Source organism: Neofelis nebulosa, chromosome 3 (genome assembly GCF_028018385.1).
Source record: "Neofelis nebulosa isolate mNeoNeb1 chromosome 3, mNeoNeb1.pri, whole genome shotgun sequence".
Lineage (NCBI taxonomy): Eukaryota > Metazoa > Chordata > Mammalia > Carnivora > Felidae > Neofelis > Neofelis nebulosa.
The window spans coordinates 29,166,362-29,423,367 of NC_080784.1; the positions used below are offsets into that span (position 1 = coordinate 29,166,362).

The 257,006-nt window shown below is 39.1% G+C and overlaps 5 protein-coding genes, 1 long non-coding RNA gene and 1 pseudogene across 19 annotated transcripts; 3 read left to right on the forward strand and 4 right to left on the reverse strand.

Annotated features, from left to right (window-relative positions):
- Positions 1 to 5,844: 5,844 nt before the first annotated feature.
- On the reverse strand, positions 5,845 to 86,117 carry GTF2E2 (general transcription factor IIE subunit 2). 5 transcript variants are annotated; one of them, XM_058720185.1, is made up of 9 exons: positions 85,908 to 86,115; positions 77,239 to 77,408; positions 54,631 to 54,722; positions 40,792 to 40,899; positions 39,015 to 39,197; positions 31,078 to 31,171; positions 7,812 to 7,927; positions 6,428 to 6,559; positions 5,845 to 6,007 (listed from the first exon to the last, which is right to left on the reverse strand). In XM_058720185.1, exons 2-8 carry the CDS (start codon positions 77,402 to 77,404, stop codon positions 6,443 to 6,445), a joined length of 876 nt encoding a protein of 291 aa, XP_058576168.1. In that variant the 5' UTR covers positions 77,405 to 77,408; positions 85,908 to 86,115; the 3' UTR covers positions 5,845 to 6,007; positions 6,428 to 6,442. The 5 variants fall into 5 exon arrangements, with proteins under 5 accessions (XP_058576168.1, XP_058576166.1, XP_058576170.1 ...); XM_058720183.1 differs by lacking the exon at positions 5,845 to 6,007 and having other exon boundaries at positions 6,050 to 6,559; positions 85,908 to 86,114; XM_058720187.1 differs by lacking the exons at positions 5,845 to 6,007; positions 85,908 to 86,115 and adding an exon at positions 85,409 to 85,536 and having other exon boundaries at positions 6,050 to 6,559.
- On the reverse strand, positions 14,828 to 16,793 carry LOC131506519 (tetraspanin-17-like; annotated as a pseudogene).
- On the forward strand, positions 23,698 to 25,478 carry LOC131506521 (uncharacterized). Its single transcript, XR_009258999.1, has 2 exons — positions 23,698 to 24,270; positions 24,738 to 25,478. It is a non-coding gene; the product is annotated as an uncharacterized LOC131506521 (long non-coding RNA).
- On the forward strand, positions 46,375 to 68,046 carry SMIM18 (small integral membrane protein 18). 2 transcript variants are annotated; one of them, XM_058720190.1, is made up of 4 exons: positions 46,375 to 46,716; positions 58,995 to 59,241; positions 66,457 to 66,519; positions 67,406 to 68,046. In XM_058720190.1, exon 4 carries the CDS (start codon positions 67,444 to 67,446, stop codon positions 67,738 to 67,740), a length of 297 nt encoding a protein of 98 aa, XP_058576173.1. In that variant the 5' UTR covers positions 46,375 to 46,716; positions 58,995 to 59,241; positions 66,457 to 66,519; positions 67,406 to 67,443; the 3' UTR covers positions 67,741 to 68,046. The 2 variants fall into 2 exon arrangements, with proteins under 2 accessions (XP_058576173.1, XP_058576172.1); XM_058720189.1 differs by lacking the exon at positions 66,457 to 66,519 and having other exon boundaries at positions 46,377 to 46,716.
- A 14,964-nt stretch (positions 86,118 to 101,081) lies between the features above and the next one.
- Positions 101,082 to 145,778, reverse strand: GSR (glutathione-disulfide reductase). Of its 2 annotated transcripts, XM_058720191.1 has the most exons (13): positions 145,363 to 145,775; positions 131,574 to 131,600; positions 128,309 to 128,397; positions 127,075 to 127,144; positions 124,605 to 124,752; positions 121,660 to 121,714; positions 117,582 to 117,681; positions 113,951 to 114,037; positions 112,511 to 112,669; positions 108,900 to 109,011; positions 106,299 to 106,430; positions 104,028 to 104,161; positions 101,082 to 102,191 (listed from the first exon to the last, which is right to left on the reverse strand). In XM_058720191.1, the coding sequence occupies exons 1-13, from the start codon at positions 145,660 to 145,662 to the stop codon at positions 102,042 to 102,044; spliced, it is 1,563 nt and encodes a 520-aa protein (XP_058576174.1). In that variant the 5' UTR covers positions 145,663 to 145,775; the 3' UTR covers positions 101,082 to 102,041. The 2 variants fall into 2 exon arrangements, with proteins under 2 accessions (XP_058576174.1, XP_058576175.1); XM_058720192.1 differs by lacking the exons at positions 101,082 to 102,191; positions 104,028 to 104,161 and adding an exon at positions 104,834 to 106,047 and having other exon boundaries at positions 106,279 to 106,430; positions 145,363 to 145,778.
- Positions 145,779 to 156,845: 11,067 nt separating this feature from the next.
- UBXN8 (UBX domain protein 8) lies at positions 156,846 to 184,846 on the forward strand. 8 transcript variants are annotated; one of them, XM_058720195.1, is made up of 8 exons: positions 156,889 to 157,260; positions 164,729 to 164,851; positions 168,164 to 168,234; positions 173,204 to 173,326; positions 176,190 to 176,330; positions 178,127 to 178,168; positions 181,788 to 181,862; positions 184,222 to 184,846. In XM_058720195.1, exons 1-8 carry the CDS (start codon positions 157,173 to 157,175, stop codon positions 184,387 to 184,389), a joined length of 831 nt encoding a protein of 276 aa, XP_058576178.1. In that variant the 5' UTR covers positions 156,889 to 157,172; the 3' UTR covers positions 184,390 to 184,846. The 8 variants fall into 8 exon arrangements, 7 of the variants coding, with proteins under 7 accessions (XP_058576182.1, XP_058576178.1, XP_058576180.1 ...); XM_058720193.1 differs by lacking the exon at positions 156,889 to 157,260 and adding an exon at positions 157,351 to 157,580; XR_009259000.1 differs by lacking the exons at positions 156,889 to 157,260; positions 184,222 to 184,846 and adding exons at positions 157,352 to 157,580; positions 181,475 to 181,623.
- A 21,963-nt stretch (positions 184,847 to 206,809) lies between these two features.
- PPP2CB (protein phosphatase 2 catalytic subunit beta) lies at positions 206,810 to 241,757 on the reverse strand. The gene is made up of 7 exons (XM_058720201.1): positions 241,274 to 241,757; positions 218,129 to 218,338; positions 216,345 to 216,518; positions 214,217 to 214,306; positions 213,945 to 214,106; positions 211,932 to 212,050; positions 206,810 to 207,520 (listed from the first exon to the last, which is right to left on the reverse strand). Exons 1-7 carry the CDS (start codon positions 241,373 to 241,375, stop codon positions 207,448 to 207,450), a joined length of 930 nt encoding a protein of 309 aa, XP_058576184.1. The 5' UTR covers positions 241,376 to 241,757; the 3' UTR covers positions 206,810 to 207,447.
- Positions 241,758 to 257,006: the final 15,249 nt, after the last annotated feature.

Here is a 257,006-nt window from a genome sequence, read left to right on the forward strand (position 1 = left end):
AATTTTGTGTCTTTAAAAAAGACACAAAAATAAAATTTGACACAAGGAATAATGGATCTATAAAACTACAAAAATGAGTCTAAAAAATTTAACAAAATAGCAACTATAAGTCTGCCCATCAATAATTCCTTTAAGCCTAAGTGAATTCTGCAACTGATACACACAGAACACCTATTAAAAAACAAGATCCAATGAAGTGCTGTATACGAGACATTGACTTTAGCCTTCAGGCGCACACAGAATGGAGCTCCTCAGTCGCTCAGTCAGCTAAGCATCCAGGTCTTATCTCAGGGATGTGAGTTCAAGCCCCACACTGGGCTCCAGGCTGAGCATGAAGCCTACTTAAAAAAAGAAGAAGAAAAAAAAAAAAAGAGATACACATATACTAAAAATGAAGGGATGGTGAAAGATATTTCAAGGAAATGATGTGGAAAAAAAAAAAGAAAAAGCAAGAGTAGCTGCACACATTATCAGACAAAATAGGCTTATAAAATTGGTAAAGGAGTGTCTGGGTGGCTCAGTTGGTTAAGTGTCCAACTCTTGATTTTGGCTCAGGTCATGATCTCATGGTTTGTGAGTTCAAGCCCCGGGTCAGGCTCTGCACTGACAGTGTGGAGTCTGATTGAGATTCTCTCTCTCTCAAAATAAATAAATAAAATTTTCTTAAATGATAAAAAGATACAAAGATCATCATATATTGATAAGAGGGTCAATTCTTCAAGAAGATCTGACAGTTATAAATACTTATGCACCAATATCAGAATATCTAAATATATAGAGCAAAAACTAACAGAGCTAAAAGGAAAAATAAACAGTGAAACATTAGTAGCTGGGGGCTTTAATACCCCACTCAACATGGATGGATCATCCAAAGAACCAGCAGGAAACAGCAGATCTGAACAATACTTACAGACCAAATTGGCCTAACAAACATATACAGAACATTCTCAGGCACGCATGAACATTTTCTAGGATAACCCATATGGTAGGCCAAAAATTAAGTCTCAGGACATTTCATTTAACAAGGTTAAAATCATGCCAAGTGTGTTCTCTGACCACAATGGTATGAAACCAGAAATTAATAAAAGAAGGAAAACTGGAAAATTCACAAATATATAGAAATTAAACACTCTCCTGAACCACCAATGGATCAAAGAAGAAATTAAACAGGAAATTAAAAAGTATCTTGAGACAAAAATGCAAACACAATCTACCAAAACTTGAGATGCAGCAAAAGCAGTTCTTAAACGAAGTTCACAGCAATAAACACCTTTAGAAAAAACGTAAGACTGCAAATAACTCCAAGCATTAAGGAACTAGAAGAAGAACTCAGCCAAAAGTGAACAGGAGGAAAGATATAATAAAGATTAGAGCAAAAAGAAATATGATACAGAACAGATAAACAATAGAAAAGAGGAGTCAACGAGATGGTTCTTTGAAAAGATAAAATTGACATTTTGCTAGACTAACCAAGAAAAAGAGAGGATCCAAATCAACACAATTATAAATGAGAAAGGAAACATTACAACAAATACCACAGAAATACAGAGGAAAGGAGGCTCTTATGAACTGTATACGAACAAACTAGACAACCTAGAAGAAATGGAAAATAAGTTTTTGTTTAAGTAAGCTCTATGCTCAACATGGGGCTTGACTCAAAATCAAGAGTCACATGTTCCACTGAGCCAGCCAGGTACCCCAAAATGGAAAACTTTAAAAAAATTTTTTTTTATTAAAATGTTTTTATTATTTATTTTTGGGAGAGAGAGCACAAGTGAGAGAGGGGCAGAAAGAGAGGCAGACACAAAATCAGAAGCAGGCTCCAGGCTCAGAGCTGTCAGTACAGAGCCCAATGCAGGGCTTGAACTCGTGAACTGTGAGATCATGACCTGAGCCAAAGTCGGACGCTCAATAGACTGAGCCACCCAGGTGCCCCAGGAATACAACCTACCAAGAGAATACAACCTACCAAGTCTAAATCTGGAATAAGCAGAAAATCTAAACAGACCAATTACTAGTAGGAAACTGAATAAGCAATCAAAAATCCCCCAACAAAGAAAACCCAGGACCCAGGATGGCTTCAAGTTGAATTTCACCATTTAAAGAATTAATGCCAATGCTTCTCAAACTTCCAAAAACTCAAAGAGAACATCCCAAAATCATTTTACAAGGCTAGCATTTCAATGGTACCAAAGCCAAAAAGAACACTACTAGAAATAACTGCAGGCCAATATCCCTGATGAACACAGATGCAAAAAAATCTCAATAAAATGCTGACAAACCAAATTTGACAACACATTAAATAGACCTTTCATAACGATCAAGTGGGATTTATCCTTAGGAGGCCACAACACTTTAACGTATGCAAATCAATGTGATACACCATATCAACAGAATGATATAAAAAATATTGATACAGAAAAAGCATTTAACAAAATTCAACATCCATTTATGATAAAAACTCAACAAATCAGATACAGAAGGAACATACCAACATGATAAAGGCCATATACAACAAGCCTACAGCTAACATCATATTTAATAGTGAAAGGTTAAAAGCTTTTCCTTGAAGACCAGGAACAAGACAAGGGTGCCCAATCTCACCACTCCTACTCAACATAGTACTGGCAGTGCTAGCCAGAGCAATCAGGCAAGAAAAATAAAAGGCATCAGAACTGGAAAGGAAATAAAACTGTCTCTATTTGCAGATGACATGATTTTAAATAGAGAAAATCCTAAAGACTCCACCAAAAAATTGCTGGATCTAATCAACAAATTCAGTAAAGTTGCAGGATACAAAATTAACATGCGAAAATCAGCAGCTTTCCTATGCACTAACAGATTCAATGCAATCCTTATCAAGATTCCAATGGCATTTTCTACTGAGGCAGAAAAAACACTCCTAAAATTTATATGGAGCCACAAAAGACCCCAAATAGCTAGAGCAATCCTGAGAAAAAACAACAAAGTCAGAGGCATCACACTTCCTGATTTCAAGCTACACTATAATGCTATAGTAATTAAAACAGTATCAAACAGTATCAACTAGTATTTGACAAGGGAGCCAAGAACAGTCAATAAAGAAAAGAGTCTCTTCAGAAAATGGTGCTGGAAAAATTGGACATTCATACATATAAGAATGAAACTAGACCTCAATATTATACCACTCCCAGAAATTAACTCAAAATGGATTAAAGACTTAAATATAAGAGTGGAAACCATAAAACTCCTAGAAGAAAAGATAAGAAAAAAAGCTCCTTGACATGGGTAGATGATGATCTTTTATACTACACACAAGCAACAAAATTAGAAATAAACAAATGGGACTATATATATGTATAACCAAAAAGCTTTTACACAGCAAAGAGACAATCTACAAATTGAAAAAAAACCCCTACAAATTGGGAAAAAAATATTTGTAAAGCATGTATCTGATAAGAGGTTAATATTCAAAAATACAAAAAAAACTCATACAAGAAAAAAAAATCCGGGGCGCCTGGGTGGCGCAGTCGGTTAAGCGTCCGACTTCAGCCAGGTCACGATCTCACGGTCTGTGAGTTCGAGCCCCGCGTCAGGCTCTGGGCTGATGGCTCAGAGCCTGGAGCCTGTTTCCGATTCTGTGTCTCCCTCTCTCTCTGTCCCTCCCCCGTTCATGCTCTGTCTCTCTCTGTCCCAAAAAATAAAATAAACGTTGAAAAAAAGAAAAAAAATCCAACTAAAAAGTGGGCAAAAGACCACATAGACATTCTTTTCAAGAAAATATAAAAATGACCAACAGGCACATGAACAGGTGTTCAACATCACTAATAATTAGGGGAATGGAAACTAAAACCACAGTGAGGCATTTTAATGCTATTAAAATGGCTACCATCAAAAAGACAAGAAATAACAAATGCTGACATGTAGAGAACAGGGAACCGTTGTGCACTACTGGTGAGACTATAAACTGATACAACCACTAGAGAAAATATTGAGGTTCCTCAAAAAAAGTAAAAAATAGAATTACCATGTAATCTAGCAATCCCACTTCTGGGAATACATCCAAAGTAAAACAAAACAAACAAAAAAAAACAACTATATGGAAGAGTTGTCTGCATCTCCATGGAAACAACCTAAGTTTCTATCAACAGAGAAGTGAATAAAAATTGTGGATGGAATGAAATAATATTAACGGAATACTATTCAGCCGTAATAAGGATGAAATCTGCCATTTGAAACATCGATGAACCTTGACAGCATTATGCTAAGTGAAGTATGACAGATAAACAAAGGCAAATTCTATGTGATCTCACTTATATGTGAAACCAAACGAATAAAATCTCAAAGGCAAAGAGATCAGACTTGCATCACAGGCAGGAGTCAGGCAGAGGAAATTGGATGGAGGTGGTCAAAAGGTACAAACTTCCAGTTTCAAGATAAGTAAGTATTGGGATGTAATATACTATAGTTAACACTGCTGTATGGTATATATGAAAGGTATATATGATATATATTAAGAGAGTAAATCTAAGAGTTCTCACCACAAGGAAAAATAATTTGTTTCTATTTTTTTGTATCTGTATGAGATGGTGGATATTATCTCTTGTGGTTATTTCATAATACATGTAAGTCAAATCATTATACTGTACACCTTAAACTCATGCTTTATGTCAGTTACATCTCAATAAGACTGGAAAATAAAACAGGCTGATGTATATAGACCACAAAAAAAGTAGGTATACTTGGAGATAAGCTTGCACCAGAATTTTCACAAGAAAACTAGTTTTGTGTCATAAGACATTTAATGTTTGAAAAGTTTCTCCTTACTGGCAAAACCACCCCCCCACCCCACCCCTCCCAAAAAAAAGAACTGAAACAAAGGCATGTTGAGTTTCCCATGTTCTAAATTACCGTGGGGAGGGGCACCTGGGTGGTTCAGTTGGGTAAGTGTCCAACTCTTGATTTCAGCTCAGGTCATGATCTCAGTGTCAGGCTCTGCGTTGACAGTGCAAAACCTGCTTGGGGTTCTCTCTCTCTCTCTCTCTCTCTCTCTCTCTTTCTCCTGCGTGCTCTTTCTCTCTCAAAAATAAAAAAATAAGCTTTTAAATAAACAAGTAAATTACCATGGGGAGCCTTAGTTTTACATCTTCTGGGGCCACGTTCTGGGGCTGGCACGTAAGAAAGACGTAAGCAGTAAGAGGACTATGTAAATGGATGAGAAATAAATAGAAAGGATAAAAACTAAAACAGAAAAAAAACCCTCATCATCTGCACAGAGTACTTGCCACTCTGGGTTTGCCATCACACCTTTTTTGAGAGCACTGAACCTGATTTTTATAATCTACTGCAATTTCAATTTATGATATGCGGACTGTATGGATCAACCCTAAGGACTCCCACACCATGTAACAAGGAGAGGGAAGGAAACAGTCCGCCACTGAAGGCTGGAACAACCACGCAGACTTCCTATAAATTACCATAACTGTTACGAACCCACGGATTAGATAACGGCTCTCATGAGCTCGGCCAGTGACAGGGAGAGGAGATAGAGGGAGCCTCCCCCCGAAAAACATCACGGTCATATCCGATGAGGAGGATTGGGACAGGGTAAAGGTGATGTTCACGTTGGCCAGAAGACTCGATCCACCCTCGATGGAGATGGCATGAGCCCATGACTTGCAAAATCCAAGAAGCTAAATACTGACTTATGCCAGCTCCGCAATGACAGTGCGGGGCCTGCTTGCGATTCTCTGTCCTTCTCCCTCTGCCCCTCCCCCACTCTTACACACGCATGCGTGTTCTCTCTCAAAATAAACTTTAAAAAAAGCAATACTGACTTATGCTCATAAAAGAAAACATTAAAAATCACATGCAGTGTATCTTTATTGTCACATTTGCTAACAAAGGGGACACGGTGTGTTCCAATTGTGAAATCCGTGTGTTCAGCACCACAGCACAGATGACAGCGTCCGACAAGGTCCCAAACAGGCATCCTGTGGGAGTGAAAGGCCGGAGCTGCCGTCTGCCACTGCCAAGAACAGAAAGAATACAAACTGAATCCACGAACATCTTCGAGTTCCTTCTACAGTGATTTTATTATAAATATGTCCTTTCGGAACAAACAAAATTGCATTCAAGACTATCTGCAAACTTTTTCTAAAGGAAGAAAGGAAGAAAAATGGAACCAGGAACCACTTAGAAAGAGAGATAAGTAGCAAAGACACTTGCATGCCATGCTAAGCGCCTTTCCCCGGAAGTAACAGAAGGTTAACAGGGAATATCACATTAGCCCATTCAATTAAAATACACTTGGAGTTTGGTAATTTGCTCTTGTTCTGTAAACTGAACTGCTCCTCTCCTCAGTCCTAAGAAATAGAATGGGAAGACAGTCTTCAGAGCCCAGCATCAACAAGAAAGACCTTGACATGGTACTGAACTCTTTGCTCACAAATAAAACTGTTGGCTATTTGCTAGGAGCAATGTCCGAGTAGTCCTTCAGCACTCCAGCCAGATGTTCATTGTGGGTCTTAAACCGTCGCTTTTTCTGTGAAGCAGGTTTTTTCCTTCTCTGAATAGGGGCCTACAAGAAAAGTAAAAACAGATACAGATATTCAGAGCGGCAGAATGGTGAGGATTTACTAACGACACTCAAACCAGCAGCAAAGAAACCTTTTTCCTGCTCAGTGGCCCAGCCTCCCATACCAATCCCCAGCACAACGGAGCACGTGTTATGGTGCCGTGCACACCCCCATTGAGACTACCTTACCACAACTATTCTCCACACTAAGTGGATTAAAAAAGAGACAGTAAAGCTTTGTTTTTCATCTCTATCATTAGGTTTAAAAGTATATCCAATAAAAAAAGGATCTGAAATACAGCAAAATTGGGGAGTGGATGGGCACACAAAGAATTGTTAAATATTATTCTCCATTCTTTTCTGTACATTTGAAATTTAAAATCACACGATTAAAAAAACCCCACAAAGCAACGATAGGAAAAAATACCTCATAAAGTGCTGCAACCACACTAATTCACGGAGATCACTGGGCAGTAAATCCTGCCTTTTAAGGAGTCTTAAAAACTCACTGCATAAAACATACACACACACACAATCACAAAGAAGGCGAGCTACAAAGACTGACAGTACACCTGGGAAAGGGGAGGAGCAGAGCAGCTACAGTCTAGGGTGTTGGTGAATTATTCCCCCGACTGGGTTTGTCCTTGGACTACAGACAACTGGTTAGCTGGTACAAGGCAATTAGATCACAAGTCATCTTTCAATTACAAATCCCTCCTCTGATCAAGCTTTGAGACTAAGAGATAGTATCTGGTTCCTAAGGAATCTCAAAGTCAACAAGGACAATTCAGTGATCAGGGCTAAGGCAGAGCCAGGTGCCAAGACCACAGGGCTCATGGAGCAAGGGGAGGGGAGCACAATTAAGGTCTTAAAGGCCAAGATGATGAAGCAAGCTCCTTTTAGAAACTGGGAGGGCAACACGTGGGCACTAGAAAACATTCAGTATGACCTGACTTACGAGCAGTCACTGCTAGCACAAGGGCTGGAGGCATAATGAGGAAAGCTCTCACATGCCTGGGTAGCAGCACCAGGGGGCAGATGTGGGGGCACCAGAGGGCAGAGAGCACCTGTGGCCCTCAATACACCAGACATAATCGGGCTTGCATCTAAGATCACTGATTAAGACACCGAGAAAATACTGGAAGGGAGAACTGATTACCAGTTCTTCGCAGAGAACAGAAAGCAGGCTCACAGTTCAAAGAACAGAGGATTATGTTTTCGGGTTTTTGTTTTTTTTTCCCAGGAAACTACTTACCACTTTCTTTGGTCCAGATTCCTGCATGGAAGAAATACCCTGTCGCTTCAGATATTCTTCAATTTTCTCCTCATCCATTGAATCCACAGTGACACTCCTCCAAAGTTTCTGAAACTCTGCCAACAAGATAGTATTTATTTTACAGCAGATATTTACAAGCTATAGCATCTGTGATAGAAAGCCAGGCCTAGATAGGATCTCCTCTGGTCTAAATTAGCACATCTAAGATTTCATTATAAAAACAAAGGAAGTGAGGGGGCCTGGGTGGCTCAGTCCAGTTAAGGACTTAATCTCAGGGTCCTGAGTTTGAGCCCCCAAGTCGGGCTCCACGCTGGGTGTGGAGCCTACTTAAAACAACAACAAAGGAAGTAAGACAAAAACACTCAAGTGCTGAACAGTGAGTAGCAGACTGGGAACACAGACTGGCCAGAATAGTAGTGTTCTATTCTTAGTCTAGTAAATGAAGGGCCATGTCATTGAGAATTCCCTGCTTTCCTGAGGAAGAGCAGTTGACACTTAGTCCAAAAATCAGTTCTCTCCAGTGAAATAATTCAAAATTCCTGATCATTCTCTGAGCTCCGTATACTCCATTTCCTTTCCCTCTCAGTAAAAACAAACAAGAAGGGAGATAGGGAACCAAAGTTTTATATGGGAATAAGGAGTTATGAAAGTTTATTAACAGAAGAAATTTTTGAAAGTAAATACCTAGAGATGTGTGACTAAGAGGTCATAAAGACTTAACAGAGTTTGGGGCAGTTATTTTATAGAATGGCCCTCAATTGGGGGTTGTCTGATTTTTCTTCACGATTAAATTGAGGTAGTGCATTTTTGGCAAGAATATCACAGAGATGATGCTGTGCCCTTCTCAGTGCAAAGCGTCCATGATGTCAGTGTCTATTACTGAGGCTGAAACTGATCGCTGGTTAAGCTGGTATTGTCAGAGTTCTCCACCATGAAGCTATTATTTTTCCTTTTGTAATTAATAAGGAACTTATGGGGAAATCTACTGAGACTAAGCAAATACTCTGTTTCTCATCATAGTTTTTGCTAACTTTAGCATCCACGGACAGCTCCTGCCTACAATTATTACTTGTGGGTTTGCCTAATGGCAAATTATTTCCATCATTCCTTCCAGATGTGTAAATTAGGATTCTACTATAAGGAAGGACTATTTTTTCTCCATTTGTCCAGTTGTTTATTTGATGTAGTATGGACTCATGGATACTTATTTGATGGATTACAATTGATTACTATCATTATTTTGTTGTTCAAACATGCTGGCTTTGGTCATTGAGATCCCCTTCAAATTGTTCCTGTATCTTTTTTACTTCCCTTTTTATTCTTTGGTATTTTTGTTTGTTTTGTTGAGCACTTATTTTCAGGTACCAAAAGATGTTCCAAGCTCATCTTCTATTTCCCCAAACTTGAAATCAACCAATTCATCAAGGAGTCCTGACTGCCTTTATTGGAGAATGCTGTTTAGAAACCAAAATCTGGGGGTGGGCCTAGGTGGCTCAGTTGGTTAGGCATCTGACTCTTGATTTTGGTTCAGGTCATGCTCTCACGGTCCATGGGATCAAACCCCATATCACGCTCTGTACTCAAAGTGCAGAGCCTGCTTGGGATTCTCTGTCTCTTCCTCTCTCTCTGCCACTCCCCCACTCACGTGCACATATGCACTCTCTCTCAAAATAAACATTTTTTTTTTAATCCTTAATAAAAAAAAAAAAAAAAAAGAAACCAAAATCTGAGCATTGTTTTCTTTTTTGGTCAGGATTTTCTTCTCTTTTTTCCGTCAGTAATAGCAAATTAGGGGATTCTGAATTTAAAGGCAGATGATGGGTTTCAGCAGAGGACCTCCAAGTATCATCAAAGTCAGGCATGCTCTAACTATAAAGGTAAATAAAACAGGAACAGATTTAGAAATCTTGTAACAAGGAAAAAAAACAGGCTAGAATTTATAAACTCAGATTGGAGCTTCTGAACTGAAAAAATCCCTGTCCCACTCGAACTAAGAATGAAAACTGTGTAACAGAGAGTACGCCAGGGAAGGAAAGGAAATAAGCAAACTCGTTAAAGAGGTTTTACCAAATAATACATTCACATTTGGGCTATACCCAGACCTTCCCTGTGAAATGCAAACTCAGCAGAATTGTACAGCACACAGCCTGGGAGCCAGACAGCCTGAATGTGAATCCAGTCATTCCATTTACTACATAACACGGGGCAAGTCACTTAACCTCTCTGCCTCAGTTTCCTGATCTGCAAACAGGGATAATAATAGTTGTCTCACAGAGTTGTGCATATTAAATGAGCTAATGTATTGCCTGCAAAGAAAAAAGCACTATGTATACCTGTTACAGTTATCATCATCCAACATCTATCATCTCTTATTTCTAGGTGCTAACACCACTAAATGAAAGTGGTATAAAATACCTAAGAAAAGGACGGGCTAACAGATATATGATCTCATTTACATAAAATAGAAAAAACTAAAATTCTAAAAATTTATTTAAAGAAAGTACACACATATGAAATGAATCATAAAGGTCTGGAAAAACACACACCAATGTATATCCCCAGGCAGGAACAAATAGTTTGCTTGGTGGATTTCCACTTTTGTGCTATACTATTCTTGAAAAAAAATTTTAATATGCTGAGGTACTTACATATTACTAGTAAATTTTCTTAAATACGTCACAACCTAAGAATAAGGAGGATTATGCTTACTATAATTAAAACACATTGCTTTTTCTTACATCCAAATTAGACCTCAGGCTCTAAGAGTACTTGAGTTAAGGTGTGCCGTTGCCATTAAAAAAAGGAGCAGAGGGGCACCTGAGTAACTCAGTTGGTTGAGTGTCCGACTTCGGCTCAGGTCATGATCTCGTGGTCTGTGAGTTCGAGCCCCACGTCAGGCTCTGTGCTGACAGCCTAGAGCCTGGATCCTGCTTCAGATTCTGTGTCTCCTCCTCTCTCTCTCTCTCTCTCTCTCTCTCTCTCTGCCCCTCCCCTGCTCACACTCTGTCTCCCTCTCTCTCTCAAAAATAAATACACATTAAAAAAAATAAAAATTAAAAAAAATTTTAAAAGGAACAGATTCTCATATAGCAATGTACTACATCTTCCTGCATTTTCCTTGTATATTAAGATGCTTCCTTTTTCCTCACAAGTATTATTATCCATTTTGCACCTCTAAATACAAGGACATTTCTTAATTCACCTCACCCTCTAAAGTACTAATCCTAAATTTTTGACATTATTAAATTATTTCTCGTGTGTGACAGAAAAATGCTTCCCCTCAAAATGTCTACATCTCAAACCCCAGAACCTGTGAATGTATTACCTTATATAGCAAAAGGGACTTTGAAGATAGGATTAAAAATCTGGACATGGGGAGATTACCCGGTATTATCTTGGTGGGCCCAATGTAATCAAAGGATCCGTATCAGGGAAAGAGAGAAGTAGGAGAGTCAGTGGAGATGTGACAGTAGAAGGAGACACCAGAAGGACTAAGGGCCATGAACCAAGAAATCCAGGCTCCTCTACAAGTTGGAAAAGGGGATAAAACAAATTCTCCCTGAGAATCTCCAGAAGGAAGGCAGCCTTTGCTGACCCAGTTGAGACACCAAACTTCCAGAACAGAAAGTAAATGAATAACTTTGTGTTGTTTTAAGCCACCAAATTCATGGTAATTTGTCACAGCAGCAATAGAAAACTAATATACATGGCTTTAGATTCTTCTTCTTTAAAAAGTATGATTTAAAGGGCACATGGGTGGCTCAGTCAGTCAGAGTCCAACTCTTGATCTCGGCTCAGGTCATGATTTCAGGGTTCGTAAGATGGAGCCCCGAATCGGATGCTGCACTGACAGCGCACAGCCTGCTTGGGATCCTCTTTCTTTCTCTCTGCCTTCCTCCTGCTCTCACACGTGTGCATGCGTGCATGCTATCTCTCTCAAAATAAGCATTTTTTAAAGTATAATTTAAGCAGATGAGGTTATACAAACAATATTTCCTTCTCAGCACTCCAACAAATACTTGTTGAGAACTGTCACTAACATGGTGTTACATGCTGGACATCTGTAAAGAATACACACGGTTTGTGTGGCAGTGCGACCGGGCAGAAAAGGCAGACTGTGGTTGGGAAGGATGAAAAAAACTTGGCAGTATTTCATGTTCTTACTGATCCTACACAAATGCAACCCTGAACAATGGCACTTTTTACTCAGGGTAAAGTGACACCAGCGCAAACAGCAAAGAAAAGAAGCCTTGAGGTAACTCTGAAAACTGCTTTGCGATGAGAGAAACACCACCCTCAAAGGGAAACATACTTTTGAGTAACTACTTTTTAATCTTCCTTTTATTAAGGTATAATTTATATAGAACAAAATTTACACATTTTGGTGTACAGTTCCTGAAGTTTTAGCAAACATACAAGTCATGTGAACACCATAACAGAAACAATATAGAACAATTAATTCCATGAGTGCAAAAAACATCCCTGTGCTCCAAAGTCAACCCGTCTACCCACCCTAAGCCCCTGGCAACCACGATTATCTGTTCCTATAGTTTTATTTCCCAAGAATATCATAAACGTGTCATATAACTACAATAAGACAATATGTAGCCTTTTGAATTCTGACTTCCTTCCCTAAGCATGACACTGAGATTTATCCACACTACTGGGCATCTCAATACCTTTGTTCCTTTTTGTTGCTGAGCTGTATTCCACTGCAAGCATGTACCACACTTGGAGGCAATTAAGGGACAGTTGAAGGCCATGTGAGCTATTTCCAGGTTTGGGCACTTAAGAATAGAGTTGATATTTATAAATGCATATGGATTTTGAGTGAATGTGGGTAAAAATCTAAGAGTAGGATGGCTGAGTCCCACCATAATATATATTACAATGTAGTAATAAACATTTAACTTTCCAAAGAATATCTTTGGAACCACACTACACATTATGCAAAAATTAATTCAAATCATCCAAGACCTAAATGTAAGAATTAAAACTGTAACCCTTAGAAATAAAAACAGGAGCATACATCTTTGTGATTAGGCAGTGTTTTCTTAGGACGCCAAAAGCACAAGCAACAAAAGACAAACAGATAAACTATACTTCATCCAAATTAAAAACTTTTATACCTCAAAGGACACTATCAAGGAAGTGAAAAGACAACCCACAGAATGGACGAAAATATTCAGAAAGCATGTAGCTTATTAGAGACTTGTATCCAGAATAAAGAGCTCTATAAAGAAAAAAATTTTTAAAAACCACCTAACCTTTAAAATGGACAAAGAATTTGAATAAACATTTCTCAAAAAGAAATAAATGACCACTAAGCACATGAAAAGATGCTCAACACCATTAGTCACTAGGGAAATGTAAACCAAAACCACAGTAAGATACCACTCATTTCACACCAGAAAGATAACTAAAATCCAAGTGTTGGCATGGATGTGGAGAAGCTGGAACCCCCAAACATTGGTGGTGTGAATATAAAGTGATGTGGCCAACTCTGCAAAAGCAGCCTGGCAATTCTTCAAAAAGTTAAAGAATTACCACATCCCACTCCTAGGTATAGATTTAAGAGAAATGAAAACAAGTCCACACAAAAACTTGGACACAAATGTTCATAGTAGCATTATTCATAAAAGCCAAAAAGTAGAAACAATTCAACGGTCCATCAGCAGAGGAAAGGATAAATGAATGTGGTATATCCATACAATTTTTTTTTTTTTTTTTTTTTTTTTTAGTTTATTTACTTTTAAAGAGACAGAGCGCAAGTAGGGGAGGGACAGAGAGAGAATCCCAAGCAGCCTCTGCACTGCCAGCTGTGAAGACAGACATGGGACTCAAACCCATGAAACACAAGATCATGACTTGAGCCAAAACCAAGAGTTGGATGCTCGACCGGCTGAGCTATCCAGGTGCCCCAAAGTAATATTCTTTTCTAGCATAAGCATTTAATGCTTTATATTTCCCTTTAACCACTGCGGTAGCTGCAGCCTAGAATTTTGATATTCTTTCATTTATTTCAACATTTTTTTCCACCTTCCTTGTGATTTCCTCCTTGAACCATGAATTATTTCAACGTGTTATTTAATGTCCAAATAGTTTGGAGAATTTCCAAATATATCCCTAATTTCCAGTAAAATTCCATAATGGTCCAAGCACATCCTTTGTATGCTTTCAGTTCTTTTAAGTTCATTAAGGTTTTGTGGCTCAGAATACCATCTGTTTTGGTGACTATCTCAAGTGCACTGGAAAGTGTGTGTATTCTACTGTTTATTGGATAGTCTGTTCATAAATGTCAATTAGGTCAAGTTGGTTGATAGTGTTAAGACTTTCATATCCATACTAATTTGCCATTGTTTAATTACTGAGAAGTGTTGTGGACTTCAATCTTAACTGTGAATTTGTCTTTCTCCTTTCAGTTTTATCTATTTGTAGCTTTGGAAGCTCTGTTGTTAGGTATATATTTAGGACTTATTCTTGGAGAATTAAATCCTTAATCGTTACATAATATTCCTCTTTATCCTTGGTAATTTGCTCTCAAGTCTACTTTGATTCTAGCTTTCCTTTGATTAGTATTTGCATGGCCTATCATTTTATATCTTTTACTTTTTTCAAGGGAGAGAGAATTTTATGTGTACAAGTTTTTTGAGTTTTTTTAGTTTATTTTTGAGAGAGTGTGCACATGTGCAATTGGGGGAGAGGCAGAGAGAGAATCCCAAGCAGGCTCCACGCAGCATGGAGCCCAATGGAAGGCTCAATCTCACAACTGCAAGATTATGACCTGCACCAAAATCAAGAGATACTTAACAAGTGAGCCACTCAGGTGCTCCACAAGTTTATTTTTCTTAACATGCAGTGTTATATTAGTTTCAGGTGTACAATACAGTGATTCAACAATTCCATACATCACCTGATAGTCATCATGACAAGTGCACCCCTTAAGCCCCATCACCTATTTAAGCCATCCCACCACCCTACCTCCCCTCTGGCAAACATCAGTTTGTTGTCAATAACTGTGTTTCTTAATTTGTCTCCCCACCCCCACCCCCACCGCCCTTTGCTCATTTGTCTTGTTTCTTAAATTCCACAAGTGAAATCATACGGTACTCGTCTTCCTTTTACTTATTTAGCTTAGCATTATACTCTCCAGCTCCATCCATGTTGTTAAAAAGATTTCATTCTTTTTTATGGTTGAATAATATTGCATATTGCGTGTGTGACACACACAAGTATATTACATCTTTGGGCGGGGTGGGGGAGGGGGACAGTTCAAGGTTTTGTTTATTTGAGTAGTCTGTAGCCATTGTAGCCATCATCATGTTTGATCCTGAAAGCAGGGAGAGAAAATTTTTGGACACATTTTGGAGCCTGAGACACTAAGGCCAAAGTGGGCTCCTGGCAGGGTCATGGTCACAGCCAGTAGAGAAGACAGCTCTGAAGCTGTGTGAGGCTGTATCCCAGGCAACAGCAAGCCATAGCCTGCCCTAGAGAGTCATATGCACAGAAATGTGTACCGGCCTGGGTGGGGCCACGGCAGACCCCTCCCACCCCACCTGGCCTGCACCCTCTTAAGCTATGCCTTTCCCAGTCTCCTTGAGAGCCCACCACCCAACAGCAGTCAAGATGGTGGCTCCCTGTGCACATTCACACAAACACACCTACCCTCCATGCGTACAGCTCCAGGACAGGCAGCCCAGGCAGAGGCACACAGCTTCCCTCATGAGCACACAATACACCCACACTCAAGCTCCATATGAAGCTCAGGTCCAAGCAGAAGCACCTGCAGCCTTGCCCATCACAGGCACAGTGGCAGGGGGTGATCCCTGGGTAGGCAAGTAGGGTGGCCATACCCAGTGTCACAGCCTCACCAGTTGGCCTTTGACTCCTTGATGTCATTCACAAGGTTCTGGGCCAGGAAGATACCAGAGATCTGGAGGAGGGCAATGCCCACAAAGACCCTAGCAACAATGATCAGGTTGTCCTGCAGCCACTTCTCAAACTGGCCCATGCAGCCTTTGGTGTGGATGGAGTCCTGCTGCTCCAGCCCTAGTTTGAGCCAGCAATCGTAGTCACACTGGTTGTTGAGGACATCTACTGGGTCCCTGATAAAGCAGAAGGGTACCCCACAGTGCTCCTGGCACAGGTTCAAGTTGGGGCAGTTGAAATAGATACTGAGGTTCCAACCATTAGGCCCTCAGGCTTCACAGCAAAACCAATATTCCTGAACAAAGTCAATGAGGTTCTGGAGGTCAATGTCATCCTGACAATCCTTGACATTATTGTTGATGGAAGAAATTGAACTGGTCTTAAATCCAGTCACTGAGTATGAAGGCTCGGATCCTTTCTGCAGCTCCAGGAAGAAGACAAGGCTGAGAAACAAGGAGAAAACCTTGAGGGGTTAAGTGTTCTCCCAGAGAGCCCCAAAGCAGCCAGCAAAGTCCAGTGCCAACATGACACCTCCAACCACTACAAACAGCCACATGGGGTGGAGGACTCCCAGGTCTGTCAACATGGAGATTGTGGAAAGAACTCCCTTCTCACCCCAGGCCCATAAGCCAATGGCCAGGAACAGAGATCCCAGCGCCCAAAAGACAATGTTGAAGCCAAATAGGACATATTTTCTGCAGTAATCAACTTTGGGTTCCTGGAAGTGCTGGTGCTTGCCCAGCATGGTCAGCTGGCCCAGAAACTGGAGCTGTGGCCAGGCTAGCCATCCACAGGCCACCCTGGGCTAGAGCAGCCCGGGTTACACCACATCTTCTTTATCCATTCATCAATCAACAGACACTTGGGATGCTTCCATATCTTGGCTGTTGTAAATAATGCTACTATAAACATAGGGGTGCAGGTTTCCCTTTGAGTTAGTGTTCTTGTACTCTTTGGGTAAACACCCACTAGTGCAACTGAATGGTAGGACAGTTCTAACTTTTATTTTTTTTAATTTACATCCAAATTAGCATATAGTGCAACAATGATTTCAGGAGTAGATTCCTTAGTGCCCCTTACCCATTTAGCTCATTCCCCCTCCCACAACCCCTTCAGTAACCCTCAGTTTGTTCTCCATATTTATGCATCTCTTCTGTTTTGTCCCCCTCCCTGTTTTTATATTATTTTTGTTTCCCTTCCCTTCTGTTCATCTGTTTTGTCTCTTAAAGTCCTCATATGAGTGAAGTCATATGATTTCTGTCTTTCTCTAAGCAGAATACTCTCCAGTTCCATCCACATAGTTGCAAATGGCAAGATTTCATTCTGTTTGATTGCCAAGTAATACTCCATTGTATATATACACCACTTCTTCTTTATCCATTCATCCATCGATGGACATTTGGGCTCTTTCCATACTTTGGCTATTGTTGATAGTGCTGCTATAAACATGGGGGTGCTGGTGTCCCTTCGAAAGAGCACACCTGTATCCCTTGGATAAATACCTAGTAGTGCAATTGCTGGGTCGTAGGGTAGTTCTATTTTTAGCTTTTTGAGGAATCTCCATACTGTTTTCCAGAGTGGCTACACCAGCTTGCATTCCCACCAGCAGTGAAAAGATACCCTCTTTCTCTGCATCCTCACCAACATCTGTCCTTGCCTGAGTTGTTAATTTTAGCCATTCTGACAGGTGTGAGGTGGTATCTCATTGTGGTTTTGATTTGTATTTCCCTGATGATGAGTGCTGTGGAGCATTTTTTCATGTGTCTGTTTGCCATCTGGATGTCTTCTTTGGAGAAGTATCTATTTGTGTCTTTTGCCCACTTCTTCACTGGGTTGTTATTTGGGTGTTGAGTTTGATAAGTTCTTTATAGATTTTGGATAGTAACCCTTTATCTGATATGTCGTTTGCAAATCTTCTCCCATTCTGTTGGTTGCCTTTTAGTTTTGATGATTGTTTCCTTCATTGTGCAGAAGTTTTTTATTTTGATGAGGTCCCAGTAGTTCATTTTTGCTTTTGCTTCCCTCACCTCAGGAGACGTGTTGAGTAAGAAGTTGCTGCGGCCAAGATCAAAGAGGTTTTTGCCTGTTTTCTCCTCGAGGATTTTGATGGCTTCCTGTCTCACATCTTTCATCCGTTTTGAGTTTATTTTTGTGTATAGTGTAAGAAAGTGGCCCAGGTTCATTCTTCTGCATGTCGCTGTCCAGTTTTCCCAGCACCACTTACTGAAGAGACTGTCTTTATTCCATTGGATACTCTTTCCCGCTTTGTCAAAGATGAGTTGGCCATACGTTTGTGGGTCCATTTCTGGGTTCTCTATTCTGTTCCATTGATCTGAGTGTCTGTTCTTGTGCCAGTACCACTGTCTTGATGATTACAGCTTTGTAGTATAGCTTGAAGTCTGGGATTGTGATGCCTCCTGCTTTGGTTTTCTTTTTCAAGATTGCTTTGGCTATTTGGGGTCTTTTCTGATTTCTATTTTTAACTTTCTGAGGAACATCCATACTGTTTTCCACAGTGGCTGCACCAGTACATCTTTTTACTTTTAACCCATGTCTTTATATTTAAAGTGAGTTTCTTATAGACAGCATATACCAGGGTCTTGCTTTTGTATCTAATCTCAAAATCTGTCTTAATTATCATCTGTAGACAATTTACATCTGCCTTAATTATGTTTGAACAGTTTAACAGTGAAAAGTATGTTAGATGATTTTGGACGTTTAAACAGATGGAAATCTGTCTTAATTCGTATATTTACATGATTTACATTTAACATAATTATTAATATGGTTGGAATAAAATCTATCACCTTACTGTTTCTATTTGTTCCATGTACTCCTTGTTTTTTCCTTCTGTTTCTGTGTTCATGTAGATTAACTGAATGTATTTTTTCTGATTACATTTTATATCTGCTATTAGCACCTTATCCATGCATTTTTTTATTGAGTACTTAACTGACACTTAAAACTGTATTAAGCTTAGGTATAAAACACAATGATTTGTTATATGCAAAATGACTGCCACAGTAATTAAACACCCATCACCACACAATTTTTTCCCTTGTGATGACAACTTTTAAGATCTACTCTCTTAACTTTCAAATGTACAATACAGTATTTTTAACTGCGGTTACTTATTTTTTGAAAACAATGGTTTTAGTGGTTGTCCTAAGATTTATAATACATGTCTAATTAATCCCAGTGTAGCTACAAGTAAATTATACCAGTTCACATGTAATGTAAAGATGTTATAATAGTCTTCCCTCTGACCTTTGAGCTGTCATAACCTTTACTTTTTTATTTGCTGTAAACATAAAATAGATTTCTATTACTTTTGCTTTATAGTCAGCTATCTTTCAAAGCAATTACTAAAATATTTTTAATTTTTTTTAAATGTTTATTTTTGAGTGAAAGAGAGCACAAGCAGGGGATGGGCAGAGAGAGAGGGAGACACAGAATCCAAAGTAGGCTCTAGGCTCTGAGCTGTCCACACAGAGCCTAACGCAGGGCTTGAACTCATGAACTGTGAGATTGTGACCTGAGCTGCAGTTGAATGCTTAACTGAGCCACCCAGGCACCCCAAGAATGAATTTTTATTAGACATTTTTAAATGTAATTTAAAAGTAATTTCCTTACCAGAAATCATTATTATATGTTAATGCAGGTCTAATGACAATGACTTATCTCAGTTTCTGTGATACTGACAGAATATTACTCTGAGAGACCAGTTCTCCTTCATTTTTTTTTTTAATTTTTTTTTTTTAACACTTTATTTTTGAGACAGGGAGAGACAGAGCATGAACAGGGGAGGGTCAGAGAGAAGGAGACACAGAATCTGAAACAGGCTCCAGGCTCTGAGCTGGCAGCACAGAGCCCGAAGCGGGGCTCGAACTCACGGACCGTGAGATCATGACCTGAGCCAAAGTCGGCCGCTTAACCGACTGAGCCCCCCAGGCGCCCCTCTCCTTCATTTTTATTTATTTTTTTTTTTAATTTTTTTTTTCAACGTTTTTTATTTATTTTTGGGACAGAGAGAGACATAGCATGAACGGGGGAGGGGCAGAGAGAGAGGGAGACACAGAATCGGAAACAGGCTCCAGGCTCTGAGCCATCAGCCCAGAGCCCGACGCGGGGCTCGAACTCACGGACCGCGAGATCGTGACCTGGCTGAAGTCGGACGCTTAACCGACTGCGCCACCCAGGCGCCCCTCTCTCCTTCATTTTTAAAAGACCGTTTTTGGGCGCCTGGGGGGCTCAGTCGGTTAAGCATCAGACTTTGGGTCAGGTCATGATCTCACAGCTTGTGAGTTCCAGCCCTGCGTCAGGCTCTGTGCTGACAGCTCAGAGCCTGGAGCTAGCTTCAGACTCTGTGTCTCCTTCTCTCTCTGTTCCCCCACCACCCCCCACACCCCCGTTCGCACTCTTGACACTCTCTCAAAAATAAAACATTTTTAAACAAACAAACAAATAAATACATGGACAGACTTTCTGCTGGGTACAGAATTCTAGGTTGAAATTTTTTTCCCTTTTGATTCTTTAGAGATGTGATTGCATTGTCTTCAGGTTTCCATAGATTCAAATGACAATTCTTTCCTCTGTAAAGAGCTTCCTCCTCTAACTCCCATCAGTATTTTGTCATCATCTTCAACTTTCAGCAGTTTGAATATAAATGTCTGGCTGTTTTTCTGTCATTTGTTTTGGGGGATTATCTTCCTTAAATTCTCTGAGCTTCTTCAATCTTTGGTGTCTATCATTAGTTTTTCAAAATCCTTGGCCATTATTTCTTTTGTCCTATTTTCCTTCCGAGATTTAAATTACATATTCAGACCACTTGATATTATCTCATAGCTAATGGGTGTTCTATTTTTTCAGTTTTCTGTTTGTATTTTAGTTTAGATAATTCATATGGGTCTATGTTCAAGTTTACAGATTCTTCCTTTGGTTATGCCAAATTTACTGATGAGTTCTTTTGTCTGTTACTGTGTTTTTCACTTCTAAACTTTTCATTTGATTTTCTTATCATGCCTCTTTGAAATATCCTACTTCATCTTTTTTTATTTTTTTTTAACGTTTATTCATTTTTGAGAGATGGAGAGAGAGAGAGCATGAGTGGGAAGGGGCAGGGGAAGGGGGAGACACAGAATCCAAAGCAGGCTCCAGGCTCTCAGCTGTCAGCACAGAGCCTGACATGGGGCTCAAACCCATGGACTGCGAGATCATGACCTGAGCCAAAGTCGGACACATAACCGACCCAGGCGCTCCAATATCCTACCTGACTGTACACATTGCCTGCCTTTTCAACACCAGAGGCCTTAACATATAAATCATAGTTATCTTAAATTCCATGTCTAACAATTTCCAGTACTTGTGTCCTAAGAAGTTTAATTCCCTGCCTCAATACTGTATTCCTCTCCTTCTTTTTATTTTATATGTGTGTGTGTGTGTGTGTGTGTGCGCGTGCTCGCGCGTGTGTGTGTGTGTAATGAAAACAGGGTATCTTCTGTAGGAAATCTGAGACTGAGACAACTAGTTTTTGTGTCTGGATAGGACCATGACCTTGCTTCTGCTAGGCCTTTAATGAGTCAAGGTAGAGTCATTCTACTGTCAGAACATGAGCTTGGTTTGGAATCTGTTGCTGCTATAGATACCCATAACGCACCACAGGCTTCAAACTGCTCTAGTCACACCTTGTGTTTAGGGTAGAGGCTTGTTTGCCAAAGTTTTTCTCAACGTCTACTCAATCTGCAGTTCTAGGTCTTCTGTTTAGGCTGTATCTCATTATGGTCTGTCTGCCTCCAAGCTCTTGCAACTCTCACAGAATTCCACTGTTATCCATTACTCTACAACTCTTAGCCTGGTACGGGGTGGTAGCTCTCTGAAATTCTGATTAAGCCTTGGTCGTAGCCAAGTACTATGTTCTAGGTAGCTGGACTGTGGCCTTCTCGATGTTCCTGCCCATCCCTCTCTGCTAAAGTTCTGGGCCCAGGACATATTCCTGCCCCTTCCTTAGGGGTGGAAGGTTTTCTTTCTGCTCTATTCAAACCACAGTTTAAGGCTTTGGTCACACAGTAGAGAGGCAGGAAGAAGTAAGACAGGACTTCATGTCTTTCCTGAAGCATCTACGCCCCGCCCCCCACCCCCCGGCTCGATCATTTGTTAGCATCCAGTGAAGTCTGTGGAAAAGAGCCTGCAAGTAGCTGTGAATTCCCATGCGTTCACGGCCCCCAAGGATTCTACATCTTCCCACCAGTCCAATTTAAGCCAGCAGCAATTCATTAAAATGTTTAACTGAATTCTTCTGATTGGTGTTCATTCTGTATCTGTCTCAGGTAAACAAGTGTTTGCATCCCTTCTTTTCTTGGAGGTACCCATCTTTCCTTAGATTTCAGGTTAAGTGGTTGCCCTGGAACCTCAGCTCTCTGATGGATTCGGGTATAAATCTGCAGTTGTCTAGGGCTTATTATTATTGCTATAGGGGTGGAACAGTGCTTTGACCAGCTTTCCCCATTTTAAGTAGAAACCAGAAGTCCCCAACTATCCACTTTTTCTGCAATGAACAATGTGATTAATGCAACTAGCTGTGCTCGCTACAGGATTATGTGAGAGAAAACAGCTTCAGGTCAGACTTCCAAGTCAGCAATAAAAACATCACTCTAATTCCAAGAAAGCACACAATACTGTTTTAAAATCTATACCAAACCAGAATTTTATATGTCTAATTTACCACAACTGCTGAAGGAAGTATGCCACCCACAAAGTAGTTCAGGCATTTTAACCCATAACTTGTTAAATTCTAGCTACCAATGTGTAAAAATTGTATTCATTTATTTAGAGTAAGTATTACAGAATATAAATGGATAACAATTAAACTGTATACTTTTCTCTTGTAGAAGAAAAAAAGATAAAGAGAATAAAAGTGTAGATGAGAAAAACCTCTTTTACTCAACGGTAAATTTCAGTCAATTCACTTTTTACCAAGCATCTATGTTACCAGCATCGTAAAGGTTCAGTTCTTTGAAAGACAAACTACTGTGATGTTCTACCTTGATTTGTACAGAGCTCATATACTTCAGGCCTCTTCAGACACAATTACACAGGTAATAATACCTATTAAAAGGAACAGCAATGGTCTAGAAAGCTAATATATATATTAATGTACCACCAAAAAGAATATACAATATAAATTTTAATGGCACAATGGAATTGAAAGTACATTAAAACAAAATTTAACTACTTTCTTTTGCTAGAAAAGTGATGCTTGAGCTATTTTCAGAGGAAAATCCCTGAATAAAAAAACTCTTCAATGTCTTTGTTATTTTTCAATAAAACATTTCTACATTAATCCCTGCCTTTCCTTAGCTTAGTCCTGTTGCAGTATTTAAGTATTACATGTACTATATAAATGTATCACAGCTGCACAAATACTTAAGATGAACACTGGAAAGCAGGGCCAAATTTTAGAGGCAGGATTCCACAGGATCTGAAATTTAATTACATTTTAATGTATGGGGGGGGGGGGGACAGAAAATGTATAGTTGACAGAGGTACAAAGAGAAATAATCTTGTTTTTCTTAATTTTATAAAGTCATTGCAAGAAAAATACATTCAAGATAATCTTTATTTTCTATGAGCCTGGCAAAGACAACTAAAAACATCTGGTACTGGTGAGGGTAAAGAAATGGATACTTTTCCATATACTGCTGTGAAGGGGTAATTTGGTCCCAAAATATTGGTGCAAACTTTACAAAAGGCATTAGGCAAAGTATTGAAAATTTTTTAGGGGTGCCTGGGTGGCTCAGTCAATTGAGTGTCTGACTTTGGCTCAGGTCATGATCTCACAGTTGGTGGGTTAGAGTTCTGCATCAGGCTCTGTGCTGTCAGCCTGGAGCCCAGCGCCTGCTTTGGATTCTGCATGTCTCTCTCTCTCTCTCTCTTAAAAATAAACATTAAAAAAAATTTTTTTAAGGAAAAGAAAATTTTTTAAATATCGCTTACCTTCTGATCTCACAATTCTATTTCAAGAAAACTACAATATGGAAATAATGGGGCAAGTGCACATATATTTATGTGTAAGTATTAAGCATTATTTATAATAGCATATAGGAAAACAAAAATTAAATTTCCATCTGTGGAGCATCGGAAAAACTGTTTTAAAGCACATCCATAAAATGGAATACTATATAGCCATTAAAAAATAATGAACTAAATAAAACAGCACCAGAGCTCTAGGAAGAGAGTTTCTGAGAGAAGTCCTATATTGGAAGGATAAAGTTTAAATTGTTTAAGCTTCCAGATAGAAAAGAAAATAGCAGCAATGAAAGAAAAATCAGCGTTGTCACTGGACTTGTCACCAGGAACACCAATTAACGTTATGTTTCCGCAAAAGATCAGCACAAATGTGGCTTCAGACTGCTAAACTGGCTCTGGCTCTCTGCTATGTAACAAAACACAAAACTACAGATCCACTTAGTCAATCAGCCAGAGAGCTAAGGAAATGTGAATAAATAATCAGGTAAGATTTAAACACCTAATATTTTGGTACTATTTGGTATTTCTAATTCTACTAATAATAGTTAATATTACTGTTACTACTATTCTTACTATGCGCCAGGCTCTGTTCCAAGCTCTAAGAACTTTCATATTAACTCATTTAATTATCATAAGGACAAGACAGATACCGTTACTCCTATTTTATAGATAAGGAATCTCAGAAGTATCTTGTCTAAGCAAACAAGGAGCAAAGCTAAGATATAAACCACCAGTTAACTATTCAAACCATCCTCTTAACCACTGCATTTATACTGCCTCTAAATGAATACGATCCTGATATAAGGAAATGCTTTTGTGAAATAAGACATATACCTAAGTTCAGCTACGCTGCGTTCACTTACCTATTTGATTTTTTTAAATTACTACAAATAAACTCTCTCCTTACTTGTTTGCTACATCTCATTTTAGGACATTTGCTTCTATTTACAGATAAAATGAAGGGTAATCTTAAGCATGACTGAAAGCGTCATCATTCAAGATTTCATCTCTAGCTATGACTGCCACCTACTGGGCTAAAACAAAAATCTTCATCAATACAATCAGGACAAACCATTTTGAGTAAAATATGAAAAAAGAGCAAGGAAGATAAATATTATGATATGCATCAATTTTCAGGGGGCCTTCTGTTTATACCATTAGCAAAGACTCAGTTGTTTTTTTTTTAATTAGTGATTTATGCCATACTGACAATTTCAACTAAAAGAACACTGTCTCACCTCTGAAGTTCCTGTGGATGACATTCCCCCAGGGTCTCTACACCACTGTATGAACATCACAATGACAGTATGCAAGAGCTACTATATGAGTTCCTATGTCAATCTTCCCTCTGTCTTAGGTGAGCTCACAAACAGAAACCTTATTCACTTGGACATCTGTTGTATCAGTGAATGTGCTGAATCAAACAATTCATGAAAAGAAGCTTGAAGACAACGTATCTTAATTAACTGTTGTCTATTTTATAAACATAAATCGTACCTTCAACAGAATTCTCAACCCAAGTAGTTTTGCCTCCTGGGGGAACATTTGGTAATACCTGGGTACATTTTTAGTCGTCGCGCTGTAAGGAAAGGTATGGCAGTGACATCTAAAGCAGCCAGGGATTCTACAAAACTTCTACAATACAGAATAACAATCCTAACACCAAAAAAAAAAAGATCACCCAGCTCCAAATATCAATACTGCCATTGTTGAAAAACCTTTCTTCCTCCAGCCATCCTTCTTTGAAAGTATAAAGACTAATGAAAAACATCAGTTTATGATAACAAACTGAGCCTACAACCAAATTCTATATACATATATAAAGTACTTTTGTTAGTGGTTTAATATACACATGATTTCCTAGCAACATACAAGATATATTATACAGAGAATACAGTATGATTAACCTTTGCAAGTCACAGAAAAACTTCACTTTGTATTTTGCAGACCTTTGCCAAGAGTTCTTTACCGCTTAAGGAAAACACTGATCATGGTATATAGGTTGCTATTGCATCATGACACTTGTACTGGTCCATCTGTAGCCATCGCATCCCATAGTGACTCTACACATAAAGGTCAACAACTATATTATTTATATTCTTTTTATATTCTAATATGTGCTTGAACAGATTCAATATTAAAAATATTGAAATAATTTTTTTGTAAAATATAAATCAATTCCTTTTATTTCTCCTTTCTGTTACAGTTAGGGTATTATAGTTTTTTGTTTTGTTTTGTTTTTTAAAGAAGTTCTATGCCCAATGTGGGGCTCACAACCCTGAGGTTAAGAGTCACATGCTCTACCGACTGAGCCAGCCAGGCATCCCAGTATTATACTGACTTCTAAGAAATTATGTCTAAAAGTAGGTTGTATCATCTTGAAATTTCATTTTATAAGAGCAAAGAAGATGTTACAAAGTATTTGTTACTCAAGGCCCATTGAATCTGATGAATAAAGGATTAAAAACCACTAGTCTGGGAAAAAAATCAAAGTCTTTACTACAACCTTTGCCTTCACTATTCTCTGCTTGAACCCCACTTCCCCCACAACAGCACACACATGGGCACCATTCTGGTACTTTGCAAGGCTGGCTCCACCTCATTCCATGGCTTCTCCATCCATGGCGGTCTTCTCTGAGCTCTATCCCCCATGGCTTTACTGGCTTGCACATACTACATTTGTCTCTTTCCTAGAATTTGATACAATCTGTAATCATTTTTATTTTTTGTATTGTCTACTTTATCCTTTAGAATATAAACCCCACAAAGGCAGAGAATGGTCTACCTTGTTCACTACTGTATCCCTATATTTAACAAAATGGGGCATATAATAGGACATCAGTAAATATTTGTTGAATAAATGAATTCATGAATACACTATAATAGACCATTACCAAATCTCAAAAAGTGTCAATCAGAAAATAAAAACAAAAGAACGAAGTTGATAAAATGATACCAATAAGTTTAAGCAAATTACTTAGAGATATAAAGAGAATCACTTTATATACACAAAAGAGCCCCCCCCAAATTATATAATTTCCAAACAAATAATGGGGCGAATATATCACGTATTAAAGATAATAAATATAAAATGACATTTCAAAAGGTTAAAAACGACTGTATGTCAACTACAAAGGAAATATATAAACAAAAGACAGGGTACAAAAAAATGGGCAAAAATATATCAGTCAAAAAAAAGGGCAAGGGATTAAAAGAATAATGAGATAAAGTCAGACTTTAAAGTAAAAAAAAATATGAACTACAACCAAGAGGGGATGCTTTATAATGTTTATGGATACAGTCCTTAAACTAGGATTGTCAAGAATGTTTACAAGCTAAAAACTCTGCAGGAAAACATACAGGAAGTACTGGCAAAATTAACAACCAAAAGGCAATGGCAGATTTTAATGTTTGCTCAGTCACTGCTCATATGAAGTAATCAATCAAAATTTAGTATGTAAAAGGTGATCCGATTGTATTTTCCCTTAAAACAAAAACACAACAACAAAAGTAAAATAGATAAACCAACAGCATAATACAGAAATAAGGGAGAATGCCCAAATACAAAAAGTTAGCAATAAAAAGGGAAAATTACACAAAAAAATTAAACACGTTCTAGGGCCACACTCTGCAAAAGCATATGCTATTAAATTTGAAAATTAAAAGTGATTTTAGGAAAGAACACATTGCCAAAAATTCACAAGGTAGGAAACTTTATGAAGGACATAACCAAAGAAGATATGAAGAATGCTATCAAAGCAGCCACAGCCAGACACATGCATGCATGAGTTTTCGTGTTCAAATCTTCAAGGAATTGAATATTCTCACAAGGAAAGAATGGGAAAGGGAAGGAAAAGGACAGGAATGATGGAAGGAAGGAAAAACAGTACTTCTGTTTGGATGTATCCAGCATCACACACAAAACAAATCCTGAGAAAGTAAACAAAAAAGAGAACACTGAATACTGAAGCAAAAATCCTTAATATACAGGAAAAGAATCCAGAAATAGAGAACATAAAAAAAGGGTTATTCTAGGAGTGTAAGGACAGTTCACTATTAGGAAATCTAGTAATATATTTCAACATATATTAAGTCAGAAACAACAAAGATCTTAATAGATGCATAATCTGTCAATTTACCTTCCCAATATCTCCAGATATATACAGCTATTTCATAACATAAAAAACACATACACATATCCAGCATGTAAGGTGTGTAAGAATATTTGCTGCAGCATTATTAAATACTTAAAAATCCATTTATCAGGTACACTTATATAATGGAACACTAAAAAACCATATGGCATTATAGAATATCTCCAACAGAGAAAAAGCAAATTAGAAAATTAGAAAAATAAACATCAAACAATTTACACAACTTACTTCTAAATGTGTATGATTTTACGAACAAGCATATAATGGTTACTTTTATAATCTGGGTAAAAAAAGTGAAAATCCTCATCTTGTCCTTATAAACCAAGTAATAAGGAGATGGGAAGAGTTTAAGCCAACAAAGGCCATATAAAACAGCCAATGAAAATAGGGATAATATTAAAGAATAGAACTTTAGAAAAAGATAACGCAAACAGGAAAAGGCTGAGCAAAGTTAAAACAGTGATATCCACAGAAAAATTGCAACAGGGGACAGAAAATAATGGCTTGGTATAATGTTTAGTGTGAGGATTACAGCGGAAATTAAGTATACTCCTAAAATTTCTCCAATGAAATTTTACCAAGAAAACCTAGAGGTCCATGCTATTCTTAGCGAGCTACTGCAACCTCAACATTTGCCTCAAATTACACATCTACATAACAACAGAACAGATATGCTACACCATGCTGCCATCTGCAGAGCAGAATACTAAAAATTCCCAGAGAACGTTCAATTATTTTGATTGATAAAGGTATCAAGAAAAATGGTAGGGGGAACTAAACTAGTGCTATACTATATTAGAAAGTGAAGAAGAGAGACAGCAGGTGGAATCAGCAACATGATAAGAAAACTTCAAGCTGAAAAATCAAGAAATAAAAATATAAGCATATTATAAGGGGAAAACCACTCAAAGAATTAAAATAAATCCAGTTAGGGGCGCCTGGGTGGCTCAGTTGGTAAGCGTCCGACTTCAGCTCAGGTCACAATCTCACGGTTTGTGAGTTCGAGCCCCTCACTGGGCTCTGTGCTGATAGCTCAGAGCCTGAAGCCTGTTTCAGATTCTGTATCTCCCTCTCTCTCTCTCTGCTCCTCCCCAACTCACACTCTGTCTCTCTCTCAAAATAAACAAACACTAAAAACAAAAAAATTTTAAGTAAATCCAGTTAAGTATGGCCACAAATGAAAGGGCCTCCACTTAGTGAAAGGAAAAATGTATCTGCTTTTCATTGTAAGATCTTCCTATTGGAACACGTGATACTTGTGATTTTTTTTAATACTGCAAATTGCTTTCAAATGGATTAGCTATGCCAAAGAATAAAGGAAACAGCTATTTTTTTTAAACTTGTAAATATCTTAAGGATCAAGTCCACCGCTATGTTTTTTCAAAGTGTCAAATCAGTATGACAATTATAAAAGTTTTCAAAAAGCAACTCAAACAATATGAAAACTGCTAAGCCAAACTTTCTTAAATGAGTATCACTACAGTGTATAGAAGGTCACTACTACCTTATTGACACACAGAAAGCTTACTTTATTTATTAGAAAGTGCAATACAGAATAACTGGAATGCTTTGAAATTTTTTATTTACAGTAAAAAACATTTATTGAGAACCAACTATATATAAGGTACTCTCAATCACGATTTTCCAACAAAACACAACATTCTACTTCCTAAAACAAATCATGGTCATCTGCGTAACTTCAGGTTGACTAAACTCCTATCTACAAGCACCACAAGCCTAATATCTGCAGCCAGATAACAAATAAAAGAAAAACTTAAGAGCTACTGCAAAAATTACAAAATCATAAGACATGTATGGGCTACTAAAGGGACAAGAATTATATGTGCATTTTTATACAAAATTATTCCTTCAATAGAAACTCTTTTATTTAATACAATAAACGAAAGTCACTAGGACTACCAGGCACGCATAACAATAGTTTCACTATTTGGAATTTAATATTACTTTTTTATTTTATGTAATTCTATAAAGTTAAGATATTCTGGTGTAAGTTTGTATTACTTTTCAAATTTTATAATTAAAATGGTGTTTAATTCTTTTCTTGCCTTTTTAGTTCAAAATTAATACAAATTTACAGTACAGTCTCACACTTGTTTAAATGAGAATTTTTATTTATTTATTTATTTATTTATTTATTTATTTATTTATTTATTTTTGAGAGAGAAACAGAGCACAAGCAGGGGAGGGTCAAAGAGAGACAGGAGACACAGAATCCGAAGCAGGCTCCGGGTTCTGAGCTGTCAGCACAGAGCCCAACGTGGGGCTCCAAATCACAAACTGCGAGATTATGACCTGAGCTGAAGTCAGTCGCTTAACCGACTGAGACACCCAGAGTCCCTAAGTGAGAATTTCTACTTGTATAGGTATAGACTTCCCATGACTAAACCCTTGTTTAACTATTTTACCTGACAAGTATTAATGAAGTATTTTTAATTAAAATCCAAACACAGGCACCCACACATTTAGTATAAGATTCACCATAAGCTTATTAGCACCTGACTCTACAAGAGTCAGAGAAAAAAGTCATCTTCCCTATCCAATCTGATAATCAGCTCATAAATTACTTAATATTAGTCACCAACAGAATTTTGTTCTTTTTCCCATCCTGCATCAAGCTTTCCTATCAAGATATGTAGTATTTGTAAAATAATAGAAATAAAGAAATAAACTGGTACAGCTGACATATAAGCATAAAATATCTAACCTACTATATGATTACAAGTACAAATAACCTAAAATCTTTCAAATTCCATATTTCAAATTGCATTCTCAGAAACAATATGTTAGAAGATTAGTTGTGTTCTAAAAGATAAGGCTAAAAAAGCACTACTACAAAATTTGTTAACATAGAATTATAATGTTACTTTTGAGAAAGAGACAGAGCAAGGAGCGGGGGAAGGGCAGAGAGAGGAGACACAGAATCACAGACTCCAGGCTCTGAGCGCTCACCACAGAGACGGACATGGGGCTCGAACTCATGAACAATGAGATCATGACCTGAGCAGAAGTAGGACGCTTAGCTGACTGAGCCACCCAGGCACACCTATAATAGGATTATAAATATAAATTTGTCACCCTGTATTTGTAGTATTTGAAAACTAAACAGAAAGGCTCACCTTCATCCACAGAAAACTGACAGCTCTTATCATTGAAGAAAAGAATTTTCTTTTTATCAGGACGATTTACAAATAGTATCTGGTCCCCCAAAGCCTTAAAAGACAAAAAAACAAATTTTTTTTCAGTTAACTTCCAAATTACCTCCCCCCAACAAAATATTTTTTTAATAAAAAAAAAAAAAAAAAGTAGTAGTCCTTTTAAGTCTATTTGACAGAGAGAGAGAGAGAGAGAGAGAGAGAGAGAGAGAGAGAACACACGAGCACGTGTGCACCAGGGAGGGGCAAAGAGAGAGGAGAGAGAACCCTAAGCAGGCTCAGCGCTGTCAGCATGCACCCCAATGCAATGCTTGAAACCATGACCGTGAGATCATGACCTGAGCCAAAACCAAGAGATGGACACTTAACTGAGCCACCCAGGTGCCCCAGGACTCCTATTTCTTTTAACCTTCAGTATACCATTAGGGTCAACTACGCCCAATTTTAATTCTCAAATTTCTTTCAATGAGCAATTCTCACTACTTTTATGTATTGATATTTCAAGAGTTTTATTCTTAGAGATTTCCAAAGTACAAAAAGAAACCTTATTTTTGAAAAAATCCAACCTATGTTGCAATTTAATGTAGGTCCACTGGAGCCTTTTATTAATCTAAGAAAAACTGTGTGATCTTAGTGTTCTTACTTTCCCTCTACTTTAAAATATTTTGCCACTTATTTACCATTAGCAATTATTTCCAATTATGCTTTAAAAAGCTAAAATAGTGGGGCACCTGACTGGCTCAGTCAGTTTAAGTGTCTGACTCTTGATTTCAGCTCATCATCTCATGGTTCATGGTTTTGAGCCCCACATTGGGCTCTTTGCTGACAGCATGGAGCCTACTTGGGTTTCTCTCTCCCCGCCCCCCCTCTGCCCTCCCCAGCTTTCTCTCCCCCCTCTCAATAAATAAATAAATAAATAAACATTCTAAATAAATAGTTATAAGTTTTTTTTTAAAAAGGAAAGAAAGGTTATATCACCTACAAGTGTGATATAATAGGGAAACAGTGAAATTCTATCACTTAGAAGTGTGATTCAATTTGTGTTACTGCACTGCCAAACTATTGCATTATCTTTCAGAAGATATAAAAGACTACAGAGTGGTCTTTGTTGTCTTTTAGCTTTCATTAAATATTTGACAGTTCAGAATTTTTTATTTTCTGCTCCTTAGAGCAATGACAAGAAAACTGACGGAAGATACTTCACCATTATTAATGAATGAGAACAAGAATACAGAAAGCCTGATAGTAGCACTCACTCTAGACTCTGATGATGGTGAAATTCATTATAGAAATAAAATCTAAACCTGTGAGTCTTTGGACGACAATACCACAGATGAACCACCTCAAGCTTAAGAATCAATGATTGAATGACATATTGCTAAGGACTTAAATATATAAGGTATTTTCCTTCAGTTAGTTTTTCAACAAGAAGGAATTCACTGTACAATACTATGTGATATGAACCTTTGCCATTTCACTTTCCTAAAAAGACGTTCAATAGTATTCTTTCATCTTTCTGATGTGTTTGCCAAAATACACTTGATACAGAAGTTTGCTATGTTAAAATCTTATAAAAATTTCCAATAAAGTTGTTTTTCACCATCCCTTCATTCTTATTTATATAAATTATTCATGACATAAAATACTTTGAAAAATAGTTCAGATAAAAAGTTCAAAGTAATGGTCATAAAAATGCTCACCAAACTCAGGAGAAAAACAGGTGAACACGGTGAGAACTTCAACAAAGAGAAAATTTAAAAAGAGAGCTGAAAAATCAGAGCTGAAGAATACAATAACTGAAATGAAAAATACAGTACAGGGAATCAACTGCAGATCAAATGACACAGAAAAAATGGATCAGTGATTTGTAAGACAGGGTAGTGGAAATCACCCAATCAGAACAGCAAAAAGAAAAAAAGACAGTTTTTAAAAATGAGGATAGTTTAAGGGACCTCTGGGACAACATCAAGCATACTAATATTCAAATTATAGGGATCCCAGAAGGAGAAGAGAAAAAGGAAAGAAACCTACTTAAAAAAATAATGGCTGGAAACTCCTCTGACCTGGCAAAGGAAACAGACATCCAAGTCCAGGAAATACAGAAAGTCCCCAATAAGATGAACAAAAGAGACCTATACCAAAAAAGATCTATGCCAAGATACACTAGAATACAATTATCAACAATTTAAAAAGTTGATTTTTTTTTAGGTTTATTTATTTTGAGAGGGAGAATACAATTATCAACAATTTAAAAAGTTGATTTTTTTTTTTAGGTTTATTTATTTTGAGAGAGAGAGCATAACCAGGGGAGGGGCAGAGAGAGAGAATCCCAAGCAGGCTCTGCACTGTCAAGCATAAAACCCAAAGCAACTCGATCTCACAAACCATGAGATCATGACCTGAGCTGAAATCAAGAGTCAGATGCTTAACCAACTAAGCCACCCAGGCACCCCAAGAGGAAGAGTGATTCTTAAAATCAAAAACAACTATTTACAACCTACAGAACCCCTCTAAGACTAGAAGTTGATTTTTCAGACAAAAATTCAAAGGCCAGAAGAGAATGGTACGACATATTCAAAGCAATGACAGTAAAAAACCTAAAACCGAGAACTTACTCTACCCAGCAAGATTATCACTCAGACGTGAAGGAAAGAGAAGAGTTTCCCGTACAAGCAAAAGTTAAAGGAGTTCAACAACCAACCAACCTTATAAGAAATGTTAAAGGGACTTCTATAAATGAAAAGACCATAACTAGAAGAAAATTATGAAAGAAGGCATTTTAGTGGTAAAGGTAAACATATAGTGAAGGTAGTAGATCAACCACCTATGTAGTGTGATGGTTAAAAGACAAAAGTAATAAAATCATCTACACCACAATAATTGGTCGAAGAACACAAAAAAATAAGATATAAAATATGACATGAAAAACAAAACGTGGGGGGTGGGGCAGTAAAAATGTAGGGCTTTTAGAACATATCTGAATTTACACGACCATCAACATCGATAGACCACTATATACATAGGATGCTATGTATGAACCTCATGATAAACACAAGCCAAATACCTATAAGAGATACACTAAAAAATAAAGAGAAAGGAAAACAAAACACTAAGGAAAAGTATGATCGCAAGGGAAGAAAGCCAAAAAAGAAGAAAAAACAGAACAAAAACAAAAAAGAAAACAAATTAAATGGCAATGAGTACATACCTACCAATTACTACTTCAAATATAAATGGACTGAATGCTCCAATCAAAAGACATAGGGTGGCTGAAAGGATAAAACAAAACAAGATGAAAACAAGACCCATGTATATGCTGTCTACAAGAGACTCACTTAAGATCTAAAGACACACAGAGACTCAAAGTGAGATGAAAAAGACATTCTCTGCAAATGGAAACCAAAAGGAAGCTGACTTGGCAATACTTATATCAGACAAAACAGACTACAAAAGTCTGTAACAGAGTCAAAGACAGCATTACATCATGACAAAGGGATCAATCCAAAAACAGGATATCTTTGTACCCAACATAGGGCCACCAAAATACATAAAACAAATATTAACAAAGTAATAAGTTGACAGTGATAAAGTAACAGTAGAGTTTATACCCCAGTTATATCAATGAATAGATCATCCAGACAGAAAATCAGTAAGGAAATACTGGCCTTAATACATCAGGACAGCAGAATTAACAGATACATACCAAACATATCATCCAAACACAGCAAAATACACATTATTTTCTTTTTAAAAAAAATTTTTTTAACATTTATTTATTATTGAGAGACAGAGAGAGACAGAGTATGAGCATGGGAGGGACAGAGAGAGGGGGAGGAGACACAGAATCTGAAGCAGGCTCCAGGCTCACAGAGCCCGACGTGGGGCTCGAACTCACAAACCGCGAGATCATGACCTGGGCCAAAGTCGGACACTTAACCGACTGAGCCACCCAGGCACCCCCAAAATACACATTCTTTTCAAGTGCACATGGAACATTCTCCAGAATAGATAGCACGTTAGACAGAAAACAAATCTCAATAAATTTAAGAATACCTAAAGCATATCATCTTTTTTTTTAATGTTTACTTTTGAGAAAGAGAGACAGAGACAGAGTGCGAGCAGGGGAGGGGCAGAGAGAGAGGAAGACACAGAATCCGAAGCAGGCTCCAGGCTCTGTGCTGTCAGTACAGAGCCCAACACGGGGCTCAAACTCACCAACCACGAGATTATGACCTGAGCTGAAGCTGGACACTTAACCTACTGAACCACCCAGGTGCCCCTCAAGTATCTTTTCTGACCACAATAGTATGGAAACAGAAATCAGTTATAAGAAGAAAAATGCAAAAACACATTAAACATGTGGAGGCTAAACAATATACTACTATACAACTAATGGGTCAACAAAGAAATGAAAGGAGAAATTAAAAATACCTTGAGACAAAAGAAAATGGAAATATAGCACACCAAAACTTATGAGATAAAGCAAAAGCAGTTCTAAGATGGAAATTCAAAGCTATAAATGCCTACACCAAAAAATAAGAAAAATCTCGGGGCCCCTGGGTGGCTCAGTCGGCTGAGCACCCGACTTCAGCTCAGGCCATGATCTCGCGGTTTGTGAATTCGAGCACTGCATTGGGCTCTGTGCTGACAGCTCGGAGCCTGGAGCCTGGAGCCTGCTTTGGATTCTGTGTCTCCCTCTCCTGCTCACACACACTCTCTCTGTCTCAGAATAAATAAACATTGAAAAAAAAATCAGTAATCCAAAAAAAAAAAAAAAAAAACTCCCAACAAAAAAAGTCCAAGACCAGGCAACTTAATTGATGAATTCTACCAAACATTCAAAAAAGAATTAATATAGATCCTTCTTAAACTCTTCCAAAATAGGGGAAGGGAATACTTCCAAACACGTTTTATGAGGCCAGCATTAGCCTGATATCAAAACCAGACACAGATGCCACAAGAAAAAAACTGATAGGCCAACATCTCTGATGAATACAGATACAAAAATCCTAACACAGTATTAACACATGGAATTCAACAATACACTAAAAGGATTATATACCATGATCAAATGGGATTTATTCCAGGGACGCAAGGTTCAAATGCACAAATCAAACAATGTGATATACCACATTAACATGAAACTTGGAAAAATCATATGACCTCTCAATAAATGCAGAAAAAGCATTTGACAAAATTCAACATCCACTCACGATAAAAAAAAAAAAACAACACCATCAACAAACTGGGTATACAGGGAATACACCTTACCATAATAAAGTCCACTTATGACAATTCCACAGTTAATATCACACTCACTGGTGAAAAACCAAAAACTTTTCCTCTAAAATCAGAAACAAGACAAGAATGCCTGTTCCTGTCACTTTTATTCAACACATTACTGGAGGTGCTAGCCAGAGCAATTAAATAAGAAAAAGAAATTAAGGGCATCCAAATTGGAAAGAACAAAAAGTGTCAGTAATTTCAGATAATACGACATATATAGAAAACCCTAAAGACTCCACCAAACTTTTAGAATAAACAAATACAGTACAGTTGCAGGATACAAAACCTATATACAGAAATAAGTTACATTTCTCTACACTAATAACGAACTATCTGAAATTAAGAAAATAACCCCATTTGCAAGTGCATCAAAAAGAATAAAATATCTAGAAATAAAGTTAACCAAGGACGTAAGAAACCTCTACACTGCAAAGTGTGAGACATTCATGAGAGAAACTGAAGACAACACAAATAAATGGAAAGATACACCATGCTCATGGATTGGAAGAGGACCCTTGTTAAAATGGCCATACTATCCAAAGCAAACTATGGATTCAATGCAATCCCTATCAAAATTCCAATGGCATTTTCCATACAAAAAGAATAAACTAATCCTAAAACTTACATGGAACCACAAAAGATCCTGAATAGCCAAAGTAATCTTGAGAAAGAACAATGCTAGAGGTATCACACTTCTTGATTTCACACTATATTACAAAGCCACAGTAATCAAAATAGTACTGACAAAAAAAAGTGTTACACAGATCAATGAAACAGAATAGAGAGCCCATATATGCATATATGGTCAACAGATTTATGACAAATGAGCCAAGAATAACAATGCACAAAGGGCAGTCTCTTTAATAAATGGTGCTGGAAAAACTGGGCAGCTACATGCAAAAGAATGAAATCGGACCACTATCTTACACCATTAACAAAAATTAACTTAAAATGAATTAACAACCTGAATATAAGACCTGAAACCATAAAAGACCAAGAAGAAAACACAGGTGGATAAGTTTCCTGATATCAGCTTTGGAGATGATTTGTCAGACTTGACATCAATCAAATCTGATCTGTCAGACTTGACATCAAAAGCAAAGACAACAAAAGCAAAAAAGTGGCACTGCATCAAACTAAAAAGCTTCTGCACAGCAAATGAAACCAATAAAACAGAAAGGTAACTTACTGAATGGGAGAAAATATTTGCAAATCATGTATCTGATTAGGGGTTAGGATCACAAAAATATGCAGGGGCACCTGGGTGGCTCAGTCGGTTGAGCGACTGACTTCTGTTCAGGTCATGATCTCATGGTCTGTGAGTTCGAGCCCCGTGTCGGGCTCTGTGCTGACAGCTGAGAGCCTAGAGCCTAGAGCCTGGAGCCTGCTTCGGATTCTGTGTCTCCCTCTCTCTCTGCCCCTCCCCACTCATGCTGTGTCTCAGAAATAAATAAACATTAAAAAAAAAAAAAAATTACAAATATGTAAAGAACTCATGGAACCTGACACCAAAAAAACAGTCTAATTTAAAAATTGGAAGAGGATCAAAATACATGTTTCCAAAGAAGATCTACAAATGACCACCAACACAATCAACATCATCATCAGGGAAACGCTAAACCACAATGAGGTATCATCTCACACCTGTTAATAACAGCCATTATTAAAAAGACAAGGTATCACTGTTGGAGAAGATGTGGAAAAAAGGGAACTCTCATGCACTGTTGGTGTGAATGTAAATTGGTGCAATTGAAAATAGAACAACCCTATACTTCAGTAATCCAGTTCTGGTACTTATCCAATGAAACCAAAAACGCTAACTGAAAAGGATATATGCACTCCCTTGCACACAGCACCATTATTCACAATAGCCAAGATACAGAAACAACCTAAGTATCCATTGATGGATACGTGGATAAAGAAAATCTGATACACACACACACACACACACACGAAATATTATCTAGCCATAAAAGAGTGAAATCTTGCCATATGCAATAAAATAGATGGACCTTGAGGCCATTATGCTAAGTGAAATAAGTCAGAAAAAGACAAATGTATGATCTCACCTTTATGTGGAATCTAAAAAAAAAAAAGGCTCATCAATAGAAAACAGATTAGTGGTTGTCAGACACAGCAGATTGGAGATGGGAAAAATGCATGAAGGAGTCAAAAAGTATACACTATCAGTTATAAAATAAATAAGTAAATAAGTCATGGGGATGTAATATATAGCACACTAAGTACAGTTAATAAAACCGTATTGTTTATTTAAAAGCTACTAAGAGAGTAAATCTTACAAGTTCTCATCACCAGGGCACCTGGGTGGCTCAGTCCATTAAACATCTGACTCTTCACCCTGGCTCAGGTCATGATCTCATGGTTCGTGAGTTCAAGCCCTGCATCGGACTCTACACTGACAGTGCAGACCCTGCTTGGGATTCTCTCTCCCTCTTCCTCTCTCTCTGCCCCTCCCCGGCTCATGCACACACGTGCACTCTCTCACCCTCTCTCAAAAATAAACATTTAAAAATAAAAATTTTAAAACACTTGCTGTTTTTTAAAACAAGATATTATTAATTCAAATTATACTAAGACACAAAAAGAAATGTTACCTTGATAGCTTTCTGGGAATTGGGCAGTCCTTCCTCTATGTCTTCTAAAAGAATTCCTCCTAAGCCTCGCTGGTCATGCTTATCTAACAGCCTAAGTAGGGCTTTCTTATCTTTCAAGTTGTATTTGGGCTTGAAGGCATACTTCCCATCTATCACTTCAATTTTCGGATTATTGACTAATGCCTGTAACAATGACAGAATTTGGATATATTAACAAAAGGAAACCTCATATATACATTCTTAAATTCTATTAATTATTTTAAAAACATCAAACCCAATATAGTTGTATGTTAAAAGTATCTTGTGAATATCAACTAGCATATCTAAAATACTGGACATCCAGGATCCAAAAACAACAGGTAGAGACCAGCATGTTGCTCACTTTTTATAAAAGAAACGTATTATCTACATCAATTATTTAAATGAGAAAAACCATTTTATCACAACAGATATGAAGAAACTATACCCAGATTCTCTTGGAAGATAAAAAAAAAAAAAAAAAAAAAAAAAGAATAAACACCAGTTAACATTAATAGACAAAGTGAACTGGGTATTGCCCATCCCACCCTCAAAGTACAGTGTATCGCATACTGGCACTATGTAAGAAACATAACCCTGGGAGGACTTTATCAATAGTCTGCCCCACCTGGTATCAAATGGTACTTACAGGTGTGGAAGGAACTGAAAAGTACCAGACTTGTGCATATAAGAAATCTACCGATAATGGCAGCTTGAGAATGAAACTGAGTAGGAATGCAGGAATTACTGAATATGAATTATATTCCTAGTCAGTTCTGCTATACAGCTACTATCAGAAGGAAAGCTCCTCAAGGAAGAGCTATCCTATTTATTTTCTTCTGCAGCTGCCAGCCTGACCCTGGAAAGGAGAAAGAGAAGAAACAAAGAAGAAAGGAGGGGGAACAGAAAAGTAGTAATAATTTTAAACTAATGTTGGTAGTCCGTGAAATTTCAAGATTGGGTAAAGCAACAGAATTTAAATGTGGATTACAACTATTTGTGCATCACTGATACAATGAGCTATAATGTTACTGATTAACTGTTCATTTTATAAAAATCAAGTACAGTATCTTGCTTAGTAAAATAAATTATTAAGTTATATTTTAGGAACTTTACATTTGATTTTTAGAATACAGCACTGGTCACACAAAGTATTCTTCCTAATTGTCATTTCATAATTAAGTAGAAATGAGGGAAATGTGTGAATTTTTAAAAAGCTATTAATTTCTAAATTAGCATGGTCACTGATTATTGTGGGGTTTCTTTTCTTCCAATGATGTGTGTACATACACAATGTTAAGGATTAGTTTTTGAAGTAATCTGTTAGAGGCAATAATATCACCATCACGTCATAATAGGAGTAACAGCATAACAAATATCTCATTATCCCTATACTACCTCATGGTATAAATGTCTAAAACATACATAAAAACAATACAATTTGACAAAATACATTCTAAATTTAGCAATTAAAAAAAAGCAATTATTCTGGAAAAACTTAAATGAAGTGGTACAATGACAGACTTCTTTATAATTTTTATGCTAAAGGCTTCGACATTTTGAAATAGATACATAAGATCTTAAGAAAACCAATAAATCAAACCACCTTAAAATGTGTATGTTTAAAAGACAAAAACAAAGACCCTATGCCAATTCTTTTAAGTAAAAATTATCAGATTTCAGTATATCAAAAATCTTAGTTACAGCAAATATTTCATGGTAACCAACTTTCTTAATGCTATTTTAAGCCTAGTCTTACCTCAGTCATTAGCCATTGTTTCTGCTTGAGTCCTATATCTAAATGTTGTGTTTCATCCAAAATTTCTTCTAAAGTGAGAGGATGTGTATCTCCTCGCTGATGCCGTGTCTATTGAGGGAAAAAATTGTTATTAGGAGACAGTTTTAAAATGCTACATGTATTAAGTAATAGATACAAGTAAGGGAATCTTTCAGGAATGTAGAACATGTATCATTTGAGGCAACACGATTATAGTGATGAACAGAATGGACTATAAAAATCAAACAGAACTGAGTTCAAATTTGCAGCTCTATAAAATCAAATGATAAACTGAGAAAAAATATTTTCAGCTCATTATCACAGAGCTAATCTTCCTAATATTTTAACAGCTCCAAAAACGTACTAGGAAAATGACCCAAAGTCAGGAGCATATAAATCACAGAAAAGGAAATGTAAAAAACCTTAAATATATGAAAAGATACTCAACTTACACCAAAATATTTCATAACCATTACACTGGCAAAAATCCATATTTTTTATGTTTGTTGTTTTTTTTTAATGTTTATTTATTTTTGAAAGAGAGACCGAGTGTGAGCAGGGGAGGGGCAGAAAGAGAGGGAGACAGAGAGTCTGAAGCAGGGTCCAGGCTCTGAGCTGTCAGCACAGAGCCTGATGTGAGGCTCGAACTCACAAACCACAACATCATGACCTGAGCCGAAGTCAGATGCTTAACCGAGTCACCCAGGTGCCTCATCAAAAATCCATATTTGATGACTCTATTAATGAGGGTGTAAAGAAACAGGCCTTCCCACACACTGCTGGTAAAAATAAACACTGATACAACTCCTAGGGAACACAATTTGGCAATATAAATGCATTTAAACGCTTTGACACAGCAATCCATTTCTAGGAATTTACCTTACAGCACAACTTAAAATAAGTGACACAGTCACTCCAGCTCTGGTTGCAAAAGGAAAATATTATAAACAATATGTGGCCAGCAATTGATTAAATCACCCAGACTGATTAAACTATAGAACATCTATGCTACTATACAGATGTTTAAAAAGAAAATGCAGATGCTCTCTATGTGCTAATTTGGAAAGCCGTCCAGAATAAATTATTGAATAAAAACATGCAGGGTCACCTGGGTGGCTCAGTCAATTAAGCGTCCAACTTCGGCTCAGGCCATTATCTCACAGTTCATGAGTTTGAGCCCCATGTCAGTTTGTGCTGACAGCTCACAGCCTGGAACCTGCTTCAGATTCTGTCTCTCCCTCTCTGCCCCTCCTCTGCTCGTGCGTGCTCAAAAAAATATATCAACATTAAAAAATAAAAAAAACTTTTTTAAAGTCCTCCAAACAAAACCCTCCTGTGAGTTTAAAATCAGTTCATTACAGGGGCGCCTGAGAGTCTCAGTTAAGCATCTGACTCTTGATTGTGGCTCAGGTCATGATCTTCGCAGTTGTGACATCCCGCCCCATTATCAAGCACTGTGCTAAGTGTAGAGCCTGCTTAAGATTCTCTCTCTCTCCCCCCTCAGCCCCTCTCCCCTGATCACTCACTCTCTCTCCCCCCACCCAAAAGATCAATTCATTGCAAAAATTAAAAACCCTGTTGATGTTTGCATGAACTGACTGGCATAAGGACAGATGGAAATTTACTAACCAAACTCATAACTGGTGTGATGGATTAAAAAAATTAAAACCATAATTTTGTAATTATGTACTGTTGTCAGTACATTTTGCATCCCCTCTCCCAAATACTGCAACCTCTCCAAAGACTTCCATGCCCAAACCCTGAAACCTGTGACTATGTTACCTTATGTGGCCCAAGGGACTTCACTGGTGTGACTAAATTAAGGATCCTGAAATGGAGAGATTATTGTGAATTATTCAGGTGGGCCCAATATAATCACAAGTGTTTCTAAGGGGAAAAGGGAGACCTCAGAGTCAGTGATGGGATAGTGGAAGAGGTCGGAGTGATACAAGAAAGGACAGGTATCATCAAATGCAGACAAAATGCAGACAGGCTCTAGAAGCCAAAAAAGAAAACAGGGGCACTTGGATGGCTCAGTGGGTTGAGCATCCGACTTCGGCTCACGTCATGATCTCACAGTTCACGAGTCTGAGCCCAGAGCCTGCTTCATATTCTGTGTGTCTCCCTCTCTCTCTGTCCCTGCCCTGCTCACACCCTCTCAAAAAATAAATACATGTTAAAAAAAAAATTTTTTTTTAAAGAAAAAACAGGAAGTTCCCTCAGAAAGCCCCCTGAAAGAACCAGCCCTGCCTACACCCAGACTTCAGCCCAGTGAGATGGATTTTGCACTTCTGACTTCTAAAACTGTAAAATAATAAATTTGTGCTTTTTTAAGCCACTAAGTTTGTGGTCATTTGTTACAGCAGCAATAGAAAACTAATACCTGTACTTTCTTCCCTTTAAATCTATAAATCTTGAAGTATTTATAGCTATACATCAATTAAAACCAAGTATCCAGGGGCGCCTGGATGGCTCAGTTGGTTGAGCATCCTGCTTTTAATTTCAGCTCAGGTCATGATGTCACAGTTTGCAGGACTGAGTCCAGCCATCAGGCTCTGTGCTGACAGCACAAAGGCTGCTTGGGAATCTCTCTCTCCCTCTTTCTCTGCCCCTCCCTGCTCACACAAGAAGATGCTTGCACACGTGTATATAAATAAACTTTAGGGGGGAAAAGTAAAAAATAAACAAAATAGTTATTCTGTATCCTCCATTAACACTGATTAAATCTAACATATTTGCCTTAGTTTTCTTCACGTTAAAAACTTTCCCCCCATTAAGTTAAATATAAAATTATCAAAGGCCAAGTTAATCTTAAAATCTAAGCAGAAAAGAACGAATACATCTCAAGAAAAATAAAAAAGCACTAGCCCTATCTTTATTATTATATTTAAATTTAAATATGGGATTTTTACAATCAGAACAAGCTCAAAAACGAAAGTAATATTCGTTGTATGAAAGCCTAACCATTTTCACTGAACTATGTAAACAGAGAAGCCAAACACAGCTGTCAAATTATCAAGTGAAAACCTGTTATAACAAAATGAGGGGGGAAAAAAAAGAGCAAGAGAGATAAACCTGAGAAACTCAAAATTACTTCCTTATTTCTTGCTCTTCGATCAGAAGTTAAGAAAAATGAAAAAAAAAAAAAAATGAAGGATGCATAGAGAGACTACATAACACTCTAAAGCTAGTTTTCAGTGAAGAACAATTACACACCTTTGTTAAATTCCTTCCTGATCACTAGATGATTTTTGGTGTATTGCATTTTGTATTTTATTTCGCTATTTTTTTTTCTTGCAACTTCATAGAAATTGGCTTTTTTTATAGTGGCCTTATTTTTATCAACCTTAATTCTAATAGCTTGCACATTCTCTTGGCTTTCCTATGTACTTAATCATGTCATCTACAGTTCTACTTCTTCCTTTACAGTTTTTACATCTGTTACTTCTTTTTTCCTGCTTCACTGCACTAGGGGGGACTTCCAGTATAATACCCAATAGATGTTGTGACAATCAGTACCTTTTATCTTTTTCTGACCTCAGGAGAAAACCATTCACTGTTTTACCCTAAGTATTTGGGTTTTCACAGATACCATCTCATCACAGGGTGCTTGACCAGTATTCCACAGAATCCTAGGGTTCCATAAGATGTCACTAGGGGAGCATGAGAAACTGTGATTCTAAAAAATAAACATCAATTCTGCAACCGCACATACCATGCAACCTGAGGGCTCACAGCAACAGGCAAACTACTGAGCAGCCATGCCAACGTTTTCATCAGGTCTTTTAACACCACGTGGCAAGTAGGGCTATGTTCACTTGGACAAGCCCGTTACCAGTTTCCAATGAAATAGAGAGAAGCCACTGATAATTGGTAAGCTCTATGTTGCACAAACGGGAGCACAGTAGGCTGACAATGTCAGCAATTCCCTTCCAAATTACCTCCCCTAACCTCCCACCATACAGCGCCAACTCACTCACGGGAGTTCACAAGCTCTGCTGGCAAAAAGGAAATCTGAGGGAAATATTCATTCTGAACAAGGAATTTGTACATACCAGGACTCACCTGCCCCAGGCTGCTTTGCTGTTGTAAATGTTGTAAAACACAGATCACATAGTAAAAAGAAGTAAAATACATTGTGAAGTGTTTGTTTTTTGAAATATTCTCATTTAATAAATCCCTGTGGTTTGATAATTTGTTAGCATTTGTTTTATAAACATGTCTGACAGTCCAGTGCAATGATTTTTTAAGATGAGATTAAGTGACAGAGAGGATTCAAAGCCCAGGCCCACAAACAATTCTAATAAGGTTAGTAATCAAAAACTATAATCCCCTGTTGAATCACTTTATTGTACACCTGAAACAAATATAACATTGTATGTTAACTACACTAGGATTAAAATAAAAACTTAAAAATAATTAGGGTCACCCAGCTGACTCAGTCAGCATGCAACTGGATCTCGGGGTTGTTAGGACCCCATATTAGGTACAGAGTGCTGAAAAATAAAATCTAAAAAAAAAAAAAAAAAAAAAAAAAAAAGAGGCCTACCATTCTAATGAAAAGCTACTCGCCAATTTTAGATGGGCTGGTAACCCAAGGTGTCTTATTCCATTGTACACTGTCTGTAGCAAACAATATGTAATGGCTCCAGCAAAACTGAAAAGATTCTTAACTATAAGTCGCAGACACTGGACACAGTTGATGTACTTAATATTTTAAATAGCTACTGGAATCTCAAAACGAAACAGAGTTAAGCTTTTGTTAAAAAAAAAAAAAAAAAAAAAAGTCACATTCAGTGAAAAAGCTCAGGAAACAAGTTATTGGTAATAGAACTTACTGCCCAGAACAGAGGGGACTTAGAGGAGGGAAATCACAGTTGGTAGGAACCTAATAATGACAACATGTCAAATGATAGTAAAATGCACAGCATGAGAAATTGAAAAGTACCAAAAAGTATAAGGTAAGTCAACAAACTGAGGACACATCACATAATGCTGCACAAATTTAACAAACTAACAACAGCTTGTCTATCCAACTTGACAAATCAACAGGTTTCACTAATAAATGTAGTAATTTACTCACTATTCACTATTCATCATTATTCACTAATAAATGTAGTTTGTGCAGAATCTTTAAATGACAAATTTCAAGAAAAACTCCTCTGCCACAAAGAACTGCCACGACAAAGCAAAGAGCAGGATATACTTGATGCAGTGCCTTCACATCTGGAAACAAAGGTCTCTCTTAGAGTAACTGCTCTGTTATCTTCACTGATGTGCCCCATCAATGGTTGGCTCAATACAAGGTTTTAACTCTCGTGAAAAAACAAATATTCTGATGTCGTCACAAGACACTATTTCTTCAGAGAGGTACTGGAATCAAAAACCCTTGAAATGAAAAATGTCCCAAATGATGCTTTAAAAATGATCTGCTTTATTAAGCAGAGACTAGTGCACTTCAACATATAAATCTATGTACAGAAATTCGGTGGCTTAGCAGAGGAGTCCTTGAAAGAATATTTAAGCTGAAAGGTGACTTTCAGCTGAAAGGTCGTACTTTACTGAATGCTTTGAAAATGAAGAATGACTGCAGAAGCCAGTTTTCATAGCAGACATTTTTTTAAACCTATGAACTAGCTGAACAAGTTTCTGCAAGCCTCAAAAACAATGCTTTAAGTGATAAGACTTCAAAGGAAAACAGAATCTCTGGAAGTCGTGTGACAAAAGAAAATTCTGTAATGCTGTTTGGTCTGGAGAGTGAGGAAGGATATTAGCAAGTCTCAAGCATTACTGAAAACCACCCAGAAGAAGAAAACAAAATTAAACAATGTTTTTCCTGCCTTTCAACACAAGTCTACACCTTGAAGAAGGACCCTTTCTCTGACTCTTCTGTTCATCTGAGAACAAGTAAGTTGCCTACTTAGATAAGGTTTAAAAAAAAAAAAAAAATCGTAGATGGGGCCCCTGGCTGGCTCAGTCTGTGGAGCATGCAAATCTTGATCTCAGGGTTGTGACTTCAAGCCCCTCATTGGGTGCAAAGATTACTTAAAACTAAAATCTTTAGGGGAACATGGGTGGTTCAGTTGGTTGAGTGTCTGACTCTTCATTTCAGCTCAGGTCATGATCCCAGGGTCATGGGACTGAGCCCTACGTCAGGACTGGAGCCTGCTTAAGATTCTCTCTCCCCCACTCTGTGCCTCACCCTCTCTCCCTGCTTGCTCACTCTCCTTAAAAATAAAATAAAATAAAATCTTTAAAAAATATCACAGAAAAAACTGAATTTTACCTATACTACTGACTCACATTAAAGGTGATACCCTATCTGGGAAGGAGGAACCACATAAAGGAAAAGAGTAGGCTAAAAAAATAGGACAAAATACAAAGACAGAAAACTGACATTCTCTACTCAACAGAAAACTGACAATTATTATTGGCTTATCATATCCACAATTTACTGATTAGATAATAAACATGAACTATAGATATAACAATTTTTACAAGATTCTCTGAGACCTAAAAATGATAAAATATTTCAAGGGTTCTTTCAGGGTACAATGACTGACAAAATGCTCTTCTACTGGTTTAAGGCAGTTTGCTTCTACTACTAATTTGTTATAAGTTTTCATCATGAATCAGTGTTAAATTTTGTCAGAGGCTTTGTTTTGTATGAGATGACCTGTTAATATGACTTCAACTGTTTTTTAAATATTAACTACCATATTCCTAAAATAAACTTCATCATAACATATTATCCTTCTTATATATATGAGTAGATTCCATTTGTATCTTCTTAAGGATTTTTACATCTGTATTTATGAGATAATGGTGTATAATTTAAATACTTTATTTAAAACTGTAAATAAATTTGCGTTCTTGACCCAACCCTGCTATCAACCAGAACTGTCCCTATAATAAGCTAGCCATTTAATTTCCCTGGACTTCAGAGTTTCTAAATTCAAATATAATTGTTAGAATTAATTCAGACAGGAGCTGAGCCAGTGTTTCTCAAACTTCAGCCTGTATCAATCACCTGAAGGGCTTATTAAACCACAGACTGTTGAACTGCCTTCCCAGAGTTTCAGACTAAACAGATTTAGGAAGTGGCCCCCAATTTTTCACTCCTGGCAAATTCCCAAGTTAAAAAAAAAAAAAAAAAAACTACCTAGGTGATGATGATGATGCATTGGTTGGAGAATGACACTTTGAGAACCACTGGGCTTGTAAACCAAAATAATCAAATTTTTCAACATGATGGGTTTCTTTTCATGTTTATTTACTTTGAAAGAGAGAGAGCAAGAACTGGGAAGGGGCAAAGAGACAGGGAGAAAGAATCCCAAGGAGGCTCCACACTGCCAGCACAGAGCCCAACACGGAGCTCGATCTCACAGAACCATGAGATCATGACCTGAGCCAAGACCTGAGCCAAAACCAAGAGTCAAACACTTAACCAAATGAGCCACTCAGGCACCCCTCAACATGATGTTTTAAATAACCAAGATATATCCACATAAAACCACAATAAAGGGTAATGGTGAGAACTGAGAGAAAATCATTCTAATAAAAACAAAGTGCACTATAGGGATATGTTGTCTCAGGACTAGTGTCACATTAGGAGAAAGTGGCATCCTTCATAAGGGAATTTTCAAGATAATTTGCTTTTTTTATTTTTATTTTTATTTTTTTAATTTTTTTTTCAACGTTTTTTATTTATTTTTGGGACAGAGAGAGACAGAGCATGAACGGGGGAGGGGCAGAGAGAGAGGGAGACACAGAATCGGAAACAGGCTCCAGGCTCCGAGCCATCAGCCCAGAGCCTGACGCGGGGCTCGAACTCACGGACCGTGAGATCGTGACCTGGCTGAAGTCGGATGCTTAACCGACTGCGCCACCCAGGCGCCCCAATAATTTGCTTTTTTTAGACAACACTTTTAAGCAATGATATTTGTTTTACATTAACTTTTTCTATTAAAACCCTTCTGGGGCACCAGGGTGACTCAGTTGGGCATCTAACTCTTCATTTCAGCTCAGGTCATGATCCCAGCGTCGTGGGATCAAGCCATGTCGAGCTCTGCACTGAGCATGGAGCCCTATTGAGATTCTTCCTTTCTCTTTCTTTCTCTTTCTCTCTCTCCCCTGCCCGCCCCCCCAACCCTGGCTCAATCTCTCTAAAGCAATTAATTAAGTCCTTCTAAAATGGACCATGAAATTCTTCTATCTTTTCAAACAAGTCCACTAAACATTTAAACATCTCAGGAGCTAGTGAGATGTGTTGGGCAGTTTGTCCGTGTGCCAAATGTTCTCAGTATTATGATTTTGAAGTTCTTGTATCTGCCTTCAATTTTTTTTTCCTGTTTAGTACCCCTAAACCCAATTAGCAAATCCCACTGTGCCTATCTTAAACAGTTCTCTTACGGTGCCCCTTGAACTTTCTCCATATAATTTCTATGTAATTTTCACTAAGCAATTAAAAAGTTCCTCTTTAAATAAATGAATAAGTTGTAAGGAGTTTTCTGTTATTAACTTTTTTGCTTCCTAAGCTCTTGGTTTTATCAGATCTTCAAAAATGGGACAGCTGAAAACCTTCAAAGAATCAATCTACAGATCACCTCCCATATGTATTCTTTTCCCTTTTCATAAATAGGCCCTCTCCTGTTTACAGTAACAAAAAAAGTAACACTCTCACTTCCACCTAGAATTTATGATACATTGCCTGGAGATGTAATAAACTCTGGGGACCCCCAAAAAAGGACAAGTCAAAAAATATTGTTTGGAAGAACAACTTATAAACAATGTAGTGTCATAAACTATCCACTACAGGGCTTCTTATCTTTTCTAGTCTTATATATTTTTCTAAGAGTTAAAAATAGGATATTTTAGCTCCTGCTAGGATATTCTGATGTGATATTGTCTGTGAGCAATTCAGAGCAGTTTCCTTTAAACAACTTTATCTCTTCCAACCCCACATACCCCACACTTCCATGCTGCACTGTCCAAAAATGCATTGCTCTTTTGGGAGAGGCTAATAACAGCAAAGTAAATAAAGGGAATATTGGTAAGAAATATCTAACAAGAAAACTAAATTTTTTGAGTACTTAAATATAAGTAATTCTCTTCAGCAATTCTCAAACCTCATTCCATGAATATCTATTAGCTTAAAGAAAAAGCACATTTAAAAAGCTTTAAATATCAATTAAGCAATATCAATTAAGAGGCTGACTTTATAACAAGTACTTTCCAGGAACACCAAATTATTCAACTTATGCTCCATAAAACCCACAAAAACTATATACAAACTATTTTAGATTAAGTGTGCATTATTCGACATAGTAGTTAAAACCTATTTTGTAAATCATATCATGAAACTTTTATTCTAAGTAAATTCTCATATCTTTTGAACACTTTAATATTCTACCTCTAGTAAAAAAAAAAATCAGTCATAGCTCACTGTAAGAATGAATCATTTTTAGCAATAGGTATTCTTCTACTTTATCATTAATTACCCCAAAATAAAATTTATGGCATTATTTCTGAATCATTCCCTTTTATTTATATCTAAAAGCTGAATGCCAGAGATCAGAAGATGTAAGTCCACACATTTAGAAAAGCAGTAACACACTTTTCATATCCCTTCTTCATATTATTAATTTATAATGATACAAATAGGTAAACAGCCTATTTGTTTTTAAAATTATAAAAAGGATAAATTAATTCTATTGGGCTCATCATATAATTTTAACCTCAACTACCTTAATAGTATCTTTCAGTATGCAATTCTATAACTTCTCAGTGGTTTTTTTTTTTTTTTTTTAATTTTTTTTTTTTTCAACGTTTTTTATTTATTTTTGGGACAGAGAGAGACACAGCATGAATGGGGGAGGGGCAGAGAGAGAGGGAGACACAGAATCGGAAACAGGCTCCAGGCTCTGAGCCATCAGCCCAGAGCCCGACGCGGGGCTCGAACTCACGGACCGCGAGATCGTGACCTGGCTGAAGTCGGACGCTTAACCGACTGCGCCACCCAGGCGCCCCTCTCAGTGGTTTTTATATTACTTAAAATATGCTTAACCTATTTATTTTAACTTAAAAGGAAAAGATATTTTATGATTAAAAACAAGTTTGATATAGCTGGTTGGTCTGACAATGGACGCGAGCTTTGTTAACTGGAAGATACTTTCTATAAATATAACAAGCTAAACGTTCAACCTACAGGTTTTGACTAAAATATATTTATATACATAATAAGATAAAAGCATCTTATGAAAAAACTCCATTGGCAAAGATGCATTGAAATTAATAATGTTTTTGGGAGGGGTGTTTGGGTGGCTCAGTCGAATGAAGGTCCAACTCTCGGTTTCAGCTTGGGTCATGATCTTGTGGTTTCGGGAGTTCAAGCCCTGCATTGGGCTCCGTACTTATGGTGCAGAGCCTGCTTGGGATTCTCTGTCTCCCTCTCCACCCCTCCTCAACTTATGCTGTCTCTCCAGCTCTCAAAATAAATAAATAAACTTAAAAAAATAATATTTTTATTTTCTCAATGACTTATGATTATATCAGATTAAAGAAAATGCCTATAAGGGGAAGAAGGAGGAACTGATATAATTAGACATTTGTTAAGTCTTGGTAAAGTCTTTATGATATACTTCATAAAAAATTAGGACCAGGTAATAAATCCTTTGACAAATTAGGTGATTCTCATTCTTTTGCTTTCAACAAAACTGAAGGAGAACCTAATAAAACATTCAACTAATGGATGCTTGATGATAAATCTTTAAGTAATTTCTGATATAACTTGGAAGGTTTTACTATCACAAAACTTCCAGCAGAATGAGCTTATTTAAATGAACACTTATTTTTTAATAAATAAACAACCTACAAAATCTAAAAAGAACAGAAATTGGTGCCAAATCTGATTTCATTCTATCAATACATATTACATATCTCCAGATACAAAAACTTCTGGAAGAAGAGAGGAGACAATTCCATTCACTTCATTAAAAAATGAACCCCGAGGGCCGCCTGGGTGGCTCAGTCAGTTGGGTGTCCGACTTTGGCTCAAGTCAATGATCTCACAGTTGATGTCTCTCTCTCAAAAATAAATAAAAACGTTAAAAATAAATAAATAATGCCAAGTGCGCCTGGGTGACTCAGCTGGTTAAGCGTTCAACTTCAGCTCAAGTCATGAGTTCAAGCCCCACGTCAGGCTCTGGGCTGACAGTTCAGAGCCGGGAGCCTGCTTCAGATTCTGTGTGTTATCTCTCTCTCTCTGCCCCTACCCTACTCATGCCTGTCTCTCTCTCTCTCTTGAAAGTAAATGAACATTAAGAAAATTTTCTTGAGAAAATGAACCCCTGCTGAATAACTATTACACACAAAGCAAATTTTATCAAAATTTTAATATATGTAAGTTATTCTAATCAACTGTGTGCTAATAATTTTGACAGTAGTTAGAACCTTATGGTCACAAGTTTTTTGTTGTTGTTGTTTTGTTTTTTTAATGTTTATTTTTGAGAGAGAGAGAGTGTGCGCACAAGCCGGGAAGGGGCAGAGAAAGAAGGAGACAGAGGGTCCGGAGTGGGCCCTGCGCTGACAGCAGAGAGCCTGATGTAGGGCTCAAGCTCATGAACCATGAGATCATGATCTGAGCTGAAGTTGGATGCTTAACTGACCGAGCCACCCAGGCACCTCAAGAAAAACATTTCCAATTCCAATTTATATATAGTATTGTAGCAAATAAGTTTGACAGGTGATGATTAAAATATTTTCAAGAATAAAAATAGAGAACATTAGGATAAAATGCACTGGAAGTAACAGAACAGACATACAAGTTCAAAAGGAAAATAATTAAAATTTCCAAACATATGTTTGTGTTTATATTTTTAATAAATAATGGGACTTAGAACCCCTTAGAGGTATTTTGTTGAAATGTGACAATATGTCAGAAATTCCACCCTTTGGCTGAAAAACTGTTATTGTCAATTTCAATATGTGCAAAGGGACACACAATCTCTGGAAATTGTTTCAGGAAATAATTGAGCACAAATTTGAAGGTAACAGTCCTAAAGAAAGTGAGAAGTAAGGGTCATACAAATTAAGTGAAGACTGTTATCAACAGAGTAACAAAAATATGACATTTGAATGTCAATCTCCCTCAATAAACTAACAGCCATGAGGGCATATTTTTCTAGGTAGTCCCACCATTAATGCTATAAATAGCATACAGGTTTTAATAACTTGTTTACCACATAGGGGAATAAGTGGATGGAATGAATGGTGAATATGTATCAAAGTGTGTTATTTGATAATGGGAAATTACAAACTAACTGATTTCTACTACAAGTCAAATATAAACTACAAATTTCGGTCAGAGTCAGACATTGACATTAAGTCTCTTAAATTACACAAGAAAAGGCCTAACAAAAAAAAAATTTTGATTTCTATTTTAAGCAATACATAGCTGAAATTTGAAATAACAAAAACAGCATTTTGACTTTTTTGAAGAGATACAAATAGTAACTAAAAAGGAATGAGTTTGGCAGAAGGGGGCAAATTTGAAATCATTTAGCCATAAATGAAATTTCATTTTAATAAGTGAAGTTAGGATTCAAAGTCTTTGGTAAAGCCAAAATGTTGTATCATCAGAAGTTCAAAACTTACCTCAAAAAAACAAAACAAAACAAAACAAAACAGTATATCCTCCATCAAATCTTAAATTCTAAGTCTTTTGTGAGACAATGTTTTTCTAAGACCTTCAGTAATTTTCTAGTTTCCTCCTCCAAAGATGCAGAAATGCCATCATCACCATATGCCTGAACTATGTAGTTTTTACTTTTCACATCGGTGGAAATAAGAGTATGCAAATCATTCACATCTTTCCACTGGTTTTGCCAGCAAGTATTGAGTAATTGGAAGGTGACTGTATCTACTGCCTGGGCTAATTTATAAGTGAAATGGTGGGCCTAAATTGTATAGTTGAATTAACGTAAATTAAGTATGGGGCGCCTGGGTGGCCCGGTTGGTTAAGAATCCGACTTCAGCTCAGGTCATGACCTCATAGTTTCGTGAGTTGTAGCCCAGCGTCAGGCTCTGTGCTGACAGCTCAGAGCCTGAAGCCTGCTTCTGACTCTGTGTCTCCCTCTCTCTCTCTGCCCCTCCCCTGCTCATGCTGTCTCTCAAAAATAAACGTTTAAAAAAATTTTTTTTAAATATACTTAGGTAACTTGTAGCAGTACTAATCTAATGTAAAAGGCTTAAAATATTTTTTAATTGGATTTTATTTTTTTATTTTTTTTTTTATTTTTTTTTAATTCACATCCAAATTAGTCATCATAGAGTGCAACAAGATTTCAGGAGTAGATTCCTTAGTGCCTCTTACCCATTTAGCCCATCCCCCCTCCCACAACCCCTCCAGTAACCCTCCATTTGTTCTCCATATTTAGGAGTCTCTTATGTTTTGTCCCCCTCCCTGTTTTTATATTATTTTTGTTTCCCTTCCCTTCTGTTCATCTGTTTTGTCTCTTAAAGTCCTCATTTGAGTGAAGTCATGATTTTTGTCTTTCTAATTTCACTTAGCATAATACCCTCCAGTTCCATCCACGTGGTTGCAAATGGCAAGATTTAATTCTTTTTGATTGAAAAGGCTTAAAATATTAAATATTTTTTAGTTTTACTGAGGTGTAGTAGGGATACAAAAGACCGCACATATTGAAACATGCAATTTGATAAATTTTGACATGTATATACAAATTTACTTCTGAAAATCCCAATCCTCTTCCCCTGCCAAAAAGTTAAATAGGATTTGTGTCATTTGAGAAAAGTACTTACCTTCATGTAATTCACAATCTTAGCAAGAACGCCAAACTTATACCCAGAGCTTCCTGACAGAGCTTTCAAGTTAAATGATCCATTGCTATGATCTGGAAATTAAGTTCAAAAAACAATTATAACATGTTCCTATTAGATTTGATTATGACATTTAAGCAGCTAAGATTTTTAACTCTAGTAAAACATTTCTTGTTTCGAGTTTTTCCACCCAGTGTATTCTACCCTGTAAAATTTTGGTGAACAATTCAAATCCTTGACCGTATAATAAATTTATCAATTTTCGCACTAAGAATAGGAACAAAGTATAAATAATTCAAAAGCATTAAAATACATTTCTTCTGTAAGTACCTCTGCCTCACTCTTTCCTTAATTCTGATTAGATTTTCTCCCAAGATTAGAGGCATGGTGTTTTTGTTTGTTTTTATTTTTGTTTCTTTTTTTGAAAGAGAGAGAGAGAGAGAGAGAGAGAGAGAGAGAGAGAGAGAGAGAACCACCCAGGCACTCTAGAGGCATGCCTTTTTTTTTTTTTTTTAAGTTTATTTAGTTTTAAATTTTTTTAATATTTATTTTTGAGAGAGAGCACACGCACACATGCATGTGCACAAGCAGGGGAGGGGAAAAGAGAGGGAGACACAGAATCCGAAGCAGGCTCCAGGCCCAGAGCTATCAGCATAGGGCCCAATGTGGGGCTCAAGCTCACAAACTGTGAGATCATGACCTGAGCCAAAGTCAGACGTTTAGCCAACTAAGCCACCCAGGCAACCCTATTTATTTATTTTGACAGAGAGAGAAGGTACAAGTGGGAGAGGGTCAGAGAGAGAGGGAGAGAGAATCCCAAGCAGGCTCCGCACTGTCAGTGCAGAGCCTGACATGGGGCTTGAACCCACCAACTGTGAGATGATGACCTGAGCTAAAGCTGGACACTTCGGCACCCCGAGAGGCATAGCTTTTTAAACAAGAGGATAATACAAATCTCAATCTGACACACAGAGCTTTTCTAATAAACTTAAAACCATGAGAAATGAGTAAATTACTTCTGAGGTATAAAAAGTTCCATTTATCACCTATTACATCAATTTCTATCAATGTAAAGCAAATGGGAATAAAAGAAATGATACAATAACTAAACTTGAGAGATAAACTAAGGAAAAATAAATTATAGGCACTGCCACTGCAAAAACATGGATGCTTAAAAAGGGATGGCAGCATGAGGGGCGCCTGGGTGGCTCAGTTGGTGAAGCACCAGATTTCAGCTATCTGCCCCTTCCCTCCTCATGCTCTCTCTCTCTCAAAAATAAACATTAAAAAAAGAGGGGCGGGGGGGACAGCAGGAAACAAGGAGCAAATCCTATAGAAGATAATTTGTTTCAGAACTTGTTATCATTTTGTTACATTTTATAGGCAGAAAACCTAATCCTACCATGAATCACAAATGCATTCCATTAGTCATAAGGAGGAATAGTTCAAAAAGTAAACTCATCACAAATACTAGAAAAACATTTCAGGGACACCAGTCGGTTGAGCATCCAACTCTTGCTCAGGTCATGATGCCAGGGTTGTGGGTTCAAGCCCCACAACAGGCTGCACACTGAGCATGGAGCCTACTTGAGACTCATTCCCTCTCTCTCTCTCCCCCTCCCTCTGCTCCTCTCCCAGGCTGGCACTCACTCTCTCTCAAAAAGAAAGAAAGAAAGACAGAAAGACAGAAAGACAGAAAGAAAGAAAGAAAGAAAGACAGACGGAAAGAAAGACAGACAAAAAAAAGCAAAAAAAAAAACAAAAACAACAACAACAACAACACCAGAAAAACATTTCAGAAGTACACATTCTATTAGCAAACCATAAACTCAGATATAAAGTTCTCATGTGGCTGATCCACAAAGGAAGAGGTTAAATAAAAAGCAGAGGTGGGGGGTGTAATCTCTGGCACCAGTTTTGTAACAATTTAAACAAATGAATGCATTAGAACAGTGCAAGTCAAATGTAACGAGTGTCAAAGATCCAAAAAGAATAGCTTTTTTTTTTTCCAGAGAATAGTTTTTAGATGGCAACATAATACTTCTTTGAGATTAGTTCACAAGACTGCTTTATTAAACATGTTTTTGAGACTAAAACAAGACTTGATATACAGTTTTCCTTTAAAAATCACTGTTATAATTTTAACAACTTAACTGGCACATTAAAGTCTACTATGTTTCCAAAAATAATATTATGAATGCCTTACAGGCATGCTTTCACATTATTTCAATTATGAAATACTACCTACGTGGTTCATTTTCCCAAGGTGTTCGGGACATTTTAACAACAACAGCAATAACATTTACTGAACACTTACTATTTGCCAAATGCATGCTAAATATTTATTTTCTCATTTAATCCCTCCCAAATAACCTGTCTCCCTTTAAACATAAGAAAACAGAGAAGTAGAAGAATACAGATTCAAATGCAGTTGTAAACACTGTGATACTGCCTTGTATAAGAATCATTAATGGGGCACCTGGGTGGCTCAGTTGGCTAAGCATCTGACTCAGGTTTTGGCTCAGGTCATGATCTCACAGTTTCATGAGTTTGAGCCCCGTGTTGGGCTTTGCATGGATAGTGCAGAGTGCAGAGCCTGCTTGGGATTCTCTATCCTTCTCCCTCCCTCAATGCCCCTCCCCTGCTCACATGGTCTCTGTCTCTCTCAAAATAAATAAGCAAGCTTAAATTTAGAAAAAGGATCATTAACTAGCCCTTAACACAGACTATTTCATCCGAGATGGGCTATTATTCAGTCAGAGTATAAAAATTCATAAGTGCAGATTTAACGTTTTACCTTTAGTAAAATATTAAGTTTATCCTAGTGATGAATCATTACATTCTACTCCTGAAATCATTATTACAGTATATATTAACTTGGACTTAAATTTAAAAAAGAAAAAGAAAAGTTTATCCTATACTCCTCTATAAACAACTAAGTGGGAAAACTATGAAAAGCAGATGACACTATGTTAAGGATATGCATTACACAAATGTTCAGTCATGAACTACATGCAGTTTTGTTTATCATGGAGTCTTAAACATTTAGCTAAGTGCCAGGCAGAGTAAACACTCAGTAAATATTAGCTGAATGAATGAATGAAGGTTGTAAGAGTATTTCTATGTACTCCTTTATAGTCCAAGAAAATAATTCACTAATTTATCTATTATTTTATTTATTTTTAAATGTTTGTTTTTGAGATGGTGGAAGGAGGGGCAGAGAGAGAGGGAGACAGGATCTGAAGCAGGCTCTGTGCTGACAGCAATGAGCCCAATGCAGGGCTAGAACTCATGAACCGTGAGATTATGACCTGAGCCAAAGTCGGACGCTTAACCAACTGAGCCACCCAGGTGCTATCTCTTATTTTTTAAAAATAATGTGACCTATAAAATAAAGCCTGCATAGCAAGCATTTGTCTGCTATTGCTATAATAGCCTCTCCATAATGTATAACCTTGATACTGTTATGTTTGGACCCCACACAACTCTAAATAATAGGTCATAAATACAAATATTCTAGCTTCAAAGCACTGAAGTTGTGGATTGTTTTGCCAGTTTTTAAAAAAGTTTGAGTATAGTTGACACACAATGTCAGTTTCAGGTGTACAACACAGTGATTCAACTTCTCTACAGGTCATACTATGCTCACAAGTATAGCTGCCATCTGTCAGCACATAACACTATTATAGTATCACTCACTATATGCTGTACCTTTTATTCCTTTCTTACCATTTAAATTTCACAGACTGATTTTTAATGTTTTATGTCTTTATTCTGAAAGAGAGAGAGAGAGAGAGAGAACGCACGTGAGCAGGGGAGGGCAGAAAGGAGAGGGAATCCCAAGCAGGCTCTATGTTGTCAGTGCAGAGCCCAATGCAGGGCTCGAACTCGTGAACCGCGAGATCATTACCTGACCTGGACCAAAATCAAGAGTCAGATGCTTAACTGACTTAGCCACCCAGGCGCCCCGTTTCACAGACTGCTTTTTAATGTAGGTGGTGTACCTACCAAAACTAACCCTATCCCAACGAGCAGAGCTGAATACCTTATTTCTTTTCCCTTAGAATTTCTCCTAAATCAAACCACCACATGGAAATAATCATTTCCAGAGGGCAAGATATATAGAGAACACAAGTACTGAAAGAAAATATCATTTATGAGATTTTATGCCCACTTCCGGGAGGAAATATTAAGCTGGTAAACCTGGACTGTTTGTTTCCTAGGTTACTACCTCTCTCAATAGTACCTTCTAGCCCTAGCCGTGAAATACTCACTGAAGGATCCGAAATTTTATGGTTAAACACTAAGGAATCACCAGTTCATTACTAACTCAAATTCCTTTGCAGAAATTTACCTTAAGGACAAAAAATGAGGCAAGAAAAAGAGGGGACAGTTGATATCCCAGACAGCTCTATTCAAGTTTATGAATGATTTACACTTAAGGGTGGCAGGACTTAATGCAAATGAACGAGGAGGAAACTGTCAGCTGCATTGTGGTTCAACCAATAGCAGCACAGCTCCATCTTGGATGTGCACTGGACTGCATTACAAACAGACGATACCATCGCTTCAACAGCAGCCTTCAGACAAGAGGTAGGTTTATGCGATCTTTTGCATTTAGTAATACATGTCCTTATGATGTAATTTTAAAAATATTTTACCATAAAAACCAAGCAGAAAGCTTTGCTCCGACTAAAGACCAAAAAAGGCACTGTATTCATTTCGCTGCTTGGTAGGATTTTATTATGAAAATGTGAAGACTGCCTTGTGCTATTTGATAAGCACCCTCACCATCTGTGCCTTATGGAAAATTCATGAGATTTTCTATGAACCTGATCTATATCCAGACCTTAGAGTAAACCATAAGCATTTAATGTTAAGTGGTTACTTGCTAATTTATTTTCTCTGAGCTATTTCATTTCAGCAATTTGGTCTGCCTTAACAAAGGATTTTTCTTAAAGAAAAATCTAGACTAAAAGCAAATCCTGGACTAAAGCTTTCTGATTATATGTACAAATTATATTGCTGGTAAAAAGCAGTCACTTACAAGAAAGTTTGTTATATTTGTTATATTTTAATAAATATGAGAAAATAGTTCAAAACTGTTTATTTGACTTTGAGTGCAGATGCCGAAAATGCTGAGAAATTGTCATGATTGTGATTTTTACATAAAAATAAAAGGACCATAAAGGTTATCATCATATAGGCTGCATTATACTGTAACCAAAAAGATCAATTTGTGGAGCTTCAGACTTTCCTAACATTTTAATTAAAATGATTCCTTCCAGTTAAATTTTAAAATCTGTATTACTGTAATACACAAGTCATTCTATTATTAAACAACCTTCTTAAATAGCCTTTCATTTTTTATATGGCACAAAAATATCTATTTATAACCATATTTCAATATAATGTTAACATTATTCTTAAACTGATCCTCAAACACATAGCAAGTCTTTTTAATAAACTACATTTTAAAATAAAAAGATGTTTTAAGAAGAACTGGTTAAGGGAGGAATATATGGTACCTTTCAAGGTAGGTATTAAGATTATTTTCATGGCTGAGAGTAACTATTCGTGTCTACTAAAAAATCAGTATCAACTACTAGCCAAATTTCTAATTTTATAATAGTCAAGCATGAAAATATTGTTACTTAGTAAGGCTGGAGTTCCAGGATATTACCTACACATACTGATCTAGAGATTCAACTTCTGCCCTTTGCTGATAAATTTATTTCAATTTTAAGACTATTTTCCTAATTTTTATTCATTCCATTTCTTACTCAGCATTCAGAAGCATGAGCAAAGCATCCCTTACAAGGCCCAAAGGTTGCTGTAAGAAGATATTATATCTCCCTAGGTTCAGCACAATGGGGTTAATTACCTAGAAAATATTCCTGCTTGCTGTACAAAGTATGGGACCCAAAAAAAAGTCTCAAATAAAAAACCTTGTCAAATAAAACAGTTTACAATTTACATGGAATTTCAGTTACAAATACTCTCCCCTATTATTAGCACTATAATCAGCCTACATCTTCCTGGTGATCTAACTATAGTTAGCACAGATGTAGGTTCACTGCTCTTTCACCAAACTGACCAGACGTGTGGCCTGCCTCAGACCGGTCCAGAGCTGGGTGCACTGCTCTGTATCTAAAGGCCAATATGATTAATTGATCATATCTCAAAGTGATATGCTTAAACGCACTAGAGAATTCAACTCAAGGGTTTTAACATAATTAAAGCAAAAGCATAATTTTATTCTTATCTGACAATTCAAGGTTCCAGAACACTTCCAAGTCTTAGCCCCATAAATATTTCACTAGGGCCTTCTGAAATGGGAGGGAAAGAAAGGTGAAGAGAATAGATCAAAAATTAAAACAAAAACAACAAAACACTACTTAATACTCCCCATTCCTGTAATGAAATTTTAAAGGGGAGGAAGATTCAAAAAAGTACACAATTTTTTTTTTACCATTTACTCTTCTTTTTCATAAAGCATGTTTATAGCAGGTACTTGATATAAACTTACATTTTAATTTCAAAAGTACAGTCTCAGAGTACAAGAAAATCCTAATAATACTTTTCTGCATGTCTAATTATGTCTCCTCCCTCAAAGTAAGTTTCAGATTTTACCCTAAATTTAGCACAAAAAATTGCTAGAGCTCTACTGTACATAAAAATAAACCACATTAAATTTAAGGTAGAAAATGGCCCCATATTTCACAGTGTACTTTTCAGATATGCCCAAAAGCTAACTAAAGAGTGAATGTTTTGAGTTGCTCATCAGTTATCAATACACTCACAGGAGAGGCAAACTGTCATCATTTACAACATAAACTGTCATCATTTACAACATGTGTATACTCTTCCTTAAACTGCTTAGACACTTCTAATCAAAATACTGTTTACTGATTCTAGTTTTAATTTTTTAGAAGTAATCCAGAAAACTCAATAAATATATTAAACAGATAACACAACAGACGTTTAAAACCAAAGGAAAGGAATACTTTTAAAATATATTAGTTTGGGTTTGGATAAGTACTATATTCAAATGGTTCAAAAACTAAAATATAACAAGATATACCTTGAGAAATCTCACACACATCCCTGTTTCTCAGCTCTACCCTCCAACAAACCCACCAAGTAATCACTGTTATTTCTGGTCTAGATCTTTCCAAATGTTTGCAGAGATTCAAGCAAATAAAAATATATACTATTTCCCCCTTTCTTACGCATACTGTCCTGCATCTTGCTCTTTTCACTTAACAATGATTTCACCTAAAAATCTTTCCTTATCACTACAGTTACCTCATTCACACATAATATTGAATTGTATGGATATATTAATTTTAACCAGAATAGTTCATTGATTGGTAAAAGCTAACTTCAAATAATTGAATTTAGTTTGTGTCTGCCTGCCTGCCCCTGCCTTCTCCCTTCTCTTCCCTCCCTCCGTTTTTTTTTGGGGGGGGAGGGGTCAAGAGGGCTTGCAAAATTTTAAACAGTTCACTTGTACCTCAAAAACAAAATAGAATATAAAGTTCCTTAAACCAACTTTCAAATAATTCTTATTTATTTTTTTTTTCACATTTATTTATTTTTTGAGAGACATAGAGAGAGCACAAGTTGGGGAGGGGCAGAGAGAGAAGGAGACACAGAATCTGAAGCAGGCTCCAGGCTCTGAGCTGTCAGCACAGAGCCTGACACGGGGCTTGAATTCACAAACCATGAGATCATGACCTGAGCCGAAGTTGGATGCTTAACCGACTGAGCCACCCAGGCACCCCAGAATTCTAACTTTTTTTTTTTAAGTTTATTTGAGAGAGAGCGAGCACAAGCAGGGTAGGGGCAGAGAGAGGAGAAAGAGAGGAGAGAGAGAATCCCAAGCAGACTCCCCGCTGTCAGCACAGAGCCCAACATGGGGCTCGAACTCATGATCTACGAGATCAAGACCTGAGCTGATGGCAGCCGCTTAACCGATTGAGCCACCCAAGCACCCCTCCAATAATTCTAAAATTTCTATGTCATTTTGAAATAGAAACATACATTAGTCTTTACAACTTCTCCTCAGTTTTAAAATCAATACAAATGAGAAACCCCTATTCATAAAAAGTTAAAATACAAAGTAATAACTTCAGTACAATTTCAACCAGGTAGGAGTTATAGATTTATATTGCCAATTTCTAGAAGGAACAAATTAAAAGTTTGATATGTTAGCAAGACAGGATTATTAGCGAAGTTTTTAATTTTTTTAAAAATTAGTATAATGTAAAAATAAAAAAATTACTATAACACTTCTGAAATCAATAATTAAATAGTATTTAAGTTAATTAATAAGGTACATTAGACTAATCTAAGGGACATAATGTGGGAAAAAATTCCCAGATTTTAAAAAGGTATCAATCTGGGGTACCTGGCTGGCTCAGTTGGTAGAGCATGCAGCTCTTGATCTTGTGATTGTTTGAGTCCCACAATGGATTTAGAGATTACTTAAAAATGTAAATCTTAAGAAATAAAAATAAAAAAGGAATCAACCTGAAAGGCCTTGACAGAAAATCTAAGGAATATTCTCATCAATGCTGGAGAGGTCCTAGGTTTACCCAGGTAAATTAGACAGACCCTCCTGTGTTTCTTCCTGCTTTTTATCTATCCATATAATAAATGGCCCTGTTCTCTATTTCCTCAAGGTCCTATTCTTCTTCTCCTTCTCTTATATTTGCTCTGCTTTTCAAAAAGGACCCGAAACTCATTCACAGTGAAGTAAATATAACAATGTGCACTATCCCTCCCAAAAGGATCTGCATTTCAGTAGTACTAAAAATTTTAAAGGACTTGCAAAGCTGAACATCTTCTAGGCATTTGTGTGTCTGCACACACGTCACTACTCTGTTAGGAAGGCTGGGTCAAAAAGGACTATTATTAAAAAAAAAAAAAAAAAAAGGACTATTATTTGTCTCCAGTTGAGTCCGTTTCCATGGGTTACTTTACTTGGGTGCATGGTGATTAGAATCAGAGGCAGCACCAATGCAGAGGATGGAGGACTGCCCTATCAGGACATCCACATTAGACTCCCAGGGCACCACTTACCATGTATTCTACATGAATGGCACTCACAACACAATATGGTGCCCCCTGGAGGTCTGCAATGTAGCAGCCCCACTTTCTATAAGAATGTGCTAAGAACTGGAGCATCTGAGTAGCTTAGTCAATTAAGCATCCAACTCTTGGTTTCGGTTCAGGTCATGATCTCACGGTTCATGACATTGAGCCTTGAGTCAGGCTCCATGCTGACAGCACAGACAGAATCTTGGGATTCTCTCCCTCCTTCTCTCTCTGCCCTGACCCTGCTCACATTCTCTGTCTCAAAATAAATAAACATTAAAAAAAAAAAAAAAAAAAAAGACAAAAAAAAAAAAAGGAATATGCTAAGAAGAGAAAATTTTAAGGGATAAAAGAGGGTAACTCTAAAAGGCTGGGTCTCCAAAGTTTGAAAATACTGTAATGTACTGGGAAGTTCATCTCATACCTGTGTTCCAGACAATGTATTTTTGTATGTCCCAGAACTAATAAAAGCAACTGATTCAGTTACTGTCCATTAGTCTGCTGTCCCTTGTTTCAAGATGAAGGATCACCACAAACCATGAAACTGAAGGATTCTTATATCCAAAAAAAAAAAAAAAAAATGAATTTAAGCCTTGACTTCTGGCCTCAGGGTTTTTTTGTTTTGTTTTGTTTTGTTTTTTGAAAGAGAGAGCATAGAGAGAGAACAAGAGCGTATGCATGAGCAAGTGGGATAGAGACAGAGGGAGAGGAATGGAGAGAATCTTTAAAAAAACTTTTTCTATGTTTTTATTTTATTTTTGAGAGGGAGAGACAGAGTGCGAGTGGGAGAGGGGCAGAGAAAGAAGGAGACACAGAATCTGAAGCAGGCTCCAGGCTCTGAGCTGTCAGCACAGCCTGATGTAGGACTCGAACTCACAGACCATGAGATCATGACCTAAGTTGAAGTCGGCGCTTAACTGACTGAGCCACCCAGGTGCCCCAGGAATGCAGAGAATCTTAAACAGGGTCCACACCCAGCACAGAGCCAGAGTCAGGGCTTCATCCAAGGACTGGTGAGATCATGACCTGAGATGAAATCAAGAGTCGGCCACTTAACCAACTGAACCACCAAGGTACCCCTCAGATCATCAATTTCACCTTCAAAATACACAAAGGAAGAACCAAGTCCATCCAGAGGGATGCAGTTACTTGCCAAGCAAATATGATTTAAAGGAAAAAACCTTTCGTGTGCCTGGCTGGCTCAGTCAGTAGAGCATGTGACTCATGTCCTCAGGTTGTAAGTTCAAGCCCCATGTTGGGCACAGAGTTTACTTAAAAGTGATAAATTATAAAAAGAAAACAAAAACCTTGCAAAGTATTACTTTATTAAAGTTTTAAGATTACATGTATAAAGAAAAATTTAAGGAATTATACTGTTATGGATTTGGGCTTTAAGTCACTTTTTCATCTTTGTTGGTGTGACAATGCTATGGTGGCTATGTTTACAAACAGAACCCTCACCTTTTAAGAGATATATAACTGAAGATGTCTAGGAGAAGTGATGATGTCTGGGATTTGCTTCAAAATAATCTAGGGGCATGGGGAGCCTAGGTGGCACAGTCAGAAGAGCATGCAACTCTTGATCTCAGGGTTGTGAGTTCAAGCCCCACACTGGGTATAGAGATTACTTAAACAAACTTGAAAAATATAATCTATGAGGTAGAAACAAATGGGTAAAGAGAAATTGGTAACTGAAGCTGTATTATGAGAATACAGGGATTCAATATACTCTTACTCTTCAACTATCTTAAAGTTTTGTCTAATTGAAATATACTCTCACACACAAGTATCTTCAGCATTCAGAATACTATCTGGGACACAGTAGGTAAATATTTGTTTATAACAATGAATGAAAGTCTATTTACAACTATGTAGGAAAGAAAAATCACACAAAATAAGTCATTTCTTTAATAAAATAAAGCTTTCGGGGCGCCTGGGTGGCGCAGTCGGTTGGGCGTCCGACTTCAGCCAGGTCACGATCTCGCAGTCCGTGAGTTCGAGCCCCGCGTCAGGCTCTGGGCTGATGGCTCAGAGCCTGGAGCCTGTTTCCGATTCTGTGTCTCCCTCTCTCTCTGCCCCTCCCCCGTTCATGCTCTGTCTCTCTCTGTCCCAAAAATAAATAAATGTTGAAAAAAAAAAAAAATTTAAAAAAAAAAATAAAATAAAGCTTTCAAATTGACAGCAGTCATTGAATTAATAAAGTGGAACTATTTTTTCCCCTTATTTCCAAAATTTTCTCAGTATATAAGCATTTTATAATTTTTTAAAATTAAGTTTCAAGAAGAGGTGCCTAGTGACACAGTCGGCTAAACATCTGGTTCTTGGTTTCGGTTCAGGTCATGATCTCACAGTTTGTACATCAGAGCCCCTTGCTGGGCTCCATACTGACAGTGCAGAGCCTACTTGTCGTGCAGTCGCGCTCGTGCTCTCTCTTGCTCTCTTTCTCCCTCCCCCCGCCCCTCCCCCATGCACATGCACGCTCACTCTCTCAAAATAAAAATAAAAGTAAAATATTCATATCCATAGATCATTCAGGTATATGAAAAGTTAATACTATCATATACTTAACAAAAAAAAAAATCCTAAGATTAAGGTCTCTTCATAGGCAACATGAACCTAAAATTTTATCACCCTTATTCTGAAAACCGTCATTATTTAGCTTTCCTTTCTCTAGTATTTTCATTCAGGCACTATATCTTGATTCAGGTCACCTGTCTTCAAAGTTTAAAGGAGAGGAAATAGGAGACAGAAATACACTGAGCCCACAAGGTGAGAAGGATCCTCAAAGTTAATGAGAAAAGCTTTTCTGGGGGCAGTATGAAGAATACCACCTTAAAACACAAGGATTTTTTTGTATTTAACAGATCATTGACCACTGCTTTAGTTAAATTTTAAAACAATTCTGCTTCTTTTTCCCCCTTCTATTAGCAGTTAGTTTCTGTATATAAACCTTAAGCATATGTATTTGTCTAGCAAATGACACACATGAAAAAAATACATGATATGGGGGCACCTGGGTGGCTCAGTTAAGTATCCAACTCTTTTTTTTTTTTTTTTTTTTAATTTTTTTTTTTCAACGTTTTTTATTTATTTTTGGGACAGAGAGAGACAGAGCATGAACGGGGGAGGGGCGCAGAGAGAGGGAGACACAGAATCGGAAACAGGCTCCAGGCTCTGAGCCGTCAGCCCAGAGCCTGACACGGGGCTCGAACTCACGGACCGCGAGATCGTGACCTGGCTGAAGCCGGACGCTCAACCGACTGCGCCACCCAGGCGCCCCAAGTATCCAACTCTTGATTTTGCCTCAGCTCATGATTTCACAGTTCCTGAGTTCAAGCCCCGCATCAGGCTCTGCACTGACAGCATGGAGCCTGCTTCAGATTCTGTGTCTCCCTCTCTCTTTGCCCCTCCCCACCCCTTTCAAAAATAAATAAATAAGCATTTAAAAAATATACATACATATATAGTATGGTTTACAGAGTACACTGCCATAGGATAAAGAAAAAATTCAAAAATACCATTTGGGCATTAATTCTGGCAGAAAATAAAAGAACTCACGTTACCTACATAGATTTACTAACAAGTCTTAGTACTGAGATCAACTGACAGATCCACAGAATTTGATTACATGTATTCATTTTCTACCTTTTTACAGATTCAAAAGAACCAATACAAGAAGTATAATCCCTAAGAATGGCCTCTCTGAGCTCCAGCCTCTGGAATGAAACCACTACATCTGTTTATCAGTACCTCGGTTTTCAAGTTCAAAAAATTTACCCTTTTCATGATAACTGGAACACTGCCTGCTTTGTCATTCTGCTTTTATTCATATTTACAGTGGTATCTTTAGTGGTGTTGGCTTTTCTTTATGAAGTGCTTGACTGTTGCTGCTGTGTAAAAAACAAGACTGTGAAAGACTTGAAAAGTGAACCAAACCCTCTTAGAAGTATGATGGACAACATCAGAAAACGTGAAATTGAAGTCGTCTAGCACTCTACCTAAGATGAACAAAATCTCTGAAAATAGCCTTCAACTACTGAAGAAAAAAGGAAAATTTTCTGAGGCCAACTGTTATTATAAAACTGACTCTTGAGGGGCACCTGATGGCTCAGTCAGCTAAGGGTCTGACTTCAGCTCAGGTCATGATCTCGCGGTTCGTGAGTTTGAGCCCTGCGTTGGGCTCTGTGCTGACAGCACAGCTTTGGATTCTGTGTCTCCCCTTCTCTCTGTCCCTCCCCCACTCACACTCTTTCTCTCTCTCACAAAAATAAATAAACATTAAAAAAAATTGTTTAACTGACTCCGATTCTGAATAATTAAAAGATTTCTAATAGAAGGGAAAAACAAGTTAAATATGCACTTTTTGTTTGTGTATCCCTTTCATTAAATATACACAAAATCTTCACGAATGTGAATAAGTTACCAATGTACTTAAAATGACACTTCAAAAACTGGATAAAAGATTCCTAGATTTCAATATTAAGCAGCAAAATGTAAGCTAGAAAACACGAGAAAGATCAAATAACTTTGACCTACACAAACCATGTAGCCCAAAACAATAACTACCCTCTGTGAGTTTTGGTAATAAAAATGCTATTTAAAATGCTTACCTAAATCCAAAGTAAAATGATTCCACTTATACATAAAGTCTCTACTTATTAAAAAGCAGTATTTGCTAGTTTACAGAAGACAATTAATACACTTTTAAAAGACCAGTTTTATGTAAAGATTAGAGAGGAAAAAAGTCTCAAAATAGAAAGGTCACAAGTATACATGCATAAAATTTTCATAAAACTGACTTACTGTTTAATAATAAATACATGGTATAAGAAGGATCAGGCTGTTTTCAAACTAAAACTTTCTAGTACACCCCTAAATTGTATTTCTTGAGCTTTTTCTTTTGTTGCTCATATTCATTATTCTCAAGGGCTAAAGATACCTGATGTAGGAAAAGATTGCCAAAAAAAAAAAAAAAAAAAGACAAAAGGTAGGACCATGTAACACCTATTAAAAAATACTTCAGTTTCTGGGTGTCTGGGTGCCTCACTCGGTTAAGTGTCCGACTTCAGATGAGGTCATGATCTCACAGTTCGTGAGTTCGAGCCCCAACGTCGGGCTCTGTGCTGACAGCTCAGAGCCTGGAGCCTGCTTCAGATTCTGTGTCTCCCTCTCTCTCTGCCTCTCCCTCGCTCACACTCTGTCTCTCAATAAATTTAAAAAAAAAAAAAAAGGAAATACTTCAGTTTTATTTCTTGGAATTACAAGGGCCGTAAAGATATTATATTTTATAACCCTAATCCTTTGCTACCACCCATGAGCAAACCTAAGCATGCTCTTAACCACTACAACTGCCCTTAACCAGAAATATCGCTCCTAGAAATCTACTCTGAGAAATTAGTTCAAAAGAAACAAGCTCAAGATACAAAGATATTTGTAATAGCATTACTCAAAGTAACACCACCACCAACAAAATGGAAATAACAGCCTTTACATATGACACATCAACCTAGATTAAAAAGCTACTGAAAATTAAGGCAAAATAGAAAATATCTGATATATGAAGTGAAAAAATATATATCTATCTTCTCAATTTAGAGAGCCCTCTTGGTTTGAAATCCCTTTTATACAAAATTTTTTTTCTAACATTAGAAATACACACAAATAATGTAACCAACTTTCAAAGGACTTGTGAAACCTGGTATACTCAATACTTAGGTAAGTAGGAGCTATTCTGAGCACTGTTAAAATCACATTTTCAGGGGCGCCTGGGTGGCGCAGTCGGTTAAGCGTCCGACTTCAGCCAGGTCACGATCTCGCGGTCCGTGAGTTCGAGCCCCGCGTCAGGCTCTGGGCTGATGGCTCGGAGCCTGGAGCCTGTTTCCGATTCTGTGTCTCCCTCTGTCTCTGCCCCTCCCCCGTTCATGCTCTGTCTCTCTCTGTCCCAAAAATAAAAATAAAAAATGTTGAAAAAAAAAAAAAAAAAAAAAAAATCACATTTTCATAAATAGTAAACTCTGGAGTCCTTAACATGAATGGAAAGCATAAAGATCCTTTAATTACTAAATTTCTTGATAACAGACACTTAACTTTTCCCTACCTTATGCTGTAATTTATTTAGCCATTCAACAAACATGTATTTGACAAACATGTATTGAGTGTTTCTCTGTGTGAAAGATTAGGTTACAATGGCAAACAATCATGCAATTGCAATGACACACAATAGCTTTGTCAGAAATAGTGAGTGCTATGGGAATCAAAGGCTAAGCACCAAATTCAAATAGGAAAGTAGAGATAATAGGACTTTTAACCTGCAACCTAAAAGAGGAATAGGATTTACTCAGAAGAGGGAAGGAGCTAAGAAAGAATATTCCACAAAGAGGATACAATATGGGTAAAGGTCATGAGGCAAGAGAGTAAAGCATGTTAAAAGAGCTACATACAGGCCAATATCACTAAGAGAGAGTACAAGGAAAACAATGATTATGGGTATGAAAGGTAACGGGAGACTAGATCAGGTAAGGCATGGAGATGGCAGGAAAAGATAACCTTCACCTGAAAAGCAATGATGATCAGCCTTAAACAGAGACTGATGTTATCAGACGATTAGAAAAATCACTGACTTCTGTACAGAGAGTGGACAATAAAGAAGTTAAGCCAGGAAACCTTGTAAGCACCTAATCAAGCAATCCACTCATAGTGACCCCAACTAGGGTGGTATGACAGTCTTCACCGTGTACACTCAGTACTTCCAGCTCTCCTCTGAGCACTTGGAACACCCTATGGCTGGTACAGCCCTGTGACTAGCTCTAGACAATGAGCTGTGAGAGAAAGTGATGTCTCACCTCCAGGCCAGAGGATTTTAACTGCCAAGCAAGATCTTCCAGAGTTCTTTCTCCCTCTGGCACTGAAATCAGTAACACTGGAAATATCAGCTACTCTACCAGCCTGGGTTCTTGAGTGACTGTAAGGAGGTAAGACCCCTGCCAACACATGTTAAACACGTGGTATGAAAGAGAAACAAATCTTTGTTGTTTTTAAGCCACTGACATTTTGGCTAAAAAAAAAAAAAAAAAACAGAAAAAAAAAAGAAAACAGCAACAAAAACCCAAAAGCCCAAAATTATGTCACTGTGACCAAGTTCCAAACCTTGTGCTTAATACATAATCTAACTGCAGTTTCAAACTCCCTCAGAAATGTAGTCTTAAATCATCAGTCAGGAATTTTTCCATTAACAACAATAAGTATGCCAACATGGACCCTCTCCACCAAAGGAATATGAGGTTATCTGCATAAGACTCCTAGCTTTTCTTCCCTAGAAAGCAGCCTGGCCTAAAACAATCCTTTTCTTTTGCTAATAACTTTCTTGCCTCCACCTTCCTTCTATAAGAACTGTCCATTTGGCACAACTCCTCGGAATGCCTTGCTCAACAGGATGCTACCTGAATCATAAATCGTGTAATAAAGCCAATTAGATCTTCAAATTTACATGAATTTTTGTTATTTAGCAGGAGCAAAGTCATTCTTAAGCAGATCAAAGAGACTAGGTCTATGAGTGGGTCTGTGCTAATGTTTATTTTTAAGTTTATTTGACAGAGAGCACATGAATGCAATCAGGGGAGGGGCAGAGAGGGGGAGAGGGAGAGAAGGGGGGAGGGGGGGAGAAGGGGAGAGGGGGAGAGGGGGGGAGAGGGGGAGAGGGGGGGAGAGGGGGAGAGGGGGAGAGGGGGAGAGGGGGAGAGGGGGGGAGGGGGGGAGAGGGGGAGAGAGAGGGAGAGGGGGAGAGGGGGGGAGAGGGGGAGAGGGGGAGAGGGGGAGAGGGGGAGAGAGAGGGAGAGAGGGAGAGAGAGAGAATTCCAAGTAGGTTCAGCGCTCAATCCCATGAACCGTGAAATCATGACCTGCGCCAAAATCAAGAGTGTCGACTGAGGTACCCAGGCGCCCATGCTAATGTTTAATAAAACAGTGTACTGTGAATTAATTCAATGTACATTTCATTGGAATGAGACATAAACTTCATGTATGTTCTAATAACAGCCCTGCTCGATAAAAAGATGACCTCTGCTTTAACATCAGTTAGTAAAACAGCTTGAAAAACATCTAACAAAATGACATCCATAAAGATTACTTACTACATTTTATAAGTAGGTAAATAATTAGTTGTGAATTAAGCTGGACTGACCTTGTTTAAAAGGTAACAGTCTAAGACTAAAGTAAACCCAAAATAAGCCAGGAAAAAAATGGTGAAATAGAAATAAAATAAAAAACAGAAAAACACAAGAGAAAAATCAATTAAATCAAAAGTTGATTTTTTTGAAAAGATCAACAAAATAAAACATAAATTCCTAAAATCAGAAATGAAAGAGAGAAAGGCTGCCTGGGTAGCTCGGTTGGTTGAGCAGCTAACTCTTGATTCCAGCTGGGGTCATGATCCTAGGGTCCTGGGATCAAGCCCTGCTTTGGGCTCCTCGCTCAGTGTGGAGCTGCTGGGGACTGACTCTCACTCTCTCCCTCTCTCCCCCCCGCTCCCCACCCCCCCCCCCCCACCGTCCTCCCTACCCCACTCTCACACTCTAAGAAAAAAAAAAAAAAAAAAAACAATGAAAGAGGGGAGGGATATCACTAATGACCTTACAAAAGTCAAAGGCTTGCAAGGAAATACTTTCGAAAAACTTTAGACCATGTAGATAATGAAATGGACAAACTCCTAAAAAGATGCAAGGCACCAAAATTAACTCAAGAAGGTAACAGATAATCTGAATAGATCTATAAGAAGAATTTCTACGAGAGCTTCTCACAAAGGAAAGCTCAGGCCCAAATGCCTTTGCTAGTGAATTCTATCCAACATTTAAAGGGAAAATTATATCAAACCTTCACAAACTCTTCCAGAAACAGTGGAAAAGAGAACACTTCACCAATCTTTTATGAGGCCACAAATACCCTCACAGGCATCCAAGAAAACTACAGACTATACCCTCATGAATATAAACATAAAACTCCAGTACAAAATATTAGCTATCTGAATTCCACAACAAAAAAGATTATATACATCATGACCAATAGGATTTATATATATACACACACATATATATATATATATATGTGTGTATATATATATATACACACACACACACACACACACATATATATATAGTCAAGTTAACTAACATACAGTGTATACAGGATACTCTTGGCTTCGGGAGTAGATTCCCATGATTCACTGCTTACATACAATACCCAGTGCTCATCCCAACAAGTGCCCTCCTCAATGCCCTCCACCCATTTTCCCCTCCCCCGTCCCCCATCAGCCTTCAAATTGTTCTCTGTATTTAAGAGAGACTTATGGTTTGCCTCCTTCTGTTTATAACTATTTTCCCCCTTCCCTTCCCCCATGGTTTTAAGTTTCTCAAATTCCACGAGTGAAAACATGATTATCTGTCTTCTCTGACTGACTTACTTCACTTAGCATAATACCCTCCAGTTCTGTCCACATTGTTGCAAATGGCAAGATTTTATTCTTTTTCTTTGCCAAGTAGAATTCTGTTGTATATATACGCCACATCTTCTTTATCCATTCATCAGTTGACAGACATTTGTGCTCTTTCCATAATTTGGCTATTGTTGGCAGCACTGCTATAATATTGGGGTACATGAGTCCCTATGAATCAGCACTCCTGTATCCTCTGGACAATTCCTAGTAGTACTATTGCTGGGTTGTAGGGTAACTCTATTTTTAATTTTTTGAGGAACCCCCACACTGCTTTCCAGAGTGGCTGTACCAGTTTGCATTCCTACCAACAGTAGGATTTTTTCTAAGAATGCCAGGTTGGTTTAACATCTGAAAATCAATTAATGTAATATTAATAAAGAAAAGCATGATCTTCTTAGCAGATGTAGAAAAAGCACTTGATAACATCCAAAACTCATTTAAGATTAAAAACTCTCAACAAACTGGGGCACCGGGGTGGCTCAGTCAGTTGAGCGTCCAACTCTTGGTTTCAGCTCAGGTCATGATCTCACGGTTCATGAGATTGAGCCCTGCATCAGGCTCTGGGCTGACAGTGTGCAGTCTGTCTGGGATTCTCTCTCTGCCCTTCCCCCATTCATGCTATCTCTGTCTCTCAAATAAATAAACTTAAAAAATAATAATAATAAAATTAAAAAAAAACTCTCAACAAGCTAGAAGTAGAGGGACTTCAACCTGATAATGGGCATCTACAAAATCCAGGCAGCTAAGATTATACATAATGATGGAAGATTGAATGCTTTTCCCCTAAGATCAGGAACAAGGCAAAGCTGTTCACTCTCACTACCTGTATTCGACATCCTATTAGCCAGCTCAGAGGGGGTGAGAGGAAAGGAGGGAGTGGGTGAGAGGAAAGGAGGGAGTGGGTGAGAGGAAAGGAGGGAGTGGGTGAGAGGAAAGGAGGGAGGGGGAGAGAGGAAAGGAGGGAGGGGGAGAGAGGAAAGGAGGGAGGGGGAGAGAGGAAAGGAGGGAGGGGGAGAGAGGAAAGGAGGGAGGGGGAGAGAGGAAAGGAGGGAGGGGGAGAGAGGAAAGGAGGGAGGGGCGGAGAGGAAAGGAGGGAGGGGCAGAGAGAGGAAAGGAGGAAAGAAGGAAGAAAAGGCATTCACATTGGAAAGGACAAATAAACCTGTCCTTATTTACAGATGACATAATCTTTCAAGTAAAAAAACCTATGGAATTCACACAAAAAAACTATAAATAATGAACAAGTTCAGCAAGGTTGCAGAAGATCAAAGTGCAAAAATCTACTGTACTTCTATTTACTAGGAATGAACAATCTAAAAAATCAAATTAACAATTTCACTCACAGTAATATCAAAAAGAATAAAATACTTAGGAATAAATTTAACAAAATACATATAAGACTTATACATTAAAAGCTACAGGGGCGCCTGGGTGGCTCAGTCGGTTAAGTATCTGACTTTGGCTTAGGTCATGATCTCACGGTTTGTGAGTTTGAGGCCCACATTAGGATCTGTGCTGACAGTCCAGAGGCTGGAGCCTGCTTAGGATTCTGTATCTCCCCCTCTCTCTTTCTCTCTCTCTCTGCCCCTCCCCCACTTGCACTCTGTCTCTCTCTCAAAAATAAACATGAAAAAAAAATGAAAAAAAAAAAAAAAAACCCTACAAAACATAGCCAGAAGACATAAAAAACCTATTATTGATGAAAAGATATCCATGTTCATTGACTGGAAGACTTAATATTGTTAAGATACCATTTCTCCCCAAATTGACTTACAGATTCAATACAATCCCTATAAAAATCACAGCTGGCTCTTTTACAGATAGGAATGGACAAGGTGTTCTTAAATTTTATTTGAATGCAAAGAATCCAGGAAAAAACAAAACAATCTTGGAAAAAGAAGAACAAAAGTGAAGACTTCCACTTTCCCTATTCTGATGCTACAGCAATCAAGAGAGTATGGAAATAAGGATAGACATAGAATCAATGGAACCAAACTGAGATTCTAGAAATAAATTCATTCATAGTCAACTGATAACCAACAAGCAGGCCAATGCAAATCAGTGGGAAAAGACAGTCTTTTCAAGAAATGGCATGGGGACAACTGAATAACCACACACAAAAAGATGAAGTTAGACCCTTATGTTAAACCATACACAAAAAAAATCAACTCAAACGTATCACAGACCTAAATATAAGAGCTAAAACTATAAAACTCTTACAAGAAAACATAAGAGTAAATTTTCACGACCTTGGGTTAGACAAAGATTTCCTACATATGACACCAAGAATGCAAGTGATACTGGATCAAGAAACTGTATTCAGAATCTGTAAGGAACTCTTACAAATCAATAGGAAGAAAACAATGAAAAATGGGCAAAAAAATATGAATAGACATTTGTCCCAAGATGACCCATGAACAGGCCAAAAAGCAAATGAAATGATGCTCAACATCATTAGTCATTAGGGAACTGTATATTAAAACCACAATGATACCATTTTACAACCACTAGAATGGCTATAATAAAAAAGACAAGAAATAAGTCTTAACAAGAATAAAAAAAATAGAACCCTCATGCATTGATGGCTAAGAATGGAAAATGGTACAGCCATTTTAGTAACTTCTTAAAAAGTTAAAGCATAGGGGCGCCTGGGTGGCGCAGTCGGTTAAGCGTCCGACTTCAGCCAGGTCACGATCTCGCGGTCCGTGAGTTCGAGCCCCGCGTCAGGCATCTGGGCTGATGGCTCGGAGACTGGAGCCTGTTTCGGATTCTGTGTCTCCCTCTCTCTCTGCCCCTCCCCCGTTCATGCTCTGTCTCTCTGTCCCAAAAATAAATTAAAAACGTTGAAAAAAAAAAAAAAAAAAAGTTAAAGCATAAAATTGCCACATGACTCAGAAGTTCTGCTCTTAGGTCCTCTATCCAAGAAAAAAAACGAAACCAAAAACAAGTCCACACAAAAGCTTGTACATCAACGTTCACAGCAGAACTATTCATAATAGCCAATAAATGGAAATAATCCAATGTCCATTAACTCATGAATGGATAAACAAACTGTAGTATACCCATACAGTGGATTACTCTTCAGCAATAAAACGGAATGAAGTACTGATACATGCTACAGATAGATGAATCCTGGACAAAATATCAGCAAATTGAATGCCACAACCAATAAAAAAGATTATACACCAACCAAGAAGGATTTATTCCAAGAATGCAAGGCTGATTTTATCTGAAAAATAAATATAATATGCCATGTTAATAGCATAAACAAAAAGAACATGATCATCTCAATAAATGCTAAGTAGAAGAAGCCACACACTACAGGCCACTTACTGTACAATTCCATTTATGTGAAACATCCAGAAAAAGCAAATATATAGAGAAAGAAAGCTATTGGTTATCTGGGGCTAGGGTGGGAACAAGAAGAGAATGGGCACAAAGCATCTTTTCGGGGCGATGGAAATGTTCTAAAATTGAATTATATCAATAGTTGCACAATTCTCTAAATTTACTAAAAATATTTGAATTGTACATTTAAAATGAGTGAACTATATGGTATATAAACTTCAACAAAGTTATTCTCTGAAAAGATAATAACCTAAATTCTAACTACAACACAAGATGATTAACATCTTAAAAGCAATATACTCTCTTATCACTGTATAATGTTGAACTAAAAAATGAACTTGCTGGGGTGCCTGAGTGGCTCAGTCAATTAAGTGTCCCACTCTTGATTTCGACCCAGGTCATGATCTCATGGTTCATGCTTGGGATTCTCTCTCTCTCTCTCTCTCTCTCTCTCTCTCTCTCTCTCCCTCCCTCCCTCCCTCTCTCTCTCCCTCCCTCCCTCTCCCTCTCTCTCTGCCTCATTGTCCCCAGCAAGCAAGTGCATGCACACACTCCCTCAAAAAAAAAACTTTATAAAAAATGAACTTGCCATGATTAAATAAATGGTTTCCTGAAAAATAAAAACAGTCCTAAACAGTCAATTTTTTACTGACCAGAATTTTGTTTAGAGCCTGATGATCCTCCATGTTCTAGCTTTGCTTTCTTCTTCTTTGATGATGATGATGATGACTCAGAAGATACCGAACGTTTTTCTACTACAGGAGTGGAAAGAGCTCGTTTTTTGAACAGCTCTCGTTCTCTCAACAGGCTTGGATCCATATTTCTGCAAAGATATAAGTAAATATCTTCAATACAGATTCTAATCACTCAAACCTATAGGCCAAATCCATAGGTCCCAAGAAGAATTACTTCCAAACAAAACTACCTTTTATTATAAGTTCTCCAGCACTTGTTTTAATTCACTTAGTGATTCACTTAACAATCTTCAGTTAGTGCCAGGAACTGTGCTAGGCACTAATAAAGAGAAATAGAATTAGTCTCTAAAGCTCTAGGAACTGCACTGTCCCATATGATACCCACTGGTCACATGTGCCTATGGAACACATGAAATGGGGCTAGAGTTGAAACGTACACACTAGATCTAAAAGATTTAGCACAAAAGAACTTTTAAAACTACTGATGAGATTTTTTTTTAAGTTCATTTTTTTGAGAGAGAGAGAGTGAGCACGCAGGGGAAGGGCATAGAGATAGGGAGAGAGAGAATCTGCGCTGACAGCACAGAGCCTGACACAGGGCTCCATCTCATGAACTGTGAGATCAGGACCTGAGCTGATATCAAGAGTTGGACACTAAAAAAAAAAAAAAAAAAAAAAAAAAAAAAAAGGAGTTGGACACTTAGCCTACTAAGCCGAGACACCTCATGAGGAGATATTTTATCACATGTTGATGTGATAATATTTTGGATATCCTAGGTTAAAAAAAAATATTAAAACTAATTTCCCCCAACCATATGATCATCTCAATAAATGCAGAAAAAGCATTTGACAAAATACAAAATCTGTTCAGGATAAAAACTCTCAACGAAGTGGGTTTAGAGGGAACATATCTCAACATAACATAATAAAGATCAAAATGAAAAACTCAAAGCTCACATCATACTCCATGGTAAAAAAAGTGAGAGCTTTTTCTCCAAGATCAGGAATAAGACAAGGATGTCCACTCTCACCAGTTTTATTCAATATACCAGTGGAAGTTCTAGATACAGCAAACAGACAAGAAAAATAAAAAGCATCCAAACTTGTAATGAAAATGTGAAACTGTCATTATTTCCAGAAGACATGATACTATATACAGAAAACCCTAAAGACTCCACCAAAAAATTAGTAAATGAATTCAGTATAGTTGCAGGATACAAAATTAATGTACAGAAATCTGTTCTGTTCCTATACACTAATAACAAAGTAGGAGAAAGAGAAATTAAGAAAACAATCCCACTTACAATTGCACCAAAAAGAATTAAATACTCAGGAATAAATTTAACCAAGGAGATCAAAGACCTACAAATACTCTGAAAACTAAAGGACACTGATGAAAGAAACTAAAGGTGAAACAAATAGATATTCCATGCTCATGGATTAGAAGAACATCATTAAAATGTCCTTACTACCCAAAGCAATTTTCAGATTCAATGCAATCCCAATCAAAATACCAATAGCATTTTTCACAAAACTAGAATAAGATAATCCTAAAATTTGTATGAAACCACAAAAAACCCTGAATAGCCAAAAGAATCTTGAAAAAGAAGCACAAAAAACTGGAGGTATCATGATCCCAGGTATCAGGATATACTACAAAGCTACAGTAATCAAACAGTATGGTGCTGACCCAAAAAGAGATACATAGATCAACAGAACAGAAGAGAGAGGCCAAAAATAAACCGACCCTTACTGGTCAATGAATTCATGACAAAGGAAGCAAGAACATACAATGGGAAAAAGAATCTTCAACAAATGGTGCTGGGAAAACTAGACACCTACAGGCAAAAAAGAAACTGAACCACTTCTTACACCATACACAAAAATAAACTAAAATGGATTAAAGACCAAATGTGAGACCTGAAACCTTAAAACTCCTAAAAGAAAAATACAGACAGTAATCTGTTGGACACTGGCCTTAGCAACACTTTTCTAGATGTGTCGCCTCAGGCAAGGGAAACAAAAGCCAAAATAAACTATTGGGACTTCATCAAAACAAAAAGCTTGTGCACAGCAAAGGAAACCATCAACAAAACAAAAAGATAACCTACTGAATGGGAGAAGATAATTGCAAATGATATATCTGATAAGGGGTTAATATCCAAAATAAAGAAGTTATCTCTCTCTCTCTCTCTCTCTCTCTCACACACACACACACACACACCAAAAAAACCCCCACTAACAATTAAAAATGCGTAGAGGACCTGAATAGACATTTTTCAAAGATGACATACAAATGGCCAACAGACACATGAAGAGATACTTAATATTACTAATCATCAAGGAAATGCAAATCAAAACCACAATAAGATATCTCCTCACACCAGTCAGAATGGCTGTTATAAAAAAGAAATAACATGTGCAGACAAGGATGTGGAGAAAAAGCAACCCTCATGCACCACCAATGGGAATGCAAACTGGTACAGCCACTGTGGAAAACAGTATAGAGGTTCCAAAAAATTAAAAATAGATATACTATATGATCCAATAATTTCCCTGGTATTTACCCAAAGAAAACAAAAGCACTATCAAAGAGATAAATGCAGCCCTGTTTATGGCAGCATTCTTTATAATCGCCAAGATATGGAAGCAACCCAACTGTATTAACAGATAAATGGACAAAGAAAATAAATGTGGCATGTGTAATGTGTAGACACATACATATATATGTATACATACGTGTGTATACACATATATATGTATACACACACATATATGTATACACACATATGTATACATACACATATATGTGTGTACACACACATACTCACACAATGGACTATCAGCCACAAAAAGAATGAGATCTTGCCCTCTGAGACAAGGGTGGACCTAGAGGGTATTATACTAAGCAAAATAAGCAGAGAGGTAAATACTATATGATTTCATTTATACTTGTCATCTAAAAAACAAATGAACAGACTCTTAAATACAGAGAACAAGCTGGTGGTTGCCAGAGGAGAGGTTGGTGGGGGGATGGGCAAAATAGGTAAAGGGTATTAAAAAGTATAAACTTAAAAATAAATAAAAATAAAAAGTATAAACTTCCAGTTATTTTTTTTTTCAAACTTCCAGTTATGAAATAAATATGTCGTGGAGATGAAAAGTACAGCATTAGGGAATATACTCAATAATAATGCAATAATGTTGCATGGTGACAAACGGTGGCTGTACCTATCACAGAGAGCATTTAGTAATGTATGTAACTGTTGAATCAACATGTTGTACACCTAGGGGTGCCCAGGTGGTTCAGTCAATCGTCCGACTCTTGATTTCGCCTCAGGTCATGATCTCACAGTTTTCACGGGTTTGAGCCCCCCACATCAGGCTCTGTGCTGGCAACACGGAGCCTGCTTGGGACAGGGAATCTCTGTCTTCCCCTTTCCCACTTGTGTTCTCTCTCAAATAATAAAACAAAATAAAAACTTAAAAAAAAATGCTGTATACCTAAAACTAATATAACATTGTATGTCAATTATACTTCAATAAAGACAAATTAAAACTGATTTTTTTTAATTAAAACATTTTACAGGCCACCTGGGTGGCTCAGTTGGTTAAGTGTCCAACTCTTGGTTTCGGCTCAAGTTGTGATGTTGGTGAGTTCAAGCTTGCATCCAGCTTTGCACTGACCATGTGGAGTCTGCTTGGGATTCTCTCCCTCTCTCTCTGCCCCTCCCCTGCACACATAGGCACGCTCTCTCCCTCTCTAACTAAATAAACATGTTTTAAAAACAAATTTTTAAACTACATGTGCGGCTCATGTTTGCAGCTCTCATTGTATTTCTATTGGACAACACTGCTCTAGAAACATCAGACTACTCGGCAGAAGTTAGGAAGCAGATATAGGTTCATTGGGGGAAAAAATCATCAGAATTACTTATAAGTGAAAAGATGTCTTTCAAAACTGGTGAATTCTTGGGGCGCCTGGGTGGCTCAATGGGTTGAACATCGGACTCTTGATTTCGGCTTAGGTCATGATCCCAGAGTTGTGGGATCAACCTGAGTCAGGCCCCGTGCTGACCGTGGAACCTGCTTAAAATTCTTTCTCTCTCTCTCTTTTTCTCTCCCCCCCCCTCCCCGCCCCCTCTGCCCCACTCCTCTGCTCCCTCTCACTCTCTCAAAAAACAAAACAAAACAAACAAACCAAAAATTTGTTTTTTTAATTAAAAAAAGGGGCACTGGGTGGCTCAGTCGATTAAGCATCTGACTTGATTTCAGCTAAAATCATGATCTCACAGTTCATGAGTTCAATCCCCACATCAGGCTCTGTGGTGATAGCACAGAGCCTGCTTGGGATTCTCTGTCTCCCTCTCTCTTTTCCACACCCCACACTAGCTCTCATATAAACATTAAAAAAATAATACTAATAAAAAATAAATTTAAAAAATTAAATTAAAAAAGACCTGGTGAACTCTATGTCATTGTGTGATAAGAAGGCTTGATTACAATGTTAGAAATATCTACAGAAAATTCCTGATTTAGAGGGAGGTGGCACTAGATCTCTTCTTTTGTTTTTTTCCCCAGTTCTAAAACTTCAGAGTCCTAAGCAACTTTAGTACAGCCAGGGAAGCCACAGATCATTCAACAAGTTTTTGTTTTTTGTTGGTTTTTTTTAATGTTTATTTTTGAGAGACAGCATGAGCAGGGGAGAGAGAGGGAGACACAGACCTGGAAGCAGGCTCCAGCTGTCAGCACAGAGCCCGACACAGGACTCAAACCCACAAACCTTGAGATCATGACTGAGCTGAAACCAAGAGTGGGCTGCTTAACTAACTGAACCACCCAGGTGCCCCACAAGTATTTTAAAATGTTCCTCTCTTCAGGCACCTGGGTGGCTCAGTCAGCTAAGCAGCCCACTCTTGGGTTTCAGCTCAGGTCATGATCTCACCATTCATGGGTTTGAGCCTCAAGTCGGGCTCTGTGGAGCCTGTTTGGGAGTCCCTCTCTCCCTGCCCTTCCCCTACTCTTGGTCTGTCTCTCAAAATAAATAAACTTTAAAAAAAAATTTTTAGGGGCACCTGGGTGGCTCAGTCGGTTAAGTGGCCAACTCTGGCTCAGATCATGATCTCATGGCTCCTAAGTTCGAGCCCAGCATGGGGCTCTCTGCTATCACTGCAAAGCCCTCTTCAGATCCTCTGTCACCCACTCTCTCTGCCCCTCCCCGGCTCGTGCTCGCCCTCTCTCAAAAATAAATATTAAAAAAATAATAATAATAAGAATTAAAAAATAAAAATCTCAATCTGTCAAAAAAAATTTTTCTAAATAAATAAAAAATAAAATGTTCTTCTCTTATTTTACAATCCAGTAACTGCACTACTCGGTACTTACCCAAAGAATAGGAAAACTCTATTTTGAAAAGATATATCATCCCTATACTTATTGCAGCATTATTTACAATAGTCAAATTATGGAACCAGCCCAAGTGTCCATTAGAAGATGAATGGATAAAGAAGATGAGGTACACATAATATATATATATATATATATATATATATATATATATATACACACACACGTATGTACACAATGGAATATTATTCAGCCATAATGAAATACACAATGGAATATTATTCAGCCATAAAAAATAATGAAATCTTGCCATTTGCAACAACACAGATGGATCTAGAGAGTATAATGCTAAGTAAAACAAGCCAGCCAAAGAAAGACAAATACCATATGATTTCACCCATGTGTGGAATTTAAGAGACAAAAAAAAGGGGGGGGAAAAAGACAACTCAAAAAAGAGTCTTAACTATAGAGAACAAATTGATGGTTACCAGAGGGGAGGTGGGCAGGGGATGGGGAAAATAGAGAAGGGAATTAACAGTATACTTTTTTTTTTTTTTAAGTTTATTTATTTTGAGAGACCGTGCAAGCAAGAGCAGGGGAGGGGCAGAGAGGGAGAGAATCCCCAGCAGGCTCTGCGTGTTGTCAGCACGGAGCTCCATGAGAGGCTCAAAACCCCCAAACTGTGAGATCATGACCTGAGCCAAAATCAAGAGCCGTATGCTCAACCACCTGAGCCACCCAGGTGCCCCAAAGGTACACTTATGTTGATGAGCATGGAGTAATATATGGAACTGGTGAATCATTATATTGTACACCTGAAACTAATGTAACATTGTACGTTAACTACACCGGAATTGAAATTTTAAAAAGTTCCTCTCTTCAGACCCATAAGCACAGGATAAACTGATGGTTGCCAAAGGAGGGATTGATGGGGGATATGAAAATGGGCAAAATGGGTGAAAGGGAGTAGGCTATCGAGGCCTCCAGTTAAGGAAAGAATAAATCACCAGGATGAAAAGTTTAGCACAGGGAATAGAGTCAATGGTACTATAACAGCACTGTATGGTGACAGATGGTAGCTACACTTCTGGTGAGCACAGCATAAGGCACAGAGTTGTACAAATCACTATTCTGTATATTCGAAGCTAATGTAACATTGTGTGTCAATTATACCTCTATAAAGAAAAAAAGTTCCTCTCTTGTTTGAACTCTCCTAGAACACCATGGAGTCTAGGAAGCACACAAACTGACACAAAATGATTTCTGCATTCTTCACAAGTAGGGAAGGAAGGTCTGGGAGGAAAAAGATTGTATCTTAATTTTGAAAGCCTTCATGCACAGAGCAGCTCAATAAATATTTGTTATATGAATAACGAACACAAAAACACCTTTAAATTGCTCTAGCCTCGTTACAGGTTTCACAGGCCTTTATTAAATGTCTTGTGTTTGTGACCTCAATCTTTGTGTACTTGTCTTGTGTTTGCATAACTCCCAAGCTTTGAAGGGTTCTGGAAGATAAACCCTTGCCTTCACGCAGCTTAAGCTGAAGAACATGAAAGGATTGAGCACCTCACTTAAAAAGCAATGGATAAAATGTGACTCAGAGTGGTAAAAGTTAAAAATGTAATAAGCACTGATAAGAAATAATCAGAGTAAACTTTATTTGAGTGAGAGTCACAGGCACTGGAATCCAAGGACCTGACTTCTCTCAGTACTACTCTCTAAACTGCAACATGACCCTAGGCCATCCACTAGACCTAAATCCAATTTTATCATAGGCAAAATGAAGACACTTACCAATACTGTCTACATCTAGCCCAACTTTAAAATGAGACATGAAAAGCATTTTTTTTTTTAAATAAAGCAATACAAGTATGTGTTATTTCAGTGTTACTATTCTGGGTTGGATCTGAAAAAAAATGATTATACCAGGGTGAGGAAGGTGGGAGACAGCCCTGAGGAGGGGAGGGAAAGTGTGAGAGAAAAAAGGAGAAATCGCAAGTGATAAAGTGGGGGCAACAAGCCTAAAACAGAAAATATGTGTAGATGTTTATTTCACCTTGTAAAGACAGGTAATTAAGCCAGGCTTTTAATCATGATTTCAACACACTTAAATGAAAGCCTTACAGTTCACAAAAACCCTAAATCTTTACAGCATTTGAGCCTCACAACTCTTTGAGACGAAACCTGTTAGTTTTACTCCTTATTTTAATGTGAAATCTGAAGTGAAGAGGTACAATTAAGGTCACACAGCTGTAAGTGCCTAGGCCAGGACGTGAATACCCTGCCTACTAAATCAAATGCGTCCTACTCCAGACCTGAAATGCTGGTAAAGGCTTCTAAAACAAAGGCGACCTGTGTGACACGGGTACCATTCAATGGCACCTAGAGCAAAAGACTTAATGTCCCCTTTCTCACCATCGCATGCTCCACCTAACTTTTCCTCCTTTTTTTCAGACTACTCAAACAATTTGTCCTGTTTTACATACGCTGACTCGGGTAGTAGACAGGATACATCACCATGCCCATTTTCCGTAAAACAACAACAAAAATCATCAGCACAACTCGGGGATCAAGTGTTCCTCCATGGATGGTCACTGAGAAGCCAAAACTTAAATCAGAACCTTCTGGCTCGAAATCACACGTTCTTTCCACGGTATCGTTCGATTTTTCTTCAACCTTTCTACTTTTCCTTCTTTCCCTGCGTAAGCCCCAGAGCGGCCCCTGGCACCTAAGAATACTGCTAAGAACAGTCAGCAAGGTATGAAATGAGACTGCCTACCTCTTAAATGACAGGAATGTAGGGTGGGACGAAAAGGTATCGTAGCGTTTTGATTTGGAACAGGTCTTTAGACTTTGCAGACAACAACTGTAATAAGTGAAGTTTAGGAATCATTAAAAACCAAGTCTCCAACAGGCAGCTTAAAAAAAAAAAATCGTGAAGGTGCATCTAAATCACAGCCTTTAGCTGGACACCGTGGTTCCCCAAACTCCACACACGTTTCGCTCGGCTACTGTTAAAGTCGGAGGCTAAGAAGAGACACAATCAGCTCTTCGACTGCCAATATCCTCTCTTTCCAACCCAAAAGTTTGCTCAATGGACCTCCGGCCTAAAAGACAATGCCCCCAAGAAGTTGTTACTGTGTTTGGTGTTTCGCGCAGAGAACCGCGGCCCCCAGCCTCCGGAGAGATGGAAGACTAGCTCGCCGCTCGGGAGGAGGCGGTCCTGGGGAACAACAGGCCGGGGCTCCGCTCCCTCACCCGGCGGCTGCAGCCCCTACCTGAGCGAGGAGGGCCACCCCACGCGACCGGCCGCCGCCTCCCAGCGCCTCCACCTCGACCAGCCGCCCACGCCCGCGTGGCCACCGCTTCCTGCTTCTCGTCAGCGCCCCCGCCTGCCCGTACGCACTCCCAGCGCAGCCCCGCCAGGCCGGGGTCTCGGCACTGGCGGCAGCGGCAGCGGCAGCGGCAGCGGCAGCGGAGGCTGCAGCTAAGGCGGCGCGACTCGGCCCCGGACTCCGCCCGCCACTTCCTGATCAGGCTACTAGGAGCTCAGTCCCGGCAGGCACCGCGGCGCCCCCGCCGCCGAGAACGCGCATGCGTCATCACGTGCGCCGACCGGGATACCGCGGAGGGCAATCAGCCGTCTGGGGCGTCCTGGATTTCTAAAACAACTAGGTGTTAGGGGGACGGGGCGGAGAATGAGACAAGCGGCTTGAGAGTAGCCATTGCTAAAAAAAGAAAATTTTTCTTTGCAGAAGTTTAAAGCTACCAGATCCTCCTCCAGTGTGCTCTGGAATCTGTTTAACCCAAGTGGCAATGAGATCTTTCAAGTTATTGAGTATCTACCAGGTGTTTTGTACTTTTCATCGAACGCTAGTCACCAGCACCTAAGTCACCAGTTCCAGCTGTCTTACAAGTGAGGAAACTACAGGCCCAGTGAAGCTAAATGACTTGCTCAACACAGCATAGTTAGCTAGCAAAGGCAAATACGGACGTGGAGCCTGGCTTCTAAAATCCACACCTATGAAAACCCCTAGAAAAGGATTTTGCATTTGGAAGCAACTTAAAGAGGTAGGAATAAAGCCACGAAAAAGATAATTGACGTTACCCACAGCCATCACTGTATTAGAGTGTGTCAAATTTCTGTGGCCTTTCACTCTTAATATGTATTAGAGTGTGTCGAAGTTCCTGTGGCTGTCATTCCACTCTTAAAACCTAAAGCGGCATCAAAGCCAGTGCTCAACTATTCTGTATCTAGTGTTTAATTACTTAGTACTGGTTAGTCAAATACTTAACCTGTGCCTCAGTTTTCTCACCTGAGAAATGGGAATAATAATTGTACTACCATAATGGGGTACTTGCATTGGACTGTTGTGAAGATTAAATGAGATAATACATAAATTTGTATTCAAAATTTGGAAATAAAGCCAAAAGGTGATTTGTGTATGGCTTTTTGAAATTAGTTTCATCCTAGAGGATTTTCTAATAAACCCACTTGATGTTCATCTGACGCCCTCAGGAAATGTAACTTTGCTGGAATAGTACAACCCAGTAAAGTCAGAGATTGGTTAAAAAAAAAAAACAAAAAACTAAACTAATGAGTAATAGGGAGAAGGAGCAGGCACCAAGTGAAAAATAGAGACATGGCTATTTGTAATATACTTGAAGCCTCCACCATTGATGTTTAAACTTTTTTTTTTAATGTTTGTTTATTTTTGAGAGAGAGGGACAGAACACAAGTGGGGGAGGGGCAGAGAGAGAGGGAGACACAGAATCGGAAGCAGGCTCCAGGCTCTGAGCTATCAGCACAGAGCCCAACAGGGGGCTCGAACCCACAAACCCATGACCTCAGCCAAAGTGGGACGCTCAACCAACTGAGCCACCCAGGTGCCCCACCACCACTGGTGTTTAAATAAATCTTTATAATAATTCAGACCACCTACATATTGGCAGCCTCAGTACTTCCAGGTTAGTGTCAGATTTTATGAAGAATGATCCAAGCCACTAATATAATAGCAATTCATGTCTTACCTCATGAATGAATATAATACCCTGCATACTCTTTGGTGGGAAGTATGGTGACTTATTTTTGTTTTGTTTTGTTTTTAATTTTTCAAATGTTTACTTTTGAGGGAGTGCAAGTGGGGTAGGGGCAGAGAAGAGGTAGAGAGAGAATCACAAGCAGACTCTGTGCTGTCAGCGCAAAGCCCAACATGGGGCCTGAACTCACGAGCCCTGAGGTCATGACCTGAGCCAAAGTAAGACACTCAAACAATGGAGCCATCCAGGCACCCCATCAGAGAAATGTAATTTGCATATTTTATGAAACACTCTTCTGTCCTAACCTACTACCCCAACTCAGTATAATCACAGGATTCTAATATAGTGAATTAATGTTTTTACTATTTTATTTAATTGTGACATATAACAAAATTTGCCATTTCAACCATTTTATTTGCTTTTAATTATTATTTTCTTTTAGAGAGTGTGCAATTGGGGGAGGGGGCAGAGGGAGAGAAAGAGAGAATCTTAAACTGAGTGTGGAGCCCAATGCAGGGCTCAATCCCATGACCCTGGGATCATGACCTGAGCTGAAATCAAGAGTTGAGCACTCAACTGACTGAACCACCCAGGCGCTCCTCAACCATTTTAAAGTATACAATTTGGTGGCATTAACTACATTCATAATCTAGTACAACCATCATTACGGTTTCAAAAATTTTTCATCACCCCAAACAGAAACTTTGTACTCATGAAGCAATAACCTGCCATTCCTTCCTCCCTCCAGCTCCCAGTAATTCCTAATCTACATTCCATCTCTATGAATTTGCCCTAATTCTACATATTTTATACAAGTAGAATAATACAATATTTGTCTCTTACTGTCTGCCTTATTTCACTTAATATAATGTTTTCAAGGAACATCCATGTTGTAGCATGTATCAGAACTTTATTCTTTTTTATGTAGCAGTTTAATTTTACAACTTAATTTTTCACATTATGTAATTGCTTGGGAGAGGAAAACTGAAGACAAATAAGTTTCCTTCATTCTACCATCAAATAATAATTGCCTTTCAACTCCCCTCACCTGTTACTCTATCTCAACACATGAAATAGATACCTAAATTCTCAAAATAGCCAAATTAGCAAATTTAGCTTAGAAAAGCAAATTAGTTAACATCCACACAATCAAAAGCTAAAGTAAGTATTTTGCTTATCACCTGTCCTGGATTTCCCTAGCATTAACTGTTTCTGCTCCATTAGAGCCTTTTCCCCCAGCCTTCTTAGCCTACCCAACCCTGTAAATATCTTCCCAGGTCCCTGCTTCCTTCTCAAACATTCATCCCATAAAGGAGGAATAGTCTTTTTTCCCCTACCTCATTGTAAGTTTTCCAGCAGGGGCCCTGTAATTAGACTAATAAAAGATAAATTAACAAAAGAAAAACAAACAAGTTTATTAATGAGCATCACACATACACATGGGAATACCTGGAGATGAGTAACTCAAAGGGGTGGATAGAACTTGAGTTTATTTAGCATTCTAACAAAAGAACAATAACAAAAGAACTGACTGGCTCAGTCAGTAGAGCATGTATCTCTTGATCTCAGGGTTGTAGCTTCAGGCCCCATATTGGGTATAGAGATTACTTAAAAATGAAATCCTTGGGGCACCTGGGTGGCTCAATTGGTTAAGTGCTCCAACTTCAGCTCAGGTTGCAGTCTCACGGTTCGTGAGTTCAAGCCCCACATCGGGCTCTGCTGGCAGCATAGAGCCCATTTCGGATTCTCTGTCCCTCCCCCACCCCACCCCACCCCCCCACCGTCTCTCTCAAAAATAAAGAGATATTTCAGAAATAAAGTCCTTAAAAAAATAAAGTTGTCTCCAGTGACTAAATTTGTCCTTCTTGGTAGAGAGAGTAGGGAGGATACTTTTTTTTTTTTTTTTGAGAACACCTTTATAATTTATTTTCTACTTTTAGGCTAATAGAAGGGAGGGTATAAAGCTTTCTAATATCTGCTTCTCAATTATCTTAAGTTCAAAATAATCTTTATGCCTAAGGGGCATATTTTGTGGAGCATATTCTGCTACCCTACATTCCTCATGCTCACAAAATTTCTCCAAAAAGAAAACATATGCTATTGCCTCCATCTAGTAACTTTTACTCTGCAGGGATTAAAATACTGGCCTTGGAGCCAGACAGAACTGGCCTGAATCTCTGCTCCATCATTTACTAGTCCTATGACCTTGAGCCAACACTTGATCTCTCTAATCCTCATTTGTGATGGAAGGATTGTCTTAGTCAGTTTGGGTGGCTATAACAAATTACCACAGACTGGGTGACTGGCTTAAACAACAAACATTTATTTCTCCAAGTTCTGGAGGAAAGTGCAAGCTCAAGGTATCAGCAGGTGTGGTATCTGGTGAGAACCTGCTTCCTGGTTTGCTGATGGCTGCCTTTTTGCTGTGTCCTCACAAGGTTGGGGGTGGAGGGTGGGTGTGTGAGAGAGAGAAAGAAAGGAAGGACACAAACAAGCTCTCTCCTGTCTCTTGTTATAAAGCACTAATCCTATCATGAGCGCTCCACCCTCTCAACCTAATTATCTCCCGAAGGCCCCACCTCCTAATACCAGCCCATTGGGGGTTAGGTTTCAACATACAAATTGAGGAGGAGTTCATAAGGAGAATTAAAATGAGATAATAAATATAAAGCCCTCGCCACAGTATGTGAACTATAGCAAGTAATCAGTAAATTATAGCTATTATTATTACTTATTAGAACCCAATTCTCCAATTAAACTCTTTTCAAAGGTCACCGATCTGGCTTTCCCAATTGCCAAACCCAATGGCATCTGTGGTAGATTGTGTAATTGTTCATAATTCTTCACTTCCTCTTCCTGAACACAAGAGTGGCATGTGACTTGCTTTGGCTAATGGAATGTGAACAGTGTAAGGGTTAAATTGTATTGTAGGGCTAACCTGTAGCCTTAAGAAATAACAGCTTTGTGTTAACACTGTAGATTAAGAGATAATAGCCTTGTCCTATCAATCAAGGGAACAAAAGTTCAAGGAAAATCAACTGGATTAGTGTTTGGTTTGGGGCAAGGGCATGTCTCAACTGTTTCCACCCCCATCTGGGAACTATTTCTTTGTTCTGTTCCCAGGTGATGATAAGACAATGTGGTCAGCTATAAAAACTCTGTACCCTGGCTGTTCGAGACTGCACTCTGGTCAAGAGTGTCTGTCCCCATCGGTTGGCCTTGCCTCTTATTGCAATAAACTTTGTTGTGACTGTCACTGGTGCCCGTAGCATTCTGTTTCAGAAGTCGTGTGGAAGCAACAAACAGAATGATATATGAGACATCCAAGGAGATTTAATTAAGAGCTAGCTTTAAAAAAACACTGTCTTGGGGCGCCTGGGTGGCGCAGTCGGTTAAGCGTCCGACTTCAGCCAGGTCACGATCTCGCGGTCCGTGAGTTCGAGCCCCGCGTCAGGCTCTGGGCTGACGGCTCGGAGCCTGGAGCCTGTTTCCGAGTCTGTGTCTCCCTCTCTCTCTGCCCCTCCCCTGTTCATGCTCTGTCTCTCTCTGTCCCAAAAATAAATAAATTAAAAAAAAAAAAAAAACAAAAAAAAAAAAACACTGTCTTGCTTTCCCTTTGCCACAAGACACTACCATATTCCAGATTGGGGCACTTTGTCAACCTGATCCTGGAATGAAGATGATACGAAGCATAAGTGTGGCCCATCCGTAATAAACACGTAGCATGAGTGAGGAATAAACTTGATGGTTGAAAGCCACTGAATTCCTCCCCAACCTGATACAGTGTGAGTTCACTCACACTTTTTAGCTTTTGCTCCTATAAAGCTATGAAGCTGAGTACCACCCTGTGTCGTATTGACTTCAAGACTCTTCGTAAGTGGTCAACTGGTATTCTGACACCACATCTATAGTTAGTCTCTACTTTCAACACCATCCTTTTCTGACATAGTTAGCTATCCCAATAACCCCTTGCCTGGCAGTGTCTTCACTGTCTTCCTGATAAGGGCGTATACAGATAGTATATCCATCAGATCTATCTAATGCCACCCTTTACCTTATGCCTTTGACAAGGTGGACTCCCGGACTCATTCTCTTCTTTGAATTCACTCCTTCGTTAGGAGCAATTTGTTGGATCTAACCCTTTTCAGTACTTTAACCTGATCTCTGAGTCCTGACTAACCCCTTTCACCTCTGCCTTTGGAAGGAGCTTCTTACCTACCAGGATGCTCAACTCTACCCAAAAGTCCCATCCTATCCACAGAAATCTATGGCCCCCTTTTCATCCAGTCCCTTCCTCTTCATCTGAGATTCAGGCTAGTCTCCTTTAAACACACCCACAAAGCTGGGTGTTGAACCACCACTCTCTCTAGGTAACTTTCTTAAAAATAATACTTTGCCCGGGGCGCCTGGGTGGCGCAGTCGGTTAAGCGGCCGACTTCAGCCAGGTCACGATCTCGCGTCTGTGAGTTCGAGCCCCGCGTCGGGCTCTGTGCTGACAGCTCGGAGCCTGGAGCCTGTTTCCAATTCTGTGTCTCCCTCTCTCTCTGCCCCTCCCCCGTTCATGCTCTGTGTCTCTCTGTCCCAAAAATAAATTAAAAAAAAACATTGAAAAAAAAAAATAATACTTTGCCCAGACATATATCTCTATTGTAAAGTCCTATCACCTCTGAAGGACCTACATCCCAACCTCAACTGCTTTCCAATATCATCTCCAGTCCCTTTGATGTAGTGCTCCAATCATCATGCCCATCACCTCATGCCATATTCTCCCCACTCAACAAATGCCATGATCTAGGTTCTACCCTAGTGCTATTTGGACACACAGATGAACAATACAAAGTTCCTACCCTAGTGGAGCTATTTTAGTGGGGAAGATGGACATACATACACACTCACAAATATATCTATATACCTGTATCTATATGTAGACATATAAAATGTGTATTTGTATATATAAATATATAAATTATGTATTTGTATAAATATACATTTGTTAGTTTATATATTCATATAAATTAAAAATAGGACATAGTGTTGGATAACAATATGAAGAATATGAAAGGACCAGAGGATAGGGATTGATAGAATCAGAGAAAGCACCTCTGATAAAGTGAGAATTGAGCACAGAACTGAAGAGGAAAGGTGAACCATGGGAGGAGAGGAGGTGGAGAGAGTTTTTTTAGGTAGAGCAAACTGATGCTTTTTTTGAGGAACTGAGAGAAAGCCAGTGTGGAACAGAGCAAATCTTATAAAGCCTTGCAAGCCATTATAAGGACTTTCACTTAAGGAGTGAAGTCAAGGATGACTGCAAATCTTGGCTTTGAGTAATTGAATGAATGGTGATCCATTCAATGAGATGGGCTGCGCTGGAAAAGAAGCAAGTTTGGAGGAGGAAATTGTTTTGTTTGGCCACATTAAGCTGACAATACCTATCAGACATCTAGGTAGAGTTGTGGGGTAAGAAGTTGGCTGTAGGAGTCAGCCTAGAGATAGTATTTAAAGCCATGGAACTAGATCAGGTCATCTACCAAGAAAATGCAGAGAGATAAGAAAAGGCCAAGCAATGAGCTTTAGGACACTCCAAGTAAGACCACCAAGGGAGCTGAGAAGAAGGTGTCAGTGAAGGAGATAGAGAACCAAGACGGAGTGGGTATACCAGAAGGCAAGTGAAGAAATTTCGAGAAAAGAAAGGGTTGACCAAATGTCAAATACTGGTGAGAGGTCATACATGATGAACCTTGAGAATTACCAGTTAGCAGTATTAACCATTTTATACCATCATTTCATACCATGTAGTCATTAATGACCTTCACTAGGGCAGTTTCCATAATATGGATGAATGCCTGAGAACTGAGGGAGGAGACAGAATGTCCAGACAATTCTTTTAAGGTTTTTCTAGAAATAGATGCAAAATAATAAAGCAAGAGAGGATACAAGGTCAAGGAAGGATTTGGGTTCAATGGGAGTTAAGGTACCCGAATTGTGTATGTTAATGGTTCTTATCCAATAAAGAAAGAGAAACTTATGATGCAGAGACAAAAGGAAAGTTCTCAAGTCCAAAGCCTCCTTGGACCCCTCAGTGTGGGTTGCTCATGCCCGTGGTTTGCTCCATAGCTCCTAGTGCTTTCCCTATCACAGCTCTGACTACACTGTTCACTTGTCAGTTTTCCCTCCCCATAATAGGCAAACTTGGTGAATGGACAGGGCTACATTTAGGAAGAAAAGCCCATGTTTGTCTGAGGACAACAAAGAGGATGTGTACACGTTTAATGTACTTCTAATGTGTACACATTAGATGAGCCTCATTGGCAGCAGACGGCCATTCACAGAGCCAGAGACCAAAGGCCAAAGGTGCAGAACTTTTAGGCTTCAAAGCACTTTGTGCCTCCTCCCCTTCCTCCCTACTCCTCAACTGGAGCTTCTGGTTTTGAGCGGAAGGGGTCTGCTTCTTTTGTGACCCAAAGCTTCTATCTGCTTTGAGGCCTGGCTTATAGAAGGAGCATAACAAATATTTGTAGAATTTTAAACCTGTCTGTCCCATTGTTCCCTTAACTCTACTTCCCCTTTCTCTTCTCTATCATAATAGAGATCTATCTATTGATCGATCTATCATACCTATGATGTCTGAAAAAAAATCTGATGCTCTCATCTAAATCCTTCCCCTGTTGAACATAAAATTTCATAGAACACTCACTTTAGTCAAGATCACTATGCAGCACGAAATACCACACATCCCCCTTTTGCTGAATTAGTTGTTGCTACTTCTTTACCAATTACTAGTAATTGGTGTGTTTGTATGTGTGGAGCTACCTCCCTAAAAACATGTATTGTAGTATCAAATCAGAAGATTGCCCCCTTCTTTCTGACGATACCAAACTAGAATCAACCTCTGCTTTCTGATACTTTCCCCAGAGTCACCCAATGGAAGTCCATATCCTATAATGGGTTCTCCATTAGAACTCTTGCTGAGAGGCATCTGGGTGGCTCAGTTGGTTAAACAACCGACTTCAGCTCAGGTCATGATCTCATGGTTCATGAGTTTGAGCCCCACATCAGACTCTGCTGACAGCTCGGAGCCTGGAGCTTGCTTCAGATTCTGTGTCTCCCTCTCTCTCTCTGTCTCTATCTTGCTCACGCTCTCTCAAAAAATAAACATTAAAAAAATCTTTTGCTAAGGTGCTTGGGTGGCTTAGTCAGTTAAGTGTCTGACTCTTGGTTTCAGCTCACATCATGACCTCACAGTTTCGTGGGTTCAAGCCCCATGTCCAGCTCTGCGCTGTCAGTGCAGAGCCTGTTTGCGATTTTGTCTCTGCCTGTCCCCCAGTCATGCTCTCTCAAATAAAAAACAAAAACAAAAAACCTCTTGGTGAGGCATGCTATGACCCCATGTCACCCCTTCCTGCAATAAGTAACAAACCCAACTTGTCCAACAACAGGGGTTCCTTTGGTCCTTTGCTAAAAAACATTGACTCTCCTGTGTATTCCTGTAGCTTTCCGAAGTCTTTAGGCTCAGTGGCCTCCTATGTAGCATTCCTTTCTCTTTCAAGCTCTCTCCCTGTGGCTTTACTCCTGCTCCATCTCTTTCCTCTGAGGTGTTGGCCCCTTATCTCCCTCAGTGTGGGCAATATTGACACTCTGGCCTCCTCTCTCTCAACATGCCTTCTCGCCTTAAGGGTTATGTGTGTGTGTGTGTGTGTGTGTGTGTGTGTGTGTGTGTGTGTGTACACATACAAATATGTATATGCATACTGGGAGCTTTAACTATGACCTCCAAGTGTGTAATTCACAAATTTGTCTCCCTAGTCCTGACTTTTCTCCTAAACTTCATCTTTTCCATATCCAGATACATACTGGGACCACAAGTCCAAAACTTAGCATCTGCCCTCTTAAACAACTTTCTCCACCTGTTGGGATTTTATGAATGATCCATTAATGGTGTCCTATTTCTCCCAGTCCCTTATGCTGTAAACTTCAGGGCTAGTTTTGACTCTTCCCTATTCCTCAAGCCCTAAATTCAACCAGTTCACAAATCCTGTTGATTCTTCTGTTGCAAATTTTCTTGTATACATCCCTTCCCATTCCCAATGCCACCGCCCCAATCCAAACCTTTTGTTACCTCACACAGTCTCAGCCTCATTTCTGATCTCCCACCCTATTCTCCACTTTTTTCCTGTTTTCACTTTTTTTAAATGTTTATTTTTGAGGGGGGGGCAAGGCAGAGAGAGGGAAACAGAGGATATGAAGTGGGCACCGCACTGATGGCAGAGAGCCTGATGTGGGGCTCAAACCGTGAACCATGAGATCATGACCTGAGCCGAAGTCCGACGCTTAACCAACTGAGCCACCCAGGTGCCCTTCCCTATTTCTACTTTAATCTTCCAATCCCACTTTGGTGGCATTTCCTTTCACCATTTTTAAATTATTATCACTTTTTGCAAGTAGGCTTCGTGCCTAGTGCAGAGCCCATCACGGGGCTTGAACTCACAACCCTGAAATCAAGACCCGAGCTGAGATCAAGAGTTGGATGCTTAACCGACTGAACCACCCAGGTACCCCATCACCATCTTTAATGATTCCTTATGGCTAATCTTTTCATCCATTTATCAAGGTCCTCTCCAAACAGCATGTTCTAATTCTCTACTGTCATCTTCCACCACTCTCATTCATTCAAAACTATGGGGCATTTTAGTAAACAGTGAAAATACACAGTGGAGCGTGCACCCTGTCTTTGAAAGGAGCAAAGGAAGAGATACATGGGCAAATAATGGCAATGCAACAAGTTCTAGAATAGATAAGATTTCTTGCAATTCAAGATTGTTTTAGGAAATAAAACTACTAGTCACAGTTCTTAAACATTGGAAATTCACATAGGCTAATTTAAGTAGAACGAAATGTATCCTATATAGGGTGGCTCACAGAAGGGCTGATGATCCAGGCTGAGGCTAAGCAGCTACAGCCATGGTGGCCAGAATGATTCAGAAATGGTCCAGTGAGTCCACCATTGCTGCCATGGGGTTCTAGCCACCATAGCTAGAAACTGACATGGGAAGGACTGGTACTCTGGCAGGCTGCCCCTTGATATTGTTGCCACAGCCACCATCACCTGCTACTGGAATGGATTCTCCTATCCCTATTTCTTTGCATCACTGATTTGAGTAGTCAGGGGTAGGTGCATCTGATTGGTCAAGCCTATACCATGTGCCGTCTCCCCAGCTGCAAGGGAGCCTGGGAAAACATGCATCTGGCATTTTCAGGTTTATATGGGGGAAATGGGCTTTGTCTCCAAGGCTCATTAAAGTTGGGATTCCCCAAACTTAAGGAATCTAGATGCTGAACAGCCAAAAAGGACAAATGTCTGCTACTACAACTTACAGATGAAGAATTTAAAAGGGTAATTGTTTCTGTAAAACTTTACAAAGTCTAGAGGCACCTGGGTGGCTCTGTCAGTTAAGCATTGGACTTCAGCTCAGGTCATGATCTCATGGTTTGTAAGTTTGAGCCCCAGGTTGGGCTTTGTACTATCAGCACAGAGTCAGCTTGGGATTCCCTCTCTCTGTCTCTCTCCCTGTCTGCATGCACACACTCTCTCTCAAAATAAATATTACAAAACAAACAAAAACTTTTAAAGTCTAGGAACAAGCCAGCCCCAGCACCCAACACATTACCTTTTGACACTGCCCCAACAAATTAAATAGCATGTAAAATATATTATACAGAATACAGAAATGACTGTATATAATCATTCTTACTTTTTTAAGTTTTAAAAATTTTTATTTTTTAAGCTTGGAAGAGAGAGAAAGTGAAGGAAGAAGCGAGAAGGAGCAGGGAGGGTTAAGAGAGGGGGAGAGAGAGAATCCCCAGCAGGCTCTGCACTGTTAGCATGGAGCCCGATGCAGGGCTTGAATTCACCAACCATGAGATCACGACTTGAGCGGAAATCAAGAGTCGGACGCTTAACTGCGTCACCCAGGCACTCCTTATTTTTTACTTTTAGAGAATACAGCACATGAGGAGGGAAAGGAGCAGAGGGAAAGAGAATCCCAAGCAGGCTCCATGCTCAGCTCAGAGCCCAACATAGGGCTTGATCTCATGACTGTGGGATCATGACCTGAGATGAAATCAGGAGTAGGACACCCAACCGACTGAGCCACCCAAGTGCCCCAATCATTCTTACCTTTAAAAAACATGGACTCTGATCTTCATTTAAGAATCAACATGCTAAAATATTGTACCAAAGGTAATGGCAATAAGAGTATTTCGGAGTCAGGCACAATGGAAACCATCTTCCATATGCACCTCTAATAGCTCTTCATCTATATCCAGGTCAGATTCATGGAAAGGGAAAAGTTTCTTGAACACCTGAACATCCTGCCTACTAATTTTACAAAAAAATAAAGGATTAAAATGTTGGTCTTTTCTACTACTTTAGTGTCAAAACTCACACAGTAAGACACCTTTGCCTTCTTGCAACCAAAGTTGCTACATGATAGATCAGGAATGGTGCTGTGAAACTTGACACTGAGAATATAAAACTGCTTGACGTTAAATGTAAAATGACACATACCAGGTGAATATGTAGTAGAAACCTACTATGTGACTATAAACCTATTATGAGACAAGGTGTTATGGGAACATGTAATACAAAACTATTAAAGAAGTCTTCACAAAGGTGGTTTAAGGCAAGCCTTGTAAACTGAGTAGGTTGACAAAGTCTTTACCACTCCTCCTACTGAGAGGTGAAGTCCAATTCGCTTCCTCATAAATCTGGGCTGGCCTTAATGATTTGCTTAACCAACAGCACATGGCAGGTGGTGTTCTAGAACCCCAATGATTAGATCATAAGGCTTGCAGCATCTGCCTGGGAATCTTGGAACAATCTCTGAGAGTCCTGAGCATCCATGTAAGTCCATTAACGCTTAGACTGCTAAGCTGGAAAGACTACATGCCGGCACTGAGGTTTACAGTCCCAGCTAAGGCCAGCATTCCAATTGGTCATCCTTGTCTAAGTGCCAGACATGAATGAATGATGGGTTTAGACTCTCTAGACCAGCGCATCTACCACTTGAGTACCAACAAATGATCTTTGTCAACACCAACAGCCATCCTTGCGAGCTCAGTCTTGCTCCAATTCCGGACCCACAAAATTGTGATACATTAGGAAAAAAAAAAAAAAAAAAAAGTTGCTATTTTAACCCACTAAGCTTTCAGGAAGTTTGTCATGCAACAATACAGAACCAGGTCTTCAGGTATGTAAGATATAAGTCGGTAAGAATATTCTACAAAAATTATTCTACACAAAACCAACATCCACTCTTATGCTCCAAATTGAACTCTATCATTTCTCGTATGTACTTTGCCTATCTGCCTCGCTGTACCTTCCACATGTTCTGATCTCCTCCACAATCCCAAATTCCAAACCCAAATAACTGCTTTTTTATAGACTTCAGTTTTCCCAGAAAAAGGGCACTTTCTGTCTCTTATGAACTTGTATACTGCCACCTCTCCAAAGATGCTTACTTAGTGCCAATTGTCCCAATTAACTGTGCCCCCTTTCACTCACAAAAGTGCCCCATTCTAGTCAATAGGTTATATGGTTACCCTGTGATTAACACACTGCTTTGAATTATTTTATAGAATTCTATCTCTTATTCCAAACTACATGATTACTTGAAAGCAAGTAGAGTTTATGCTTGAACAATGTGGAGTTAGGGGCACCAACCCCCCATGCAGTAAAAAAAACAAACAAACCTGTATAACTTTTGACTCCCCCAAAATGTGGCCTGTGGTTGGCCAGAAGCCTTACTGATAACATAAATATTCAACTAACACAATATTCTGTATGTTATATGCATTATAAAAAAAATAAGCTAGAGGGGCACCTGACTGGCTCCGTCGGTAGAGCATGTGACTCTGCAACTCTTGATCTTGGGGTCGTGAGTTCAAGCCCCACACTGGGCATAGAGCTCACTAAAAAAATAAGCTAGAGAAAAGGTTATTTTCTGAAGGAAAATGCATTTACAGTACTGTAACTGTAAAAAACCCACATATAAGTGGACCCACACAATTCAAACCTGTGTTGTTCCAAGGGTCAATTGTACCCTGTCTTTCCTTCAATAAGTATCTACTGACTGCCTACAATGTGCCAGATACTATACAACGTGCTCTTGTGTATCTTCCACATTCCCCTGTGCTGTGTGTAATGGAGGCTGTTGTGCCAGATCACTCACAGGCTGGACCCACTTGGGAACTAATGAGAATGAAGACTGCAACTTGGAAAAGGTTGCCTCCAAACCTGCTATAGACCCAGGGGGGGAAAAACAGTGCGAAGAACCCCTAAGATAAAAAATACATGATAGGATTGGGATGCCTGGATGGCTCAGTTGGTTAAGTATCTGACTCGTGGTTTCAGCTCAGATCACGATCTCATGGTTCAGGAGTTCAAGCCCTGCATAGAGCTCCATGTTGACAGCATGGAGCCTGCTTGGGATCCTCTCTCTCTTTCTCCCTCTCTCTCTGCCTGTCTCTAGCTTATGTGCATGTGCTCTCTCTTTGAAATAAATATTTATTTTAAAAAAAGAAAAAAAGTTTAAAAATACATGTATTTAGGGGCACCTGGGTGGCTCAGTCGATTCAGTGTCTGACTCTTGATTTCGGCTCAGGCTTAGGTCATGATCCCAGGGTCAAGGGATCAAGTCCCACATCAGTCTCCATGCTTAGCATGGAGCTTAAGATTCTCTCTCTTTCTAAAATTAAAAAAAAAAAAAAAAAAAAATACATGGTGTCAGAGTGGATGTAACTACTAGGGTCTCCCCTGTTTCTTACAAAGAAACACCCAAAGTCTGGGCCCTATGCAGAATAAGAAACAAACCAGGTCAGGAGAGCCCAGAACCTTGGCCCACTACCCAAGGTTTTTTCTCTGTTGGAAAAGAGATGGGGAGTGGTTATGTCAGTCCATGTCCGGGTCTTTTCACCTCATTTTCTTACCTCAACAGTTACATAACCTAGTTACTAATGTAGTATTTTTCTTCTATTGACATTAGACCTACTTAATAATTCAAGGCAGCAACCTGGCCATGGCTAACCAGAAAGACGTTCAGTAAAAGCTTAATGAAAGAAGTCACTAGCACTATGTCACTAATGAAAGCCATGGAAAAATTTAACTAACTTACCTAGCTGGTAAAAGCTAATGGAAATAAAATGCTAAAAACGTAACTGATTTCTAGACTGTTCTTCCAACTCAACTATTACCTTTGCTAAATGTTTCTTTTATACCTCTGCTCTTAATCTATAAAAATCTTTTTCCCCCATAAGGCCTTAAACCTACTTAAGGTAACTCACTGTTAGCATGTAATGCTCCAATGTGAAATATTCTCAGAAAATGAATGGTTACCTATAAACTCTATAGTAACAGATTTCATAAGAAGAAAAGGCTGTGATTTTATTTTCAGATTTTTGGAAATGGTTTTCAGAAAACAAATTACAAGGACACATAAAAAACTTGAAGTCATTCATTAACTATGAACTCTTAGCAGAAGAAGGGACTCTGAAGTATCTGCATTCCTCTCCTTCTGAAAGAAGAAATTACTTCTAAAATGTCCGTCCCTTATATAAATCTTTCCCAAGTTTGATGTACTTCACCTCATAAAAGGAACACAATTTTTAATCTTATAAAACAAAAGAAATAAAACAGAGAAGGCAGGTCTCTCGTGTTACATGCTTTGACAGAAAGGTCACAATTTTGAAGCAGCTTTGCGATATGCAGAGCACAGTACTGGCTTCAAAAAAAAAGAAAGTTCAAGGGGCGCCTGGCTGCTTCAGTCAGTTAAGGGTCCGCTGATCTCAGCTCAGATCTTGATCTCAGGGTCATGAGTTCAAGCCCCACGTTGGGCTCCATGCTGGGCGTGAAGCCTACTTACAAAAAAAAAAGAGGTTAAAATGACCTGTGCACTTGCATTATCTAAATGTGAAGAGCTGCTGTCAGCTTCATCTATAAAAATTAGCAAGCTATGTTCATTCAAGTACCTTAATTAACTGTACTTCATATAATTTTATACCTGGGATGAGGCTGAGACAAAAACAAAACAAAACAAAAAACCCAGCTAGCACAGAGCTGTTAAAAAAAAAAAAAAAAAAAAAACAACTTTAAAATAATTGGTTATTGTGAGATGCAAATCAAATGGAAAGCCAGGATAACAAAACAAATTTCTAATTACATAAATAAGTTCTTACTATTCACTGAAAATTTCCACTATTGGAATATTCTGATAACAATAAAGAAACACATAAAAGGGGAACAGTGAGTAAACATGATTATTTGGTTCATTTCAGAAGGTCTGCTGGTCCAGCTGCCAGCCATTGGAGTCCCTGGGTTCTCAACGAAGTGTGACCAGTTCTTCTGATGAGGTAGGGTGAATGGCAACCGTGTTGTCAAAGTCAGCTTTTGTTGCTCCCATTTTCACTGCAACAGCAAAACCCTGCAGCATTTCATCACACCCGATTCCTTGCATATGGATCCCAACCACCTGGGGAAAAAAAATTTTCTTTAAAAAAAAAATGGAGGGAGGGGCGCCTGGGTGGCTCAGTTGGTTAAGCATCCAACTTTGGCTCAGATCATGATCTCACGGTTCATGGGTTTAAGCCCCACATTGGGCTCTGTGCTGACAGCTCAGAGCCTGGAGCCTGCTTTGGTTTCTGTGTCTCCTTCTCTCCCTGACCCTCCCCCACTTGTGCTCTCTGTCTCTTGAAAAAATAAATAAATGTTAAAAAAATTTTTTTTTAATTTTTTAATGTTTATTTATCTTTGGGGGGCAGGTGGCCAGAGAGAGGAGACACAGAATCTGAAGCAGGCTCCAGGCTCTGCACTGTCAGCACAGAAACCTGACATGGGGCTTGAACCCACAAACCGCGGGATCATGACCTGAACCAAAGACGGACACTTAACCAACTGAGCCGCCCAGGCGCTCCCAAAAAAGAAAAATTCTTAACGTAAGTTTTTATTAGGTATACCAATCAATTTTTTACTAGTCATGAGAGATAAGTGACATTTTAAAACCTCTAAAAAACTTGTATCTTCTATCTGGGTATGGCATAAGAAAGCCTGCCTGGTGCTATGCAGTCCTGCCTCAACATCCCTCCCTTGCCCACCCCACACAGCCCTCCCTCAAGCTGTCCGCACTCTGGCCCCACCAGCTTTCCTTCTGTTCTGAGTATTCACCATGCCCTCTCCGTTGCACAAGTTGTTCCTTCTGTCTGGACGATTTTTCCTCCCCTTCTTTAAGAGTGAAAGCCCATTCATTCTTCAGATACCTACACTTGCCTCCCCAACCAAGTAAAATTACTTTCACATGATCTCTCCATATATGTCCATCATGACTCTATCACAACTACAATGCTCTATGTATTTGGGGACTAGAAAAATTACAGTCCATCTTCCCCACAGATTTTAATCTCTAGACAGAGGGGACCTGCCTACATTTGCTTCCCACTCTTTCTATACGACCAAGCACGAAGATGGCCCCCAGGAGGCACTCAATTCATACCTACTGCATGAAGGACCATTAAGAGACATTTGTTTCACATCACATTTCCCAGTTTGGCTTCTCAATAATTTTAAACCTAGGTTAATATTCACCTCCAGCAAATATTCTTAGCAAAGTTAGAATGTATAAAATTTAGGCACAAAAATATTTTGTTTAAAAGTAAATCAAGAATAGGGGCACCTGGGAGGCTCAGTCAGTTGAGTGTCCAACACTTGATTTCGGCTCAGGTCATGATCTCATGGTTTGTGGGTTTGAGCCCAATATCTGGCTCTGTGCTGACAGCTGGAGCCTGCTTGGAATTCTGTGTCCTTCTCTCTCTGCCCCTCCCCTGGCTTGCTCTCTGTATCTTTCTCAAAATAAATAAAAATAAACTGTGAAAAAATAAATTTATCTTACACTTACCAGTATTTCTGAGGTACCTATCTATTCTAGCCTATGGGTCAATGACAGTGGGCTATCTGTGGTGTTCAACCTTTCTCTCTTATGTTTTAAAAGCAGTGGATCCTGGGGCACCTAGGTGGCTCAGTCAGTTGAGTGCCTGACTTCAGCTCAGGTCATGATCTCGCAGTTCATGGGTTTAAGCCCCATGTCGGGCTTTGTGCTGATAGCATAGAGCCTGCTTCGCATTCTCTGTCTCCCTCCCTCTCTCTCCCCTCCCCAGCCCCCACTCTCTCTCTCTCAGATAAAAGTGGGACTGCACCAGTTGAATCAGAGAAGGCTTAACTCTTTACTTGGTCTCCCCACTTCCCACCACACCAGAATACCCCCATCCCTGACAGGCCTGAAGACATTCTTAAACTTACTGCATTTTTCCCATACCTTCTCCTCTTTGGTGGCACAAACCATTTTCATCACACATTTTGTTTTCCTTTTGGTAACTGCATGATACATTGGGGTAAAGGTGGTTGAATAGGTCTTCACATTTTCTTTTCCATATTTATGAATGGCCTCATCTATAATGCACAGGGGGAAAAAAGCATCTGTCAAAAACTTAAGCAATTCCACCGAGTTACTGAAGAGAGAGATGGCCAGAAATATATAACCTGAATCAAATTACGAGGAGATACTGAACAAAACTACAACAAGGGATATTCTACAACATAAATGTTGATGTCATGAAAGACAAAAGAAAGGCTAAGGAATTTTGTCTCTTGATTAAAGGAGGCCAAAGAGGTATGAAAACTGAATGCAATGTATCATCCTGGTCTGAATCCTGGCCTTGGGGGGGGAAAAAAAACGTTAAAAATGACATTATTTGAGGGGCACCTGGCTGGCTCAGTTGGTGAAGTATGGGACTTTTGACCTCAGGGTTGTGTGTTTGAGCCCCACCGTAGGTGTAGAGATTACTTAAAAAAAAAAAAAAAATCTAAAAAAGAAAAAAAAGGGGTGCCTGGGTGGCTCAGTCGGTTAAGCGTCCGACATCACCTCAGGTCACGATCTCGTGGTCCGTGAGTTCGAGCCCCACGTCGGGCTCTGGGTTGATGGCTCAGAGCCTGGAGCCTGCTTCCGATTCTGTGTCTCTGTCTCTCTCTGCCCCTCCCCCATTCATGCTCTGTCTCTCTCTGTCCCAAAAATAAATAAACGTTAAAAAAAAAATTTTTAAAAAAAAGAAAAAGAAAAAAAAATGACATTATTTGAGATAACTGGCAAAATGTGAATAAGATCTAATATTGCATCAATTTATTTCTTTTTTAATACCTTTTTTGTAAACTTAAGTATAGTTGAGGTATATAACATTATGTTAGTTTCAGGTGTGAGACATACTAATTCAACAATTACAAACATTAGGAAATGCTCACCGTGATTAAGTGTAGTCACCATCTATCACCATACGAGGTTATTATAATATTAATAACTATATTCCCTATGCTGTGCTTTTTATTTCCATGATTTATTTATTTTATAACTGGAGGTCTGTACCTCTTCATCCTCTTTACCTATTTTGCCTATCCCTCTACCCAATATTGTCTCAATTTAAATGTTATTATTTGAAAACTGTACTGTGCTTATGTAAAGGAAAGACCTTGTTCTTAGGAAATAGATACTGAAGCGTGTGTGTGTGTGTGTGTGTGTGTGTGTGAGACCATGTGTGTCTGTGTGTATGTGTAGAGAGAGAAAATATGGTAAAGCAAAAATGTTATGGGTATACAAGAGTCCTTTGTACTACAGTGTGTCCTATTACAGAGAAAATGTTCCAAGATCCCCAGTGGATGCCTGAAACCATGGATAATACCAAAGCCTATGTACAGAATTTTTTCCTATTCATACATACCTATGATAAAGTTTAACTTATACATTATGCACAGATTAATAACTGATAATAAAAATAGAATTACATCACACTGTAATAAAAGTTATTTGAATGCGCTCTCTCTCAAAATACCTTATCACACTGCACTCACCCCTCCTGTGAAGATGTGAGATGATAAAACGCCTCCGTAAGGAGATGAGTGAAGTGAATGATGTAGGCGTTGAGACCTAGCGTTAGACGACTACTGACCTGACAAGAAGTCAGGAGGATCATCTCCTTCCAGACTGTAGTTGGCATGGGTAACTGAAACCACAGAAACTAAAGCCACGGATAAGGGGAACTACGATATTTTTGCAACTTTTCTTTAAATCTGAAGGTAGTTTGAAATAAAAAAGCTAAAAAAAGGCAAAGAGATCCACAGGGTGAGTTGTAGAAAAGGAATTATATTTTCCAAGTGTTAGTAGTTAAGGAGGAAATCGGAATTGTGATAAGAGGCAACCAAAAAGGAATGTAACTTAGGGGGTGAAGACAGATTTAGCCAGAAACTTCCCCCTGAAGTTAGGGGGAAGGAAAGAAACTATAAATCACCTTCATTTTTAATTTTTTTTTCAACGTTTTTTATTTATTTTTGGGACAGAGAGAGACAGAGCATGAACGGGGGAGGGGCAGAGAGGGAGGGAGACACAGAATCGGAAACAGGCTCCAGGCTCCGAGCCATCAGCCCAGAGCCTGACGCGGGGCTCGAACTCACAGACCGCGAGATCGTGACCTGGCTGAAGTCGGACGCTTAACCGACTGCGCCACCCGGGCGCCCCTCACCTTCATTTTTAAATACCTACCTTCTGTGAGTCCCACTGTTCCAATAGGGGGGTGGCTGAAGACAACGGTAGGGATGTTGTCATAGTCTAGTTTGGAATCTTTTTTGCATTCAAAAAGTCTATGGGCAAGTTTTCGGCCAGCAGCTATGGCAACTGTAAAGATATTTTTAAAACCGTGTTTCAGTTTATTGTTCATTTTAAAACAGCAGAATTGTTCTACTAACCATTTATTCATCTGGCTTAACATACTACTTCTGACAAAGTTTTATGCCAGTGTTCGTGATAAGATGTAGCTCAATATGAAGGCCTATCAATGCCTTAGTTAACAATTCAAAACGACCAGCTTATATGAATTCTGTACACTCTACTAAGGCAAAAAAAAAAAAAAGGAGGGGGGGACACACTAGTTCCCAATCTGGCAGTCACCTACTTTATTAGTATATTAGCTTTTTAATACAATATGAAGCAAACTACATCAGTTTTGAGCAACTGCAGTTTTACTTTATAATCATATTCATTTCACAGTAAGGTGTTTTTGTTTTCGTTTTTTTAATTCTCTAGAAGGCCCCGCAACCTCAGCCTCTCTATCAGGAACATTGTGGCTCCTCATCCCTGGCTGGTCCTGATGCATTAGGGGTGAGCTCTGGTTTGCAAGGATAAAGACCACATTTCTGGATGGTGAATGACCCCCCCTCTTTCCCACTCTCCCTTGCTGTCCAAGGGGAGTCCTGGGCCCATGTGAGTCTGATGTTCATGGTCTCAGACAATCACCCGTTACATGCTCAGTCGTACTATTACCGACTTGACACAGTAAGATGTTTTTTAATTAAAAAAAATTTTGTTAATGTTTATTTAATTTTGAGAGAGGAGACAGAGTGTGAGCAGGCGAGGGGCAGAAAGAGAGGAAGACAGAATCTGAAGCAGGTTCCAGGCTCTGAGCTGTCAGCACAGAGCCCGATGTGGGGCTCGACCTCACAAACCGTTAGATCATGATCTGAGTCGAAGTCAGACGCTCAACCGATCGAGCCACCCAGGCACCCCTTAAGTTTATTTTAAAAATTATTTTTACTTCTAGGGTGCCTGGGTGGCTCGGTCAGTTGAGCGTCCCAACTCTCTGTTTTGGCTCAGATCATGATCCCAGGGTCATGGGATCAAGCCCCGCACTGAGCGTGGAACCTGCTTAATAGTCTCTCTCTTTTTCCCTCTACCCCTCTCATGCTCTCTCTCTAAAAAAAATTTTTTTAATTATTTTTGCTTCTGACTTAAGTTTATTCCCCTTAGCCTGTTTTTATCTCTATATTTAGAAAAAAATGCCTGCATTCAGTAAAAGCATCAGTTATTAATATTGCTGATTTCAAATTGAGTTTTTTTTCCAAAATAAGGTATCAGTCGGATACATAAGAAATTCTCTTCACTTTGATATAATTTTTGACTATTAGATTATGTTATCAAGTTTTTGAAACTTTGCTTGTTATTTTGCTTTGGCTAAATAGGGCTAAAAGGCTTTGGGTATTAGATTGGGATAAATCTCTATTCTGATGAAAGAGCCCGGGCCATTTTGGAAAGGCTGGTAAGGTACCACAGGGGCACAAGGGGTACAGAGTGAAAGCAGGTGCTTATAAAGGTGGGACAAAGAGCTCGAAATGGTGCCAGTTAACTCAGAAAGTAAACTGAGGTATGGGATTGGGGGAGGTGAGTCAATCTTAGTCACATCAAGACTAAACAATTCGGGTTCCTGGCTGGCTCAGTCAGTAGAGCACATGACTCTTACTCAATCTCAGGGTCAAGAATTCAAGCCCCATGTTGGGCATGGAAGCTACTTAAAAAATAAATAAAAACCTTTAAAAAGAAAGACTAAGTAATCATATAAGAATGTCACTCTAAATTACTTATTCCCAAAGCCACTTCCTTCCCCTGTCACCACATGCAACTCAGATCCTAACTTAAGCACTCTTCAGAGAGTGGTCACATCATCTCTGTAACAATTTCAGTCTTCACTAAGCACCTTTAAAGTCTTTTAAGGAAAAATGAATATTATTCAGAAAACATAAGGTACCAAACTATTTCAGTACATTCTTATTATTTTGACAACATTAAGACACTCACCATCCTGGGGTGCCTGGGTGGCTCAGTCGGTTAATCATCTGACTCTAGCTTTCAGCTCAGGTCACAATCTCACAGTTTGTGAGTTTGAGCCCCATGTCGGGCTTGTGCTGAGAGTGTGGAGCCTGCTCGGGCTTCTCTTTCTGCCCTTCCCCTGCTCACTCACTCTCTCTCAAAAATAAAAAACAAACTTAAAAAAAGACACTTTGGGGCGCCTAGATGGCTCAGTTGGTTGAGCATCCAACTTCGGTTCAGGTCATGATCTCACTGTTCGTGAGTTCGAGTCCCGCATTGGGCTCTGTGCTCACAGCTTGGAGCCTGCAGCCTGCTTTGGATTCTGTGTCTCCCTCTCTCTCTGCTCCTCCCCTGCTTGCACTCTGTCTCTCCAAAAATAAATAAAACGTTAAAAAAAATTTTTTTTTTAAAAAGACACTTTGCTTAAATTGATTTGACTGTTATATAAAGAGTTTTATATTGACACACAGAGCCTCTCTTACCCAAGAAAAGAGGAAACAATACCTGGAGTGAGAAGAGCTTTTCCACACACATCTCCAACTGCATAGACACCTTTTACGCTGGTATTCTGGAATTCATCTACTATGATGTGCCCTTTATCATCAGTTTGAATCCCCTAAAACATTGAAAGGATATCATGTAAATATTTGGCCTCTCCACAAAAAATGGAAGATCAAACCTCTGGATCTACTTCATCTCAAACACCTCTTCAGCCCGAATCTCTAAAACCCACAACACTCGACCACAAGATGAAAAACATCTCAACAAGTAGGCAAGTTCAGATCGTTTGCTTAATTTAAAAATGTAAATACTTTATCCAATTTGGGGGTGTTTAACAGAACCTGCCTTTGCAACACAATTCAACTAACCAGGTAAGCGTGAAAAGGAAACACTCAGCTAACAGATGCGCTACCTCCTATAGCTGCTAAGTCCATCGAAGACTGCTTTTAAAACTCTTTCCACTGAAGTGCTCCTCTTGAAGCATACTAACTCATAACTTAGAGGGGACAGCCTGAAGCAGTCATCAAAAGCAGGTTTCTTGGAGGCTTACCATTTTAACTTAATTTAATTAACTTATTTTTTAAACAAATTCTTTTTTAAGCTTATTCGTTTTGAGAGAGAGAGAGACACACACACAGACAGACAGACACAGCATGAACGGGGGAGGGGCAGAGAAAGAGAGAGACAGAGACAGAGACAGAAACAGAGAGCAGGCTCTGTCAGCATGGCTCCAACTCCTAAACCATGAGATCATGACCTGAGCTGAAATTAAGAGTCAGATGCTTACCCCAGGCACCCTGTGGCTTACCATTTTAATTTTAAAAATCCGAGTAAGTTTGGCATTCTAAAACATACTGACATTTTCTTTACCAAATTTTTTCCCCTGTATCTTGAGTTAAATTTTTGCTCCAAGAAGATGGCCTTGCAGATCCCAGGTGTATAAACTCCCAGGTGGGAAAAGAGACAGTGGACGTAGGTAGCACAGTAATTAAGAGTATAAACATTAGAAGGAGAGAGACCTGGATTCAAATCCCAGTTCTGCCACTTACTAGCTATGGGACCTTGTATAACCACCTATTTAGCAACAAATACTTGAGTTTCTGGTACAAATAAGGCATTAACCGAGTCACTGTGAATAGTAATAAGAAGTACGGATATGCTCTCTGCCCCGTGGAGTTTACAGCCTGGTGGACCGATTATTATCTCTGTGTTATTCCTGGTTGCCTCGTCCTTACTTCTCAAAGAGTTGGCAAGATTAAAGTAGGTTAGTAACATGTTGAAAAGACCTACACATAGTAATAATTCCATTTGCATTATACAACTATATCTTAACATTGAGTGAGGCTGAAAACTTTTATCTCATTTTTTAAAGATTCAGCAAATAGTTGAAAACTGGACCTACCAGTTTGCCTGTATCTGTACAATGGCAAAATATCTCTTAAAAGATAAAAACCTGGAAGACTAGTTGTCTGTTTTCATATTAATAAAACCAGTTTTACTAAATTTCATCAAATAGTAAGATTAAAAAGAAGGAAAACATCTTTCTGGATAGTTTACTTTTGAAAATGCTAAGGGGTACCTGGGTGGCTCAGTCGGTTGGGTGGCCGACTTCAGCTCAGGTCATGATCTCGCAGTCTGTGAGTTTGAGCCCCACGTCTGGCTCTGTGCTAACAGCTCAGAGCCTGGAGCCTGCTTCTGATTCTGTGTCTCCCTCTCTGTCTTCCTCTTCCCTGCTTGCTCTCTGTCTCTCTCCCCCTCTCTTTCTTTCTCAAAAATAATAAACATTAAAAAAAAAAAAAGAAAATGCTAAAAAATACCTTATAGGAAATGAAAAAGGAATCTACATGATACAGGATATTAATATTAGAACACAAATCAAAATGTTACACACCATTCAAGAGGTTCCATCAAATACATAAACCTCAAACATAAAGCAATCCTATTATTACTTGTAGAGTGGCACAGCGTATCTGGAGAATCGTCATCAATAACAAAAGCAGCTGATTAACATGGACTGAGTTCATACTGAATACCAGCATCTAAACTATTTACTCTGCATGCACTTTCTCATCATATACCCTTCTCTATAAACCAGTAAGACAAGTACTATTTTTATTCCTATACTTATATGAAGCAATTGAAACTTAAGAGCAATTAAGCTGCTTGCCTAAGAACATATAACTGGTGAGTAGCAGAACTAAGATTCAATGGGGCGCCTGGGTGGCTCAGTCGGTTAAGCGGCCAACTTCGGCTCAGGTCATGATCTCGCGGTCCATGAGTTCAAACCCCGCGTCGGGCTCTGTGCTGACAGCTCAGAGCCTGGAGCCTGTTTCAGATTCTGTGTCTCCCTCTCTCTGACCTTCCCCCGTTCATGCTCTGTCTCTGTCTCAAAAATAAATAAACGTTAAAAAAAAAAAATTAAAAAAAAAAAAGAACTAAGATTCAAAATTGGGTCCAACTCTGGGACCTAGACCCCAAGCAACTACAGTAAGCTTCCCTTGAGAATTTAAAAGAACAGGAACGCCTGGGTGGCTCAGTTAGTTAAGCGTCTGACTCTCGATTTCGGCTCAGGTCATGGTCTCCCAGTTTGTGGGATTGAGCCCCACATTAGGTTCTGTGCCGACAGTGCTGTGCCTGCTTGGTATATTCTCTCTCTCTCTCTCTCTCTCTCTCTCTGCGCCTCCCTGGCTCTTTCTTTCTCAAAATAAACAAACAAACATTAAAAAAAAATTTAAAACAACAACTAAGAAAGGGGCACCTGGGTGGCTGAGTTGGTTAAGTGACCAACTCTTGGTTTCAGGTCAGGTCATGATCTCACGGTTTGCGATCTGAACCCCGCGTCAAGCTCTATGCTGGCAGTGCAGAGTCTGCTTGGTATTCTCTCTCTCCACACCCTCCCCCATTCACACTGTGTCTGTCTCTCTCAAACAAATAAATAAGCTTAAAAAAAAAAAAAAAAAGTAAGAATGTTAAGTATAACCCTGTTAGATCGGCTTCACATCCACATCCGTCCCTAAATGCCTACAATGTCCAGGATGACTGACATACTCAGCATTGAGATTAGAGCCGCAGATAATAAGGAATAATTACAGGGCTTTAAAGAGACAAGTATCATAGTAAAAAGGAAATCTGTAAGGAAGAGGCTAGCTAGTCAGGGCACTGCTGGACAATCTAAATTTGAGGTGGCAGAGACCTGATGTAGGGTGACAATACTAAAAAGGGAAAAAAATTTTTTTTCAATTATGGGAAGCAATGGGATTTGATGACAAACTGGATGCATGAAATAAAGAGAAACAAACCTAATAGAACCCACCAAAGTTTAGGCGGCCATGTTTTGGAGAACACAGAACTGCTAACAGATTCAAGAATGCTTTGGTTAGAGGTGCCTGGGTGGCTCAGTCGGTTAAGCGTCCGGTTTTGGCTCAGATGGTTCGTGGGTTCAAACCCCACATTGGGCTCTGTGCTGACAGCTCAGAGCCTGGGGCCTGCTTCAGATTCTGTGTCTCCCTCTCCTCTAATCCTCTCCTGCTCCCATTCTCTCTCTCTCAAAAATAAATAAACATTAAAAAAAAAAAAAAAAAAAAGAATGCTTTGGCTAGACTAAGTCAACTTACCACTTTGTTCAAATTCAGGCCACTGGAATTTGGGTCCCGCCCAATGGCCCAAAGCAGGCAGTCAACATCTGGAATCGTGGTCAAGGTGGGATTCCTACCAGGAATTGAAGTAACCATGCAGAGTTCCAAGCCTGAGGAAGTCTTTTTAACTTCCTTGACCTATTGGCAAATAAAATTGTGTTAATTGAGGATAGGGAGAGAGGAAGGAAAGCAAAGAGGAAACTAGAATCCTTAACATTTAAAAGATCCCCACTGAATCCTACATGTGGATCCTCCATGCTGACACATTCACTTTTGCCCAAAGGCCACCAACATGGCAACTCCCAGGGGCCAAGACGGTTTCCTAAGTTGGCCCAAATCACCCAGCCAATGGCCAGAAATGTCAGCTGGAAGCTCGTGTCAACACCCTAATGCTTCAGCCTAAAAACAAGGCATTTTAGGAGTGCCTAGGTGGCTGAGTCGGTTAAGTATCCAACTTCAGCCCAGGTCATGATCTCATAGGTCATGAGTTCAAACCCCACATCCAGCTCTTACTGTCAGTACAGAGCTTGCTTGGAATCCTCTGTCCCCTGTGCTCTCTGCCCCTCCCCTGTTCACGTGCTCACTCTCTCTCTCTCTCAAAAATAAATCCTTAAAAAAATTTAAAAACAAGGTATTTTAAACTGTGCCTCTTAAAAATGGTGATAAAAATTTAAGACACAAATATAAGCACAGTGATTCGCAACTACAGCGTGGAGAGGAAATGGGCTGTAGTAGCATCACTAAGACACTTCCTCACACCCCACAAGTGATATTCTCCTAGATGTTCTTAATCAGAATGAGGAGAAGGTGATAGTCGAGTCAGAGAAGCTGGTGCATGTGGTTTAGTAAAGATCCTAAAGGGTGCTGACCCCACTACCAGTTTAGTACTTTTACAAATTCATAAAGCAAGTTCACATTTATTATTTTACTTGATAGGACCATCACCGAGAGGGGGCAGCCATGGGAGAAAAATGCTTTTATAAGCCTAATGCTCCAGGAAAATTCTGAAATTTAGTGATTCCCTAAGAAGTAAAGTACTTTATAATTTGATCCATCTGCAAAATTCAAAAGGGTATGCTTTAAAAATAGATTCCATAATATTATTTCCTCAAAATATAAACTTGGAAATTAAGGATGTTCAATAAGGCATTTGAGCACCAAAAAAATGAAGTTTTAGTTCTAACTAAATTCAACTACCAGATTTTTAATCTTTTATACCTTGGCTTCACTAATATATTGAGAAATACAGCTGTGTAGGATAAAGAAAAGAATTGGTAGTACTCTAGAAAGGGAACCACTGATGGGGGTAGACACAGAGTTTGTGTTTATAAAACACTCAGGTGAAGCTGAAAGCAGAAAGTGTGATTCACAACATACAGAGGACCAAGGGCTATCAGCGTGACCTGGGCTTGGGCATACCTGTGAGTACTTCAGGACCTCTATGCCAGAATTCTCCAGCTCTTCAGTGCAGTTTGAACTGATAATTGAATCAAAATTTCTAAGTACCTGTATACAAACAGAGCCACCAGAGGGATGGGTGGTGGGAAAGGAATAAAATTTGATTAAAGATACGTTACATGATTCAAAGGGGCACCTGCACTCCAATGTTTATAGCAGCACTATAGATAATAGTCAAAGTATGGAAAGAGCCCAAATGTCCATCAACAGATGAATGGATAAAGATGTGGTGTGTATACATACATACACACACACACACACACACACACACACACACACACACACACAATGGAGTAGTGCTTGGTGATCAAAAAGAATGCAATCTTGCCATTTGCAGCAACATGGATGGAAGCAGAATATATTATGCTAAGCAAAATAAGTCAGGCAAAGAAAGACAAATATCATATGATCTCACTCCTATGTGGAATTTAAGAAACAAAACAGATAAACATAAGGGAAGGGAAGCAAAAATAATACAAAAACAGAGGAGACAAACCATTAAGAGACTCTTAAATACAGAGAACAAACTGAGGGCTGCTGGAGTGGAGGTGGGTGGGAGGATTGGCTAAAGGAGTGATGGGCATTAAGGAGGACACTTGTTGGGATGAGCACTAGGGTCTTATATATAAGTGATAAATCACTAAATTCTATTCCTGAAATCATTATTACACTGTATATTAACTAACTTGGCTTTAAATTAAAAAAAAAAGGTATGTTACAAACTTGGGAGCCAAGTATCAGTATCCTCCCTCCTATCTCTTTCTTCATTCACAGCCATATTGTAAGTAGAGTTTTAATCTATTTTCCTATGTCACCACCAATGTCTGTATTACGTCTGACTTCACCAACTCCAGTTTTAGAGTTAAACAGGCAACCTTCAGGCTTCTACTATCTTTGCCATGTCCTTCTCCTCACAAACTTGCTCCTCTTTTCCATAATTATATCTCGGGACCAAAAATTCTCCTTCCTGTTTCAGTATTCCAGGGCAGCTTCCACTCTGATATGATTTAAGGGAGGATCTCTCTAGCAAAATCTCCTATCTAAGCAAAAGAGTCAAGAGCATGGCCTTGGAGATTTTTTTGTGATAATCAACATGCAACAAACCCCAGGCAGGGTAAAAATGGGAGGTTTTGGGGCACCTGGGTGGCTCAGTCGATTAAGCGTCTGACTTTGGCTCAGGTCCTGATCTCACGGCTCTTGAGTGCGAGCCCCGTGTTGGGCTCTGTGCTGACAGTGCAGAGCCTGCTTAAGATTCTCTCTCTCCCTATCTTCCTCTCACTTGTGCACATGCACTGTCTGTCTGTCTCTCTCAAAATAAATAAACTTAAAAAAAAAAAAAAAAAAAAGGTGGGAGGTCTTGAGTCATTCGTAGGATAGTTCTAAAACGGAGTTATACCAGGACAGGGAAAAGAGGGAGAATGAGCCTGATGCATTGGGGTTTAGGGAGGGCAGGAAGGCCAAGTACAGATGCAAATGAGCCTATTTTCCAAGTGCAGGAATTATGCACTCTATTGGCAAACTGCTGCAGCTTGTTTCCTTATTCTCCTGGGGGTTAATTATATGACAAGTCTCAAAGCCAAAGAGAAAGTTCCTTCGAGTATATGTTGACCTGGGTTATCAGTTTCCCTTGTCTCCTTCTATTTGCTCAAATAATCAAGAATTAGAACCATAGCATCTGAGTGGTTAGGGATCTGATAAATCCTGTCCTCAAAGCATTAAATGACTTACCCAAGTCACACGCTTGTTAAGGTCAGTTAGATTCTTAGGCCAACACTCTTGCTATTGCCTCAAACCAGGTCTCTGAAAGCTCTAGTACTGTACCAAAATCCAGTGGTACTTCCATGATTAATTTAAAAATATAAAGTAACACTTCACCAGGTAAGACACAGAGGCTGCATTTTAGCAGAAAAAAACTGTTGACCCTTGAGCACACGTTTGGACTACATAGGTTCACTTATATGCAGATTCTTTACAGTACAATTCTGTAAATCTATTTTCTCTTAGGATTTTCTTTTTCTTTTCAAGTAAGCTCTACGCCCAATGTGGGGCTTGAACTCATAACCTCAAGATCATGAGTCACATGTACTCTACCCACTGAGCCAGCCAGGTGACCTTCTCTTAGGATTTTGTTAGTAACACTTTCTTTTCTCCAGCATACTTTATTCTAAGGATTTGATATATAATACACATACAGGAAGCGCCCAGGTGATTCAGTCAGTTGAGCGTCTGACTTTGGCTCAGGTCATGATCTCACAGTCCGTGAGTTCAAGTCCCACATTGGGCTTGCTGCTATCAGCACAGAGCTTGCTTTGGATCCTCTGTTCACCCCCGCTCTCTGTCCCTCCCCTGCTTGCACTGTCTCTCAAAAATAAAACATTAAAAAATATATACATAACACATTTATGAAATATGGTAATTGACTATTTATGTTATTGGTAAGGCTTCATGTCAAGGTTAACAGGAGGCTATAAGTTTTTAGGGAGTCAAAAGTTACACTCAGATTTTCCACTGCACAAAGTGTCTGCACCCCTAACCCCCAAGTTGTCCAAGGGTCAACTGTACTGGCCTGGGCTTTCTAAGATCTTAGCTGACTCTCAGTTATGATGCTAATTAATAGTCACAAAACCTTGCTTGGTCTTAATTTCATCTATCAATGACATTTCAATAAGATGATCTATAAGCTGCCTCTATCATTATTATCTTTATATTGTGGTAAAAAATACATGACATTAAATTTACCAACTCAACCATTTCTACAGATACAGTTCCGTAGTGTTATGTATTTTCACTTAGTTGTACCACCCGTCTCCCAAACTTTTCTCCTGTCCTTAGACAATTCCCCATTTCTTTCTGCACCTAACCCCTGGCAACCACCATTCTACTTTTTGTTTTTCTGTGCTTGTCTACTCTAGATACCTCATGTAAGTGGAAATCACATCAGATACATCTTTTTGTGACTGGTTTATTTTACTTGGCATGATGTCCTCAAAGTTCATCCATGCTAGAGCATGTGTCAGAATGTCCTTCCTTTTAAGGCTGAAAAATATTTCATTGCACAGATATACACATTTTGTGTATTCATCTGTCAATGGACACTTGGGTTGCTTCTACCTCTGGGCTATTGTGAATAATGCTGCCATGAACACAATTGTGCATGTAGGTTTGGTAGGTTTTCTTTTAATACAAAGAATTAAGCAAATTTTTTTGACTGAGTGTTAATAATCTAACACTACCTCCTGACCATGTGAAACTGATTTCCAGGATAAGAAATTAACCCGACAGTCTGTTCAATTTAACTAATATTTATATTTAAGCCTGCATATTTCCTTACTAAGGCACCTGATATTATCTAGCACTTCATGAAAAAAATACCAACCAGTTTGATGAAATGAAAATCATTATCATCTACTGGCAGCTGGTAAGGACATGAGGCCCAATTCAACAGCTCCTTTGTGGTTTCACACAGAACAAACCAACCAACCTCCACATGCTTTGGACCCTAATATTTAATGACAACATAAGAGAATATTTTAAGTGTGGACTTTTAAAAGATTAACATCAAGCAAAGGGAAGGGAAAAGGACAGAATTTACCTTATCATGGCGTATCATCAGCGATGTCTTTGAACCCAGAGCAGAAAGAATCCCAGCTATCTCTACAGCAATGTAACCCGCACCGACAATGACACTGCGACTAAAATGAGATAGAGGATTAATATTTTTGTAAATAAACTTATTTTGGAATAGTTTTAGATTTACAGAAAACTTGAAAAGATAGCACAGAGACGTCCTGTATACACTCCGCCCAGTTTTTCTACAAGTTAACATCTTGCATAACCATGTATCAATCACCCAAACTAAGAAATTGGCATTGGTACACTGCTATTGACTAAACTCCAGGCTTTACTCAGACTTCACCAGTGTTTCCATTCATTTCCTTTTGCTGCTCCAAGATTCAATCCTGGATACTACATGGCAATTTTACATGGAAAATATCCCTTTGTAGAAGGGAAATAGATTGTTAGTTGTTAAAAGTTCTTTAGCCTCATTTCTTCAGAGAGAAAACAAAAAAAAAAACCTTTGACACTAGAGATGATACCTCATGAGGGACCTTTGCACTTAAAACTAAAACTGGCAACATGCTCACCACAATTCTTCCCTGCTCAGAACTTCTCCTTGATCATTATTCAATTCTACCAATCTTTGCAATAGGTTAAAGGCCAATTAAAGCAAGCCATTTAAGTTGTCAGGTCTGAATTAAAACTAGACTCCCTGCATAAATTTTGGTCTAAGAAGGCATCTTAAACACTAGATAAATGCTGACGGAGGTCAGAATCAGTGGTGGAGAAGGTGATCCTGGGCCTAGAGCAACGAAGGGTACTTCCAAGCTGCAGCCTACAAGGTAAGTGCGGAGCCATCCCATTCAAGGCTGGAGTTCTTGAACACTTTAAGCACAGTCCTCGAACATCATTATAACGCTTGGATAAGAAGTAAACCATCTGGGGGCACCTGGGTGGCTCAGTCGGTTAAGCATCCGACTTTGGCTCAAGTCATGATCTCATGGTTGGTGAGTTCAAGCCCAGTGTTGGGCTCTGGGCTGACAGCTCAGAGCCTGGAGCCTGCTTTGGATTCTGTGTCTCCTTCTCTCTCTGCCCCTCTCCTGCTCACACACACACACACACACACACACTCTCTCTCTCTCTCTTTCTCTCTCTAAAAAATAAACATTAAGAAAAAATTTTAAAGACATAGACCATCTGGGAAGAACAAAGGAAACTCTTCTTTACCACCTTCTAATGGTAAGGTATCCATGTGGTGAGTCTGTGCCATCAGAAGGCTCTGATCTAGATAGAGGATGAAGTGTGAACCCAAATGGTTGCAAGTCAGCTTATCTCACAACCCAGGATTTGACAAGAGAAATGTCTACATAGCCTGGAAACCATGAACAGTTCTTCTTCCAGTGCTACCTCCCTCTTTTCTACTATACTTGATCTCTTCTCCTTTCTTTGGGTCTTCCCTCCCCTTCTTCTTCCCCTTACCCATTTTTCTTCCCCAAACACTTATTATTACTACTTTGGTTAAGCATTGCACTAGGCGGGGTGGGTAGCAGCTCCCACCCTGGAGGAATTCCTGAGGGGAGACACGGGCCGGCATGTGCCAAAGCACTGAGTCACCAGTTAGTGTGTGCAGGGTCGAGGACTCAGAAAACACTCTGGATTCCTGAAAGATGAGCAGCTCCTACAGGAGTGAGGATATTTCTAAGCAGAGGGGACATATAAGAAACAGGTGTAAACAAGCTAGCTTCTTCAGAGAACTGTGACCTCAGTGTTTTGCTCTCAGCTCCCAGAGGCACCTCTCTTCTACCTCTTACAACTTTAGTATCCCCCAGAAATGATCTTATATCCTCCAAGTTCCCAGAGCATGTCTCATCATTTATGGCCCTTGGAACGACTTGGACCACAACATTCCACAGGTCGATGCCCCGGCCTCCATCCAACCATAAGTGCAATGAGGGAGTGCCTGCGTGGTTCAGTTGGTTAAGCATCTGGCTCTTGATTTCAGCTCAGATTATGATCTCACAGTTCATGGGTTCAAGCCACGTGTCGGGTTCTGACAGTGCAGAGCCTGCTTGAGATTCTCTCTCTCTCCCTCTGTCAGAATAAATACACTTTAAAAAAAAAAAAAGCCCAATGAGGGTAAAAACTGAATCATACAGCCCATAGCACAGGGTACCTTACCTACAGAATCTGTTCTTTCTTTAATTACTTACTTACCAAATTAACAATGATAAAGGACTCTTACAAAAAGAAAAAAAAATTGTTCATTCAGTTCCTATGTTCCCAGAGTCTTTTGTTTCTAAAATGCATACATTCATTTATTAAATTTGTATTGGTAGCATTAAAAAAATTTTTTTAGGGGCGCCTGGGTGGCGCAGTCGGTTAAGCGTCCGACTTCAGCCAGGTCACGATCTCGCGGTCCGTGAGTTCGAGCCCCGCGTCAGGCTCTGGGCTGATGGCTCGGAGCCTGGAGCCTGTTTCCGATTCTGTGTCTCCCTCTCTCTCTGCCCCTCCCCTGTTCATGCTCTGTCTCTCTCTGTCCCAAAAATGAATAAAAAACGTTGAAAAAAAAAAAATTTAAAAAAAAAAAATTTTTTTTAATGTTTATTTTTGAGAGAGAGACAGAGTGTGAGGAGGGGAGGGGCAGAGAGAGAGGGAGACACAGAATTTGAAACAGCCTCCAGGCTTGAGCTGTCAGTGCAGAGCCCAACACAGGGCTTGAACTCATGAACCACAAGATCGTGACCTGAGCCAAAGTCGTACGCTCAACTGACTGAGCCACCCAGGCACCCCGCTAGCATTTTTTTTTAATGTTTATTTATTTTTGAGAGGGAGAACATGAGCAGAGGAGGGACAGAGAAAGAATCCCAAGCAGGCTCCACACTGTCAGGGCAGCACCCAGCATGGGGCTCGATCTCGTGTACCATGAGATTATGACCTGAGCTGAAATCAAGAGTCCAACGCTTAACCAACTGAGCCACCCAGGCACCCCTAAATCATTTATTTAAAAATTTTTAATGGACAAGTATCTATAAAGAAGCTTCTCTGAGGGTGAGTCTAGATTGACTTACATCATCCAAACGTGACAAGTCATGACCACATTTATGGGAACATTCTCACATGTGTCATCATTCAATCCTAAAACCAAACAGTACAGGGTGGATCGTGAGGGAAGAAAAGCTGTTCTCTAACATAGTTGTATGCCCTGCAGACAGCAAATCTAAAAAGACTGTGCTTTTCTCAAAGCCAGAAGATGGCCTGATCCAAATATCTCAATGGGAGGTTTTCACTGCAGCTATGGAACTGCAGAGAAGCCCTCATGCCCCTTATTAACTGTGGCTCCAGATCATTAAAGGTAAAGGCATAGACATGGATCATTAGTCACCCTCCACGAAGGCCTTTAGAAAAACACAGGATTAAGACCTCAACTGGACTGGCAGCACCACTGAGGGAGCAGCAGAATTGAGCAATACTGATTCCAGCGTGAGTGCTACTCAGAAGGGGACAAAGGCCAGTCCCTGGGTGAAAAGGGTCCCTCCTCCAGCCCCTACGTGTCCTTGCTTATCAGGAGTGAAAGGAAGCTCTCTCCATCTAGAAAACCTCCAACTGGCAGCTTCTTCAAATTAGAGAAACAATCTTCCTCAGTATATTTTTTTCTCTATGTATCTAAATCCATGACAAATTTATACTAAGGTTTTGGACAAACACACATAAAGGACAAATTCAGAAAACCTATTTTTTTGTGACAGTGACAAAGCCTTCGTTCATGGAGATTCCCTTTGCACTAGCTGCTTTGGAAACCAGAATCAGTTACTTGAGACACATTATCACTTGATGCTGTATCCAGGTGAAGAAAGAAGATCATTTTAGGACTTTACTATTTATTCTCCAAAACCACCCTATATTTGATTCTGGTCCAAAAAAGTGCAATGAAAGATCCAAGTCATTCACTGGGGTATTAGTGGATGAGATACCCAAAGTTGAAAAAAGAGAAGTAGGAGAAGACAATTCAAGGAATGCCTGCATTTAATGGTTGGGAAGGGGAGGAAGAAGAAATGTTAGCTAGAGAGACTGAGGAAGAAGGAACACTGAGGTTGGGAAGGAAACCAACTTACCCAGGCAACTCTTCCAGTTGGAAAAATCCATCACTGGTAATTCCTAGGCTGGCACCTATATAGGAAAATGCAATACAGATCACATAGACTGAGGTTCCTCTTGTAAAACAACATCAACGTTTTGTACAGGACCCAGACATTTTCTCAGCCATCACATTCTGTTTCAACAAGTTTTATCCAAGTTTCCACTTAAGAACCTCCCAACCCAGTCTTCCCTGAGTGCACATTTTTGTTCTGTCTAGGGATAAAAAAAGAGCAGTAACAACCACCTTTAACATTTCTCTGAGGAACTAGGATCTTCTTGGCCGTCATGAATAGACTCTCTGTCAGCTCTGCTTCGCTCTCCTGCCCCTTGGCTCAGCCTCAACCCTCTTCGCCATTTTTCTTCAAAAGTTTCAACCAACTCTTCCCTCACTGCAGATGACTTCCAAATATCCTAGTTGTGACCTTCTCCCTAAGTTCCAGTCCCATATTTCTAACTGCCCTGCCATATAATTCTACTTTGCCTCAAACTCAGTACGTTTAGAACTAAACCTTATGTTCCAACCGTATCCCTCTCTCAAGTTCACCAGTTCAGTTAAATGGACCACCTTCCACCAATAATCCAAATGAAGTCCTAAGTTGTCAATCTGTGATTCCTTCTCTCAAGGGTCCGCCACAATATCTAATCAGCCTGGGTAGCTCAGTCGGTTAAGTGTCCAATTTTGGCTCAGGTCACGATCTCACGGTTCATGGGTTTGAGCCCCATGTCAGGCTTGCTGCTGTCAGCACAAGAGCCTGCTTCAGATCCTCTGTCTCTCTCTGTCTCTCTGCCCCTCCCCTGAGCTTTCTCTCTCTCAAAAATAAATATTTAAGAAAAAAAATTTTGCACTTTGCTAAATTCAAGGCACCATGATGAAAGGACACATCCTGATTTCAGGTGTGATGAATACGCTTTTTGTAATGTGTCCTGAAATACAGTACCTGACTCTCCCTTCTCAGAGTCTGTTATGCCCGTTCTCTTCTCTGATGCTGGCATGGAACAGTGGCTCAGTTAACTGTCTGCAGAACTGAGCTTTTCCCGTATAGGTCAGATACTAATGCTGGGCTTCGTAACCATGTCTTCACCCCCTGTACATTCTACTGTGACAGCTTCCTAAACTGATCTCCCTCTGCTGTAAGTCACTGTCAGATTAGTTTTCTAAAATTATCACTTAGATCTTGTCACTACCCTATTTATAAGCTAACCATTATTTGACCCAGTTGTCATGAATTATAGATTCCTTCACTTAACTCTGTAAGTCTCCACAATTTGGCCCTGACCCTCTTCCAGTCTCAGCTTAATGAATTTGCCCCCAGAACTTCAGTGCTGGAAAAACTGGTTGAATTGGCTGAATGTCCTTCGAAGACCTCTTTATTACCCACTGGTTCTTTCGGTCTTCCTCTTCCTCAGCATATACCACTCAGTGTGTGAGCCCCTTTCCTGGTAAGTTGTTTTGCCTTATGCCATCCCTTAGTAATCTGTCCCACCTGTGAACAACCCAAGGCTCACTGTCTAGAAAACACCATCTAGGGGAGCATCTGGGGGGCTCAGTCAGTTAAGTGTCCAACTTGAGCCAGGTCATGATCTCATGGTTCATGAGTTCGAGCCCCCGCATCAGGCTCTGTGCTAACAGCTTGGAATGTGGACCTTGCTTCAGATTCTGTGTCTCTCTCTCTTTCAGCCCCTCCCCTGCTCTCTCTCTCTCAAAAATAAAACTTAGAAAGAAAGAAAGAAAGAAAGAGAACAAAACTTGGAACATTTACCTTTTATTTCTTTGCATTTGTTTTTATTACAGGTTTTAAATTAATAAATGTATGTATCTTAAAAATCCAAAAAGCAGAACAGAGCATCTAGTGAAAAGCAGAAGTCCTTCCCACCCTCAACCTCTAGGACCCTCAGAGAGTCAGCATGACAGGGCTTAGAGTATCCTTCCACAGATATTCCAGTGTGTGTACAGTCTCCCTGCCTTTTCAGAAATTTCAGAAAGACACAAATTGGAGCATACTACACACGCTGTTCCACACCTTGCTTTTTTGACTTATCAATCCTGGAGACTGTTTCATATTAGGATGCTTATGTCCAATCTTCCCAACTAAATTTTAAGGTACTTGAGAACAGCATCTTACTATCTTTTATGGTAGTTGTTCTTGACCTTTTGGGAGTCATGAACCCCCTTTAAAAACCGGTGGCAAGTTTTGGATCCTCTCCCCAGAGAGAATAAAACACATAAATGCACATACGCTCAAAATTTCCCATATAAATTCAGATTGGTCACGAGTCTTCTGAAGCCAATCCAGGGAGAATACAGAATATGTATAAGCTATGATCACCACCCAGAAAGACCTTATAATCTAGTTGGGGAGAAAGACATGAACAATGTTTCTTATGTCAGAATAAGGCAGTATGTTCATGGCTCATCCCTGTGTGCACAAAATGCAAGAGCAAATATGACTACCTGAAAATACTTACTACTTTAATTCTAGAATTCTCTATGTAAGAAAACTGCACACAGAGGCTTAACAGGTAATTAAGTTTCATCCCTACAAGATTTCACTCCCTTGAACAAAAGAGTAACTCAAGACCTGTCTTGTAAATAACAATCCACGTGACAAATTCAGGCAGATGACAATCTCTGCCATGCTGAGAAGGAAAGGAACAGACTCTTTGCTGATTTTTGTTCGTGTGTTACTTGTAGTATGTATGCGTTTGGAGCTGGAAGAAATATCTTTCTTCACCCCATCACGAGCTACCACTTATCCCAATTACATCTAGGTTCTGCAGAGACTTTCTCTCATGGCTGTGTGGCCTTGTCCAAGAGAAAGAACTGGTATAGGCAGATCCCCTGGCATGGCTTGTAAGGTTGAAGACAACAGTAAACTCCTCTTGACTCTTACCAACAAGCATTTGCCTTCAGAAGACTCACCAGGGATCTCGCTCTCCTGAGGACGAGAGGGCACGCCACCAGTGGCAATCAGGATGTGAGGAGCAGTGTATTTGTTCCCACTGACTTCTACTGTGGGCTTGGGATCACTTGTGAATGCTGCATGGCCATGGATGATTTCTATATGGGACTGGAAAAGGAACCGTGACATTGACATTAGCCTGTTCTCAACATAAAAACACCTATGGCAACTTATCAGCTCTTTCCATTTCTCTACAGAGGATTTGGATTTTACATTTACCAATGCCAAGACAGCTCTCTAATGTTTTAAGTTTCTGCAGAACTTCTGTTAATTGATACTTAGGTAAGGGGGTTGCCAGTTGATTGCTGGAAGTGTACCTTAAGAAGATGCTATCTTGGGCCAAAATCCAGAGACTGAAAAATAAAAACATGTGCAAATCACCTCCACAAGGAAAAACGCTACATCCTTGTCCCCGGGAATTGAGGGAGAAGGTCTTCCTCACTTGCAATGAAATCACACTGAAGAATGGCGTGTCTGGAGGAGGGACAGAAGGCCGAGAAAGACAAAGGATAAAGGTGAAGGGAGTAGAGGCAAAAGAAGGATATTTTGGCCAAGGGAGGAAAATGCAGTGCTTCTGTTTTCCTAAACAAAATGGAAGAACCAGAAACATGACAATGAAGTTCGATGCTAGAGATGTTGAGAATGCAGACTCTGGCATCCTCTGAGCCAGGGCCTCCATCTAGGGACTGCTGGCAAGCTTCTGAAGCCATGATACGTGCATTGACAAGCAAATGTGGGCAACTTACCAGGATAATGGAATCGTGGAAGCCTGATCACAAAATAGCATGTTTTAACATTTTGGAACATGATTGGTTCTGAATTAAGTTATTTCCTCCTTTCCAAACAGCCCTTCAGGCCTGTTTTATAGATGCCCTGCTTTAGCCAAGCTGACTTGAGATCAATGCCAGAAGCCACAAGAGAAACTTTCCTTCAGAAGACAAAAAGGGTATGGGTCAACCCGCAATAACAATCATCTGGGGGAGGAACTGATATAACGTTTATTTTCATTTCCTAAGATATTTGACAGGTTTCCTTTCCTCTTCAGAATTTCTGCATCAACTGTAAGTAATTCCTTTCCTATAAGGTCACACATAGTTAAGTTCTACGACACCAAGATTTGTTTTGTTTTGTTTTTTGCTGTTTTCTGAGTGATTTTCCTGTCTCTTCTGCAAAAGTATGTTAGCTTGCTCCAATTAAAAAAAAATTGATGTGGATGTTTTAGTATAGTGAGTGGTACCTCTACCATGTCTAAGAGCCTTAAAATCTCTTGTCACCAGTGTAGAGGGCACTGAAGGCCCCAAATATTTCTCCCTTGAATTGGGGAGTAAGGTCAGAAAATATCACCCTCCAAAAAATAAACCTAATGAAGAAGAATTGACATAAAAATATATGAGGTTAGCCATCTATAGAAGTAACTCATCCTAAAAATGATTTATAAACATGCTGCCATGGGACTATGGTGGCCCAAGTATCACTAAGAATCTACAGATTGAAATATAATCCAAGCTGTGCAGAAATCTTAGAAACTGCAAAGTGAAACCACAAAGGCAAACGAAGGGTGGTGGGAAATATGCTGTCAAGAAAAAGCACAGCTGGAAGGTGCACCATTTATCAATGCCACCAGCAGTCCCGAGTTGAAGAAGTACGACACCTAAGCACTAAAGCAGAAAAAGCCTCAGACTAACAAAGGACCATATAGATTTGCTAAAGGCAAACACACCCTTGCCCAGTGTTCTTAGGCAAAGTAATCAGACTTCGTTCACAGAAGCAACTGTCTGAACCATAATTTGGTCTGTTGAGCAGATCTAGTCACCAAGGACGAGGTTGCTGTGAACAAATGAACAACAGCTTTCCAGCCAGACGGTACTTCTGATTTTAATGAATTAACTAGCATATTGTTGTGTACATCAATCTCTTGTGTTTTTGGTTTCTGGAGCTAACTGGAGGGCCAGACCTACTCAAGGTACAGCCATGCTGTGACACCTGGTCCACCAATCATAGCATGCACTGCCCGCTCTGTAGAAAAAAGACTGGCCAGGGGTGCCTGGGTGGCTCAGTCGGTTAAGTGTCCGACTCTTGATTTCAGTTCAGGTCACGATTTCACAGTTTTGTGGGTTCAAGCCCCGCGTTGCTTGACATGTTGACTACACGGAGCCTGCCTAGGATTCTCTGTCTCTGTCTCTTTCTCTGCCCCTTCCCCACTTGCACTCAGTCTCTCTCAAAATAAATAAATTTTTAAAAAAAGAAAAAAGAAAAAAGACTGGCTTACTGAGACATACACTTCTGTTCTGGCAGGTCAACCTAAAATCATTAATTGCAAAAGAAAGAAAAGAAACGAGATATGTGCGAAGGTTGTGTTTTTGTCTGGTCAGATTAGTAGCATACTCCAACAAAGAATAGCTCCTTCTTCAGAGTTCCCAGCACACTCACCTTGGTTAGGTTATTTTGATAGATGGTATTCAGGCGGCTCACATAGGCATCACGCTTTTCCTTTATAACACTGTAATGAAACTTAAGTCAGTACTGAGAAACAAAATTCTCTTCTTTCAGTTAGTGAGTAGGGCACCTGTCCCTGAACGCCCCTATCAGCAGAGAATGACACACACACAGAAGAGTCAATAAGAACCCCATGAGTGAGTATCTCTGAAGGCAGTCACCCCTTTCCCTGCCAAATGCAGAGAACCCTCATTCTACTCCAAGGAAAATGTTCGGTAGACACCCACAATATGTAAATGTTTTTCTGCAAAGAAGATAAGGACAGCTGCTTTGGCACAGTGCGTAAGTACTTGGTGGCCACTCAATAAATATTTGTTGAATAAATGAATGATTTTGCTAAAATTCTGAAAATTTGATGGCTTCTACATGTTTATGGCAGTTCCTTAAAAAGTTAAACACAGAATTGCCATTTGACCCAGCAATTTCATTTCTAGGTACAGACCTAGAAGAAATGAAACCAGGGATTTGTAGGTCAAGCATTATTCACAGTAGATAAAAGGTGAAAACAACCTAGAAGTCCCCTGAAGGATGAATGAATAGACAAAATGTGGTATGCATACAAGGGACTAGTATGCAGCCTTAAAAAGGAATGAAACTCTGAAACATGTCACAACATGCATGAATTCTGAAAACATTATGCTAAGTGAAATAAGCAGGGGGTAAAAGAACAAATATCATACAAAGTACCTAAAACAGGCAAATTCATAGAGACAGAAAGTACACGAGTGATACCAGGGGCTGGGGGGAGGAGCTGAGGAGGTATTGTTCAATGAACACATTGTTTCTGTTCTGAATGGTGGAAAAGTTCTCAAAATGGATGGTGGTGATAGCTGTACAACACTATGAATATAATTTAATGGCCCTGTACTGACAACTTAAAAATAGCTAAAATGGACTTTGTGTATTTGAAAACCATTTTATTGAGGTACAACTGACATACAAAAAACAGTACATATTTCCTGTATATAACTTGGTGAGTTTAGAGATAAGTATATATCTCTAAAACCATCATCACAATTAAGGCCACAAATATAGCCATCACCTCCAAAAGCTTATGTTATATATACTTTACCACAGGAACATCCTCCCAAAAAAGTTTATGGCTCATTTAATTATGAAAGAAAAATATTAATATTGGTAAACAGAACCTCTAAGCATTAACACTTACCGCCAATTGAATTTACTCTCACAACTTTGAAAGCCATAATCAACATGATCGTGCATGAATTCAGAATGGACAGCCGTGTTCCACATTACCTGTAAAAAAAAAAAAAAAAAAAAAATCCCGCAACAACAGTAGTGCATGAGTCCTGAGGAAAAAAAAAAATCATGCACAAAAGGTAACCACATAAAAGCAGATAAAAATACTGAATTTTAAAATAAAAACAAAAGTAAACATTTTTTTATGTCTATTAAAATTTAATAGTGAAATTATCTTCCAAGGTGTTTATAAAAATTAACGTCCCTACCAAGTCTGTGTAAGAGGATTCTTTTTCCACATTTTCACAAACACATAATACTGTTCTTTTTTTTTTTTTTTTGGATTGTTAAATAGTGTCCTACTTTTATTTTTTTTTTATCCAATATATGAAATTTATTAAAAGTAAACATTTTAAAAGAGAAAGTTCAGAAATATGACCAGACAGGTTTTATAGGGAGGCTACTGAAATGTTGGGGGATATTACTTCTATTAACTCCCTATTTTATAAACTCTATAAAAGCAGGATGTTATAAGACTCATAGTCCTTCCAGTAAAATTTATTACTGCTTACACCCTCTTTTTAACTTTCAGACTTCCTGAAGCCCTGTCTTTTGTGATTGGTGCTAGGAAATTGAATTGCATCTGTAGCTTTAAAGTAATTTAGAAGATGCTCTGAGATAAAGATGAGGACTGAAAACCTTAAGAGAATAAATCCCTATCACATACTCAGTACCTATGAACATGTCCTTGTAACGATGTGTGTAATTAGACATCTGGAACTCAAAGATTTGTTGCACATTTCTGTGGAATGCAGCCTGAAATCTGTAAAGGCCTTTTATGCCAACTCATCATCAAGGTAACAGAATACAAGATAGCATCCAGAACTCTATATGACAAACTATCAGTTTTCTTTGTCAGACAAGCCTGAGACTCCATTTTTGACAAGTCTTTGATTCCTTCTTTGTACCGTTCTCTCTTTATGCCTAAAAATGAAGAACTGATGGCCCTGCTGGATTCTGTTGTTGTTGGGTTTTTTTTGTTTTTTTTTTAATATATATATATATTTTTTTAACGTTTATTTACTTTTGAGACAGAGAGAGACAGAGCATGAATGGGGGAGGGTCAGAGAGAGAGGGAGACACAGAATCCGAAACAGGCTCCAGGCTCTGAGCTGTCAGCACAGAGCCCGACGCGGGGCTTGAACTCACAGACCGTGAGATCATGACCTGAGCCAAAGTCAGACACTTGACCGACTGAGCCACCCAGGTGCCCCTGTTTTTTTTTTTTAAGTTTATTTTTATTTATCTTGAGAGAGAGATAAAGAGCAAATGGGGGAGTGGCAGAGAGAGATGGAGACAGAATCCCAAGCAGGCTCCGGCTGTCAGCCCAGAGCCCAATGCAGAGCTCAAACTCACGAACTGTGAGATCATGAACTGAGCCGAAGAAAGAATTAGATGCTTAACCCACCAAACCACCCAGGCGCCCTGTTTATTTTTTAATTGAGGTGAAACTCATTTAATATAGCATTAACCATTTTATCTGCTAGATGGTCTATCTTAATGCACATGAAAGGTTTCTTAGTACTACAAAATAAAATAGGTTATTTTAAGAAACATTACTATAGGGGCGCCTGGGTGGCTCAGTCAGTTGGGTGTACAACTTCAGCTCATGTCATGATCTCACAGTTCATGAGTTCAAGCTCTGCATCAGGCTCTCTGCTGTAAGCTCGGAGCCTGCTTTGGATCCTTTGTCTCCTTCATTCTCTGCCCCTTCCCTGCTCTTGCTCTCTCTCTCAAAATAAATAAACAAACAAACAAACAAACATTAAACAAAAAATTTTTTAAAGAAAAGAAACATCACTATACCTCATCTCATGAGGGGCAATATTTATTTACTTCCAACTTGTATTATGTATGATGCTATAGCCTCAAACACTCTCTGGAGAAGGTGCTGTATATGAACCACATTGGGCTTCTAGGCTCATCCTAATGAGGGTAGTAGCAGGCCTACCCATCTGATTCCTTCTGTGCTGCTACCCCACTCTACCCTCCTGGAGGGAAGTTACTCTAGGCTTCAACCTGTTCTAGAAAACAAGAGGCAATTACCAACTGATCTTTAAGAATGCAAAAGCACTTTGAAGTCAGTAGAGCCCTATGAAAATATAAGGTAAATGTCCTGCACATGTGATCATAATAGAAGGAATAAATGAAACATAATATATGGCAACAGGGGCGCCTGGGTGACTCCGTCAGTTATGTGTCCAACTTCAGCTCATGTCATGACCTCATGGTTTGTGAGTTCAAGCCCTGCATCGGGCTCTGTGTTGACAGCTTGGAGCCTGGAGCCTGCTTCGGATTCTGTGTCTCCCTCTCTGCTTCTCCCCTGTCTCTCTCTCTCTTTCTCTCAAAAATAAATACTTAAATAAATGTTTTTAATATATCGGAACAAAATATTACAAATTCAGGCCACTATGCCCAGGTAATATTTTTAAATAATGAGGTAGTGCCTATTAATGGATTAACTATCATAACTGGTTTAAACTACATAAAACCACCTTATAACTGATATACATAATTCATATATCATAACTGCATGACTTCAATTAGAACAGATTCCAGAATCTAAGACTAAGAAAAAAAAATAACAGAGGAACTGTCCCACAGCAAAAGGGAAACTTTCCTATGATTAAAAAACACCTACCCACACTAGGGAACAGATTACAAAAAACCCTCCTGGAATTACTCTCTGTTATGTGTCACTGATGAGATTAGGAATATTTGCTTACCTGTTACCAAAAAAACACCAATTTAGAATGTAATCTCAGTAACAAAAGGTTGTCATCTGGGATTATAACATGTTTTGAAAGTACATTCAAATATGGAGTAAAATTATTTGCAAGTATAAGCAAGATGCAGCTTTGGAAATAAGAACTGCCATTTCTTCCTCTTCGTCACAGGTAAAGGACAAGTTCATTCAATGTAATCTGTACCACAGATACTAGGAGCAAATATCACCACAGGTAAGCGAATCCATGAGGCTACAGAATTGAATAAGAATACTTTAGAAGATTCCATTCAGTAATTTAGATTGAGAAAAAACAATTCTGTGCAGATGAACAGTCCTAACTACTAGACCTAGATATAATCTCATTCACTCACTCAAAAGAAATAAATCAATGCATTGCTTTATCAAATATGTGAAAGGAGTGTGGAAGAAGAAATAAAAATTCTACCTTTTTGGGTACACATCCAACATTCACCTAAAAAAAAAAAAAAAAGGACAAATTTTAAGAATATTAAACCATCAAACAAACCTGAAAGAAATGAACCCCAAGCATCAACCCAGGAGGCTTCCTTAAGTTCTAAGTCAAATTTACAGTACTTCCTTTTTTCTACTATGGAGTTAGAAAAGATATGAATATTCTTTTTCATATCTTGATGAGGCAGAGAATTTTAGTCATTAACATTTTTTCAAGAAAAGCAGTCACTGAGAAAGAGGGGAAAATAATTCCATGTCCAGGGGCTATGCAGTGCAGGGACCGTATCAGTAGGGAGGCGGCCAAAGCCTAAGCTTGCACAGAACCCAGAAGGAGAAAGCAGAAGAGAAATAGCAGAGGAGGTAAGAAAACCCACCAGCTGAATAAGGGCAACTGAAACATCTGAGCAGCTATTCTAGGGGATTTCTGGGAGACTTATGGCATATGCTGGGTAAAACATTCAGAATGCCCCTCTGAAAAAAATCTCTAGCTGAAATCTACATAACTTTTCAGGACCAAAGGATAATGAAGAATCAAACAATAAGGTTCATCCATGCTATTGTATGTATATGTGTGTGTGTGTGTCCATGTTTATATGCTTGCAGAGACAGACCACAAATTTGATTCTTTTTTTTTTAAAGAAATTATTTTTTTAACATTTATTTATTTTTGAGAGAGCGAACAGGGAAGGGGCAGAAAGAAAGGGAGAGAGAGAGTCCTAAGCAGGCTCTACGATCATAGCGTGGAGCCAGACACAGGGCTCCAATCTCATGAACTGAGAGATTATGACCTGCGCCGAAATCAAGAGTAGGATGCTTAACCAACTGAGCCATCCAGGCACCCCCACACATTTGATTCTTATTCTTCTAACAGCCAAAACACAAAGGAAAACACAGATAGTTCTAAGATTTCACATAAAAACTAAGCAGCTGTTTTCAGAAAACAACTATTCATACCCTTTATAGAGAAATTCTTCCCAGCAGTCCATGTAAACAAGCTGTGATATATGTTTACATATAAATTTTTGTTTAGATCTGTTTATTTCCTTTGATCACATGCTAAAATTTATAATATGGGGGGGAAAGCTAGGTTAAGAGTAAGACTAATTAGAATATAGACCGTAATTAGAGACCCCTCAGCTCTGGAAATCTGCCATGTAATGTATATTCTAGATACCCTTTAACCTTATAAATACTGACTGGGAAGTGTTGGTGACGTGTTGGCCACTACAACAAAGTTAGGAGATTTAAGTGAGGTCTCAACTGCAGATCCTTTAAAAAAAAATCAGCATGCTCACTCCTGTCTATTGACAGAGTAAAGACTGAATATTTAAATACTGGTGCCTTCCAGACATAATTTACATCAGGTGCTTACAGCTCTGCTGATCATGACCATAAGGAACTAGACTCGTTCCCTGTAAGCCCAAAGAATATAAGCCTACATCTTACAGAATATTTCCGGGCACCCTGGGGTGAAATCTGAACTACATATGCACTTGCCAAGGGACTTTATTTGAAATGCTAGAGTAAAAGAAGCCCGTCCAAATCTCACTGAGACGTGGAATACTTGAAAAACAAGGTCTTAAGAACAGTCACCTTCTATTCCTCTAGCTGTGCTACTTGCTAGCAGCATACCTCCTGCATTTTCATTTTAACACTCTTATTTCCTATTATTCTGCACTCAGGAATTATAAAAGAGTGAGTTATGTTTTGTTTCTATGCAGTTTCAAGTTATCAGTCATCTGGAGGGTTTTTTCCTAGAAAGAGACAAGTCATATACTATCTAGTGGTGGACTTGGATTTTTTTATGAGATTATGCTACAATAAGGAGTCAGAAGGCAACAGAAGTAGGAACTCACAGGATTGAGAGAAGGGTGCAGAATTCAAGCCCAGCAAAATGAAGGACTCACACCTACAGCAGCGTTACAAGCAGGCTATTCAGGAAGCACTTTCTACTAGCAATCAGAATAATGTATGACTTTCTCTCTCACTGTTTCCTATGTGGTAGAGGAAAGGAAGGTAGCTGAATCCCAGCTCCCATGGTGGCAATGATTTTAGCATCAGACCTGCCTTTTCCAGCTCATTTGGCAGGCGAGGTGCTTCCCAGTCTTTCTTTTTTTTAAAGGCCTGTCTGTCTACGTATTTTTTTCATTTTTAATTGAAGTGTATTTATTTTTGAGACAGAGAGAGAGAGTAGGGGAGGGGCAGAGAGAAAGGGAGAGTAAAGCCTGACTGGAGGCTCAAATTCACTAACTGTGAGATCATGCCCTGAACTGAAATCAAGAGTTGAGTGCTTAACCTATTTATTTTTTTAATGTTTATTTATTTATGGGAGAGACAAAGCTCACGAGCAGGGGAGGGGCAGAGAGAGAGAGAGGGGGAGAGAGAGAGAATCCCAAGCAGGCTCTGTGCTAAACAGATCCTGATGTAGGGACTTGATCCCACGAACTGTAAGATCATGACCTGAGCCGAAATCAAGAGTCAGTTAACCAACTGAGCCACCCAGGCACCCCCTCCCAGTCCCTCTATCCACAACTCTATACCCTGCAGTTCACTCACTAAGAGGCTTCAACAAGGACAGACTACAAAATCGATGTCTCTAAAAGGAGAGATGATCTCAATATACTAAATAAATACACTCCATTTGTCCTATAGTCAACTCTCTCCAACTTCCCAGGAACCTTTAAAAGCAATTTAAATCATCATAAAGCATTAAATGTTCTGAACCACTCTCACACATCATCAATTTACTCATGTACATTTGACACTATTTAAAAAGTTTGGAACATGTTTCTTCTAAGGCCCAAGATGGCCCAACTCACTGGTTTCAAGTGTTATGAATTTTATTTACTTTTTAGAAGTTTCTGCCTTTTTGACTTCTAAAATGTTTTAACTTGCAACTCTTCATTCATTTGAAGTACTGATTAAGCATTCACTCGTGCCAGGCATTATGCAAAACAGAAAGCGCTAAATGGATATAGTTAGTCCCTGCTCTCATGGAGCCTACTACTTCAACCACAGTCTCTCAGCCTATCAGAGCTGCTGGCTCAAGGGGCAGCAGCAGAATCACGACATTTCCTAAAAGCCTTGGGCTAGAAATCAGAGGAAGAAAAAGGTGGAAAATGGTGACCTTTTTGGGTCAAAGAGTTTATATTCTAGCACAGTACACTTTGGATCTGTGGTTGGGGCTATGATTTTTTTTTTTTTTTTTTTTTTTTTTAGAGAGAGCCCTCACATGATCATGCCCATGAGGAACATTTTATTTACTAGATTACCAGCTTATTATAAAAGGATATAACCTTGGAACAGGCAGGTGGAAGAGATGCATAGGGCAAGGTATGTGGGAAGGCGTGGAGCTCCCACGGATACACCACCTCCCCTAGTCTCCATGTGTTTACCAACCCAGAAGCTTTCTGAACCCCATCCTTTCGGTTTTTACTGAAGCTCCTTTTTTTTTTTTTTTAAATGTTTAGAGAGAGAGAGAGAGCACATGAGCAGAGGAGGGGCAGAGTGAGGGAGAGAGAGAATCCTAACCAGGCTCCCCACAGAGCCCAACGTGAGGCTCAAACTCATGAACTGGGAGATCATGACCTGAGCCAAAACCAAGAGTCGGATGCTCAACCGAATGAGCCACCCCTGAGGAAGCTTCTCTTACACAGGAATGATTGATTAAGTCATTGACCACTAGTGATTGATTCAACCTCCAGGTCCTCTTCCTCCTCCCCTCCCAAGAGGCCAGGGGGATGGGCATGAAATCCTAAGCCTCAAATCACAAGGTTGGTTCTCCAGACAACCAGCCCTCATCCTTAGTTCTTTCCAAAAGTCACCTCATTAACACCATTATCTCCTGCCCCCCCACCAAAAGAAATTGATCTATGATCCTACAGCCTAATTTAATATCAAATGTTGCAACACCCAGTGAATAATAAATAGTTATCAATTATGACTGACTGGAATCCACTTACAAATGCCCAAGGTCTTTATATAAAATTCCTTTAATCCCACTCTACAAGAAACACTCTGTGTTATAACTTGTTCAAAGTACCTTTTATGAAGGGTAAAACCCTGTGAGGGATTCAGAGCCAGGCTTTCTTTTCTGGCCTGGCAGATTCAGGCAGATTTAGGCAGACAGCTAAATAGTATTATACTAAACCTTGTACAAAAAAATTAAACAATCGACAGGGTAAATCAAAAGACCAATTTCAACATTAGGATTTGCCTACTTCAACTAACCCCACCCTTTCCGATCATTCCTTTATTTAGCACTTGTGAACATAGGTGTGCCACACTTTATGAAACTCTAAACACACAAAACAAACTAGGGTAATTTTCTGTTTTTGAGGACTGTCAGTACTGAAGGTATGATCTCCTTTTTGTAAATATCCATTTAAAAATGCATGCTCAGGGGCCCCTGAGTGGCTCAGTTAGTTAAGCATCCAACTCTTGATTTTGGCTCGTGGTTTATGAGAATGAACCCTGCATCAGGCTTTGTGCTAACAGCACACAGCTTGCTTGGTATTCTCTCTCTCTCTCTCTCTCTCTCTCTCTCTGCCCCTCCCCTGCTCATGCTTTTTCTCTCAAAATAAATAAACACTAAGAAAAATAAAAATGCATGCTCAACCTTGGGACATTATACTAAAATAAGGGAAATAAGCCAAATACTGCATGATTCCGCTTATATGATATCTATTTTAAGTAATGTCTACATCCAACATGAGGCTTAAACTTACAACCCCAAGATCAAGAGTCACATGCTCCACCAACTAAACTAGCCAGGTGCCCCTGAGATATCTAAAATAGTCACATTCATAGAACCAAAGAACGGAATGGTGGTTGCCAGGATCTAGGCAGGGGTGGGAGAGGAATGGGAAGTTACTAATCAACAGGCACAAATTTTCAGTCAAGCAGGATGAGTAAGTTCTAGAGATCCCGATGTACCACATTGTACCTATAGTCAATAATACCGTACTGTATGCTTAAAAATCTGTTAAGAGAGATTTCGTGTTAAGTGAAAGCTTTAAAAAAGCATGTTTTAGCCTTATGGAGATAGACATCATAATATCAAAGTGCACACTATCACCTTCAAGTTAGGTTGACTTACATGTTGCTAAGTAATTGTTTTCAGCCTAGATAAATACAGTCTTCTGAGCAGCCTGTTTCTCAGGCATCTTAAAACCTCCACTTCTGCTGGCATCTCCAACTGGCACCATACAGCACAGTTCACAGTGACATTAATAATCAAGAACTTTACTAGGTACAATCTTCCAGTTATAAAATAAGTAAGTCATGGAGATGTAATGTATAGCATGGTACCTATAGTTGATATTACTATATTGCATTTTTGGAAGTTGCTAAGAGAGTAGATCTTAAAAGTTCTTATCACTGGGGCACCTAGGTGGCTCTCAGTTGGTTAAGTGTCTGACTCTTGATTTCAGCTCAGGTCATGATCTCACAGTTCATGACTTCAAGCCCCACATCGGGCTATTCACAGACAGCACAGAGCCTGCTTGGGATTCTCTCTCTCCCCCTCTCTCTACCCCTCTACTGCTCATGTGCATGTGCTCTCTCTCTCTCAAAATAAATAAACATTTTTTTAAAAGTTCTTATCACAAGAAAAAAAGATTTGCTACTATGTATGGTGACAAGGTTAACTAGGCTTCTGGTGGTGATCATTTCAGTTACACAAATACGGAATCATTATGCTGTACACCTAAACTAATGCAATGTTCTATGTCAACTATACCTCAATTTAAATAAAAAAGAAAAGTAGGGGTTTGTCCTGGTAATCAACCCTTACTACCTACCCAACTCTGATTGGTGAGAACCACATGCCTATACCACAAGAACCCAGTTACTTTATCACAGAATCCATACACTCAGCAAGAACACTGGAACATGTGCTCCCACAGGCCCTGGGGCAAAGGGAATAGTAAGCTAGAAAGAATTTTTCCTCAAGTGAACTCTTCCCACGTCTGCGTAGGCAGAGAACTGAACCGCAGATACAAAGCTCCCAGAAGGTTCTCTTTCACCTTGGCTTTCGTCAATCTTTGCATTTCTCCTTGGTCTACATTTGATCATGAGAGAAGTACTACATTTTAACTTTTCGGAGATGCCAAAAACTGAATTCAAAGATCATCTACTTTTCTGCCCTGAGAAATGACTTAATTGCAGTAGGCAACAAGAGATTACTATCTTTAATTGAATTCTAGGAAAAAAAGAGGATTTCTTTCCGTTTCCCACTTTTAGCATCTAATCTAATACCTTAGTACTACAGTTTTGTTTTTTTTGTCTGATGGAGAAAAATAAAGATGAATTTAAAGATGGAATCATATTATTAGAGCTACACATGCCTCTTGACCTGGTTTAGCCATTAGAAGTTTAGTAGCAACCCTGGTCCCTCTTGCTTCTTTCACTTTGAACTAAAGAAGATCAGAACATGCCACCCCAAAATATGCTATTTTGGCATACAGATTTTGAGCTGAAGATAATTAAGAAAAAGCAAAGGAGGACCTCTCTGCCACCTCCCTTTCTGCTTAAAAGCAAGGCAGAAATCTCCCTTTGTGAAGGTGTCCCCGACCCCTCTCCTGTACCAGGAGGAGAACCCTTATCACTAAAAATGGAAAGACAGCAAAGCAGAATCTGCACCAAAAAAACCTTATTAAAGTAACCTTTATCTTCTATTAGTTTCCCTCACATATTTACCTTCCCACGATTTACTGTTCCTAGAAGCCCAAACCCCCTTTCCTTTGTCTAGTCACTTCTCCACAATTTATCACGCTGTCTTATATTGATATCAAGCTCCCAGGCCTAAGTGCTCCTTTTCCCCCACTACTTCTCTGTGACAGTCCCACGTGCATGAGAAATAAACCCCTATTAATCTGCTTCTTGTTGGTCTGATTTGCAGATTCCAGCTATTGAACCTCAGAGGATAGAAGAAAAGTTTTTCCTCCCCTAGACAACACAATGTGGGGCAAAGTCATCTCATACCTGAACTTAACAGCTTAAAAAATTCTGTCAAAGAAAAGATGAATTCTTAAGTACATGAACACACATCACTCATCTTGAAAATAGAAGTCTCCTTGGAGAGGCGCCTGGGTGGCGCAGTCGGTTAAGCGTCCGACTTCAGCCAGGTCACGATCTCGCGGTCCGTGAGTTCGAGCCCCGCGTCAGGCTCTGGGCTGATGGCTCAGAGCCTGGAGCCTGTTTCCGATTCTGTGTCTCCCTCTCTCTCTGCCCCTCCCCCATTCATGCTCTGTCTCTCTCTGTCCCAAAAATAAAATTAAAAACGTTGAGGGGCGCCTGGGTGGCGCAGTCGGTTAAGCGTCCGACTTCAGCCAGGTCACGATCTCGCAGTCCGTGAGTTCGAGCCCCGCGTCAGGCTCTGGGCTGATGGCTCGGAGCCTGGAGCCTGTTTCCGATTCTGTGTCTCCCTCTCTCTCTGCCCCTCCCCCGTTCATGCTCTGTCTCTCTCTGTCCCAAAAATAAATAAAAAACGTTGAAAAAAAAAAAAAAAAAAAAAAAAAAAAAAAAGAAAATAGAAGTCTCCTTGGAGAGGCGCCTGGGTGGCGCAGTCGGTTAAGCGTCCGACTTCAGCCAGGTCACGATCTCGCGGTCCGTGAGTTCGAGCCCCGCGTCAGGCTCTGGGCTGATGGCTCAGAGCCTGGAGCCTGTTTCCGATTCTGTGTCTCCCTCTCTCTCTGCCCCTCCCCCATTCATGCTCTGTCTCTCTCTGTCCCAAAAATAAAATTAAAAACGTTGAGGGGCGCCTGGGTGGCGCAGTCGGTTAAGCGTCCGACTTCAGCCAGGTCACGATCTCGCAGTCCGTGAGTTCGAGCCCCGCGTCAGGCTCTGGGCTGATGGCTCGGAGCCTGGAGCCTGTTTCCGATTCTGTGTCTCCCTCTCTCTCTGCCCCTCCCCCGTTCATGCTCTGTCTCTCTCTGTCCCAAAAATAAATAAAAAACGTTGAAAAAAAAAAATTAAAAAAAAAAAAAAAAAAAAAAAAAACGTTGAAAAAAAAAAAAAAAAAAAGAAGTCTCCTTGGAAGGGGCCTACTCTATCAGATCACAGAATTAAAAAGGGGGGAAAAAAAGCCTCCTAGAAAAGAAAGAAAGACTGTGCACCTGGGTGGCTCAGTCGGTTGGCTGTCTGACTTCGGCTCAGGTCATGATCTCACGGTTCGTGGGATCGAGCCCCATGTCGGAATCTGCTCTGACAGCAGGGAGCCTGCTTGAGATTCTCTCTCTCTCTCTCTCTCTCTCTCTCTCTCTCTCAAATAAACATAAAAAAGATTTATAATAGAAAAGGAAGACTGAAGAAGAGTCAGAAAATCAAGATAAATAGTCATACTGTATAGACAACCTTGGAGGCATAAAATTATGAAACCAGGAAATGACTCCAGGACCAAATTAATTGTCATCTAACCCACACAATTATCAGGATTCACCAGATTCATCCTAATGCTTCATACAGTCCCTTCTTTGTATGAAGGCCTTACCATTGTGTCTGGCTCATGTGATGCCAAAATCACAAAATCAGAATGTAGCTCTTTAGGGGCGCCTGGGTGGCTCAGTTGGTTAGCGTCTCACTCTTGATTTTAGCTCAGGTCATGATCCCAGGGTCATGGGATCTAGCCTGCATTGGGCTCCACTCTGAGCATGGAGCCCGCTTGAGAGTCTCTCTCTCCCTCTGCCCCTCTCCCTGCTTGTGTTTTCTCTCTCTCACAAACAAACAAACAAACAAACAAACAAAAAATAGAGTTCTTTAAAAATACATCTTTGAGGCTTCACCCTACATCTACTAAATCAGGAGCTATGAAGTGAAGACCTATGTGGTAGACTCTATTTAACTAAGTGTTTTTGGAGTAAATGATGTTTGGTTCCTAAGCAGGAAGGGTCATAAGTTTCCTCCCCTGTAGTAAAGAACAATGCCTAAACAGGTTCAACAAGTCACAGTTTACTCCACATAAATACACCAAAGCTATAGTTTCTGATGGCTAGGCCACCAATTCCAGAGGTTATACTATGCTTGGTTTGTTTTCAACCACATTTTAGCTGGCACTCAGCTTCTCAGTAAAGTGAGGTTGCTGAACCAGAACAATGCTTCCCAAATTCCTACAAGGATCTGTGTAAGTCTAATCCTTTTTTTTTTTTCTTTTTAGTTTATTTTTTATTTTGAGAGAGAGAGAGTGTGTGCAAGTTGGGAAGGGGCAGAGAGGGAGAGAGAGAGAATCCCAAGCAGGCGCCACACTCAGTGTGGAGCCCGACGTGGGGCTTGAACTCACAAACCATGATATCATGACCTGAGTCGAAGTTGGACACTTACCCAGCTCAGCCACCAGGTACCCGTGTGAGTCTAATCCTTAAAAAAATGAAAATAATAGGGTCCGTGTAGGGTTTCATAAAGCTAAAAGTATTCAATTTAAAGCACTGTCCTTTACTTGAAATTATAAGCTTCCTACTTGTTATGAAAACGTCATTCTTGATTAAAAAAAAAAAAAAGATAGTGATAGAATTTTTTTAAAGGCCATTACCCTAAAAAAATTAAGTCAGCAAGCTTATGTTAGTGCTATTTTTTTTAAAACAACAATAGTCTGGGGAGCCTGGGTGGCTCAGTCGGTTAAGTGTCCTGACTTCAGCTCAGGTCACGACCTCACAGTTTGTGAGTTTGAGCCTCAACATCGACATCAGGCTCTCCACTGACAGTGCAGAGCCTGCTTTGGATCCTCCCTCTCATCCTCTCTCTGCCCCTCCCCCCTGGCTCGTGCTCTTTCTCAAAAACAAACATACATTTAAAAAAATAAACTAAACTACAGTCTGATTGGATTAGTGGATCTCCAAAATCACTTGTAGCTTTATCACACCAAGTCTAAACTTCAGTGCAGGAAGGTTTCAAACAGACCAAAACAAAACAACAAAAAAGCCCTAAAAACAAAAACTTGTTTTTTTTAAAAATTATTACAGGGGCGCCTGGGTGGCGCAGTCGGTTAAGCGTCCGACTTCAGCCAGGTCACGATCTCGCGGTCCGTGAGTTCGAGCCCCGCGTCGGGCTCTGGGCTGATGGCTCGGAGCCTGGAGCCTGTTTCCGATTCTGTGTCTCCCTCTCTCTCTGCCCCTCCCCCGTTCATGCTCTGTCTCTCTCTATCCCAAAAATAAATAAAAAACGTTGAAAAAAAAATTTATAAAAAAAAATAATAATAAAAAAAATTATTACAAAAATATTGCATGGAACTACAATGTAAGCTCCATGAGGACAGGGATTTTTAACTGCTTTGTTTGCTGCTGTGACCCCAGCATTTAAAAAGGTACCTGTATACCTGGAATATGAATTAATAAATGAACAAACAAAAATAAAACAATTAAAAACAAAACACAATCCCACTATCTACAGGAAGACTAATTTGAAACTTCAGTGTGAATTCATCTACCGCAACTTAAAAAATTCACCAAGCTCCAGAATCAAAATATTTTATTTAGGAAAAAAATGGTTAAGGACACTTCTACTTGACTTCTCCAAGGGACATCTCTCAACAGTACCACTACCATAAACCCACTTTTATTATTGAGTCACTCTCATGCTCAAAAACCCCTCCACACAGTTCACTGTGCTTCCAGAAACTTCATTTTTTAGAAGTAAGCTCTATACCCAACGTGGGGATTGAACTCACCACCCCAAGATCAAAAGTTACATGCTCTAGAGGCACCCAGGTGGCTCAGTCAGTTGTGTCCAACTTCAGCTCGGGTCATGATCTCATAGTTTGTGAGTCTGAGCCCCAAACCGGGCTCTGTGCTGACAGTGCAGAGCCCACTTCAGATCCTCTCCCTCTCCCTCTCTCTCAAAAATAAATGTTAAAAAAAAAAAAAAAAAAGTCACATGTTCTACCAACTGAGCCAGCCAAGCCATCCCAGAAACTTCTTTTTTTACTACAATGTACTCATCAGCTTCCTATGTCTTACTTCTATTCTATTAGATACCCTGTGTGCCAATCAAATTCAATTACACAATATATCCTGCCTCTCTGCCTTTGCCTCTGACCCTACCCTGTCAAACAATGGTATTTATCCGTTCAAGTTCAGAAAGACACTCTCTCCTTCACAAAATCACTCATCCCATGGTGCCCAGGCAGAAGTGATGATTCCAATTCTTCTCTCAACTACTGTAACTTTTTACCATCAGGAGCAATTAACACTGACCACCTCACTTTGGAGTTGACTGTCTACATTTTGCTCCCCCACCATTTTGCAAATTTCCTGTGGGAGGGAACCTTTATCATACAAATGTTTGTATCTAGGGGTGCCTGGGTGGCTCAGTCGGTTAAGTCCCAACTTTGGCTCAGGTCATGATCTCATAGCTCATGAGCTCGAGCCCCACATCGGGCTCTGTGCTGACAGCTCAGAGCCTGGAGCCTGCTTCGGATTCTGTGTCTCCGTCTCTCCCTGCTCCTCCCCTGCTCACGCTCTCTCTCTCTTTCAAAAATAAATAAACATTAAAACAAACAAATGTTTGTATCTACCCTATTCTCTTGCCAGCCTCAATCCAAGTACTTAGAACTCAGAACACAGGAAATGAAGACATGAACAAATGAAATGATGTGCTTCAGAGGGCCTCCATTTCCCCTACACCCACTTGGAAATCACTGGACATCAGAAGTTTCTTATTGCAACTATGGATAGCCCAGATAACTGGAATTCTTAAATCTAAACTCATGTCTTGTCGTTATATCTTCTCTGATATTCATTACATACCTACACCCTTCCTTGTAATTCAAAACCGAAAGCCAGTTTGAGAAGAACCCAAATGGAATGTCATGAAAATGTGAAATGAGATTGCCCCCAAGATACCAATGTTTACAGGAAAATAAAACTTGCTGCAGCTGAATGACAGAAGCAAGGCCAGACACGCTGTAAGGAAGAAGTAAATGGCCCATTGTCCAGAGCTGTCCTTCGCCTTGTTCTTGGAAGTAGTTCACCTCTTACTGTATTCATATTCCTAACCAGAACCTAGAAATGGGGCGAGCCCCTTTTTGACTAATACCAGTGGAACCAGGCAATGATGATGGATGCCACAAGCTGATCATGACATAATACAGAAGGAAAACTTAGAAAAGTAAAGAGATACGAAGATGAGAAGTTGTCAAGTGCTCGCACCACCTGTCCAGGGGGTCTCACAGTGGCACCCCTCAATCTTTCTGCAGAGACAGACTTCTAAGGGAGTCTGGACTAAGATGTCAAGGTCCAAGTTGACAATCCTTTCCTCCATTCCCACTTTCATTTTGAACATGAATGTTTATTTTTTTATTTAGTTTGGGAGAGAATGAGAGAGGGAGCACACATATGTGCGCACAAGTGAGGGAGGGGGAAACAGTGAGAGAATTTTTTTTTTTTAACATTTATTTATTTTTGAGAGACAGAGAGAGACAGTGTGAGCAGGGGAGGGGCAGAGAAAGAGGGAGACAAAGAATTTGAAGCAGGTTCCAAGGCTCTGAGCTGTCAGCACAGACCCAGGGCTCCAACTCACAAACCGCGAGATCAGGACCTGAGCCAAAGTCAGAAGCTTAACGGACTAAGACACCCAGGTGCCCCAAGAGAGAGAGGATCTTAAGCTGGCTCCATGCTCAGGGGAGAGCTGGATGCTGGGCTCCATCTCACAACCATGACATCATGACCTGAGCCAAAATCTAGAGTCCGATGCTTAACCTACTGAGCCACCCACGCGCCCCTTGAACTTGAAAACTGCTTACAGGACAATGGACTCAGCCCTTTCACAAACTGTCAATTTTGAGTTTCATTTATTACACATATGATTATTGAGCAAGATATTTCGTTAAGGTGATATGAGGTACACGAAAACGTGAACCCATCCCTGCCCTTAAGGAGTTCCCAGTATGGTATAATTTAAACATCAGTCTCCAAAAGAATGTGGAGAACCCATCCCCAACCCCAGGTTACTCTTGGATGCAGAATTTTAAATATTAACAGCAAGTTCCTCCCCCAAGTTTTGTAATAGAAAAAGCCACACCAATAGCATGGGGGGAAAAACAACAACAACTGTTTTTAATGATAAAGCTTCTCAGTCATAAGATTTACAACCTTCTTTTTGGGGAGCAGTTTTAAAATCCCTCCCTGGCCCAACAAGACAAAATTCTGAGAATTTTTGTAAATCCTACATTAAGGTAACCTGTAGGCAGTGGTTGTCAACCTTGGCTGCAACCAGAATCACCTGTGGAACTTCTAAAAATCCCAAAGCCCAGGCTGCACTTCAGACCAGTGAAATGAGAAGCCATGGGCGTGGAACCTAGGCAGAATTCTTCCAACTCCTTAGGTGATTCGAAAGTGCGGTAAATCATTTTGCCCCTGAAGCTGAAAGGAGAGGATCAGGATCTGCATTCCTCAAGGGTATATCCCCAGTCCCAGTCCCCAGCCAGCTGCAAGAATACAATACTCTTCCACCTTGAGGAGTAACCACCTACGGTTAACACTGCACCTGGGCAGGAACAGACCTAGGCTCAGCTGTGGGAGGTGCAAGGGAGCCCTATTACACTTTTCTCCTCTAAACCTGCTGGGCCTGACCTCAGATGCGGGTGGGAAAGCGGAGAGCGCGGCGCTGGGGACCCATCTCCGGACGGACGGACAGCACCAGGAAAAAGGACAGGCAGCACCAGGAAAAAGGACAGGCTGCCCCAGCACAGCAACGAGAAAGCCGGGCTGCGGGACGCGGCGCTGCGGACGCAGAGGCGCCAGGAGACGCGCGGGCAGGGACCCCGTACTCACGCAAGTGCCGCCCAGCTTGTGGCTCTCCACCACGGCGGCCCTGGCGCCCAGCTCGGCCGCCCTGCGCGCGCTGGCCAGCCCGCCCGAGCCGCCCCCGATCACCAGGTAGTCGTATGAGGCCGCGACGTCTGCGGCGGGCGGCGGGTGTTGCGGCTGCGGCTCCTGCCGGCACGCCATGGCGCGGGAGAGGGCGCGGGCGGGCCGCGGCTGAGGCAGCGGAAAGCTGGGGAGGAAGGCGCGCGCCGCCCGCCGCCAGCTCGGCCCCGCGCTCGCGCTCAGGGACCGGGGCAGCAGGGCCATGCACGCGGAAGTGCACGACGGGGGTGCCCCGCGGGCGGTCCCGAGTAAGGGGGGTTGCCGCGCCCCGGGCAAGCGCAGCCTCACGGTGACTAAGCACCCGGTCCAGGCGCTGGGGGGAGGGGGTTCAGGGGAGGGGAGGGGCTCCCTGGCCACGGCCCGGCGGGCACCGAGGGGGACCCGCCCCCTCCCGCCCCCCTAGGCGCCAGCCGGCAGGCCCTGCCCACAGAGAGAGGGTTAGGGAGATCTCCGCCTTCACCGCAGCACCTAGGATCCCCCCACCCGAAGGGCATCAACCGAATGTACGTTTCTGAAGGCCGGTGGGGCGAGGAAGGATGAACGCCTTGTTTCACTCGGCTTTTCCTGAGCGGGCACCTTAGAAGTTGCCAGTGGCGGCAACTTTTCAAGGAAGGGAGGTTTGCCCTTCATTATTTTGGAGATAGTGTTCTCAAAGTTCGAGTGTTGATTCCTGGGCCTTAATCCAGATCTACTAAATCCGAATCTCTGGGGGCCAGACCCCAGCAATCTACACTTTAAGCTTTCGGGTGATTCTAAAGCACATTTAGTTTGGGAAACATTGGAATAAATATTTTTGTGAGTCACAGGTTAAGCATAAAGGTAGCACTTTACTCCCTAGCAATAGAGACTGGAGTGTCATTTTAGAATAGCTTGAACCACCAGCAACACCACAGAGGAGTAAGTGGGCTTTAAATTTGAGTGGTGGTAGTCCACCGTCTGCAAGGCTGTGGCCCAGACCACCACCCACAAGGCTGAGAGAGCTCGCTGTAGGTCCAGGAGTGAAGGTCCATGTCACAGAGAAGTGAGCCCAGCACACGGAAGGCGAATGGGAGCTAACTACATTCCAGTTAAAATGGTATCCAGTTCTTTTTTTTTTTTTTTAAGCTTTTTTCCCCCCTGATTAAAAAAGTAATATAGGGGAAGAAAGGAAAATTCTTCAGTACAATACCACGCAATGTAGAAGGAGCAACAGAGTTAGAAAAATCAACATTTTACAACTATTCATAATGATAATTGTGTGATTAAACATAAGTGAATGTTAAAACCACCTGGGTGAGGGGCGCCTGGGTGGCTCAGTCGGTTAAGCGCCCAACTTCAGCTCAGGTCATGATCGTGTGGTCCGTGAGTTCGAGCCCCGCGTCGGGCTCTGTGCTGACAGCTCAGAGCGTGGAGCCTGTTTCAGATTCTGTGTCTCCCTCTCTCTGACCCTCCCCCATTCATGCTCTGTCTCTCTCTATCTCAAAAATAAATAAACGTTAAAAAAATTTTTTTAAATAAAATAAAAAAATAAAACCACCTGGGTGAAAACTTGATTGGGGGGACAAGGAGGAGCTTATTTACACAGTCTTAGAATATGTCCCCACAGATTCCTATTGATCACAAAGGGGAAAAAAAGTAACGTTACAGGGACCCAGACACCACCATACCCAAGTGATCAAAGTTGAATATTGCCAGTAATGAGACAGTTATGGTGTGCCCTGTGATGTGATGCAGTAAGAAGTACACAACTTCATTTATGTAGTATCCCTGCTGTAAATCCATAATCTGAATCTAATCATGAGGTAACACTCAGAATAACCCACACTGAGGGGAATTTTACAACAACTAGCCTGTACTCTTTAAAAACTATCAATGTAAATAAAGCAAGGCAAAGGAACTATTCCAGGTTAAGGAATATTGAAGAAATATGAGAAACGAAGACAAGGTTTGATTCGGGATGGGATTCTGGACTGGGGAAAATTCACTATGAAGGATAGTTGGTAAAATTTGAACTGTGGCCTGTATAATATATGATGGCACTACATCAATGCAAAATTTCCTGAGTTTGATCGTTGTACTGTGCTCATGTAAGAGAATATCCTTGTTCTTAAGAGATCCACACTGAAGTGTTTAGGAATAAAGAGCCCGCCCTTGATCTTAGCCAAAAGGCCAAAAAACGATAGGAGTAAAGAATCTGAGTCTGAGAAACTTGGATTCATTTTCCACCACAGACATTGTCATAGTCCCTTCACCTCTCTAGATGTCAGTTTCTTCATCTGTGAAATGGGAAAGCTGACAAAAAGGAGATAGGCATGTCAAATAAAGAGTGGAGGAAATGAGTTGGTAAGAATTGTAGATACAGAAGTAGAGGAGCACAGGTTGGCCGGACAATAAGGATTTTGAAGTGGGTAATGGAAGATGGGTGGAGTCCTGGAAAGCCTTGCTTGGTGTATAGACTTCACTCCAGAGGCGATAAGGAGTCCCTGAAGATTTCTCAGAAGCATCTTTCCCTGGAAATATATGAAATGAACTGGAGATGGTGAAATTGACTGTATCAGGAGGCAAAGGTGGCAGTATTGAGAACAGATAGGAAGAACAGATTGGACAGGCATAAGGAAGTGAAGTTGACAGATTGGGGGGTAGGGTACAATACTCGATGACAAGTCTTGAACCAGGAAATATGGGAGGAAAAGGATGCCATAAAACAACATAAAGACGATGAAAGGAGGTACAGTTTTATGTCCCTGTTAGTTTTAAAGGAGGAAAGAATTTTTGGCCACCTAATTACATAATTCCATGCAATATGTTGAAACTAAAGATTTATAAGGTATTGTTTGGGACTAAAATATTTTCATTTAAGTGTTTTTACCTTTTGCTTCTGACTTCCATGGGAAGGGGAACAGGTAGCCATATCCCAAGCACGAAGAGTTTAGACCGTTTCTAAGTTTTCTCTTCAAACAAATATATGTATATATATTTATATAAATATATATATATATATATATATATATATATATATATATCAACTAAAGTAAAAATTTAGTTAATGTAGTTAATAAAAGGTAGTTTCAGGATGATAATAAATGCTGAAAATCGGCGTGCCTGGCTGGCTCAGTCAGAAGAGCATGGAACTTTTGATCTTGAGGTCATGAGTTCGAGTCCCATGTTTGGTGTAAAGATTAAACAAACAAAACAACTTTTTAAAAAATGCTGAGAATGAAAATCAACTAAGTTATTCAAGTGTGACAGACTTATGACATCATTATAAACTAGCATGATTGGTGAGAAATAGCAGAGCCCCAAGCAATTATTTCATCTGTTAATAATTGCATCATTGGGGGCACCTGGGTGGCTCAGTTGGTTAAGCATCCGAGTTCAGCTCAGGTCATGATCTCACAGCCCGTGAGTTCGAGCCCCGCATCGGGCTCTGTGCTGACAGCTCAGAGCCTGGAGCCTGCTTCAGATTCTGTGTCTCCCTCTCTCTGCCCCTCCCCTGCTCATGCTCTGTCTCTCTCTGTCTCAAAAATAAATAGAAACATTAAAAAAATTTTTTTTTTTTTATTTTTTAAATTTTTTTTTTTCAACGTTTTTTTATTTATTTCTGGGACAGAGAGAGACAGAGCATGAACGGGGGAGGGGCAGAGAGAGAGAGGGAGACACAGAGTCGGAAACAGGCTCCAGGCTCCGAGCCATCAGCCCAGAGCCTGACGCGGGGCTCGAACTCACGGACCGCGAGATCGTGACCTGGCTGAAGTCGGACGCTTAACCGACTGCGCCACCCAGGCGCCCCAAAAATTTTTTTTAAATAATTGCATCATTGAATTTTTTTTTTGAACACTAGACACACTTAGGTGATTTCTACAAAGACACTGAAATATTTGTCAAAATAATAAACCAATAATTAATATGTACTAAGCTAAGCACTGTACTTAACAGCTTTAATAAGCACAGTGCTAAGAACTCTATGTTGTCCCCTCCTCATCCCAAGAAATAAATACTATTATTATCTCCATTTTATAGATGAAAAGACTGAGGTTCCAAGAGGATAAATAACTTGTACAAGATCAGCTGGTGAATGGCAGAGCGGGAATTCAAATCATAAAGTCCTAACTTTGAAGTCTGTGGTCTTAACCATTACTGGAAAGAAACCATTATATAGATAGTGTCCTGTGGTAAAAATACAAGATCCAAGATGTTTTTAAATGACATTTTGTGTAGGAGAAAATGTCAAATATCATTTTTTATCCCTTCTTCATTCATTTTTTAAACTATTGAGTATTACATACATAAAATTTACCTACTGTAAGTGTATAATTGAATTTTTAAAATGTTAACTCCAGTATGATTAACACAGTGTTATATTAGTTTTGGGTGTACAATATAGTAATTCAACAATTCTATACATTGGGGCATGTAGTTGGCTCACTTGGTAGAGCATCTGAGTCTTGATCTCAGGATCGTGTGAGCCCCATGTTGGGTGTGGAGCCTCTAAAAAAAAAAAAATACCAAAAAAATAATTCTATACATTACTCAGTGTTCGTCATGATAAAGGTACTCTTTTTTTTTTTTTTAAGTTTATTTATTTATTTTGGGCAGCTCAGAGAGGGAGAGAGAATCCCAAGCAGGCTCCCCGCTGTCAGTGCTGAGCCCAGCAAGTGACTTGATCCCACTACCCTGGAATAATGAACTGAACCAAAATCAAGAGTTGGATGCTCAACCAACTGAACCACCCAGGTGCCCCATGATAAGTGTACTTTTAAAACTCATCACCTATTTCACCCATTCCCCTGCCCACCTCCCCTCTGGTAACCATAAGTTTCTTCTCTATAGTTAAGAGTCTGGTTTTTTGTCTCTTTTTTCCTTTGTTTTGCTTCTTAAACTCCACATATGACTGAAATCATATGGTATTTGTCTTTCTCTGATTTATTTCACTTAGCATTATACTCTCCTTTTTAAATGCAGTCTCTTAGGGCACCTGGGTGGCTCAGTCAGTTGAGTGTCCAACTCTTGATTTTGGCTCAGGTCATGATCCCAGGGTCTTGGGATCAAGCCCTGCGTCAGGCTCTGTGCTGAGCATGGATTCTGCTTGGGATTCTTTTTCTATCTCTCTCCATCTGTCCCACTCCCCGACTTGCACTCTCTATAAAATAAAAAATAAAATAAATTAAAAAAATAAATGTAGCCTCTTTCTCCCTCTGCATTCTTTCTATAGTGTAATTTGTAGGAAATGTATTCATGACTCATCAGTGACTAATTTACATCACAGCTTTTGTGTTGAGATTACAGATCAAGATGTATTATACTAGAAGGAAGGTGGTAATAGTATTTCTATAAACAATCTGAGAAGTCTGTACAGGAAATAGTGGTATAGAAGGAAGCTTGCACATACAAGTTGCTCAATGAAATGTATTTCTCATGATGCATGTATAAAGATAATTGCAGTCCTTTATGAGGATAAAAATATGAGGAAATGAACACAACAAACATTACTCAGTAGTGTTTAATATTGAGGCAAAGGATAAACACTGAAGAGACAGAGAACAATAGGTGTAACTGAATGTGAGATTAACAAAGAAAATTTTACGATAAGTAGAAGGAATCTTTCCAAAAATAACAAGTCTGCTTGCTATTGGGAAATTGGACACTACCTGAGAAGATACATCTAGGGGAAAATCAGACATGCACTCAATAGTTCTTTCACCTTTTGATCTCCATTTGTGTTACCAATGTATTTTGAAAGAAAATGGGGGATAGCATAAAGATCTTTAGAAATAACACTAATATTCCTATTATGAATCTAAATATGTAATTATTTCTATAACGTTACTTTCAAAATGTATTTGCAATATTAAAGGTAAACAAAATATAAAGAATAATGCAGCGAACATCCACGCCTCTCAGCTAAACAAATGAAGTACTACCATAGTAATAGCTCTATATAACTATTCTAGTCACATCATCCTCCCCCTCTCCCTTCTGTGACTCTTGATCATGAGTTCAAGCCCCACGTTTGGTGCAGAGTTTACTTAAAGAGGAAAAAAAAAAGGAATAGTATCCAACAATAAAAAGAAATGAATATTGGGGCACCTGAGTGGTTCAGTTGGTTAAGCACCCAACTCTTGATTTTGGCTCAGGTCATGAGACTGTGGTTCATGGAATTGAGCCCCAGAGTCATGCTTTGTGCTGACAGCACCTGCTTGGGATCCTCTCTCCCTCTCTTTCTGCCCCTCCCCTGCTCACATGCTCACTCACTCTCTCAAAATAAATTTTAAAAAACATATAATAATAATAATAATAATAATAATAATAATAATAATAAAGGAATGAGGGGCACCTGGGTGGCTCCATTGGTTAAGCATCAACTTAGGCTCAGATCATGATCTTACAGTTTGTGAGTTCAAGCCTCATGTCAGGCTCTGTGTGACAGCTCAGAGCCTGGTGCTTCCTCTCTCTCTCTCTGTCCCTTCCCTGCTTGTGCTCTCTCAAAAGTAAATACACATTATTTGAGAGAGAGGGAGAGAGAGAGAAAGAGAAGGAGGGAGGGACAGGCAGAGAGAGACAGAACCTGAAGCAGGCTCCAGGCTCCTAGCTGCCACCACAGAGCCCTATGTGGGCCGAACCCATGAACCGGGAGATCATGACCTGAGCCAAAGTTGGACATTCAGCCGCCTGAGCCACCCAGGCGCCCCTAAATAAATAAACATTTTTTTAAAAAAGGAATGAATATCTATACACATAACAATTTGTATGGATCTCAAGATTATACTGAGCGAAAACAGCCAATCTCTAAATGTTATACACTGTAGGATTCCACTTACATAATGCTCTTCTTTTTGTTGTTGTTAAAAGTGGGGGAGTGCAAGTGGGAGAGAGGGGCAGAAGAAGAGAGAATCTTAAGCAGGCTCCATGCTCAGTGCAGAGCCTGACACAGGGCTTGATTCTACAACCCTGGAATCATGACCTGAGGGGAAATCAAGAGTCAGATGCTCAACCAACTGGACCACCCAGGCATCCCCATAATACTCTTGAAATGACAAAATTAAAAAGCTAGAGATACATTTAATGATTACCTAGGATTTGGTGGTGTTAAGGGATAGAAAGTGAGGTGATTATGACTATAAAAGGATAGCACAAGAGATTCCTGTGATGGAACTGTTCTGTATCTTGACTGGTGGTGGTCACATGAATCAATACAAGTGATAATATTGCATAGAACCAGATACACATGCATATACACACACATGATTGTATGTAAAACTTGTAAAATCTGAATAAGATTGGTAGATTGTGCCAATATTGATTTCCTGTTTATGATACTGTGCTATGGTTTATGCATGAATTTATCATTGGGAGAAACTGGGTAAACAGAAATGTATGTGATCTCTGTATTTCCCATAACTCTATGTGAACCTATAATTATTTTAAAATAAAAAGTTAAAAACAATTTTGCTGTATAAACAAACCCTAATCCAAACACTAATTCCATTTATAGAAGTCCTAGAAGAGGCAAAACTAGTCCATGATAGAAAAAAAAATGACAGAGCAATGGTTATTTTCTGGGCAAAGTTTTGTCTTGAGAGGGATATGGGTGTATGCTATTAAAAAGAAGACAACAAGCCCCATATTTGACAAGGTTTGTCAAATCTTGCGCTAAGCCCCACGTCACCAAACTGGGGCTTAATTACAGTTTTGGCTCTCCCAGAAATGGAATTGCCTGTTCAGCACTACTTCAGTAATCTGCCTGAAACACCCCTAAAGGAAAGTAAGCTTGCAATAACCAACCCCCCCCTTTTTTTTTTGCCTAAAATAACTTCCTTGTTCATTCTCCCTCTGGCTATAAAAGTCTTTCATTTTCGTATAGCAACTCAGAGCTCCTTTGTATCTACTGGATTGGATGCTGCCCAATTCAAATAGATTTTTGCTCAAATAAACACTTAAAATATTTTATATGCCACAGTTTATCTTTTAACAATGTTTATATTGGAACTCAAGGAATGGTACAGTTGTTTATGTCTTTGTAGTTAATGAACAGCATGCTGAAGTTGCATATACATATTCATGTATTATAGTTAATATGCACACTGAAGTATTTTGGGGGAAGTGTACTAATGTCTGCATCATGCATATCTTTGTAATGCATCAAAAGAGACAGGTTGTGGGGTGCCTGGGTGGCTTGGTCAGTTGAGTGCCCAACTCTTGATTTTGGCTCAGGTCATGATCCCAGGTTCGTGGGATCAAGCCCCACATGGGGCTTTGTGTTGAGCATGGAGCCTGTTTGGGAGTCTCTCTCTCTCTCTCTCTCTCTCTCTCTCCCGCTATCCCCTCTCCACAGCTTGTGCTGAAAGAGAAAAAAAGAAAGAAAGAAATTCTTGATAGGTATTTGATAAAATCAGTTTTATTATTATTATTTATTTTATTATGTGGTAGAGTGGGTATATGGATACTCACTATAAATTCTTTTCAACATTTTTGTCTGAAAACATTTTTTTAAGTTTTATTGAGTAATCTCTCCACCCCAGGTGGGACTTGAACTTATGACCTGAGATCAAGAGCCAGTAACACACTCTTCCATGGGGTGCCTGGGTGGCTCAGTCAGTTAAGCCTACAACTCTTAATTTTGGCTCAAGTCATGATCTCACAGTTCATGAGTTTGAACCCTGCATTGGGCTCTGCGTTGAGAGGACAGAGCCTGCTTAGGATTCTCTCTCTCCCTCTTTCTCTGCCCCTCCCCTGCTTGCTTTCTCTCATGTGCTTTCATAAATTAAATATGTATATTTATATAAAAAGAAAAAAAAGTCACATACTCTTCCAACTGAGCCAGCCAGGTGCCCTGGGCTGAAAAAATTCTTAATAAAAATACTGAAAAAATTAACTTGTTGATTTTTTTAAAGCTTATTTATTTATTTTGGGAGACATAGAGAGGAGAGAAAGAATCTGAAGCATGCTCTGTAGAGCACAACGCAGGGCTCGACCCCACAGTGAGATCATGACCTGAGCTGAAATCGAGTAAGTTCGATGCTTAACTGACTGAGCCACCCGCGTACCCCACTAGTTGTTTTTTTTTTTAATGCAAAAATTCCAATTTAGGTCACAAAAGCAGTCTGAATACTTAATATATATAATTCAGGCTACATTATAATACACATTTGTCTCCCTAACCAAATATGATTATATTATCATTTTTAAACGTGTTAAATAACAATTCTACTTTTTTATACATAAACGGGTTGTATTGCTCGTTATGAAAAATGTGAAATTTGTGTCTTAAGAATGTTAATAATCGTTTAATACAAACTATTTAGATTTTAAAATCATTTCCTCTTATACTCAATGATGTTCTTAAGATGTTTTGGTGGGAAATGAAACATCTACAGTAATTTTCATCACTTAGAACTACATAAATCAACATACTGACTTTACTATTCCAGGAAATTCTTGCCCACAAGTAGGCTGTCAATCAGTACATAATTGTTAGCTTTACGTTTTCCTGAAAATCCATTTACCTGAACAATAGGTTGCTCATCTGGGCAAAAAGCTTCCTTTAAAGGCACTGACAAGTTGAACTGATCACTCAATTGGCAAATCCCCTTCCTTATTGAAAAAGGGACCTAATCTATCAAGTCCCTCATCTTGCTCAGTCCACCAGTCCTAAACTATTATACCATACACTATATCCAATCCCAAATGAATCAAAACAGATGAATCAAACAGGCCCACCTTAAACCACTCCAACCAAAACTCCAAAACCTCATAAAATTCACTCTTGACCTCCTCTCTGAGACACTACTAAGATTTTGTCAAAATAGTATTCTCACTTAATGCAGTAAGAAATTTGGTTTTACTCAAACAGGTTATACTGGTCGCCTTTTTCGAGGAGGTAGCTAGCAGTAGACAATCACAGTGAACCTTGTTCATATTCAACAAGGTTTGGGAAATGTGTATGACCCCAAGCAAATCTGGAGTACTTGCAAGCCTCCACTTTATTGTCTTGACAGATGTCTGGAGCCATCAATAGATGAAATTAAGAATATAGAAAGCCAGAGAATGAAAAAAAATAATAAAGGAGGAAATCATACCAAAATGAAGATGGTAAGAGCTGTACAACTTTTTTTCCTGTCTTCCCGCAGACAACAAATGAGAATTTCTGAATGAGTTGATACATTTAATTATTTAATTGGTATTACATGTTATAATTTATATTACTTCACCCCGATTGATTTTGAGATTGTGCCCTCCTAGTTTTCACCTTCACTTTCAGGACAAAATTCTTAGCCTATTCACAAAGCAAAGTCCCCTGTGGGCCTAGCTCCAACATACCTACACACCTTTATTGGAACTTTAAACTGCAATATTGTAAACTCCTAAATACTTCTTCATATTTAAACTATTAAATATTCAAACTGTAGTTCCCTACATTCAGTTTCCTAAACTTGAAATCCCACTCTCCCTGTGGTCCTCATTCCCCTCTCAAGTTTAAAGCCCTTCCCCCCGGGCCCTCGGGGTAGGGTTCGCAGGAGCGTGTGTGTATCCCTATCATAGGGCTCAGGTGCTGTATTCCATTTATCTGTTTACAAGACTAGTTAACTGAGTTTTTTTTTTTTTTTTTGAGACAGAGAGAGACAGAGCATGAGCGAGAGAGGGAGACACAGAATCCCAAGCAGGCTCCGGGCTCCGAGCCAACAGCACAGAGCCCGCCACGAGGCTGGAACTTGCCAATCGCGAGATCATGACCTGAGTCAAAGTCGGACGCTCAACCGACTGAGCCACCCAGGCGCCCCTAGTTAACTGAGTTTCTTGAGGACAATTTCGGTAATTTACATATATTTGAATCTCCCAGAGTTCTACAGCACCAGGGGAACCGTGGGGTTCAATAAACGTCAGTTGGACTCAGTGGAAGGGTGAGGTAGCAGGATTGACGGATGGGTCAGAAAACGAAATTTCAAGCCTTAAATTGTGTAAATTGTGAGGACCACCACAGCTTAACTGAGTTGTAGTTTGGCAGAAGCGCCACGGAGGTAAGTCATGGGATGGCAATGAGGTCATAGAACTGTGAGGCCAAACTTAGTCATTAACAATAACACCTATTGGCAAAACTGAGACGCAGAGCAAGGAGTAGCAGGACTCCAAGGGTCTCCAGGATCTTGAATTAGGTGCCAGGCCCCACTTTACAAGCATCTTCCCACAGTAATAAGAGGCTGCAGATGAGGCCGGGAACCGTTAGGATGATAAGGAAGGTGCTTCAGCAGAGGAGTGCTTAGTAGCTCCGACCCAAAGCCCGCAGTCGCCTCCTAGGACACAAGGCCGAGGCGCGGGGCTGCCTTCTCACAGCGTCAACAGCCCGTACACTTTTCTCTTCCGGTACATTTTACTCTTGAGTTCTTTTTCACAGCTTCCACAGAGTCCAAAAGGGCGAGCGCTGCGGGCCTTGACTCTGGGGAGCTGCCGCGCTAGCGCCCAAGCTTCGCTTTCACAAGATTGGGCTAGGCGGGCTGCCAGAATGCTTATCTCTCCGGGACACCATGTGACGTGGGGGGAATGACTTGCATTTCTAATAACATAAGGCTACAGACTATGAGTTCAAAACAGGGGCTTATCTCAGTCGAACCATCCGCCGGGCTTCAGGGTCTAGCTCTCCCCGAAAACCCCTCCCATAGCAAGGGATCCACATCACCTTCCGACAGAAGGCGCAACCGGAAGGGGAGGGCCTCCCGCCCGGACGCGGGGCTCCCGCTATCATGGCTTCTCGTGGGGTCGTTGGCATTTTCCTCTTCTCTGCTCTCCCCCTCTTGTGTCTAGAGCTCCGGCGTGGGATCCCGGATCTAGGTAACTGTTGACTTTTTCCTTCTGACGCTCGTATCCGCGTAACTATCCCATGAATGTTGCGTAAGGTTCCAGTCTCATGGCCACGTCGCCTCCGTGCGGCTTAGACTACGACTCCCAGGCTGCATAGCGCCTTCTTCTCTTCCGGCGCCGGGGCCCCACTCCAGGGATGCAAGACCCTCAGGGCTTTGAGGAGGCTGACTTCTCTTCGCAGAGAAAGTGTCTTTCCAGTTTTGTGTGCAAGGAGACAGAAGCTGGCAGAAAGCACAGGAACATATGTAGACACTACTTTCATATTGTTTTGACCGCTCACAAGGAAACAGGTGACGTGATGTAGGCCTTCTGAGGAATTTAAGCAGAGATTTAAATTATACGAAGCCTGGGTCAAAAACATTCTAGACCAAAGGAATTGACAAATTGGAGAAAAAGGATGAAGACCACTGTGGATGGATCAGGAAGACTAAAGGGGAGAGTGGATCGAGTTAATAACATTCACTGACCACCTCTTATAAACCTAACTCTAAGTGCTGTTTATTCATTATTTCTTCCAGTCTGTATTATAACCATGGTGTGGGTGGTGTATAATCCCCATTTTACACTTGAGGAAACTGAGATTTAGGGAGGGTTATTGGAGGGGCGCCTGGCTGGCTCAGTCAGTAGAGCATGTGACTCATGATCTTGGGATGGTGAGTTCAAGCCCCACTTTGGCCCTAGGGATTACTGGATAGATGGATGGATGATGGATGCAGATATAGATAGATAGTCGTTGGATTCTGTGGAGGATGTTTTGGAGGGAGGCTGTAGTGGAAGCAGTGGAGCAAGTGAGGCTCTAGAAGTAGACAAGTAGTGATGATGGCCTGGACTAGGATGATAACAGCGATGGAGTGTGCACAGATTTGGGATATTTACAAAGTAGAATCCACAGGATTTGTGGATGGATTAATGTTTGGGTGAGGGAAAGGAGGGATTCAAGGATAACTCCTTCAAGTGAAGTTGAACAACCCTAAGTACTTGGTAGTGTCCGGGATAAAAGGGAAACTGAGAGGAAAATGGTGGGCCTGTGGAGAATCAGTCCTTTTTTGGATATGTTAGTCATGGGTTTACATGCATGTATCCCTTATACTCATTTCTAAAGTTTGAGATCCTGATGAAACTTAGCTTTGTATATTTCCTCTCTCCCCACTCAGGTACTTGGAAATGTTGCTTGAAATAACTTAAAATGCCTTTTTAAAAAATCTTCAAAGTCCTTTTAGAAGCCTCCTACTCACTCAGTCTATATAGGAATCTAACAAGACCTTTATCCAAATGATATACAGAAATGTTAAATTCACGCTTATCTAGTCCAGAATTTACATGCTCTCCCTCTTGTCTTTTCAGCATCCACCTCTGTTCTGTTAATTTAGAATCTCTTCTACTTTGCACTAACGTTTAAGTCACTGATCAATGAGAAGGTAGTTATGGAAGGTTGCAGAAGGAAATCTCACATAATCAGCTTTGACAACAGGAAAATATGCTTTTTGAAGGCAGAGACCACATCTAATCTGTTTTTGTGTTCCCATCAAATATCACAATGCCTATTTTATTTATTTTTTAATTTTTTTTCTTTTTTTAAAATAGGCTCCATGCCCAATTGGGGGCTTAAAGTCATGATTCCAAGATCAAGAGTCTCATGCTCTACCGATTGAGCCAGCCAGGTGCCCCGACAATGTCTAATTTAATAAAGCAGGCCAAAAATTCTAGAAAATGCAACTGGACTCCTGGTAGCATCTCCATCTAGTTCCTGATTTTTTTTTACTTAATTCCTTTCTCCTAGAAACCTCTCAGTTGTGAACTGATGGTTGTTTACTTTGGTTTCTTTCTTTTTTTTTTTTTTTTAAGATTTTATTATTATATTTTTTTAAGTTCATTTTATTTATTTTGGGAGGGACGGAGAGAGTATGAGTGGATGAGGGGCAGAGAGAACGGGAGAGAGGGAATCCCAAACAGGCTCTGTGCTGTCAGCGCAGGGCCTGACAAAGGGCCTGATCCCACGAACCAAGAGATCATGACCTGTGCCCAGATTGAGCTGGACCACTGACTCAACCACCTAGGCACCACTATTACTATTATTTTTTAAGAAATCTCTACACCCAATGTGGGGCTCAAACTTAGAACCCTGAGATTAAGAGTCTCATGCTCTATCAGCTGAACCAGCCAGGTACCCCTGCTTTGCTTTCTTGATATTTGTTTTCCAGATATCCAGTAACAGTATATACTTATAGATACTTTTAGCTGGGGCTGCTAATTGGAAAACTAGAATTCCTAGACCCATTCATTCAACTGGGCTGTATTTTTGGACAAACATTGAAAAATGGTTCCTATCTTTTTTCTACTGTGTAAAAGCCTTCATTGTCAGTACATTTTTACTTGTACTTAAAGCTAAATATTTTATTAAAAAAAAATTTTTTTTAATGTTTATTTATTTTTGAGAAACAGAGAAAGAGAGACAGACAGAGTATGAGCAGGGGAGGGGCAGAGAGAGAGGGAGATACAGAATCCAAAGCAAGCTCCAGGCTCTGAGCTATCAGCGCAGAGCCCGTCTCGGGGCTCTAACTCCCAGACCACGAGATCCTGACTGGAGCCGAAGCCGGCTGCTTAACCAACTGAGCCAGCCAGGCACATCAAGCTAAGTATTTTAATGCTGCTTCCTCACATTTGTTACTCTTTGAAGTGTCTTGCACATGGGCTCTTGAGAATATGGACCAAAAAAACCCCCAAAAAGCCAATTTAATAAAAAAAGTTTTACTTGAAAGACGTAAACAAACATAAGTCTAGTTCTTTTATATTCCCATATGATGTTTGCAAATTGCTTGCTTGTTAGAACAAAAAGCAGTATTGTGGAACATAAATCCCATAACTCAGTGGTTTCTCTAAATACCAATACTCTAGGTATTAAATTACTTTTGTAATAGCCAAAATACCCTAGATTTAATTAGATGTTGTCTTGAACAACTCTTGAATCAACAGCTAATGCTGGCAAAAAGTTGGAGGACTGTGAGGCAAAACAAAAGAAGTATTTAAACAGCTTTAAGTTGCTTTATTTTTAAAGGATAAAATATATTTTAAAGGATATTTTAAAGGATAAAATATAAAATATATTGAGGCTTTTTTTTTTTTAAGGTTATTTTTTTATTTTGAGAGAGGGCACACCAGCGGGTAGGGGCAGAGACAGAAGGAGAGAGGGTCTCAAGAAGGCTCCCCACTGTTGTTTAGAGCCTGGTGCAGGCTCACGAACCATGAGATCATGACCTGAGCTGAAACCAAGAGTTAGATGCTTAACTGACTGAGCCACCCAGTCACCTCTATATATTGGTTTTCAGTTAAAATAAAATATTTATCACAAGTGTAGAAAACTATACTTGAATAAAAATAAATATTTAAGTGTGTATATATAAATCATTTTTTAATCTTTAATTGACTACCAGCCCTGATCACATAGGTAAGATCGTTCTTCTGTACCTCTGTCTGGTGACTTTTGAGAACCAAAAAACTAAAAACTCCTGGAGGGTAGAAACCATTTCTAACCCAACTTTATACCTGCTCCTTCACCATTTAGCAATGGTGTGTTACACCATAAGTACTTACCATAAGTAAGTACTTACTACATTTCTTCTCATTTAATTTTCATCTTTGTTTTTAAAAGAAGACCAAATACTGAAGTTTTACTTTTTTCTAGGTGTTTATATAATGATTTTATTTTCAAATAACCGAATAAATATTGAGGAATAGAGAGGTACAGAGTTGCATAATTGAACTGTGAGAAATATGAATTTGGTGTTTTTGAATGACTGTTTTTAAGTAGAACTACACTTTGAGAGGTGTCTGGCTGGCTCAGTTGGTAGATCGTGTGACTCTTGATCTCAGGATTGTGAGTTCAAGTCCCATGTTGGGTATAGAAACTACTTAAAAAAATAAAAATAATCTTTAAGTGAATGAATGAACAGACTAGAATTTGACAAGATGCTAATGTCACAATTTAATTCCCAATGGGACAATTTTACCTACCTCTCTGGACAGAGGGAAACCAGAATTTATGCATTATTGATAGTCACAATGTTTATAAGTATAGTCAGTCACATGAATTATACCTATATTCATAAGACCGAAGATGTTCTAAAATTGTTTTTTGAAAACTTGTTCTGGTAATAATCAACCATGATGAATTTTAGCTCACAAAGGAGAGTATGTGAAAAAAATCATAAGACAGTTGCTTAACTTTTACTATTCTTTATTACTACAAATAATCTTCTTAATGCCTTACTATTTGTTATTAGTATCAAGGAAAGTAAGGGGGATTCTACCAAACATTTAAAGAAGAGTTAACACCTATTCTTTTGAAGTTGTTCCAAAAAGCAGAAATGGAAGGAAAGCTTCCAAACTCATTCAATGAGGCCAACACTAGCTTGATTCCAAAACCAGACAAAGACCTCACTAAAAAGGAGAACTATAGACCAATTTCCTTGATGAACACGGATGCAAAAATTCTCAACAAGATACTAGCCAACCAGATCCAACAATACATTAAAAGAATTATTCACCACGATCAAGTGGGATTTATACCTGGGATGCAAGGCTGGTTCAATATTCACAAATCAATGTGATACATCACATTAATAATTTTTTTTTAATGTTTATTTATTTTTGGGAGAGAGACAGAGTGTGAGTGGGGGAGGAGTGGAGAGAGAGGGAGACACAGAATCTGAAGCAGGCTCCAGGCTCTGAGCTGTCAGCACAGAGCCCAATGCAGGGTTTGAACTCACGAACCGTGAGATCATGACCTGAGCTGAAGTCGGACGCTTACTGACTGAGCCACCCAGGCATCCTGATACATCACATTAATAAAAGAAAGAGTAAGAACCACATGATCCTCTCAATAGATGCAGAGAAAGTATTTGACAAAATACAGCATCCTTTCTTGATAAAAACCCTCAAGAAAGTAGGGATAGAAGGATCATACCTCAAGATCATAAAGCCATATATGAAAGACCCACCGCTAATATCATCCTCAATGGGGAAAAACAGATCTTTCCCCCTAAAGTCAGGAACACAAGAATGTCCATTCTCACCACTCTTATTCAAAATAGTGTTGAAAGTCCTAGCATCAGCAGTCAGACAACACAAAGAAATAAAAGGCATCCAACTAGACAAGAAGGAAGTCAAACTTTCACTCTTCACAGATGACGATATTCTATGTGGAAAACCCAAAAGATTCCACTAAAAAACTGCTAAAACTTATCTATGAATTCAGCAAAGTCTCAGGATATAAGATCAATACACAGAAATCAGTTGCATTTCTCTACAACAATAATGAAGCAGCAGAAAGAGAAATCAAGGTACCGATCCCATTTTCAGTTACATCAAAAATCATGAAATACCTAGGAATAAACCTAACCAAAGAAGTGAAAAATCTGTACACTGAAAACTATTAGAAAGCTTATGAAAGAAATTGAAGAAGACACAAAAAAATGGAAAAACATTCCATGCTCATGGATTGGAAGAATATTGTTAAAATGTCGATACTACCCAAAGCAATCTACATATTCAATGCAATCCCTATCAAAATAACACCAACATTCTTCACAGAGGTAGTACAAACAATCCTAAAATTTGTATGGAAGTAGAAAAGACCCCAAATAGCCAAAGCAATCCTAAAAAAGAAAACCAAGGCTGGAGGCATCACAATTCCAGACTTCAAGATGTATTACAAAGTTGTAATTATCAAGACAGTATGGTACTGGCACAAAACAGACACATGGATCAATGGAACAGAATAGAGAATCCAGAAATGGACCCACAAACATACGGCCAACTGATGTTTGACAAAGCAGGAAAGAATATCCAATGGAATAAAGACAGTCTTTTTAGCAAATGGTGTTGGAAAAACTGGACAGCAACATGTAAATGAATGAACCTGGATCACATTCTTATACCATACACTAAAATAAACTCAAAATGGATGAAAGACCTAAATGTAAGACAGGGAGCCATCAAAATCTTAGAGGAGAAAGCAGGCAAAAACCTCTTTTATCTTGGCCACAGCAATTTCTTACTTAACATGTATCCGGAGGCAAGGGAAACAAAAGCAAAAATGAACTATTGGGACCTCATCAAAATAAAAACTTTCTGCACAGTGAAGGAAACAATCAGCAAAACTAAAAGGCAACTGACAGAATGGGAGAACGTATTTGCAAATGACATATCAGATAAAGGGTTAGTATCTAAAAATCTATGAAGAACTTATCAAACTCAACACCCAAAAAACATGATCCAGTGAAGAAATGGGCAAAAGACACTTTTGCATGAATAGACACTTTTGCAAAGAAGATATCCAGATGGCTAACAGACACATGAAAAAATGCTCAGCATCACTCATCATCAAGGAAATACAAATGAAAACCACAATGAGATACCACCTCACACCTTTAAGAATGGCTAACATTAACAACTCAGGCAATGACAGATGTTGACAAGGATGAGGAGAAAGAGGAACCCTTTTGTGTTGCTGGTGGGAATACAAACTGGTGCAGCCACTCTGGAAAACTGTATGGAGGTTCCTCAAAAAATCAAAACTAGAACTACCCTATGACCCAGCAATTGCACTGCTAGGTATTTATCTAAAGGGTACAGATGTCCTGTTTCAAAGGGGCACATGCACCCCAATGTTTATAGCAGTGCTATTGAAAGTAGCCAAAGTTCATTGACTGATGAATGGATAAAGAGGATGTGGTATACAATGAAATATTACTCGGCAGTCAAAAATAATGAAGTCTTGCTATTTGCAACAATGTGGATGGAACTAGAGTGTATTATGCTAAGTGAAATTAGAGAAAGACAAATATCGTACATATGACTTCCCTCATGGCATTTAAGATACAAAATAGATGAACATAAGGGAAGCAAAAATAATATGAAAACGGAGAGGGACAAAACAGACTTTTTTTTTAAGTTTATTTATTTTGAGAGAGAGAGCGAGAGCGAGAGAATCCAAAGGAGGGCACAGAGCCCAATGCAGGTCTTAAACTCATGAACCGTGAGATCATGACCTGAGCTGAAACCAATAGTTTGATGCTTAATTGACTGAGCTACCCAGGTGCCCCAAAGCATAAGAGACTCTTAAATACAGAGAACAAACTGAGGGTTGCTGGAGGGGTTTTGGGTGGGGGGGATGGGCTAAATGGGCAAGGGTCATTAAGGAGGACACTTGTTGGGATGAGCACTGGGTGTTATATGTAGGGGATGAATCACTGGGATTCTACTCCTGAAATCACAATTGCACTGTATGCTAACTAACTTGGATATAAATTTTAAAACATAATATAAATTTAATTTAAAATTTTAATTTTAATATAAATTAATATAAATTAAAATTTTTAAAAAGGAAAATATTTTGAATTTTAATTATTATCATTCTTTTTTTTCTTACTTTTTTAAGGAGTTAAAGATCTAATTTTGCTGTGTGGCCGGATTTTCTTACTACTTGCTCTTCTTACTTTAATTATTTCTGTGACTACCTCATGGCTTAATTCATTTAAATCTTCCCAAGTGTACCTGAAAGGTAAGTTTATTGTTTATGCTACCCTTTTATAATTTTCTACTCTTTAGAGTATTTATTATTTATTCTAGGATTTTGCATAATTAGAACCATTTACTGTTAATTTGTGACATATAATTTCAGCTGATCATTACTTTAGTCTTGATTTTTAACGGACTATAAATCCCAACATTTTTATGGGAAATTGTACATTATCCTTGTATACACATTTGAAACGACAGCATTTCTATATTGATACATTGCAAATTCTCTGATTTTAAATTGGGCAGTTTTCATTGTTCTTTGAGGTTTATGTTTTCAGTATATAAACTATTCAACAAATGGTCATGTTTTCTACCGTTAATCTGTGGAGGCTTTTCAACCTAATTTATTTTTCCTTTCACTTTGGCAGTTTTTGTTTACACACTTACCTATAGAGTTAAGTGCTTACTGTTAATTTTAGGAAACCATGCTTGTTCTTATTTTATGTTTGATAAGCAAAAATTTTACTCTAATTTTGGTAAGTAAAAATTTGTCAAAGCCTTTGACAATGTTAAAAGTGTTAGAAGCCTTTTAAAACGATATTGTAGTTCACTTCAGAAAAGATGAATCCTAAAACTAAAGCCTGCATTTTAAATCCTTTTACAAAGAAGCTTGCCAATAGTGATTTTGGTACATTGTGTTTCATTTTGCTACTTATTTAAATGTAAATAAATGACAGGAAAATAAGCAGTGCTTAATTTATAGCCTTTCCAAATTAACCATGAGTATAACCATAATCCTAAAAGGTTATACTGTTCAACCCAAACATAAAAGACAATCTAGATGTTTTAGGGTCTCTCAATCATAGATTTTTGAAATTCTTTTCTTCTTTTGGTAAATTATTTGATGTCTTATACTTCAAATTATCCATTGGAAAATTAAATAAGAGCATTGTAACTTCTCTTGGAAATTTTGTGTTAAGTGCATTTGACATCAGGAAGATATTTGCTACAGGCATTAAATGGTCAAGTATTCTGTTTTATAAATAAGGGAAATGTGTATTTGACATAGTTTTTGTAGTTTTTTTTTTCTTTTTTTTTTTTTCAACGTTTTTCATTTATTTTTGGGACAGAGAGAGACAGAGCATGAACGGGGGAGGGGCAGAGAGAGAGGGAGACACAGAATCGGAAACGGGCTCCAGGCTCCGAGCCATCAGCCCAGAGCCTGACGCGGGGCTCGAACTCACGGACCGCGAGATCGTGACCTGGCTGAAGTCGGACGCTTAACCGACTGCGCCACCCAGGCGCCCCAGTTTTTGTAGTTTAAATTGTACCTTTTTGTTGTTGGAGTGTACATCATTCTGGTACATTTACGGATTAATGATTTTGAGACATAGTCATCACTGAAGGCTAAAACTATTTAAGAAGTAATTAAGACTATATAAAGTGCTTAATTATTGTCAGATTTCCTTTAAATGAGTAAAAAATCCGCATATTTATACACTTTGTATCTTCCCTAGTGTCATCAGATATTGAGATACAAGACTTCAGATTCATCCAAAACTTTAATCCTCCGTGTTTTGTAAAGATTTGCATGATGAAGTGTATCACAAGTTCAGAAGCAGTCAGTTCTCAGTGGCTTTAAGGATTAAAGACTTTTGGGGAACCTATTTGGCTCAGTCAGTAGAGCATGTGACTCTTGATCTCAGGGTCATGAGTTCAAGTCCCATGCTGGGTGTGGAGCCTACTTAAAAAGAAAAAAGGGATTAAAGCCCCTTAATCACCTGCTATTGATTTATTTAGAAACTATATTCTTTGATTCAGAGTCAGAAGGGGGAGTCTTAAGATCACTAAGTCTAACTCATCACATAGCAAGTTAGTGGCCAGACTAGACCTTCTGCTTTCCTATGTGCTTTGCTGCCCTAATCTTTCCTTAATAAACTTGAGGATATATTTATTGCCAGGAGAGAAAGTTGTTGACAGAAAAGAACACTCCTATTTAAGGAGCCAGGCAGGTTAAAGGATGTATTTTCCAAAAAGATGTCTAATTCCTCAAGGGAATACAGTTAAATGAAATTAATTCAAATGAAACTTAGTGTACCTAGAATAAAAAAGGTTATACAACAGCAAAAATTCTTTCTCTTGCCATTCAGTGGCTAATAACCTAATATTGGTTCAGTCATGGGATTTTCCAAGCAAACTCCACTTTTGGGGTCTAGGCATGTCGCTTATATGTGTGTATGAATTTTTTTTTTAACTTTTTTTTTTTTTTTTTTTTTTTTTTTTTTTTTTTTTTTTTTTTGAGAGAGAGAGAGAGTGGGGGAGATGTAGAGAGAGAGGGAGAGAAGAAATTCCAAGGAGGCTCCACACCATCAGTGCAAGCCTGACTTGGGGCTCAAATCCACGAACTGTGGGATCACCTGAGCCGAAACCAAGAATCAGAGGCTCAACCCACTGAGCCACCCAAGTGCCCCATATGTTTTTTGTTTTTTTTTTTAAAGTAGGCTCCATGCCCAATGTGGGGCTTGAACTCATGACCCTGGGATGAAGTCAGATGCTCTACCCACTGAGCCAGCCAGGTGCCCCTTTATTTATTTTTAAAAGACTTTATTTTTAAGTAATCTGTATACCTAATGTGGGGTTCACACTCACAACCCCGAGATCAAGAGTCACACGTGGGGCGCCTGGGTGGCTCAGTTGGTTAAGCATCCAACTTCAGCTCAGGTCATGGTCTCGCAATTTGTGAGTTTGAGCCCCACATAGGGCTCTGCTGAGAACTCAGAGCCTGGAGCCTGCTTCAGATTCTGTGTCTCCCTCTCTCTCTACCCCTCCCCTGCTCACACTCTTGTCTCTCTTTCACTCAAAAATAACTAAACATTAAAAAAAAAAAAAAGAGTTGCACACTCCACTGACTGAGTTAACCAGGCGCCCAGGTATGATGCTTTTACTGTCATGTCAAGGGTGACCAAATGGCACACATGCCTACAGGGCAGCATTCTCCACTTCATGTGCAGAAATGGGCTTTCATGCCATGTCTTGGAGCTGCTGAAGCCCTAGCATGAAAAATCCAATATAATCATTCTTGAAGCTTCCTCACCAAAACTATGACATACGATATTAATGAATGTTAGAGAATTTTTGTTTCAGAACAGACCGTTCCTTACAGATTTTACTTGTGGATTTCTTTGTTTGAACTGTCTGCATGTACCTCATTTTCATCGTTTGAAAAACACAGTCTGTTTTTTTGAAGGCTCGTCTCTCCCAAAATGTTATCTACAGACTACTTTCAGAGAAAAGAGCATTCAACTTACGATATTTGGGAATTAAAAAGCATTTTTATGTTTTGATGTCTTAGAAGAAGAAGAGAAGAATGAAAAAAGGCAAAAACTTGTCAGGAAAAAACAACAAGAGGCACAGGGTGAAAAGGTAAAGCATAATTTTTAGAGAGTATATATAAAGAGAATGCAGAACATCTTGGGGCATTTAAAATCAAGGTCTGTTGCTTTCTGCATTTGTGCTTGGACTTTTTTTTTTAAGTTTATTTTGAAAGAGAGAGATAACATGCTCACATGTGAGAGTGGGGGGCAGGGTGCAGAGAGATAGGAAAGAGGTAATCCCAAACAGTCTCTGTGTTCTCAGTGCAGAGCCCGACTTGGGGTCAAACTCATGAACTGTAAGATCATGACTTCAGCTGAAATCAAGAGTCAGACACTTAACTGACTAAGCCACCCAGGTGCCCCATGTGCTCAGATTTTTTAATTATTGAGGTCAAATTCACATGACTTAAAATTAACCAATTAAAAAAAATTAACCAATTTAAAATGTACAATTCAGTGGCATTTAGAACATTTGCAGTGTTATGCAATCACTACCTCTCTCTAGTTCCAAAACATTTTCTTTACCCCAAAACAAGACCCCATACCTATTAAATAGTCACTTCTCCATTCCCACTCCTGTCCTTTGGCAACTATGTCTGCTTTCTGTTTATATGGATTTATGTATTCTGGATATTTCATATGAGTGGCATCACATAATATGTGACCTTTTGTGTTTGGCTTCTTTCACTTAGAATAATGTTTTCTGGGGTTCATTCATATACATGTATCAGTACCTCATTCCTTTTTTGCGGGTAAATAATATTTCATTGTATGGATGTATCAAAAATTGTTTATCAGTTCATTTGCTGATGCACATTTAGGTTGTTTCCACCTTTGGGCTGTTGTGAATAGTGCTGCTATGAATATTTGGACACAATTCTTTGAGTACCTGTTTTCAGTTCTTTTGGGTATATATATATATATAGGAGTAGAATTGCTGGGTCATCTGGTAATTCTGTGTTTACCTTTTTGAGGAACCACCAAACTGTTCTCTACACCAGCTATTTATTCCATTTTATATTCTCACCAATTTCTGAGGGTCCCAATTTCTCCATTTCCTCACGGACATATATTTTCCCACCCCCACCTCCTTTTAAATATTCATTGTAGTGGCGCCTGGGTGGCTCAGTTGGTTAGGTGTCTGACTCTTGATTTTGGCTCAGATCTTGAGGTTCATGAGTTCAAGCCCTGTGTCCCTGCCTGGGATTTTCTCTCTCTGCCCCTCCCAAGTACTCTGTCTCTCAAAATAAACAATACATTCTTATTGTGATGAGCATGAAGTGGTATCACATTGTGGTTTTGATTTGCATTTCCCTAATGACTAATAATGTTGAATGTCTTTTCATATGCTTGCTGGAGAATGTCTATTCTTATGTCTTCTCTGCAGAAATGTCTGTTCAAGTTCTTTGCCCATTTTTGGGTTGTGTTGTCTTTTTTTTTTTTTTTAATGAGAGTTCTTTATGTATTCTGGATACTAGACTCTTATCAGATACATAATTTCCAAGTATTTTCTCCAATTGTGTGGGTTCTCTTCATTATTTTGGTATTGTCCATTGATGCACAAAAGTTTTGATGAAATCCAGTTATTTCTTTTGTTGCTCATGCTTTTGGTGTCCATTGCCAAATCCATTGTCCCTCTAAGAATCCATTGCCAAATTGAAAGCCATGATGATTTACCCCTATATATTTTCTTTCAAGGGTTGTATAGTTGTAAAAAGAAAAAAAAAAAAAGAGTTGTATAGTTGTAGCTTTTATATTTAGGTTACTAATCCACTTTGAGTATATAGTGTGTATATATTTTTGTATATAGTGTGAGGTGGGGATTCAGTTTCTTTTTTAATATTGTTTTGGCTATTTGGGGCTCTTCACGCTTTCAAATAAATTTGAGTTGGCTTTTCCATTTCTGTAAAAAAGGCCTTTGTGATTTTTGAGAAGGATTACATCAAAATCCATAGATTGCTTTGGGTAGTTCTGACATTTTATATTAAGTCTTCCTTGCTTTGCCTCGTATTGACGTCTTAATGATATTAAAACTTTCAACCATAAGCCTGTAATGTCTTTTCACTTATTTATATCTTTAATTTCTTCCAACAATATTTTATAGGTTTCAATGTACATAGTTACCCTTTTGGCTAAATTTATTTCTATGTATTTTATTTTGGATGCTGTTTTAAATGTAATTGTGGTTTTAGTTTCCTTTTTTGACTTTTCATTGCTAGTATATAGAAATACAAATGGTTTTTCTGTGTTGATCTTGTACCCTGCACTTTGTTTATTATTTATTAGCTCTAGTGATTGCTGTGCATGGATTCTTTGGATTTTCTATTAAGGCAAACCTTATTTTATTGTACTTCATTTTATTGTGCTTTGCAGATACAGGCTTTTGTTTTTGTTTACATATTGAATGTTTATGGCAACCCTACATTGAGCAAGTCTATTGGTGCCATTTTTTTCTAACAGCATTTGCTCACTTCGTGTCTCTGTGTTATATTTTGGTAATTGTCGCAATATTTCAAATGTTTTATTATTATGTTTTTTATGGTAATCTGTGATCAGTGATTGCAACTCAATGAAAGCTCAGATAATGGTTAGCATTTTTTAACAAGAAAGTATTTTTTAATTAAGGTGTGTACTTTTTTGTAGACCTAATGCTATTGCACACTTAGTAGACTACAGTATAGTATAAACATAACTTTTTTTAAGTTTATTTATTTTGAGAGAGAAAGCACAAGTGGGGGAGGAGCAGAGACAAGGAAAGAGAGAGAACCAGCAGGGGAGGGGCAGAGAGAGAGGGGAAGAGAGAGAATCCCAAGCAGGCTCTACACTGTCAGCACAGAGCCTGATTTGGGGCTTGAACCCACAAACCATGAGATCATGACCTGAGCCGAAACCAAGAGTCGGACACTTAACTGACTGAGCCACCCAGGCATCCCTAAACATAACTTTTATATGCACTGGGAAACCAGAAAATTAATTTGACTTGCTTTAGTGTGATATTTACTTTATTGCAAACTGACCTTCAATATCTCTAATATATGCCTATATAAGATCATGTCATCTGAGAATAGTGATAGTTTTACTTCCTCCTTTCCAAAATGGTGTTTGTTTATTTTTCTTGCCTATTGCTCTAGCTAAAATTTCTAAATGGTGTTGAATAGTAGTGGTGAAAGCCAGCATCCTTGTGTTGTTCCTGGTCTTAGAAAGCTTTTAGTCTCTCACCACTGAATGTGATGTTAGCTATGGGTTTTTTCTAGCTACTCGTTATGTTGAGCAAGTTCCTTCCTATTCCTAGTTTCTGAGTATTTTTATCATAAAGAGTGTTGAGTTTTGTCAAATGTTTTTTCCTTATCAATTGAGATGATCATGTATTTTTTTCCCCTTTGTTTTATTGATATGTATTACACTGATTGATTTTCTTTTTTTTTTTTTTTAATTTTTTTTTTTTAATGTTTATTTTATTTTTGAGACAGGGAGAGACAGAGCATGAACAGGGGAGGGTCAGAGAGAGGGAGACACAGAATATGAAGCAGGCTCCAGGCTCTGAGCTGTCAGCACAGAGCCCGACGCGGGGCTAGAACTCACGGACCGCAAGATCATGACCTGAGCTGAAGTCGGCCGCCTAACCGACTGAGCCACCCAGGCGCCCTACACTGATTGATTTTCTTATGTTGAAACGTCTTGCATTCTTGGGATGAATCACACATAGCTGGTATATAATCCTTTCAGTATGTTTTTGGATTCAGTTTGCTAGAATTTCGTTGAGGATTTTTGCATCTACATAAGAGATACTGGTTTGTACTAGTCTTGTAGTGTCTTTGCCTGGCTTTGGTATCAGGATGATGTTGACCTCATGTAATTAATTAGGAACTGTTCTTACTTTTATTTTTTGGAGTGTCAACAAGACAATGTTAACTCTTCTTTAAAGGTTTGATAGAAGAGCACCTGGGTAGCCCGGTTGGTTGAGCATCCCACTTCTGCTCAGGCCATGATCTTGAAGTTCGTGGGTTCGGGCCTTGGGTGAGCTGACAGCTCAGAGCCTGGCACCTGCTTCAGATTCTGTGTCTCTCCCTCTCTCTGCCCCTCCTCCACTTGTGTACACACACATGCACACGCTCTCTCTCTCTCAAAAATAGATAAACATTAAAAAATGTTTAAAGATTTGATAGAATTCACCTGTGAATCTACTTTTCTTTACTGGGAGGCTTTTAATTACTGATTCAATATCTTGTTAGGTATGTTGAGATTTCTTAATTCTTCTTGAGTCAGTTTAGGCAATTTGTATGTTTCTAGGAGTTTGTCTACTTCATCTTGGTTTTCTGAATTGTTGGGTTTACAGTTGTTCACAATATTCTTTTTCTGGGGTGCCTGGGTGGCTCACTTGGTTGAGCGTCCAACTCTTGACTTCAGCTCAGGTCATGATTTTGAAGTTTGTGAGTTCAAGCCCCACGTTGGTCTCTGCGCTGACAGTGCAAGCCTGCTTGGGATTCTGTCTCCCTCTCTATCTGCCCCTCCCTCCCAAAAAGTAAATAAATAAACTTATAAAAATAAAAACAAAAAAACCCCACCAGAATCTCTCATTTCTTTTAAGCCCAAAAATATTTTCTACTTTACTATGATTAAGCTGTTCATTAACACTTTTCCAAGTGACTTCTTGCCTTGGGCATTGTGCCTTGAACAAATGGCTTTGACTTTAAGCTCCTAGAAGCCAAGCATCACATCCTATGCATCTTTGTATCCCTAGCTCGTAGTAAGTTTTTGTTGCACTGAAAACACATTAAAATATCTAGAGGCCAACTGCCAAATAAGCATAAGCATAGAACATTTGTTTTTATCTGCTTTAGGTATATATGCAGATTTTTAGAGAGTGATGTAAAAGGAGGATGCTGCTTTTTTGACAAAATTTAGTGTGAAAGAAAACACAAATTTGTTAACCTGTTTCTTATTTACAACTTTATAGACCATGGAAGATCTTTGGAATGTTATGGTAATAACACCTCATTTATTATTTTTTTTAATAGGTCAGCAGATACATAGAGAATGTTCTAAAACCTCACCAGGAGATGAAATTGAGAAAACTGGAAGAGCGCTTTTATCAGATGACGGGTGAAACTTGGAAATTAAGCAATGGTCATAAACTTGGGGTTAGAAAATAGTCTCACTTTATATTTTGAATTCTGCTACTACATACATACATGCAATATATGTATATGACATCTAATGTAAAAGTACATATAATGTACAAGCATATTACATATTTGGGTTTTTAAAATTTCGAATGATGTTAAACTGGTCTGGTTTTTAGGAATCTTTATTGCTAATGATGGTACATAGAGCATATTTGTGTGTTGAAGGCTTAAGTGCTTTTGGTGCCCAAAGAGCATATAACCTAGATGTTTGAGAAGCTCTAACATAAAGTTGTCTTTGAGAAAACTGTTGACCAATCACCATATTTTATATGAAGAAATTCAGATCTTTCCTTAAGATCTCCAAGGTATGACAAGCTCACATTATACTCATTATGTTTCGCTCTGTTTCTATAAAGCCAGATTAACCTTTGACTCTTTTTTCCTTTGGCATTGAGTATGAACTTTTGTCATTTGCTAATGGTAGTTTTCAGCTCAAAGTTTTTTTACAGAGGAAAAACGATATTCATAAAGGAATTAAGTTTTAGGGGTGGCTGCCTGGCTCAGTTGGTAGACCATGCAACTCTTAATCTCAGGGCCATGAGTTCAAGCTCCCCCATGTTGGACCTGGAGCCTACCTAAAAAAAAAAAAAAAAAAAAAAAATTAAGTTTGAGAGTAACTAGTCAGAGATTTTATGTGTAAGATCATTTCTGTCCCAAAGACTTTTTGGGGTTTTTTGCTTTCTATTTATATTGCATCTTTTACTATCCTATAAATAAAATGATCCAGTAAAGGTTAACAGGATTCTTACTGTGAAGCTAGACATCGTTGTTATCCATTTCATAATGGTAAATATGCATCAAGGGTGGGTAATGAAATTAATGCGAAAGATGTGCAGCATGAAATGTGCCTGCTCTGTGGAGTGATGTCACTTCGGAGATGAGTTTGTCTTCTGTTCGGTTTGTCTTCTGTTCAGAAGCCTGACTTTAGCTGGCCACACCTTTTTCTCCAATGGTCACAAAGTGAATTAGTCATTCTGCCCCTTGCTTTCAGGCTATGTCTTCATGACACTAGTAGCATATATTTTAACCTAATTAGTGGGGACAACAAGAAGTCAGGGACCAAGCAGACCACTGGCATTGTTATGACTTAAGGCTCTTAGGACTATCAAGAATGTGAGAATCAGGGGGCACCTGGGTGGTTCAGTCAGTTAAGCCGACTTCGGCTCAAGTCATGATCTCACAGTTTGTGAGTTTGAGCCCCGCATCTGGCTCTCTGGGCCTTTGTTCCCCTCTCTCTCCCCCTTCCCCACTGGTTTTCTCTCTATCTCTCTCAATAATAAATAAACTTAAAAAAAAAAATGTGAGAATCAGAATGTTAATTGCTGAGAGAAAGTGTAGGCGGCAGCTGATGGAGCCTGGTACTTTGCAGTCAGCCTGTTTGGCCAGTTAACTATTGAGCATCTAGATCTCTTGACTCCCATTGCCCCTCCCCTTCCACCAGGTTTTCTTAGGATAAAGGAATAAAACAGCCCACCAAAATGGTGGCCATTTTAGTCTGATGAAGAGAACTTTTACAAGTCAGTGGATGTAGAAAAGGGTATTTTTAAACTAATAAGTATGTATCTGAGAATTTGACATTTAAGTTAATTATCTTGCTCAGGAAAATGTTTTAATGGATAATATTAATAAAAAGTAATATGGTTTCTGGAATAAATTCCTTTGCTTTCTAAAGTGATTAATTCAAAAGGAAGATCAGAGTTTGAATCTGAGAACTAAAATATATGTAACAGGATACTTTGGCCATGTTCAACTATGGAAGTATTTCATGGTTACATACACAGACATGTTTTTACATACCTATTCTCTTTTCACAGCTTTTTAAAGCATAATCCCTTGCACTGTCTTGCATCCTTTAATGAAAGGAGAAAAGGATATCATTCAGGTTTTCTTATTTCTTCCACCCTACTAAAAACTGTGGGGATCAATTAAAATGGAAAGATGCCTCTCAGCCTTGTGTCTATCAGGGGGAGCCCCAGGGCTGGATAAGAGTAGTTTCTTTTTTTTTTTTTTTTTTTAAATTTTTTTATTTTTTTTTTATTTTTGGGACAGAGAGAGACAGAGCATGAACGGGGGAGGGGCAGAGAGAGAGGGAGACACAGAATCGGAAACAGGCTCCAGGCTCTGAGCCATCAGCCCAGAGCCTGACGCGGGGCTCGAACTCACGGACCGCGAGATCGTGACCTGGCTGAAGTCGGACGCTTAACCGACTGCGCCACCCAGGCGCCCCTGGATAAGAGTAGTTTCTACAGGATGTTAAGCTCTATGTTTTCTTGTCCAAGGAAATAATGCTTTAAATTTCTGGACCTAATATTGACTAAGTGCTTTTTTTTTTTTTTTTTTTTTTTTTTTTTTTTTTAAGTAGACTCCACACCCAATGAGAGGCTTGAACTCATGACTCTGAGATTAAGAGTTGCATGCTCTGCCAACAGAGCCAGCCAGTATTTTTTACTAAATTTTTTTTAATTAAAAAAATTATTTTTATGTTTTTATTTTATTTTTGAGAGAGAGAGACAGAGTGTGAGTTGGGGAGGGGCAGAGAGAGGGAGACACAGAATCCAAAACAGGCTCCAGGCTCTGAGCTGTCAGCGCAGAGCCTGACATGGGGCTCGAACTCACAGACTGCGAGACTGTGACCCGAGCCGAGGGGACACCCAACCGACTGAGCCACCCAGGCACCCCTGAGTTTTGTTTTGTTTTGTTTTTTAACTGAAATGTCATTTTTTACTGAAATGGCGTCAGGGTAAAAGAAAGAGCCACTGTGAATTGAACAAAGTTTATACTAGAGACTATTTAGAAATTGTCTGTTGTTTTTGACCAGGGTGATGAAGAATTGGTGCTTGAAAATGGGAGTCAGACATCTTTTGAAACATCAAACAGCAGAGAAGCAGCAAAGAGACGGAACTTGCCTAAGCCTCTAACCAAAATTTCACCATCTGCTGAACAGCCCACGCAGAAGGAGGTTCATTACTGAATGCCTACTCATGTAATTGTATCAGTGTGCAGTAGGAATATGGTTCTCTGGGCGAGGTGGTATACTGAGTGAAGATTAGGACTGGCTTTTAATCCAGATGGTGTCTTCCCACTACCTTATAAAGGGATCAGCTTCATTAAAAACCACTTTGCTATTTGATACTAATATTAATGTTCTGAACCTCACTTAGAAGGAAGCTATGAAGATAAATGACAGATTTACAAAATACTCCGTTCTTTTGAGGAAGTAATTTTATTATGTAGAAATGAAAAACGTTTACTAAGGGAAATATTCCTATAGGTAACTAAGACATGATTAACCCATATTTAGTGAGAGGCTAATATTATTAATTTTTTATTAAAAAAAATTTTTAAGATTTTATTTTTAAGCAATCTCTGCACCCAACATGGGGCTTGAACCCATAACCCCTAGATCAAGAGTTGCACGCTCTACCAATTGAGCCACCCAAGCCCCCAAGTGGCTAATATTACTAACGTGGGTAATATTTTTCTCAGTAGCCCTTCCAGGGAATGGGTTAGCAACCATTCATTTTGGAACAGTGCTGAGGTTCATTATTACTTCTGTTCTTTCAAATTTTTAATCCTTAAGTTGACCCTCACTTGGATCTGGCAAAGGTTGGAAATAAATCTCCTTGCCCTGACTCTTAAGGGATGCTGGGAGGCCATATGTTCCCTGAACATAGTTTCTAATGTGTTGCCTCTTGATCTGAGGTTTCTTAGCCCCATAATGGGGCCTGAGGGTGGCAGTCAAGTCATTGAACTATTTCTAGCATTTCAAAAAGATCTTATGGACTAATTAAAACTTCAGGAGTCTTAGCCTTTGGTTAATAACATGAATCGTCTCATGTTGTTGGTAAATTTTGGTTGACTGTCAGGCTTTTGATACCAAAGGAAAGTAAATGGTTTATTTGATAAGATGCAGTTAATGTTGGCTAGATACAATGCTAGAAAACATGAGTCTGTGGTATTAAAAAACAAAAAGCGTGAAGGTGAAATTGTTGGTAACCCTGTGAAACGAGAGAAAATCGTCTGAACACCTGGTTTTGTAATAGATAAACAGAAATAAGGAAACATGAGTAAATCATGAAGACAACCAAAGTGAATGTTTGTTATCCAGTCCCCTAGAAGTGCCAGTGAGGAAAAATACACATTTAAAATGTGTATACGTATGAACCTAAATAACTTTGGGGTCTGTTGAACTTAATATTTTATCCTCTGTGTCTTTAAATAGTATATTTTTGTGTAGTGTCTTGGAATATCATAAAAATGAGATTCTTAAATATGCATAGATTGGTAGCTATCATCCCACATCCTGTTATTATCATGTATTTAGCACAGAATGGCTTACCAAAAATGTTTAATTGAGCCCTTTCATATTGTACATTTTTATAAATGTATATTAAAAGATTTCATTGGGGTGCCTGGGTGGCAGAATCTGTTAAGCGTCAGACTCTTGTCTCAGCTCAGGTCATGATCTCACAGTTTGAGTTCAATCCCCACATAGGGCTCTGTGCTGATGGTGTTGAGCCTGCTTGGGATTCTGTCTCTTTTTCTCTGCCCTTGCCCCGCCTGTGTGTGTGCTCGCTCTCTCTCCATCTCTCTCAAAATAAATAAATAATTAAAGAAATTTTTAAAAATAAATAAAAGATTCCATTAGGCTTAGATGTGTCTAAACTCTATATTAAAAGGAACTCTTCTCACTGAGATTATTTTTTTTTCTTCAAAATGTTTACATTCTTCTTAGTAATACTTGATTTTCTTTAGGTTCTTGATCTACCTGAAGAACCTCCTGAAACAGCTGACGAAGTAAGCTCATTTTTTTCTTTGGAAATTAAATATATTTTGTTTTCTTTAACATCAAGTGAGTATGTCTTATCTCAGTTTGGGTTTAGAAAAAGAAGAGAGTACACATGTTTATGTGATAGCCCTGTAATTAGGTCTGTTTTGAACGTGGTGTGATAGCAAACCTCTCAGCCTGTGTCCAGTTTTGGAGCCTGCCATCCACCGAGTGGGTCTTTAGAGCCCCCCCCCACCTCATCAGGCAGAGATATGATACATGGGCTTTTCCAAAACTTCAGGTCAGCAAAGGAGTTACTTGTTTTTTTCTAGATTTTTTGTTTGCTTATTTATTTATTTTGAGAGAGACGGAGAGCAAGCAGGAGAGGGACAGAGAGAGATGGAGTCAGAGGTTCTGAAGAGGGCTCTGTACTGACCACACCGAGCCTGACGTGGGGCTCAAACCCACGAACTGTGAGATCATGACCTGAGCTGAATGCAGACGCTTAACTGACTGAGCCACCCAGGAGCCCAGGGGTTACTTTTTACTAAAAAATCAGGGACGCCTGGGTGGCTCAGTCAGTTTAGGGACCAACTCTTGATTTTGACTCAAGTCACAGTCCCAGGGTTGGATTGTGGGACTGAGCCCCTTGCAGGTTCCCTGATGAGCCTGGAGCCTGCTTGAGATTCTCTTTCTCCCTCTACCCCTCCCCTGCTTCTGCGCGAGCACACTCTCTCTCAAAGATAGGCAGATGACTTCAAATTGTAGTTTTCCCCTTAACAAAGAGAAAATGAAGCATGCAGCTGCTGTGTAGATGTTTGAATTGAAGGATGGTTTGCTGTTTTGGGGGGCAGGGTTCAATTAACCTCCACATTGCACTGAGCTTCCATCTGCCCAGCTGCTGTGCTGCATTCTGTGCTGCCTTCCTGTGGTTGCCCAGCAGAATTTCAGACAGGTCTCTAATGTACTGGGAGCATGTGTCTTTAAAGCCATTAAGTCCTTTAGGCAAAGGGAAGCCCTGATGGTTTTCTATTTCTTAGAGCTTGGCAACTATTATACTCCTTGAAAACCAGTCGTGAGTCTGCCACTGGGAGGGTCTTAATTTTATCAACACACTTGCAACATTTCAATGGAATACTTTGGCTGTCTGAGGAAAATCCAGAAGTCATGCAAAAATAGAGAAAATGAAACATGCAATCCAGATACTGATCCTTGAGGAGAAACACAATTAAAAAAAAAAAAAGAAAGAGAGAGAGAGAAAAAAACTTCTCATTTCTTTCTGTTATACCCAAAAAATTCATGTCTGTGATATGTCTGTCCTGACATACACCCTTCTACATTCTCACACCCATTTATAATACAGACGTAATTAGATATAGCTTAGGTTTGACTGGGAGCACCTTTTTTACTCTGGTTTTAAAACACATGACATTAGGGGTGTCTGGGTGGCTCAGTCAGTTGAATGTCTGACTTCGGCTCAGGTCATGATCTTACAGTTCGTGAGTTGAACAAGCCCCACGTTGGGCTCTGTGCTGACAGCTCAGAGCCTGGAGCCTGTTTCAGATTCTGTGTCTCTTGCTCTCTGCCCCTCCCCCACTCATGCTCTGCCTCTCAAAAATAAACAAATGTTAAAAAAAAAAAAGTGTCAACTTTCCAAACAAACTCCCATCTTCTTTCTGTCTGCAACTATTTTCATTATTGTAAACTACCTTTCATTTTAAGGAGTCCCTGGGAATTAAATTTTATTTATTGCTGCTACTTTTTCTTTTTAAGATTTTTTTTTTTTTTTAAAGTAATCTCTACACCCAACTTGGGGCTTGAACTCACCACTCAGAGATCAAGATTCACACACTCCACTGACTGAGCCAGCCAGGTGCCCCTGCTGCCGCTTTTAATTTAGCTTTCATTTAACAATCTGTGTTTGGCATTGTGATTTACTTTCCAATTTGGATTGTGTCCCATGTCTTCTACCCATTCATATGTCAATCCTCTATGCTGTCAGTAATATTAGGAGAAACAGCACAACCAATTTTCGTAGTAATTGTAATAACAAAACAGTTGCTAGATTTTCAAACAATGATAGTTAATTTCTCTCGAGTATCTAAACATAATGGAAAATATTAACTTATATATATTATATATATATAATTTTTATTTTGAGAGAGAGGGACAGAGAGAGGAAAAAGAGAATCCCAAGCAAGCACTGTCAAACTGGAGCCTGATATGTGGCTGTGAGACCCTGACCTGAACTAAAAAAGTTAGATGCTTAAAAAGAAACAAAAAAAAAAAGTTAGATGCTTAACCTACTGAACCAGCCAGGCGCCCCTTTAATTCAGTATATTTGAAACCCTAGTTTCTCATAAAGAATTTGGCTTTAATTCTGCTTTCAGATCATTAGGCTTTGAACAAAACCTCACTGCAAAAGTTAAATTTTGTCATTTCTAAAAATAAGCAAAATTGACTTTAAATCTGTGATTCAGCTGTTTTGTGATTTTTTTGGTGTGTTATTATAAAACTGTTCATTAGTAGAAGTACAACAGAGCTCAGCATTGCGCTGATTTGGATATGAATCAAATACCTTATTTACTTGAATGGAAATATTTTCTAACATGGCTTTCCTGAAGGGGGTGGGTGCTGCTGTAAAACCACCATTTCTATATCTTACGATGCCTACATAACCCCCAGGACAGTTATGATAATGTTAGCCATAAGAAAGGGTTTCCTGGAGCACCTGGGGTGGCTCAGTCGGTTAAGCATCCGACTTTGGCTTGGGTTATGATCTCGCAGTTCGTGAGTTTGGGCCCTGCATCAGGCTCTCTGTTGTCAGCTTGGAGCCAGTTTCAGATCATCTGTCCTCCTCTCTCTGCACCTTCCCCCACATCTCTCCCAAAATAAACATTAAAATAGTAGTAGTAGTAATAATAATAATAATAATAATAATAATAAATTTTTAAAAAGAAAGGGTTTCCTGACTGGTAAATAATGCCCATCAGAATAAATTATTAATTCTTCATCTTTTTTTTTTTTTAATGTCTTATAATATTAACTGGTAGTTTGCAAGGTCTTTTTTAGCTATTTTACTGTTTTATCAAAGGGGAACTGATGGGGAAACAATACGTAAAGCAGATGGAGCAGGAGCTCCTCCAGGAGAGGAGGTTTCCTAGAATTTCCAGCATCCAGGACCAACTCCACGCCTGTCTGTCACTTGCTTGGAGGACACAGGCATGGCGCACAGCTTATGATGATAGAGTAACTTGGGACACTTGTTTCCTTGCAACCCAGTGTTTTTCTTGTCTGTAGACTCTAAGGTGGACTGGATCTTCTTGGTTTGGTAGATAAATCTTGAAGCCCCTGTGCAACCTTGATATTATCTGGACAGACAGAAGCATCTAGTCTCTGGTGTCCTTGCCAGAAGGCTGTGTCATTGATCTCAATCAAGAGGAAGATGTTCTCTTCCATTTCAGAAGACATTTTTATGTTTCAGGTGAATTTTATCTGGACCTTCACGTTGATCTACTGCTCTCAGAGCTAAATGCCTATAAAACCCCATACAGCTTTTTAGAATTACGAATGTTTCATAGGAGTAGTATTTTGGAATTGCAGAGCACGCTGGATTGGAATTCTTATTTGAACATTTTTATTCCTCAGGTAGTTGCTGTTGCTCTCCGATGTCCAAGTGGGAGGGTCCTGAGAAGAAGGTTTTTTAAGTCTTGCAGTTCACAGGTGAGAAAATTCATATTTTGAGAAATGTTTTTGTTGAATTTGACAATAGTTTTCTCCCATGCAGTGGGGGAGATATTACCACTCCCTTGTCTTGCGCTCCCTTCAGGTAAGGGTAAAGGGCATTTATACATACTCTGTGTTGTGGAAATTTGGATAATTAAGCATGCTGGATCTTTTTTCAGTTTTTTTTTTTTTTTTCCTAGTTCTTTTCCTATTTTTTATTTGTTGTTTTTTAATTAATTACATTTTCACAGCTTGGTAGATAATGTGCTTTCATATCCTTCAGAAGCAGACAGTATTAACTTTGTTCCCATTATCCCTGATAGATGATTAACTTAAGCCCTATTGCTTAGATGTAATTTTCAGATCATTCTTTAGGGCTTATTTCCTTTTGTTCCAATGGATTTTTTTTTTTCTCTTAAAAACAATGCTGTGTTCATTAGCAATAATTTGGAAAACATAGAAAAGTAGAGAGGAAAAAAGGCTTGATCTATAGTCTAATGCCAAGGTCAGTTGCTAATATTTTGTTGTGTTTCTACTTTTAAGTGCATTTAAACATATAATTATGCACTGTATTGAAATATATCTAGTTTTCTATCCTGATTGCATTTAACCTTCTGTGATGAGCATGCTATGAACCATAATGGAAAATACTGATGGATTCAACTGCATAGAAATGTAACATTCTATAAAGAAAAAATTGTAAAGTTAAAGAAATATTTGGAGAAAATATTTTACATCTATGTATGATAGAGTCATTTCTTTCTTGTTTTTAAAATTTTTTTAACATTTATTCATTTTTGAGAGAGAGAGAGAGTGTGTGTGTGTAGGGGAGGGGCAGAGAGAGATGGAGACACAGAATCTGAATCAGGTTCCAGGCTCCACGCTGTCAGGACAGGGCCTGACGTGGGGCTCGAATCCATGAACCATGAGATCATGACCCGAGCCAAAGTTGGACGCTCAACTGACTAAGCCACCCAGGTACCCCTAGAGTCATTTCTTTATAAAGAGCTAAAATACAAATCAAGGAAAAGGTAAACACCTCAGTAGGATGGCAGTTGAAAAAAAAACAAAAACAAAAACCACTTAGGATTTCCTAAAGAAAAATAAAAGTGACAAATAAAAATAGGGAAAAAATATTTGGCCTTACTTAGAATCAAAGAAGTGTAAATTAAAACGAGACATAATTTTCTACCTATCAGATTGTCAAAGATTAAAAAGAAGAGTAACGTAGGCACCTGGGTGTCTCAGTTGGTTAAGGGGGCAACTCTTGATCTCACGCCTATGAGTTTGAGCCCCACATCAGTCTCTGTCCTGACAGCATGGAGCCTGCTTTGGATCCTGTCTCCCTCTCTCTGCCTCTCTCCCACTTGCACTTTCCCAAAAAGTAAATAAATGTTAAAAAAAGAAAAAGAGTAAGCCAGTTGTGGCTAGTGTGTGGAGACAATGGTGATTCTCATTAACTGTTCCTATGACTATAAATTTATAAATTGGGACACTGTTCCTATGAGATAATTTACCCGTGTAACCTTTAAAATAGATCTTTTGTTTCATTAATTTCATTTATGAGAATTTATTCTATAGAAATAAGATAAATGATCAAAGGTATAATGTGGGAATTGGTTGAATTAAGGTCTATCCAAATATTGGAAAATTAGGAAGCTTTATGACTTAGATGTACATTTGTTACATGGAATATCAGTAGGTTCTTGGATGGTGGTTAGCAGGAGAAGTCAGAGATTATCTGTAGTTGCTACTCCAGCTTCCTTCGAGAACATTGTAGTATCCAGGTTTCTTCCTAAAGCAGCAAACTATCCTTTGGCAGGCATATTTAGGCAATAGTAAGTGGACATTTTGATGGTTACTATGGAAATCCTCATAACAGGAAATGTTTTCAATTTATAGGGGTGGCCCATTGACAATTGGACTATCCTAAGGCAGAGTCCCTAGGGCTTGGATAGGTCTATGGTGACAAAGTTCCTGAGTGATTTTGATGTGGACTATTGGCTTAGGTTTTGATCTAAATAATTTTTTTCCCAAGTGCTAAACTTTTGTTCTCAACTTTTCTATGTTGAATAACCACCCCATTCCTTGTGGTTGGGACTTTCCTAGTTGTTAAATGCCTCTGCTGTCTATAGATGCCTATAGTCCCTAGGCCTTCTCTGAAACTTCCAAAAGGTACTAAGGGTTATTTGCATCTCACAATTCATGGTATGCTATTTTCCTTTAAATTCTAGAAGGTTTTGTTTTATTACTCCTCGGGGCATGATTTAACAATGAAAGAATTGTAAAATATCATGGTAATCTAGAGGGATACAACTGTGCACAGTATTTGATAACTAAACTTTTTATCTTTTAGGTCTTATTTCACTGGATGATGAAAATCGGGTACCACATATCTCTATACAGCCTTTCTACTTCCTTTCCCAGAAGACCTCTGGAAGTAGAGGAAGGCTGGTCCCTGCAGGACATTGGAATAACTATGGATACTGTACTCAATGTGGAAGAAAAAGACCAGAGCAACTAATTAAGAAATGAGAATGACCTGTTTTACATAAAATCAGTTATGCCATGATCTTACAGGACAGTAAAGGTTTCACGTTAAAATCATGCCATACCTTGATTGAGCTCAAGGCAATAAACACTTTAATGTTGATATCCTCGGGAATGTATGGACACGAAGGATTAGAAAAGGATTGCTCTCTGCATATAATAGTTTTTGGAATGTGCCGTCCTAATGTACCATCTGAAAACTAGATAAAAATGTGTACAGTAAGGCACTCCATGATTTGTATTTTTCCTAGCTGACATCATTTATCACTGTGTTGAAAAACAAAATCATATGACTTTGTTTCCTGCCTCTTCAGTCCACCTTGCCATACTGAACATTTCACAATTCAGTCAAACTCTTTAAAATCTATTAGGTAGAAATGTTTGTTCTGCTTTATTTCTAGAAATGAAACTTTAAAGACATTTCAAAGGTCTCTAATGCTTTACAGTTCTTTTTGATATCCAATAAAGGGTTAGTACCCAAAATATATAAAGAACTTATAAACCCAACACCCAAAAAACAAATTATCCAATTAAAAATGGGCAGAAGATATGAACAGACATTTCTCCAAAGAAGACATACAGACGGCCAACAGACACATGAAAAGATGCTCAACATTACTCATCATCAGGGAAAACGCAAATCGAAACTATAATGAGGTTATCACCTCGCTCCTGTTAGAATGGCTAAAATCAATAGTACAGGAAACAGGTTTTGGTGAGGATGTGAAGGGAGGGGAACCCTCTTGCACTGTTGGTGGGAATGCAAACTGGTGCAGCCACTGTGGAAAACAGTGTGGAGGTTCTTCATAACGTTAAAAATTGAACTCTTATGATCCAGTAATCACACTACTAAGTAGGCGAAGAACACAAGAGTACTAATTCAAAGCAATACATGCCCCTGTATGTTTATAGCAGCATTATTGACCATAGCGAAGATACGGAAGCAGCCCAAGTGTCCATCAGTTGATGAACGGATAAAGAAGATGTGGTATACATACACAATGGAATATTATTCAGCCATAAAAAGGAATGAAATCTTGCCATTTGCAACAACATGGATGGAGCTAGAGAGTATAATGCTAAGCAAAGTAAGAGAAAGATACCATATTATTTCACTCATGTAGAATTTAAGAAACAAGCAAAGGGAAAAAGACAAACCAAGAAACAGACTCTTAACTATAGAGGACAAACTGACAGTTGCCAGAGGGGAGGTGAGTGGGAAGATGGGTGAAATAGGTGATAGGGATTAAGGAGTGCACTTGTGATGAACACTGGGTGATTAAAATAAAAACAAGGTGAAAAAAAGGCTTAAAAAAATAAAGTTCTTTTTGATAGGTATGTTTTGTTTACTTAACCAGTGTCAAGGTTTATTTCATTTCACCTTACATTAAATTGAAACATTTGGAAGTTCCAGGTGGATCAATATTTTTATAAATAAAACAATGGGAAGGTGCCTGGGTGACTCAGTTGAGCGTCCAACTCCTGATTTCAGCTCAGGTCTTGATCCCAGAGTTGTGGGATCGAGCCCTGTGTCAAACTCCATGCTTGCTTATGATTCTTTCTCTCCCTCTGTCCTCCCCAACTCATGTTCTCTCTCTAAAAATAAAATAATAGTAAAACAATGAAAACATGAAAATACAGGTGAGCTTTTTTACACTTTTTTAAGTTTACTTCTTTTGAGAGACACAGAGTGAGCAGGGGAGGAGCAGTGAGAGAGGAAGAGAGATCCCAAGCAGGCTCTGCATGGCCAGTGTAGAGCCTGATGGACTCAAACCCATGAATTGTAAGATCATGACCTGCCAAGACCAAGAGTCAGACACTTAACCATCTGAGCCACCCAGGCGCCCCTGGGTGGGTTTTTTTGTTTGTTTTCATATCTGGTCATTTCATTTTCCTGCAATGGTGTATTCATGTACGATAATACCAAGTTCCACTCTCAAGTGTGGTATAAAAAGCTCCTTGTTCTGGGGAACTTTATTTCAGCTCAGGTCAGGATCTCACAGATGCCTGCGTTGGGCTCTGCCCTGGTGGTGCAGAGTCTGCTTGGGATTCTCTCCCTCTCTCTCTCTGCCTTAACCCCACTCTCTCTCTCAAAACAAATAAATGAACATTTTAAGAAAGTTTTGACTCCTCTTGTGTTTTGGCCCCTCTTTAGTCTCCTTTTACCTTTTCTGTAGAATTTATTACATTGTACTATAGGTATGTTTTTGTTTTCCCAAACAGTTCCTTAAAAGCAAGAATTGTATCTTTTTCTCCCTCCAGAAGTACTTAGTATACAGTATATGCTTAATATATGTTTGAAAAAAATAAGTTGTCTCACCTTTAACTTTTTTTTTTTTTTTTTTTTTTTGGTCTCTGGAATATCCCACATCGAAAACAAAATGAAAAAAGGGGGTGCGCTTGGGTGGCTCAGCCAGTTGAGCATCCGACTTCAGCTCAAGTCATGATCTCACAGCCTGTTACTTTGAGCCCTGTGTGGGGCTCTGTGCTGACAGCTCAGAGCCTGAAGCTTGCTTCAGATTCTGTGCCTCCCTCTCTCTCTGCTGTTCCCTTGCTTGTTCTCTCTCTCTCTCCCTCAAAAATAATAAACATTAAAAAAAAAATTAATGAAAAAAAAAAGACTCAAATTGTGAAAGGGTTTCAATTTTTTTTTTAATTTTTAAAAAAATGTTTATTTTTGAGAGAGAGACAGAACAAACAGGGGAGGTGTGGCAGAGACAGGGAGACACAGAGTCCAAAGCAGGCTCCAGGCTGTGAGCTGTCAGCACAGAACCCGACACGGGGCTTGAACCTATGAACCACAAGATTATGACCTGAATCAAAGATGGATGCTTAACTGACTGAGCCACCCAGGGACCCCCCCCCCCAATTTTTAAAAAATAATTATTTTTGAGAGAGACAGAGTATGAACGGGGAGGGGCAGAGAGAGAAGGAGACAGATCCAAAGCAGGCTCCAGAGCCCAATGCGGGGCTCTAACCAACCCACGAACCGTGAGATCATGGCCTGAGCCGAAGTCGGATGTCCTCAAAGGGTTTCAAAACTTTACAAAGTTATGAAAACAAAATAACCCATAATCTCAATACCCAGAAATAAGTGTGACTAAAATTGTATACTAAAAGTATGTCCTGTTGGACTTTCTATGCTTATGTACAATTGATTAAAAAAGCAAAAAAGGACCCCACATTTTTAGACCCCTTGAAAAACTGATACTGTGAAAGCTAACAAGAAACTATGCTACTTAGGAACTGTGGTAGCCAGCTCCGCGGTGGGGAAATTTTTATGTGGCAAGGGAGAACTAGTACAAGAAACATTCAGGATATTTTCCCTAACAGGTTGAAATGGCCTTAGGATGAACGCCTTTTGCTGTTCTGGGTAGATTCTTTGGCTTCTATAGCTGGCAATATGTCTTAGGGCTCCTTTCAAACAGTCAGTAAGCTTCCACTATTCTTTGAAATAGACTCAAGTGCAGATAGAAATACAATAGAAAATGAACAAACACTTCCGTATTTACCTGTTCTGATCACAGACTTTCATAGACTCTATTTTCAGTTGTCCATCATCATCCATTTCCAGGGATACAGACTACAGAAAATATTATCGTTAAAAAACAATCTTTGTGTCGGGATAAGCACTGGGTGTTGTATGGAAACCAATTTGACAATAAATTTCATATTTAAAAAAAGAACAATCTTTGTTCTCTTTTAAAAAGCCAAATTTTAGTAATTAGCAAATGGCTTTTAAAATTTGCGGCATAAAGTTTCCTCCTGTGTCCCCAATTTCTAACACAAACATCATTGGGGCTATTTCTTTGCATAGCAATATATTTTTCTTTAAGCAAAGAAAAAACACTATTAGTTGTACCGCTAAAGCACTAATGATAGATGGTTGTTTCCTTGGTTACAAAACTAATTTCTTCCCCTGGATGGAGAGAAAGGACACAAACCTTAAATTTTTAGATTCTTGGTTAATAATACTATTTTTTATACTATAGTCCCTTTGAAATGAGTTGGAAAAATTAGAAACATAATTAAGGAATTATTTTTAGGTATGATGATGGCATTGTGGTTAGGTGAGAAAGAAAAGAATCTTTATCTCTAAAGATATATGCTGCAATATCATAGGAATTATGGTAAAAATCTGCTTCAAAATAATGGGGAGAGGACAGTAGGTGGGCATATAGCTGAATAAATATTAAAGCCTAATAAAAGGTACATTAGGGTACCTTATACTCTTCTAATTCTGTATAATTTCCATGATAAACTGTTTAATGATATCAACAGGCTTAAGATTAAAAAAAAAAAAAGGTCAGGGGCACCTGGGTGACTCAGTCGGTTGAGCGACCGACTTCAGCTCAGGTCATGATCTCGTGGTTTGTGAGTTTGAGTCCCACGTCGTCGGGCTCTGTGCTGACAGCTCAGAGCCTGGAGCCTGCTTCAGATTCTATGTCTGTCTCTCTCTCTCTCTCTCTCTCTCTCTCCCCCTCCCCCACTGATGCTCTGTCTCTCAAAAATAAATAAACATTAAAACATTTTTAAAAATTAAAAATAAATAAAGGTGGCAGGAGATGGGGGGGGGGGGGATTAGTCTTAATCAGTTAATTGTTCTGCTAGCTGAAACAGATCCTAAAAATAACAATACATATCCTTCTAAACCGAACGTATCCTTCTACTTAGGATAAAGCTGTAAAGAATGTTTTTCTCTAACAAGAAGCAGCTGGATGATGCACAAAACCATAACATTTTTGAGCCTCAGATTGCTGAGGCTGCAAAGGATTCAGGCAACCAGAATTCCAAAGGGGATAATCCACTACAAGGAGAGACAGGAAGAGGTTCGGTAGAATTGTGGGTGCTATACAAACAGATAAGACAAATCCAGCTAAGATTTTAACATTTTTAAAGGCCAAGCGTGGGCCGCTATATCACTTTGGAATGGGACTGGCTATTTAATTTGTGAGTCTTAGTGCAAAATGAAAATGTGGGAAACCTCGCTGGAAAATGAAGAATTCCAGATGGTGACAGCGAGCATTAAATCAAGCGTGAGGACCTTCTAGGTGTGGGCTGTATGTGGCCGCACAAGGCATCCGCCTCAAAGCCAGTCCTGGCCGGTGGTCTGAGACAGAAAGGGAGTTTCCACTCACCTGAAAGCACTTCACTATCAGTCTTCATTCGCCAGATGTTTGTGGAGGGGAGCAAGACAGGTGCAGGAGACCAGGAAAGGCCAACCTGGTTGCAGATGAGGAGGTGATTGCTGGCTGTGGAGGAATAAGTTTAAAGCTCCACTAGCTTTCTAGGATCCTTCTCCTCTACAAAGCCTCTTTGTAAAGGACCATAGGCGGAACCATAGGCGGTTCACCAAGTACGAAGACCTCAGGACGATGGCATAGATCTACTGTTGGCTGGAGAAGCAGTAAAAGCAAGATCCATCTGCCTCTCCAAAGACATAGGTAAAGATTTATTGCTCCCGGGGGAAGAGTAGAAGCAAAAATTCTCATTCCTGGGGGAGGGCTGGATACAGATACGAAACAGATGCTGGCTATTGCTGGGGGCGGCGCAGCAAACAGCCACCAGATACAAGGCGGAGATACACAGGCGGAGTTTGGCTGCCACAGGTAGGAAGAGCAGGAACCCTGAGAAAACCTCACCTGGGAAGTCAAAGCACAAAGGGCCTGCCTGAGATGGAGGCGGAGTTAGGACAATAGGGCATCTCTCCTGCTCCTGCCATGAACTTGGCACCCGGTCCCAGGCACCAGCAGGCTGCAACCACAACACACAGACCAAGCACAGAGGAAAACCCTCTCTCCAATACAGGTACGCAGGGACAATGGAGAAAATATCTTTCAAAATAGAACATGAAACAAATACTTTATTTTATTTTTTAAATTTTATTTAAAAATTTTTAATGTTTTATTTATTTTTGTGAGAGAGAGCGTGAGTGGGGTAGGGGCAGAGAGTGGGAGGGGACAGAGGCTCCAAAACAGGCTCCATGCTGACAGCAGCAAGCCCAATGTGGGGCTTGAACTCACGAACCTCAAGATCATGATGTGAACCGAAGTCGTTTGCTTAACCAACTGAGCCACCCAGGTGTCCTGAAACAAATACTTAAAAAAAAAAATTTTTTTTACATTTATTTATTTTTGAGAGACAGAGCATGAGCGGGGGAGGGGCAGAGAGAGAAGGAGACACAGAATCTGAAGCAGGCTTCAGGCTCCAAGCAAGCATTCAGCACAGAGCCCGACTCCGGGCTCAAACCCATGAACTGTGAGATCATGACCTGAGACGAAGTCGGATGCTCAACCAACTGAGCCACCCAGGTGCCCCCAAATACTTTTTAAGATATACAAAAGCTGAAGGAATGCATTACCAGCAGACTTGCCTTACAAGAAATATTCAAGTAAGCCTTTCAGAAGAAAAAAAAATCATACCAGATGGAAATATGAATTTAATAAAGGAATTAAGTGCAGTGGAAATGGTATAGATTGACCTGAGTACATACATAAAAGGTTTTCCTTATTATATAAATCACTTTACATGATAGTCTACTGTTTAAACAAAGTGATAATGTTCTATGGGATTTTTAATACTTGTAAAAGAAAGATGTAAGACAACGGTAGCAGAAAGTGTGAGGGGATCAATGGAAGTATACTAGTGAAAGGTTCTGTACGTGAAGTGGTGGGATATCACTTGAAGGTAGACTATAAATTTATTTTTTTTAAGTTATTTACTTTGAGAGTGAGGGAGGGGCAGAGAGAGAAGGAGAGAGAGAGAATCCCAAACAAGTTCCATCATGCTGTCAGCACAGAGCCCAATGCAACTCGGGGCTCAAACACATGAACCGTGAGCTCATGAAATGATCTGAGCTGAAATGAACTGAAATCAAGAGTCGGACCCTTAACCAACTGAGCCACCCAGGTGCCCCCAGATTTTATTTTTAATCTCTACATGCAACGTGGGGCTCATACTCAAAACCCCAAGATCAAGAGTTGCATGCTCTACTGATTGAGCCAGCTGGGCACCCCTGGTAAGATGGGTATTTAGACTCCATTTATTTTTTAGTCAGTTTTGATAAGGTCAAGATACTCCAGTAATTTGCTCATTGTTTGTTTTCAATTTATTGGCAAATAGTATTCATAGTACCCTTTTAATTTTTTTATTCCCTTTTGTATCTTCTATTTTGCAAAACTCAGGCTTTTATTTGTGTCTTCCTTTCCTTCGTATTTTATTAGTCTTCAAGTATCAGCTTTGGTTTTGTTGATCTTTTCTTTGGAATATTTTATTTCTTTTAATATTTGCTGTAATCTTTTAACTTTTATGGAGTAGTAAACACTTAGTTCATTAATATTAAACTCTTCCTTTATTATAATACAAGCACTTAGTTATAAATTTCCCTTTAAAGACTGGTTTGGTTACATTGCACAAGTTTGTTGTGTTTTTTTTTTTAATGTTTATTTTTGAGAGAGAGAGAGAGAGAGAGAGAGACAGTGTGTGAGTGGGGGAGGGGCAGAGAGAGGAGACACAGAATCTGAAGCAGGCTCCAGGCTCTGAGCCATCAGCACAGAACCCAGTGCGGGCTCAAACTCATGAACTGCAAGATCATGACCTGAGCCAAAGTCGACTCTTAACTGACTGAGCCACCCAGGTGCCCCTGTTGTTTTTTTAAATGTATACTTATTTATTTTGAGAGAGAGAGAGAATGAGAATGAACAAGCAGAGTTGGGGAGGAGCAGAGAGAGAAAAAGGGAGAGAACCCATGCAGGCTCCAAGTTGTCAGCACAGAGTCCAACGTGGGGCTCCATACCATGAACCATGAGACCATGACCTGAAATCAAGAGTCCAACACTCAACTGACAGAGCCACCCAGCTGCCCCTACATTGCACAGGTTTTATTTTGTTCTGTAAACAGCTTCACTAAGGTATAGTTCATATATAACATTTTCCCATTTCCAGGGTGCAAATAAAAGACTTTTGGGAGTGCCTGGCTGGCTCAGTCAGTAGAGCATACAACTCTGGATTTTAGGGGTGCAGGTTCGAGCTACAGGTTGGGTGTGGAAATTACTTAATATATTTAAAAAAAAAAGATGGGGCACCTGGGTGGCTCATTGGTTGAGTGTCCGACTTCTGCTCAGGTCATGATCTCACAGTTCATGAGTTTGAGCCCCGTGTAGGGCTCTGTGCTGACAGCTCCAAGCCGGGAGCCTGCTTCAGATTCTGTGTCTTCCTCTCTCTCTGCCCTTTCCCCGCTCATACTCTGTCTCTCTCTGTCTCTCAAAAATGAATAAACGTTAAAAAAATTTTTTTTAAATTAAAAAAAAAAAAAAAAGATGGGGTGCCTGGGCTGCTCAGTCGGTTGAGCATCCGACTTTGGCTCAGGTTATGATCTCGCGGTCCATGAGTTCGAGCCCCGCGTCGGGCTCTGTGTTGAGAGCTCAGAGCCTGGAGCCTGTTTCAAATTCTGTGTCTCCTTCTGTCTCTGACCCTCCCCCATTCATGCTCTGTCTCTCTCTGTCTCAAAAATAAATAAACGTTAAAAAGAAAAAGAGATTTTTGGTAAATTTATCAAATGAAACAGCTATGACAATAAATCAGTCTTAGAACATTTTCATTGTTCCAGTAAGATCCCTCATGCCTATTTACAGTTACTTCCCATTTCTACTGGCCAGCCCAAGGCAAACACTAATCTACTTCTGTCCCTATAAATGTACCTTTTTCTGCAATTTTCATATAAGTGGAATATATGTAGTTTCTCATGTTTCGTTCTTTCACTAGCACATTGTGAAATTCATGTTGTAATACATTTCAGTTCATTCCTTTTTATTTATTTATTTTATGCATTTATTTAATTATTTAAACAAAAAATTGTTTTAAATGTTTTTATTTTATTTTTGAGACAGAGACAGAGCTTGAACAGGGGAGGGCCAGAGAGAGAGGGAGACACAGAATCTGAAGCAGGCTCCAGGCTCTGAGCTGTTAGCACAGAGCCCCATGAGGGCCTCAAACTTACAAACCTTGATATCATGGTCTGAGCTGAAGTCGGATGCTTAACTGACTGAGCCACCCAGGTGCCCCTCATTTATTTATTTTTCAATGTTTATTTATTTTTCAGAGACAGAGACAGAGTATGAGAGGGGGAGGAGGGGCAGAGAGAGAGAGAGAGGGAGACAGAATCCCAAGCAAGCTCCAGGCTCCGAGCTGTCAGCACAGAATCTGAAGCGGGGCTCAAACCCAGGAACCACAAGATCATGACCTGAGCCGAAGTCGAAGGCTTAACTGACTGAGCCACCCAGGTGCCCCCCTTTTTTTCCTTTCTATTAATAGTACTTTACTGTTGTATGAATATAACATTTCTGTCTATCCATTCAGCAGTTGATGGACATTTAGATTGTTTCCAGTTTTTGGCTATTATAGTTGATGTTGCTATAAATATTTGCATACTTATCTTTGTGTCAACATGTATTGTAGTTTCTCTTGGGTAGATATGTACGAGTGAAATTGCTAAGTCACAAGGTAATTTTATGCTTAAGAAACTGCCAAGTTTCCCAAAGGGGCTATACCGTCTTACATTTTTTGATAGCAGTGTAAGAGGGCTCCAATTTCTCTATGTTCTCACCAACATCAGTTATTGATGTGTTATATTAGTTCCAGGTGTACGAATAGTGATTCAACAGTTCCATATACTACTCGGTGCTCATCAAGATAAGTGTACTCTTAATCCCCTTCACCTATTTCACCCACCGCCTCCCCTCTAGCAACCACTAGTTTGTTCACTGTATTTAAGAGTCTGTTTTTTTGTTTCTTTTTTCATTCATTTATTTCTTAAATTTCACATATGAGTGAAATCATATGGTATTTCCTTTCTCTGACCCACTTATTTCACTTAGCATTATACCCTCTGATCCATCCATATTGTTTCAAATGGCAAGATTTCATTATTTTTTATGGCCAAGTAATATTCCATTGTATTATACACCACATCTTCATCTATTCATCTAAGGGCATCCATGGGCACTTGGGTTGCTACCATACCCTGGCTATTTTAAATAATGCTGCAATAAACATATCTTCTTAAATTCGTGTTTTTTAAATTTTTTTTTAACGTTTATTTATTTTTGAGACAGAGAGAGACAGAGCATGAACGGGGGAAGGGCAGAGAGAGAGGGAGACAGAATCGGAAGCAGGCTCCAGGCTCTGAGCCATCAGCCCCGAGCCCGACGCGGGGCTCGAACTCACGGACCGCGAGATCGTGACCTGAGCCGAAGTCGGATGCTTAACCGACTGAGCCACTCAGGCGCCCCTTAAATTCATGTTTTTATTTTCTTTGGGTAAATACCCAGTAGTGGAATTACTGGATCATATGATAATTCTGTTCTTAATTTTTTGAGGAACTGCCATACTGTTTTCCATAATGGCTGGTAGTACCGGCTTACATTTCCATCAGTTCCTTTTTCTTCACATCCTTGTGAACACTTGTTATTTGTGTTTTTTATTAGTCATTCTGACAGGACTGAGGTGATATCTCATTGTAGTTTTGATTTGCATTTCTCTGATGGTAAGTGGTGATGAACACCTTTTAATACTATTGGCCATCCATACATCTTCCATGAAAAAATGTCTATTCATATCCTCTGCTCATTTTTAATTCGATTATTTGTTTTTTTGGTATTGATTTGTATAAGTTTTTTATATATACTGGATATTAACCCCTTTTCAGATATATCATTTGCAAGTATCTTCTGCCATTCAGTAGGTTGTCTTTTTGTCTTGTTGATGGTTTTCTTCACTGTACAAAAGGTTTTTATTTTGGTGTAGTCCCCATAGTTTATTTTTGGTTTTGTTTCCATTGCCAAAGGGGACCTATCCAGAAAAGTGTTCCTATGGCTGATATCAAAGTGATTGCTGCCTATGTTTTCTTCTAGGGATTTTATGGTTTCAGGTATTACATTTAGGTCTTTAATCCATTTGGAATTTTCTTTGCATGTATGGTATACGAAAAGGGTCCAGTTTCTTTTGCATGTACTGTCCAGTTTTCCCAGTACCATTTAGTGAAGAGTTTGCCTTTTTTCTGTTGTATATTCTTGCCTCTCCCATTGTAAGTTAATTGACCGTAAAACTGTGGATTTATTTCTGGGTTCTCTATCCTGTTCTGCCGATCTATATGTCTATTTTTGTTCCAGTACCATACTGTTTACTATATGATAAACTTACTGATTACTATAGCTTTTAAATCTGGGATTATGATACTTCCAGTTTTGTGCTGCTTTTTCAAGACTGATTTGCCTATGTGGGGTTTTTTGTGGTTCCATACAAATTTTAGGGTTATTTGTTCAAGTTCTATGAGAAATGCTGTTGGTAGTTTGATAGGGATTGCATTATATTTGTAGATTGTTTTGAGCAGTGTGGGACATTTTAACAGTATTGGTTCTCCCAATCCATGAGCATAGATATTTTTCCATTTGTTTGTGTCATCTTCAATTTCTTCATCAGTTTTTAACAGGTTTTGGAATACATCCTTTGTTAAGTTTATTCTTAAGTATTTTACTCTTTTTTTAAATTTTAAATGGGAGTTTAAATTTTTAAATTTTAAATGGGAGTGTCTTCTTAATTTCTCTTTCTGCTACGTCATTATTAGTGTATAGAAATGCAGGGGATTTCCGTATTTAACACTGTATCCTGTGACCTTACTGAATTCATTTATCAGTTCTAGTTTTTTGATGGAGTCTTTAGGGTTTTCTCTATATAGTATCCTATCATCTGCATATAGTGAAAGTTTTACTTCTTCTTTACCAATTTGGATGCCTTTTATTTTTTGTCTGATTGCTGCAGCTAGGACTTCCAGTACAATGTTGAATAAAAGTGATGAGAGCGGACATTCTTGTCTTTTTCCTGATCTTAGAGGGAAATCTGTTTTTTGCCAATGGGTATGTTAGCTGTGAGATTTTCACATATGGCCTTTATTATTTTGAGGCTTATTTCCTTTAAATCTATTCTGTTGAAAGTTTTTATCATAAATGGATGTGGATGCTGTACTTTATTGAGTGGTTTTTCTGCATCTATTGAAATGATCATATGGTTTTTATTCTTTTTCTTGTTGATAGAATGTATCACATTGATTAATTTGTAAACATTGAACCACCCTTGCATCCCCGGAATAAATCCCACTTGATTGTGGTAAATGACTTTTTAATGTATTGTTGGATTCAGTTTGCTAACATTCTGTTGAGGAGTTTTACATCTGTGTTCATCAGAGATATTGGCCTCTAGTTTTCTTTTTTTGTGAGGTCTTTATCTGGTTTTGGTATTTGGATAATGCTGGCTTCAGAATTTGGAAGCTTTCCTTCCACTTGTATTTTTTGGAATAGTTTGAGACAGTAGGTACCGACTCTTCTTTATTTTTATTCATTCATTCATTCATTCATTATTTTTAAATTTTTTTTAATTTTTTTTATTTTTGAGAGAGAAGGGGAGACAGAATGAGCAGGGGAGGGCTCTGAGCTGCCCATACAGAGCCCAACATGGGGATGGAACCTGAGCCGAGGTCAAACGCCCAACAGACTGAGCCACCCAGGTGCCCTGGTATTAACTCTTCTTTAAATGTTTGGTAGAATTCACCTGTGAAGTCATCTGGTCCTGGACTTTTGCTGGGAGATTTTTGATTACTGAGTCAATTTCTTTGCTAGCAATCAGTCTGTTCAAATTTTCCGTTTCTTCCTGATTCAATTTTGGAAGATTTTATGTTTCTAGGAATTTATCCATGTTCTCTAGATTATCCAATTTGTTGGCATATTATTTTTAGTAACACTACTCTTACAATCCTTTATATTTCTGTGGTGTCAATTGTTACTTTTCCTGTTTCAATTCTGATTTTATTTATGTGATTTCTCTCTTTTTTTAAATGAGTCTTACTAAAGGTTCATCAATTTTGTTGACCTTTTCAAAGAACTAGCTCCCAGTTTCATTGTGTTTTTAGTCTCTATTTCATTTATTTCTGCTCTAATCTTTATTTTGTCTTTCCTTTTACTGTCTTGGGCTTTGTTCTTTTTCTCGTTGCTTTAGGTGTAAGGTTAGGTAGTTTCTTGCCTTTTTTTTTTTTAATGTTTATTTTTGAGATAGAACATGAGCAGAGGAGGGGCAGAGAGAGAGAGTGAGCAAGACATAAAATCTGAAGCAGGCTCCAGGATCTGAGCTGTCAGCACAGAGCCTGACGCAGGCTCGAACCCACTAACTGCAAGATCATGACCTGAGCTGAAGTTGGACGTTTAACCCACTGAGCCACCCAGGCACCCCGGATGTTTCTTGCTTTTTGAGGAGATAGGCCCATAGTGCTATCAGGTTCCCTGTTAGAATTGCTTTTGCTTGGGGCACCTGGGTGGCTCAGTTGTGGCTCAGGTCATGATCTCACGGTTTCTGAGATCAAGTTCCACGTCAGGCTCTGTGCTGACAGTAGAGCCTGCTTGGGGTTCTCTCTCTCCCTCTCTCTCTCTGCCCCTCCGCAGCTAGTGTTTTCTCTCTGTCTCAAAAATAAATAAAAACATTAAAAAAATTGCTTTTGCTGCATTGTAAAGATTTGGACCACTGTGTTTTCATTTTCATTTGTCTCCAAGTATTTTTAAATTTCTTCTCTGATTTCTTGGTTGACCCATTTGGTAGCAACTATTTAGCCCTCATGTATTTGTGTTCTTTCCAGATTTGTTTTTAATGTTTATTTATTTTGAGAGAGAAAGAATGCATGGGTGTGTGAGCTGCTAAGGGGCAAAGAGAGAGGAGAGAGAGAATCCCAATCATGTTCTACTCTTAGCACAGAGCCCAAAGCTGGGCTTGATCCGGGAACTGCAAGATCTTGACCTGAGCCAAAACCAAAAGTCAAACACTTAACTGCTTAATCGACTGAGCCATCCAGGTGCCCCTCCAAGACTTTTTCTTGTGATTGATTTCCAGTTTCATACCATTGTGGTCAGAAAAGATGCATGATAGGACTTTAATTTTTTTAATTGGTTGAGAATTTTGAATTTGTTTTGTGGCCTAATGTGATCTATTCTGGAGAATGTTCCATGTGCATTTGAAAAGAATGTATATTCTGTTTTGGATGGAATGCTCTGACTATATCTGTTAGATCCATCTAGTTCAATGTATCACTTAAAGTCACTGTTTCCTTGTTAATTTTCTTCTGGATGATCTATCCATTGATATTAGGCGGTGTTAAAGTCTGCTACTATTGGGGCACCTGGGTGACTCAGTCGGTTGAGTGTCCAATTTCGGCTCAGGTCATGATCTCGCAGTTCGTGAGTTTGAGCCCCGCATCGGGCTCTGTGCTGACAGCTCAGAGCCTGGAGCCTGTTTCAGATTCTGTGTCTCCCTCTCTCTCTCTCTGCCCCTACCCCGCTCATGCTCTGTCTTAAAAATAAAACATTAAAAAAAAATTCTTTTTAATCTGCTACTATTATCGTATTACTATCGATTTCTTCCTTTGTGTCTCTTAACAGATGCTTTATGTATCTGGGTGCTACCATGTCGGGTACATAAATATTTACAGTTGTTATATCTTCTTACTGCTCCCTTAATTGTTACTAGGTTTTTGTTTGTTTGTTTTAAGGATTGTAAGCAATCTCTATCCCCATGATGGGCTCAAACTCATAACCCTGAGATCAAGAGTTGCATGCTCCACCAGCAGAGCCAGCCAGGTGCCCCTCCCTTTATTATTATATGGTGTCCTTCTTTGTCTCTTGTCACAGTATTTGTTTTAAAGTCTGGTTTATCCAATATAAATATTGCCATCCCTGCTTTCTTTTTGATTACACTTGCATATTTTTCCATCATTTCACTTTCAATCTGCAGGTGTCTTTAAGTCTGAAATGAGTCTCTTGTAGGCAGCATAGAGGTGGGTTTTTTTTTTATTCATTCAGTCACCCTATGTCTTTTTACATTTACATTCAAAATAACTATTGATAGATACATGCTTATTGGTATTTTGTTTCTCATTTTAAGGTCTTCTTTTGTAATTCTTTTCTGTTCCTTTCTTCTCTTGCTCTCTTCCCTTTGTGAATTGATGGTTTTCACTAATGATATTCTTGGATTCCTCTTTATTTTTTGCATATCTATTACAGATTTTTTATTTGTGGTTACTAATAGGTTTATATATAACATCCTATGCAGGGGTACCTGGGTGGCTCAGTAGGTTAAGCAGCCGACTTCTACTCAGGTCATGATCTCGTAGTCTGTGAGTTCGAGCCCCACGTCGGACTCTGTGCTGGCAGCTCAGAGCCTGGAGCCTGCTTCGGATTCTGTGTCTCCCTCTCTCTCTGCTCCTCCCCCACTCGTGCTCTGTCTCGCTCTGTCTCTCAAAAATAAATAAATGTTAACATCCGATGTATATAGCAGTCTATGTGAACTTGATGGTCACTTAGATTTGAATCCATTTTTTTAAATTAATTATTTTTAAATTTACATCCAAGTTAGTTAGCATATGGTGCAACAATGATTTCAGGAGTAGATTTCTTAATGCCCCTTATCCACTTAGCCCATCCCCCCTCCCACAACCCCTCCAGCAACTCTCTGTTTATTCTCTATATTTAAGAGTCTCTTATGTTTTGTCCCCCTCCCTGTTTTTATATTCTTTTTGCTTCCCTTCCCTTATGTTCATGTTTTTGTATCTTAAATTCCTCATATGAGAGAAGTCATATGTTTGTCTTTCTCTGACTGATTTTGTTTAGCATAATACCCTCCAGTTCCATCCACGTAGTTGCAGAGGGCAAGATTTCATTCTTTTTGATTGCCAAGTAATACTCCAGTGTGTGTGTGTGTGTGTACATCTTCTTTATCAATTCATCCGTAGATATACATTTGGGCTCTTTCCATACTTTGGCTTTTGTCGATAGTGCTGCTATAAACATTGGGGTGCATGTGTCCCTTTGAAACAGCACACCTGTATCCCTTGGATAAATGCCGAGTAGTGCAATTGCTGGGTCGTAGGGTAGTTCTATTTTTAATTTTTTGAGAACCTCCATACTGTTTTCCAGAATGGCTGCACCAGTTTGCATTCCCACCAGCAGTGAAAAGATACCCTCTTTCCCTGCATCCTCACCAACATCTGTCCTTGCCTGAGTTGTTAATTTTAGCCATTCTGACAGGTGTGAGGTGGTATCTCATTATGGTTTTGATTTGTATTTCCCTGATGATGAGGGATGTTGAGCATTTTTTCATGTGTCCGTTAGCCATCTGGATGTCTTCTTTGGAGAAGTGTCTATTCCTGTCTTTTGCCCACTTCTTCAATGGATTATTTGTTTTTTGGGTGTGGAGTTTGATAACTTCTTTAAAGATTTTGGATTCTACCCCTTTATCTGATACGTCATTTGCAAATATCTTCTCCCATTCTGTCGGTTCACTTTTAGTTTTGCTGATTGTTTCCTTCGCTGTGCAGAAGATTTTTATTTTGATGAGGTCCCAATAGTTCATTTTTACTTTTGTTTCCCTTGCCTCTGGAGATGTTAAGAAGTTGCTGCAGCTGAGGTCAGAGGTTTTTGCCTGCTTTCTCCTCGAGGGTTTTGATGGCTTCCTGTCTCACATTGAGGTCTTTCATCCATTTTGAGTTGACTTTTGTGTATGGTGTAAGAGAGTGGCCCAGGTTAATTCTTCTGCATGTCGCTGTCCAGTTTTCCCAGCACCATTTTGCTGAAGAGACTGTCTTTATTCCATTGGATATTCTTTCCTGTTTTATCAAAAATTAGTTGGCCATTTTTTGTGGGTCCATTTCTGGGTTCTCTATTCTGTTCCATTCATCCACGTGTCTGTTTTTGTGCCAGTACCATACTGTCTTGATGATTACAGCTTTGTAATACAGCTTAAAGTCCGGGAGTGTGATGCCTCCAGCTTTGGTTTTCTTTTTCAAGATTACTTGGGCTATTTGGGGTCTTTTCTGGTTCCATACAAATTTTAGGATTGTTTGTTATAGCTCTGTGAAGGAATGCTGGTGTTATTTTGATAGGGATTGCTGAATCCATTTTAAGTGGACTTAATTTTTATCCTCCCTCAAAGTTTTATGTATATGTCATAATTTTTACCCTTTTATTTTTTTTTTAAGTTTCTAAAACTTTTATTTGAGAAAGAGAGCATGGAACGGGCAGAGAGAGGGAGATAAAGAGAATCTCAAGCAGGCTCTACGTCATCAGTGTGGATCCCAATGCAGTATCAAACCCACACACTACAAGATCATGACCTGAGCCAAAGTCTGATACCCAACCAACTGAGCCACCCAAGCACCCCCACCCTTTTGTTTTTGAATCCCTTGACTTATTTTTCAAAATGTTTACTAGAGAGAGAGAGAGAGAGAACATCGAAGCTGGGGAGGGGCACAGAGGGAGAGAAAGACTCCCAAGCAGGCTCCAGGCGGTCAGTAGAGAGCCCAACGCAGTACTTGATCCCGCAAACTGCAGTATCATGATCCGAGCTGAAACCAAGTATAAGATGATTAACCTACTGAGTCACCCAGGTGCCCTTAAAAATGTGTTTCCATAACTAACTTTTCTAAATTCTATTTTATAGAGTTAAAAATTTCCTTTATTTCATCTTTGACCCTAATTTTTAAAATTTCAAGTAAAAAGAATAGATACATCCAAAAATTATATTTTTGCTTTTTTTAAAAAAATAGTTTCATTTTTATTTAATTTTTTAAAAGAGAGCAGTGGGGGGGGGGATGGGGCAGAGGAAGAGAGAATCTTAAGCAGGCTCCACACTCAGCATGGAGCCCAAAGGACAGCTCAATCCCATGACCCTGAGATTATGACCTGACCTGAGCCAAATTCAAGAGGTGGACACTGAACCAACTGAGCCACTCAGGCACCCCAAGTTTCTATTTAAATTCCATTTAGTTAACATATAGCATAATGCTAGTTTCAGTAGAATTTAGTGATTCATCACTTACACAACAACCAGTGCTCATCACAAGTGTTCTCCTTAATACTCCTCACCAGTTTAACTTGCGCACTTCCCCTCTAGCAGCCTTGTTTGTTCTCTATAGTTAAGAGTCTGTTTTATGGTTTGCCTTTCTCTTTCTCCCCCACCTGCTTATGTTCATCTGTTTGATTTCTTAGATTCTACATATGAATGAAATCAATACGATAGCTTTCTCTTATTTTGCTTAGCATAATACACTCTAGCTCCATCCAGATCATTGTACATGGCAAGATTTCATTCTTTTTTATGGTTGAGTAATATTCCATTGTGTTTGTGTGTGTGTGTGTGTGTGTGCGCACACATGTGTGTATACACATACATACTACCTCTTCATTCATGAGTTGATGGACACTTGGGCTCCTTCCATAATTTGGCTGTTGTTGAAAATGCTTCTATAAACATTGGGGTGTGTGTATCTGTTCAAATCAGTATTTTTGTATCCTTTGGGTAAATACCTAGTAGTGCAATTACTGGATTATAGGGTAGTTCTATTTTTAACTAATCTCCATGCTTTTTTCCAGAGTGCCTGTACCAGTTGGCATTCCTACCAATAGTATAAGGGAGGGTTCCCCTTTCTCCACATCCTCACCAACATTTGTTGTTTACTGTGTTGTTGATCTTACCCATTCTGACAGGTGTGAGATGACTTCATTGTAGTTTTGATTTGTATTTCCCTGATTATGAGTGATGTTGAGCATCTTTTCATGTGTCTATTTAGCCATCTGCATGTCTTTGGAAAAATGGTTATTGATGTCTTCTGCCCATTTCTTAACTGGATTATTTGTATTTTAGGTGTTAGTTGTATAAGGTCTTTATACATTTTGGATACTAACCCTTTATGGGAAATGTCATTTGCAAATATTTTTTCCAATTCTGAAGGTTGCCTTTTGGTTTTGTTTACTTTGTTGCTCAGAAGCCTTTTATCTTGATGAAGTCCCAGTAATTCATTTTTGCTTTTGTTTCCCTTGCCTTTGGAGACATTATCTAGTAAGAAGTGGCTATGGTCAATGTCAAAGAGGTTGTTGTCTGTGTTCTCCTCTAGGATTTTGATGGTTTCCTGTGTCACATTTAGTTCTTTCATCCATTTTGAATTTATTTCTGCGTATGGTGTAAGAAAGTATTCCGATTTCATTCTTCTGCATGTTGCTGTCCAGTTTCCCAACACTATTCGTTGAAGAGACTTTCCATTGGATATTCTTTCCCGCTTTGTCTAAGATTAGTTGGCCAAATAGTTGTGGGTCCATTTCTGGGTTTCCTATTCTGTACCATTGATCTGTGTCTGTTTTTGTGCCGGTACCATATTGACTTGATCAGCACAGTTTTGCAATACAACTTGAAGTCCAGAATCGTGATATCAGCTTTGCTTTTCTTTTTCAAGATTGCTTTGACTATCTGGGGTCTTTTGTGGTTCCATACAAATGCTAGGATTGTTCTAGTTCTGTGAAAAATGTTGGTGGTATTTTGATAGGGATTGCATTAAATGTGTAGATTGCTTTGGGTGGTATAAACATTTTATTTTTCTTCCAATCCATGAATATGGAATGTTTTTCCATTTCTTCGTGCCATCGTTCTTTCATAAATGTTCTATAGGTTTTAGAGTACAGATCTTTGACCTCTTTTGGTGAGGTTTACTCCTAGGTATCTTACGGTTTTTGGTGCAATTGTAAATGGAATCGATTCCTTGATTTTTCTTTTTGCTGCTTAATTATTGGTGTATAGAAATGCAACAGATTTTTGTACGTTGATTTTGTATCCTGCAATGTTACTGAATTCATGCATCAGTTCTAGCAAATTTTTGGTGGAGTCTTTCAGGTTTTCTACAGAAGTATCATGTCATAATTTTGTTAATTTCTAAATTACATTGTAGTCAGAATTTGGTGTTGTATCAATTTTTTGAAAAATTTTAAGACTTGCTTTAGAGCCTATTTTTTTTTCAATGTATGAAATTTATTGTCAAATTGGTTTCCATACAACACCCAGTGCTCATCCCAAAAGGTGCCCTCTTCAATACCCATCACCCACCCTCCCCTCCCTCCCACCCCCCATCAACCCTCAGTTCTCAGTTTTTAAGAGTCTCTTATGCTTTGGCTCTCTTCCACTCTTTTTTTTTTTTCCCCTCCCCTCCCCCATGGGTTTCTGTTAAGTTTCTCAGGATCCACATAAGAGTGAAAACATATGATATCTTTCTCTGTATGGCTTATTTCACTTAGCAGAACACTCTCCAGTTCCATCCACGTTGCTACAAAGGGCCATATTTCATTCTTTCTCATTGCCACATAGTACTCCATTGTGTATATAAACCACAATTTCTTTATCCATTCATCAGTTGATGGACATTTAGGCTCTTTCCGTAATTTGGCTATTGTTGAGAGTGCTGCTATAAACATTGGGGTACAAGTGCCCCTATGCATCAGTACTCCTGTATCCCTTGGGTAAATTCCTAGCAGTGCTATTGCTGGGTCATAGGGTAGGTCTATTTTTAATTTTTTGAGGAACCTCCACACTGTTTTCCAGAGCGGCTGCACCAATTTGCATTCCCACCAACAGTGCAAGAGGGTTCCCGTTTCGCCACATCCTCTCCAGCATCTATAGTCTCCTGATTTCTTCATTTTGGCCACTCTGACTGGCGTGAGGTGATATCTGAGTGTGGTTTTGATTTGTATTTCCCTGATGAGGAGCGACGTTGAGCATCTTTTCATGTGCCTGTTGACCATCTGGATGTCTTCTTTAGAGAAGTGTCTATTCATATTTTCTGCCCATTTCTTCACTGGGTTGTTTTTCAGGTGTGGAGTTTGGTGAGCTTTTTATAGATTTTGGATACTAGCCCTTTGATATGCCATTTGCAAATATTAGAGCCTAATTATTGCCAATTTTTATGAATTTTTCATATTAACTTGACAAAAAGGTGTATTGTTAGGGTGCAGAGGCCTAGATGTTTATTATATCAATATTATTAAGATGTGTTATTCAATACTCTACATCTTTGACTTGAGTTGAAATCTGTTTTAATGAAAGTGTGTCAATTTGATTTCTAAGGATTTTTGCTTTTATACTTTGAGGCTATTTTGGTATATACATACAGGTTTAGAATTGTGGCTTAACATTATTTGATATGTTCTTAAATTTTGTCTATTTTAATATTGATATAGCTATTCCAGATTTCCTTTGTTTAGGATCTTCCTGATCTATTTCATCTTTTTTTCCCCAACATTGTCTGACTTTGCTTTTGGTATGTGCCTTGTAATCAGGATATAGTTGGGTTTCAAAAAATCAAGTTTGACCCTTTTTATTTTAACTAGAGAACTCAAAAAATTTAGTTTTCTGGGTCTTCCATTCTCCCACACTCATTCTCAACACTGACTCCATATTTCCCCCCTCTACTTGGAGTTTATATTCTACATTAATAATAGTGCTATCACTATACTCCTACTAAACTCTTTTGGAGATCATTTTCATTTAGAGAAATGGATAAAGATAACATATATATTTTAATGTTTATTCTTGAGAAACAGAGAGCGAGAGAAAGCAACCATGAGCAGGGGAGGGACAGAGGGATGGAGAGAGAGAGAATCCCAAGAAGCTCTGTGCTGTCAGTGCAGAGCCCAATGCAGGGCTCGAACTCCTGAACTATGAGATCATGACCTGAGCCAAAATCAAGAGTCAAGACGCTTGACAGATTTGAGCCATCTAGGTGCCCCTATATTTTGGTTTTTATTTTTTTTTTAATTATTACTTTTTAAAATGTTTATTCTTGACAGGGAGAGTGTGAGCTGGGCAGGGGCAGAGAGGGAGACAGACACAGAATCTGAAGCAGACTCCAGGCTCTTCTGAGGTGTCAGCACAGAGCCTGATGTGGGGCTTAAACCCATGAACCGTGAGATCATGACCTGAGCCAAAGCTAGACACTTAACAGACTGAACCACCCAGGTGCCTCTGTATTTTGGTTTTTAAAAGATTCTTCTTAGCTATAGAATATTTTACAGTTAAAAATTTTTTTAAAACATTTATTCAATTTTGAGAGAGACTGGGGGAGGGGCAGAGAGAGAGGGAGACTCAGAACCCAAAGCAGGCTCCAGGCTCTGAGCTGTCAGCACAGAGCCAGACGTGGGGCTCATACCCATGGAACGCGAGATCATGACCTGAGCTGAAGTCGGACACTTAAGTCAACTGAGCCACCCAGGTGCCCCTGGAATATTCTACAGTTTTAGCATACAATCCATACTTCAATACATTAACCCGAACCACCTACTGAAATCATGTTTAGAAAGAAAAAATGGCTTTTCTATGGTCTAAAAGATACAGCCTACTAGTTCAATTTTTCTTCTGAAAATAAGCCTTATACAAAGAACATTATACTTAAATTACCTCAACACAACTGTTTATCACAGGTCAAGAGGTTTTATTAAGTGTCAAAAAAGCAGAACTTTCATTTAAAGTGTACCACAGTAAACCAATTTGTTTCTGTTTAAAATGGAAAGTTTATTTGCTCAGTACACCAAATAGGATGCAAGCACTGTCATGACAAATATACAGAAATATGCAGATCAACATAAAACAGTAATTTAGTTTAAATGAAGGGAAACCCTTTTAAATGTTATGACAACATACTCCCAAGAATTTTTTCTTCAGTTAATTTAACTATACATTTCAATAAAATAAAGGGTAATGGATTAAGTGGAAGTTAGCTTGCGAATTTTTCTTAAAAATAAAACCCAACTCTATCAATCCATGCCAGTTAAACACTAGAACTAAAATTTCCAAGTAAGTGCAAAAGGAGATGAAGGAGTTAGTTACCTTTTTTGCTTCAACAGTCCAGAGGAAAATGGTTACTACAAATACAGCAGGCAAACTGTTAAGACTGACCGATCTAGAACATAGTGTTGTACTAAGTTTCAGTCTCAAATTGTGCTAAATGCTCATTAGTATGGCACATTTTGGTCCATGATATGGTTTTAATGCCAAGACAGATCCCAATTTGTTACAGAAACACATAGATTACTGTTGCTTTTTTTTTGTTTTGTTTTTAAATATATATATATTAAAAAGCCAGGTATACTTCCACATACAAAGGCAGGTTTTTCCCAGGAGGAATTTACAGGAAGTAGTCTGGGGTGCGCCGGGTAACATGAGGCTCTCCACGACGAGGTGCTGGGTCAAACTGAAGGCTATATGTGGCAAAAAAGAAAGCAAATAAAGGACTTGAAATTGCAAGCAAGTTAATAAAGAAGACACTGTGGTAGAGCAGTGCTGTTTCCCATTTTTACTATGTTGTTTACAACTATTCCGATTTTCTAATTGAGTCAATTTTGGCAGTTTGTCTTTCTAGGAATTTGTCACCATACAGTTACTCACTGTATTCTAATTCTTTTTATTTCAGTAGGGTCTTGCAGTGATTTTTGGTAATGTGAATCTTTACTCATTTTTGGTTGGCCTGTCAAGGCTTTTTGAATTTTGTTGGAAAGAACTTCTGGTTTTGACTTTTTTCTATTTGTCTACTATTTCATTTTACTTCCTTCCAAATGCTTGCAGTGGATTTAGTCTGCTCTTCTTTTTCTAGGGTCTGTAAAGTATAGTTAGGTTACTGACTTGAGATCTTTCTAAAAATCTGATTTTTAATATAGGCATTTACAGTTATTTATTTCCCTGCAAATACTGCTTTCATCAAATCCCATGAGTTTTGGCACATTTGGGTAGAATGTTCCATACATGTTAGTCTCCAACTACTGTTGAACTTACCTCTTTCAATTCCGTTCGTTTTGCTCCATAATTAAGTGCATTTGTTTATAACTGGTATATGTTCCTAATGGTTTGACTCTCATCATTGTGAAATGTCTTCGTGTAACAATTATTTTGAAATCTATCTTTGTCTGATACTAGTATAACGAGGTCAGCAGTCATGTGGTTGCTGTTAGCAATGGTATATCTTTTTTTACCTATTTTCAACCTATTTGTTTTTAATCTAAATTATGTTTCCCGTAGACATCATAAAAGCTGGATCTTCAAAAAAACAATCTTGATAATTTTTGTCTTTTGAGTGCATTACTCAAACCACTCATTCACATTTAATACTGATATGACTGGATTTATACCTGCCACTTTTTGTCTTGTTTCTTGGTTCCTACTTTAACTGCTTTTTTATTAAAAGCATATTTTGGGGTGCTTGGGTGGCTCAGTTAGTTAAGCATTGGACTCTTGATTTCAGCTTGGGTCATGATCTCAAGGTTCCTGAGAACAAGGCCCATGTCAGGCTCTGGGCTGACAACGCAGCGGCTCCTTGGGGTTCTCCCTCTCTGTGCCCCTCCCCTGCGCTATCTAAATGAACATTAAAAAAAATAATAAAAGCATTATTTTCTAGTGTGCCATTTAAATTCCTTTAATAACTTTAGCTATTTTTCCTAAATTATTTTGTTACTGGTCGCTCTAGATCTTAACCATACATCACTTAACTTATGGAATTCTACTTAAGATTCATAAATTCTAGTGATTTAAGAGACATTTCTACTATATAGTAAGCTCCTTTCCATTTCCTTTTTTTGCTACTGATGTTATGTTACAATCTCCAAAATGCATTATCATAATTACTATTTCATATAATCTCATGCCCTTAAAGAAGCTGAGGAGAGTGTGTAGATTGTTAACTTCATTTTTTAAAATATTTATTTTTTTTAAAATTTTTTTTTTTTCAACGTTTTTCATTTATTTTTGGGACAGAGAGAGACAAAGCATGAACGGGGGAGGGGCAGAGAGAGAGGGAGACACAGAATCCGAAACAGGCTCCAGGCTCCGAGCTGTCAGCACAGAGCCCGACGCGGGGGGGGCTCGAACTCACGGACCGCGAGATCGTGACCTGGCTGAAGTCGGCCACTTAACCGACTGCGCCACCCAGGCGCCCCATAAAATATTAATTTATTTTTGAGAGAGAGAGAAAGAGTGTGAGCAGGGGAGGAGCAGAGAGAGACACAAAATCTGAAGCAGGCTCCAGGCTCCGAGCTGTCAGCACAGAGTTCGATGTGGGGCTCAAACTCACAAACCGCGAGATCATGACCTGAGCCGAAGTTGGATGCTTAACAGAGACTGAGCCACCCAAGTGCTCCCAAAGTTTATTTATTTATTTATTTTTTTAATTTTTTTTTTTTTCAACGTTTTTTTTTTTTTATTTATTTTTGGGACAGAGAGAGACAGAGCATGAACGGGGGAGGGGCAGAGAGAGAGGGAGACACAGAATCGGAAACAGGCTCCAGGCTCCGAGCCATCAACCCAGAGCCCGACGCGGGGCTCAAACTCACGGACCGCGAGATCGTGACCTGGCCGAAGTCGGACGCTTAACCGACTGCGCCACCCAGGCGCCCCCAAAGTTTATTTTTTAAGAGAGTGTGAGTGGGGAGTGGCAGAGAGAGAGAGGGGTAGAGAGGATCCAAAGCAGGCTCTGCGTTGACAGCACAGAACCTGATGTGGGGCTTGAACTTAGGAACCACAAGATCATGACCTGAACCAAAGTTAGACGCTTAACCGAATGAGCCACCCAGGAGCCAACCTTCTCATTTTTTATTCATATTCTTCCTTTAGACTGAAGTTATCATCAATTAAGAAACATACATGACAGTAATTGCAAATGACAGTATAATTTCATCTTCATAACTGATTTAAAAACCAGCTGCATGTGGGTGCAAAAAATACAGATGTATTTGTAGTACAGTTGAACTTTTAAGAAATGTGAAACACAAAAGGGCTAAGAAGAGCCTTTCCTGGCTTCCTTGGATCACAGTCAACACTGGGAGACAAGAAGACTATGCATATATATTAACTATACCTACAACAGGAATAATTAGTGTAGCATTTGGGGGCATTCTTTTTTTTTTTTTTTTTTTTTTTTTTAACCACTTGAGAGTGAGCACATATGTGTGTGAGCTGAGAAGGGGGGCAGAAAGAGGAGAGAAAAAAATCCCAAGTAGGCTCTGTGCTGTCAGCGCAGGGGCCGATGCAGGGCTCAATCCCACAAACATGAGACCATGACTTGAGCTGAAATCAAGAGTTGGACAATCAACCAACTGAACCACTTAGCTGCCCTTGGGGCATTCTTGAAAACATTCTCAAGCCACACACAGACTGTGTTGGGTCAAACAGTTTATCCCCAAAATTCATATTCATTTAGAACCTCACAACGTGACACTATTTGGAAATCAGGTCTTTGCAGATGTTATCAGATAAGGTGAGGTTATACTTGATTAGGTTGAGCCCTAAATTCAATCTGATGGTATCCTCAGAAGGAACACACAGAGGAGAGTGCCACGTGAAGGCAGAGACAAAGACTGGAGAGATGCATCTACAAACCAAGGATTGCAGGAGCCAGGAGAAGCTAGGGAGAGGCAAGAAAGGATTCTTTACAGGGAACATCACCATGCCAACCCCCTGATTGCAAACTTTTAGCCTCCACATATGTGAGAATAAATTCCGTTCAGGAACCCACTTGGTGGTAATTTGTTACAGGAGCCCTAGGAAACTAATCAACAAAAGGGTATAACCCTCAATGGTACTAGGGGCTTAAACACAATCTCTAATCAATTACTGGCTAATAAACAAGTTCCTCTGACCCAGAAGGAACTCCTAGGAAGCCAGGCTTAAAATCCCAAACACATATATCTCTGACAGTCTGGAAAACTACACTTTATGTCATCCTTAAGCTTGTGCCCTCTCAGGACTAATTACACACACACACACACACACACACTCTCTCTCTCTCTCTCTCTCTCTCTCTCTCTCTCTCTCTCTCAACATACTGGTGCTTTGTTGAACTGTGAGCCAAAATGTAAATTCTTTCGACTGTGAGAGCAACTTCTAAGCCACATACATTTCCAGCCATCTTACTAGTTTAGGGTGGGCCCTAAAATTTCACTGACCAAGGAGGCTTCAGCACAACCTCTGACCAATAACTAGCCTGTGCCTACAGAGAGGGGACTTCTAAATAACTTTGTTGTGTAGTTTAACAGAGGCTAAAAGATTAAAACCAGATAAAAATATGAGCAGGGTCCAGAGCAGAGTGACTGTGGAGTAGTTTCTGTACAAGGGATCTGGAAAGAGGAAGGGAACACACTATGGCTCAAATCCCACAGATTGTGGCTGTTATTACTGAGATTTAGATTTTTTAGAATGTTTCTCTATAGGTTGCATGCATTTAGGACAATATTCAAAAGCATGTAATAATTGTTTAAAATCACTTTTTCTAGTTAAATGGTTGTCTCTGTTGGGGAGAGGGTTTGCCAAGTTCCTTACTCCACTATTTGAGAAGCAGAAATCCTCTTTTTTTTTTTTTTAGAGTTTATTTGAGAGAGCGAGCAAGCAAGCATGTGCAAGCAGAGGAGTGGCAGGGAGAGACAGAATCCCAAGCTGGCAGCGCAGAGCCTGACGCGAGGCTCAATCCAAAGAACTGTGAGATCATGACCTAAGCCAAATCAAGAGTTATAAGTTTGACTGGGAGACACCCAGGAGCACCAGAAATCCTATATCTACATTTAAAGTTTTCCTTCTAAAAGCAATTATATACAATTTAAAAATTGTCTTTAACATCAAGTTACTTACAAGGAGTATTTTAAAGTGTCATCTAATTCCATGATAGCAGCCTGGTTCCCACAACGATAACAGTAATTGGGTGCACTGAAAATGGTAACCACATTCCGATCATGACACCAATTGTATCCCTGCAGCATTAAAAAAAGCAACACAAAATATTTCATTATAAAATTATAATATTGACGCAGGTAAGTTTAGAAAACTAAATTCAAAAATTATAAATGTTCTTGGAGGAAACGTAGTCTTCTCTGCTACCTTATATGGTATCCATCCTTAACACTGTGCACCTGCACTGAATACTCAACTGTTGGGCACAGGGTTCTGTGACACGGAGGCTCAGTAATGGTGCTGTTCTACTTAGATCTATGCTTCAGCTCTTGGCTACGATGTGTATTAAAATTTCTCCCACAATGATGGAAGATTTCACATAACTTCCTTATAAATTGTATCAACTTTTGCTTTATATGTTTAGAATCTGTTTATTACTAGGTAAACAAAAACCTAGAATTATTTCTTCCCTAGATCACTAGGCCAGTTTTTATCAGTAATGACCTCTTTTTATTTCAAAATATACCTTTTATCTTAGAGCTTATTTGATTCACATTATTAGTTGACTTTGGATAACTAATTGATATGCCAACATATTATTTTCCCTCTCTTTCTAGGCTGCACTGTCCTGTTTTACTCTCTATTTTTTCATTATGTTTTAGATTCATCCCAAGTTAACAGCTGAATTTTGATTATCTACTTCAGACTTTAAGTATTTTAGGGAAATAAAAATTTTCATCCATTCACATCTCTTATGATTACTGATAGAATTAGGTTTATCTTTTACTGTATGAATTTATAGTCCTTATTAACCATATTCTCACTCCTCCTGCCTCAATTGGGTTGAAGTTTTCTCTAACATCTTTATATTTTTTATTATTTTTTGTAATGTTTATTATTTTTGAGACAGAAAGAGAGCAAGCAGGGAAGGGGCAGAGAGAGAGGGAGACACAGAATCAGAAGCAGGCTCCAGGCTCTGAGCTGTCAGCACAGAGCCCAATGTGGGGCTTGAACCCACGAACTGTGAGATTATGACCTGAGCTATAGTCGGCCGCCCAACCGACTGAGCCACCCAGAGGCCCCTTTCTCTAACATCTTGAAGCTACTCCCTACTGGTTTGAAAAGATAAAACTCTATTTCTATTCCTTTAGTATTTATAAAACAGTAACATCATGGTAGAGAAATCTGGTGGCCACTACCTTAACTGATTTAAGCAGATACCACCAACAAACTATAGGGTAAACAGATTCTATGACTTAAATATGATGCACTGAGAAGCATATCACATTATTCTGCAATATGCCTGCCAAAAATGCATATCCTGAATCATAAGGAAACATCAGTCTACAAAATAAAACTGCTTGTCGTCTTCAAAAATGTAAAGATTATGCAAAACAGAGAATCTGAGGAATTATTTCTACATCAAAGGAGTCCAAACAGCATGATCCTGGATTATACATAATTACATACATAATTAAATTTTCCTATCAAGAACATTAGTGGTATACTGAAAAACTCAAATGAAGTGTTTAGATTAGATCATAGTAATAATGCAAATTTCTGGACTGCAGGAACTATACTGTCATAATATAAGAGAAAAACCTTTGTTTTTGCAAAATATACATGGAAATTTGGAGATAAAGGAGTACCATGCCTTCAATTGGCATTCAAGTAAGTTTAAAAGAAAGTAATGTGTGCATGGAGGAAGGGAAGCTGGAGGGTAGAGATAGAATGATAAAGCAAAGATGAAAATATGTGAAAATTTTTGTATTTGCAGAATCTGAGTGTAGGATACAAGGAAATTTTTTGGTAATATTTTTGCAACTTTTCTCTGGCCAACTAGTACTACCTGCTAAAACCAGCCAAATATTTTCTTCGTTAATTTAGGTAATAGGGAGGACTATTTCATGAAGCCTTATTATAGAGATATAGATTTATTTGAAATAAAGATCATCCTACAGGAAAAGGACATACCTCCATTACAAGTTGGTGAGCTCGAGAAACCAGTGTGAGACCGTTGGCATGGTTAAATGTTTCAGAAATGTCTTGTCCAAATGTGTAGCCAGCACCACGTGGTGAAATACCCCACCCACCACGATCATCTGGATCTGACCACAACAGATCACACATTGGGCCCTGGCCAAGAAAAGTAAGTACATGTCATAAATTATTGACAGTTAAGTTTAACTCTTTTAGCTTTACTACAGTATGGTTGTATTTATTTTTAAAATTAAAACTAAAATTACCTCATGTGGAACTTCTTGTAAACGATCCAAGGCTCTTATATGATCCAGTGTATCTATGGATGGAGAGAGGCCACCATGAAGGCAGAATATCTGTTTATGAATTAAAAAAAAGAGAGAGAGAAAAAAAGAGTGTTTTGTTAAATGCTGAAAGTTAACAGAGAGTCAATAATGGTTATTATAAATGTCAATCCTAATAGCTCTTCTTTTCAAAAGTTTAATAATACTTGGAAAGTTTATAAAATACAGTGGAAAAGGAAACAAAAATCACATCATCAGAGACAGTTGATACTTTGAAATATTTCTTCTTGGGGTGCCTGGGTGGCTTAGCTGGTTAAGCATCTGACCTGGTTTCGCCTCAGGTCATGATCTCACGGTTCTTGAAATTGAGCCTGAGTCAGCCTAAATTCTGACAGCGTAGAGCCTATTTAGGATTGTTTCTCTTCCTCTCTCTGCTCCTCCCAACTCACGTGCATGCCACCTCTCTCAAATAAACTTAAAAAAACATTTTTTCCCCTTATATTCCTAAATATTTTGTATATGGTTTTTTTTCCCCCTTCTCTAGCGGATGTGAGTTCCATTCTTGTGATTCATCATTACATTTTCTGACATATAAAATTTTTTCTCCTATACCAAAGACTATCAATTCCTGCTCCATTTTTCAGCTTTCTTAAGAGTTCTCTAGTACATAATCGTGTTAGCAAAAATATTTGTTAATTTCTTCTCAATGTTTATTCCTTTTAATTCTTTTTATTGATCAGTGCACTGGTTAGAACTTCCGAAACAAAACTGAGAAATACAAATTTGGGGGGGTGGGTGGGTAAAATATCTATTCCCAGACCCATCCTCAAACTTCTAGGGAAGTTTTAAGAGGGCATTTTTCTCCTGATTTTGATGAGATTTCTGATGTTTTGCTGATTAAGTATAGTCAATGTAAGTTTCTTTATTCAATTAGTATTATTTTATTTTACTACTTAACTGAGTTTTATTTTTTGGTGCTTGCCATGTCTGGTTTGGTATTGAGGTTATACTAGCCTCAAAGAATGAATTTTGAAGCTCTCCATCTTTGCCTAACCTCTGGAACACAGATGTACCTTAAAGGTTTGGCAGAAATTTGCCTATAAAACTATCTAGACCTGGTTACTTTTCCAATTCCTTCTAAGTTTGGTAGTCTATTTACACTGGCCTAATTTCCTTAAAAACTAATTTGCCAAAATAAATTTCATGTATTTTTTCAAGTTCGATAGAATAAATCTGTACCCTATGTTATTGTGATTGTAAGTAAGCACATTCACATTGATAGTAATGCCTTCTCATTCCTAGTGGTTTTTTGGTACCAATTTCTGCTTTTATCTTTATTTCTTAAATGTTTATTTATTTTGAGAGAGAGGGAGAGAATCCCAAGCAGGCTCCGTGCTGTCAGCACAGAGACTGACTTGGGGATCGATCCCATGAACTGTAAGATATGACCTGAGCCAAAATCAAGAATGCATGTATGAGCTGGGGAGGGGGCAGAGGGGAAGAGAGGGAATTTTAAGGAGACTCCACAGTCAGCATGGAGCCCAAGTAAAGGCTTAATCCCACGACCCTGGGATCATGACCTGAGCCTGATCCTAAACTAAGAGTCAGATGCTCAACCAGCTGAGCTACTCAAGTGCCTGAAAGCATGCCCTTCTTAGTGAGAAGGTCTAATACACAATATTACTTCTTGCAATTACCATGAAAACAGGAATAAAAAGTTAACGGTAGTCAGCAAACTGTGTATGTGTGGAGCTAGTTTTAAAAAACAGCTTTGCTTTACTAGTATTGCACATCAGGGTCTTAAGCATTTATTTATGGTATTTATCTATAATAAAAAAAGCATACTGGCAAATACTTTGGCCAAAATATTTATACATCTGAGAACAACAGGGAAATCTTCTGGTTACAATGTGCATAAAACTTACCCCAATTCCATATTCTGAAATTTTAATTATAAGGAAAAGCAGAAAAAGCTAAGGAGATGTGGGTAGGATGTCACATGTAAATCTAAACCCTAAATTACTATTAGAAAATCTTAAAAAAACAAAACAAAAAAACAAAAACACAGCTTTTATTCCCCCCTCCCCCCACCATATAAGCACATACACACCTGTCCATCTACTAAAGCTGTAAGTGGAAGATAATCAAATAGATCTGTAAAATATTTCCAAACATTGGCATTTCCATACTTTCGTAGACATTCATCATAAAAGCCATATACTTGGGTAATTTGTCGGCTTTCATGGTTTCCTCTCAATATTGTAATGCGCTCTGGATAACGCACCTGGAGGAAAAGCAAAAAAAATTCATGAAATAAAGCATATTGTTACTAGTGTTAATCTTAAGCAAATTTCTGACCTATTTCTTTAAATGGCTCTTTTGTTTGCTATTACATTAAATGCTAATTCTTTTTCAGAGTTAAACATCTTCTCATTCTTTGACTGACCTTTGAAATATTTATGGTCCTTCTTCATTACTATTTATACCACCTTCATTGGAATCTTATTAAGTGACATTACTGTTAATAAAATTATATATTATGCTTGGTATTTAATGCCTTCTTCATCCTCAAATAATTACTAGTCTTCTAGGTCTTTCCAGACACTATGATATCTTACTGCTAAATGGATACCAAAGGTCAAAGATTTGAACCCAAGACAAACTACTCTATACAGCAACTTGTCTCTCTCCTTTCAATTTTTATTTCCCACGGAAAGACTGTATTTGCTAACAAAAACACAAAAATAGGCCCTTCCCAAATCTGGGCAAGATTTCAAATGTATTTAGTCTCCTCTTCATAAAAATACACAGAGACACACCTTATAAGCATACTATTTAGTTAGGAGTGTGTCTGATAAGAAGTATGAAAAAGCATCAGATTCTGTAAAGCAAATTAACCAAAAAGCTGCATACGCATACTTCAATTTATACGTATTTATTAACTAACCATTATGTGTCCAACATTAAGCTCAGTGTTTAAAAGTAGGTGCCAGGTCCACATAAATGCAATATGTGACTTACGCTGTTTAGGGACTAATCTTACGAAGGAGCTATGAGACGTAAATACTTCAAGGCAATAAGCCACTATGGTAATATAAATTAGGAGTGGAAGAGTAATTTTCCTAGTACTTAAGAGTAGAAGGAACAAGGCTAAAAAAATGGCTGGAGGCTTCAAGAAAAATGTAGGACTTAAGCTGACTCTTGGCAGAAGGGGGTAAGAAATCAGAGTCATCTTGTGGGAAAATCTAATAAGGAAATAATGAAGACGGGCAGAGTGTTTTGAAACTCTCTGATTTGAAATAGAGTTTATGCTACCAACTACTAGCAAGCAAATTCAAGCTAGACTATAGAAGGCCAGCCAAAGGGTTTGATTCTGTAGGCAATGTGGAATCTCTGAAGAGTTTGGGGACAAAAAAGTAACAAGACGAAGTGTTAAATAACAGATTAAATCTCAAAGCATATGCAAGCAAGGCACATTTGGAGAGGTCAGAAACATTAGATACCACACTTACACTAGCTGAAGCTATGAAGTGATGAAGATACGTATTGTGTGACAGAAAAAAACAGACACAGGAATAACAGACTTCTCAAGGCAAGAATTAAAACAAACTTATACTACCTGACTATGAGGGATACCTGACTAAAAAAAAAAATGATCCTAAGACTTCAGCTGCAAATTACCAAAGGGAAATGATTGACCAGGAGTAGGCAGGACATGTTAAATGTTAACATTTTCATTTTTCTCTTTTCTACAAGATGTAAAACCAACGGTTATATTTTAAGGGGCTATAAATTGAATGGATCGTAAAATAGAACAGATGATATGCAATACTGTCATGCTCATCTTTTGCTGGTTTGAGGCTTGAAAACAAAATTGAATTTCATTAATCATACCTTTAATGCCACAAGAAGAGTCACAGTCTCCACTGAGTAATAGCCCCTGTCTACATAGTCGCCCATGAATAGATAGTTTGTATCTGGTGATTTTCCACCAATTCTAAAGAGTTCCATAAGATCATGGAATTGACCATGCACATCTCCACACACGGTAACAGGACAACGAACCTCTTGCACATTTGATTCTTTTGTTAAAATTTCCTTAGCCTGTTAAAAGAAAATATGGAGAAAAAGATACCTTAGAAAACCATAAAACTAAAACCACAATGAGACACAACACTACATATACTAGGATAGCTAAATTCCAAAGGTAACAACTGTCTCTGAGGATGCAGAGAAATTGGAACTCTCGCACACTGTTGGTGGGAATGTAAAATGGCACAGCTGCCGTGGAAAAGTCTGGCAGTTCCTCAAAATGTTAAACATAGAATTACCATGTGATCCAGCAATTCTGTTCCTAGACATATACTTAAGAGAAACGAAAACTTAAGTTTACACATGTTCATAGCAGCTTTATTCATAACAGCCAAAAAGTGGAAACTACCCAAATGTCCAGTAAATGATTAGGGGATAAATAAAATATGGTATTGCTCATTTGATGGAGTATCATTCAGCAATAAAAAGTATTGATACAGGCTGTAACTCTGAACATGTTAAGTGCAAGAAGTCACAAATGGGCATATGTTGTATGACTCTATTTACATGAAATATTCAGAACAGGCAAATATACAGAGACAGAAAGATTAATGGTTGCCTAAGGCTGAAGGATTAGGGGATAAAAGCTAAGAGGTACAGTGTTCCTTTTGTGGGCAATGAAAATGTACTAGTATTGTTCTAATATTGTGGTAATATTTAGTATATCTGCAACATACTAAAAGTCAGTGAGCTGTATATTCTGAATGCACTGTATTTATTAGAAATATATCAATAGGAATTCCATCTCAAGAAATCTTTCATTTAAAAAAATAATCTTATTTGCATTTTTTAAAAGGTCAATACAGAAAAGTTACAAATCAATTATTCAAATGTTTTGTACTTCTTACACCAACTCATAGGCTAACATTCAACTTCCTTATTCCAACTATTTTACATTTGAGTCAAATTAAAACATAGCATTAGTCAGGGCTCCTGGATGGCTCAGTCGGTTAAGTGGCCGACTTCAGCTCAGGTCATGATTTCACGGTTCAGGAGTTCAAGCCCCGTGTCAGGCACTACACTGACAGCTCGGAGCCTGGAGACTGCTTTGGATTCTGTGTCTCCCTCTGTTCCTCTCCCCTTCTTGCACTCCTGTCTCTCTCTCTTTCAAAAATAAATAAAGATTAAAAAAAAACAAAAACACAGCATTAGAAGGCCTTGAAGGACAGGATTTATGTGTAAACAATGGCAAAATACGTACACAGGCTAAATTAAAGTTCATTAAGTCTCATCTACCCAGCAACTTTGCCTAATAGAAAAAGAGCCCAGAAACAGAGAAAATTAAAAAGGCCTCTTATAGTAATAAAACAGATATGATAAAAGTTTATGTACCTCCCTACCAACCTGCCAGAAGTCTCTTAGGCCTTCTTTTAGGCCTAGTTACTTAATTATGTGCAAAATTTTAATAAGCTATTTATAGAGTTTCCAGATCTATGGTAGATGAGGAACAGAAAACCATGAAGAATAAGAGGGAAGAACTGGACCAACGAAGACATACAAAGTAAGGCGAAGGTAGAGAAAATGACATGGCAACAAAAGTCAAACACTAAGGATGAAGCTTACAGTAGGACCTGGAAGAGGAGAGCTTAAGACTGTAGGAGAGTAGAATTTTAGGGACAGACATTTCTCTGCCTTGGCAGACGTGATCATCTGGAGAGCATTTAAAAACATGAATTTTCAATGTCTATACAGAAGTTTCTGCTGCTCTGCATCTCTGTCAACGCTTTAACATTCTTGCCAATGGGTCAGAAAAAGTCTCTTTTAATTTGCAACTCTAACAGGTACACTTCTTTTAAAGTAGCTTTTTACATAAGAGACTGTTAAAAACTGAGAACAAACTGAGGGTTGATGGGGGGTGGGAGGGAGGGCAGGGTGGGGGATGGGTATTGAGGAGGGCACCTTTTGGGATGAGCACTGGGTGTTGTATGGAAACCAATTTGACAGTAAATTTCATATATTAAAAAATAAATAAATAAATAAATTTAAAAAAAAGTAGCTTTTTATGTTTACTGGTCATTGGATTTTTTTTTTTTTTTTTTTTTTTTTTGTGAAATACTTACAAAATTAGCCTAATTTTCTATTTGGTTGTTTATATTTTCCCTATAGAGTTGTACCAATTTTTTTTTTAAATTATGAATATTCACCTTTTATTGGTTTTACGCATTTTAAATATTTTCTCTCAATCTGGGGCTGGTGTTTTTATTTTGCTTCTAGTGTCACTAGTTAAGTTTCTTTTATTGTTTCAAAGACAGCCAAATCTATTTCTTTTCCTCCTTTATGGTTTCTGGTGCTTGGGTCTTGTTTTAGAAATTGTTCTCCACAAGTCCAAAAAGGCACTCCTGTATTTTTTTTTTTTTTAAGTAGGCTCCCCACCCAGCACGGAGCCCAACGCTGGGCTTGAACTCACGAGATCAAGACCTGAGCTGAGATGGAGTCTGAACCACCCAGGTCCTACAGCACTCCTGTGTTTTTATCCCAGTTTGCCTTTTCACATTTAACAGATCTTGAACTCAGCTGGAATTTGTTATAACGTAGGGATTCATTTTTTTAAAAAGATTTTCTTTTTAAGTAATTTCTACACCCAAAGTGGGGTTCAAATGCACAACCCCAAGATCAAAAGTCGCATGCTCTACCGACTGAACCAGCTAGGCGCCTTTGGGAACTTTTTATTTTTCTTAGTGGTTACTCAGCTAGTCCAGCACTATTTATATAGTGCCAGCCTTTTGTAAAGACCAACATTCTGTTTCCTGATTTCTTATTTGTACTGGAAACTGCCCCGTACACTTTCTCAGATTCCCTTATAATTCTTTTTCTTAGGAAGCTGCCTGTCGGGGGGACTGGGTGGCTCAATCGGTTGAGCATCCAACTTCAGCTCAGGTCATGATCTCGTCATGGCCCATGAGTTCGAGCCCCACATCAGGCTCTGGGCTGACAGCTTGGAGCCTGGAGCCTGCTTCAGATTCTGTCTCCCTCTCTTTCTGTCCCTCCCCTGCTCATGCTCTATCTCTCAAAAATAAAATAAAACATTAAAAAATATTTTTAAAAAAAGAGAAAAAAAAAGGAGCTGCCTGTCTTCTGAACTGTACTGCTGTCATCACTGATGGTACCCTGAGCTGGCTTGAATTTAAGGTGAAGTTGTGGACCTGGTTGGTCCTCATGCTGAGCCTTAACTATGCCAAGTTGCTCCTCTATTTCCAGGCATGGAATGACACATGGTGGGGATGTGGGATCTGGTTTATTGAGCAAGTGCTGAAGGCAGGATGCACAATCCGGAAACAGATGGGGGTCATCTGGAGTGCACCTTGACCAGCGGGAAGAGGGAGTAAAGAAGGGAAGAGGGAAATAAATTGCCAGCCTGGTTTTTCCTTTCATGGACTTCTCTGAGGTATGATTTATCTGGACTTGGCAGAAGCCTCACCTCCCAAGGTAATGCATCATATATCACATTGCTTCACAGCTTTCTCACCTGATTTTTGGGCTACCTGGGCTTGTACAGTCCCTGAATAAAGTGTCAGCATCTTAACCTTGCCTCAGATTCCCTTCTCACTGGTCTACTACCCCTGCATCAGTAACAGACTAATTTATTTTTTTTTTTTTTATTTTTTATTTTTCCAACGTTTTTTATTTATTTTTGGGACAGAGAGAGAGACAGAGCATGAACGGGGGAGGGGCAGAGAGAGAGGGAGACACAGAATCGGAAACAGGCTCCAGGCTCCGAGCCATCAGCCCAGAGCCTGACGCGGGGCTCGAACTCACGGACCGCGAGATCGTGACCTGGCTGAAGTCGGACGCTTAACCGACTGCGCCACCCAGGCGCCCCAGTAACAGACTAATTTAATTCTATGAGAAATGATGGTAACAGAGAACTGAGGCTCTCTTCATTATTCCTTTTATTCAAAATTATTTGGTTTTGGTCCTTTCATTAAATCTGTCATATGAATTTTAAAACTAATTTGTCAAGGCCTATTAAAATTTTGTTGAGATTTTGACTCAAATTGCACTGAATTTATATATTTGGAGTAGGCATCTTTAGAATACGAAGTTTTTACACTGATAAATATAGTACTGACAATTATTTCAGATCTCCTTTATTCTTCAGTCAAGTTTTTTATTTTTTTATTTTTATTTTTGAGAGAGAGACAGAGTGTGAGCAGGGGAGGGGCAGAGAGCAAGAGCAAAACACAGAATCAGAAGCAGGCTCCAGGCTCTGAGCTGAGGGCACAGAGCCTGACGCGGGGCTTGAACTCACAAGCTGTTGAGATCATGACCTGAGTGCAAGTCGGACGCTTAACTAACTGAGCCACCCAGGCACCCCTGGTCAAGTGTCTTTTAATTGTCTAATAATGTCTACTTGTTATTGCAGCTGTCATACATAATCCAAGATAATCTATATTTGATACTGTACTGGGATTTTAAAAATATCTCTTATGCCAGATTTTTACATAATACTCTTATAACTTAGAATACTTAAAACTTTATTTAAAATTTTTTTTTTTAATTTAGTTTTGAGAGAGAGGGGGAGAACACAAGTGGAAAAGGGCAGGGAGAGGGAGACAGAGGATCTGAAGAGGGCCCTGCACTGACAGCAGAGAGCCTAATGTGGGGCTCAAACTCAACAATTTGAGGTCATGACCTGAGCTTAAGTCAATCGCCCAACTGACTGTGCCACTTAAAATTTTATAGATTCTCTTGGATTTTTCATATACACTCCAGAATGACAATTTTTTTTTCCCTTATAAATCTTGTAATTACTAATGTCTTAGTCTGTTTGGCATGCTACAATAAAAATGCCATAGACTGAGTAGCTTAGAAACAACAGAATTTTACTTCTCACAGTTCTGGAAGCCTAAGAGTACGATTTCCTAAAACTTAGTAAGATCACACTCCTTTGACTTATAAATATCATCATTTCTTAAGTTAGAGGAAATTCTCTTGTCATGACATGGAATCTGCTCTATTTGAATTTCCTATTTCAGAAGTTAAAAGGCAATGGGAGATTAAGGAGTACACTTGTGAGAAGCACGAGGTGATGTATGGAATTGGTGAATCATTATATTGTACACCTGAAATTAATATAACACTGTGTTAGACTGGAATTTAAAATTAAAAAGAAATTTTAATTACCTGAATTATTTTTAATTATGTTTGTTTTTTTGTTGTTGTCACTTGCATTCCTTGTGATTACCTTAACTTTCTGGAGGTAGATTTTTTTCCTGCTACATCTATTCTGCTTCTTTTGTATTAATACTGATTTTGCCCTCAATGTTTCCTAAATCTCTATTCATCTCCTCCTATGCTATCGTTTTTCAAGCTTCTTTTATTAGTCCACATCACTGTCAGCTGTTTTATACTTTGAGCACATCTGGGTAATTTCTTCCTGTTCCTCGGGATAAGGTTTGCTTTTATTTTTACTTTGGGTCTTTTGTACAGTATTTCCCAAGCTATGTTCCATTCTTGCTTGCTGTAATTTGCTTGCCACGCTGTTCTCACTTTGTGGTTGTCTAAAAAAATTATTTAAATAATCTTGACGCCCAACGTGGGGCTCGAACTCATGACTGTGAGATCGAGTTGCACGCTCTTCCAGCTGAGCCAGCCAGGTGCCCCTGAACCACAGGTTTAATGTTGAGGTAGTTAATTTCAATTCTAGAATTGTGTGCTGACAGCTCACAGCCTGGAGCCTGCTTTGGATTCTGTCTCCCTCTCTCTCTGCCCCTCCCCTGCTCATGGGGTGTGTGTGTGTGTGTGTCTCAAAAATAAATAAAACATTGAAAAAAATATGCTTCTTTGGGGCTCCTGGGTGGCTCAGTTGGTTAAGCATCCAACTTTGGCTCAGGTCATGATCTGAACCCATGGTTTGTGGGTTCGAGCCCCATGTCGGGCTCTGTGCTGACAGCTTAGAGCCTGGAGCCTGCTTCAGATTCTGTGTCTCCCTCTCTGTGCCCCCCTCCCCTCTCTCAAAAATAAACATAAAAAATTTTTTTTAAAATGCTTCTTTTCCATTCATAAGATTGGCAAAAAAGACATTCACTTACTGTTAGCAAGCCTATTCTCATACCCTACTGGTAGGAATGAACATTTATACATCTTCTTTGGAAAACAATGGACAGTAGCTAACAAAATGTAATGTGATTTAAGGCAAAGACTGCTTAACCTCAATAGCTAGTCTCCCCTTCCTTCTCCATAATTAAACTAATTATAGTCAAGGTAGCCATGCTCCCAGCTCAAAGACTCTACTTCTCAGCTGCCTTAGTTCAGGCTCCTACAACAAATACCACAGACTAGATGGCTTCAACAACACAAACTGCTTCCTCACAATTCTGAAGGTTGGAAAGCCCAACACCAAGGTGCCAGCAGATTCAATTCCTGGTGAGGACCTTCATCCTGTTTTGCAGGGGCATGCCTTCTTGCTGTATTCTCACATGGTGGTGAGAGAGTGAGTGAGAGAGGGAGGGAGGGAGGGAGGGAGGGAGGGAGAGAAGGAGGGAAGTCATCTCTCCAGAGTCTCTTCTAAATAAGGGCTCTAATCCCATTCATGGGAGCTTTACCTTCATGACCTAACTACCTCTCAAAGGCCCCCTCTCCAAAAACCATCACATTGGTAATTAGGCTTCATTTATAAATTTTGGGGGGGACACAAATAGTCCATAGCACCAGCCTCTATGTAGCTACAGATAGCAACGAGACTAAGTTCTGGTCAGTGAGATGTAAGAAGTATTATGTGGGAACCAGAAAATTTCCTTACAGAAATGAAGGCATGTCCTTCATCACTCTCCATCCTGTTTCCTGGAATGCTTTATGGGATGGTTGGAACTTCAAAAACCACCTCAGACCACAAGGACAAGAGCTGCTCCCTGGTAACAGCAGAAGAGAGTACTAGAAGATGTGGCAAGGCTGAAAAAATACCCACAAAGATATAGTCACTTCCTAATCACCAAAACCTGTGAATATTATCCTCGCATGAAAAAGATGTGATTGTGGATTCTGACAGGAGGCGCTTATCCTAGATTATCGCAACAGGCATAATGAGGCAGAGGGAGTTTTGGACGGACAGACAAGTGCACACACACCCTCATGTGAAGATAGAGGCAGAATGAAGTGATGCAGCCAAGGAATGTCACCAGCCACCAGAAGCTGTTAAGAGGCAAGGGACAGATTGTCTTAGAGCTTCCAGAGGGTGTGTGGCCCTGCTGACACCTTGATTTTGAACCTCTGGCTTCCAGAGCTGTGAGATAATATATTTCTGCTGTTTTAAGCCACCCAGTTTGTAATATTTTGTTACAGCAGCCACAGAAAAATAAGGCAAGTGTCTGTGGTTTCCTAGTAACTTTGTAGGGCTACCATATCACCTCCAGATACGCATATATATAAGAAAAATATAAACTGCTACTTTGGTTAAACGCTTTTTTTGGGTTTTTTGTTACACATATGAAACCTAATGCTAATATTGATATAAAGGGCATTTGATATATAAACGAAAAAGGTAAGTCCTAAAACTACTTCATGATCACCTATTAAAATAAGGAAAACGGTCTAGGAACTCCACTCCAAGAAGCTGTTTGGCCAATTTTTAAGTGTTAGGTTCTCCAAATAGCTGGTTTAGATCACAAGGGCAAAATACTTATAGCAAAGTCAGCCAAGTCCTGTCAAACCACTAACGCAGCAGGGAAGCAGGGGCGTAGAGAAGGAAATTCCTCAATAGAACTGAGTTTACAAAAGCCAAATCCCAAAGTCAACAGGATCCTATAAAACAGCTGAACATTGAGAAACAATCAGCAGAAGACCTTCAAAAGCAACATAACCTCCTGCAATGTAACTATCAACTGGAAAAAAAAAAAAAAAGGTCAATGGCAACAGGCTTAAAATGAGAAAATCATTGTCATTTACTTAGCAAGCAAAAACTTGCTTTTCAAGTAAACAGGAGCAAGTAACCAAGATTTTGCAGAGTTAAAGAAAATCCTCAAGTCATATAACATTAGTAATTTAACAAGCTAATCACAAGTACAAATCTACTAAAGGAAATATTACCAAAAACAGGAAAAGTTATTTAACATTTGTAACTGCATAGGACAACAGTTGTTAAGATGATAATCCATTCACTTTGATGTATACCATACACAGCAATCACCTGACACATCAAAATACTCCTGAAGAGTAATGTTCATGTATACATGTAACACACATTTGTGAAGTGTGTGTTGTAGGCCAGGCACCAGAGATAAAAAGAGGAACAGGTAAAACCTCTAGCATCAACAGGCTGGTTTAGATGGGCTCCACCAAACAAAATAAAAATTTCTCATACAAAAAGATAAAAGGAGAAGCCTGGGAAAATATTTATAGCACACAAGATAACAGAAACATACTGACATCTATCATCTAAAGATATCTGGAGAACAAACTATGTCTTAAAAAATCACTAACTGGTAGTCAGCATTAAGAGGTCATAGTTTTGAGAAACCCTAAGAAACTATACAACAGTGTCTGGGAATATGAGTCTCTGAATTAGCCATCTTTGTTTGAACTGTTAAATGGAAGAGGGCTTGTAACTATTTTTATAGTAATGGACTTAAAATGTAATTTAAAGTTATACTTTTCTGTATTTTATCAAAAAGTTATTTTTAAGTCTAGGTAAAGAGATTTTGGTAATATTGATGGCTTTCATACTTTTAAGACTTGTGCGGTGTCTGGGTGGCTCAGTTGGATGAGTGTCCGACTCTTGATTTCAGCTCAGGTCATGATATCGAGCCCTGTATTGGGCTCCTTCCTGAATGCCTGCTTAAGATTTTCTCTCTTCCCCCTCTACCCCTCTCCCCTTCTCGCACACGCTCAAATTAAACAAAAACAAAAATGTTCCAAGACGTGTAATATTGAGACTATGTTGAAGAAACTAATATTGAGACTATGTTGAAGAAACTTTATCTTTTGCTATTTCAGCGTTGCTAATAAAATATCAATCATACAACCCACATAAAGAAAAGCTCTTTTTGGAACTTAAATTTTAAGAGTATAAAGGGGTCAGGAAACTAAAAAGTTTAACAAAATCTCTATGTTAATGCTTCTGTTGTTGACCCACATGTAAGATGAAAGAGAGAGATCATGTAAGGGTAAGCAGGTTCACATTTCTACAAAGACATGTATCCCATTCACTTCAACTTCTTTTCAGTGACTATTAGTGTCCTATTAACTAATCATAAGGACTGATGTTAGAATATGTAAAACAAATTGCAATGCAAGTTTGCATACACATTGTAGGAATCACAAAGTCTATCTCCAGATTCATCTATGCCAATTGGATGTACTTAGCCCAGACTTTTAATTTGAAGTGACTCTAAGCAGTGGGGACAATAGCAAGTTCTATTCCAAAAGAGCCATTCTCTCCAGTGTTCTAAAACATTTCTCACGTATGATTTTGACTGTGGCTCCATTCTTTGTTAATTTCTACAAAATTTCCAAGCTAAGTTCTCCAGCTTTCCTTTTTCTTTCTTTCTTTTTTTTTTTTTTAAAGTTTATTTACTTTTGATAGAGAGAGACAGAGACAGAGAGAATCCCAAGTAAGGCTCCTCACTGTCATCTCAGAGCCTGACACAGGGCCCGATCCCATGAACCATGAGAACATGACCTGAGCTGAAATCAAGAATCAGATGCTTAACCGACTGAGACACTCAGGCGCCCCTCTCCAGGTTTCCTTTTGATTCTAGGCTACCAAATATTGTTTCTGCTTACATTAGCCTGGTAGGCCTTCCCAAGAGTTATGAACAATGTAGCCCATGTTTTTTCTTCTCTTTGCCTATAGTTAGTTAGAGATTATATGTATAGAAATCTTTCAGGAAACAGGGACTCCCCTTCTGGTTCAAATCTGTGTAACCTTATATACTTTTCGTGATCTTGGGGTTGTGAGTTCGATTCCCTAATGTGGAAATAGCTATCCTTCTGCAAACTGATATTCTTTAGGGGTTGATTTTTAGCTGTGTGGTAAGCACATTATTTTATAATCATTAAAATACTGAAATTATCCCTTTTGGCGGTGGGGGCGGGGGGAGAATACAAACTGGGTTTATTTTTGTCACATTAAACAAGAAGCCTAGAGGTAGGCATCCTGGACTGGTGCAGCTTCTCAAGGGTCACCAGGACAGCAGACTCTTTCCACCTACCTTGTGATCTGCAGTGAACACAATTGTCAACTCAGGGTCACAAACTGGTGGTGCAACTCTAGTCACTGTATCTGGTGCCCTATTTCAGCAAGAAGGCAAAGGGACAAAAGACTAAAGAGTACATGCTAGCCTAGTCTATCTATCTTAGAAAACTTTCTCAGAAGTCCCACTCAGCCACCCTGCTACAGCTCACTGGCTGAGACACACGTTCCCTGCTGCCCCAATCCATCACTGGCATGCAAATAGAATGAGGGTAGAGTCACTAAAAGGTGTAATTCCAATTACAACTGAAGGAAATTTTAAATTATCAATCATCTCCTACATGGGTCTGACAAACAGCTCAAAAATGTCTAAAATCACAAATGAAAGAAACTTTAACCAAGTTTACTTCACAAGACAGCTTCCCAATTATGTTCAGGAAAAGAAAAATCAAACTGAACAGCACAAATCATTAGAATGTTCATTCGGAGCTGATGTCTTCTATTTATTACTATTATTTATTTAAAAAATAAAAAAAACAACACTCGGCTGATGGTTCCAACTCTGAAAAGAAATTCTGCTTGATATACAACCCTTATCACTTACTGTCTTACTTTAAATATAGAAATAAAAAGCACCAAAATACAAGTATTATCTAAGTCAATTGTTCTTTTAAGGATATATGGTTATCTTAACCCAGCACAGGTTTCACAAAACTACCTGGTGAGTTAAGATATGATATAGAATGTATCTGTGTTTCACAATAATACAGCAATACTCCCTCTACACTACATAGTAGTGAAGAAAGTACTTCTCAGGCCAGTGTGATATCCATCCCGCCTCTCAGTTTTAATCTCCATTGTATAGATCCCCTGATGTTTTAAACACTCTTGATTTTTAACTCACATCCTTTCTTCAGGATTCCTGGCTCACCAAGTGATATTATTGTAAGATCACTTTGACTTGCCTACAGGGAAATCATGTGCTGGACTGGCAGAAGTATACAGTTCGCCTGATATTTAAAATTCTCCATGTAAAAACCTTTGTGTGCCAGGGCCCCCCCAAACTATCCCCAGGTTTCCTGGTGGTTCACAGGTTCACAAAGAAGACCAACAGAACTCAATTATATAGTCACACTTATGGCTAGGTTTTATTACAACATAAGGATACGAAGTGAACTCAGCAAAGGGAAAAGGCACATGGGGGCAAAGTCCTGAGTAAATCAGGTGCAAGCTTCCAAGAGTCCTCTCCCAGGGAAGTCTCAGAGTACACTGAATGCCTGCAGCAATGAGCTGTGACAAGAAGTGTGAAATGCTGTCTACCAGAGAAGCTCATTAGACTCCGTGCTCAAGATCTATAATTGGGAGTTGGTCACACAGGCACCCTCTTGCCAAGCATATACCAAAGTGAGTAAAGCATGTGCTCAGCATAAATCATACTGTTTGCATACAAAGTTTAGGCACAGGTGAGCCATTCGTAATGGGATGGTGGGAACCCTTCCCAAATTCAAGTTCCCAGACTCCATACAAGGGCAACCCTGAAATGAGGCCTTTCTACAGATAGTGGTCTCAGGACTGCTATGTCAACTCTTTTTATACACCTGTGATTGTATATGTAATTCTCATGAATGATTTTTTTAAGTTTATTTATTTTGAAAGAGCGAGCACGTGCAAGCAGGGGAGGGGCAGAGAGAGACAGACAGACAGACAGACAGACAGACAGAATCTCCAGCAGGCTCCACACTGCCTGAGCTCAGAGCCCAATGCAGGGCTTGAAGCCACGAACCCGTGAGATCATGACCTGAGCCAAAACAAAGAGTCGGATGCTTAACCAAATGAGCCACCCAGGCGCCGCCCCCCGCCCCCCCACGAGTGATTTTTAATATGATTTAACACCCAAACTTTAATTATCTCTAGGACACGGATAAGACCAAGTTTAAACCTGTAAAGTGAAGGACTGTGGGGATGGTAAATGCCACTTGGCAGGAAGCTGTTACTGCTGCATGGAATGCTGTATACCCATCCATTTAAACTGGTTTCCTTTCTCATCCATTTAAGACATGTTCTTTCTTGCTGCTATGAACCAAATCTATCTTAGGAAGAGAACTGAGAAAACAAAAATTTGGGAATGATGTTTATATAAAATAGGAGGAAAAAATATTTTCCCTCCTACCCATGTTTTAGGAACGCATAGTATGTAAATGTACTAAAATCTCCCCTGCCCAACAGGTGAAATTCTATTTCTGTTTTTGTGCTGGTGCCCATCACCAGACCCATATTAATGAAAAGCTACTGTATTTGGTTTTGGCAGAGTCAGTATGCAAATTTTCTTTCCCCTCTATTTACACGTAATTTGCTCTAAAACATAGGTAAATTCATCTTAAGGCTACAGAACAGACTGATCTATGAAAGAGATGACTATGAAAGAGATGAGATTAAATGAAGTTAAAAATCCTACAGACCTAAGTTAATATAAGCAGGGTGCCTGTCCTCCTATAGTTCCAAGATTCTTCCATAAATGACATCTGACCTATTTTTTATTCAAACATATAGTACTATATTAGTACATACAGTACTATCAGGGGTACAATAGAATGATTCAACAATTCTACACATCTCTCAATGTTCAAGGTACTCCTAGTCCCCTTTATCTATTTCACCCATGCCCTTACCCCATCCATCCCTCTGGTAATCATCACTTTTTAAAAAAAAAAAAAATCTTTTTTTATGGTTTGTTTTTGAGAGACAGAGCACAAGTGGGGGAAGAGGAGACAGAAAGGGGGACACAGAATCCGAACCGGGCTCCAGGCTCTGAGCTGTCAGCACAGAGCCTGATGTGGAGCTCGAACCCACAAACTGTGAGATCGTGACCTTAAGCTGAAGTCGGACACTTACCTGAGTCACCCAGGCGCCCATTTGTTATCTGTATTTAAGAGTCTGTTTTTGTCTCTCTTGGTTGTTGTTTCTTAAATTCCACATACAAGTGAAATCATATGGTATTTGTTTTTCTCTGTCTTATTTCACTTAGCATTATACCCTCTAGGTCCAGTCATATTGTTGCAAATGACAAGATTTCATTCTTTTTTATGGCTGGGTAATATTGCATTGCATTTATACCATACATCTTCTTTATCCATTCATCTATTGATGGATACTTCAGCTGCTTCCATGTTTTGGCTATTATAAATGATGCTGCAATAAATATAGGAGCGCATATATCTTTTTGAATTAGTGTTTCTGTTTCCGTTGGATAAATATTCAATAGTGGAATTACTGGATCATATGATCATTCTATTTTTAATATTTTGAGGAAACTTCATACTGTTTTCCATAGTGGTTGCATCAATTTACCTTCTCACCAAGAGTGCACAAGCGTTCCTTTTTCTCCACATCCTCACCAACACTTGCTATTTCTTGTGTTTTTGACTTTAGCCATATAGTTACAAGCTTCTTCCATAAATGATAAATGACAGCTGACTTTTTTTTAAATACAAGGAAATGAACTTTTCCTTTCAGCTCAGCAACAGTCAATCTGTCTGTTTGCCAAGCAATTTCAAGCCTGGAAACACATATAAAAATAAGTCATATACTCTGTTGAAATAAAAAGAATGAGGTATGTGTATGCGTATAGGTCATGATATATTGTTCAGTAAAAAAAGTTTTACGATGTTATATCTATGATCCCATTTTAATAATAACATTATACCCAAAACACTCCCCTCCCCAACAGATGTTTTTTGCCTCTCAAGAACAAGGTCTGGAAAACTATGTTTGTCTCTGAGGTAGGAAGGCAGTGGTCGGGGAAGGTGGGTGCAACAGTGAAGAGCATTTGTGTTCTTTTCCCTACATTTCTGTGTTAAAATTTTTAACAAGTCCTTTTTAAATCTGAAAAATAAAATTTTAAACTTCAAAAAGAAATCCAGATGGCAAGAACTTAATTATAAAAACAACCAGAGAGCTATATCCATATGATAGAAATTTATTCAGCCAATAAAAGGAATGAAGTACTGATATGTGCTACAACATGGAAGAATCTTGAAAATTTTATGCTAACTGAAAAAAGCCAGACACAAAAGACTACATATTGCATGATTTCATTTATATAAAATATCTAGAATAGAGACATTTTATAGAGACAACCTATAGAGAAAGTAAATTAGTGGCTGCCAAGGGATGGGGGAAGGGTGAAATGGGGAGTAACTGCTAATGGGCACAGAGTTTCTTTTTTGGGGTGACAAAAATGTATGAAATACTGCTGTAGCCCAATGGGGTTAGAAAAATTTATTTAGTGGATATGAATCCTACCCCAATAATTTCTCTTTAATACAGGCAATTCTCACTTTGTATTAGTTCCTATATGCATGAATTTCAGTCACCATGGTTTAGTTAAATTAGGCCCACAATAACAAGGTTCAAATTTAAGTTACCACAGTATATTTACTGTAATTAAAAATTCTGCTGCTAGGGCACCTGGGTGGCTTAGTCGGTTAAGCAGCCAACTCTTGATTTCAGGGTCGTGAGTTCAAGCCTCATGCTGGGCTCTGTACTGGGTGTGAAGCCTACTTAAAAAAAAAAAAAAAAAATTTTTTTTTTTTTTTTGCAGGGTGCCTGGGTGGCTCAGTCAGTTAAGCGTCCAAGTTGATTTCGGTCATGATGTCATGATATGTGGGTTCAAGCCCTGTTTTGGGCTCTTTGCTGATAGTGAGGAGCCTGCTTGGGACTTTCTCTCTCTGACCCTCCCCTGCTCATGTGCTCTCTCCCTCTCTCTCAAAATAAATAAACTTTATTATTATTTTTTGCTGCTGGTATACAAGTTACTATATAAGCAAGAGGTGCAGCATCACGATCAATAACAATCACATCACTTCTTTCAAAACTTTTAGGGACGGCTCATAGCACATTTGTTCTTAGGTTTACACCCAGAGAGCAAAATGTACAGCTATGTTGCCTCCTTATCTTCTAGCAATAAACTCATGTGACATTTTACAAAAATGGATACTCAAAGAGAGGGATTTGGTCAACAATGATGAAACTGCAGCAAAGAAATGAAAAGTGGTAAAATTCAAAATGAAATTCAAATAAAAAATATATCAAAGAAATGGCTGTCTATGAGATATGGATACTGCTGCTGCTGGAGAGGCTCTACGCAGCTAGAAAATAAGTAGTGACATAAATAAACAAGGAAATTTATTGACATATATGAAGAAAGTGGTTGTGATGAGGAGAATGAATATATCCCAGAGGAAGTGATGCTGGCAAAAATCTCAGTAAAGAAGCTCTCAGAGACATCTTGCAACATGGAAAACACAAAGGAAAAAATGTTGGTAGCTGATCCAAACTTAAGGTAGAGGCGCCTGGGTGGCTCAACTGGTTAAGCATCTGACTCTTGATGTGAGCTCATGTCATGATCTCAGTCTGTGAGTTTGAGCCCCACGTCAGGCTCTGTGCTGACAGTGTGGAGGCTGCTTTAGATTCTCTCTCCCCCTCTCTCTGCCCTTCCCCCACTCACTCGATCTCTCAAAAATAAACATTTAAAAAAAATGCAGGGACACCTGGGTGGTTCAGTCAGTTAAACATCCTACTTTGGCTCAGGTCATGATCTCATGGTTTGTGGGTTCGAGCCCAACATAGGGCTCTCTGCTGTCTGGAGCCTGCTTTGGATCCTCTGAGCCTCACCCCCTTCTCCCAAAATAAATAAATTAAAAAAAAAATACATATTTTTTTTAAATGCAGATTTTTGGACATGCCAAAACATAATCAGTTTCTGGGATGGAATTAAGGAATCTGAATTTTTTTCTTTTCAGAGTGTTTCTTATGTACAAAGTTTAAGGAGAAGCTGAACCATCTGACTACACAAAAATGCTAAAATGTCCAGTAAAAATTACAAGAATAGGGAAAGAATATTTTAAACATTAAATGGTCAACATTCTGCATTTTCAGAGTTTACAGAATCAAGAAAAGAAAATGTTATGAAATTACAACAAAGAACGTACCAACTCAATTTGTAGGAAAATACCTCACATCCTACACACTACACTCTAAGATTCTGATAAATCTACCCATGTTTTCTTCATGTATTTTGGCATTATTTCCCCCCTAATTATTTATTACAAGTTCTTGTCACCTAAAATTTGTTACGAAGTAATAATCTGTATATGTTAAGAACCTTCCCCAAAGAGAGGTCTGGCATCTGCTCTTGCCTACTGGGAGGTGACTGTTCAGCCCCAGAATGTCCTGCTTCATGAGAGTGTCTCTGCCTGGGGGCTGTGACCACTGGATGGTCTAACAAGGTGATTCACGATGAGGGCTTTGGGTGACCCGGTGCCAGTTCTGCCTCTGGAGACAAGACATCAGGCCCTCCTGAACTCTGCCCTGTGTGTCTCTTCCCTTGGCTGATTTTAATCTGCGTTCTTTCCCTGCAATCACGAGTACATTCTGCGAGGCCTTCCTGTGAATTACTGAACCTGAGAGAGCGGCTGTGGAACCCACAGGACGTGTAACTGGTGTCAAAAACGAGGGTAGTCTTGGGAATGTGCCCTCTAACTCCTGCAACACACTTTCAGATCACAAAAGTAAATCATCTAATGAATAATTTGCTAGGCTTTCTCTGACTAGTCTGTTCAAAGAGCCTCCTAAGCTCAAGCCCATCACTCTCTTCTATCCTCTGCTTTTCTTCCTACCAAGAATCACCGTCTGGCATTCTATTAAATCTGTTTATCATCAGTCTCCTCTTCTGTTCACAGCTGAATCTCCAGCACTTTGAACAGCATCTGGCACACAGGAGTGCAACTAAAATTTGCTGAATCTATGGTGTAAAAAATACAATGCCAGCATTTATTCGACCATTCTTTTCTTTTCTTTCTCATTTCTCGAAGAAGTGTCTCTATTGCTACTAAAGCAAAGGCAAGACTGCAGAGGCAACTCTGCTCCTTATCTAGGTCGTGTGGGAAATCTTTCAAAAGTAGAAGACACTTTGTAAGTATTTTCCTCTCTAGAAATGAAATGAGAAAAATTAAAGAATAGGCTACATATTACTTTGGCACATTAAAAAAATTACATGCTAAAAGGTCACTTCAAAAAATATTTCATGTAAGATGGAAGAGGTGAGGGTATGATCTCACCTTCCCATCCTATTCCCAAAATAAAATGACCGCCTTTGTATAAAATATTATTTAACAGATCTTCAATGGAACTTTGCATGCTTTCATTGTGCTATATCACAATGCCATTGTAGTGCAAGTCACTTATCTTAGACTGTACCTCAAGATTATCATTTAACTCTTGCTCAAAAAAGGGCAGTTTGCAAGGCATAATCAACTGTCCCAGACTACAAGAGACAGCAAACCAAGTCTAGGCTTGAGCTCCCCACCATTCCCCAGAAAAGAAACCAAATCAGTAATGAACTGACCTCATTCCCTAGATTAATATGATTCTTAAAGAAATTTAGACTTGAAAAGATACAAGAAGCATAGACAAGATTTAATCATTAGTAAAGGAATAGTCTGGAAGAAAATATTTCTTTATGTAAGTTATTTTAAAGAACCAAGATTAGGATCACATTTAACTATGTTTACATGAAGAAGAATCAGTATAAGCATATCACTTCAAAACAAAATTCCTATTTAAAGTAGACTCAAATTCTTACACGCAATAGATTACATCTATGATTTTAATGCCATTCTTAGAAAAACTAAGTTCAGAAAACAGATACAGTTTAAAACACAGCAACTGTTTTGGCATTAATTTTATCTTCAACTTCTGGTATTTGGTTTCCTTTTACCAAAGAAGGACTTCATTCAGCAAGTCCCTCATAGTATTTATCCAGAAGAAAAGACTGTGAAGAAAAAATTCCTACAGCCTCTTCACATTAGAATAAAAGGCACCTACTACAAAGAAAACTATTCCATGTGAAAAAAATATGTAATGTAGACATCTTCATTTTATCTACCTACAGAGATGATTTTACACATCATATAGAGTTAGGAAATGAACTGATTTTAAAAAGTCTGCTTTCTAATCATTAGCATTTCGTGCTAGTCTAGTTTGGTTTAGTTTCTTTACCTGCCTGCTATGAGAGGCTGGCTTAGATAAGCATGGAAAATGACGACTGGTTCGGTTAGCAAAATTGGGTTTTAACCTCATAGTCCACTGTAATGAGGTCATTCTGTGTTACAGTTAGAAGGGAAGGAGCTACTTTCTACATCACTGCATTTTAGACTGTATCAAATGGACCACCTGAGCTTAAGAGAAGTTAAAATGAAGCACCAGTTAGGCTTTCTGATTACTAAGACCACTATTTTTTAGCTACAACCTATCAAAGAAAAATGTAATCCAAGAGATTTTTCTTGCTCACAAAAATCATTCATTTTTATGAGACTCTAATCTTCATTAAGATGGTTTTAAGCATTCAGGAATTTAAGCACACTATTTCACATTAATGAGGTAAGTAATATCCTAATATTTCTGTTTATTTCAAGGCTGAGGCCACAACCCAGAAACATATCCATTAGTTTAACATAAGATTTACATATTTACACTCCTACACAAACCTCAAAAATTTAAAAAAAAAAAAAAAGCTTATTTATTTTGAGAGAGGGAGGGGCAGAGAGGGAGAGAGAGAATTTCAAGGAGGCTCCCTGCTGTCAGTACAGAGCCTGTGCTCTGTGGGGCTCAATTTCACAAATGGTGAGATCATGACCTGAGCCAAAACCAAGAGTCCGAAATTTAACCGACTGAGCCACCCAGGTGCCCCAAGCCTCAAAATTTTTCTAAGTAGGCACTTTGTAATCATCAGAATAAAGATCTGCTAGCACACAGCTAAATCTCCTTACCTACTTACAGTATCATTGCCCGGGTTCTTCAGTATAAAATAAAGTTTACTGTGTAAAAGAGCCTAAAAAGTTCCTCTTCCTGAGATGCTACCAAGAGTTAAATATAGTTCTAGTCACACAATGTCCTGAACAGCGCCAGACTGGCTCTCCAGGCATACTATCTTTTAAAATTACTGTACACACTGCTGTTGCAGAAATGAATCACAGAAACTGATTCTCTATGCACATTAGTCAAATTTGCAATTAGCTTCAAAAGCTGGACTGTTAATTTAAGAGCTAGTCCTCTCAGAAGATGTACCTTACTATTTTATGCAAATAATTTTCTTTCTATACAAAAATGAACCTGGAAGGCCCACATTTTTTGTAGTTCTTCCCCATTTGGCACTGGATGGCCTTACTTTTGGATGGATGGATCTTACTTTTGCCATTCTCTCAAAATAGGGCTTTTACCAGTCCCACTTTGGTTTCAATTTCAGCTGACTCCTTCAGTGTTTAAGCAACCTGAATTAGAACAGGAATTTAATTTTGAGGGAAAAAAATCACCACTATATAAAGCAATGTCCTATAGAGTATTTTCATTAGACTCCAAAAGATTCCTATTAAAAAACAAAAAACCAAAAACCACGTAGTCACAAAGAATTGAACCAAAAGATGGTCTGTATAACTAGGTTTAACACTTTATTTTTCTTTTATATTCCTTCTTTATGCCTGCCATTCTTGACCTGGACAGGTAGAGGAAGTACTAAGTAGACCAGGCAAGGAGTTTAAAGTCACTTCACAAAATTGTTACTAATTCTAGTACTTTGTGCTTCAGATAACAGAGACTACATGAAATACAGAAACTATATTTTTCAGGGTTATACAACCACTACACATAAAACCTCACATCAACACAGTCACATCAACACAGCTATTTAATTTGCATCTTTTCCCAAAAGAAAATGAGATGACAGATTTAAAACGCGGTAAAACGGAGGCACCTGGGTGGCTCAGTTAGTTAAGCTTCTGACTTCGACTTAGGTCACCATCTATCTCACAGTTAGTGAGTTCAAGCCCTGGTTGGGAGCCTGCTTCGGATTCTCTGTCTCCCTCTCTGCGTGCTCTCTCAAAAATAAACAAACATTAAAAAAATAAATAAAAAATAAAACAAGATAAAATGGCTATTTTTACTTGGCTTTTTCTAAGATTCACTCACTGAGGGCTTCTTGCTTGTCAGTACTTTATCTGTAGTATCTTTAAAAAATTTTTTAAATGTTTATTATTTATTTTTGAGAGAGAGAGAGAGAGAACGAACACACACGCAAGCAGGGGAGGGTCAAAGAGAGAGAGAGAGAATGAATCTGAAGCAGGCTTCAGGCTCTGAGCTGTCAGCACAGAGCCCAACGCAGGGCTAAAACCCACAAACCGTGAGATCATGACCTGAGCTGAAGTCGGACGCTCAACCAACTGAGCCACCCAAGGCGCCCCTATCCGGGTAGTATCTTAATGTTACTCTTGTCTTACAAAAAAGGAATTAGAGGTGCAATGAGACTGGGTTTAAACTCAGATATGCTGACTACCAGAGTTCATTGTAAGTAAATACCACACCTGTCAGGAAAAAGAATGTTAGGGGTTGAGATATAAAGTGGAAACCAAAGACTAAGGTTAGAAGACAGAATACATATGCCACCAAGAAATACCACAGTGGCCATGAGAGGGTTGTAAAACTAAGCATTGCTCAAAAGGGTGGTGAGAAAGAAATACTATATTACACTTCTCCATTCCATTGGCAATTCCACCTAAGGGATAGAGGCCACAGATAAAAGGCTGGGTTATTTTCACTTAAAAATTCATGTTTAGTGGATATGAGCTTTTTTTTTTTTTTTTTTTTTTTTTTTTTTTTTAAGTAGTGGGGTAGCTAGGTGGCTCAGTCAGTTAAGCATCTGACTTTTAATTTCGGGTCAGATCACGATCTCATGGTTCATGGGATTGAGCCCCACACTGGGCTCGTGACGACAGCAGGGAGCCTGCTTGGGTTTCTCTGTCTCCCTCTCTCCCTGCCTTCCCCCTCTTGCCCATGTGCTCGCTATCTCTCAAAATAAAAAAAAAAATTAAAAAGAGTGAGGAACTTATAAGCTTAAATATACCTATAAGGTCCTAGAGATCTGTAGTCCAATTTATTTAAGTGCTGAAGTACAAATAATCTCTCTTAACAAATACAGAAAACTTCCTCAGATGATTAAGACTGAAGCGTGATTGAGGGGGTGATTGAGGGGTGCCTGGCTGGCTCAGGGGGAGCCTGTGGCTCTTGATCTTGGGGTGGTGAGTTGGAGCCCCACGTTGCATGTAGAAATTACTTAAATGAATAAAATAAAATAAAGTGACTTAAGTGTGCTTGAGAAGTGGTACAATACTCTTCTCTATAAACGTATCTTAAAATTATTTTAGTCAAAGGGAAAAACTGATTCAACACCAACTCTGTTCACAACTTCAAGTCTGTATCTAATACAGCAGGGTTAACCGACTCAACTAATTTCAAAACTAGGTATTTCAAAATTGAATGTTGACACTAGGCCTTGAGAGAGCAATTTAAAATGGAAATTTTAAGACTCGTGAAATTATAGATTATCAAATAAGAAAACAATGTCGACTTGAAGCTATAAGTAATGTTTGTTTCAGAAAGAAAAAAAAAAACACCACTGGGTTGGCAGTTCTAATTACAGAAATTCTCCGGTGTTAAGAGTTATAATTGTTTAATACACAACAGTCCTTGGCAACCTTACTTGTTAAAAACACTGTTCTAGATTATTAGCTATTACTCCTCCATCTGTAAGTTGCATAATTTAAGAGTGCCCTATGATTTCCTTCTTCAATGCATTTCTGAGGCGTCCTGATTTCCAAACAAAATGATCAAACAACTCTTACAGGTTATGCCTTAAAAATACAAACCCCACAGCAGTAAGAATAAATAACGTTGTTACTCTTTCCTATAGGACTTTTTCTACACAAAAACGTGTGAAAATTTAGTCTCGATTATAAAAAATGAATAAAAAAATTCCAGACTTTAAAATGGAGAGTGCGAAATGATCCCAGTGGTTAAGAAAACAATGGATACAGAATTCTGAAAGTTGCCCAAGATCACTCAATCAAGAACAACTGTCAGCAGTTAACCCCCTGCATATTTTATTATTCTTTGGGATAGGGGGAAAACAAAACAAAAAACAAACCCACTTTAGATAGAATAGAAACGGAAATAACTTTTTGAAAAGGGTTATTGTGCACCAAAACACGTTCCCATGTATCATTTCAAGTAATCACCGTTGCCAAACTTAAGACATGCGGTCTTGTTTTTTGACAATAAACATTTTGCTTCCAAGGCCACTCAGTGCGAAGACCAGTCACCATCTGTTTCAACCACAGTCAACCTCTATTTAAAACATCAGCCCGCCATTACAGCCATCCCTCCACAAACAAACGCGTGACACATCCCAGGTTAGTGATTTTTTTGAAGGCCCTGATTCACCTGAGAAAATTCCTACGTCTACTAAAAAGTTCATTAATAGTAATAACATCCAGGTTAACTTTCGGTGCATTTTCAAATGACACTGCATTAATTTGCCTGCATTCTAAAGCGCCGAGATCGCCAGTCCCCACGTGAAACGTTAGGGTCAGTAATCCCCAGAAGAGCGGCGGTGACCCCAATAAAATCTAGGGCGTGGATTCCTGATGCCACGTTTCCCCGCCCATCTCCACCGGACTCCTTAGGCCAGCGAAGTGAGCTTCCGGATGGGGCTCTAGGGTGGGCCCAGAGGAGAGGTGGAGCCCGGGGAGGCCCCCTGAAGCCAGGTCAGGGGATGGCCCGTCCCGCCGCCCCGGTGGACGTCCCAGCCGGGAGACGCAGCCCGACGGGGACCCGGACCGACTACGCGGGGCACAGGGCGGACAGGCCCGGGAGGGGAGGGGCCGCTCCCACCCAGCCAAACGCTCCCACATTTCTTTTTTCTCTCTTACCTTTTCGCACAGCGTCCGCACTTGGTTCTCGTTAAGCTGTTTACACTCGTTCAGCTGCTCGACCCACTGGTCGAGCTCCTTGGTGAACGCCTTGTCGTCCATGGCGGCCCGATCCCCCTTCCCTGCCGCCTCCCTCCCCCCTCCCCGCCCCTACCCCGGGCGCCGCTCCCCTCTCTCGCTGCCGACGCCGCCGCCAGCTCCCAGCGGGAGAGGAGGGAGCCGGGGAGGGTGGCTGCGGGCCCCTCGCCCCGCCCAAGGCCAGCGGGCGGCTCCTGGCGCAGGGCCTCGAGACCCTCGCCCGCCCGGCTGCGCGCCCCTGGAGTCGGTGAATGCGAGGGAAGTTTAGGGGGGAGTGAGGCGCGGGTCTTCGGCGCAACACCCTACAGAGGCTAACCATCCGCCGCCTCACGCCCGCCCGCCCGCTTCTCCCGGCTCTTTCGCCCCCTCTCTCGCTCTTTCTCTCCCCTCCCTCTGGGTTTCCGTCATCGCCTGGGCATTTCCGCCGGGAACAGGCGAGCTGGCGGCGCCGGCGGGGCTAGGGACGCGGAGGGTTGCAGCGCCCCCTTGTGGCTTGGAGGACAAATGGCCCGTGGGGGTCAAGGGTGGCTCCTCTTTTACCTTTCTTACTCACTTGGGGTCCGGACCAATCTCTTCCGGTTCTCCCTTCACATCCTTTTCTCTGGGAATTTAGACCCACCTTAGTCTCCGGCAGGGCTGTTTCAGCACTCTGGAGAGGAATTGGGAAACCTGTGCCTTTCTTCAGCTGCATTGTCTCCCCAGAGTCTAGCACTCTCCCATAGCAAGTATTCAATATTTATTGGGTGTATAAATGAATTCTTTCTAGTCTTATCTCTGCAACTAAGTGGCTGTGGACCCTAATATCTTGAAGCTTCCCTTTCATGAATTTTCTGTATGACAACAATCTGTGTCCCTTCCAGCTCCAGCATTCTTTACTGCATTTTACTGCAGTGTTTCCTGAGTTCTAATGATTTGTACATTCAACAAATATTTATTGAACAACTGTTAACTGCTAGATCCCTCATACAGCAGGTGCTAAACAGCCATACTGACTATATAGAAGGCACATACTACTGCCAACTCAACCCAAGTGAAAGAAGAAGGCAAGTTTCCTATCTTGACTTTGCCAACTTCATAGGTGTGTTCTTGCATCCAGTTTCCCCCAGCCTCAGATTCCTCATCTGTTAAAAGGGCTCAGTAAGGTCTACCTTTTCAGGTTGTGAAGAAACATTTACAAGTGCCCATCCAATAGTACAGTAAGGGGTTAACATGTTAGTTGTCTTTTCCCTCCTGGGCAACAGTTACAGAAAGCTTTTGGAAGGTGGCATTTGGAGGCACCTGGGTGGTTCAGTCGGTTAAGCGTCTGACTCGTGATCTCGGCTCAGGTCATGATCTCACAGATTGGTGAATTCGAGCCCTATGTTGGGCTCTGCGCTGACAGCATGGGGCCTGCTCAGGATTCTCTCTCTCCCTACCTGTCCTCCCCTACTCATGCTCTCTCTCTCCTTCAGAATAAATAAATAAACTTAAAAAAAAATTTTAATAAGGGAAGGTGGTATATGAACTGAAGTTTGAACCTTCTCCCCGAGCAAAACCTTGAAGTTGCCTGGAGAAGAGGAAAAAATTACAAATATATACATATATATATACACACACACATACATAATTACGCACACATATGTATATATATACATATATATAATTGTTATTATTTTTGGTAGAGAACACATGTGTGAAATGTGGTCTGGAAAGCTACTTCTTTCAACAGAAATAGGTCATATGATGGGAAATCAGGCTGGAGGAAATCTTGATCTCAAGTGACTTGTAAATAGTACTAGACCCATTAAAGAACAAAACATGAAAAGGTGATGAAACAATACTGAAGAGAAGGGACACGTGTATGATTGCAGTAGATGTTGCAGTATCTGAGGACGTTAGTCTATTATCTATAAAGGCTTAAAGGAGGCTGAGTTTCAGCCAAACCTGGAAAGCTCAGATTGCAAATGTGAGTGGTTATTTTCAAAGTTCCTAGAGAAAGTGGATTGAGCATAGAAAAACATACCCGGAGGAGAAATGGGAACCATGGATAGTGTTTGGGGAGGCAAGTACTTGAAGTGCAAGCAAATGTGTTTGGAGTTAATGTGAGAGAATGTTCTTAGAGTTGGGGGTAGGGAAGAGAGTTTGTGAAAAGAGTGCTTCCGAAAAGTTTAGTCAAGTTATGCTGTCAAGGAAAAATGAATGCTTGTTTGAGTCCTTCCTAGAGACCATGCATTTCACTTGTATCTTCTCATTTAATCCTCCAATAATCCTATTATCCTCCATTTTACACATAAAGAAACAGATACGTAGGGGTTTAAAAACACGTCCAAGTCACACAGATAATAACTGGTGGAGTAAGAATGAATACCCAAGTCTGTCTTGCTGCCATTCCTGTACTTTCTGTTATATGACCTCAGCAGTCTGACAGGAGTAGAGAAGGCTGGACATTGGCAGACCAGTCAGGAGACTTGGTGAGTGCAATATCAGTTTTTGGTATTTTAGTTGTAAAGGCATCTTAATTAAAAATAAAAGCCATAATCCTTAAACATCTTTCTTTCTTTGCACTTTTCTTCTGTCACATATGTATGTATGTATGTATGTATATGTTGTGTGTTTCATCCTGCAGAAAATAACCATCAACCTCTAATCCTTGCTAATTACTCGCCACGTAAAACTGCATTTAATCTTAAGTTTGCAAGCCAGTTCTAAATTTCTTTGTTTACCAGAAATATTCTTGTTTTTATTTGCCAACCTCTTTCCTTTAGAAAAATTAAAAAAAATTTTTTTTAAGTTTATTTATTTTGAAAGAGAGAGCAGGGGAGGGGCAGAGAGAGGAGGAGCGAGAAAGAATCCCAAGCAGGCTCTGCACTCACAGTGCAGAGCCCAATGCGGGGTTTAAACTCAGCAACTGTGAGATCATGACCCGAGCTGAAATCAGGAGTCCGAGGCTTAACTGACTGAGCCACGCAGGTGCCCCTAAATTAATTAATTAATATTTTCATTTTTATTAAAATTTTTTAATGTTTATTTTTGAGACAGAGAGAGACAAAGTGTGAGTGGGCAAGGGACAGAGAGAGAGAGGGAGACACAGGGTCCAAAGCAGGCTCCAGGCTCTGAGCCTTTAGCCCAGAGCCTGATGCAGGGCTGAAATCCACAAACTGTAAGATCGTGACCTGAGCTGAAGTCAGACGCTCAACTGACTGAGCCACCCAGGTGCCCCTAAAAGTTTTTTTTAATGTTTATTCACTTTTGAGAGAGAGGGCTGGGAGGGGGGGGGGGAGTGAGAGAAACAGAGAGAGAGGAAGACACAGAATCCAAAGCAGGCTCCAGGTTCTGAGCTGTCAGCCCAGAGCCAGATGTGGGGCTCCAGCTCATGAACCCCAAGAAGATGACCTGAGCTGGAGTTGTTCAGTTAACCAACTAAGCCACCCAGGCGTTCCTACCTTTTTCCTTTTGATCAAAGAATTTTAAAATCATTGACTTCAGCAGATCCTTTGCCTTAAAATTACGTGTTCGGGGTGCCTGGGTGGCTCAGTCGGTTAAACATCTGACTTTGGCCTAGGTCATGATCTCATAGTTCTGGAGTTAAGGCCTGCATTGGGCTTCAGCACAGAGCCTGGAGCCTGTTTCAGATTCTGTGTCTCCCTCTCTCTTTGCCCCTCCTCCTCTCACACTCTGTCTCTCTGTCTCAAAAGTAAATAAACGTTAAAAAAAAAATTACATGTTAGATATAGGGCACCTGGGTGGCTCAGTCAGTTGGGCGTCTGATTCTTGCATTTGGCTGAGGTCATGATCTCATGGTTAATGGGTTCGGAGCCTTGTGTCTGACTTTGTGCCAAGCATGGAGGCTGCCTGGGATTCTCAATCTCTTCCTCTCTCTCTCTCTGCCCTTTCCCTGCCTGCTCTCTCTCTCAAAATAAACAAACTTGAAAAAATAATATTACATGTTATATTTGTTCTTACACAACTGACTAGGTTCTTTTATTTTTTTAAATTTTTTTAATTTTGGGGCGCCTGGGTGGCGCAGTCGGTTAAGCGTCCGACTTCAGCCAGGTCACGATCTCGCGGTCCGTGAGTTCGAGCCCCGCGTCAGGCTCTGGGCCGATGGCTCGGAGCCTGGAGCCTGTTTCCGATTCTGTGTCTCCCTCTCTCTCTGCCCCTCCCCCGTTCATGCTCTGTCTCTCTCTGTCCCAAAAATAAATAAAAAATGTTGAAAAAAAAAATTAAAAAAAAAAAAATAAATAAATTTTTTAAATTTTTTTAATGTTTACTTATTTCTGAGACAGAGACAGAGCATGAGTGGGGGAGGGGCAGAGAGAGCAGGAGACACAGAATCTGAAACAGACTCCAGGCTCTGAGATGTCAGCACAGAGCCCGCCGCGGAGCTCGAACTCACGGACCACGAGATCATGACCTGAGCTGAAGTCGGACGCTTAACCACCCAGGCACCCCTAGTTTCTTTTAAAATATATAAATATTGATAATTTTCTTGATTTAAATGGTTTTAATATGAATCATTTATATTTATATTTTGTAATATTGTAGGAAGTTTTATGCTACATTTAAAATTATACACTGTATTGTTCTGAAAAATATTCTTCTAAACCACCATAATTCTCAAAAGATTAAATAAGTATCTTTACTTCTAGTTAAAAAAAAACCTGATGATCAGAATGTGAAGATGATATTGTTGAAATTGACACAGGGAATTCTGTGTCAGAATCTCCATCAATTATGATGAAATTACAAACATAAAGTCAAATTGGAAATGCCTTATTTAAATTTAAAAACTACACATTGCTATTAATAAACTATTAATAAAAATATCACAGTTCTTATCATTGTGACTTTGATACCATAGTTTTCATACTAGCTAACACTGGTATAGCAGAGATTGCTGTAGTCTAGCTGATATCCACTGTACAATTCTGTTTGGAGTAAAAAAAAGGCCCTGCTTAAAAAAATACCTAGGAGTGGGTATGTGGTGTAATTTTGGCAAGAGATATAAGTAGAAGTAGCTGAGAGGGGCTGCACAGGAAAGCTTGTAAAGGAGTAAACTCAAAGTGCTCTTGCCTGGAACTCATTGTAGGAGATAGAACAGCCATTTTGAAGCCAGTAGAAAAAAAGCAAGAGATGAAAGACCACATGTTAGGGGTAGCTAAGAAGAAAGATAAAAAGAACTTGGGTTCCTAATGACAATGAGAAACCAGAATAGCAGCTCTGGACTGTCTATTCCCAAACGTATTATGAGTGAAAAAACATAAAACAAAAAACAAGCTTCATATCTGTTTAAGCTTCATTTGGAGGTTTTGTTACATCTAAACACAAACCTGGCAGATACCTCCAGATATTACTCATTTTATGCTTTGACTAAATGATAGGTGGAAAATAATCTGATTTTTTCTGACAATTAGTGAAGTTGAGCAATTTTTCATATTTTTTGACATTTAGATTGTGTATGTGAATTGGGTGTTCATTATTATTATTTTTTTAATGTTTATTTTGGAGAGAGAAGGACAGAGCACGAGCAGGGGAGGGTCAGAGAGAGGGAGACGCAGAATCAGAATCAGGCTCCAGGCTGTGAGCTGTTGAGAGGCTCAACTGCAAGGACTGTGAGTTCATGACCAGAGCCAAAGCCAGAAGCTTAACTGACCGAGCCACCCAGGTGCCCCTTGAGTGTTCGTTATTTTATTGGGTTTTTCATTTCCTTATTACCGATTTATAGACTGTCTGATATACATATTTTGAATATTTTACAAAGTGTGTTACTTGGATACAAAAATTTAAACATTTTTTTGGTTGTGGTAAGAGTATTTATTTCAGGCAGTACTCTAAGTACTTAAATTACTACCTCATTTGTTCCCTTCATTACAACCCTATGAAGTAAGTGCTATGATTACTGTTCTAATTAACCAAATGAGGATCCTGAGGGAGAGAAAATCAGTTACTGGCCCTAGGTCACTCAGTTGGAGCCGGGAAATGAAGCCAGGAAGCCAGAGCCTACCGCCTCCAATATCTGTGTCATACTCTGTCATTATCCTGTCAGTAATTTGCTTAAGTCTGTTGAAAGAGGCTCGTCTGCCCCAAGATTTCAAGAATACTTTATTGTTTATTTCATATACCCAAATAATTTCTATAGATCTCCTTGCAATATAAATTTTTTTGTGATTTTTGCTATTGCGGTAAAATATACGATTTACCACTTAAACCATTTTTAGAGTGTTTTTTGTTTGTTTTTCAAAATGTTTATTTTTGAGAGAAAGAGAGTATGCAGGTGCGTGAGTGGGGGGAGGAGCAGAGAAAGAGGGAGAGAGAATTCCCAGCAGGCTCTGCACTATCCCCGGGGAGCCCAATGCAGGGCTCAATTCCATGAACTGTGAAATCATGACCTGAGCCAAAATCAAGAGTCCAATGTTTAACTGACTGAGCCACCCAGGTGCCCCTGATTTTTTTTTTTTTTAAATAAGCTCTTTGAGCACATCGTATACACTGTATGTTAGCTAACTTGACAATTATTAAAAAAATTAAAAAGTAAATTAAGCTCTTTGCCCATTGTGGGTCTTGAACTCAAGGCCTTGAGATCAAGAGCTGCATACTCTATGGACTGAGCCAGTCAGGTGCCCCCATTTTAACCATCTTTAAGCATACAATTCCATGGCATTAAGTACATTCACAATTATTAGGCAACTCTCACCACTCTCACCTCCGGAGCTTTTTCATCACCCCTAAAAAGAAACTCTGTACCAATCAAACAATACTCGTCATCCCCCTAATATACATAGACTCTACTATTATTTATCATAAACCTCAGAAGAGCCCTCACCCTGACGCCCAAGGAAGTTTTTGGTGCTTATTCTAATACTCTTGAGTTATCTGGATTATTCATCTAATATGCATTTTCCCAGATTATATCATATCCATTGATTCTAAGATACTGGTTTTTTTTTCATACTGTAACACACTTGAAATCAAATCCCATCTTACAGTCAGTGACATCTTAGATTCAATAAAATCCCTTTTAGAATTGTTTATAGCCAAAGTGCTGTGTTCAAGTTAGTTTGGTCTCTCTCCAGTCTTTATTTCAGTATGGGTATATTATTCATTTAACAATTAATTTTGTATCTGCTTGCCTATAGTTTTACTCCCATGCTTCTTGATTTAATTTTCTTTTTGATATGGAGAACGTTACACAAGCTTCCAAAAGTAAAATTTATCCAGAAAGGTGAATTTGGGAAAATGTCCTTCTTTCCCTTCCCCCTTTCACCCTGTTCTCTCTATAGTAACCAGCTTCATTGTTTTCTGCTTTTTCCAGTGTTCTTTTATACAAAAATATGCGTGTATTTCTTTCTTTCTTTCTTTCTTATCCCCTTCTTTCTTATCCAAAAGGTAATATGTTAGGTATTCTTTTGTACTCTGCTTTTTTCAATTTAATATTTCACAGGAAACACTCTTCATTGGTTCATAAAGATTGTGTTCATTGTTTACAACTGTATAGTCCTCCACTGGTGTATGCGACATAGTTTATTCAGCTATGCCTAAATGGGAATTTAGGTAATTTCCCAAATTTTGCGATGACAAACAATACATTTGCATTTTTATATTATTGGATGGAGATTTATCATCCGGACAAATTCCTGAAAGTAAGGTTACTGGTTACAAAGGCATATGCAGTTTCCTCACATGTCGACAACTTCTGCTGTACAGAGACTGTACCACATAACATTCCCACAGTGTATGAGAGTGCCCATTCCCTGCAGCTTCTCCAACAGAGTACCTGGTCAAGCTTTTAAAATTGTGCCACTATGATAGGTGAGAAATGGTATCTTGATGAGTTTTTAATTTACATTTGTGCTTTTTTCATTTTTCTCCCAAACTAGGTTACTATGACTGGCTTAATTGTGAATAATTCCCTAGGTCTGTAATAGGGATGTATTTTCCCCCTATTTCAAGGGCTCTCCATACAGTTATCTGAACAAAATTGGGGTTTGGTCAACATCAAAGAAATGCATTTCTAACTAGAGATAATGACTGTTGAGTAGGCAAAGGAGAGTGTGTCAGAAACACAGAGGGTAGATCTACCCTAAGTTCACTTATGCATGTTCTCTCACATGATCCTTGAAAGAAATTTAGATGTAAAAATACGGTGAGGAACTAAGAAACACACTGGTACATTTATTAATGCTGATGCTGACTGGCAAGGTAGGGAGTAAATGTCAAAATTTGGATAGATTATTTTTCATTTTAAAAATAATAAAATTATTGGGGTCCTTGGGTGGTTCAGTCAGTTAAGCGTCTGACTCTTGGTTTTGGCTCAGATCATGATCTTAGGGTTCTTGGGTTCAAACCCTACATTGGGCTCTGTGCTGATAGCGCAGAGCCTGCTTGGGATTCTTTCTCTCTCCTCCTCTCTCTGCCCTCACCTGCTTGTGCACACTGTTTCTCTCAGAATGGATAAATTAAAAAATAATAAAATTATTTAAAAAGTGGTGTTGAGATAAACTCTGAGTCATGATCTAAAAGCTGTGAGCGATTCAGGGAACCTAGGTAGCTCAGTCAGTTAAGTGTCTGACTTGGGCTCAGGTCATGATCTCGTGGTTTGTGGGTTCGAGCCCCGTGTCTGGCTCTGTGCTGACAGCTCAGAGCCTGGAGCCTGCTTCAGATTCTATGTCTCCCTATCTGTCTACTCCTCCGCTGCTTGTACTCTGTCTTTCTCTCTCTCTCAAAAATAAAAAAATAAATAAATAATCATTAAATATATTCAAATGCTATGAATGATTGGAAACTGGAAACTGGAGTGGCCCCAAGTAATCAAAAATGGAAGTAATGGATACAAATGACCACAAAGTAGTAATAGAAGGGGAAGACATTAAGGCGGGGATTATGTCTTACAACACTGAGCATAGAAAAACAAGATACTGTGGATAAGAATTAAATACAATAAATAAATATATTAAATATTGACAGAAGCAAAAGATTTCACTTGAAAGTGCTTGAGATGCTGATTTTGAGAGCTGCCTTTGGAGACAAATGTAAAATAAAAACATGGGAGAACATTTGAGAGTATTCAGGAACAATCTATGAGTCAATGAATACTTAGGGATTAAATCACATGAAAATGTTCCATGTTTCTACACAAAAAGCCATTGATAACACAGAAAGCCAGACAAGCAAACGTTACTCTGGGTAGTACTATCTATCATCTATCTATCTATCTGTCTATCTGTCATCTTTTCATTTCTTCTATGGCCTTATTTAAATCTACTAAATCTGGGGCGCCTGGGTGGCGCAGTCGGTTAAGCGTCCGACTTCAGCCAGGTCACGATCTCGCGGTCTGTGAGTTCGAGCCCCGCATCAGGCTCTGGGCTGATGGCTCGGAGCCTGGAGCATGTTTCCGATTCTGTGTCTCCCTCTCTCTCTGCCCCTCCCCCGTTCATGCTCTGTCTCTCTCTGTCCTAAAAATAAATTAAAAACGTTGAAAAAAAAAAAACAAAACAAATAAATCTACTAAATCTATCACAGGCCAATAAAGTGAAAAATCTCTCATAATAATCCTTTTTTGTCTATTCCTGGGTTTTTAAGATTCTTTTCCTAAAAGGTTTTCTAATTTAAAGTATACATTAATGGGACTCCTGGATGGCTCAGTTCATTAAGTGTCTGACTTCGGCTCAGGTCATGATCTCGCGTTTTGTGAGTTTGAGCCCTGCATCAGGCTCTGTGCTGACAGCTCAGAGCCTGGAGCCTGCTTTGGATTCTGTGTCTCCCTCTCTCTCTCTCCCTCTGGCTCTGCCCCACTGCCTTGCTTGCACTCTGTCTCTCTCTCAAAAATAAAGAAAACATAACAAAAAAAAAAAAAAAGAAAAAAGTACACATTAATGTTGTGTATAGTACATTAATATGTCATGACTTCATAATATTAACTTTATAATAACCTATTACTCTCAAATTTTATCTTAATGTAATTTTGATTGTTAATATTATCACCAGTTTTCTTTTCTACAGGACAATTGGTAAATCTTTGTCCAATATTAAACTGTGAAGTTTATCTTTCCACTTATAACATCTTTTTTATGCAACAGTGGCATAATATGAATGGGCTAACCAAGGAGTTAAGGAAGAAATTAAAAAGTACATAGAAGCCAATGAAAATGGTAACACCAAAGCCCAAAACCTCTGGGATGCAGCAAAGGTGGTCATAAGAGGGAAGTATATAACAATCCAGGCCCTCCTAGAGAAGGAAGAAAAGTCTCAGATACACAACCTAACCTTACACCTTAAAAAGCTGGAAAAAGAACAGCAAATAAAACCCAAAACCAGCAGAATACAGGAAATAATAAAGATTAGAGCAGAAATTAATGCTATCAAAACCAAGAAAACGGTAGAACAGACCAATGAAACCAGAAGATAGTTCTTCGAAAGAATTAACAAAATTGATAAACCCCTAGCTGGTTTGATCAAAAAGAAAAAGGAAAGGACCCAAATAAAATCAAGAATGAACGAGGAGAGGGGCGCCTGGGTGGCGCAGTCGGTTAAGCGTCCGACTTCAGCCAGGTCACGATCTCGCGGTCCGTGAGTTCGAGCCCCGCGTCAGGCTCTGGGGCTGATGGCTCGGAGCCTGGAGCCTGTTTCCGATTCTGTGTCTCCCTCTCTCTCTGCCCCTCCCCCGTTCATGCTCTGTCTCTCTCTGTCCCAAAAATAAATAAAAAATGTTAAAAAAAAAAAAAAAAAAAAAAAAAAGAATGAACGAGGAGAGATCACAAACAACACACCAGAAATACAAAAAATAATAAGAGAACATTACAAGCAATTATATGCCAATAAAATGGGCAATCTGGAAGAAATGGACAAATTCCCAGAAACATATAAACTACCAAAATTGAAACAAGAAGAAACAGAAAATTTGAACTGACCCATAGGAGTATGATAGGAGTATATTTGTTATACTAATGAGGTGACTCATGGTTGGCCCCAAAATAGCTACAGGATGGGAATTGGTCACCCAAAACACATGTCATATGACAGGTTAGCCAACTTCGGGCCAACCTGACCTCAGAGGAGGTTGGAGCTTCAGATTGAGCTCAACCATGTGATCAATTATTTGATTAAAATGTCTATGTAATAAAACCCCAATAAAAACTCTGGATATTGAAACTCTGTAGAGATTCCGAGTTGGTGAGTACATTGGTGTGCAGGGAGGTGAGGTGCCTGGGTGCCACATGGAGAGAGGGCAGAGAAGCTCTGGATACCCATCCATTGGCAAGGAACTTCTCTGCACATTTCTTAGTTTGGTTGTTCCTGATCTGTATCCTTTATCATCAAACTATAATTGTAACCATCATGTTTCAGTGAATTTTGTGAGTTGTTCAAGCAAATTATTGAAACTGAAAGGGTCATTGGGAACCCCTGAATTTTTAGCCTGCTTGGGATACACTTGAAATTTGTGGTTGCAGCCTGAAGTGGGGACAGTCTTGTGAAGGATTTTGCACTTCACTTGTAGGGGTTGTGCTAAGTGTCAGAATTGAAATGAATTGCAATATACCTATTTACTGTCATGGAATTAGTTATGGAACAGTGCAACACAGTAAGTTTTTATCTTAATACATCTTTTGACAGGTGAACTTACGACATTTACTGTCTTGGTTACAACTATATTTAACTTATTGTCATCTTAACACTTTAAAAAGTAGTTAAAGTTGCTATAGTTACATAATTTTTTAAATTCATGGATGTAACTTATATCTTTTCATAGTTTGCTGTGGAAATTAGCTGCCCACTTTCTTTTGATTCTCAGATGCATAGGTATACTTAATCCTTTTATTTTACAGTACATTGTCAACATGTCTGTGCAAAATCCTTGTTTTCCCCTTTCATCCTGGATACAGGATCTCGTTTTCTCCTTTGAACAATATTCTTTACTGTATTTGACATATATCCTTAAATTATCCATGTAAAAGATACAGTATTATGTCTTACGTGCATATTTGTATTGTGCTATGCATTTATTTCCAACTTCACTAAATGATGACCATTACTGTATTTAGCTTCTAAGTTTTCTTTTCAACATTTTTAAAAGTTTATTTAAGAGAGACCAGAGAGAGCGTGAGTGGGGGAGGGGCAGAGAGAGAGGGAGTGAGAGAATCCGAGGTAGGCTCTGTGTTGTCAGTGCAAAGCCTGACATGGGGCTCTCTCAACCGTAAGATCATGATCTGAGCCGAAATCAAGAGTTGGTCACTTAACCAACTGAGCCACCAGGACGCCCCGCTTCTAACTTTTTTTTTTATAAAATATTTTTTAAATGTTTACTGATTTTTGAGAGAGAGACAGAGCATGAGTGGGGGAGGGGCAGAGAGAGAGAGACACAGAATCTGAAGCAGGCTCCAGGTTCCGAGCTGTCAGCACAGAGTCCGATATGGGGCTCAAACTCACAAACCATGAGATCATGACCTGAGCCAAAGTCAGACACTCAACTGACTGAGCCACCCAGGTGCCCCTAAATTTTAATATATAGTATTCCACTGTATAACTGCACCATAGTTGACCTATCTCTAATGATCTTATCCCCCTTTCTGATTTTTGGGTTTTTTTTTTGCAATTCTGATGAGTATGAAGTGGTATTTCATTATAATTTGCATTTTGCCTCTAGTAGATAGTTTGAATATCTCATTATACATTTGTTGGCCATTTGGGCTTCCTCTTCTGTGATTTGCCTGTTCAAATCGCAGCAGGCTCAATATTCTTGTTTTGTTTTATTTCCGGGAGTATGTTGTATATGTTAATCTCTAGTTTTATTTGTGTCAAGTAATTTCCCTCATTCTGTCATCTCTCTGTGAAGTTCTTTGAATAGAAACTGTTGTCAAATCCATTTTGTTTTCCTTTTTGTGATTTTTGGGGCTTAAATCATTTCTTATTCCTATGTCTACATTTTAGCTTATTAGTTCTTAGTATATGTTTGTTCAACGTGAAAAGCTGGGGTCTAGCCAAAGATGTAATCATGGGGAAACACCACACAAATTCAAACCGAGGAACACTGTATAATTTATAAATTTCCAATGTGTCAAGGTATAAATATCAAGGAAACCCCGATGAAACATTCCAGACTAAAGAGAACTGGCCATGAAATACAATATGTGGTTCTAGCCTAGATCCTTTTGCTGTAAGACCCACTACTGGGACAAATGGTGAGAATTACATGGGGTCTAAGGATTCGACGGTAGTAAGGTATTGGTGTTAATTTCCTGATTTTAATGATCATACTGTTATGTAGGAGAATTTCCTTCTTTATAGGAAACACACACTGAAGTATTCAAGGAGTGGTGAGGCGTCAAGTCAGTAACTTACCCTTAAACAGCCCAAAAGTAAAAGTTTTTTCAACTTTTCTATAAGTTTGTGACTGTTTCAAAAATTTTTTTTGTTGTTCTTCAGATCCAAATAGAGGTAAAATCAGTAAGCTTTACCTGAAAACAAGGTCATTCTGCAACAATAGGAGCCCATTTTCCAATTCTTTAAATAGGAAAAATTATAATGCACATCCCAACCCCAAATCTCCAATTTCCTAGAAATGTAACAAAATATGTACCCATGTACATGTACATGTTTGTACATGTACCCATGTACAAACAAGAAGCTATCATGTTTGAATGTAAAATGCTTAAAACATGGCTTTCTGATCACCAAACAAAATGGTTTCAATAAACAGTAGTTTTGTACATAGTAGTTTGTGGGGGATAAGCTTAGGAATCCCCCGGGCTTACACCAATGGGTTAACAAGGCATAAAGAAATACAAAGCCATGGGGTGCGTTTAAGCGTCCAACTTCAGCTCAGGTCATGATCTTGCAGTTTGTGAGTTAGAGCCCCATGTCGGGCTCTGTGCTCTCAGTTCAGAGCTTGGAGCCTGCTTCGGATTCTGTGTCTCCCTCTCTCTCTGCCCCTCCTCCACTCATGCTCTGTCTCTACCAAAAAATGAATAAACGTTAAAAAAATTTTTTTTTAAAAAAGAAAGAAATACAAAGCCATAAAGTGCTCACACCTGAGTTTGGGTAAACCAGATTGGCACTCCAAGAATAGGGGGGTGCAAAGACACCCCAAGAATAGGGAGGCACAAAGGTGCCAGGAATAGGGAGGTGCAAAAAATAGGGAGTGGGTGCTGACCCCCAAAAATAGAGAGCAAGAGGCAAAGGCCTGAAATAGAAATGGCACAAAGGTGCCCAATATATAGGAATAACAAGATTAGATATTCAGGGTGAAAGCACCCCAAATTTACTACTATAGGAGAAAAGCTACTTTCATAGACTAGGGCCAGGTTAGGTAAATTGGTGGACCATGGACCACTGTGCTGCAGGCAAAGCATCCCGGAGCAGAGATGGTTAACAAAATAAAAGGTGCCTTATTAACCCCGAGGTTATTCCCCCTAGCTATCTCATCCCCAAGGCTGGCAAAGATAAACAGGCATGGCGCCTCCTGTCTGCTGTTAACAACCATCTACCCATCTGCCCAGCACCTGGATTTTGTTTTATATTGACCCAAACCCCAAACACAGTATATCTTCAAAATCCCCTTTTCCCCCTCACATCCCCAAGTTAATGTTCCTAGTTTCTTTGCCTCTTTGTACATGCCCATCACATTTGCAAGCCTTCTGATCTGAATAAATACGGGGCAAGGACCCTTATTCAAGGCTCCTGTCTTTTCCTAGACATTAGCCATCTCTCGTTTTAATCCTGAGTCTGCTCTTTTGCTGGCCAAAAGAGAACTTTAGACTTAGAGTCTACAACAGTAGTTATCTTGTCTATCTACAATTTTCTTCAATATGCTCTCATCTGGCATGGCACTCATGACATTCCAGGAAAACCAAGGGCTACACATGAAAGATGAATGTGGAAAAAAACCCTTTAGGACAAACATGCAATAGTGGAGAAAAAGGTTCACATTGAGTATTAGCTGTGATATCAACACACCTATCCTATTTTTGACACCATAATGTTCTGTCTATGCATTTGGAATGTCATAAGATTTTTTATAAATCAAGTGTGGGGGACATATTTTTTCCCAATATTCCACTGGCTGAAAATATATCAAGATATATATGTATATAGTGAATTTGGGGTATTAAAAGCACAGCAGCGGTATTGGGGAAATGAAAATCAAAACCACAACGATATATCATATATCCATTAGGATGGCTACTATAGACAAACAATCCAGCAATAACAAGTGTTGGTGAGGATATGGAGAAATTGAAATCCTCTTGCACTGCTGGTGGGAGTATAAAATAGTGGAGCCACTATAGAAAACATTATGGTAGGTCCTTGGAAAATTAAAAATAGAATTACAATGTGATTCATCAGTATCACTTCTGGGTATACATCCAAAATATTAAAATTTTTTTTTAATGTTTATTCTTGAGAGAGAGAGAGAGAGAGAGAGAGAGAGAGAGAGAGACTGAGCATGAGCAGGGGAGGGGCAGAGAGAGAGAGGGAGACACAGAATCTGAAGCTGGCTCCAGGCTCTGAGCCATCAGCACAGAGCCCCAGGGCTCGAACTTATGAACCCCAAGATCATGACCTGAGCTGAAGTCGGACTCTCAACCAACTGAGCCACCCAGGCGCCCCTACATCCAAAACAATTAAAAGCAGTTTTGAGATATTTGTGCACTAATATCCATAGCAGTATTATTCATCATAG

Coding starts and splice junctions, on each gene's coding strand:
- SMIM18 (XM_058720190.1), top strand. CDS start 67,444: ATGGCCTCTCTGAGCTCCAGCCTCTGGAATGAAACCACTACATCTGTT.
- GTF2E2 (XM_058720185.1), bottom strand. CDS start 77,404: ATGGATCCAAGCCTGTTGAGAGAACGAGAGCTGTTCAAAAAACGAGCT. Junction 40,900..54,630: donor AGATTGTGAATTACATGAAG/GTAAGTACTTTT, acceptor TTCCCTCAATAG/ACACGGCATCAGCGAGGAGA. Junction 7,928..31,077: donor TCAGTTTTCTGTGGATGAAG/GTGAGCCTTTCT, acceptor TCTTGTTGGCAG/AGTTTCAGAAACTTTGGAGG.
- GSR (XM_058720191.1), bottom strand. CDS start 145,662: ATGGCCCTGCTGCCCCGGTCCCTGAGCGCGAGCGCGGGGCCGAGCTGG. Junction 131,601..145,362: donor ACAAGCTGGGCGGCACTTGC/GTGAGTACGGGG, acceptor TTTTTTTTTTAG/GTGAATGTTGGATGTGTACC. Junction 109,012..112,510: donor GCCTGAATTTGAACAAAGTG/GTAAGTTGACTT, acceptor TCAATGTTTTAG/GGGATTCAAACTGATGATAA.
- UBXN8 (XM_058720193.1), top strand. CDS start 157,427: ATGCAAGACCCTCAGGGCTTTGAGGAGGCTGACTTCTCTTCGCAGAGA. Junction 164,852..168,163: donor TTCCCAAGTGTACCTGAAAG/GTAAGTTTATTG, acceptor TTGATGTCTTAG/AAGAAGAAGAGAAGAATGAA. Junction 173,327..176,189: donor GCAATGGTCATAAACTTGGG/GTTAGAAAATAG, acceptor GTTTTTGACCAG/GGTGATGAAGAATTGGTGCT.
- PPP2CB (XM_058720201.1), bottom strand. CDS start 241,375: ATGGACGACAAGGCGTTCACCAAGGAGCTCGACCAGTGGGTCGAGCAG. Junction 214,307..216,344: donor CAGCTTTAGTAGATGGACAG/GTGTGTATGTGC, acceptor ATTCATAAACAG/ATATTCTGCCTTCATGGTGG. Junction 212,051..213,944: donor CTCACCAACTTGTAATGGAG/GTATGTCCTTTT, acceptor TTAATGCTGCAG/GGATACAATTGGTGTCATGA.